Source organism: Gouania willdenowi, chromosome 9 (genome assembly GCF_900634775.1).
Source record: "Gouania willdenowi chromosome 9, fGouWil2.1, whole genome shotgun sequence".
NCBI lineage: Eukaryota > Metazoa > Chordata > Actinopteri > Blenniiformes > Gobiesocidae > Gouania > Gouania willdenowi.
In genome coordinates, this window is record NC_041052.1 from 30,279,679 (window position 1) to 30,566,050 (window position 286,372).

At 41.7% G+C, this 286,372-nt stretch overlaps 17 protein-coding genes across 28 annotated transcripts in view; 9 read left to right on the top strand and 8 right to left on the bottom strand.

Moving 5' to 3' along the window:
• ciz1b (cdkn1a interacting zinc finger protein 1b) overlaps positions 1-2,175 on the bottom strand; it is an 11,186-nt gene extending 9,011 nt beyond the window's left edge. Inside the window, exons 1-2 of one of the 2 annotated variants that reach the window (XM_028458590.1) lie at positions 2,080-2,175; positions 99-128 (exon numbers count right to left, since the gene is read on the bottom strand). In XM_028458590.1, coding sequence (XP_028314391.1) covers positions 99-128; positions 2,080-2,081 — 32 coding nt within the window. In that variant the 5' untranslated portion in view covers positions 2,082-2,175. Of the gene's footprint in view, positions 1-82; positions 129-2,079 lie in introns of both variants that reach the window. The other variant, XM_028458591.1, reaches the window with a different exon arrangement.
• Positions 2,176-10,702: 8,527 nt separating this feature from the next.
• LOC114470342 (kazal-type serine protease inhibitor domain-containing protein 1-like) lies at positions 10,703-13,551 on the bottom strand. The gene is made up of 4 exons (XM_028458500.1): positions 13,010-13,551; positions 11,770-11,930; positions 11,550-11,694; positions 10,703-11,347 (listed from the first exon to the last, which is right to left on the bottom strand). Exons 1-4 carry the CDS (start codon positions 13,485-13,487, stop codon positions 11,259-11,261), a joined length of 873 nt encoding a protein of 290 aa, XP_028314301.1. The 5' UTR covers positions 13,488-13,551; the 3' UTR covers positions 10,703-11,258.
• A 7,106-nt stretch (positions 13,552-20,657) lies between these two features.
• Positions 20,658-24,243, top strand: dok2 (docking protein 2). 2 transcript variants are annotated; one of them, XM_028458498.1, is made up of 8 exons: positions 20,658-20,906; positions 21,190-21,306; positions 21,374-21,541; positions 21,766-21,871; positions 22,734-22,903; positions 23,074-23,313; positions 23,414-23,491; positions 23,560-24,243. In XM_028458498.1, exons 1-8 carry the CDS (start codon positions 20,847-20,849, stop codon positions 24,199-24,201), a joined length of 1,581 nt encoding a protein of 526 aa, XP_028314299.1. In that variant the 5' UTR covers positions 20,658-20,846; the 3' UTR covers positions 24,202-24,243. The 2 variants fall into 2 exon arrangements, with proteins under 2 accessions (XP_028314299.1, XP_028314300.1); XM_028458499.1 differs by lacking the exons at positions 20,658-20,906; positions 21,190-21,306 and having other exon boundaries at positions 21,463-21,603.
• Positions 24,244-41,906: 17,663 nt separating this feature from the next.
• Positions 41,907-95,529, top strand: grin1b (glutamate receptor, ionotropic, N-methyl D-aspartate 1b). 3 transcript variants are annotated; one of them, XM_028456589.1, is made up of 22 exons: positions 41,907-42,465; positions 44,595-44,851; positions 45,566-45,700; positions 46,047-46,223; positions 57,697-57,759; positions 58,327-58,424; positions 60,302-60,423; positions 62,934-63,108; positions 63,181-63,331; positions 65,647-65,733; positions 72,087-72,222; positions 72,344-72,471; positions 76,133-76,297; positions 77,290-77,408; positions 80,155-80,267; positions 80,352-80,500; positions 80,832-80,989; positions 81,070-81,231; positions 81,544-81,653; positions 81,748-81,893; positions 83,502-83,600; positions 93,178-95,529. In XM_028456589.1, coding segments are annotated over exons 1-22 (2,817 nt in total). In that variant the 5' UTR covers positions 41,907-42,464; the 3' UTR covers positions 93,244-95,529. The 3 variants fall into 3 exon arrangements, with proteins under 3 accessions (XP_028312390.1, XP_028312388.1, XP_028312389.1); XM_028456587.1 differs by lacking the exon at positions 83,502-83,600; XM_028456588.1 differs by lacking the exons at positions 57,697-57,759; positions 83,502-83,600.
• A 249-nt stretch (positions 95,530-95,778) lies between these two features.
• On the bottom strand, positions 95,779-101,881 carry LOC114469268 (bile salt-activated lipase-like). Its single transcript, XM_028456590.1, has 12 exons — positions 101,712-101,881; positions 99,739-99,886; positions 99,549-99,668; positions 99,196-99,393; positions 98,992-99,122; positions 98,753-98,860; positions 98,199-98,322; positions 97,949-98,132; positions 97,534-97,737; positions 97,110-97,307; positions 96,896-97,003; positions 95,779-95,977 (listed from the first exon to the last, which is right to left on the bottom strand). The coding sequence occupies exons 1-12, from the start codon at positions 101,760-101,762 to the stop codon at positions 95,893-95,895; spliced, it is 1,659 nt and encodes a 552-aa protein (XP_028312391.1). The 5' UTR covers positions 101,763-101,881; the 3' UTR covers positions 95,779-95,892.
• Positions 101,882-111,143: 9,262 nt separating this feature from the next.
• tsc1a (TSC complex subunit 1a) lies at positions 111,144-125,224 on the top strand. 3 transcript variants are annotated; one of them, XM_028456444.1, is made up of 22 exons: positions 111,144-111,251; positions 112,873-112,982; positions 113,073-113,176; positions 113,246-113,398; positions 113,468-113,612; positions 114,330-114,484; positions 114,560-114,633; positions 114,721-114,881; positions 114,959-114,999; positions 115,077-115,188; positions 115,255-115,289; positions 115,357-115,453; positions 115,891-116,123; positions 116,192-116,313; positions 117,671-117,741; positions 118,268-118,437; positions 118,517-118,699; positions 118,767-118,877; positions 118,992-119,114; positions 119,186-119,373; positions 123,867-124,004; positions 124,241-125,224. In XM_028456444.1, exons 2-22 carry the CDS (start codon positions 112,874-112,876, stop codon positions 124,608-124,610), a joined length of 2,895 nt encoding a protein of 964 aa, XP_028312245.1. In that variant the 5' UTR covers positions 111,144-111,251; position 112,873; the 3' UTR covers positions 124,611-125,224. The 3 variants fall into 3 exon arrangements, with proteins under 3 accessions (XP_028312245.1, XP_028312246.1, XP_028312247.1); XM_028456445.1 differs by having other exon boundaries at positions 117,671-117,714; XM_028456446.1 differs by having other exon boundaries at positions 115,927-116,123.
• A 1,077-nt stretch (positions 125,225-126,301) lies between these two features.
• Positions 126,302-136,782, top strand: ak8 (adenylate kinase 8). The gene is made up of 15 exons (XM_028456448.1): positions 126,302-126,702; positions 126,789-126,880; positions 126,975-127,059; positions 127,308-127,357; positions 127,433-127,510; positions 128,989-129,054; positions 129,229-129,310; positions 132,091-132,162; positions 132,831-133,031; positions 135,634-135,756; positions 135,875-135,964; positions 136,032-136,173; positions 136,238-136,318; positions 136,408-136,537; positions 136,615-136,782. Exons 2-15 carry the CDS (start codon positions 126,797-126,799, stop codon positions 136,702-136,704), a joined length of 1,374 nt encoding a protein of 457 aa, XP_028312249.1. The 5' UTR covers positions 126,302-126,702; positions 126,789-126,796; the 3' UTR covers positions 136,705-136,782.
• Positions 136,783-145,906: 9,124 nt separating this feature from the next.
• Positions 145,907-160,959, top strand: ddx31 (DEAD (Asp-Glu-Ala-Asp) box polypeptide 31). Its single transcript, XM_028456447.1, has 21 exons — positions 145,907-146,170; positions 148,414-148,528; positions 148,598-148,690; positions 148,764-148,885; positions 149,808-149,883; positions 149,974-150,017; positions 150,083-150,153; positions 150,494-150,603; positions 150,675-150,716; positions 152,693-152,757; positions 152,825-152,944; positions 153,025-153,131; positions 153,216-153,418; positions 156,859-156,984; positions 157,062-157,121; positions 157,194-157,244; positions 157,326-157,465; positions 157,545-157,629; positions 157,702-157,813; positions 157,889-158,093; positions 160,583-160,959. The coding sequence occupies exons 2-21, from the start codon at positions 148,418-148,420 to the stop codon at positions 160,728-160,730; spliced, it is 2,091 nt and encodes a 696-aa protein (XP_028312248.1). The 5' UTR covers positions 145,907-146,170; positions 148,414-148,417; the 3' UTR covers positions 160,731-160,959.
• Positions 160,960-168,883: 7,924 nt separating this feature from the next.
• cfap77 (cilia and flagella associated protein 77) lies at positions 168,884-174,233 on the bottom strand. Of its 2 annotated transcripts, XM_028458074.1 has the most exons (8): positions 174,130-174,221; positions 172,350-172,395; positions 171,694-171,757; positions 171,497-171,593; positions 171,132-171,384; positions 170,280-170,376; positions 170,089-170,193; positions 168,884-169,070 (listed from the first exon to the last, which is right to left on the bottom strand). In XM_028458074.1, the coding sequence occupies exons 3-8, from the start codon at positions 171,754-171,756 to the stop codon at positions 168,906-168,908; spliced, it is 780 nt and encodes a 259-aa protein (XP_028313875.1). In that variant the 5' UTR covers position 171,757; positions 172,350-172,395; positions 174,130-174,221; the 3' UTR covers positions 168,884-168,905. The 2 variants fall into 2 exon arrangements, with proteins under 2 accessions (XP_028313875.1, XP_028313874.1); XM_028458073.1 differs by lacking the exon at positions 172,350-172,395 and having other exon boundaries at positions 174,130-174,233.
• A 5,611-nt stretch (positions 174,234-179,844) lies between these two features.
• qsox2 (quiescin Q6 sulfhydryl oxidase 2) lies at positions 179,845-186,414 on the top strand. 3 transcript variants are annotated; one of them, XM_028458612.1, is made up of 11 exons: positions 179,845-180,182; positions 182,727-182,855; positions 182,958-183,092; positions 183,169-183,274; positions 183,365-183,455; positions 183,623-183,768; positions 183,964-184,104; positions 184,733-184,862; positions 184,929-185,045; positions 185,142-185,481; positions 185,562-186,414. In XM_028458612.1, exons 1-11 carry the CDS (start codon positions 179,948-179,950, stop codon positions 185,954-185,956), a joined length of 1,965 nt encoding a protein of 654 aa, XP_028314413.1. In that variant the 5' UTR covers positions 179,845-179,947; the 3' UTR covers positions 185,957-186,414. The 3 variants fall into 3 exon arrangements, with proteins under 3 accessions (XP_028314413.1, XP_028314412.1, XP_028314414.1); XM_028458611.1 differs by having other exon boundaries at positions 179,846-180,182; positions 184,929-185,051; XM_028458613.1 differs by having other exon boundaries at positions 179,848-180,182; positions 182,727-182,827; positions 183,044-183,092; positions 184,929-185,051.
• A 3,186-nt stretch (positions 186,415-189,600) lies between these two features.
• LOC114469770 (nucleus accumbens-associated protein 2-like) lies at positions 189,601-203,714 on the top strand. The gene is made up of 8 exons (XM_028457572.1): positions 189,601-189,771; positions 190,526-191,044; positions 194,575-194,693; positions 194,904-195,136; positions 195,251-195,427; positions 202,545-202,650; positions 202,862-202,959; positions 203,049-203,714. Exons 2-8 carry the CDS (start codon positions 190,613-190,615, stop codon positions 203,432-203,434), a joined length of 1,551 nt encoding a protein of 516 aa, XP_028313373.1. The 5' UTR covers positions 189,601-189,771; positions 190,526-190,612; the 3' UTR covers positions 203,435-203,714.
• Positions 203,715-205,949: 2,235 nt separating this feature from the next.
• Positions 205,950-239,432, top strand: LOC114469300 (bromodomain-containing protein 3-like). The gene is made up of 12 exons (XM_028456665.1): positions 205,950-206,078; positions 213,316-213,564; positions 217,280-217,391; positions 217,479-217,616; positions 218,024-218,168; positions 218,235-218,404; positions 218,617-219,009; positions 219,108-219,236; positions 222,203-222,409; positions 230,370-230,602; positions 236,288-236,586; positions 237,315-239,432. The coding sequence occupies exons 2-12, from the start codon at positions 213,479-213,481 to the stop codon at positions 237,431-237,433; spliced, it is 2,031 nt and encodes a 676-aa protein (XP_028312466.1). The 5' UTR covers positions 205,950-206,078; positions 213,316-213,478; the 3' UTR covers positions 237,434-239,432.
• A 1,270-nt stretch (positions 239,433-240,702) lies between these two features.
• brd3os (BRD3 opposite strand) lies at positions 240,703-242,488 on the bottom strand. 2 transcript variants are annotated; one of them, XM_028456667.1, is made up of 2 exons: positions 242,253-242,488; positions 240,703-241,148 (listed from the first exon to the last, which is right to left on the bottom strand). In XM_028456667.1, exon 2 carries the CDS (start codon positions 241,129-241,131, stop codon positions 240,880-240,882), a length of 252 nt encoding a protein of 83 aa, XP_028312468.1. In that variant the 5' UTR covers positions 241,132-241,148; positions 242,253-242,488; the 3' UTR covers positions 240,703-240,879. The 2 variants fall into 2 exon arrangements, with proteins under 2 accessions (XP_028312468.1, XP_028312470.1); XM_028456669.1 differs by lacking the exon at positions 242,253-242,488 and adding an exon at positions 242,096-242,195.
• A 484-nt stretch (positions 242,489-242,972) lies between these two features.
• Positions 242,973-246,412, bottom strand: sdhaf1 (succinate dehydrogenase complex assembly factor 1). The gene is made up of 2 exons (XM_028456666.1): positions 246,223-246,412; positions 242,973-243,337 (listed from the first exon to the last, which is right to left on the bottom strand). The coding sequence occupies exon 2, from the start codon at positions 243,282-243,284 to the stop codon at positions 243,027-243,029; it is 258 nt and encodes an 85-aa protein (XP_028312467.1). The 5' UTR covers positions 243,285-243,337; positions 246,223-246,412; the 3' UTR covers positions 242,973-243,026.
• A 531-nt stretch (positions 246,413-246,943) lies between these two features.
• Positions 246,944-256,338, top strand: nudt18 (nudix (nucleoside diphosphate linked moiety X)-type motif 18). 2 transcript variants are annotated; one of them, XM_028458564.1, is made up of 7 exons: positions 246,944-247,028; positions 248,549-248,704; positions 254,482-254,592; positions 254,669-254,771; positions 255,204-255,327; positions 255,405-255,529; positions 255,651-256,338. In XM_028458564.1, exons 2-7 carry the CDS (start codon positions 248,549-248,551, stop codon positions 256,031-256,033), a joined length of 1,002 nt encoding a protein of 333 aa, XP_028314365.1. In that variant the 5' UTR covers positions 246,944-247,028; the 3' UTR covers positions 256,034-256,338. The 2 variants fall into 2 exon arrangements, with proteins under 2 accessions (XP_028314365.1, XP_028314366.1); XM_028458565.1 differs by lacking the exon at positions 254,482-254,592.
• A 537-nt stretch (positions 256,339-256,875) lies between these two features.
• Positions 256,876-262,489, bottom strand: LOC114470384 (protein FAM240B). The gene is made up of 3 exons (XM_028458566.1): positions 262,381-262,489; positions 261,297-261,418; positions 256,876-256,992 (listed from the first exon to the last, which is right to left on the bottom strand). Exons 2-3 carry the CDS (start codon positions 261,416-261,418, stop codon positions 256,902-256,904), a joined length of 213 nt encoding a protein of 70 aa, XP_028314367.1. The 5' UTR covers positions 262,381-262,489; the 3' UTR covers positions 256,876-256,901.
• Positions 262,490-279,855: 17,366 nt separating this feature from the next.
• On the bottom strand, positions 279,856-284,523 carry LOC114470229 (uncharacterized). Its single transcript, XM_028458289.1, has 2 exons — positions 282,958-284,523; positions 279,856-280,931 (listed from the first exon to the last, which is right to left on the bottom strand). Exons 1-2 carry the CDS (start codon positions 284,503-284,505, stop codon positions 280,347-280,349), a joined length of 2,133 nt encoding a protein of 710 aa, XP_028314090.1. The 5' UTR covers positions 284,506-284,523; the 3' UTR covers positions 279,856-280,346.
• Between the last annotated feature and the right edge of the window lie 1,849 nt (positions 284,524-286,372).

The window sequence follows — 286,372 nt, forward strand, 5'->3', positions numbered from 1 at the left end:
AAGACGGTGCAGACTGAGAAGCTTTTAATTTGAAATGCTATCAGCAGAAATAGGTAACAAATGATAGTTTTAATTTTCTTACTAAAGTCAGTCCTCACCTGTTGGTCCTCAGCTGCTGTCGAACCATCCTGTACACACAAACATTTAAAAATAAAAGTGTTTAGCTCTACAGAAACCTGGAGCTGTAACCATGGATACCGACCAGTTGCTTTTGTCAAACGTTAGAGGTGGAAACACATTTATCTGAATGTTATTTGGTCAGTGGGTATATTTACAGACTTTTGGGGTCTCATTTATAAAAGTGTGCCTAAAGCACACTTCAGCTGGCGTACGCTAAAAACCAGGAAGTGCGTACAAATCTTTTTTTTACGATTTATAAACGAGGGCGCACGTACGTCCCACGCCTGTTTCCGTTTATGAATCACAATGAACTCGAAGGTTGGCGCAAGTGAAGAAACATCTTACTCCACCCATATGGTGCCCATAAAACGCCCTCAATGAATATTCACTAATAGGAATTCCACGGTGGACCGAAACAAATTTCACTCAATGTGAGGTGGAGGTATCAATTGTTGAGGTGGACACAAGCAGGAGAGCGTAATTTGGTGACACAGTGAATATTACGAATGATAGAAAGGCAGATCGCGTTGCCTCATCAGACTGTGACAGGTGAAAAATAAACAATCAACATAAAAGCAGAGCAGAAAATATTGATCACTCTCCATAGGAAGAACGTTCAACAGGTGGAGGAAACGGGCGGAACTCAGCCTCACAAAAAGCTGAAGGGGGATCCCCTCTGTGTACCGGAGTTGGGGAACACACAGATGCACTATACATGCGCCAAAATTATTATTATTATTTTTTTTTTCTCTTGTCTGCACATGCTGTCAAAGGTCAACATGTTTGCATGCATGTTTTGTCACCAGCCCTCCCTAAGGAAGGGTAAGAAATCTTTTATTAGAGGGAGGATATAAAAAGGGAGAGCAGTGGAGGGGGAGGGGGAGGGAAAAGGGAGCAGGGAGGAGAGACTCAAGGTAGGAAATATAAAGGGTGCCAAAATTAATTAAACTCCGCAGCAGCTCGATCGTTTTCCTCACTCCTCTTTACGCATTGTGAGGGCGTTGCTTTTTATAACAGCTAGTTGCAGCCAATTGATTTTCAGTTTTGCGCAATGATCATGTGATTTTGATTATTAATATAATTATTAATATAAAACTGTATTTGAAGGCGCGCGCACGTCACTCACTCTCTGCGGGCGTCAGTATAATTTTTTTCCTCCTCCGTTTTTGCAAATGCATCCTTCAAATATTGTGTTGTGAAATGTTCAATGTGTTCGATTATTTCACACAATTTCTATTAATTTCACAGAGCTGTCTTTAATTTCATCTTTCTCCTGTTGATATCAGAGTTTCCCGTTTCACCTCGGCAGGTTTTTTTAATAAATCGCAAAGTTTGCTTATATGTGACGTACGCTTTCATTTTTTACGTACGCAGAGCTTATAAATGAGGCCCCTGAGCTCAACAATCAGGAGGTAGAGCGTGTGTGCTTAGTTTCATCTGTAAAATCTTTAAAATCATACTGCTATTACCGCTGTGATATATCTACTGTTGACTCGTTAAGAGCCATAAAAATATAATATATAAATACATAATAATAGGAGCATCTTGTAATGGTGCTTTCCTTCATTTGAACCATTAACATACCGATGACTGTAAACTGATGAGTAGCGCTTAATAAATGTTTCATAAAGGTTTAGCTCATTAAAAAACAATGAGGACAAACACTTGATTCAGTGCGATGGCTCGTGTGGAGAAAAGGGAAGGATAAAGCGTGCTGTTTCCCAAAGCGTTTAAAGCTGGTCACCAGTTAACCCGATCACCAGGTGAACCATTACCGCACTGTCGCTCTGCTAGCAGCTGCTGATTCTGTTGACCAAACTAAAGCCGTTTCCTATAAAACTCCAGTTTGGTTCTCCTTTCGGTGGCTTTGTGACTTTCGGACCTCATCAAACAACAACACCAGACTTCAGCTCAAAGAAAAAGAGTTATAAACGTGTGTGTGGTTCACTTTTTACTCACATTACCGAGCAGTAGAAGCTAATGCTAGCTGCAGGGATTCGTCAAGCTGCTCTGACGCCCCCTGTTGGCCTGGAGACAAAAACTAAGAAGAAAGCAAAACAACACACAAACTAATTAAAATATAAACCCACAAAGAGGCAAAAGAGAACCAAGCACACAGATAATAAATGTTTGAATAAATTAGTGAGTGTCAGCTTTAAGGTTTATGATGTCAAAGGGTTTGGGACACAGACGGTCTGTGATTCAGAGGTTAACCAGTCAGTAAGAGTGTCTGTGTAAGAGTGTGCCTGATAGGCAGAGCTTAGGCCAATGGTTCCCAAACTTTTTGTACCCAAGCCACACCTATTGTGCAAAATAGCCTTTATAACACGTGTTATCACTCAAATCATGTACAATATCTGTAAATGTGCATAATTATTTGGTAGTGGCTATCCGTACAGTTGCCATATCAATATATCAGCATTCTATGCAGTACCCCTATTTGGCCAGTTTAGGTGACGTGATAGGTCAGTCATTGGTCAGTTTAGGTTGCGTGACTAATGCTGCGTTAAACATCAAATGCGTCTTCTGCGGCACCGGACATGAAATATGCCGCACGAAACGTACAGCAGGGTCTGCAGAATCAAGAAATGTCCCCATTCGCTTCATACTCACTTTTGAAGCAAAGCCCCGCCCACCAGCGACACATCCAACTCTCACTGCTTGCTGAAGTGAGGAGCTGCGCTCTTTTTTCTCCTCTCATAAACATAAACCACCAGTGAAAAAAGCCGGTGTGATTAGCAGCTAATGCTATCCTAGCCTAGTGCCGACTTTCAAAGATAAGAACTACAGACAGAACTTTTACCTGCTGCTACCACCTCCTCGCTGATTCTCCTCCATGCCAAATCCTTCCTAGTGTGGTCCCGGTTATAAAGGTCTTCTCATACAGCTTCAGGTGGTCACACACAGCTTCTACTCCATGATTGAATGGGTGAACAGACCGGTGTCCCTGTTGACGACCTGACGTCATCGTCAACAAAGACTCTGATTGGCTTTCGTCATGCGAAACGGTTGCAGGAGACTCTTGCGAATGTGCATATATGCATAAAATCGGGAGCGCGCTCGCAGGGCTAACGCATTTGACGTGTGGATCAGACCGCAACGCCGCACTAGAAAGATTTAGCATCTGGGACGCATCTATCCATTGACTTTGTCTGGACGTATGAACATTTCGTGACGCATTCGGTGTGAACGCAGCATAAGACTAAACCTTACCGTAAACCTACCCTAACCCTAAAATTTGTTGCGATATTGGGTTATAACCTAACCCTAACCCTAAACCTAACCCTAAACCTAATCTTAACCCTAATCCTAAAGCGCTACATACGTGTACTTCGGTAACCGTACCAATAGCACCGGGGTACGGGGTACGTCAACTGTACAAATAGACACTTTCTAATTTATTTTCTAATGCCAAATACTATGTGACAAAGACAACTATATTACTCATTAAATATTTATAAACAAAATAATTCCCCAAAAAATTTAGGTATAGAGTTTTCCTCTATGAAATGAGTGCATACAAAGTAGTATAAAATCTGGTTTTTTTTTTTTCAAATTTCCATTTATTTTTTCCCAAATTCCGTGTTTTCCGCATACATTTTTTAAAATGTAGTTGTTTTTTTTAAAAAATATTACTTCATTTTAAAAAAAATAAAATATTAGTTCTATTTCATTCTTCCTGACCACCAGAGGCAGTGCATAATTATGGATTATATATCCTCCGTGTATGCATGAGTTGAGTGTGTATACATACAAAGTCACGTGTGACCCAGGATAACCCCTCCTCTACTATAAAGGACCGGTGTCATCCTGTCATCATTCCTTTTTTATCTTCTTGCAACGTAAGTTTGGTTACAGGTTTAGAGATTATGTTATCTTTGTTCACGCAATACTTCCAGTAGCCTATGACACACCACGTTTTGGGTCTCGTAACCGTAGTTGAAGCTGCGTGCCAAGTCAACGTCTTCCAGAGGCTGCGGCTGGTTGTCAATTAAGATAGTGATCAAGAATGTATATCGTATAGCGTATATCTATTGCTTCCATCTCGGGTTGGCTGCCTAAAGCAAAGGTTTGCCTCGGGATGAGAAACAATAATGCACAAAGTGGTCTTTGAACGGTAATATGAATGTAGTGTGTGAGTGAGTGTCGGTGGTGGTCGGAGGGGCCGATGGCGCACTATGGCAGCCTCGCTTCCGTCAGTCTGCCCCAGGGCAGCTGTGGCTACAATAGTAGTTTACCACCACTAAGTGTGGAGTGAAAGAATAATGCCTTAATTCTGTAAAACGACTTTGAGTGTCTATGATAAAGCGCTATATAAAACTGATGCATTATTATTATTATTATTATTATTATTATAATATAAACACAATTAAGTGATATACTGCAGCGCGGAGTGACCGTGCTCCCGTAGCGGTTTGTTTTTTCTAAGGTTGGGTTTTATATTAGTGGTACAGGGTTTTTTGGCTCCTGGCCCGTTTCTTTTTTTTTCTGTTACTTATATGGAGTGAACTCGCTCCCGTTTAAGTAAGAATAATTGATCGCATAGCCTTAAACGGCAGCGGTGAAAGTGTGAACCTGCTCCGAACCCGTTCAGTGCATTTGTTTGGTGCTGCGTGAGTCGTATTACAGCCTGCCTTTAAAAAAGAAAAATAGGCATATTATATTTACCTTTGTTGAGTTAATTTTATTGGTGGGTAAATATTCCACAAGCAGCAGGAGTTTTTTTATTTGTTGTTTTTTTCTCCTGGCATTTAAGTTGGTACTGTTCATTGGTGACAAAACAAATATGTACTGCTTGTTTTAAAGCATACAAGGTTATTGTTTAAATCTGGGGTGTAGATACGTCTCTATTAAAATTTTCTTGGTTGCAGGAGGGTCTTCCACAGAGCTGGAGCGTTTTTTGCTTCATCAGCGATTAGTTGAATATTGTCAATGGGTGTGTCCTCACCCAACTTACATGCCAGTCTGTAGGGGCAAAAAAAAAATGCTTGCAGTACTTGCATGGCCCCAATGTCAATAGACTCTATTGACAAAATATTAATTTTCTATTGAATAGAGGATGGTCACACTGAATGCCTCTTGTGCCTTGGGGTGGAGCACCTAAGAGTGGGCTTAACGAACATTCAGTGCAAGAACTACAGCTACATGCCTGCAGCCTTGAAAATTGCCAGGCTGGCATAATTGGAGGGTCATAGTGATACCCTGCCTCTGTCATGCATCGCCAAGACCCGGGCAAAACAGTGTCTGCTGAAGTGATGGGCGCCCCAGAGTAGAAGAGGCGCAGAAGGGTGGATAATTTGGCCGTCTGAGTTTTCTCAGATTAAACAGCTGCTGCTCAATATTCAGCCCTAAGAGGAGTGTGTTAAATTCAACGTTTGTCCCATATTCAATTCTCTTCACTCTGTAGGGGGCACTAACGCGCCACTGAACGTTTTTCCACATTGAGCTGGATTAGGGCCGGGAGTTTAACAACAAATTACATTTGACGCAAATCGGAGTTTGTATGTGCAAATGGGAGCATTTGCCCAAAATATTATATTTTGTCATTTTTGACCAAAATTCACACCTCCATCTTGCAAACACCGTAAAAGTGATCAAAAATCCATGGATAACTTTTGATGTCCCACTTCTCTAGATGAACCCCGTCAGTGAAACGCCCTGGGAGAAATGCGTTAAAATACAATGTGAGCAAAAAGGGCAATTTTGCAGTTTTCAATTTTCAATTCAAGATTCTGGAATTCCTGTGGTTTTTTTTTTTTTTTTTTGCTTTTCTTGTCATGGTCTACTTCTGTGTCAATTTTCATGATTCTACGATGATTTTTTCTTTTGACAATTCCTATCTCGTAATGCATTTTTGGCATACTTGGGGGCACTGGTGCATAAAATTTTTGCCATTTTTAAAATTGGATAGAAATTAGAGCGCAAATGAATTTTGTTTGTTTCATAATGGTTCAGTGGGTGAAAAGTAGGTGAATTGGTTCCGACACCGGAAAAGAAAGAAAGAAAGAAAGAAAGAAAGTGGTGGTGGTCAGAGGGGCCGTAGGCGCGAAATGGCAGGCACGCCTCTGTCAGTCTGCCCTAGGGCAGCTGTGGCTACATTGTAGCTTACCACCACCGGTATGACTGTGTGAGTGACTGGTGTGAATGAATAATGGTGTCTGTAACACGCTTTGAGTCTCCTCGAAGAAAACGCTATATAAATCCAAGCCATTATAATTAATATTATTATTATCTGAAGGGACAGAGCCACTTTTAAGGGAATATGACAACTGATGTCGAAACCTTTTTAAATTCTAGAGCAGCTTTCACTAGATTACAGTATGCAAATAGGTGGAAACTGTTCACACAGTGGTGAAGTCAACAGGGGGAGGCACCAGAGCAGTGCTCAGTGCCAATTATACTGCAATTCCTGCAAGCGTTACATGATCAAAACCGCTCGGCCTCAACCCTGAAAATCTATGTGGCAGCCATTTTGGCCCATAGGACAAAGACGGGGAATCAAACTATTGGGTTAATGACGTTGGTTACTCGCTTACCAAGCTTTCAATTTGGTTCCGGGTCTCGAACCAGTGTTAATTTGAAATTTAGAATTCTACAAGTTAATAGTCTTGTGCTCACTTTACGTACTCTAACATGTTTGTTATCTTTAATCCAAACTTTAAATTATAAATCTAATCCAATTCAGTCATTCAACCAGAGCAGAAAAAAAAGGCTTCTACTTACCTTATTGCTTGAGCTCAGATCTGGTCAGGTTGGATGGTATCAGTTGGCCACGTATAACACCATAATCAGTGTAATGTTGCCTCTTCAATGCATCCGGACATTTCCCTTATATGTGGCTCCGGTCCGGTCCCAAAGGTTTATACAGCCGACCAGAGCTGAAATTCCGCCCGGTTCTTTAAAGCTAGAGGAGGACTTACACTTATAATAAGACTGAAATCAAGAAATAGAGTTGACACTATTTATAACAAACAAGTTTTACAAGTGAGTATGACACTATACAGCGCTGGCTCAATTGTGTTCCATTACAGTGAGTTCTAGAAGCCAAAAGAGAGCGCACTCCTGACTTTCCCTGGCTTTTGTCTTTTTTGCGCCCTCCTTGTTCAATGGGCCCCCCTCCCATTGACCTAACCTGTGTCAGTGGCCAAAGTGATATGCAGCGGTGTGAGACGCAGTGTTTCAAAACCATAGGCAATGCTAAGTGTAAGCATGTTTGTGAATTGAAAGCGGTGACGGTGCGTATTACTGGAGCTGAGGACAGAATCAGTGCTAACCAGGACAACATTACATCTCTGCTAATCCAGAACGCAACCATGAAGACTGTTATTGAGGAGTTGGTAAACAAGATGGACGACGTGGAAAGCCGCAGTCGCCGCTCAAACCTCCGTCTTGTAGGTCTTCCGGAAGGGAATGAATTGTGCACTTTTCTTTTTCTTTTTTCTTTTGTTATTGCAATAAAATAAATTGATTTATTTTATTGCTTAATTGTGACCATCACCAGCCTGCCCTAAGGAAGGGCAAGAAATCTTTTATTAGAGGGAGGATATAAAAAGGGAGAGCAGTGTTACACCTAAGTGGAGAGGGAGGGGGAGGGGAAAGGTAGCAGGGAGGAGAGACTCAAGGTAGGAAATAGAAAGGGTGGGGAGAATAGATTGTTTTACAGTGAGGGTGAGATGTGAAGTTGTAGAATATATTGTGCTTATTATGTTATGTAATCAAGCCAGTATAGTGACAGGTGTGAAGCATAGCTATAATGGTAGTGGCTGTGAACAGGGGGAATGAGTGAGTGGTAGTACCTAAAGCAGGTATTTGGGATTAACGTGTCTAAAGCTAAGCCCAGTATGAGTTTTATCCCACATCCCAAGGCGTGCCAGTGCATCGTATACCAGTATATGTGCAAAAAACCGCTACCGCAAACCCAGGAACTGTCCCGGGCCAGCAGAAAGAGTGGGAACAGGGAGCCCCAGGCCACCCCCCACGGCCGAGCAACCCCCCAGATGCCCCCAAGATCCCAGGCTGAGAGGCATCCACCGCCCCCCACACACACATCAAATGAAGCCCCAAGCAGCCGAGCACCCAGCGCATCCCGCCACCGACCCCGAATTTGGTTTGATTTTGGTTATATTGTACTTTGTTATTTCTATATTGTTTATTGTTTTGTGTAAGTGTGCTGTGTGGCCATTTTATGGTTCCCCTTTTTCCTGTGGACAGGTGCTGTGGACTCCGGTTGGCGACCCAATCCCTGGTGGTGGTGTTATCACATTTCAGTTTGTGTGTGTGCAGTGTCACGGATGATTACCTCCTCCCTCCTTGGTTTCAGGGCAACGAGGTAACCCAGCACTCTCCATTCCCCTCTTTTGGCCTTGTCTTATATTAGGTATAGATAGCAGGTGAGCTGCTTTTGACACTCATTGTAATAAAGATTATTTGTACTTCTGAACACTGTCTCTGGCCCCATGGTTAATTTTGAACTTGTGTAGCCTTTAGACTACATGTTACAACTGGCGATAACTTCCTGGAGTGAAATTACCCAGGTGGCGTTGTTCAGCAACCAATTGTATTATTTTATTATCCACATCTCGCCACACAAGGATAACAAATTAATGTCATTTCAGGAGCTTAAAACAAATTACAACATTCCTAAAAAGCATTTTTTCAAATATCTTCAACTCAGGAGTTTTATAATGTCTAAGCAAAATAATAGCCTAGAGCATCCATGTTTAACTACCTCAGCGAATATTGTTTTAAATAAATTTCAGTCCAAAGGACAGGTGTCTTTATTGTATAACCTGTTCGTAAACAAGTGCAAAGAATCCTCAGAAAATATTTTACGGGCATGGAGAAGTGATTTACAAACCAATTTACAAGCCATTTAGGCTTACCAGACAGTACATCACTCCAGCCAAGCTGCATCTCTTTTACACGAGTGTCTCTGACACATGCACTACATGTGGTGTCCACAAGGGGTCTCAGTTTCATTGTATGTGGTAGTGTCCATTGGTTAAATGCTACTGGAAAAAGGTGTTGGATATGTGCAGTAAAATTATTAGTAAAAAAGTGCCTCTTAACCCTAAACTGTCCATTCTTAATGTATCCTGAAAATTTCTTACTCTACACTAAATGTCAAGTATTTACTTAATGTATGTTTCCTGGAGGCAAAACGATGCATCGGTCACTCATAGAAGGAACGACAATCTGTGGTGTCTCTCAGTGGCTTAAAGGAACGACTCTCTTTCTGGTTATTTCTCACAAAACAAACTTGACATTTTGGAGGATCTGGACAATTTTCTAGAACTTCCTGGAGAGTAATGATGTAGAAAATGAGGTTTGGACTGATGAACAGATTTGATTGTTAGTAGGGATGCTGCTGTTACTGTTATTTATTCATTTATTTTTTTCTTTCTGTGTGTTTTGTATTGCTGTGCATTGTTTTTGCTTTTCTATAAAAGATAATAAACAGATGTTTAAAAAAAATTTAAAAAAAAGCAAGTCCAAAGTGATTCCAAGAAAACACAGCAGTGGTCAGAGGAGAACATTGTTTCCTGGTACTGTGGGTGTCTGAGGAGACTCAGGGAAAAGTGGATGGACTGATCCCCCTGGTCCAAGCAGAACTTCAGCCATGGAGGAGCTCATCCTGTAGAACTGTTACTAATCCTGCTAAGTTTTATTTCACCCTGTTATAAGCCTACTACCAATATTCGTTTGCTACAATTTTCCCTCATCCATATTATGAACGTTACATCCAACGTGGTGCAGGTTATCCAGTTAGCCGCTGGTTAGCTAGGAAAACCATAACAATGCTTTATTATTCTTGAAAGCAGCAGCAATATTTAATTGACCTGTATTCAGAACTTCCCTTGTTGTTACACAATGGCCATCAGTGACGTGCAGCCAGGGTAGGCAAGGTAGTCAGTGCCTATAAAGGGTGAATTGATATTTTGATTATTTGTTTTAATTATAATATAATTTAACTATGAATTCTAAATCAAAATGTTAAATCTAAATGTTGAATTATAAATCTAAATGTTAAATCTAAATGTTAAATCTAAGTCTAAATGTTAACCCTAAATCTGAATGTCATATATTAAATCTAAATGTTAAATCTAAATGTTAAGTATCAAATTCAAATCTACATTTTAAATATTAATTCTAAATCTAATTGTTAACTCTGAATCTAAATTTTAAATCTAAATAATAAATATTAAATGTAAAATTTACATTTAAATAAAAATGTTAAATTATATCTTGAATGGTAATGTAAATCTAAATCTTAAAAGTTAAATTTAAACACGGGTGAACCTAAATATCTAGCTAATATGCAAATTCACGGGAGGTACCAAAAAAAAAGATCTTTGACACGACGGACAGACAAACATATGGACAGACACGGTACTTCCAGTGAATTTGCATATTAGCTAAATATTTAGCTTCAGCCGTGACATTTAGGTTTAACATTGATATTTAATATTGCCATTATAGTATTACGAGAGAAGTAAATATCACAAATTTCACAAATATTGCTGTAAATCTGGCCAAAAGTTATGAAAAAAATCTAATTAATTTTTTAATTGTGGGTTGTTGCTAAATGTTACGAAAAGTTGTTTATTTTAGCATGTGCAACTTTACAATCGGTGCCCAGTACATTTAAACCAAGTTAATACTAAATGGATAAACATAAACAAACTATGAATAATTCAGTTTTCTGTTTTGAGAGACTCTAAAATCTTTGACTGTAAAATGTGTGTACAGTCAGCAGTTAAAATTAGATTCACATTAAAATCTTTAAAAAGCTGTGAAAATTCATCCACAAGTTGTCCTTGTTTGCCTGCAGGGAAGTGTTTTGCAGAACTTCTTCTCTGGAATGATGGTGGCGAGGGGGCGGAGTCAGGAGGTGCAGAGGTTGTTAGTTCTCACTGGGAGCTGTGTGCTCGTTGTTGTTTTTCACACACTTGATGTTTCTAACAGAAGCTGCATCAGGACTTGATCACTTCCCCACATGTTGACCTCAGAGTGTTTACATTCTAACGCACATTTAACCCCTCGCTGACTGACGGAATCCAAGTCTGTTGCCCGTTTCCATGGTTACGGCTGTGAACACAGACACAGGCCAAGGAGGGAGATGGGATGTCACGGACATGTCAGTAAACGTCTGTGTGTGTGTCGTAGTCTGTGCCATCAATCAGCTCCTGCATCTCAGAAACACTGGACATAGAGGACGATGAGTCCTCTGACAGAGAGACAGACAGAGAGAGAGACGGACGGACGGACGAATTTATGAATGGACGGACAGATAGACAGATGGACGGACAGACAGACAGACGGACGGACAAATGATAAACAAATAGACAGACAGACAGACACACAGGTCAGTCTGTGATGTTTGTGTATGACTTTTTCTTATATTTCAGTGTCTGTAGTTGTGTCTGTACCTCCCATCACTGCCAATACAGCCGAGGCAGAGGCCACGCCCAGTTCGTTCTTAGCAATGCAATAATAGGTTCCTGAGTCCTCTGGCTCCGCCCCCTCAATCTGCAGCCAACTGGAGAGCTCGAATTTCAGAGGACCGCCCCTAGACTAAGGGACAGACACAGGAAGTGACAGACGGACAGACAGTTGGACTGTGTTTGAAGGACAGAGAGATGGACAGACCTGGACAGAGATGTGAGGGTCGTCTCCTGGGAGGACCACATCCTGTCCCTCCTTCTTCCACTGAATCACAGCCATGGGAAACGCAAAGACCTCACAGAGGAACACCACACTGCTGTCCCTGCTGTGAAGAGCACTGAAAGGGGGACGCTTAAAGAGTGGGACTGACAGAGAGACAGAAAGACAGAACTTTACTGACATCACCACACAGAACAATGATGGATTCACCAGGCCTGTGGTGTGTGTCTGTTTTTGTGTAGATTCTTTACTCCTGCAGGTCGTTAGAAAACAGACCGTGAGCTGAAGGAATGTTTCAGACATCTGGAAGCTTTGTCTGTGTGTATCTCTCTCTCTCTCTCTCTCCGTGTGTGTGTGTGTGTGTGTGTGTGTGTGTGTGTGTGTGTGTGTGTGTGCGTGTGTGTTAAATCCACCATCTGACTTTAGTTTCTGCTGCTTGTTGTTCAAACATGGAACAATGAAAGTTTTCAGAGTATTTCTTGGTGATCATTTCCTCATCATTTAGTCAAACACCAGTCACAATCACACACTTTCACCTTCAGATGGAAATGGACCTCTGTTGTTGGTAGAGAGTATCTCATTGTCTACTGAGCAAACATGGAGAAGAACAAAACTAATGACAAGCAAATCAGCGCGAGATCCTTAATTATGTCAAAAGGTGAAGGAAATGAGTGGAAGAAACCGGAGTTACATGTTAATGTGATGGACAGTTCCAGAGCAGAGTGTATAACACACGCACACACACACACACACACACACACACACACACACACACACACACACACACACACCACTCTGGTATCTGACTACAGCATTTTACCCAGAATGCTATGAAAAAACAACTACAGAGCATAATGATGATAACACACATTTTAAAGAATCACATTTTGTAAATGAGTTGAATGAAACAGTATTTAGAGCCTCCTGAATTGATTTATTACTATAGTTTTTATGATTTACAGTCATCTCCGGCCTGGTGTGGGACCAAGACTCACCGTTGTATTTTCAGTTCATGTTCTAATCAAGATAATTTCCATCTTCATTATTATGATTATCATTTTTAAGTAAGAATAAACATTATAAAGCCCCATCTTTGTAATGCTTTGGTTTGTTATTGTACTCTCTCTCTCCCTCTCAACCCCCTGTAGTGCCATCGCGTACCCCCATCTGTGTGTTATTAAGTTACATTATGTATTGTTGTGTAATATTGTGTTTTGTTGTGTACCGGTGGAGCACGGGCCGCTCCGGGTCCCGGTCAGTCCGTGGGTGGAGGAGGCGGCTTCCATCAGCTGACAGCGGTTGGTGTAGGTGGTTCCGTCGCTGCCACACACCGGCTCCTGGTCCTCACACACGCACACATCCTCTTCATCATCTTCATCCTCCCAGCCTGCTCTGCCTCCCGGGTCCGCCTGGCACCGCAGTCCGCTACCGCACAGTCCGTGCAACCCGCCCCGGTGTTCCGGGTCACAGCTCTGACCCTCCCGGTTGCCGCACTCCTCACAGCAGCCGCACCGGTCCAGGACCAGCCCCGCTCGACAACCCCGGGTTGGCGGACACAGGTCCGGGTCGCACGGTCCGCAGGACTGGTTCCAACCCGGTCCGGGTCCGTGGTCCGAGTACAGCGAGTCGAAGGCAGCGGGAAAAGACAAACACACGTCCAGGTTCACAGAGAGTCCCAGTAAGACCAGGACCAGAGCCAGCATCCTGAACCAGTGAGAGTCCGACTGAGAGCAGGAGCTCGGAAGAGCAGCAGGAGGAGAAGAAGGACTACTGAGAGGCCCCCAGACCACACACACACACACACACACACACACACACACACACACACACACACACACACACACACACACACAGAGAGAGAGACCATAGAACATTTCCCTGTCAGCCAGTTGGTTCCTGGTTCTAGGACTCCTCACTCAAACAACTTCCTCACTGAAGCTCATGTTAATAAAACAAAGAACTACCTGAGCCATTGGAGAAAATCGACCCAAACCCTGATCAAACTGGAGGTCTACCTGACCCTGAACATCAACTACACGGTGGCAGAACACCTGAACACTGTGACCAACCCACAGCTCAGGAAGACCATGACCCGGTACAAACTCAGAGAGCAGAGAACAGCCTGGTCATAGACACAGACCTGTCTGTAGACCCACTGACCCGGGACCTGGTTGAAACCGAGCTGCACAGTTCAAACCAAGAATCAGAATGAGTAAGAAAGGAGATGAAGGGACTTTGGCCGTGCCGTGGTTGTTGGTTCCAGACGGATTGGTTTGAGTATTTCACAAAATAATAATGTACTGGGATTTTCACCCACATCTCTAGAGTTTACAGAGAAAAGTATCCAGTGAGTGTCAGGTGTTTGGATGAAGAAAGATGCCTTGTTGAGGTGAGGTTGGAGATGATGGAAAGGCAACAGTAACTTAATAATTCAGAATAACATCTGTGAGCCACAGTAATGGAAGCCTTGAGTGTTCACTCCTGTCAGCAGACAACAGGAAGCTGAGGCTGCAAAGGCTCACCTGAACTGGACAATAGAAGTAAGGCTGCAGCAAACAATTATTTTAATCGATTATTCTGGAAATTACTCAAGTAATTGGATACATTTTTTTTTTTTTTTAAATTTCATTAAATTACTTTAACTTAATTTAGTAGTAATACAAAAAATAGAAGTCAGTTAAATGAGCAACCAATTCAATTCCTCGATAAGCATTTTTATTGACCGACTTAACATAACTGCACTGGTAGCTGCTTCTTTAAAGAAAAAAAAAAGAGTGCATTTGGATTGGATTGAAAGTGGCGATCATCTCCTGGAATCCTCCACCATGGACAGTGGGCACATGTTTGTGACAATCATGTTCAGAATGCTGTCTGTGAACTCATCAGCTTGCACAGTTGAACACGATGGAGCCCTCTGTATGAAGCTGTCCAAAGTACCACTCTGTGATTTACTGGGAAAAAGAAGAAGAAGTAGAGTATAGTTATATGTTATTAATTCATTGATTACTAGGCCTAAAGTAATGGATTATATATATAATATGGTGTGATCTACAACTGATGACCCTACTCTCTGCAATACATTTAAAATGAATGAACCCAATATATTGTTGTTAATATAATTTACCTAAACAAATAAATAACAGACAATGACCAGCTCTGACAACTGTGAGTGGTGTGTGTGTGTGTGTGTGCGTGTGCGCGTGCGTGTGTGTGTGTGTGTGGCACAATCATAATAATAACGTGAATGAAGCATTTTAGTAATTGAATTACTCTATTAACTAGAGATGAGAATAGAAGACTGGAAAAACATTTCCTGGTGTGAGAAGTACAAATAAAAAAAAACACAAATACAAAAGCTATAAAGCAAACAAAAGCATCACTTCAATGGATGTTGAAATACTTCAAAAATTAGCTACAGTATTATGGTTAGCTATTATGGTTAGCTGTGTTCTGACTGACTATTATCTCCATGCACACAACTCGACAAAAAGTTCCCTAAAGTTAGTAAAACATTGTTTTATATGTTTTAAAACTTCAGCTAAAAGCTTAATTTGGGTCTCACCTTGTGATATAATATTAACTGGTTTAGTATAATCTTATATTTAGCTTTTAGAATCCCTTGATTATTATATTATGTGAACTGAACTTAGTGTGGTGTTGTGGCGTTTGCATTTGTATTTTTTTGTTTGCCTTTGTGTTTTTGTATTTGCGTCTTACACCTGCTAGCCACCGTAGATAAGTCTCTACATTCAGATGTTAAAGTTAGAATGTGGTGTAAACCAGTGACGTGCTGTGACCACTAGGGCTGGGTAGGCACGTTGCAAATCGAGACCACCAATGACAATTTCATGTTTCTGCTGGCAAGTGTTAATTCAATTCAAATCAACTTTATTTGTATAAAGCAATTTACAACAAAGTCATCTCAATGCCCTTATCAAAATATAAAATTCATAAGATCCACATGAACAAGCATTTAGCCATCTAACAAAATCAATATTGTAAAACACCATTAAAGAAACATAAACAATTATTTAATATAGCCTCCATACTCTCCCAACAAGATATATCTCATGACACGGCAGCACATCCGTTGTTTGTGTTGGAAACACAGAAACACGAAGAAAATCACAACAACAACAACTCAGGACAGCCTCAGTGAGGAGCATCCACAAAGCCAATCCTTTCCTTTTGTATCATTCACTGTGAAAAGTATGAAACATTTTCTGACCTTACCTTTGCTGAAGGTCTGGTAGCTCAGGTGTTGGTCTCCCATTTTTTAAAAGCTGTCGTTTTTCCTCAAAAAAAAGTTTATCTATCTTCTCTACCGCTGTCATCATGACTGTAGTGTTATCCCGCCTACTCGCTACAGCAGCAGCCACGCTGGATCAATTCACTAATGCACTGTGAATTTATGTATAGCATTTAGCATAGCACTGTTCCGTACAAAGGTAGCTCTCTATGCTGCCTTTGGACGTAAATGGTTCTCATCTTAGGGACTGACTGCGCATGCACAAACACATAAAAACACGAAATGAGAAGCGAGGCAGAGCAGCAACGTGCCTTTGAGGGGGGGGTGGCCTCCTGGACGGCAGCTGTTCCAGGAAATAGTGCTGTTTAGTAATTTGGGCTATGAAACACACAAAATGCAGACACTTTCAAACTTATAGGTACTGTAGGCTTTTGGAAATGGAAAAATAAATAATTTATAATTATTTTATAATTAAAATAAATAATCAAAATGTCAATTCACCCTTGGGTAGGCACTGCCTACCCTGACGACACATCACTGGTGTAAACAAGTAAAGCTTGAATCAATCTAATCAGTGGTTCAGGCTGAAGGTGGTGTATTGCTGGAATAAGGGTTGTGTAAAGGTGGTGTAAGGGATGTGTAAATGTGTATTGGATCTTTTCTTTAGTACCAGTTATTTAAACGCTGCAATCTACATGAAGATTGATGCTGACCATGTAGATCTCTATATAACCACACTGTAACCATCCTCTGATTTCTTATTCCAGCAAGATCATGCACCATGTCACAAAGCTCATTTCATAATTCGTGTCCCCTTTGTTCTTTGGTTATTCCGTTTTAAAACCAAATCAAAGTAACAAATACACAGTGTGGTTATTTTGTTTTACTGATTTAAAACCAAAACAGAAATACAGAAAAACCAAAAACCAGATAAGCAGTGTTTTTCTGTTGTTTTTTTTTTGTTTTAACTTGTTCTGTTTCTGTGATATTTGGATATTTATGGGGAAATAAGAGCAAGAACTGAAGTCCTCTGCACCTCCCTCCCCATGACTGGGTCTCCTCACACTATAGGACTGTTAAGGATTTCTTTGAGCAGTTTTCTGGTCCTGTTCCTGTTTTCATTCAGTCTGTGGATGTTTTAGCTCATAAAAAGCTGCTCATGCTTGTGTTTTGTTTCATGGTGTTACGGTCCAAACAGTATCCAAATAAACTGGTGACTGACTATCGACTGTGAGGCTGGTGTGAGGAGCTTTTTTTTGAAGGCAATAAAATGTTTATTTTGCACGTTGTAAATACCACTAACAGCAGCCGTCAACACACACAGAAATTGATCACAAGAAACAGGGAGCACCAGTAGATTCACTACACCACCTCTGGTTCCACAAATCATGTGCATTGATAACGTTTCAATTAACCAGTAATGTGACTAATGCGTTGCTTCATTTTATGTCCAGACCGGGAGCAAAAGTCCACTCAGTCACCAGTTTATCTGGATACTATTTGGACCCTAACACTGTTCTGTAAAATTGGCAGATATTCACAAATTCAGACTTCCAGCATCAATAACTCTTTAATGAAATATCATCGACACACAAATCTGCTATCGGTGTGAGGGGAACAACATGCTACAAAATAATTTTTGTTTTTTCTATTTTTTAATTTGGTTTTGAAATGAAATAACCAAAGAATGAAGGGTTCATGGATTTTGCATCTTGAACTGGTTTCTAGAAAATGACTGTAGTCCATCATAATCAAGTAGATCATCTTCGGGATGTGCTGGAAGTTCACATCATAGAAGTACAGCCACTGTGTGATGTTTTCATGTCAATCTGTGAGAAATGCTTACAACACATTGGTGAACGTCTGAAGGCTAAATTAGGTCAAACCTTTTACTAACAAGGTAGAGTACTTGAACTTGTACTTGAAACAATGCAATCTATCTATCTATCTATCTATCTATCTATCTATCTATCTATCTATCTATCGATAAAAGCAAGGAATGTCTGTGTGCGTGCATATGTGTGTGTTTGTGGAGCGAATATCTCCCCGGTGCGGTATCTGATCGACCTGAAACTTTGTCAATGGCTTCAAAATACCCTGAGTGTGTGCATCCGTTATTTTGGAGTAATTTAGACAGAGCTGAGAGGGAGTGGGAGTGGGCTCTCCAGTGATTGGATAACAACATTGGAACATAAAGATGACATCACTACTGTAGAGGTAGGACTGATAACATCATCGCTGGAGAGGTAGGACCAATGCTCTAATGTTCTAATATACCAATGTTCCAAAATGGGTGGGGTGTGGGGGTGGGCTCTCCAGTGATTGGCTCTGGTTGCATTGTTTTAGAACTCCAGGGATTGGCTCCGGCCCGCATTGTTTTAGAACACTGATGATGTCATCAACACTAGGGTTGGGCATTGTTTGGTTTTTACCGATTCTGGTTCCGATTCTGATTCCGAATCTGATTTCCAATGTTGATTCCTGTTCTAAACGATTCTCGATTCTGATTCTTTCAGTTGTGCAGGTCAACACGTCACAGATTTCATAAGATAATTTTTTAGTTTGAAAAAGCCTTCACACAGGTTATTTTTATTAATTCACTTAGTTGATAGAGTTTAATTTGGTTGCTGTAATGTACCTAGGATATTCAATTAACAAAGGTTTCCAACTGTAACTGTAAAAGTGAAACTTTCTGAAATAAAACTACAAACAAGTTGTCAGCAGTGTAAAAAACATAGATCTACAGGTAGATGTGAAACTAAATAAAACAAACAAACCCTGGAACAGTCATGTAACAAATTAATCAATAGTTCTTGTTGAGAATTATTATTATTCTTCTGGATACAGTAGAAACAGAAACTATAAAAAATAATTATATTGTGAACCTGTTTATATTGTGGGGAACATATTATATACATAAATGTAATTGGAGTCTAAAGCCACAAAAAAAACACCACTTTAAAAAGAAAATAGACTAATATAAGACCTCTTTACAGTTATTTGACTCATTCTATGCTCGTGCAACTCTGCGGCGATGACGCGCTGGTGACGACATAATCCAAGATGGCGGCGGCCCGGACTACAGCCGACACTATGTAATAAAGCCTTAAAAGACATGGATATAATGAAAAGAGTGGATGGACAGATGCATAAACATGCAGACTTTCACACGGACAGACACGGACTTATTAAACACACACGGACTTATTAAACACACACGGACCTCAGTAAACACGGTAAACGGAACAGGCTTCACCGCTCGGCTGGCACTAAGACCCAGAAGCAGAGTAAGTGCGTCCCCTATCCAGCCTTCACAGGCTGTAAAATCATCAGTTTATCATTTTACCAGTTGTTAGAGCTACTGTCTTTACCAGGGAGATAATATTTATAACTGGTGATTGTTTTCTGGAGTTTTACTGGGATTTTTACCGGTGATTAGTTCATATCTCCTTTGCGCTCCGCGGTCCAAACTGACACCGAAGCCACACACGTATGAGTGTGTCACACACGTCACTCAGTCACATTAAGGAAGGTTGTGGTCATTATATAGGGTGGATTAAATAATGAATAAAGGATTGTTTTATCCCGTTCTTCTCCTTGTTATTATCACATTATAAAAAAGTTTAAAAATAGCAGGAATTAGTGCTGGTCTCGAACGGTCTTGACGGAAAATCCCGAGTCCGGGCAGCCCGAGTCCGAGACAAGACCGAGTCAAAATGCTTCAGAGTCCGAGACAAGACCAAGACCTTTAAAATTTGGTCTCGAGACCAAGACCGGTCTTGACCACCACAACACTACCTCTTTGTACATCCAACCTTCAAACACATACTCATTTGGTCATAATTGACAACTCTACTTAAGGTCCCTATGAATACATACCTCCGACGGGCACTGTTCTAGTCTATCTATAAAGCAAGGAATCTCTGTCTTTGAGTGTGTGTCTGTGTCTGTCTCAAATATCTCTGTGGTTCAGGGATAGACAGAGCTGAGACTTTCAAGGTTCAAGGGTGTGCAACGTCGAAATTGTTTGGACGCCCCAACCCCACGCCCCACCCCTTAAGTTGACGGACTCAGTGATGATGTCATCATTCCTACAACAGTGATGATGTTATCAGTCCTACCTCCACTGTGATTTGATTGGGTGTGTCTTAACTACTCTAGAAGCTAAAACCATAATCAGATTTACTGACACTTTCTTGTCTTTCTGATTCTGTGTAAACTGTTCTGTGTCGTGCTGGCTTTGGAGGTGTCAACATGTTTGTCATGCCAATACATCTTTTTTTAAATGAATTGAAATTGAATTGAGAAAGACACAAATCAGATACGGACACAAACACTGTGAGTCACAAATACAGAAATACAACAAAAACACACAAAATGGCAAAAAAAACAAGATGACACAAAAAAAAGCATGAAAAGGACACATAAAGACAGAAATAAAAAAACAACCAAAAACAACACAAAAACATCATTGCAATAACCCAAAGGAAAAAATAAAAAATAAAATAAAAAATTCAAAGCGTCTACTCCATCTCCTGAAGGGATGACATCAACACGAGAATATAAGACGGTTGCTGCACAAAGCGATCCAGAGTGTCCAGCAGAGGGCGCATGGTGTGAGGAGGACGAGGAGGCAGTGGGGGACGGGCAAACTCTGCAAGAAAGCAGAAGGTGACGCTCAGTGTGACGGTTTGTTCCACTTCCTCTTGAAGCCGAGGCAGGAAACAGTGCAGACGGCAAGCAGCAGAGGGAGGAGGACGGGACGAACCCAGAAGGAGCTCGCAGGACGCTCCTCAAATGCTGAGGAGAGGACATGGACGAGGACATCAGCAAACAGGGGGCGCTGTTCCTCCAGCAGGGGAGATTTGGAAAGGTACAGCTAATGTTAATGCTAACAGATTTTTTACTTTTAAACTAATGCTCACAACTATTCCATTAATACTTGCTTAAATGCGGCTAATCCCAAAAGTTCCAATGCTAAACACAACACTGTTATTGCAGGAAGTTGATTGAATAAACAAAATAACAGTAGCAATGTGAATGTTAGCTAAAGCTCTTGCATCTTTACCTTGAGTAGAGAAATGCTAATGCTGAAGCTCTTGCCACTTTACCATGCGTAGTACAATGCGAATGCTAACATCTCGTCTTTGCTGCAGAAGTGGAAGCGTGTGTGGGTCGTCCTCTACAGGGACAGCTCCAGCTCCGTCTCACGGCTCGAGTTCTTTGAGTGCAAAGACGATAGGATGCCACGCAAACTGCAGGAACACAAAAAGGTACCACAACTGACACACAACTGACGCATAACAGAAATGGTGAATATCTGTCTCTGTACATCTGTAGGTGGTGCGTCTGTCCGACTGCATCCGCGTGTCTGAGGTGGAGCTGGACGGATGTCCCAGGAACACGTTTCCTTTCCTGCTGGAAACTACAGACAAGATCTTTGTGTTTGCTACAGACAGACAGCAGCTGGAGGACTGGACCCAGCGTCTGTGTGAGATTGCCTTCCCAGTACGTCCACCACCACTGACACAACTGACATGACTGTCAGGAACCAGCAGGACCCACAGACTGTACGCTCACCACTCCTAAAGACAGCTGACATCCCCCACTTATACTACATACACTTCTGACTAAAACTACTGACTAACAAAAACAGACAGTCATCAGATGACTGAGGCGGAATCAGTTTTTTTTTCTTTTCCGAAAGACACTTAAACACTGTCTGTCTGTAGGTCAGTGGGACAGACCTCGGAGGAAAGAGAGGAAGTGTTCAGAGAGGACGGAGAGAAGAAGAGGAAGGGATGGAAGACAATACACTGTACGGCGGCCGAGATACAGGTACATCTCTATGTCTGTCTGTAGGTACATCTGTAGGTCTGTCTGTAGGTCTGTTTCTGTCCGTCTTCTGAAGGTTTAACGGTTTGCTGTGTCTGCAAACTTCACTTCCTCTTTATGGTTGCAGCTTTTTCCACTGAGGCTAAACACACACACACACACACTCACTCACACAAAACACACACGCGCACGCACACACACACGCTCACACAAAACACACACACTCAAAACACACACACACTCACTCACTCACACAAAATGCATAGACACTCACACACACACTCACACCCACTAAACACACACACACACTCACACAAAACACACACACACACACACACACAGATGTGCACACATACAAAAACACATGCATTCAAAAACGTGTGCACAAAAACACACACTGTGCTTTTTATCTGTACTATTCAGACTTCCTGATTGTCAACACAAAAGGCTGCAGTGATGACACAACACTGTCTGTATGTCTGTTGATTAGCAGCAGCATTACTGCTGTTTCAGTGAAAATATTGTGTCTGTAAGCATGGGACAAAACTAACAATAGTCTGAATACAGACACAGACAGACAGACAGATGGAAACACCCATTTAGGGAGAACCTGTAAATTAAGCCTGCAGAGCTGCTGTAGAAGAGAACATGTGTGTGACCAGCAGAGGGCGCCCTCAGATTAAACTGTAACAGTCACAGGTCTTAAGAAGTGGGGCTACCAGGTGAGTTCAAGCCTCCTTTAGTGTTGACGACCATGCAGACATGGTGGAGAAGAAGAAAAAAGAGCAAATGCTTTATTCCACAAATGAACATAGACAGCATTAAAAACAGCCTCATTTGAATGTAATGTGTGCGTGTCTGTCAGTGTGTGACTTCAAGGTATGTGTGCGGAGGACCGAGGCCTCTGATCGCTGCAGGCTGAGAGGAGACATCGTGCTGAGGGCGGGACCACACGCTCTGCTTCTATTGGACAGAACCGGAGACGTACAGTTCAGTTGGCCATACAGATACCTGAGACGCTTTGGGAGGGACAAGGTCACAGACACACACACACACACACACACACACACACACACACACACACACTTCAAAATAAGAATAAGACAAACTCCATTTATAGATTCAAATGCATTTCAAAATAAGAGTATAAAGCTGTTTTGAGGCTGATCGAGATTTTCAGAATAAGAGCATCTCTGCCTCCTTAGACTAGTTTCTCCTTTGAGGCGGGGCGACGCTGCGACTCTGGTGAGGGAAGCTTTGAGTTCGACACCCGTCAGGGAAACCTTCTGTTCCAGGCAATAGAAGGTGCCATCAACCTGCAGAGAACCTGCAACCACCACCTGGACCCTCCCCACAGCACAGGCCTGCCTCCACCACCACCTCCACCAAACACAGCTTTGCAGAGAGCGACACCGTACAGCACGCTAACCCCACCCAGCGCGCAGGTCAGCCTCAAAATCACTACGTTACTGCGTCCTGTTCTGCGTCCTGTCTGCTTCCTGTCTGCTTTCTGTCTGCCTCCTTCACTCACTCTCCTGTCAGTAGGCGACTGACGGTGTTTACAGTTTGGTGACAAACAGTCGAGAAAGCGCCACACCTTCACAGCAGCAGCGTCCCCCACTGGTAAGAAACGCTCTTTACACACATGGCTACCTGTACATACATAAAGGGAGCGTGGCTTGTGTTCTCAGGCCTGTTTGGAGTGTCCCGTGGAGCGCGTGCTGACGGCGGTGAAGAGTCTGACTCTGGAAGACGACGGCGGTTTTCCCTTTTCTCGTAAAAACACGGTGAAGATAAACACTGACTCTGAAGCTGGCTCCGCCCCCGAAGTCCAGCCATACTCTCAGATCAGCGTTGGCGCTCCACCAGCCCCTCCCACCATCAAAGACCCCGATTACTCGCTGCCCTTCGACAGCCTCAGCTCCTCCTTAAATCATCGGCTCGGCGCCGACCCGCTCTACGACAGCATTGACGAAATGAAGATCAGAAATGTGTTCCCTGTGGAGACATACTACACGGGGGATCACATCTACGACGAGCCCGAAGGCTGCGCCACCACAAGAAGGCCCACCTTAACCGCATCGCTGTACGATGACCCTGAGGAGGTACGAGGGGATGCCTGGAGAGTTATGGGCAGCACCATAGACCCCAAAGGTCATGAGTATCCGTACGACCCACGGATTGACGACTACGCCGTTCCCAAGCGACCACGAAAGGCAGCTCTTTCAACACAAAACACCAATGAGGAAGAGGAGGGGGAGAAGCTAGAGGTAGAGCTGAAGGAGGAGCTTCAGGATTCACCGTATAAAAACATAAAGATTCGACTGACATAAGGAACAGATCAACATTAAAGTTCTTGATCTTTTTAAAACACCTTCAACGTGTCCATGATTCTTTACGTCACATGACCTCTGATCTCACTGCTGCTGTTGTCGATTCAGCCAATCAGAGCTCAGAAGTGTAATGCTTGTAGTAATCTGAGTATTAGGCTGTGTCAACGATCTACCATAAGTATGATTAGAATGATGGGTGTTTTAACTGAAGTATACTTCCAAGTTTCTCAAGATGCATCTGGAATCTACAAGGACAAAACCTGAAGCACACTGAGGCTAAATATCTCCAGTGATTCTCAACAACATTTGAAAGTTATGAAATAATTTTAAGTGAGAAAATGACCAAGTAGAATACCTTCCATTGTGCTACTGACAAAACTTCCTGTTATCTCAAAACAAGAGTCCTATTTAAAATAGAGTTAAAAAAAATGAATAGAATGAGATGTTTATATTTTGAAAAGGGGATGTTTGACTTTTAGCTTGTAGCCAGTCCCAGGGCCATTTAAAGGTTTGGGGCGGAGGAAAGGATGGCAGCCAAAGAAGGCGTTGAGTCATGATACTGTTCGCTGCATCTCTGTACAGTTCAGTCTGTTGTCAGATGACCTGAAATTACCTTGCATAGTTCTGATTCAGAAACAAAGTTTCCAGGTGGTAGTGGTTAAGGGAAGAAGAGGAAGGGGACGGAGCATCATTCAACACAAACATCAGCCTTGAATGGCAGGCTGTCTGGGGGAGCCAAATGAAGAAAACTATTTGTTTTTGCCCAGGCTAAGCACAATTTCTGCACAATATAAGCACAATATATCCGATATTTTGGCCCTTAGCTTCCAAGCTGAGCTGTCAACTTCTCCAAGTTAGATTGCATATCACGTAGACGTTCAAAAGTAGCATCCTGCTTACTTTTGAGTTTGTATATCGCAGTATATCTGAGTGTTGAGAGCCCTGCACAATCCCTCAGTAATGACAGGCAGCCTCCCCAAAACAGATGCCAACGTTATCCAAACAGTGACAGTTACAATGTCTCCTGCAGTGGAAAAGACTTTCCTGGTTAAATAAAGGTTTGAAAAAAAAAAAAACAAAAAAAACATATGGATGCATTTTGAATTAATCAGAGAATCGTGCTACGTAATATCGCGATAAATCGCCGAATCAATTTTTTTCAACACGCCTAATAGACAGACACATGATCCTCCACTCATCCCCTTATTCTTTTTATGACATATTTATAACTGTAATTGTTATTGAATAAAATGTTACTGTTTTAATTGTAATTGAGTTTAGGTAATTGACTAGGTAATTGTAATTGGCAAGGGAATTCTATAAAATTAATTACAGAAAAATAACACAAAAAGAAATAGCACAGTTAATTGCTTTTGGTTTTTTCACACTCCAAACAGCGTGGAACCTTTCTCATTGCACCAGTTCTCATTATGATGAACAGACTACAACACAAGAAAGTTAGTTAAAAAAATACAGTATATATACATTTTGAAATATAATAATCGTAATTGAACATGGATAAGTTAAGAAGTAATGTGCACACGTACAAATTGTCCCCATATAGTATACATCTGGGTATTTCTAACCTAATCAATCTTTTCATACTATCTAATATGAACATACTACAGACTCATTTAGGGCTCTATTACGCACAGTGGGTGGAGCAGCCCTGAAATGTGGGTGTTCCCATTCAAATCTGGTTTTACGCACATTCTCCGGTGTACGTAAGTCCTTTTCCTCTTACGTGCTTCTAACCCTGGAACAAGTGCAGCGCCCCTATAAGGTGAAACATTATATTGCACTAGAAATATGGACAGTTACATTTGAAGCCACACGGACTTGTGCGTGCTGTTGCTGCGCGATCAATTAAAACTCTGACAGACGCGGACTTCTGTCCATGTTGGCCACAGTGATTCAACAATTTTCATACTATGTCCAATGTAAAGTCACAGTTTGATCCACTACAGAGTGAAACAAGCTGTCATATGCTGATGAGGATGGAACACAAACTCACAGATATTTTAATGAGGCTCAGCGCAGGTCGCTTTAAACAATTTATATTTAAAACTGCGTATTATGGAATAGTTCTGATTCACTGCGAACATCCCTCTGTATTAAAGCAGGGCGCTCTGCGGTTGCGTTATTTCCTCATATCTCCAGCGCATCTAACTCGATCACGCTTTACAGTGATGATGATGATGATGATGATGATGATGATGATGATGATGATGATGATGATGATGATGATGATCAAGGAGAGAAAGATTAACTGTGACTCGGACAGAATGCGGCCAATCCTCAGTCACGCTGCAATAATCTGATCAATGATCTGATCAAATCAACCTGCTACATTGTTTATCAATGAAGGCGTTTCAAACTAAAAGTGAACTTTGTCATTTTCACTTATTTTTAGACATCCCCAAAAAACTGACATCACCGCCTCCTTTCCTTCAGCCCACCTTCATTCACACATACGCGCTTTTTGGCTGCTTACGCGCGGTGGGCGTGTCAGCAACCTGGACTGGAGAATACGCGTAGGAGAGAAGCGCGTAACTGCAGGCAAGCAAAAAAGCGCTTAAGTACAGATGGGAGAAAAGACCCCTGAAAGTATTTAGTGTGAACGTAATGAGAAGTGAGCCACAGTTTTAGTCCACGGACTGAGATTTTTGGAGGCTTTTTAATATCACAAATGTCCAGAGGCTCCAAAGACATTTTTTTTTCTAGAAAGAGTTTTTGATAATGTTTATTAAAGTTTGGTACAAATACAGAGTAGCCAGAATTAGTGCACAAAGTGATGTGTGCCACCTCAGATATTTTTATACTGCATTTTATTTGAACTAGATTTACATTTGAGAAATTTTAATTCCAGTATACAGTTATTCAAAAAACAAATCCCCCCCCCCCTTTTATACCAATTACTAGACATTGCAGGTGACCCCAATTTATTTCCAGGTGATCCCACATGGGGTCCCGACCCCAAGGTTGAAAAATACTGTAATATGAGTGGTACGTTAGAAGTTAGAATGACATTTACAGCACGGCCACAGGCTAACATTTACAGAGTTTATTGACAGTCTGACACAGACAGAAAGATGAAGGTGTTACAGGGACCATCATCATCATCAGTCCTCTGAATAGTAGTGAAACCCTTCATTGTGTGAGTGTTTGAAATGATTTATGTCCTCACAGCATCAGCAACACACACACACACACACACACACACACACACACACACACACACACACACAACCCCTCCAGCAGTACTCGACGGGCTAAAGGGACGTCCCGGCATGCATCTGTGTGTGTGTGTGTGTGTGTGTGTGTGTGTGTGTGTGTGTGTGTGTGTGTGAGAGAGAGAGAGAGAGCGCGCTCAGTGGCCTGGAAACTGAGTGAAACCTTCTCATGATCATGAACACGCCTGTTTGAATAAAACACGAATAAAACACGTCGCTCATCCGTGTCCCACTTCAGCTCAGATAAGAAACACCAGCCAAAGTTTCCAACCACTGAGGGAGGAGAGAGACGGTCATGTGACACCACTGAAGTCAATACATAGAAAAAAACACTTTTCTTTGGAAACTATAGAAAACGAACGCAAAGATTCCCAGAGGAGGCAAAACATCTACTCATTTCCTTCTCCCTTCCGTGAAACATGTTTTTTTGGAATATGAAACGGTGGGTTCACACATCTATTCTGTATACGTCTCTAACAGAGCACAGGAACACATCTATTCTTTATACGTCTGTAATAGAAGACAAGAACACATCTGTTCTGTATACATCTGTGACAGAGCACAGGAACACATGTATTTTGTATACGCCTGTGACAGAGGAACGGAACACATTTATTCTGTATATGTCTTTAACAGAGGACAGGAACACATCTAATCTGTATACGTCCGTGACGGAGGACAGGAACACATCAATTCTGTATGCATCTGTGACAGAAGACAGGAACACATCTAATCTGTATACGTCTCATCAATCCGACGCATGCTTTAGGGTCGGCTCGGCCAGGAGTGGGGGCAGGGCTGTCAATATTAACCAGAAAAAGTATATTCATTATCATTTTTAACGACTATGATGGCCCATTGACTGATTCTCTTGAAGGACATGGGCTAATCCAATGAAAGCTCCCAGCCCTACTTTCCCCACCCCTCCCGTTAGCCAGCCTGACTCCAGAGTCCGGAGGCAGAAAAGTGCATCAAAATGGAGAAATCACAAAAGTGTAAAGGTGGTGCAGAAAAACTCAGAGAAAATGTGTGAAAACTCACAGATATGTTTGCCATTGCCTCCACAAGTTCAACTGCAGCAGAGTGTATGAGGCCGTTGTTGTAACAAAACTATTTGTGTGTGCGTAATTCAAATTCAAATTCAAAATCAAAACAGCTTTATTGGCATGAGAAAACAGGATTGCATTGCCAAAGCAAAACAATTTGTGCAAAACAATAAGATTAAAATGAAATAATAAAATAGGCTTTCACTATATATATTTAGAACACAATTTACAATTAAGTTATAAAAGGGGAGGTTATGTACAGAATTTTACATATATTAATATACATACACCTATGCATCCAGTTAAAGCACACACACACACATATATATATATACAATACATGTACACAAACACCTAAATATGTATATATTCATGCATGTATGAATATATACATAAATGTAAATGTAATACAATCCTTGTATCTGTACCTCAATCTGTGTGTGTGTTTCAATCCGTGTGTGAGAAATTAGGGTTTGTAATTGAAGTTGTCTGTGTGTAATCCAATCTGTCTGTCTGTATTGCGTGTGTCATCAAACCGGGACACTGTCCCTGTGCACAGGATTTTTGGAACACATTTGGCGAATGCGATCTATACATTCTAAACTTGTAACTCATGCAATATCGCTAGAAACCAGCAGTTTTGGCTGGTACCAAGTGACAGACCCTCCAATCGGAGGACAACTTCATAAGTGTGGTGTTTAAACCAGAAAGGGCGTTCATCTTAAAAGAAACATTAGAATGCCTATACAAGTATAGAGTGCTGTGTTATCTGTTCCACCTGTAGGGGCATTAAAGAGCTGCATTGGGAGTTGTGCAGCGATTCATTCTGATTAAAAAGGAGACAGAATCATCTCTCCACCACGTTTCTCAGAATCAGAATCAGAATCAGAATCAGCTTTATTGACCAGGTACAGTTTAGAACAATACGAGGAATTTGACTTGGTAGTTGCAGTGAAAGAAGACACATCAACACACCGGAGCAGCCTTTTGCGGCGCCCACATATTTAGGTGAAAAAGGGATCAACAACAGGAGGAGAGGAGGGGTGAGGGGAAAAAAACTGCCAGTTTGAAACTGATTTCCCTAAACAGAGAAAGCAGTGTGAAACCAGGAAAAAAAACCGCCTCTGCAAACATAAATGTAAGCATGACACAGTCAAACAACTCGAGACAAGGCATGTGGGAAGGGTTGGGTGGTAGGTTGGCTGGGGGAGGGAGTCAGGTGGGAAGAACAGCAGGATTCCAGCTGTTTGGGGACATGGGCGTGCTGCCAATGGGCGCTGCAACCACGCCTCCATGCAGCTGCGGATGGGAGGTGGGGAAAGATGGCCAACGAGGCATTTGAAGTTGAAGACCTGTAGCTGCGTTACTGACAACCAGATGACGTGTGGAAAAGTTCAGCATCAACAGTTCCAGGTGGGAATGTAGGGAAGGAGCGGGGGAAGGGAGTCTGGGTAAGAGCCGCCGTCTGCAGAAACTTCCTGGTGATAAGAGATGAGACAACCTTGGCTTTAGCCTTGGCTGGCTGGGGAGCCGAAAGGGAGATAAGCAATGTGATTTGATACAGGCTATGTTAATTTCCAATAGCCTTCTGTCCTGGGTCTCTCTGCTGTAATCCAATGAATGGCCTAGTTTCCACTTCCAAGCCGGGTCTCCAACTTCTCCCAGTTGTTATCCATAACGCGTAGACGATCCAAAAGCAGCTCTTGCTTGCTTTTGATATCTATCAACACATGAGTCTGAGTGTTCAGAGCCCTGCTACATCCTTCAGAAATCACTGGCAGCTTTTCCAAAACAGTCGCCAGCGTAGTACGGACTTTTCAATAGATGAGGAAGCCACCAGCTCCGATCAGCAGCATGCCTACTATCATTATTCCAATCATGTAGATGTCCTCCACATCTTCCACGGAAAGGATGGACAGACACACAACTCGCCACTTGTTCCAAGGGTTGAGGGTGTATCCAGCCGCAAACGTCCCGCTTGGACATGCGGGTTCACCACCCCCGGTTCTTTTCGTCGAAAAAATCTGATCGATAGCACTGAGAGACCAACTAATTAATTCCATTATTCCGGTTTTGGATGAGTTACAGAGAGAGGCTCTTGTTAGGCTCACAAGACCAGACAAAGCAGCAGCTGGGAGAGAGATAAGAAGGAAGGGAGGGAGAAACAGAGAGTGCGACTGTCCTCGTTGAGAGAAGCAAGAAGTCGTCTTTCACCTAAGAGGTATTGCATCCCCACAATTCTGTGAGACACAACAGACTTTTGGCGATGAGGATGGGATTTATCTTTAACAGATGAAAAGAGTTTTATATTGGAAGTAAAACTCCTTCGAGACGGGAGAAAGCACGTTGGTTATGGCAGCGGCATTCGGGAAAAGTGAGGATTTTCACTTCGATGAAAATGAAGAAGGATTTGAAGCCTATTTAGATTAGGTTGGAGCAGTTCTTCGTTGCAAATGGGCTGGTGTTTGGTGAGGAAAAGGTAAAGGCAGTATTCCTGACAATTGTGGGCAGAAGGAACCACAATCTGCTTATGGACTTGTGTGCGCCATTTAAGCCGTCAGAGTTAATTGATCTGTTGCGTGCACATTTTGTGCCGAAGACAAACTTCATTGCAGAAAGATACAAGTTTAACTGCAGGAACCAGGGAGAAGGCGAGTCTATAAGTGCGTACATGGCTAGTTTAAGGAAGCTGGCATCCACATGCGAATTTGGGGCTTTTTTAAACGATGCTCTCAGAGATAGATTTGTATGTGGGGTTAAAAGTGCAGAACTGTGTGACCGCATGTTGAATGCCGCCCACACAAAAGATGGTAGCAGTGTATGATATGGGACTGGCACACGAAGTGAATAAACACAATGCACAACAGTTGGCACAGAAGTCGTTCAGGACTAACGTCATTACTAAGGCAGCCACGCCAAAGAAGGACGCAGGCAGGAAACCTTGTTATCGATGTGCTAAAAAAGGGCACAGACCAGATGAATGTCGTTTTAAAGATGCAGAATGCCACGCCTGTAAGAAAAGAGGGCACATTGCCAAGGCCTGCCGTTCCCGACCTGAAGGAAGAAAAGATGGACAGACGAAATGAACCACGCACCTGGACGCTTCAGCTCAAGGGAGTGACCGTGATCGGAGTAAAGTACTTGCAACGCCGGTGGAGGAGCACAGCTCTAATGAGGATCCGCAGAAGGAGGTGGACTCACCACCTACAGAGCCTGCAACTCGGGCCATGCAGCCAAAACCACAGAACGCAGGGACAGCAAAGACTCACTCAACAGGTAATATCAGAGATGTTGAACTGTTTTCATTAGAGACTACAGGTGAGGACTCCTGTTCTGAGAGTGATGTACAGATTGAAAAACCTTACTATGTATATGTGAGGGTCAACGAGAAATGACTAAAAATGGAAGTAGACACAGGAGTTGCTGTGTCTGTAATCTCTGAAAAACTGTACAAACGTAAGTTTAAGAAGCTAAAATGAATGCCTACAAACTGTGTGGAAAACCTACAGCAAGCATTCACTTCGACTGAGAGGAAGCGTTTCGGTAAATGTAAAGTGCAATGGAATCAGTCGAACACAATGTGATAGTGGTGGAAGGAGATGGTCCAGCATTACTGGGGAGAGACTGGATCAGGAGGCTGAAACTGGATTGGGCATCTGTAAACAGAGTACAACCAGAGAGTTTGGAGGAGTTAACTGAGAGCAGTGGCGGCTGCTGGTCTTTCATGCATGGGAAGCTCATTTTCTGCCTACTTCAGAAAATGTATCTGTTTATTTAAATGTGAATTCTAGTAGAATTCACATTTTGTTGTCAACAACTATTTGTAGATTATCACACACGCACGCGCGCGCACACGCACGCGTGTAGCTGCTGCGCGCTGGAGTGTGTGTTTGGTCAAAAGTCTCACAACACAAGCAGTAACAGTCTCCACAAACATCAAAAACAGACACTAGGTTTGTCAGAAGTTAATTCGCTATGAGAGGATCAGCAAAGTCTCCGTGTCAACACAGAGCAACGGACTGAAATATTTGAAAAACCCGCCTATGTGCTTACAACGTCATACTCTCTGATTGGCTCATTTCGCTGTCAATCAAAATTGAATTAGCCTGAGACAGATCATCCAATCATCATCCATTATTCCAGCGTCCGGAACAGACAGATCCAGCCCACTGCTCCATAGACCTCCTGTGAAGCCCGGCGTCCGATGGGCGGGACTAAGTGCGTCATAACCGAGCATTTATCCAATGAGCGTCTAGTTTGACTGCAGTGGATCAACCCCTAAATCGTCTCCCATTGAAGTCAATTGAAGCTGAACTTCACCACTGTTTATTAACACTGTGACGCTGCGGTAATGAATGAAGAACGTCACGCTGTCACTGTCAGTTTCCTGTTATAAGAAGCTGATTCTGAACTAAACATACATGTGTTCTGTCATATATTTAGTCAATGAAATGTACACACAACACTACATATTTGACCACTGATTTTAGGGGAAGCTGAGGTTCCCTTGTAGTCTTAAAGCATCCGCCACTGACTGAGAGATACCCAGGTGTGTTTCAGCCAACCCTCGGAATGGTGACAGGTTTCAAAGCAAAGCTCCATGTTGTATCAGGGGCCATTCCTAAGTTTTGCAAACCTCGCTCAGTGCCTTATGCACTTCGGGAGGCCGTAGAAGCTCAGCTAAACAAAATGGAAGCTGAGGGAGTAATTACACCTTTAACTATAATGAATGGGCTGCACCTACTGTAAACATTCCAAAGTTAGATGACACGGTGAGGATCTGTGGGGACTATAAAGTATCCATTAACCCATGGCACGAGGTAGATCAGTATCCCATTCCAAAACCACAGGATCTGTTCACAAAACTAGCAGAAGGTGTGGAATTCACTAAACTTGATCTCTCACAAGCATATCAACAAGTGGAGTTAAAGGAGAGCGCTAAACAGTACTTGACCATAAATACACACAAGGGACTGTACAAAGTAAACAGGCTTCCTTACGGTGTAGCAAGTGCACCTGCAATATTTCAAAAGCTTGTGGACCAAGTCCTTCAGGGCCTCAATGGTGTTATTTGCTACTTAGATGACATTTTAATCACGGGGCTAGCTACAGAAAAACACATCTTGAAGAAGTGTTAAAAAGACTTAACAACTACAACCTTCGGGTTAACAAAGAAAAGTGTGATTTATTTCAGCACAGTGTGTCTTATTTGGGACATGTCATTGATGCAGAGAAAATACACCCCATGCAAGCTAAATGTGAGGCTATTGCTGAAGCAGCCGTTCCTACTAATACCACTCAACTGAAGTCTTTCTTATCTCTGTTGAGTTACCACGGGAAGTTCATTCCTAATCTCTCAACCCTGGTGGCTCTTATGACAGGGTTATTGCCGAAAGATGTTAAGTGGGAGTGGTCAGAGACACGCCAGAAAGCTTTTGAGGATGCTAAGAAGCAACTACTTTCTAACAAAGTTATTGTACATTACAACCCAGACCTACCGCTCATACTAGTTTGCTATGCTTTACCAGTGGGGGTAGGTGCTGTTATATTACACAAAATGCCTGACGGTAATGAGAAACCTATAGCCTTTGCTTCTAGAATGCTGACTAAAGCAGAAAATAACTATTCTCAGATAGAAAAAGAAGTATTAGGTTTGGTTTTTGGAGTAATGAAGATTCATGAGCATTTGTTTAGTCGTAAGTTTACTTTGATAACAGACCACAAACCGTTACTGAAAATTTTAGGTCCAAAAACGGGCGTACCACCCTTCGCTGCTGCGAGGATGCAAAGATGGTCTCTGATTTTAGCAGCCTATACCTATGAAATCCAGTACAAGCCAACAGAGCAGCACGGGAATGCTGATGCATTATCGAGACTCCCTGTGCCCAATGACAGTTTTCCAAAACCAAATCCAATGTTCAGGGTGTCTTATTTAGATAGTCTGCCTATTACCGCAAAACATATAGCACAGGAAACACAGACAGATCCAGTGCTGGCAAAAGTAAAACAGTATGTTTTATCAGGGTGGCCAAAACATGCTCCAGATGAGGCGCTACAACCATATGTGAAAAGGAAGTTTGACCTCACATTAGAAGATGACTGTGTTCTCTGGGGTTCCAGGGTGGTCGTTCCGGACACACTACGAGGCAGGTTATTGTCAGACTTACATGACAGCCATTGGGGTATGGTAAAAATGAAGTCTTTTTTCAGAAGTTTGTGTTGGTGGCCAACACTTGATGAGGACATTGAAGGTGAGGTGAATTTATGTGAGATCTGTAAACAGCAACGTAGCATGCCTGCTACAACACCTGTACATACATGGAAATGGGCTACAGGTCCATGGGAGAGAATACACCTGGATTTTGCAGAAGTGAAAAAGGAAATGTTTTTAGTTGTTATGGATGCATATGCTCGCTGGCCTGAGACAGTACACATGCAGACTACCACAGCTAACAAAACTACTGAGGTTTTGAGAAACCTTTTTGCCTCCTATGGGTTACCAAAACAGGTTGTAACGGATAATGGTCCGCAGTTTACTTCAGGCGAATTTGAATCATTTCTTGAGCTAAATGCAGTCAAACACATTAAAGCTCCAGCTTATCACCCCGCCTCAAATGGTTTAGCAGAACGCCTGGTCCAAAACTGTGCTTGTAAAAAAACAACAGGGGAGGGGATAAGTGGCTGGATGGTGTGATAACAGATGTTGTGGGTCCTGTTACTTATTTAGTAAATGTACAAGATGCATTTGTGAAAAGACATGTGAATCAAATGCTGGATCCAAAGAGAAAGGACATTACTGCTGAACAGACTGTCACAAACACTGACGGGAGCTGGGAAACATCTCCAGATGATGATACTGAGGAAACTGACATTGTTTCTGTTGTCCGTGAAAAAACACTTGAGAATGCTCAGAGCTTTGAAGAACCTGACAGAGCTCTGGAAGATACTGCCAGCACACCACGTTTTGAACGCCCAAAGCGAAATGTGCGTCCTCCTCAACGTTTGGATTTATAAGGGATTCACTGAAAGAAAGGATGGACTGGGTTCTGGGATAATGTCCATACCGACCGTATTTACATACAGTTGATAAGTTGATACTTTTCGTGTATCTGTGTTTACAAGTTTTGTGAGTGATTTGGTCTGGAATTTAATTGTTTTTTTTTTGTTTGAAAGACATGTTCATTTTAGAATAAAAAAAAAAAAAAACATAGAAAGAAAGGAAGATTTTATCTGCAGGGGAGGAGCTGTGGTCTTTAAACCAGAATGGGTGTTAATCTTAAAAGAAACATAATAGAGTGCTGTGTTATCTGTACCGCCTGTAGGGGCAATAAATGTGTGTGCGTTGTCTGATTAAAAAGGAGACAGAATCATCTCTCCACCACGTTTCTCTTTGTCATCTTTCACCTAAGAGGTATTGCATCCCTACAATTCTGTGTGACACAACAATAAGACACTTTATGTAAATATTATAACTTTAACTTATAAGTCATATACATTATTTGTCTATGTTTTATAACTTATTAATAAGACACACGTTCATAAGACACTTTGTTTGCCTACCAAACCACCTCCCAAAACGCAGAAAAAGAGGTCGAGAAAACTACCCGCAAAAAAATCAGAAGAAGAGGAACGGGGAATTGGACACTCGGTGCATGTGTCACACAGGGGTGTGAGGTTTTGTGTGAGTTTCCAAATTCTTCACCAGCATGTAAATCATCCACTGACACAAAAAAGAATCACGTCCAGATATCCTGCATACCATTCATTCAAGCCAAGATAAAATGTTTTAAAAGAGTTTCACAGCAAATACAATTTAAAAGATAATTTGGTCCATCCAAACCCGCATATATTCCCTTTCTTCTTGGTTAAAGTATGTCTGAGTTCACCATCCACAACATTTATTTTTCAATTTCCCATAGCCTACAGTACCTATAAGTTTGAAAGTGTCAGCATTTTGTGCTTTTCATAGCCCAAATAGCTAAACATCGCTATTTCCTAACCGCTGTAAGGCAGGAGGAGGCCACACCCCTTCTCAAAAGCACGTTGCTGCTCTGCCTCTGTTCCCATAGCGTGTTTTTATGTGTTTGTGCAGTCAGTTCCCCAAGATGACAACCATTTATGTTCAAAGGCAGCTCTCTATGCTGAGACCAACACCTGAGCTACCAGACCTTCAGCAAAGGTAAGGTCAGAAAATGTTTCATATTTTCCACAGTGAATGGTACAAAAGGAAGGATTGACTTTGTGGATGAGCCTCACTGAGGCTGTTCCGAGTTGTTGTTGTTGTCATTTTCTCCATGTTTCAGTGTTTCCAACACAAACAACGGATGCGCTGCCGTGTCATAAGATATATCTTGTTGGGAGAGTATGGAGGCTATATTAAATAATTGTTTATGTTTCTTTAATGGTGTTTTACAACGTTGATTTTGTTAGATGGCTAAATGCTTGTTCATGTGGATCTTGTTGGGTTCTTTCTTTATTATGAATTTTATATTTTGATCAGCGCATTGAGATTACTTTGTTCTAAATTGCACTATATAAATAAAGTTGAATTGAATTAACACTTGCTAGCAGAAACATATGAAATTTGTCATTGGTGTTGACATTGGTGGTCTCAATTTGGAACGCCCGGCCTACCCTACCCTAGTGCTCACGGCACGTCACTGCTCACACCTGTCCTTAATCAGCCGTTCATTAGTCCCCGTAGCACAGTAGAGTCTGTCAATCAGCTGGTTATAGAATTCACTCCCAGATAGCAATCTTAATGCGACAATTAATAAACAAATACACCCAGACATGAACACATCACATCAAAGTCATATACAAATTAACATACTGGGTTTCCATACCATTGACAGTCAGATATTTCCATATTTGACACATGCACTGCTTTATTTGAGATTTATAAAGCTAGTTGACGACAGTATCAGATTCACTTGATAAATCATTGCCTCGGCTCCTTGCGACAGTGAGACGGAACCAAAGAATACATACGACACCAACCGTGAAGCATTTGTTCTTTGGTTATTTTGTTTTAAAACCAAATTAAAGTAACAAATAAGCAGTGTTCCTCAAATATCTCTGCGGAGCAGGATCCAACTGACCTGAGAGTTTCAACATGGCTGCTGCTTGGTTCAACGATGTGCAACGTCAGATTTATTTGGACTGCAATGATACCGTGTGCATCTAAACTGACTGTTGTGGATCTGAGGAGATCCGGATCAGCAAGGACAACAAACTGGATTTGGAATAGATGGGGTTCAACTCCCTACAGTGTCTTTGCTAAAAGCCAATATATATGAAAACACAATAGGTATCACCTACACTATTCACAACAAACCAAAATGTCCCTAATATCCCACCTTTAAACACAACGTCATTTGGCCATCCATGAAAAAGCTACTTAACCTCCCACTTTTCTATAGCTAGACATACTTCCCACGGGCACTACACTAGTATTTTAAATTATTCTTTTCAGTTTTTATCCAGGCTCAATGACACATGCATACAGATAGACAGACTGGATTACGTGCAGACAACTTTGTTTACGAATCCTAATTTTACACACACGGATCAAGGTACAGACACAAATTGTATTACGCACACACACAAATGGTTTTGTTACAGTAATGGCCACATATAAGTGCAGCTTGGATGGAAAAGGAGGGAAGATTAGCTTCTAAGGTGGACTCGGAGGAGAAAGATGAAAGCAAGAAACTTTTTGAGGAGGAGGTCAGAATAGCAACTGTTAGCACGGTAAGTTAGCCAAAATGTCAATTCAATTCATAGACATTCCAGAGCTTAATTTGGCAGGCACTTTGGCAGTTTCTAGCGACATAATGATGGCCGCTGAGTCTGGTCGTTACACAGTTTTGGTTTTACTTGATCTGACAGCTGCCTTTGACACTGTAGATCACAGTATACTGGTCAATCGATTCAAATCTGAGATGGGGTTTTCTGGTGCTGTTCTGCAGTGGTTTACCTCTTATATAAATGGAAGAACTTTTAATGTTGCTATTAACGATGTTATGTCTAATATGTCCAACCTGTCATGTGGAGTAGCCCAGGGCTCTGTTCTGGGGCCTGTTTTGTTTTTATTGTATCTGATGCCTCTTGGTTAATCTGTGGTTTTAAAATTATGTCTTGTCATTTTTATGCTGACGATTTCCAGTTGTACTGCTCCTTTAATGACTCAGAGTTTCACTTTTTATCTGAGTTCTTAGACTGTATATCCTGTATCAAAAACTGGTTGTCATCAAATTATCTCCAGATAAATTCAAACAAAACAGAAACTCTGATCATTGCTCCTGATAAAACGATCCCTCTGATTAAAAACTCTCTTGGTGATCTGGGCTCATCTGTTAAAACCAGCCTCAGAAACCTTGGGGTCGTTTTTGATCAGTCCATGTCTTTGGAGGGACATTGTCATCAACTGACCAAAAGCCTGAGAAATATCTCTAAAGTGAGGCGTCTGTTATCAAAATCAGATCTGGAACTGGTCATACACGCATTTATATCATCACGCATTGACTATTGTAATTCTGTTTTTACTTGTTTTAATAACTGGACCCTAAACCGACTCCAGATCTTACAAAATGCTGCTGCCAGACTTTTAACTGCTACTCCTAGAAAATCCCACATCACCCCCATTCTTGCTACTCTGCACTGACTTCCAGTTAAGTTTCGCATAGAATACAAAATCTTAGTTCTTACGTTCCGAGCATTACATGGTCAGGCCCCTCAATATATCACGGACTTGTTGTGCCCCCTACACTTCAGGGCAAAGCCTTCGGTCTTCAGGTCAGGGTCTCCTAAAGACCCCAAAAACTAAATTTAAAACCCGAGGAGACCTGGCATTCCAGGCTGTAGCCCTCAGACTCTGGAATAACCTGGACAGTCTCTCTGGTACCTTAACTGTGTGAACACTTAAAAAAAAACTGTTGAAGACTTTGCTTTTCAGAAAAGCTTTTAGTTAACTGGATTTTAATTTTTTATTATCCATTTATGATGCTGCTCTTATGATGTGTATGCGCTCATGTTTTATTATTCTATTATGATGTTGCGCTTTATAAATAAATTACTTACTTACTTATTTGATTAATTCCAGCACCTCATTAAAAGAAAAAAAAAAATTCCAACTCGTTTTCTGCTTTTAGGTGTTTCGTTAAATTTTGAAGTATTATATTTGGACAGCTCTGTCTTTTTTTGTTGAAATAACTGGGAATTTTATTGTAAACACAAAATTGAATGTAGACAGCGCGAATGAGGAAGAAAGAGGAAAGTCAATCCATGCTCCCAAGCTACTTCTAAAGGGTGATTTTGCACAAAAATAGCTTCTCTGTCAGCTCTGAAGACGGTAGAAAAAGGCAAAAAAAAAAAGGCCGTTGGATTTAAAGAGCTTTTTAAACCCAATAAGTGAAGCTAAGCTTGTGTTAAAGAAGTCCAAGCTTATTTCTGTGGAACTCGCGGAGCAGCAGCAGTTAGCTTAGCTGGTGGCGTCGTCAGGATTGGTACGCACAGATCCACACACACACAAACACACACATACAGTACACACAAGGTATTTATGTCAAATCAATATATGAGCTATACGAAAACTCAGAGTACAGAATGGCAACATGAGATATATGTATACTTTTGTAAAAGGAATATTACTAATGTATTGAAATAATTTGAATTATTGCATGTTAAGTTTGAACAAGTAATAATTCATAATATTGTATTATATTAGTAATATTTTATAAATGTGACATTTATTTGCAATAAAAAATACATTCAGGGCTCCTGTGTGTCCATGCGTGTGTGTGAGAGTTTTGATGATAATAATTTAAAACAGAAAACATAAAGAGTAAGAAAAAAAATAGGAAACAGTTTGAATTACAGTTATACAATTGCATTAATATTAAAGATTATTAGACACATCAAATTTGGTGAGCTCTCCCAAGATAAACGTCTTTAAAGTAGTGAAAGAGCATATGACATGTTTAAAGACCGTGTATAGCAAATTCTGACATTTTCTTCTAAACACATTAAATAGGTCATAAATATATTCCTTAAAACATGTACAAAGCCATTCAACCATTTATAATTTAAATGTGGGGCTAGGCGTCACAAACTGTTTAAAATTTCTGTGTTCAGCATTTAATGAGCGGGTCAGAAATCATAGCCACATAACGTAACGGAGCTATCATTAGCATAAATCCGACCCTGCTGCTGAAGCGCACCAAATTTCTGCAGCCTCCAGAGGGCGCAATTCAGCCCCAAGCTGAAAACAAACCACATATTCAGACTCCAGGGAATAAAACACAGCACTTTTTTTGCACCTCAATTTAGTTTTTTGCCTCTAGGGGGGCACAGTTCTGACTCTACCTGCATCGGAAGAATGCACATATTCGGACGTTTCAGCTGACAACCTTCTCTGGCACGAGCCGATCCATTTTTTGATTTTCCACAAGTTTTCGGGTTTTTCACACTGCTCTCCCCCAGAGACACAGTTCACGGAAGCAGCGCCCTTCTGGTCAATGACACATGTTTCTGTGGTGTGACAAACTCATAACACACATTTATTTCTGCTTTACACAGACTTTAACTGGTTGATCTCTTCCATGTAGGCTCCAACACCTTATTTACTTTTGAAACAATGTGCAGATATATGTTCCTGTATGTCGCATGCTTTCACATATCGTATGGTGGTGGGTCACTATGACCAAAAAATGCCAGGAGCCATTTTTTGGTCCCAGTCCAGCCCTGGTCTACGCTCACACTGGAAGAAACTATAGAGTTCAGTTCATGCGGTTAACCACGGTTAGTGAGCAGTTAGTAGTGATGGGAGCTCGGCACTGATGATGACGTCTTGTTGCTTAATTATGAGCCTTAGCTAATGAGGAGGGAAGATGCTTGTTTCTATGGCAACCACATGAAAGAATGTGGGGCTGCATCCCTGCTGCCACGGCGACCGCCAACATCAGCTCAACCCAAACACTTTATTACTGTGTTTACCTTCACATGAAGGGTGTGTCTCGCTCTCTCTCTCTTCCTCTGTGTGTGTGTGTGTGCGTGTGCGTGTGTGTGTGTGTGTGTGTGTGTGTGTGTGTGTGTGTGTGTGTGTGTGTGTGTGTGTGTGTGTGTGTGTGTGTGTGTTCAGTTTGGATTCATAATGTGGAAAATAACACGTTTATTAGTTTACATAGTTGTACACAGGAATACAACTCAACTTAATGTCTGTAAACTTGTACACTGTTACATTATGAACACACACACACACACTCACACACACACACACTGATAGATGGATGTGGATGGATGATGTATGAATAAAAAAGATTTACTGAAAGTAAATAAATGACGTCATGATTATATGAATAAATGAATGAGCGCGTGAACCAATTTTCTCACTCGACGCTCGTTTCCGCGCTGCCATCATAACAAGAGCGCGCCTCGATTTCCGGGAACGCGCTTCTCACATCCAAGGACAGAGCGGCGGCGCGCCTGAGCATCAGGTCACCTGCTGATCCGCGCGAATCCCGAGCAGAAACCGAACCAGAACCGGAACAGAACTGAACTAAACAGAGTCGAACCAAACCGAGTGGAGCCGAGCGGAGTGGAGCGGATCCGGTAACCGGGACCGGGTCCCCACAGCGCACAGAGGGTGAATCAACAGGACACAGTCTCCATCACCCGCTGACCGAACCGGCTTGGACCTCCGGTACGCTCCGCTTTAAGGGCGAACAGAACCCGCACATGCACCGAACTGCGTGTGATACCAGAGATCAGAGAGAAACACCGAGCACAGCGTCAGACCAGAACCTCAGCACGATTCGACCCGCGTCTCCACGGCTCTGGACCAGCACCGAGAGATCAACAGGAGCCGCTGTTACGGAATCCGACCGGGACTAGAACCGAGACCAGGACCCAAGAACAAGGACCGGGCGGGACCAGGGGCGATAGCTTGGATCGGAACCAGCGGTCAGACAGATCACAATAGAACAGTGAGTGTTAGAACCAAAACACGAGCCCAGACATGCACGCGCGTTTATCATCAGCATGTTTAATGCCTTTTGGCACGCGCGCGTGTGTGTGTGTGTGTGTGTGTGTGTGTGTGTGTGTGTGTGTGTGTGTGTGTGTGCGTGTGTGTGTGTGTGTGTGTGTGTGTAAATCGCATTAATACAGGACAACACGCACACACACACACACACACACACACACACACACACACAGGCTTGTAACTGGTTTCATGCCTGGTATAATCCCATTGTTTACACAGTCCTTTAATGCTATACTTTTAAACTGGTTTGAAGTGTTTATTTGGTTTCACACTGATACCAAAGTGGGAGGATGACATTTGTTCATGGCACACCATGTTTTACTGGTTTCTCACTGGTTTACTGGTGTTTCACTGGATTCTGAGTTGGTTTACAGACCTGAGTAATACTCACCATACTCAGTGGTTTATGGTTTCATACTGGGTTTTTTTTAAACTGGTTTAGTTGTAAGAGTTTTTCTAATTGTAATAATGTTTTTATACTGGTTTGAGTTTCTAGTTTTTTGTTCAGGGGAAGGTTTTTAGTTTAATGGGACGCTTTTAGTTCAGTGGAATGTTTTTAGTTCAGAGAAATGTTTTTAGTCCAGGGGAACGTTTTTAGTTCAATTTAATGTTTTTAGTTCAATGGAATGTTTTTAGTTGAGGGAAAGGTTTTTAGTTCAATGGAACATTTTTAGTTCAATGAAACGTTTTTAGTTTTGGCGAAGGTTTTTAGTTCAGGGAAAGGTTTTTAGTTCAATGGAACATTTTTAGTTCAATGAAACGTTTTTAGTTTTGGCGAAGGTTTTTAGTTCAGGGAAACGTTTTTAGTTTAGGGGAACGTTTTTAGTTCAATGGAACATTTTTAGTTCCGGGGAAGGTTTTTAGTTCAATGGAAGTTTTTTAGTTCAGGGGAACGTTTTGAGTTTAGGGGTAAGTTTTTTGTAGTTCAATGGAACATTTTTAGTTCAGAGGAACGTTTTTAGTTCCGAAGAGTGTGTTTTAGTTCCGAAGAGCGTTTTTAGTTCAATGGAACGTTTTTAGTTCAGGGGAACGTTTTTAGTTCAGAGGAACGTTTTTAGTTCAGGGGAATGTCTGTAGTTTGGTGGAATGTTTTTAGTTCAAGGGAAAGTTTTTTGTTGTTCAATGGAATGTTTTCAGTTCAGGGGAAGGTTTTTAGTTCAGGGGAACGATTGTAGTTCAATGGAACATTTTAATTAAGGGGAACTATTGTAGCTCAGGGGAAGGTTTTTAGTTTCGGGGAACTTTTTCATCATTCAGTGGAACATTTTTAGTTCAGGAGAAGGTTTTTTGTAGTTCAGTGAAAGTTTTTTGTAGTTCAGTGGAATGTGTTTTGTTCAGGGGAAGGTTTTAGTTCAATGGAATGTTTTTAGTTCAGTGGAATGTTTTTAGTTCAGGGTAACGTTTTTAGCCCAGGGGAACGTTTTTAGTTCAGGAGAAGGTTTTTATTTCAATGGAACATTTTTAGTTCAGGCGATGGTTTTTAGTCCAGGGGAAGGTTTTTAGTTCAATGGAACGTTTTTAGTTCAGGGGAAGGTTTTTAGTTCAATGGAACGTTTTTATTTCAGAGGAAGGTTTTTAGTTCAAAGGAAACATTTTTATTTCAATGAAACGTTTTTAGTTCAATAGAAGGTTTTAAGTTTAGGGAAACGATTTTAGTTCAATGGAAAGTTTTCATTTCAGGTGAAGATTTTTAGTTCAATGGAACGTTTTTAGTTAAATGGAATGTTTTTAGTTCAATGGAACTTTTTCAGTTCAGGGGAAGGTTTTTAGTTCAATGGAATGTTTATAGTCCAGGGGAATGTTTTTATTCCAGAGCAATGCTTTTAGTTCAGCGGAACGCTTTTAGTTCAGGGGAAGGTTTTAGTTCAGTGGAATATTTCTAGTTCAGCGGGACATTTTTAGTTCAGTGGAACGTTTTCAATTCAGGGGAACGTTTTGAGTTCAGGGTAAAGTTGCTACGGTGGAAAGCCAGTGAAATTTTGTGCTCCTAGAGCAGAGTGTAGATTTTGATTTCTCTGTATGTAGGTGAGGTCACATGACAAGTTTCTGACTTGCTGATTGGCCCCTTCTTAGTGACGCTGAGCGGCGTGCTGCTCCTGGCAGTGCTGGTCGGTTGCTCGGTGGCGCTGAGTGGCTGCGAGCCACGGCTAGTGAACGTGGGCGCCGTGCTGAGCCAGAAACGCTTCGAGCAAGTGTTCAAGGAGGCGGTGCTTCAGGCCAACGCGCTCTACGGGAAGGACAAGTTCAGGATGAACGCCATCTCCGTCACACACAGAGCCAATGCTATCCAGATGGCCCTGTCCGTCTGTGAGGACCTCATCTCCAACCAGGTGAGTCACATGACACCTGACAATGTTCTTTCACAATAAGAGTCTCAAAAGGATGTATAGTTTCTGAGGGTTAGTGTGAAAAACTTGGATCTATTCTTCTTCCTCTAACATCCTGCTAATGCTTTCAGAGTAGAGAGAAAATAAAAGTATTTACACACACACACACACAAGCATTTATTTATTTTAAAATGATTAACCCTTCTAGTTCTGATCACATGGTTCGTCAGGAAACAGCTGCGTTAGAGGTTTCTTCCATATTTGTAGTCCTGTCCATCAGAGGTAATGCTTTTAGTCATCTCACTAAAGTTTGTTTCCGTTATTTGTATTGTTTCGTGCATCAGGGTTTTCTCATGTTTATTCTTGTTTCAGTTATTATCGCATTAACTCTGTAAAGTAGATGTTGCATTAGTTAAGGGCTGTTCTTCTCTGCTCTGGAAACACAGAGAGAAAGGAGGCCAACATGGCTGTGAACACAGAGAGACATCAGATTAACTGTGCAGCGCTCTGATGTAATCCTCCTGACATCACAGAGGACAGAGCTGCGGATTGGGGGGGGGGGTCAACACTAGAGGATAAAGGAATCGACAATAAATTATGCTTCATCTGTGATTTAGAAAACAGTGTGAGTCAGAGTCAATCTTTGAGTCAGTGAGTGAGCACAGACTCAATGACTCAGTCAAAGACCCTGAACTTCTTCTTCTGTTCTTCCTGCAGGTTTACGCCATCCTGGTCAGCCACCCTCCTCAGTCCAATGATCACCTGACTCCCACTCCCGTTTCCTACACCGCCGGCTTTTACAGAATCCCTGTGGTCGGACTCACCACACGCATGTCCATCTACTCTGACAAAGTAGGCTTATTGACATTCACTGACAGACACTGACAATTGACAATGACACGCTATGCTGTCCTGTGGTTTTTAAAAACCACTGAATCACAGCTCAACGCTCAAACATCCCACACACTCCAAATGCCTCACGGTGCCTTCAGGCTCCATTAGAGCAGCTCTTAGATTATTCACTCTGTGTTTTATTGATGACAAGAATATCCAGCTGTTTCCTGCACTCCTGATCTAACCCACTGCCAACATCTCCTGACATGAACTATTCACACACACACGCGTGCGCACACACACACAAACACACACACGCTGCTGCTTTGTGTGTGTGTGTCAGCAGTCCGTCCTCTGTCCTCAGAGCATCCACCTGTCCTTCCTGAGGACCGTCCCTCCGTACTCTCACCAGGCTCAGGTTTGGTTCGACCTGATGCGAGAGTTCAGGTGGAACCACATCATTCTCATCATCAGCGACGACCACGAGGGGCGAGCGGCACAGAAACGACTGGAAACGCTGCTGGAGGAGAGAGAGACGAAGGTACACACACACACACGTACGCATGCACGCACACACCCACACACTGGGCAGCTGTTAACATGAAAAAGCAATATGACAAACAAACAAATAAACGCTTCCTGTGGCTCTGACCTTTGACCTGCGGCTGCCTCCCAGTGGACTGACGTGTTGATGCTGATCCACTGGGAATGTGAGGATCATCTCCTCAGGGCGTGCACAGACCTTCATGCTGTAAAAGAAGCGGAGCTTGATTTGCTCCCATCACTCCCAGTCCAACTGGACTTTAACTTCCTCACCCTTTACTTGTTGTTTGGTACGGGTTAGGTAGTTTATTCTTGCTGACTGTGCCTCTGTGAGCCTTTGAAACCATTTGTTCCTTCAATAATTCAAAGATGAACAAACCTGAGAACATCTCTTCTTTTGGAAAGTTTAACATCAACAACCCCTGATGGTTAAATTCAGGCTCAACTCTTGTTCTCCATCTTTATCTCATTCCTTCTCTTCTGTGTGTCTCCTGTTCGTCCTGTCACACACACACGCACACACACACACACACACACACACACACGGAGGATGGTTTCTTCTGATGTTGGATGAACTTGAGAAGTTTGTGTTTGAATTTGAACCTTCATGAATTTTAGAGGAGAGCCTTTTTAAAAGTGGAGCTTCATGAATATTCAGCACTGAGCTCTGCTTGATGTGATTCATCATGTAATAATCATCATAAATGCCTTCACAATAAAAGAGAAACAAAAAAACAAAGCTGCATGAGAGCCTGGATGGATGGATGGTGGATGGATGATGGACAGAGATGGCAAAAGTACCCAGATTCCTTACTTGAGTAGAAGTAAAATACCTATGTAAAAAAAACAACTTGAGTAAAAGTAAAAAGTACTGATCCAAATATCTACTCATGTAAAAGTAAAAAGTACAGGCTCTGAAATGAACTCAAAAGTAGTTTTAAAAGTAAAAAGTATTTCTGTTGCACGAGTCACTGGCTGCAAAGCTATTAAACACAGGATCATTTATATGGAATCTGCTTTAGCAATAATGTTTGAACAAATACTACATGTCTAGTATCCTAATGTACTTCACTATATAGTTCTTTAGGCATTTGTATTGTGCACTTGAGGTTAACACATCACACTTCTAAACATTGAGTGCACCCCTGGCTATGACATAAGGCTCTTATTTCATAACAAGGGGTGCACACAACAGTTTTGATCTGGTTCTCAAGGAACACCAGAGGTTGTTTCTTGGTGGCACTAATTTTTTTAATGTCTGAGTCATGGGTCAGATATTTTTTCTGATAAAATAAGATTCATTGCAAAATTGGCAGTTAAATAAAACCTACAGATAACAGCTGACTTCATAAAATGAAAAAGAAAAAAACCCACAACTTTCACTATGACATTACTGCTGTTAACAGTACTGGTTACCTTTTTTTTGATCATTTTAACAGTAGCAGCACCTACCTAAAATCATTCCTGCTGACAATGTTTGTACCCCTGAGAACAAGAACATGAATATCAATGATGTCTGCACTGTAAAATGTTAGGTACTCAAAGGAGCACTAACACACTTCGATGTGGTGCTCATTTTAATATTTTTAATTTTAAAAATTTTCCTTGTATGTTTGTGTAAGCCCTCCCCCTCCCTTTACTTTCAGCTTCTGTCTGATCCTGGCTGAGTGAGCCGCTGGGTCAAAACAGTTGACGTGCAAAAATAAAAAAAATAGGCTTATAGGCTATATATAAAGTGACAAGCCTTTTTGGGAAATGTAAGTAGTAGAAAATGCTGAAATTGTAATGGAGTAAAAGCAAAAATTTGACAGAGAAATGAATACTTCTAAATGTACCAAGTACCTGAAAAATCTACTGAAGTAAGTAACAAAGTATTTGTACTTTGTTACTTGCCATCTCTGATGATGGATGGACGGATGAATAATGGATGAATGGGATGATGGATGGATGGACAGATAGATGGATGGAGGGATGAATCATGGATGAATGGATGGATGGAAGGATGATGGACGGATGGATGGAAGAACAAATATGTCAGGGATGCAAACAGAGGACTCAGGTGCGGAGCTTACAGTTATTGTTTATTGTCCAGGACCGTACAAAACGCTAGGGTCTTCATACTCCACACAGGAGGGAGGATGGATGGATGGATGATGAAAGGACAAAGGGATGGATGGATGATGGATGGATAGAGGGATAATGGATGGATGACTGATGGATGATGGATTGAGTAAATTGACATTTCTGTCTCTCTGACCAACTGTTTACAGACTAATTGTGTGTAAATGTGAAACCTTCATGTGAGGCTATATTCACTTCACCTTTATTTATATTGTGCTAATTACAACAATAGTCATCTTGTAGCACTTATCAAAATATTAATTTCTGAAGTAAAAACCAACAAATCCACATGAACATGCATCAGCTACAGCAGGGAGAACCAACTCCCTTTTAACAGGAAGAAATCTCTGTTAGAACCAGGCTTAAAGGTGGAGAACATCTGCTTCCCCTGGTTGGGGTTAGTGGACAGAAAGAGGAGAACAGAACATGATAGAGAGACTAGTTGAGCTGTGAACAACAGATCAGAAACTGCCAGCTTCAGCTTCAAGACACCTGAAACAAAAAAAGAGAGAGAAGGGCGAGGAGAAGGCACAGACTGCAGAAAAACATGATACAGTATTAGCAGGTCTGCCTGCATGTCTATGGGGTGGATATCAGTGTAAATGTTGTGTAAGCAGTGTAGTGGGTATGTTACAGGCATTATAAGGTCATGACTGTTTCTGTGTGGACAGCACCCATAGAGGACCTTGTGTAGATGGTGGTACTGGATTGTGTTTGAATGTAATTGTTGGTGTTCTACTATATCGTTTGAGTATTTAGTTTCTATTTTAGGTTTAGGGCTTTGTTCCTAGGGGTTAGGTTAACGCTATTGTACACTTTTGTGAATAAGTAGGTTTTGAGTTTAGCCTTAAAGATGGAGAGAGTAGCAGCCTCCCGTACTAAGACTGGGAGCTGGTTCCAAAGGCGAGGAGCCTGGTAGCGGAACGCTGTGCCTCCTGTTCTACTTCTAGACATATTTGGATCTTCCAGTAGACCAGCAAACTGAAAGCAAAGTGTTCTGCCTAGGCGATAGGGCACTAACAGGTATTTACGATCTGCAGGAGCCTATTCATCTAGAGCTTTGTGTATTAACAGGAGAATTTTAAATCATTCATTTTTCAGCATCACTCTGGGCCAAGATATTCCTGGTTTTAGAGATATATTGTTTTTGACCAAATAAAATGACTTTGGTTTTATCCTGGTTAAGGAGAAAGTTACAGCTCATCCAGTATGTGATGTATTTAAGACAAGCCTGGAGTTTTCATAACTAATGAGTTTCATTTGATTTCATTGACAAATAAAGCCTTGTGTCATCTGCATAGCAATGTAAATGTATATTATGTTCTCTGATAATAGTAATAATGATAATAATAACATTACCAATATTGTCATTTTCAGTTCATGAAGTGATATCCGTCTTCTCCCTCGATTTTCTACGATCACAGAAAATCGGAGTTCCTTGTAAAGACTTAATGTTGGATTTACGGGAGCCAATGAGGTCAGCTGATGCTGCTGTAAGAGCCCCATCATTGGGTCATAGCGTAAAAGTACAATCAACTCTGTGCTGGGGCCTGAAAAGGAGACTGTGATACAGCGTTCTCCACATTCTAAAAGGGCTTCATGTCCCGTTTATCTCTAAATCATGAAAAGTGTGTGTGCTCATTTGAGTGGTCCGTTGTGTAAGCTCTTTTTAACTTTTTAACACACTTGGACACACTTTGTGTAAAGTCACTCACATGTCATCTACCCAAACATTCTGTTTCTATTGGCCTCACATTTGACCTCTACATAAATAATCACGTGTGTGTGTGTGTGTGTGTGTGTGTGTGTGTGTGTGTGTGTGTGTGTGTGTGTGTGTGTGTGTGTGTGTGTGTGTGTGTGTGCTGACTCACTGTCACACGTCACCCTTGCTTGTGTATATTTAGACTTTACAAAGTCTCTCTGATCGTATTTTTAGAGCAGAACAAAAAAGGTGTTTGTGTGAAGAACTACAGCGTCTTCTTCACACACACACACACACACACACACACACACACACACACACACACACACACACACACACACACACACACTGGTTTGTAACTGGTTTCATGCCTGGTATAATCCCATTGTTTACACAATGCTATTCTTTTAAACTGGTTTGAAGTGTCTGGTTTCACACTGATACCAAAGTGGGAGGATGATATTTGTTCATGGCACACCATGTTTTACTGGTTTTACCATAAACCACCATACTCAGTGAGTATGGTGGTTTATGGTTTCAGACTGGTTTGGCAAAAAATTGTTCTTTTTTCCTAATTGCAATAATGTTTTCATACTAGTTTGAGTTTCTCTGTTTTAAACTTTGAAGTCAGCACATGATCACCCCTCATAGCACTGGTTGGAGTCACTGGTGTCAAACCAGTAGAAACAACATTTTCAGTTCAGAGGAACGTTTTCAGTTCAGGGGAACGTTTTTAGTTCAGTGGAACGTTTTCAGTTCAGGGGAAAGTTTTTTGTAGTTCAATGGAACGTTTTTAGTGTAGGGAAACATTTTTTGTTCAGGGGAACGTATAGCTCAGGGGAACGTTTTTAGGTATGGGGAACTTTTTTTTTAGTTCAATGAAACGTTTTTAGTTCAGGAGAAGTTTTTTTGTACTTAGTGGAACGTTTTTTGTAGTTCAGTGGAACATTTTTAGTTCAGGAGAACGTTTTTTTGTACTTAGTGGAACGTTTTTTGTAGTTCAGTGGAACGTTTTTAGTTCAGGAGAACGTTTTTTGTAAGTAATAAGATAAGAAGAGCTTTGTGTGCATGGAAATAAAGGCAACCAGGACACGCAAAATCACGTCACCAATGACGTAATTTCAACATGGCGGCACACAGGGTAAAGTAGTCCCAGTTTTAAAAGTTAATACAATTCATATGGTGCAAGACAATGCTATTTGTTAGGCGTAGATCTTCTAATAAGGACATTTCAAAGGTTTTTGGCCATATTTGTAAAAACAGTGGAGGATCCCTTTAAAAGAGATGTGAAACAAGCGAATTTGTAACTAAAACATTGTAACACAGTGATAACTGTGGGAAAATAGTACCATATAAACAAAAACAAATGGCAAAAAAATCCATGTGTTATTGCAGTTTAGGACAAGATGAAATCACTTTTTCTGTCTCTGTCACTCCTATGTGATACAAGATATTATATTGAAGGTTTATGTGGAGAAAAACAGGAACAAGAGCGTCTGGAAATTAATGGATGGTTAAATTACTCAAATTGTAGCAATACGGTACTGGCCCACTCATGTAGTTTTTAGGGAGGTAAATACATTTCTGCCACTGTTAATGCATCAAGTGACCCCCCTTTTTTTATATAAAGAACCCTAAAGTTTTTTTAAGCTGAGAACAAAAAAATGGAAATCTTTTTACTGTTTAGCACAGTAAAAAAACACGCACTTTCCTTTTACTTGAGGCAGTGTGCTGGATCAAAAAGGTCCAAAATTGCTATGAAGAAACTTTTTACTGTTCACAGAAATAACTCAGCTCAAGGTGTTGAGTGAGTATTTAATTTTCATATTTGACTTGTGAGTTTATAATTCATTGGCCATGCAATATACAGAGAGACTGTAAACATAATCATAAAGAAATGTGTGTGTTTTATAGCCCAAAGTCCCAAAGCTGCAATCTTAAAGAGTGTTATTACAGTATGTATTGCTGTAAAAAAAACAAAAAACAAAGGACTGTCCCATTTCTATTTCTAGTGCTTCAAGCCCTCACAGCCTCAGTGAAGTCAATGAGGGTTCAAGGCAGTGAGTGTGTGAGTGTGGACATTGGGATTGGGTCTCTGTCTGTCCAATAGACTGTTCACACTGTTAATGATTGTTTCCTGTTTGTCCTCCTACCCAGAATGAACTGCGGGATCGTAGCATGATTAGCTCACACGTGTTGAGTCAGGTTTAGTCTGTTCACTCCAGATCAAAGCAGCGACCAGTCTCAGGATGTACCCTTGCCTGTTTATTGTAGGAAGGGGGCGGGACTAACATGAGCTGAGAACTAGGAAGTCACAGTTGTGAGGTTTTAGCTGAACTCAGAAAGTCATGCACCTCAATTGTATGATCAACCCACAGATGAAGCTTGGTTAGTTAGTGTGGTTGTTAGTTAGTGTGGTCATTTATTGTGGTCATTTTGTGTGGTTGTTCGTTTGCGTGGTCATTTATTGTTGTTATTTTGTGTGGTTGGTTAGTGTGGTTGGTTAGTGTGGTCATTTAGTGTGGTTATTTTGTGTAGTTGATTAGTGTGATTAGTTAGAGTGGTTGGTTAGTGTGGTTAGTTAGTATGGTTGGTTAGTATGGTCATTTAGTGTGGCTGGTTAGAGTGGTAGTAGACTGTAGTTGGTAAGTGTGGTTAGTTAGTGTGTTTTGTTAATGTGGTTTATTTGTGTGGTTGGTTAGTTAATGTGGTTGGTTAGTTGGTGTGGTTGGTTAGTCGTGTGGTTGGCTAGTCAGTGTGGTTGGTTAGTCAGTGTGGTTGGTTAGTCGGTGTGGTTGGTTAGTCGGGTGGTAGGTTAGTCAGTGTGGTTGGTTTGTTGGTGTGGTTGGCAAGTCGTGTGGTTGGTTTGTCAGTGTTCTTGGTTGGTCGTGTAGTTGGTTACTTGGTGTGGTTGGTTACTTATGTGGTTGGTTAGGTGGTGTGGTTGGTTAGTCATATGTTTAGTTAGTCATGTGGTTAGTTAGTCGTGTTGATGGTTTGTCAGTGTGGTTAGATAGTTAGTGTGGTTGGTTAGTCGTGCCGTTGGTTAGTCAGTGTGGTTGGTAAGTCATGTCGTGGATTTGTCATTGTGGTTGGTTAGTTGGTGTGGTTGGTTACTTGATGTGGTTGGTTACTCCAGTGTGGTTGGTTTGTTGGTGTGGTTGGTTAGTTTGTGTTGTTGATTAGTCAGAGTGCTTGTTTAGTCTTGTGGTTGGTTACTTGGTGTTTTTGGTTAGTCAGTGTAGTTGGTTAGTTGTGTGGTTGGTTTGTCGTATGGTTGATTAGTCGTGTGTCAATGGTTTGTCAGTGTGGTTGCTTAGTTGGTGTGGTTGATTTGTCAGTGTCATTGGTTAGTTGGCATGGTTGGTTAGTTGGTGTGGTTGATTAGTCGTGTCATTGGTTAGTCAATATGGTTTGTTTGTAAGAGGCCTTGGTTGGTCGTGTGGTTGGTTACTTGGTGTTGTTGGTTCCTTGGTGTGGTTGGGTAATCAGTGCGGTTGGTTAATTAGTGTCCTTGGTCAGTCTTGTTGTTCTTTGTCGGTGTGGTTGGTTAATCAGTGTTCTTAGTTGGTTACCTAGTGTGGTTGGTTAGTTGGTGTGGTTGGTTAGTTGTGTTGTTGGTTTGTTGGTGTGGTTGGTTCTATTTCATACCATTTCATGAGATGTCTCATTATGGGATGTGACCTCTGTCTACATTCCTCATTTTACTATGCCAATCCTGATTGGCCGGTGAAGCGCGACAGCCTTTCACATAAAAGGAGGACATGGACAGGTGTGCACCATTCAAAAACCTCTTCTCCTCTCAGTTATCTTGCGTGTTAGTTCTGACCAGTTTAACTGTCCGCAGATGGGATTTTCTTTCTTTCCAGTCAATGGACGCTGGCAGGACTACCGCCTGTTTAAGACCACACCAGGTCAAGAAGGTAGGTATAACAGCTCTTACCTTAGTCTGCTCGGTGAGTGTTGTCCTTCACTGCCGCAAGCCACGTGAAGCCTCCGAGCCTCAGCTTCGGCTGACTGCACCTTCCAATGCTTTCGCACACGTTGGTCTCCAGTGGCCTCTCACTCCACTGACAGCCCCACTGCTCGCTCTGTGCTTGCTCACGGACCTCAGCACACCAAGCTGTTATCTCTGACCACAGCCCTCTACGCCTTCGGGCTCCTGCGCACTCCGGTTTCCCTCCTGGGCCCTCACTGCATTGTGCAGCCCGGCTCCAGCTCCATACCGCGGTATCCGAGATTCCAAACTCCAGCAACCCAGCTGCCGTTCAAAACACAACACTGTCCCTGATGTCTTGGATGTTCTGGCTCCCATTAGCCCGCATCCTCGCTAGAACCAGTGCTAGCCACGACGTGGTAGCGCAAGCTAATCTAACTGTTCTTCTTGCCTGCGTCAAGTGGTAATGGAGGCCGAGACTCCTCTTACAGAGGGGACAGGATGCACTGTGGCTTGTCTATGTGGCGAGAGAATCTCCAACAAAGACGGGCACAAAGTCTGCTCGAGCTGCCTGGGTGTCGAACATGTCCGAAAGGCGGTCAAATTCCCAGGCTCTTGTCGGCATTGTGCGGTGTTCAACACCCAGTGCCTCCACAGGAGACTGGCACATCTTTTGGGCAGGCCCAAGCAGGGCTGCCGTGGTGCACCGGGCAAAGGTGACTCCTGTGGACGCTGCTGCTGCTCAGGGCTCCAACTGGGGCTCTTAGCTGAACCTGGTGGTTATCTCTCCACTAGACAAGAATGTCCTCATAAGAGACTGTGGAGAGTTTGAGGAAGACTCCGCCAACCCACTCCTCTCGGGTGTGGATATTGAGGACAAGCGCTTCCTCACCCCGGCTCGGTACGGACTGTTGGCCACCTTTGCTAGGAGGAGGGTTCCACGCCCGTCTCCCATCCTCCCAGCCTGGACATGGTGGTTGTTTGCAAATGTGCTGCTTAAGGCTAAACGATTAACCTTAATCACATCAATGTTAAGGTTTTCACTTCTGCGATAACGTAACCTCAGATGCTGGAGGTTTTTTTCTTCCGTCTCCATCATTTGAGTGATACAGTATATATGTTCACCAATCACAATTGCCGAGAACCGCCTTCCTGGGCTGCTGACCATTCAGAGATGGATACAGGACACAAGCTTGTATGCACTGCAACGAGTCTAACCTGACAAAAAATGCAAATCATTCCTGACTCCTAAATCAGAGCAGACCAGTGCACGCTTAACTTTAACGTGTGTGTGTGAAGCTCCGTCCATTTGTTATGTAGCGCTGCTGCGCTCCGTGAGAACAGCAGCATCTTTAATAAGTTTTACCTTTTTACTTTTATCTTTTATTTTTCTTTTCGAAGATAAAAAATAAAAAATAAGAATATATAACAATATCAAGCATATATACAGTGCTGAAGGTAATATTCACTTCATGGAGGTGGTGATGGGGGTGGGGGGTGGTGGTGGAGGGGGGTTTATGGGTGGCTGGGGCTGTGTTCTTGTGGATGGTGGCAGAGGGAAATAAGCTGTTTTTGTTTCTGGAGGTTCTAGTCCTGATGGACCAAAACCTCCTTCCAGAGAGGAGAGATTGAACCAGTTTTTGTCCGGGGTGGGAAGGGTTGCCCACAATCTTTCCTGCACGCTTCCTGGAGGCATACAGGTCCTGGACGGAGATCAGATAGCAGATGGTGATGTAGGAGCAGAGGATAGACTGGATGATGGAGCTGTAGACATTCACCATCATCTTTGTTGGAAGACTGAACTTCTTCAGCTGCCCCAGGAAGTACATTCTCTGCTGAGCTTTTTTGATGAGGTCCTGGGTGATTATGGTCCCCAGGAAGCAGAAGGACTCCACAGAGCTCACTGTAGAGTCTTCCATGGCAAGGGGGGCTGGATTCTTCCTGAAGTCTGCTATCATCTCCACTGTCTTTAAAGCATTCAAATCCAGGTTGTTCTGGCTGCACCAGGACACAAGCCGGTTTGTCTCCCACCTGTAGGCGGACTCGTTGGGTGATGAGAGATTAATTCTGAGGCCCAAACCTGCCTTTGTGTTCAAGGTGGTGGGCTCATGTTCTCCCATTGACCTGCTTGCATTTTCTGCCTCACAGAGTTAGCAGCTCCCTCATTTGTTGTGCCCTGTTTCGCACTTATATGGACGTAACAAGGTGCCTTGGGAGGAACGATCAGCTGTTTGTCTCCTGGGCCAATCCCCGTAAGGGGATGCCTGTCACAAAGCAATGCCTGTCACAGTGGGTGGTGGAGGCTATTGCTTTGGCTTACTCGAGTCAGGGTCTGCAGCCGCCTATGGGTCTGCGTGCACACTTGACTCGGGGTCTTGCCACATCCTGGGCTTTGTTCAGGGGAGTGTCTGTTCAGGACATCTATGCAGACGTTTGTCTGCTTTTACATGCTGGATGTATCTGCCCCGTGTGTGGCACAAGTGGTTTTATTGTCCTTATATAATCAGACTTCTGCCCTGAAGGCTGGTGCCACTCGATAAACATGTCTACACTACAGGAGTTTCCATATCCAATAGTGAGACATCTCATAAAATATTTAGAAATAGAACTTTAGGTTACTCTTGTAACCCCGGTTCTATGAGTAATATGAGTGAGATGTTTCACTAGACCGCCCTTCTTTCTCGAAGAAGGAGAAGAGGTTTGCTTATTTTAATGGCGGGCACCTGTCCATGTCCTAATTTTATAGGAGGTGGGAGAGTCTCCCAGCGGACTGTCGTGCTTCACCTGCCAATCAGGATTGGCATAGTGAAATAAAGTGCTTCTGAGGAATGTAGACAGAGGTCGCATCCCGTAGTGAGACATCTCACTCATATTGCTCATAGATCCGGGGTTATGAGAGTAACCTAAAGTTAGTCAGTGTGGTTGGTTTGTTGGTGTGGTTGGTTACTTGGTGTTTTTGATTAGTCAGTGTGGTTGGTCAGTCGTGTGGTTGGTCAGTTGTGTTGTTGGTTTGTCAGTGTGGTTGGTTAGTTGGTGTTGTTGGTTAGTTGTGTCCTTGGTTTGTCAGTGTGGTTGGTTACTTGGTGTGGTTGGTTACTTGGTGTCTTTGGTTACTTGGTGTTGTTGGTTAGTCAGTGTGGGTGGTTAGTCGTGTCATTGGTTTGTCAGTGTGGTTGGTTTATCAGTGTCCTTGGTTGGTCGTGTGGTTGTTTACTTGGTGTTGTAGTTGGTTACTTGGTGTTGTTGGTTACTTTGGTGTGGTTGGTTAGTCAGTGTGGTTGGTTTGTTAGTGTTCTTGGTCAGTCTTGACATTTGTTAGTCGGTGTGGCTGGTTCGTCAGTGTTCTTGGTTGGTTAGTTGGTGTGGTTGGTTAGTTGTGTTGTTGGTTAGTTGGTGTGGTTGGTTAGTCGTTTGGTTTGTTTGTCAGTGTGGTTGGTTAGTCGGTGTGGTTGGTTTTTCAATGTTCTTGGTTGGTTAGTTGGTTAGTCAGTGTGGTTGGTTAGTTGTGTGGTTCGTTAGTCAGTGTTCTTGCTTGGTCGTGTGATTGGTTAGTCGTGTCGTTGTTTGGCAGTTGTTTGGTTGGTATGTTAAATCAGTTGCTTTATTTTGTTTATTTGTTTGTTTGTCTGATGTTTTGCGTTCTCTGTGTTTCTGCCTGTCTAAACTCTTTTTCTGTGTCTGCATTATTCTCTCTGTGCACGTAACCATCAGAATAAAAACAGGAACTATGAAAACCTCGACCAACAGAACTTTGACTTCCGGAGATCACCGAAGGTAGAAACTTTGCATGGTGATGATGATAATGATGCACGCCGCCCAACCAATCTCTGAGCCCGGTAGTAGCCCGACACCGGTTAGCCCCGCCCGCCCAGAACCAGCAGCAGAGTTAGCCTGTTATCCTGGTTCTTCTTCACATCCTTTACGTTCTTTTGATTGCCATGATGGTTCCACTGGAGGGTTGCATGTTGCCGGGCTGAAGCTCGGCTCCGTCTGCAGGTCTCAGAGGAACACCGACACCTTCGCAGCATCAAACCTTTTCTTTATCCCACCCCCAACCCACCTCCTCGCACCCAATCGCCCCTTCTTTTGATTTGCGGATGCATCAGCGCTCTCTAAATGCACGTCCCTGATTGGTTGATTGCATGAGCCACGTCCAATTTTAGCCCCTCCTTCTTTTGTGGTCCAGCAGTTTCTGCAGATGTCCAACGCTGCCGTCAGCCTGGGTGTGTGGGTGGGGATGTGGGGGGTGGAGCCTGTCGGTGCTAATGCTGCCTGTCCTGCCATGTGTGCTGTTGTGTTTGGTTGTGTCCTGTGTTTGCGCTCCGTCCTGGACTCCTCCAGGCTGAGAAGGTCCTGCTGTTCAGCCCCGACACAAACCTGACAGCTCTGCTGCTGGAGGCTAAAGACCTGGAGGCTCGCGTCATCATCCTGTCCGCCAGGTCAGTCCATACACACAGATGAACACATGAGAAGGTGAATAGTGAAGCATCAGGTAACACAATAACCTGTGGGTCAGTCATTCATCCCCACCTTTACTCCTGTTTTACAATCCTGATGTTGAGTAGTGACTAGTTAGCAGCAGCCATGGTTATGGTCAATTATATTTGTAATTGAGAATTAATTACAATTTTGAATGTATTAAATTTTTTATTTACTAAAACTTTGAATTATAATATAATTGTAATTGAGTTCAGATAAATGGCTTTGTAATTGTAATTGTAATGGAAATTCAATAAAAACTGTCAATTACAAGTTAATTAATCGTAAACCTTGGTAACCATTTTACAGTTCTATGGCATACACATATGTAGTTAATTGTCAATAATAATAAAAAAATTCCACTAAATGTCAGTTCTTATGAGTATCATTTCACCATTTAACTCATTGACTGCCAAAGACGTCTAAAGACGTTTTTTTTGGTTTAGTAACGTTGACTGCCAAAGACGTCTATAGACGTTAATTGTGTTTTGTGGCTGGGGTTGCTAGGAGACAGTGTGACAAAGCTCTCCTGTGAATATCTAACTTGTATTATGATGTAGTGACCAACTGGTGCCATGTAGGTGGCAGCAGCACACCTTTGGATGAGAGATCACCTATGTTGGGCAGAGCTCAGTGGGAGAGGAAAGGAGTTTGCAAGACAGAAAATGGCACTACGGGAGTTGATGCTGAAGCTCCCACCAGCTCACAGCAGTGCTCACTTGACCAGAGCATGTGTGGAACTAAGTGGACTATTGAGAGTGTCATGATGGTGAGAGAAAACAATCAAAAAATGGGGCAAGTGGTGACACTCGGCATGTCCGGGAAGAGGAGAAAGTTGCGTGTGTGGGAACTAACAGGGGGAGAGACTTGGAGGACGGCCAAAATACAGTAAGAAAACCCTTCAATTCTGACCTAGATTGCAAAATCATCAAAAGCCCGGTCTCAGTGTTGTTTTTGTAGTTTTATGGAAGGAAACCAATGTTGAGGTGTCCCTATAGCAAAAAAAAATTGCTTCAAAGTCACTAAAGTTTTTTCAGAAAAAGACGTTTTTCTCAGCTTTTTGTCACAAAATGGCGATTTGTGTGAAACTTGCCTCTATTCAACTGCTGATTACAGAAGAACGAGCTAGAAACAAAGTATTTTTTTCTGATAAAACTAGAGAGCCTAGTCTTTCAGAATCTGGTTTCAGATTTCAGAATGTCATAGTACAAAATATTCCATGGGTCTTAAAATATCAGTGAAAATCATCTAAAACGCCTGGCAATATGAGGTTTGCTGGTCTGAAAAGGGCTGGCAGTGAATGAGTTAAAAAAAAGGGGTATACTGACACCCACACCAAAAATATTAATATCAATATTTTCATTGATAAGGAACCTAACAACGTAACCAAGAGATGAAAAACAAATTGAATGATAAGATAATGGTTTTTACTGTATTTTACAGCTGATTTAAGACATGGGTCAAACTGACCTGTTATCATGAGAGATGCTAACAGAAAGCTAACTCAAGAGGAAGGCTATGTTTTATGAGGTTATTTATTTTTAGCTCGATAATTGTGATTAATTGAATTTGAACTTTAGTAATTGAGAACGTAATTGTAATTGGCTATCAGGGGAAAAATAATAGCTGTAATTTTAATTGTAATTGGAAAAATTGCTGGTCAATGTTATCATAATTGGGTTGTAATTGAACATGGATAATGGAAGACGGAATTGTAATTGAAAAATGTAATCAACCCCAACGCTGGCAGCAGCTGACAGAGTAACAGTGTGTGTGTGCGCGCGTGTGTGTGTGTGTGTGTGTGTGCGTGTGTGTGTGTGTGTGTGTGTGTGTACAGTGAGGATGAAGCTGCTGCGGTCTACAAAGCAGCGCGACAGCTGAACATGACGGGCTCTGGTTACGTGTGGCTGGTTGGAGAGAGAGAGATGACAGGAAAAGCTCTCAACGAAGCTCCTGACGGTACATCCTCCTCTTCTTCCTTCTCCTCTTCTTCCTTCTCTTCCTTTCTGTCTCCATCACACCATCAGGACTCCAAACATCCAGCTGCACGTCTAACCATCACCTCCTAAAAGATCGAACACAGGTTGATCCTGGTGTGAAATTACAGAAAATGGGACATTTCGTTTCACTCCTGTTGAAATGAAATAGATAAGTTAGGTTAAAATAAGACAAGTTCAGATGAGTTCAGTTTGGTTAAGTATAAGATAAGTTACCATCATGCTTTCTTTTCTCACGTTGGGTGGATTGTGTGAGAAATAAGACGAGAAAGCAGAGAGACAGGATGCTGCTGGGTGTTTGGACAAGTGGAGGTGGATTCCTGCTTCTGCTGAGCTTCTTTCTGTATCTGACGCTGGTTGAAGGTTTAAACACTCACCAGGTGTTTAAAGGTTCCAAACCTGATCCTGATTGTAGCTTTAACCTGTCTAATATTTCTCTGTCCTTCATCTCCTCTAGTTGTGTCTCTGCCCGTCGCCCATTTACACCACACATCACAGTATTTGTGTGTGGGGTGGGGTGGGGTGGGGTGGGGGGCTGTGTGTGTGTTGGGGTGGGGGGTACCTGTCTGGGAAGGCGGGGTTACCGTCACGTATGTCCAAACATAACCAGGGTAAGACGCCGTCACTGCTCTTTGCTGCCTGCTTGATGCTTTGCCTTCCTATAATTGGTTTGAAGAAGCCCACTGAAACATGAAGCCTGGGGGGCGGGTCCTATGGTATCAGCTGATTACTCAGTGAGCCCGAAGTCTGGTCCGATGACCTAATATAATAGCCCTGCCCCTTTACACTTTGACCCTGCTCAGCCAGCCCCGCTTAGTCCTAAACTAACCAAACATATGGGAGTGGTCTGTGGTGAAGGAATATGAAACCACCGCTGCACAGACTTAAACAGCTGCATGTTGATGAGCCTCTGTGGAGGAACAGATATAGTCTTTATATGTCTGTGATGACAAAGGAGAGGAACAGACTGTCAGTAACTACTGACTCTGGTGGTTGTGCTAGAAGGTAATTAGATGGTTGCTTGTTGATCGTCAGCTTCTTGAGCAGAGCTGCACTTAATTATTAAAACCAACGTGCACCAGCTCAAGTATTCACACACTGAAACTATGCAGTGAAAGGTGAGGGAAATGGGTGAAAGAAACCAAAGTATAATTTAATTATAATTTCAGATATTTGTACATTAAATCCTCAGTGGTTTTATTAGAAAGCTTTGTGGTTTGAGGCTTCAAAGAACACACGTTCATAAATGCCACGATATCCACATCACACAAACATGAGCATTAGAAGACTTCCTGTTTGCAAGGCTTCATTGGCTGCTGAGTAATCGTAAACGTCCTCTGGGCTTCCAGTTTTACATCCTCAATAACATCTCTGTGCTTCTGCGCTCTGGTCGGCCCCCTAATGGCCGAGGATCGTCAGAAGTGCTTAAGTCGGACGTGCCTCAGCTGCTAGTCTCTGTGATGTCACAGGTTTCTGTTCAGGGACACTGTGGTTTAGAACCTGTGGGTTCATCAGCAGTTCATCACCATCAAACAGGGTGCCAAGTGTAATACCAGCAGGAGCTGTTTGCTGCTCGTGTGCGCCCTCTAGATGCTGAAACGTCACTGAACAGAAAGCTGTGGACAATCCTGAGTGTTGGTGCTGCTTTTCTTTAGCAGGCGCTCGACACGTTACGAGGAAAGCCTTTCTGCATCTTCTGCTTTGGCTAATGTGCCAAAAGCTTTTCTAATGCAGAGAAATTATAACAAGTTACTGTAAAGTCCAGGATTTCATTCAAAGCTAGCAGATTCTTCTTTACACTGGTTAGCTTTGTTTAGCTTTGTTAGCATTAGCCTTGGTTTGCTTTGTTTAGCTCTGTCAGCATGAGCCTTGGTTGGTTTGATTAACTTTGTTAGCATTAGCCTTACTTGGCTTTTTTTTTTTTTTTAGCTTTTTCAGCTTTAGCCTTGGTTAACTTTGATTAGCTTTGTTAGGGGTAGCCTCAGTTAGCTTTTTTTTTTTATCTTTGACAGTGTCAGCCTTTAGTTAGTAATTATTTTTTTTTTGGCTTTGGCGGTGTTAGCCTTGTCTTTTTTTTTTAGCTTGGTCAGCTTTAGCCTTTAGCTTTGATTAGCCTTTCTAGCATTAGCCGTTAGCAAAAGCTGCTGATGCTTCTCGTAATGGCGTATCAACGCTCTGCTGAAGTAAAACATCAAACATTAGGAAACAGCTGAGACCGTCTGACTCCCAGCATGCAACTGGTGTGTGTGCTTGTGTGTGTATGTGAGTGTGTGTGAAGTACCTTTAATTAAAATAGTTCAATTAACTTGTAAGAGTAAATTAACAAGACAACCAGGACAGAGCAAGACCTAGTTAACTGTGTGTGTGTGTGTGTGTGTGTGTGTGTGTGTGTGTGTGTGTGTGTGTGTGTGTGTGTGTGTGTGTGTGTGTGTGTGTGCGTGCGTGCGTGCGTGCGTGCGTGTGTGTTTGTAGGCCTGCTGGGCCTGCAGCTGATTAATGGTAAGAATGAGTCGGCGCACATAGCGGATGCTGTGTCGGTGGTGGCTCAGTCTCTGCAGGAGCTCTTTGAGAAGGAGAACATCACGGAGCCTCCGCGTGGCTGCGTGGGAAACACCAACATCTGGAGGACCGGTCCGCTCTTCAAACGGTCAGTACCATTGTTGGCCGGGCTGGGGGTGTGATCAAAGCCATGACAGCTGCTCTCTGATTGGCTCTTCAGGGTGCTGATGTCTTCAAAGTACCCTGAAGGTCTGACAGGTCGGATTGAGTTCAACGATGACGGCGATCGTCGGTTTGCTACGTACAGCATCCTGAACTACCAGCAGAAACCAGGACGCCTCGTCCCAGTCGGAGTCTTCAACGGATCCCAGGTAGTCACATGACCACAGTGGCTTCCGTCTTTGTAGTCCTGTGTGCATCTTTATTTATGACTCATTAAATATAAGCCAAAGTCATTCACACACCTGGAGTCTATGTGAACTGAAGACACAAATATTTACAAAGCTCAGATATGTGTTCAGAGATGGAGAACATGAAGCTGAGCTGAAGCCTGTAACTACGGTGGCTGGGAAGTGTCAGGTGAATGTATTTACAGAAACTAACACAAATGCAAAAAGGTCACAACACGAACGCAAAATGGCCACAACGGAAGTGTTTCCGACAGACCAGTATTATGATATGATAGCCTAAATAATATATAAGAGTATCCTTATCAAATTTCACTTACTTTCATACGTGTTCTTCTCTGTCCTGGCGGGTTAAAAACATCCGCCACAAACGTGTCCGTCTGTAATACCGGTCCGTCGGAAACACTTCCGTTGCGGAAACCCGGTGGCTGTGAAGTGTCAGGTGAATGCATTTAAAGAAATGAACACATAAGCAAAAAGGTCACAACACAAATGCAAAATGGTGCTATCACAGCCTGTGCATGCAGTACAGGGCAGAATTTACTCTGTCTCCAGTAGCCAATGGTTCCGGGTATCAGTATCTTCCCTTTTTGTACAAGTAGTAAAAAACACAATCAGCTTAAGTTTAATTAAATAATAATGACAGCACCTGCTGGGTAAAAAGTGCAAGAAATAAATAAACTGAAAATGTCTGTGACTAAAACATCCACCCTTCTCGCAGTTGTGGTATCCGACAGAGTAATTCCCTTAATGTAAGATATTACCTGTTGTTTCACATTGTTGTCTGTTACCACCTCATTGACAGCAGCAATTATGCATTCTTTTACTGTTTTCACATCGGTAAATGACTGTTTCTTTTTTGTGAGTATCCATGCTACTTAAAGACGCTATGGTTGCCTTCTGCTGCAGCGTGCAAGTGCGGGAGAGGATTGCCAAGCTTCGTTAGTAGTTTAAAGCAAGTGTTTTCAATTGTATCTGCCAAGCATCTGAACTCGGTGGATAGTCGTTGTCACAGTTGGCGTGGGTCGTCTTGAAGTGCCGTCGGACATTGTCGCTTTTCCTTTGAATGCGCCATGCCTTCTGTTTATCTGAAGTGCCTTTCCATAATACGTAACAGACTCTTCTCATAATTTGCACTGTAAGCAGCAGTACCGGAAAACATCACAAAGTGCCCCAAACTGTCAGAGTACCATGAAGTGTCACAAAGCCGCATGTGTACAGTTTATAGCGGGCATTAAACAATTTATTCATTAACTATGGATAGATGGGCTACGGGCCGGTTGAGTTTGAGGAGTGGGCCGGTTGAATAATACTGGTATGCGCTTTTGCGAATAAGTAGGTTTTGCCTTTAGCCTTAAAGGTAGAGAGAGTAGCAGCCTGGGAGCTGTACGCTCTGCCTTCTTTTCTACTTCTTCACCCGTTTGGAACTTTCAGTCGACCAGCAAACTGAGAGCGGAGTGTTCTGCCCGGATGATAGGGCACTAACAGGTCTCGAAGATATTCAAGAGGTTGATCATTTAGACCTTTGTATACTAACAAGAGGATTTTGAATTATATTCTAGCTTTTACAGGAAGCCAATGAAGGGAAGCCTATACTGGATAAATATGCTCTCTCCTGCTTGTACCTATTAGTACTCTCGCTGCAGCATTCTAAATTAACTGGAGACTTTTTAGTGAGTTTCTGGGACATCCTGACAGTAAAGAGTTTCAGCTTATAGGACTTGTTGTCAATATCCCTAGTAATCAGCGCTTCCTAGATTTGAGTGGGAAGAGGGGAGTAGGGGAAGAAGGTGGTCGGTGAGGTGGCGCTTCCATGTTATTTATTGACGCTGATTCAAGTCTCACTCTAGTGAGTATTTTGATTTCTTGTACACCTGTCTTAAACATAAGGGATACTGGAGCTTGGATGGTGTGGTAGGACGGCTCGTAGCAGGCGCAGAAAATTTCCCATATTTTGAAATCCAAAACTTGGTAGGTATGCATATGTAGGACATGTAGCACACATAGCATGCATGGCATATGTTGTATGAATACAGAAAGCAGCCCCAGTATCCATTCTAAACCCGGCCACAGACAGAACACCAAAACAACACGTACACCACACTGTGTGTGTGTGTGTCAGTATCAGGTCAGTGCAGCGCCCGCAGTGGTCAGCGGCTGTCTTTAAAAAGATGTTGTCTCTTTAAATATGAACCTACAGATGCATTATTAATGCGGTCATTTAGTCAGTGTGTGTGAGTGTGCTTGTGTGACTCTGTATGGGTATGTGTGTGTTGCAGGTGGTGATGAACCCTCAGAGGAAGATCATCTGGCCTGGAGGAGAGACGGAGAAACCAGTGGGATACCAGATGTCAACCAAGCTGAAGGTGAGAGTCTGTCACTGCAGTGTGCACGTGTGTGTGTGACAGACACATGTCCTTATGTTAGGTTCTCTCAGACCTCCCACTGTTCTGTTTGTCTTTATTTCACAGTCATTTAGGGCCTGTACTACAAAGCTAGATAAGTGTAGCCTGGATTTATCTCCGTTAGCGGGCTTCACCTATCCAAACATTCTCCGTCAGAGAGTTCTTTTACTACAAAGTGAGTGATATTATTTGCGCACTCAAAAGCACATGCATACATGCATTTTGAAATACAGCTTCTCACACACTGTTGCATGTCACATGAGTCACTGATACATGATAGAGAGAGGATTCCACCATCAAAGCGGGACTATGAAGGAAAAGTCTGAAGCATCCCGGAGGTCAAGGTCTTTGTGAGTTCCGGAATTCATCGCAAAAGAAAGCAATTGAGCCAGCGCTGATTAGTCTCGTACTCACTTGTAAAACGTTTTTAATAAATAGCGTCAACCTTATTCATTGGCTTCAGTTTTAAGTGTAAATCATCCTCTATCATTAAAGAACTGGGTGGGATTTCAGCTCCGGTCAGCTGTGTAGACCTTTGGAGCATGATAGCAACTTTCAAAGTTAAGCGTTAGCGTCAGACTAATCAATTCAATTCAATTTTATTTATATAACGCAAAATACAACAGTCATCTCAAAGCGCTGAACAAAATATAAAGTCCATAGTAAGAAAGAAGGAACCGAACAAGATCCACATGAACAAGCATTTAGCGACAGTGAGAAGAAAAGACTCTCTCTTTTTTATAGGAAGAAATCTCCAGCGGAACCAGGTTCAGAAGTGGCTGCCATTTGCTTTGACTGGTTGGGGTTAGTGAACTGAAGGGCAAACAGAATAGGATAGAAGGATAGACCATCCAAGTGTCCCAGACTAGTTGAACGTGAGCAATCGATCAGGAACCGCCAGCTCCAGCATCAAGAGAGCGGAGGGCACAGACTTCAGGGAAAACATGATACATTATGATGCACTCGTTCCTCGTAGTTAGATTAATATTAAACGTCTTGCGGCATCCTCCATGCTCTGAAATTCTACCACTACAGATGAGGTTTCGTCTTGTACTGGTCACATGTAATGATATATGGGGTGGATATTATTGTAAATGGTGTGAAGCAGGGTGAGCAGTATGATGGCTTATGCAACAAGGGACAGAAGTGGGGCGTTGTCTACAACCCAGCACATCTGTGTCTGATTGGACATCATCCCATTGCAACCCAATAGAGCTATGTGTAGATGGTGGATCGTGTTTGAATATAATGTTGGGGTTTTACTATATAATCTTAATTCTTAGTTCCTATTTTTAGGTTTAGGTTTTTTTTCTAGTGGTTAAGTTAAAGCTATTATACGGTATACGCTTTTGCGAATAAGTAGGTTTTGAGTTTAGCCTTAAAAATGGAGAGAACAGCGGCCTCCCGTACTATGACTGGGAGCTGGTTCCAAAGGTGAGGAGCTCAGTAGGTGAAAGCTCTTCCTCCTGTTCTAGACATTTTAGGAACTTCCAGGAGACCAGCAGACTGAGAGCGGAGCGATCTGCCCGGACGCTAGGGCACTGACAGGTCTTTAAGATATACAGGAGCTTGATCATGTAGAGCTTTGTATGCTAACAAGAGGATTTTAAACTTTATCCTAGATTTTACAGGAAGCCACTGAAGGGAAGCCAACACTGCAGAAATATGCTCTCTCCTGTTAGTACCTGTTAGTATTTTAGCTGCAGCATTCTGAATTAACTGAAGACTTTTTAGTGAGTTAGTAGAACTCAAAGTAGGGAGTTACAATAATCTAATCTGGATGTAACAAATGCATGGATTAGTTTTTCAGCATCACTCTGGGCCAAGATATTCCTGATTTTAGAGATATTACGGAGGTGGAAGAAGGCTGTCCTTGTGATTTGTTTAATATGAGAGTTAAAAGATAAGTCAGTATCAAAGATAACGCCTAAGTTTTTTTTACTGTGGTTCTGGGTGACAGAGTAATACTATCCAGAGACACTATTTGCTCTGATAGTTTATCTCTAAGGTGTTTTAGACCAAATAAGATAACTTCGGTTTTATCCTTGTTAAGGAGCCTGGAGTTTTAATAACTGATGAATTTCATCTGATTTCGCTTAGAGATAAAGCTGTGTATCATCTGTATATCAATGGAAAAATTATATTATGTTCTCTGATAATGTTACCTAGTGGAAGCATATATAATATAAAGAGTATTGGTCCCAAAACTGAACCTTGTGGAACTCCATGATTAACTCTGGCGTGCGCTAAGGAGAGATTATTAACATGCACAAAGTGGGTTCTGTCTGATAAATAGGATTTAAACCAACCCAGTGCTGTTTCTTTCATCCCAAAAACACTTTCCAGTCTCTGCAGTCATAAATGATGATCCACTGTATCGAAGGCTGCACTGAGATCTAAGAGCACCAGAATGGAGACCAACCCTCTGTCTGAGGCAAAGAAGAAATCATTAGTTACTTTTACTAAGACAGTCTCTGTGCTGTGATGGGCTTTAAAGCCAGACTGAAAGCTCTTGTAGACATTGTTCCTATGTAGGTGATCACATAGTTGACCTGCAATGATTTTTTCAAGAATTTTGGAAACAAAAGGGAGATTGGCTGTTGGCCTATAATTGGACAAGTCACTTGGATCGATGGCAGGTTTTGTAAGGAGAGGTTTGATTACAGCGGTTTTAAAGGCCTGTGGCACATAACAGACAGCGCTTTGATTCGTTAAAACAGCACAGACGTGTTTCAGACGTAGTCCTCCTCAATTTATTACACACACACTGGGATGAGAGCGCATTGTTTCCGAGTGTGTTACTGCTGATGCTGTCAGCGTCACTATAGTAGTATAGAGTATGTGTGTATGAATGAAAGAATTAGTGATCAGGATGCCTCATTCCTGGGTAGACTACTGGCTTGTGGGACCTGGAAGTCTTTGGTCAGTCTGGGTCATTCATTAATCTGCAGCTGACTGTAGACCATTCCATCAGATGTAAATCTATACCTTTCCTAAAATATGTCATCGGTAACTGAAAGGATTGCATTTATTCATTAATAAATTTTCATCTAAACACAACTGTCAGATCTGCACCAACCAGGATCTTCTCACAAGAGAACTGATTGGTTAGGAGGAGTTGTACTCGCTCAGTTATTATCCGCTTCATAACCTGGTCCCGACCAGGTTTGGAGTAGCCTGTAGCCAGCAGCTATATTTGAGTCAATTCTGTGTGAAATGGCTGCACGTTTCAGCGATCGTAATGGGAAATACATGTTAGCTTTGAGCGCTAAATTAATTTCCTGGAGGCCAACAAAGTGAAACCACTACAGGATTTAACAAACACAGAAATAGTTGAGGGACAGTTCACAGTTCCATGGGAGTTTCTGAAAAACAGGTGCACAGGCCAGGACGAGGAGAAAGTGACTATGAGTCAACTTGTTGCAAAGGAATACATGGTATTCAGTGCCATGCCAGTGGTAATGACAATGTTCAAACACGCACTAACATTCAGGACATTAATTGCTATGTGAGACTGCAACTCTACTGAAGATAAGGTTATTTTATCATCTGTATTGTTGATGATGCTACTGTTTGTGTTTGTTACCAATGTGGTTTTTGATCATACGCTGTTGGACATCACATGTCAGATTAGCGCCGTCTGATCTGTGGAGTCTGTTTTTATGTTGCTCTGGGTTACCTGGCTTGTTTCTTGCTTCCGATTGGCTAGTGCGGTTAATCAAGTTTTCATGTTTTTTAATGGTCGGGTTAGAATGAACGTTGTGTTAGTAAAGCAGTTATATTTACTTGTGGCAGTGTGTTATTGTAACTTGTTATCACATTTCTATGTGGCTGCATAAGTTTTCTCATACTATGCATACACGTCATCGCCCCCCCTCGGTTTTCAGCTGCCCCCCCCTTCTGTACTGAGCTGGGGCATTAATTCGCTGTTAAAGAGCCACGCACCCACACACACTCTCTGACAACAAATGTTCTGTTCTTGCATGGAAATTTGTCAACTCTTCCACTGCCTGACAGTCACAAGGCATTTAGGTCCCATAATATGGTTTGATTTTCCCTGAATCTGTATCAGGTAGTACCGAAGGAATTTGGTCGGTACCTAAAAAACAACCTGAATTCATATGATCGGATCGGTGATTGTTTTTTTTTAAACTTACTGATCGGTGATTGTCCCATAAATCGTGTAAAGATAAGGTGTGTGCTGGGTCCGGACTGCAATAGCTCTATTTTTAGGAACAACCAGAAAATTCAGGGCCTTATGGAGTTAATGCAGCTTCTTTAATTCCTGTGGTGACAGGTAACACAGGTGAAATTGTGAAATTAAAGAAAAGCAAAAAGCTTTATAGAGATAAAAATTTGACTCCTATAACATGTCATTCAAAAAGTCCACCAGTGTCTCCAGTAAAGTCTTTAAAATGAGCTCTTCTTAATGTTAGATCTCTTGTTAACAAGTCACTACTAATTAATGATATTATTTTGACACATCACTTGGATTTTTTATTTCTTAATGAAACGTGGTTGAATGATGTTATCAGTAATACTATTCTCAATGAAAGTGCACCACAAGACTTTATTTGTTTCAATAAGTGTCATACTTGCAGGAACGGTGGTGGAGTTTCTGCCATTTTTAAATCAATATTTCACTGCAAAGAAATAACATTTTATCTCCTTTGAACATATGTCATTCTTACTGAAGGGTGATTCAAGAGTTCTGTTTTTAGTCATTTATAGACCCCCAAAATATTCTGGAGAATTCATGGATGAGGTTGCTGAACTGCTGTCAGTTGTATGCACTGAATGCAACTTTTTAATAATAACAGGTGACTTAAATATTAATGTAGACAATAACATGGACAATACTGCCAAAGAACTGTATGCTTTAATGGACACTTTTGGTCTTATACAACATGTGACTGGTCCGACACACACTCAAGGTCACACTTTGGATCTGATTATCTCTAAAGGTGTTGATATCTCTGCTGTTGATGTAAGAGACTTAGCTCTATCTGATCATTTCTGTGTCTTTTTTGACCTAGCGACTGTAACATCTGTTCCTCCTACTTCTGTGTGTTTAAAGAAAAGGTACATAAATGACAACACAAGTGCACAGTTTATGGAAGCCATAGCAATGACACCAACATTGAGTGGTGAGACAGTTGATGATCTTTTGGATGAGTTTAATACAAAAGTTTGTATTGTCATAGATGTGGTGGCTCCAATCAAAACTAAGAGAAAACCAAACACAGAAAACAGCTTGGAGGAGGACTGAGATACAGCAGAATTTGAAATCTGACTGTAGAAGAGCTGAGCGTAAATGGAGATCAACAAAACTCCAAATTCATCTAGAACTATACAAAATAAGTCTGTGAAAATTCAATGATGGCTTGTTCAAAGCAAGACAGCAATACTGTTCTGAAATTAGTGCCAAAAATGTCAACAACTCTCTCACGTTGTTGTCTGTAATTGAAAAGCTCACAACACCCCCAGATCAGATAGCCCCTGAATTACTGTCAGCTGGAAAATGCAATGAATTTGCTGTATATTTCAATGAAAAAATACAATCGATAAGGTCAAACATCAGCACAAACCAGCAAAATAACAAAAAGCTTGAACAGCTTCAACCACTGAGGGATGAGTCAACTACAATGTTAGAGTTTATTACAGTGAACCCAAAAACAATAGAGGAAACTGTTCAGCAGCTGAATCCATCAACGTGTTGCCTTGACACAATACCCTCAAACTTGTTTAAAACTGTTGTAAAGTCAATTGTCACTGATTTGTGTCAGATAATTACCTGCTCATTCCAATCAGGCACCGTACCAAAATCCCTGAAAGTAGCTGCTGTGAAACCTCTTAAAAAAGAGAACACTGGATGCCTCTATACTGGCTAAATATAGGCCAATCAGCAACCTTCCATTCATGGCTAAGATCATTGAGAAGGTGGTCCTCAACCAACTGAGTCAATTCTTAACATTCAACAAAATATTTGATACATTTCAGTCAGGTTTTCGTTCTCATCACAGCACAGAAACTGCTCTTATCAAAATGATCAATGACATAAGGTTGAACACTGATTCCGGAAAAGTATTTGTTCTCATTCTATTGGATCTAAGTGCTGCATTTGACACTGTAGATCATACAATTTTGTTGCACAGATTGCAAACATGGGTTGGACTAAATGGAAAAGCAATGCAATGGTTTAAGTCATACTTGGAGGAGCAAAGTTATAGGAACTCAGATGATGTTCTAGACCATGGTTTTCAGGCTGCGATGGTTTGCATGTTCTCACGTCGTGGTGCGGTCTCGTTGTTCAGATTGTGACCATCCATCAGGAGCCTTTTGTTTACGTCAAACCAACTAAAACCGACGGGACGTGTAAGGAGGAGTACACGGTCAATGGAGTCCTGATCAAGAAGGTGATCTGTACGGGACCCAACGGGACCACCCCAGGTACACACACACACACACACACACACACACACACACACACACACACACACACACACACACACACACACACACACACACGCACACACACACACACACACACAGACTCTGTGCGTGTGTACAGGTCAACCCATCGTCCCTCAGTGTTGTTATGGATTCTGCATCGACCTGCTTATCAAACTGGCCATGACCATGAACTTCACCTACGAGGTCCACCTGGTGGCTGATGGAAAATTTGGAACGCAGGAGCGGGTGAGTGTGTGTGTGTGTTTATTGGTTCGGTTCATGTACTCGGGGGGGTTGTTGCCATGACGACAGTGTGTCCTAGGCAGGCTTGGGGTGTAATGGATTAGAAGTAATGGTGTTACAAAATCTGGATACAAAAAACATGAAACTATCATTTGTTACATTATATTAAAAACATGTCATCAGATTACAGTAGGGATGTAACGATTCACTCAACTCCCGATACAATTCGATTCACGATACTGGGTTCACGATACGATTCTCTCACGATTTATTTTACAAAATGGGACTGAGGACAAATGATGACTGAAAAATATTTCTTTATTTTTTTGGGAAAAAAAATAGAAAATACAGTTCTATTATCTTTTTATTTTTTATTGTCAAAAGAATCCCTTGATAAACTATTAAAAACAATGCAATTTAACTAAAAATAAATCTTGAATGAAATAAATAAAGGAATAATACAAATGAAGAAGAAGCCTGTTAATTTAAATGTTGGTTCTATAATGAACAATGCAAAACTGTATAATAGTTTTTTTTTTATTAAAAGTGCAACTGAAAATGTATTTTGTGCCTTAACAATTGGACTTTAAAAAAAACGGTCATTGCACAGATATTTGTTTGGACCAGCAGAGGGCGCTGGTAACCCAGTTGTCAGTTGGCATGCAGATATCCTTGCAGTGAAGAAGAGATGCTATGCTAGCAGACAGAGCTAATAGAAAAACGTGACTTTTACAGATATTCACGTAATATTACAGATATTATTTCAGTGCTAAAGGGGTAAGGAATCATTTATGAACATGTTTAAGAGTAAAAGGCGGCCAGAAAGAAAGTAGTAGCAGATTACGCCCGCTGCCAACACTTCTGGACAAGGATAAATATAAAAAGTACTGCGATTCAATTTTCAGATAATTGATGTGAACCGTGATACCTATGAATCGATTTTTAACTGCCTTACGATTAATCGTTACATCCCTAGATTACAGGTATTTTTTTTATAAAAACGGGGATTACTTAGGGGGATTACCTTTTAAAAGCAAGCGGAATATACATCAGTGCATCAGACACACAGTGCACGCGTACATATTGCGACACTTCATGGCAGTTCACCACAACAAATTAACACATGAAACAAGTTGTAACAATGTTGTGATGACACGAGCAAACAGCGCGGTCAGCATGCGCACTTGTTAGGTAACGGGCCAACTTGTCCGTGGACTCACTGAGTGGCTGTATTTCAATACACCTGAGCAGCTAACCGCGTTATAAAGATCATTGGATGCTACTAAAATTAAACCAGCACACAAGAAATGTTTTACACTGCCCATTACACAAAGAACACAGAGTGTGTATGCGTCTCCAAGAACATTCTTAGATAATAAATAGAGCCAAGCTGCTGATTTTCATCAAGAACTTCAATGCACTTTGTGGTAAATGACTTGATTTATATAGTGCTTTATCCCCACACTGAAGTAGTCTCAAAACATTCAACCATTTACACTCCAATGGGACTGAGCTGCCATGCAAGGTCCTGGTCAACCACTGGAAGCAAATTAGGGTTCAGTGTCTTTCCCAAGGACACTTCGACACATAAACCGGTATAGACTGAGATTGAACCCCCAGCCTCTTGATTAGAGGATGACCCCCTCTACCACCTGAGCCATGTTATAGTTATGCCATATGTAGAATTATTGTGAATTTTAAACTTTTAAATATGTCTGAAATACCTAAAATCATTCTTTGCTTATACTCTGCACTGTGCTGTAAAATAGCGGATCAGAAAATTGATGGATGGATGGTTGTGTTACGGAGGTTTAAAGACAATAACAAACCATGATTTGGGAAATAGAAATATTTCAACCAGAAGGCTGCGGGATGCAAGCTAACTGCATTTGTTAATCAAGAAAATCATTTTAGTAAATAGTATTTGGCACACAGTGAATTAAAGTCAGCACCTGTACAATACATGACACATGAAAAACTTGCTGACACCAGTGTAGACAAATAGATTTATAGTAAACTTTGGAGCATCTTAATACCTAAAACATCTGCTGACAATTGTTACTATGTTGTGTATGTAACCTTTGTAACTATAACTATAGAAGTAGTTCAAACCTGACATACCACTTTCAGCTGAACTGAGTTCATAATTGAATTACTTGATAATAAAAGTAACTCAATACCAAGGAAAGTAACTATTTGCGTTACTGTTAAAAAAAAATTGCTATATGTCAAAGAATTCAGATTTTTTAGATGCGTGTGTTGTTGTGAGGTGCTTCATTAAATTTGAGTTGCTTACAACGGATGTGGACAAAGTCTTCACTCCTAGATATAATGTACACTTCACATGCACGTTCTTGCCTTTGACCACAATTAATTTAAAGTAGAGTTTGTATCGCCACCTTAAAATGCCAACTTTTCATTGGACTGCTCCACACTTCATCATATCTGTAGTGGTCGTGCGTGTGGCGCGTGTGCTGACACGTGTAAAAACACTGGCTCTGATTGGCTACCATGAAACATGACGCCACCTTAGCCAATCATAATCGCTCACCTTGTTTTTAACCCACCTCCTCACTACAGCTGCGTATGAAGCCAGTGGTGTTTTCGGATAACAGTTTATTCAATCAATGCATGTAACGCATCGCATTTAACGTTCAGTAACATTAATGGTGTTGTAACGGCGTAAAAATTAATTAGTTAGATTACCCCGTTATTGAAAAAGAAACGCTGTTACCTCACGCCGTTATTTTAAGCGCCGTTATTCCAAAAACTCTTTACATATAATACAAAACTGTAACAATAACAATTATTATATACCATACAATAAGGGCGCACGGTGGCTTAGTGGTTAGCATGTCTGCCTCACAGCAAGAAGGTCCTGGGTTCAAGTCCTGGGGTGGACTTGGGTCCTTTCTGTGTGGAGTTTGCATGTTCTCCCCGTGCTGCGTGGGTTTCCTCCGGGTACTCCGGCTTCCTCCCACAATCCAAAAACATGATTGTGAGGTTGGTTGGAGTCTCTAAATGGCCCATAGGAGTGAATGAGAGAGTGAATGGTTGTCTGTGTCTGTGTTGCCCTGTGATGGACTGGCGCCCTGTCCAGGGTGTACCCCCGCCAAGCGCCCTATGAGAGCCGGAGATTGGCACCGGCAGACGCATGGGCATATCATTATAGTATGATCTGTGGTTCATAATTAATGCATAAATTGATTGATATCCTTCCAAAACCTTTTTTTTGTTTTAACTACTGTGTTATCTCAGTCTGTGTTAAACTAAACGTTTCCTTTAATACAGTGTGACTGTAAAAGGTCAATTTATGTTTGTCCAAAAACAATTCAGTGAGCAGGTTGCTCACTGAACTTTTGGTTGTGAATTTCTCTTGGAGATGAATAAAGTATTTATCTATCTATCTATCTATCTCTATTCTATCCTTTTGTGTCTTTATTTGCATGTTTGGTATTGAAGTAATCCAAAAGTAATCAGTTGCATTACTTAATATAGTGATACTTAGAATAAGTTGCTGATTCCATTTTTTAACAGGTAACTTGTAATTGTACCGGATTCCTTTTTTTAAAGTAACCCTCCCAACTCTGGTCCGAGGTGATGCATCAGTGTGTATATTGTTATAGAGTGAGATGTGTTAAGTTGAGTCTGCTGCCCCCTGCAGGTGAACAACAGTAATAAGAAGGAGTGGAATGGCATGATGGGAGAACTGCTGAGTGGGTTGGCTGACATGATCGTGGCTCCGCTCACCATCAACAACGAGCGCGCTCAGTACATCGAGTTCTCCAAACCCTTCAAGTACCAGGGACTCACCATTCTCGTCAAGAAGGTCAGCAGGACCCCACGTTAGGACACACAGGGACATGGTTCATGAATTTTGGCGACTGTGGTCACTGAATTAATTTTGTGTGAAAGTAATGAAAGGTGATTCAGTCGACATGGACTTGAGTTTTGAACATGTGAATTCAGTTTTGACCAATGCTTGTTAGCAATCGAAAAAAAACTATTAACAAAGTTTCTAATGAATTATTTACTTTTTTAAAATCGAGTCCCACCACTAGTAAAAACACATCACCAGGTATATTGACGACCAGTTAGAGCAGGAGTCTGTAACCTGCAGCTCTGGAGCCTCATCCGGCTCTTTGACTCTTTTGCAATGGCTCCTTATAGCTTTAAAGAAAACATTGAAAAAAAAAAAAGTTGTTTTCTTACAGAGGGTATTAATGATTAATGACAATGACACTAAATAAAATTGAGATATCACATTGTGCAATGACTCTACCACCTTCCTATTCAGCTCCTACAGCTACTCTAGACCATCAACTTTCCTCTGTGGTTAAGTTTTAAATCCCTGGTAAGATATCTAAATCAACTAAAACACTATTCTGAAAGAAAATAAAGATTTTAATTGTGTGGGGGACAAATTAATTTAACTGCCAACATGCCAGCTAAATATGCATGCTTTATATCTGGCAAGGAATTAGCAATTAGCATGTGTTGACAGGCATGATCATGTGTTATCACAATTTCAGTTTTTTTTGTAGCCCTTCAAATACATTAACTAAAATATTCTTTACATAACATTATTTGGTATAATTTTAACTGTATAGTATTTTATACACTGTATTGTCTTCATTGAGAAGGTAATTTTTTTGGCTCCGGAAGGATTTAGAGTAAGACTCCAACAGGTACAATTGCTAGTGAGTGCTTTACCCTGACGTGTGTGTGTGTGTGTGTGTGTGTGTGTGTGTGTGTGTGTGTGTGTGTGTGTGTGTGTGTGTGTGCGTGTGTGTGTGTGTGTGTGTGTGTGTGTGTGTGTAGGAAATCCCGCGCAGCACTCTGGACTCGTTCATGCAGCCGTTCCAGAGCACGCTGTGGTTGTTAGTCGGTCTGTCGGTCCATGTGGTGGCAGTGATGCTTTACCTACTAGACCGGTTCAGGTAAATACAAAAACTCTCACCCATCCCGGGGGTATTTCAGAGAGCGGGTTATATGTATGTTCTGGCTCAAATAAGGGAAACTCTGAGTTTTTGGTTTTAGAAAGCAAGGTAAGTTAGCTGAGTTTGTCACCATGGTAACATTCTCTGTGAACAGAACCTGCTCGCTGGCAGGTTTTATATAAGAAACCCTGGGTTTCTACCTGGTTCCCCCTACCTGAACACCAGTCAGTCATGGATTGTGCGTTCATTCCAAAGTTAATCGATGTTGACGCTCAAATAATTAGCGATGCTCTACACCGCAAGTTGTGTTTTCGTCCAAGACTGGATACTCTTTCTTTTCTTAAGGAATATCCAATTCTCAAGGAACACTTTAATTTACCATGACACTCTTCTTGGACCATACATTTGTAACATCACAAAAAGCCGTCATTTGTAAAGTTCCTTTGATACAATATGTCATTTTAAAGGAATATACATTTATACCCTTCAATATAATACACCAATTTAAAAAACATATCAATCTAAATGTGGCGAGATGATGACCTAAATATGCATTACCGTTCTGAATGATGTCTCTATATTTCATTTTTAGCTGCTGCCAAGTGCGCTTTCCTCCTGTTGGATTGACCCGAAATGAACATAACATTTTCAAGCAATTACTCATGCATGTTTAATAGGATCTTGTGGTGGGTGGTTAGCATGGTAGGGAAAGGCTCTGTGGGATGTGATTCAGGGGTGCGACTGTTACTGATTAATCACAGGTGTAGCGCATTGTGATTAATCACACCTGCTATATATCTTGCAGGGGAGCTGTGGGAAGAGAGGTCTGACAGCCTGCAGAAGCAGGCGACACACAGAACACACCGTCAGTGTGTGATCAGAGAAAATAAATCCTATTAAACGCACCTTCTTTGTGCCCTGGGGCCTTATTTATAAACGCTGTGTATGTAAAAAAGAAAGCGTACGCCACAAATAAGCAAAGTTTGGGATTTATTTAAAAAAAAACCCGAGGAGAGAATGTGTGCACCTCCACGGCAGCTCTGACCCTGCCGTACACACAAAATCACGAGAAACGGGAAACTCAAACACCAACAGGAGAAGGATGAAAATAATGACAGCTCTGTGAAATTAATAGAATTTGTGTGAAATAATTGAACACATTAAACATTTCACAACACATTATTTGAAAGATGCAAAAACGGAAGAGGAAACTGACACCTGCAGGGAGTGGGTGACGTGCGCGCGCCTACAAATACAGTTTTATAATAATAATAATAATTGTAATCAAAACACAATCATTGCGCAAAAATGCTCATCAATTGGCTGCAACACGTGTAGCTGTTATAAAAAGGATCACGCTCTAATGCGTAAAGATGCACAATGGCTTATTTGGCACTGCTGGAAGACGAGGTGCACGGGATACACTGGAGGGAGAGGATCTTCAATCTGTAGGCAGGACCCCAATCTCCACTGATCCTCCAGCTTTTTGTGAGGCTGAGCTCCACCCCTCTCCTCCACCTGTTGAACAGACATTCTTCCTATGGGGAGTGATCCACATTTTCTCCTCCGCTTTTATGTGTGATTGTTTACTTTTCACCTGTCACAGTCTGATGAGGCAACGCAACGCGATCTGCCTTTCTATCATTCGTAATACGCACTGTCACCAAGTTACGCTCTCCTGCGTGTGTTCACCTCAACAATTAATAACTCCACCTCACATTGAGTGAAATTTGTTTTATTTGCTGATTTTCCCCCTCGTTCCACCGTGAAATTTATATTAGTGAATTTTTCATTAAGGGCATTCACCGGACCTTTTATGGGCACCATATGGGTAGAGTAAGGCATTTCCTCAAGTGTGATAACTTTCGAGTTGATTTTTATTTATAAACGGAAAAAGGCGTGGGACGTACGTGCGCTCTTGTTTTTAAATCGTAAAAAAAAAATTGCACACATTTCCTGGTTTTTAACGTACACCAGCTGAAGTGCGCTTACCTCGGCACACTTTTATAAATGAGGCCCCTGGTATCTCTAAGGAACCCTTTCCAGACAACAAGCTTGTCATATATCTTAAGTATGGTTAACTGTTGAGTGTTTGAGTTACTGCATTCTAACTTACGCATTCACTCGAGCAGCAATCTCCTCCCAAGCCCGTATTCTCTCCTTGGCAGCTGCTACGGTGTCACCTTTTCTTGTTAGAACAAGCCCATATTCCCCAAATACTTGCAGGAGAACTTATGGCTCCATCGGGGTGAAATAAGGTCGCTCTCTTCCGACTTGTTGCCATGGTAGCTCATGGTATCTTTGCTTTGTTGATAATGGCTTCATCTCGCTTGTGCACGTGAATAACTCAAGGTTTACATACTCAGAGTTGATTGACCCACTTCATACCAGCTGTAATGGAACTGGATACTCAGTTTCCCATCACAGGGTATGTTCACTCAGAGTTTATGGAGGGAAGCTGACAGTAGGCAATGTCCCCCTCTAGTGGAGAGGGTGAGGATGGCACTAAAGCTGTTATAACATTTGCCTCTACATTTCAACGAGAATCAAATCACGAAAAACTAACAAAAATAAACAGATTTCCTGTTGACTGTTAAACAGCGTTCCTACATGATCACCATGGCAACCAGTGACTTTGAACAATGTTGGCTTTAATAGAAGTTTCTGTCTCACTCTGTCCCTCTCTGTCTGTTTGACCCTCGGTCTGTCCCTCTCTCTCTCTGTCTGTCTGTTCCTCTGTCTGTAGCCCATTTGGAAGGTTCAAAGTGAACAGTGAAGAGGAAGAAGAAGACGCCCTGACTTTGTCATCGGCGATGTGGTTTTCATGGGGCGTCTTATTGAACTCTGGGATCGGAGAAGGTTTGTGTGTCTTTCAGTCTTTCTGCCTGTCCTCTGACGAGTGATTTTATTATGTGGCTGTTGTTGTTGTGGCGGTGTGTTCAGGAGCACCCCGGAGTTTCTCTGCTAGGATCCTTGGGATGGTTTGGGCAGGATTTGCTATGATCATCGTGGCATCGTACACCGCCAACCTGGCAGCCTTCCTAGTGCTGGACCGGCCTGAGGAGCGCATCACTGGCATCAATGACCCCAGGGTGGGACGCAAAACACACTCACACAACGCACACACACAACACCCTATTGTTAGACACACAATAACAAACTACAAGACTGAGGACACTCCAGTCCTCAAAAGAGAAAAACAGAAAACAGTGTCTGGTACATTAGCCACGCCCCTTTCATTGCATAATAATCAAGCCATGTAGTTTAACTATACAACAGGCCACGCCCCTACAGTTACTAAACCTACAGACCATGCCCCTTCACTTACAAAATCAGGCCACTCCCCCTCCCAGAGTAAGTCCAGTTTTTAGTGTGGTCCTATTAGCTTTCCATCCTCTGATGACACGTGTCCTCTGCTCCCAGCTGAGGAACCCTTCAGATAAGTTCATCTACGCCACAGTGAAGCAGAGCTCAGTGGACATCTACTTCAGACGGCAGGTGGAGCTCAGCACCATGTACAGACACATGGAGAAGCACAACTACGAGAGCGCCGCTGAGGCCATCCAGGCTGTCCGAGACAAGTAGGATCAGTGTCCTTACCGGTCTGTAGTTGTCTATTAGTGTCTGTCTATAACTGTCTAAAACCCAGTCTGTCCCACAGTAAGCTGCACGCCTTCATCTGGGACAGCGCCGTGCTGGAGTTTGAAGCGTCTCAGAAGTGTGACCTGGTGACGACCGGGGAGCTGTTCTTCAGGTCAGGCTTTGGAATCGGGATGAGGAAGGATAGTCCCTGGAAGCAGAACGTCTCCCTGGCCATCCTCAGGTACTGCACTGACCCCACCAACCAAGTGAGCATTGACCCCACAAACTAAGAACCTGCAACAAAAGACCCTAACCGATGACACCGAACAAATGACCCCAACTAAAGAACTTGCAATAAAAGACCTCTATCCATTGACCCCCAACCAAAGATCCCAACCAATGACCCCAATCAAAGAACCCAATGACCACTGGTAACCAAAGAGCCACAACCAAAGAAACTGCAACCAATGATCCCAATCAAAGACCCCAGACAAAAGATCTCCACTCCTGATGACCTTTGCTGACCCCTAACAAGCCTGTTGTTTTTCCACAGTTCTCATGAGAACGGCTTCATGGAGGATTTGGACAAGACATGGGTTCGATACCAGGAGTGTGACTCCAGGAGCAACGCTCCGGCTACGCTAACCTTCGAGAACATGGCAGGTCTGTTCCACTGCCCCTCTGTAAGGGGGCGTGGCACGATTGTATTGGCATACACTCACTCTTTGTGTTGCTTAACTACGTCCCCTCCCATCAGGCGTCTTCATGCTTGTGGCCGGAGGAATCGTTGCTGGGATCTTCTTGATTTTCATTGAGATCGCCTACAAGCGGCACAAAGATGCGCGGAGGAAACAGATGCAGCTCGCCTTTGCCGCCGTCAACGTGTGGAGGAAGAACTTGCAGGTACCTGCTCTGCCGAAGCTCCGCTTCCTCTCTGTTTAATATAATCTTTTCTTGTTCCTGCTCATCTCTAGTCCGGCAGCATTTCTTTCTTTTTAATCTTTTTGCAGGACCGAATGCTCACCAAACGCCACAATTTAACCCATCTGACATCTTTAGTTTGTTTTTCAGGAGGATGTTTGCTGTTCGTGACTCACGTTTGACGCTCAGGGGCAGAGACGTGGGTGTGTCTTTGGATATGTGCACAGGCTGACTGGGTTTAGGGTCGATCAACGGGAAACAGGTGGAAAAAAGGGGAGGGGCTTCTCTGAAGATATAAACACTGCCCTGTTCCGTCAATTGTAATTTAGTGTCATACAGTATATAATGTAAATTAGAGTCATGTAATGTAAGTTATAATGTTAGTCATGTTGTATTATATTATGTAATTTACTGTATTGTGTAATTTAGTATCATATATAATGTATTTAATTTAATGTAATATTTTGTAGTTTCGAGTATGCAGGTTAAAGATGGGGCTGTTATTGTGAAAAGTTCAAAGGTCAACCTGAGTCCTGTTCCATGAAGGTGGATTTCCTCTTTTCTGGTTTAACCTCAGGATTAACCCTGTATGTGCTGTACTACCGCGCTGATTAACTTATTAAATGTGGTAAATCACTATGGTAGCTGACGCTGAACAGCTAAGCTGGTCTGGAGCAGGTTCAGTTCTGGATGAGAGATCAGATAGTATAAAAGCCCCGCTTCCTGACCAATCACTTCTCTTGGAAAATGCCCCGCCCTTTCTTAGCAGATAGCTGGTTGAGATGATGTCAGGAGAGGAAGACTATGTTTGCATACAGGTAGATCCAATATTTCCATCCTAAAGAAACGTGGATGTTTATGTGATCATGTGACGTAAAACAGATGATATGAGATTAAAAATGTTTGGTTAAATCAAGCTAACAGAGAGTTATCAGGATAAGTTAATCCAGCTTCATGGAACAGGCCTCAGGTGATGGCAGACACATGTGACCATAAGTCCCGCCCACATAGGACATTATAACAGCTCAGTGTTGGTATAATGATCACAGTCACTGTCATTCATCCTGTGTTTGTTTGTTTATTTGTGTGTGTTTTCCTGTGTGTCTTTGTTTACTTTTTTGTTGGTTTGTTTACCAGTGTGTCTCTGTTTACTTGTGTTTGTTTGTTTACCTGTATGTGGTTGCTTGTGTCACCAGGCATGAAAACCAATAGCAGACTGCTTTACTGGAACACACACACAGACCCACACACAGATAAAAAATAACAAGCATGTGCGTGTGATTGTTTAACCTGCTGTGTGTGTGCAGATGGTACACGCTGTGTGTGTGTGTGTGTGTGTGGTGTGTGTGTGTGTGTGTGTGTGTGTGTGTGTGTGTGTGTGTGTGTGTGTGTGTGTGTGTGTGTGTGTGTGTGTGTGTGTGTGTGCGTGCGTGCGTGCGTGCGTGCGTGCGTGCGTGCGTGTGTGTGCCCAGAGGGCTGCAGGGGGAGCAGAAAAGTGCTGAGTGGACGCGAGTCTTGTGTGTGTGCATTGTATTGTGTGTGTGTTAACGTGTGTTAATGTGTGTGTGCGTATCGTATCATTTATTGTAGGATAGGAAAACTAGAGCAGAGCCCGAGCTGAAAAGCTCTTTTAGGTGCATCACCGCGACCTCCGACCTCAAATGCCGTAAGGCCTCCGAGGACGCCACGGTAAGGAGATGAAGACCACGCCCCTTCCTGTTTACATCCTGTGCATCGTTTACCTTCCTGTATGAACGTCCAGCCATCTGTCCTCGTCCTCTTCGACTCATTGTTTGTCTGTGACTTTCTTCCTCGTCTTCATCAGCTGTCCTCTGAAGTCAGACAGAGGTTTCTCTGCAGTTGTTGGTCGTCCCTTGAACTGATAAATGTCCTCTTGCAAAGGAGAAATTAAGAGTGTCAGACTGTGTGGTTTATTCTCTCCTGTGTATCTGTCCTTGTTCTTATCCTTGTGCCTGTCTGTACATCTGTCTGTTCTCTCCTGTGTCCATCTGTCTATCTTGCCTTTCTTATGTTGGTCTTTTCATCCCATTTGTCCTTCTTTGTCCTACTATTTGTCCTTGTGTGCATGTCATGTGTCCTTTTGTCTGTCTGCCTTCTCCTTTGTCTCCTATCGTTTCTGATATGTGTTTGTGTCTCCTGTGTCCTTTGTCAGTCAGTTCTCTCAGGCCTGTCCTCTGAAGCTGGATCAGTATATCCTGATTATGAATGGGAATCGAAAACCGTTTTTTTTCTGAGAACCGGTTCCCAGTAATCTCAATTCCTAGGAATCGTTTGTTTGCTTGCCCGTCCATTCCGCTTATCGGTTCTTACGTTGCAAATACGTAACAATAAACTCCTCCAGGTCCTGTATATTGTGTTTATGCTCGCACCAAGTGAAGGTCCTTCCACCATATAGTTGTTTGCTGTCCTCCGCGGAGAATCCACCTCCTCCACCCTCCGTGGTGTGTTTGTAGCGTCACTGTTGCTACACTAGTCACTTCCGTGTTCTGTACACTCGCGCAAAAGTTGCTTCTTGTACGGTCTTTTCTTCCAAAAACAACAACCTTCAGCAAGAACACACACCTCGTCGCCAGTTTATGTCCTCATTACAAGTAGTCAGACACGGGAGACGGACTGGTACTGATCATTGTCTTTAGTTTGATCTTTCACACGTTCACACACAGACTTTTTTTTTTCGTTCACACACACGGCTGATGACACATAGAACAATCATTTATAGAAATGTAAACAAAGGCTAAACTAAAGCTTTACCATTTAAATACTGTATATAACAAGTGCAGCTGTACTTTTGGTTAATATGTTCTTTTTTACAGAATAATTATTTTATGTCTGAATTAGTTTTGGATCAAGTTGTTCAAGTTCAAAAGGAGCACTGTAAATATTCTCAAATGTTTGTAGCCAAAATGTGTTGTATTTTATAATAATAATAAATAATAATTTTTTTTATATATTATTATCCAGTAAAAACAATCTATACCTGGTGGATTAAAAGAGAGCTGATATCTCTGCAGGAAAATAAAGAGACATAGATAATATAATAAAGAGTTAAAGCAAACAAATTAATTTGTATTATTTAATTCCCTCACCCAATGAGAATCGGTAAGGAATCAAATTGATAAGCAGTATTGATAATAGAATCGGAATTGCTAAATTCTTATCAATTCCCATCCCTAATCCTGATATCTCTCCGTTAGCTTTACCTAACCAAACACTGTCTGTCAGAGAGCAGCTGTCCTACAAAGCAGGATATAAACATGTTCACTAACCCAGGCTCCAGTGACAGAGGTGGACATTGCAGCGTCAGACCAATCACAATCACGGAGGAACTGTAGAGCAATTTATGTGTGAATGAAGGCGGGCTGAAGGAAAGGAGGCGGTGATGTCATTTTTTTTTAGGTTGTCTAGAACAGTGTTTTTCAACCACTGTGCCGCGGCACACTAGTGTGCCGCGAGAGATCGTCAGGTGTGCCGTGGGAAATTATCCAATTTCACCTAATTGGTCTAAAAAAAAATTTTGAAAACATATTAATTATTATCTGCAAATAATATACCATTGTCGAGTGTCCGTGCTGCAGTAGTGACTAAAGGTGCGTGCACACCGAACGCGACGGAAGCGATGCCTTTGCCTTAAATCGTCCCTGATCGGTAGTTTGCACATAGTGGTGCTTTTTTGTCAGTCCATCATTTCATCGCTCCAGCGACGCGATCACTAGGGAGCTGTGTGTGTGTGTGTGTGTGTGTGTGCGTGTGTGTGTGTGTGTGTGTGTGTGGCCCCGGTAACAGGGTAGAGACAGAGAGAGAGAGAGAGTGTTGATGACGTCTTTTTTTTTTTCCTTCTTGCTCCGCTTCTACGGTTAAATGATCAACTTAACGGAGATATTAAAGGATGACTTCACTCAGAATGTGTTTGATCAGTAGTTACTGTGGTTTTAAAGAAATTTACCGCTTTAATTTTGAACCTGATACTTTGAGGAAGTAGAACAGCCTCCGCTGCAGCCGTCAGCACTGAAGCGGGAGCGGGAGGGAGGGAGGGAGGGGCTGCTGCCTCCGCTCTACAGACAGTGGAGGACGGGAGATATCGCTTCACGTCGCTTAAAAAGTTAACATTTTTCAACTTTGATCATGCAAGTCGCGTCGCTGAAGGGGGGATAAATTGACGTTGCGTCATTTACATTGATTTTTAATGTAATCGCATCGCTTCAGTCACTTCAGTCGCGTTCGGTGTGAACCCACCTTGAGAGCGTAATCATGTAAAACTCTTCCATAACACTAGATGGCAGCAGGTCGGGCACGATATTTCTGTATTCCTGGTAATTAATAATTTTGGACAGAATTAGAGTTTGCAAAACACTTTGACGTTTTCTACTACCTTTAAGACCACATTGTTGTTTCATTTGTTATGTTCAAGCTGTATTTTTGAAGTGGACATGTTAAGTGCACTTTTTATTTGAAAGAAGAAATACAAATGATGATAAAGTCCTTTATTCTTTGTGTTTATTTGATTCCTATTCAAGACACTTTGATGAGAATGGCTATATTGTTAATATAGGCTACACAGTATCATTTTTTTAACATGTTTGGCTGGTGGTGTGCCTCGTGATTTTTTCAATGAAAAAAATGTGCCTTGGCTCAAAAAAGGTTGAAAAACACTGGTCTAGAAATCACAGAACCAGGAGTTTTCCCAACACTTGTAAATGTCATTGAAATCCATGAAAATGATAAAGCTCACTTTTAATTTGAAAAACCTTCATTGATAAACAATATAACAGGTTGATTTAATCAGATTATTGCAGCGTGACTAAGTCACAGTGCAAATCTCTTTCCTTGATTGTCATCATCATCATCATTATCGCTGTAAAGTGGGACAGAGTTAGATGCTGGAGATATGAGGAAATAACCTGGCCGCAGAGCTTCCTGCTTTAATACAGAGAGATGTTTGCAGTGAAACAGAACTATTGGCTTCCATAATACGCAGTTTTAAATATAAATAGTTTAAAGCGACCTGAGCTGAGCCTCATTAAAATATGTGTGGGAACAGTTTCTGGTCCATCCTCATCAGCATATGACAGCTTGTTTCACTCTGTAGTGGATCAAACTGCGACTTTTCATTGGACATAGTATGAAAATAGTTGAATCACTGTGACCAACGTGGACAGAAGTCTGCATCTGTCAGAGTTTTAATTAATCGCACAGCAGCAGCTGAGTGATCACAGCTGCTGCTGCGTGACGCACGCGTCCGTGTGGCTTCAAATGTAACTTAGTTCATATTTCTAGTGCAATATAATGTTTCACATTATTGAGGCGCTGCAATTATTCCAGGGTTAGAAGCGCGTAAGAGGAAAAGGACTTATGCACACAGGAGAATGCGCGTAAAGAAAGATTTGAATGGGAACACCCACATTTCAGGGCTGCTCCACCTACAGTGCGTAACTGGGATGGAGGCGCGTAGTGACTGACAAGTATAGGGGGAGAATAGCACACAGCCAAAAACAGTACCGCTGCACGTCTTTTTGGACTTACACACATGGGAGAATAGAGCCCCTAATGTGTAAAAGCGTGAGATTATCCAATATTGATCCATGGGATAATAAACGGACAGCACTCTGATCAGTTTAACTATTACTTCACAGACGTGTTTCTGTTCAAGTAGTCTTCCTCAGTTCATCACACATACTCTGGGATGACATCACATTGTTTCATTGTAGTTTGTTCTTGCTGATGCTGTCAGCGTCACTATAGCGTGTGAATGAATGAGTTGATCTGTTTGTACATACGGAGAGTGTTCCACAAAGGCTTCATCAGCTTACCGTAGATCACTCCATCACCATAGCTGTCAAATTTTTTATTTGAAAATAAGGGTAATTTTCTGGCGCCCAATACCAGCCGTCCCACCTCCCCAACCAAGCTCCAGTATCCCTTATATTTTAAGATAGGTGTACAAGAAATCTAAAATACCACTTACTTAATACAATTATGTGATTAGAATCTGGTAGGTCGACCTTTAAATGCTGTGAACATTCCTACATAGACCAAAACTCATCTGTCAATATATTTTCTCAAAATGGTGATATATGATATAAATCTTGATAATTTTATCAAATAAAGTCTGACCAGAAAGACAATTCTGGGTTAAATTTGCTGATGCAAAATGCCACACAGGAACATTTATTAACAAACAGCTGCACAATATGTGCACTCATTAATCATCTAACTGAGCTTTACATGTTGTTCTGAGAAGTAAAAGCAGCGACTCCTAAAACTAGTATTTTGTTTCATATGATATATGAAATATTATAGTTTTCTATATCGCCAAAATTGAAAACTCAATACATTTTGAATATCAATAAATCGCCCAGCCCTAATTCCTAAATTATAAAACAGCCTAAATAAAAACATAAATGTGTATATGAAGCACATGTGTTTATTTAATATACTTAGTTTACATGAGTCAACACGTTGCATATTTACTGTTATTTTAACATTGCTTGTCTTTAAGTTGTACATTAACATTTTAGTTTCATTATATATTTTCTTATAATTTATCATGCTCACTCATGTGGTTCTCTGATATTCACTAATGACTTATTAAACACATTTATTACAGACTTTACATCATTTAACACTTTTTTAAAGCAGTGTAAATTTGTGGCGCTTGTGATTGGCTGATTTTTCATGGTGTTGTATTTGTTCTTTCCGCTGTGGTAGACGTTAAAATCTCAGTTATTAATCTTACAGAACGTGTAACTGTGTCCCATCCTGCTACTCTTTATGAAGATAAACTCTCTGTCACATTTTACAACGTATTTACACCAGTTCTTTGTTTTTTTCACCAGGTCTTCATTCATCATCTCTTTTCTGAGTTGTTTCCTGGTTTGTTGCTGCTGTCAGCACTAATCTTGCGAGAACTGCCACTAAGGCCATTTCAGGTGGCAGTTCTCGCGAGGCTAGTGACGCCGTTTAGTTTAGTAAGGCATCTTTTACTTTTTATTACATTAGAATATGGGATATTTACGTGAAAATACTAATACGGGAAGATGGCGGGAAATAGGGGTAAAATACGGGAGTTTCCCAGCCAAAGCGGGATACTTGACAGATATGGTCTATCAGATATAAATCTATACCTTAAACCTGCTCCCAACCAGGTTTAAGCAGCAGGCTTGGCTTAAGCTGCAGATGTACTCTCATGAAACCACATCATCATTATTAAGTAAGTCATTTCGTGATGCTTTAAAACACTCAATAAAGATCTACAAAAGGAAAAAGGAGTCAAAAATACTTCTGTGATACTTTTGTTTTAAATACTGCTTTAATACGGTATTTTAAAAGGAAATTAAACAAAATATCATGGTAAATGTTTAATTATGATTTTAAATCAAAATGACGATAGAATCATTGTTACGTGTTTAATGTGTACCATATGTTTAATTACATGATCACAGTCTCCATGTGTTTAAACCATCAGTAATAAGGATACGTGCGTATCCATCGCCTCTGTTTACTGCACAGTACATAGGTCAATTTATTGATCAGAGATTAATCATGAGAAAGCTTTGAATACAGAGAGAGAGGCTGTACAGGGACAGTCCCAGGGCAGACTGAAGGCTCCCCAATGTCAAAAATACACTATCGCTTTTTGGGATGTGCACGCTGCTCAGTGCTCACCTGCACCTGAAGCGTCTGAAGTGTTGGACGTGACATCCAGCGGCGCTCACAGCACCGCTGAGCTGCTCCCTCTGTTCATTTGAATTTAATGTTTAGTGCTGAGTTCAGCAAACTATTCATCAAACACTCACAAGTCTCATAAATTACATAATATTAAATTGTGTTACATCATCTCTTTTATTAAACGCTAATAGGTGTTAAAAATGTATCAAACTCACATGATCAGTGTGTGATCACATGCTTCAGTTGTTTTCTGTGATACAAAACTTTTTTTTACGTGTCCATCCTTTTACTGCTCAATAACAGATGATGTCACATCCTTTTGGTCTCAACATTGGTTTCTATTGGCTGCTTATTCATCGTAAAAGCTGCAGCACATGGGCTCTCACTCTCTAATCATTAAATCTGTGATTGTTTTCATGGGTCTTATGAAGACGAGCACTTAAACTAAACACTGTCAGCTGGCTTGGCTCAGCTGGAGAGCTCCAAGATGAGAAGAGTTTGATGGAATTGGAAAAGCCAGCATAGTCACTCCACTGGTCCTGACCAGGTAAGGTGTTCACCCTTTGTTACCAAGGTGATTTAGCTCAGAAAGAAATTAGCTAGCATCATAGTAAACAACACACCAAATAAATCCAGGATGTTAGAACGATAAGAGGAAATCCAGCTTCAGAGGACAGGACCCTCCTGTCTACCTTTTTTTTGTCTTTCCACCCTCTTGTTTATCTGTCTGTCCTCTCAGCAGTTCCTCTGACCGCCGCCTCTCGTCCTCACAGGTGGACTCGGTTCGTCCTCTCTGATGGTCTTCGTCCTGCAGGAAACTCTGTTCTCACCTTCATCTGTTTCTGTCTGCTCTTCCCTCTCAGACGCCAGTGGAGGAGGTTGCCAGTTCTCCTCCCGTCCTGTGATTGTTGTTGTGTTTTCCTCCTCAGTTCGGAGCGCAGCGGGGACTCCAACCTTTCTCTCTCTCTTTGTGCTTCTGTCAGTGTCCAAACAACAGCTACACACACTCTGCCTCTGTCCTCCTCTGCAAGCACGACCGCACGCCAGGCCCTGGGACACACACACGTACACGCTGTGATAAACACACACAGGGTTGTCCACATCTTGCTGTAGTGAGGGTGGTCAGGGTTGGGATGTCACATAAGGGTGTAGATGTTCCCATTGATGTCATCACAGTAACTTGTAGCGCAGGTTAGCTAACTGATCATTAGCATGTGTGTCAGCGCCCTGAACTTTAACTTTTGTTAAGGTGTTGATAAAGTTATTGAGATGCTGCACAGAGGGACACACACACACACACAGGCCTGATATTTTGTGACTTATGTGTGTGTGTGTGCATGCATGTGTCAGAAGAGGCACATATCATTATGGCATGTACATAAAATACTAACAATTGTAAGATAAAGTTAACGTGCTCTATGCCAGCAGAAGAATGCCTGTCCATCTGTCTCCACCTCCGGTTAGTGTTTTTTTTCCCTCATTATTCTGAATACGTCACAGTTGGTGAAAGCTCCTGATTGGTTGACGTGCCGCGATATGCCCCAAAACTTCAACAAACCCAACTCCAGCGTAGGGCACGTTGGAGGCGCCGGAGGCACGTCAAAAGCTTGAAATATCCGCAGCGTGTAAAGCCTGGTTTAAGGTTCAGTGTCAGGACCTATGCCGGGGGCGGAGATTGGCCCTTGGCACTTCTGGATGGAGGGAACGCCTTTCTATGCAATTGGCCACCCTGCAGCTAGGGGGTTGTTAATGAAACACAAACACAGACTGTAGGTACAGAGACGAGGCAGAGTAGTGATAACAGAACACACCTTTTGTCTGTGATTGACTCCGTTTGGCGGTGTTTCACGTGCTGCAGCCATGAAAAGAAATAGTAAAACTCAGGCACTTATAGTCCATCTCGGTTCTCTCTGTAACTCAATCCACTGTAGAAACAACTCTCGTATCGCTACGCTAAAAGGTGAAACATGGTGGTGTGACTAGAAAAGGCAGTGACTGGGGCTGAGATTTGTAACTGACTAATCACAGCCCAAGCTGACTACGCGTCAAGGCATCAACTTGACAGGTAGTCAGAATTTTTGGGAGGCGCACGTTAGTTTACAGGGGAGGGGGTCTGCATCTACGGCGGGGGATTTTGCGCAGAACCTTAAATTAGGCTTAAAGCTTCAAAACAGGAGGCGCGGGACATGCAGGACCTCTGACGGACCTTTGACGCTCCTTAGAAGTGCATCCACCATGTATTGTTTATGTAAACTTTTTGCTGTTGACGCTTTGGACACATTTGGTGTGAACGTGTCATAAGGAGACAGTGAGCAGGCATGGCCTTCCTCATTACCGAACCCTATATATGATACTCAACCCCCAAACTTCAAGATATGGTCATTCATGATTTTCTTTTATTTATTAAAACAGAGACCAGCAACGGTGGCCACAATTGGCCACAGTTACATCATGTTTTTGAATTCGGAAATAATTATTCCAAATTAAAGTATTCTGCTTTGTGTTTACATGGAAAGTCCGAATTGAGGTTTACATGGAAAACAGTTTTATTTGACTTTATTTAATTCCGCTTTAGCTCTGGTTTGTTGGGAAGGGCTCTGATTGGACAGGGGGTGAACGTGACGTATTCATGTCTATTGGGAAAAACGCAACAAACCTTTTATTTTCAGCTACAACATAAAAGACCACAAAATAAGAACTGTTTTGACTTTTATTTTGATTGTAGTTTTGAAGCAGCACCTCGACAATAACATACTGTTTCGCTTTTGCCCACGGAGCTGGAGAAGGAGATAGAGTAGTGGAGAAAGAAAGAAGACAGTATTTTGGCCAATCAAATCCAGCAGTTAGTGCAACAGCTGCTCTACCTCCACTATACAGGACGTAGAGTGAAAAATCAACTTTTTAATGATCCACGCGTCATTAGTGAAGCTCTATGGGTCTGTTGCTTCATGCCCTGATGAAGCCTGTTCCATTTGCCGATGACCATGTTTGTAATAAGTCTGTGTGAAAATTAAGTGTTTACAAGAGCGAGGAATTATCAAAATCGGAAAAGACCAACCACATAATTCAGATTGAAGAATCATTCGGAACCACATTTGCATTCGGTTAGTTTAAAGATTTATTAACCTTTATTCTGAATTAAAGGGAAAATAAAGCTTCCATGTAAATGTGGCCAATGAAATAAGTGCTCCCTATTTACAAATATAAAATTATATATATACGTATATTTTTTATTTTTTTTTTGTTGAAAGAAATCCATTTAAGTTTCTATTTGGTTCATAAATGTGTGCATCAGTCATCAACCTCACAACACGTAGCTGTGCATGCTGTGTGTGTGTGTGTGTGTGTGTGTGTGTGTGTGTGTGTGTGTGTGTGTGTGTGTGTGTGTGTGTCCTGTGCACTGCGTCCCATGATCAGGCTGTTTGCAGCTGAGGTAGTGATTAAACTTAGATGTTTCCTGCAGAGTCTGAGCTTAGATTAGTCCTGACTAATTAATCCTACACAGGAAACGTGTGTTAACGTCTGTTTATCTGCTCTCTCTCTCTCTCTATGTGTGTGTGTGTGTGTGTCACTGTTGTAGCCGTACCCGACTGACATCACCGGACAGCTCAACCTATCAGATCCCTCCGTCAGCACCGTGGTCTGAGAGAGAGAGAGAGAGCTGCACTGCTGCTGCTGAGCCACACACACACACACACACACACACACACACAAACCTCTAGTGTAAAGCTGTTGGCCTCCGACCAGTGTGTCTCTTAATTTGAAAGGACTGCTTTTATTTTGATTGGTGTAAAGTAGTGAGGTTTCTCAGGAGAACCTGGGAACCAACACGTCTGTTAACGTTTTACTTCTTCAAGTCTTCTTCAAAATACATTTTAACAACAATTACTGGATCCCTTAATTGGATTTTACCAAACAAAATATGAAAGATTCCTTAGATGGACAGATGTGAGATGATGGATGGATGATAATGATAATCATCACCTTCTAACCCAGGCTGATAGATGGTTGGATGGATGATGGATAGTTGGATGGATGAATGGAATGAATGATGGATGGATGGATGGATGATGGGTAAATAGATGGATGGATGATGGGTACATTGTTGGATGAATGATGGTTGAAGCCAAATCCTGTCAATGTTGTGTAGTTTACAGGTTCTCCTGATGATCAGAAACCTCTGTTGGAGGTGGGCGGAGCCTCTGGGAGATGTACATATTTATTTGTTTGTTTGTTATGTTATTTAAGCTCCTAACTGTAAACAAAGCTCTCTCCCAATTGGTCTTCTGAGCTCAGAGACTCTGCCCACCTCCTCCAATACTCCCAGTGTGTTCTGGGAAATGTATTCACTGCCCTAAAACTGTGTTAATAAATGATGTCATTTATCTTGGTACACGTGCGTGAGTGAGTGCGTGCACGGCTATCCAGCGTCACCATGGAAACGAGGGCACAGGTCAGCAGTTTGAGATCAAATAAAACTAACCTGACCAGATTTAGAAAGTTGTCATCAGACACACAGTGCCACACCCACTTTCCTTCTTATTAGTGGAGTTTCTCCATCCAAACGAGCAGCCACATGTTTTGTTAGCTTAGCACGTAGCAACCAGTCCTACATGCTTGGTTTGCTTAACACGTAGCCACCAGTCCCAGATATTTTTTCAGCTTAGCATGTAGTGACCAGTATTGCTAGCTTAGCACGTAGTCACCAGTCCTACATGCTTAGTTAGCTTAGCATGGCAAGACCAGTCCCACATGTTTATTAGCTTAGCACTTAACCACGAGTCCCACGTTTGATTAGTGTAACATGTAGGGGTTAGGGGGATTAGGTTATCAGGTCCATTGATTGGTTCAATCTGTTTTATCGTACTAATTGAAAACATGTATGTTTGCAGTTATCTGCTGTTAAAGGATCTCTTTGTGTAGTTTGTAATGTGACATAATCAGTTATGGTTTATTTGTTCTACAGAGATTACACAACAGATCCTAAAACATGACGTTTTAAACATGGCAAAATGTAGGTTGTATTTAAGGGGCGGGGTCAAGGACAGGAGGGAGTGCTGATTGGGCCATATCAGAGGCGATTATTTTCACTCTGTGTTTGTGGTTGAACGTGTTTCTTGGTGATGCTTGTCTTTATACGTGCACACTCTCACTCCAATGTGATGTCAGGGGAGCTGCACCAATCAGGAGTCACTTCACCTTGAAGCTGTGGTAGAGCTTTGTCGTGATTGGCCTAAAACTGAGGAATTGCCTCTTTGAACTAACCAATGTGGAAAAGCCACAGCTGATATCACTGTTTGTACTTCCTGTTCCTAAGGAGGTCGTGATCATTTTACTGCAGGAGTAACTTCAATAGTGCAGCTTCACCTCTGATGTCATAGTGACAGTAAACTGTGATGATGTCGTACTCTTTAATTTAAAGGTAAAAAAAACAATGATTATGATGATGATGACATTGTTATGACAACAGTTATAATGATGATTATGGATTTCATGACAACAAAGTTAATAATGATGTTGTCATGGCAACCATGATGATGAAGATAAATATGTGATGATAGTTGTCACGGGAGCAATGAAAAAAGGCCATGATTTTGATGATGTATGCAGATTTTTTTTTTACACCTGATTTTGTCTCATGATCACTGAAACTGTAGAAGAAAAACAAGCCCCTCCCCCTTTTTTAGTGGGGATAGACGACCTTTGACCTCTGACCTGTCGGGTGTTACATGTAGCTTGTTGGGTTCCTTTTCTTACTATGGACTTTATATTTTGTTAAGCGCACTGAGATGACTTTGTTGTAATTTGCGCTATATAAATAACATTGAGTTGAGTTGAGCTAACCATGGGTCACCCACAGTGACATCACATCCTGCTTGTGTAACAGAGCTTAGCTGTGAGTGCCGTCTGTAATAAAGTTGTATTTATGGAACGCAGCATCTCCTCACTCGTGGACATCAGCGTTTTGCTGTGGAATGTCACGTGTCTTCTCCCTCTGCTACCCTGACTCTGAGGGACCTTTCCCACTCTGTGATACAAATGATTTTATAACCAACTACATGATAGAATGAGTCATTAGATAGTCATGGAGCACTATTTCCTATTAAACTATAACAACTTTGTTTCCAAGTATTCAAATGAAAAAAGGAATGTGTTGTGAACGAGCAAAGAGCAGATCCCCTTCAACATAAACATTTTATGACAATGTACAGACTTTACCAAGGTTAGGCAGCCTATACTTTTCTCAGCATCTAACATACACAATGCCACAGTACAGAGAATAAACTTTGTGTGTTCACTGATGGTCGTCCCTCCTCATGTCCGGCAGGTGGCTGTAGGTGTCAGTCCAGTACCTGACGTGGGACGACCTCAGATTGTATCTGAGAGAAAACAAAGTCAGTGTCAGTGAGAGGAGGGAGTTAGAGCAGTGGTTCTCAACCTTTTCAGGTCAGCTACCAGGGACCCCCTATACCTGGAGGTGGTTGAACACAGACATGAACATTGAAGAACAGTCATGTGGAGACAGGGTCATCTATAAGGGGGAATAAAGGGGAGAGCTTTTTGAGGCCCAACCATAAAGTCAGAAAAATGATGGTCTATTGTTCTATGAATCTGTGATAACCACATTTATTTATTGATCTGAATAATATCCACTGTTATCCAGGAAGCTTAGTATTATTTCGGCCATAGTATATAGTCATCTTAAAGACGTAAATCCTTGTTTTAATAAAATGGGTTTAAAGTGACCAAAAATGGTGGAAAAAGTGGTGAAATAGGATTTTAAAAAAGCTGTAAAAAGTGTTGAAAGTGTCAATATTGGAACAATTAGTTGAAATTGGCAAATAATGGGCATGACAAATAGTAAATGTGGTTAAATTGGCAAAAACTAAGCATGAAATACGTTGAAAAGAGGTTAAAATGACAATAACGGGTCAACATATGGGAAAGGTGGTGGAAAGGGTTTATAAGTGAAAAAATATCTTGAAAGTGGAAAAAAATGGTGGAAAAGCATTTAAATTTGATGACAAAGTGGCAGAAATTTGAATAATGTAGCTAGAATACATTAAATAATAATACATTAAAAATATGGCAAGAAAAAGTGATGAAAATAGGTTAAAATATGGAAAGTTTGGCGTAGTTACAGAAAAGGATAAAAATAAGCGACAATGGGCTCAAATTATTGAGAAAATATTTTTAGTTTCTTGAAGGCATCTGGCAACCCCTCCCAGTGTCTCGCCACCCCAAATGGGATCCTGACCCCAAGGTTGAGAACCCCTAAGTTAGAGAGTGGGCGGTACCTGACGGAGGACTTGCTCATCTTGTGGTTGATGGTGAGGTAAGGTTGGTGGTTTTTAGTGAACTGAGGCCAAAGAACAGGAACTTTACTCTCTCCTTTGTTTGGGTCACTGGAACCAATGAGAACCACTATAAGAACCAGTTAACACAGAACACTGAGAGACGTGTGAACCCAGTAGAGATGCTGAGGACCAGGACGGCCTATTGGGACGTTACCCGGTGTGGGCGAAGTTGGTCCAGTAGGCGATGAGGTACTGGGACAGGTCTCTGTGTCGGGGGAAGTAGACGAGCGGAGTGGAGAAGGGCTTCCCGAACAGGTACTGCAGGTCCTCGGCGTGCTCCGCTTCCACCCAGCTCGGGAACCCCGGGATACGAGTCTCCATGTTGAACAGGTAGGAGAAAGTATGGGCTCCACTGAGGGATACAGAGCAAGGCCGTCATTTTTACTCCTCCAAACTTGTTTCCATGACAACGTAGAGAACCCGAGCCAGGGGTGTTTTTGTTGTTGCTGTGTGTATTTTATTTCGAGTTTTGTGTCTCATTTCGTGTTGCCGATTTTGTTTTGTGATTTTTAGTGGTTTGGTCATTGTGTTGTGTGTTTTTGTGTAGTCCTGCTCTGAGTTGTGTATTTTTTGCTGACCTGGAGTGGTTTGCGTGCAGCTGCAGAGCGATCTGCGTGGGGACCAGAAACAGGAAGTCCGTCTCGATGTCGGCCACGGTTTTCTTCACCACTTCCTGCGCCGGTGCCGATCCCCAGTGGCTGCTGTAAACAGCATAGGCCGATGACACGGCGGCTGAGCCTTTGTCCTTAGTCAGACCTGCCAGGAGACCACGAACCTGCTCCCTGAGGGACAGACGCACACATCAGGTTTCATGTGTTTTTCACTCATACCCTTGACATTGTGTGATTCTAATATCGTGACATGTGTACATTTGTATCTATCAATTGATTTATTATAATTCTTTGTATTTATTTGTTCATATTTAGGAATCTACATAAACTTTGAAGCACAATGGTTAAGCAGTTTTTCAGAATAAAAGCGTGCCGCGCTCACATGGAGGTGGCATTCCTGGTGTTAATGGAGGGAACGTCAACTCCAGCAAAGAAGTGTCCGTCCATGCTGTTGACCCCGGCAAGGTAATCAAACTGAGCCGCGTTGGCAAACAAACGACTCGGATCATCAGGAATGAAGTCCCCGTCGACTACGGGAGCCAGCTCCAGAAGGTCCATGACCACGCCTGCACAGACTCAACCAATCACTGACTGGAGCAACCAGTGGTTACCTCAGGGAGGGGTGCTCTGACCTTTCCCCAGAAGAAGCAGCACGTCAATTTTTCCTGCCATGGTCAGACCAATGGGGTCGCTCATCTTCAGACATGTGATCATGTCGTCCTCGTTGGCCCTCCAGCAGCCGACTTTACGAGCGATCTGATACGATCACAGAGAAACGATCAGAGAGAGACAATCACATAGAGACAATCACAGAGACGTTCACAGAGAAAAGATCATAGAGAAAAGATCATAGAGAGACGATCATAGAGGGATGATCACAGAGAGACGATCAAATACAAACGATAACAGAGAGAAGATCACAGAGAGACGATCAAATACAAACGATCACAGAAAGAAGATCACAAAGACACAATCACAGAGAGATGATCAGAGAGAGACAATCAATCACAGAGAGATGATCACAGTGAGACAATCACAGAGAGACGATCACAGAGAGACAATCACAGAGAGACAATCAAATACAAACGATCACAGAGAGAAGATCACAGAGACACAATCACAGAGAGACGATCACAGAGAGACGATCACAGAGACGATTGTTGTTGTGTTGTTGTCACTAACTGACCTTCTTGGTGAGACCCATGGGATTCTTCTGCAGAGCCCACGGACTGAGAGCGACCCCACACTGAGAGATCGCTCTACGGAACAGACCTTTACTGTAGGGAGACAACATCTGAGAGAGACAGACACACAAAGGGACACACACACAGAGGGACACACAGGCAGGTGCTGTTTTTTACTGATGCTCAAACCGGTTGAAATGATTGCCGTCCCCCCAGTCGGAGGCGCTCGGTGACCTCTGACCTGGTAGCTGACGCTGGCGGCTCCGGCTGATTGGCCGAAGACAGTGATGTTGTCTGGGTTTCCCCCAAAGGCCTGGATGTTCCTGCGGACCCAGGAGATGGCGGCGTGTTGATCCCACAAGCCGTAGTTACCTGTGACAGAGACACACACACACTGACCACACTGACATCATGTAACACAAATGTTTATGTGGTGGTCGTTTACCTGGCAGGCGGGAGTCCCCCGTGCTAAGGAAGCCCATGGTACCCACTCTGTAGTTGACGGTGACCACGATGACGTTCCCCCTGTCGGCCATTTGCTTCCCATCGTACAGCGAGTCTCCGAGGATTGCCAAGTCATTGGACGCTCCGAGCAGGAAGGCTCCTCCAAACAGATACACCATGACAGGGAGGCCAGAGGACACTGCACGCACGTACACACACACACACACCATCATTGGAGGCTCAGCATCAACCACAACACAATCACAACTGGACAACAAACGTAGACAAAATCCATACAAAACGAGAACAGGAAACACAACATGACACAGAAAATGTATAAAGTGTGTGCGTTACGTTTGAGTCCCTGAGGTACGAAGATGTTCAGGTACAGACAGTCCTCGCTGCCCCGGGTTTCTGTCTGCAGCAGCGTCACCTGCAGGCAGCGCTCCCGGGCCTTGGTGGCCTTTAGCACACCTGAGAGCACAGAAAAACCATCATCATCATCAGTGAGCACACACCCCCCTGTGATGTCACGTGACCTCACCATCCCAGCCGGGGTGAGGTTTGGGTTTCTCCCACTTCCCGGGGACGTCGGCGAATGGGATGCCTTTGAAGACGTCCACAGAACTGAACAGACCCATCTTGTGGCTCCGCCCCTGCACCTGTCCACCCTCCGTCTTCACCACGCCCAGCTGCACAATCAGAGCAGAGCATGTCATTGAGTACTGACTAGTTAGCAGCAGATGACAAATGAATACTGCTGATAAAACACTACAAACCAGAATCAGAGTTGAACCTCCAGGTATAGTCAGTTATGTGATCAATGATCGTGATCATGACACCATGTGTTAAGGTTTCATTTATTCAGATAACTTTTTTCAGGAAATTTACTTTGATCTCCTGACAACAGGTAGTCTTCTTCAGAGGTTTCTGCTGATCACTTTGATGTGTCCTTATGAGTTCTTTCTGGGCATGGCCAACCTGAGAGAACTCCCAGGTTGAACTCTCAGCCCCTCTCTGGAGAAGACAGTCCCAGTTGTGGGAGAGTAAAAATGTTCCCTCATCCCTGTTGATGTTGAAGCTACGCCTCTTGATCTTGATGGGTTTTTTGATTCAATGTTTGTGTTTCTTTTTTTCTTCTGTCCCAGTTATTCCTGCACCATTCCAGTCAATGATGTTATTTTCTGTTTTGCAGTGTTCTGATATTACAGACTTGAGATTTTCCTGTTGTGCCTTTTCTTTCCCCATCCTTGTAAGTCGTCCCGCTGTCTCCTTTTGTCTCAAATGTGTGGTATTGTTATCATGCCTTTGTAGGTGTTTTCTGCTTTGTGAGTGTATTTTGCTTTTCTTTCTTAATTTGTTGTTTTTTTGAATGACCTTTTTTTTTTTTTTTTATTGATGGCCCATTTCAGGTACTGACAGTGATCAAGTGCTTGTTTGATTTGTTTTTATTCCTCCTGTCTGGGATGATGCTTTTTTGGACATGGAAATTCACCACAAAGACGACGGCCGAATCAAAATAACAGTTTCCAGGAAACCTACATACACTGACAATACTTACCTTAGACATCCTAACATCCCACTGCACACAAACTGTCAGTAGTTAGGACCTTTTATTATTGGGCCAGCATGTCAAAACATGTGAGGAGATCAAAGTAAATTTCCTGAAAAAAGTTTAAAGCGTTATTTCAAAAAAGAAGACAAAAATAACTTTCTGGGACTGATCATGGTGCCATCATCATTCACAATTTATAAGCGCAATCCTGATCTGATCCTGATGAAACTCTGTGGGATAATAAAGGAAGCAACAGGACATAACTGAGTCAAATTTTATAATAAAAAACAACTATCAATTATTAACGACGATATAAGTGTATTGATCCGGTTCGTCTCCAAAACGCAATAGTATCTTCCATGGCTGAAGGTCTACGTTTGGTTAGAATTTGGTGAAAATTTGTTTACAAACAAATAGATGAAGACTGGTGAAAGCATGAGCTCCTTGGTGGAAGTAGTTACAAGTAACAGCATACAGTAAAAAAACGACAACTGGAAAAAAAAAATATGGAGAATTATGAGAAATTAACACAGAAAGCAACAGAGACACAAAAAAAACATGAAAACAAAACAACAGTAGAAAGATGCAAAGTGACACAAAAATATACAACAACAAAGATACACAAAACCAAAAACCAACACAGAACTCAAAACAAGATAATAAGTCCATTCAGTTTAGTTCGTTATATTAATAATGAAAGTTTTCTAAGATACAGTTTTGGTTTGATTGAACTTAAATGAACTACAAAATACATTAAAGGGTTAAATTTAATTCTATTCACATATTTATATAGCATCAACACTAAAAACTTTGGTCAGAGCAGGTTTTAATTCAGATATTATAATAAAATAAAATAAAGATTCCTTTTTATTGAGGACAAACTTTAAAACTAACAAACATCACAGGCATACATTACAACAGTGTGTTTTATGGTATCTGATGTGCTTTAAAGTCCCACTGACCTTTGCAGCCGAGGCGACGCTCAGCACGAGCACAAACACGAACCTCTCCATGGTTTGTGTTTGTGTGGCAGAGCCCAGGTTTATTTAAGACGCTCCTTATCGGCCCCGGCCAGCTGCTGCACACGCTCACAATCCCACTCTGAGAGAAACCATCCTGCTGCTGCTCTCCATCACTTCACAAACACACACACAAACCAAGCTTCACTTTTTTATACATTACAACTCTGAACTTTCAAGCTCCACCTACACCCATTACTCTCCAAATAATCCTGACCAATAAAACATTTTTAAAACTATTGAACTAACAAGCAGAACATGTAAAGACATGTTTCATTATGAAAATTAAAAATAAAAACTAAATTAAACAAATCACCGACATGAAAAACAAATTTAAAAATAAAGTTATCAAAAATACAGGAAATAACAAAACATTGTTTGCAATCTATGCCAAAAAAGCTTAAAAGAGCATAGTGCAGGATCAAGAAAAAAACTCCATAGTGCAGGGGTCTGCAACCTTTACTCTCAAAGGAGCCATTTTACCTAATCTCACCTGGATTAAAGTCCTTCCAGAGCCAAAAAAAAAAAAAACTTCTCAATGAAGACAATACAGTGTATAAAATTCTATACAGTTAAAATAATGTTGAATAATTTGATGAGTTCATGGATTTGAAAGGCTACAAAAAATAACTTGAATTTGATAACACGTGATAATGTCGGTCAACATATGCTAATTTCTAATTTCTTGAAACATCTCAAGCATGCATATTAAGACGGCATGTTGGCAGTTAAATAAATGTGTCCCCACACAATTGAAATCGCCATTTTCTTCCAGAATAATCTTTTTGTTAGTTCAGTTATCTTACCAGGGATTTAAAAGTTAAGGTTAACCACACGTGCAGAAAAAGTTGATGGTCTGTAAAGGTTGCAGGAGGTGAAGTAGGAAGGTGGAGTTATTGCACAATGTGATTTTTTTTTACTCATTAATCATCAATACCCTCTGTAAGAGTTGACAATTCATTATTTTAATGTTTTTTTAAAGCTTTAGGGAGCCATTGCAAAAGACCCAAAGAGCCACATGAGGCTCCAGAGCTGCGGGTTGCAGACCCCTGCCATAGTGACACAATGACCACTTAAGTAACTGCAGTCATCAGCCAAGCCCGCGGGAGCATTAACTCTTATTACCGCAGCTGATAATGTGACTATCGAATGGATGCCGGACCAAAGCCCAACAGGACCCGGCAGGTCGGGTTTGGACAGATATTTAGAACTGGTCCGGTTTGGTAACAGTGTCCTTTGTGCGTAGCATTCTTCCAAGAAAGAAGCTGAAGTGAGTGCAGTAGCAGTGAGAGCGGGATCAGCACTGCAGGCAGCAGCATGGAGCAGAGGAGGACAACTATGAAGCATCTACTGTTGAAACATTCCATTTTCTACACAAGAACATGGCTTATCCTTATCTTTGCTATGTGGATTATGTACTGTAATTAGATTTTCTGGGTCTCTTGCGCGCACTGCACCCCTGTTTGTGTTTAACGTTCGCCTGTTACCACGTGCATTGATCTGATGTTGACATTAACAGTAGTCTGTTAATAAAAACGGTTCACCGTACTTGTTTTCTTTCACTTGTCTTGTTTTTCCAAGCCGTCTTCTTCTTTATTTGGCAGAGCCGTCGAGAGCGCATGAGCGTCACTTGACATCACGTGTCAGGATATGCACAGACAAGGTAGGTCCCAGGTTAAATGTAGGTTGAGCTGAGTAGATTATCCAGGGTGCAGCGGTGTAGAAAATCCACAGGAGGCTGAAAGCAGAGGTGCAGTGGCTGGGCAGAGAGGCGCAAGAGTTAGTTGAGGAGAGCATTGGAAGGGAAGAAAGAATCGGGTGAGATTGAGGCAAAGTCTAGCACAGATAATTAAACTCATGAGCTTGAGGGAAAGATGGCCGAAGTACCACTCGGGAAGGTGAACAAACTGGCGCTGATGCCGAGCCCCAGCAGGGCTTACATTCTGCTGCTGGTCATACGTGCTAATCAGAGGCAAGTGCGTAGCTATTCTTAAGGGTGTACTCACACTGGCAACCAGGGCCGTTCCTAACTAGCTCTGTGCATGTGTGAAATCATAGGGGGCCATTGTCTGGCCTGCGTAGGTGTGAACTGCACCGCGGGGGGGGTTACGGCCCCACCGTGCCAGACTGGCACGCGACACTTTACTGCGCATAAACATCCGCATTCCGTAATGATAGCGGTGTCAAAAGTGCTCGTTGGCCGATGAAGAGGTCAGAGTTGGCGTTACCTGATATATGAACGGCATCTCAGAGAACTCATGGAGGCGGAGGACAACGTGACCGTCAGGACTTCTCTTTGCTCAGCCGACAGTGGGACAGTAACGGAGCTAACAGCATTATTGTACTCAGGTGTGTGTGGCGGCTTGGAAGGCGTGGCCTAACAATCAAACTCACCTGAGGACTGACCCTCTGCCTAGGTAAGCAAACTTCAGCTGGTGTTTGATAAAAACCAGACGATTCATAAACGAGGGCGCACGTACGTCCCACGTCTTTTTCCATTTTTAAAAACGGAAAAAATGTGGATCACTCTCCATAGGAAGAGCGTCTGTTCAACAGGTGGAGGAAAGAGCACTGTAGCTCAGCCTCAAAAAAAGCTGGAGGATCAGTGGAGATTGGGGATACCCTCTGTGGAGGACACACACAGATGCACTATATATGCGCCAAAAACTCTGCAACAGCTCGTCTTCCTCCCACTGCAGCCTCGTCCTCTCTCCCGCTGCACCCTTTCCTCACGGAGGGGTCCTGCCTATACGTCTCGCTGGTCTCTGTAGATCCTCTCCCTCCGGTGTATCCCGTGCACCTCGTCTTCCAGCAGTGCCAAATAAGCCATCGCGCTTCTTTACGCATTAGAGTGTGTTCCTTTTTATAACACAGAGAATTCACAGAGTTGTCTTTAATTTCATCTTTCTCCTGTTGGGGGGCGGAGTTTGTCATGATTTTCTGCGTGCAGCAGGGTCAGAGCTGCCGCGGAGGTGCGCACATTTTCTCGCCAGGCGTTAATAAATGAGGCCTCAGGTCCTGGTTCTGACTGATTGTGGTTGCTCTTGTGGCAGGATTGTTGTTTGTTGCCTCAGTGTGTTGGGGAATAAACTCAAGTACAGACATTTATATAACTCTTGTTTTTTTATTCTTGTCATGGCCCTAAGCCAATCTGTGACAATTGGGGGCTTGTCTCGGTTTTTCATGTTCTCCTGATACAGTTGGATGTCGTGTAGTGGGGCACATTTTTTCCAGAGGTTCCCTTGAGGCTGTAGGGAACTTTTTACTTTGGGAATGTGCCGGTTTGTTATTTTTGTAGTGTTGTGGGAAAGTGGCTAGAGTTGGTTGCGCAAGCAAGCATCTCAGGTGCACGCAGAGGATTACTGGGGTGCAATCCTACTGGAGTTTATGCTTAATATTCCCACTGCTGAACCACATGAAGTCTAGGGTTGAGATTAGTTAGCTTCTGGGTTTCATAGTTAGGGGAATTCTCTGGGAATTTTTTGTACATCCAGCCTTATATTACCCCACTGTAGGTGAATTGGATAGTTTGTCAGGATTTTATGAGGCACCTTGAGCTGTCTTTTTGGATACCTGTCGCAAGATTGAGTTAGTTGAAATTGCTGACTATTATGGTATTATTTTGGAGGGATTGCTTAAAGCTGAGCTGAGGAGATTTGTTTATTTGTCTTTAATTGAAAAAGGCGTGTTACAGAAAAAGCCAGTGGCTACAGCTTCTGTTTGTGTGGGGCAGGCTGAAGTGCTCGCATGTGAGCAACAGAACGAGCCGCTCCAGCTCCATTTGGAGCTGGAAAGAACCAAACTCAGGGTTATGGATCGCAGAGTGTCTGCCGGTAGGTTTATTGAGTCTGGCTTTGCAGCTGCGGGCGTTAACAGTGATCTGACAGCGAGTTTGTGTCTTGTTCCCAAATTTAATGAACGCAATCCTGACATATTTTTAAGTTTGTTTGAGCGTGTTTAGGAGGCAGGCAGTGGTCTGACGCCGATAAGGTGGTGTGAGTCTCACACCTGGGGAGGGGCACGCGGAACCAGAGCCACTTCTCCCCCACTGGCAGATGTGTTGTGTCCACTAGGGCCGGATCTACACTGCAGAAGAGCGGGAGGAGCGAAAGGAGGAAACAGCGGAGCCAGGACTGGAAACTTGGAACACGAAGCAGCGGTTGAGCGGCAACGTCTCCCTGGCTGCTAGGTGGACAGTACAGTGCCTCTTCCTCCCTCCTGCCCAGGCTCAGTTCTCATCCTCCTTTTATCCTTCGCCCTTTAGACTCTTTTCCTTAGAGTTAGATTTATTTTCAGACAACCATATGTTGTATTTTAATAATTTTGTGATAATAAATCCATCAAACTATTAATCTTGGTTTCACTGCGAACTCCCTTGGTATCAAACCTGTGTTTTGTATAACCGTGTCCTAGTCCCTCCACTAGGTGGCGTTGTCGGCATTCAACAGTTACAATTCAAAATCAACAAACTTTTTTTTTTGTTTTTTTACTTGTCTGCACATGCTGTCAAAGGTCAACACTACAAGAAGTGCAATCGTTTTTTAGACAGCAATGCATTTTATTTTTTTTTTTTTTGTTATTGTAATTAAATAAATTGAATTATTTTATTGCATAATTGTGACCATCACCAGCCCTCCCTAAGGAAGGGTAAGAAACACTTTATTAACGGGAGAATATAAAAAGAGAGGGCAGTGTTACACCTAGGTGAGGGGGTGGGGGGGTGGGGGGAGGGGGAAGAGAGTAGGGAGGAGCGATTCAAGGCAGAGAAATGGAAGGGTGGGGAAGAGTTGATTACTGTAAAGTGAGATGTGAAGTTGTAGGCGTGAGGCTTAACTATAATGGTGGTGGCTGTGGGCAGAGGGAAGGAGTGAGTGGTAATACCTGAAACAGGTAAAATGTGTCTAAAGTTAAGCCCACTACAAGTTTTATCCCACAGTCCAAGGCATGCTTGTGCATCGTAGACCGATGTATGTGCAAGAAACTGCCACTGTAAACCCAAGCGCTGTCCCGGACTCGAGGACGCAGCCAGAATAGCAGAAAGAGCAGGGGCCAGCGAGCCCAGGCAACACCCCCTGGCCGAGCAGCCCCCCAAACGCCCTCAAGACACCAAGCCAAGAGGCAGCCACCGCCCCCCACATACACACCCAAGAAAGCACCGAGAAGCTCAGGAGCCAGCGCACTCCGCCACCGCCCCCAACCCCCAACCCCAAGGCCCCCCACAGACACCCACCCACCGATTCGCAGATAGCAGGACAGACCTACCAGGCAGCAGACGGCAATCGCAACCACTGGAACAGCTAGCGCCGCCCCCCAGCAAACAGCATCATCTCGAAGCACCAAGCAACCCTGCCCCAACCCCGATACAGACGCCAGCACCCCCCAACGCGGCCACCCCCCACACCGGCGAGACAGGCCGCCCCGGGCCCGCACACACCGAGGACAGCCTCCAAGGCGACCAGGAGACGAGACATGGACCAAGCCACACCCATAGGGAAGAGGCAAGAGGCACCCCCCCCCCCACGCCCTCCGAGACCCACCGCTCCACTATGCCCGACCGCACCATCCTGATGTATTTGCATTCTACACGGTCGCCCAGCCATCAACACAGGGACCAGGCCCCCACCCGACAGGCCCAAATATATGGTCCTACCCACCTTCCTGTTATGGTATCCCCTGTGTGAATGTGTGTGTTTAGTGAATGTGTGAGGTGCAACCTTTGTGTATATAAGTGTATGTGGTGCAAATAGACCCGGAGGGTGGAAGTGATAGTCGCACCCTCCGGAGGGTGGTGTGTTGAGGTGCGATTAAAATTGGAGGGATTGGTAGGGCAATTTGAGGTGGGAATGCCGCCCCCGCGCCATTACTCGGTAGCACAGGCGGCGGCACCCTCCACCCTCAGCCCCACCATCCAGCCCCCCAAGGGTTGGGTATGGGTGTGTGGTGCACCAAAGGAGTGAGCCAGACCAGTTGGGAGTGAAGTGAGGTGTTCATTTTAGGAGGCCTGTCTGGTGCGAGCCCGGCCCGTCCACATGGCGGGCCACCGGAGAGGGTAGATGGCACAGACGGGCACGCGGCACAGCGGACCCCAGGGACGCGCCGAGCAGCATGGCCGGAGATCCACCCCGCGGCACCCCTGGGGCATGGCGGCACCCCCACCCCCCAGACGCGTCCAGGCACCAGCCACACCCCTCAGCAGTCCAGGGGGCGTCCCCCGCCGCACGCCAGCCCGAAGCGGCCTCAACGCCACAACAGGGAGCGGCCGGGCAGGAGAGAAGCCCGCGCCCGCACCAGGGACAGCACAGGCCCGCAGGGCACCACGATACAATGCCCTCTACAGGGAGGCGGCCCCGGCCCCCCGACAAGAGAGAACGCCATCAGCCGCTCAAGCAGGCCATCCCGCCACCCACCAACTGACAAGCGGGCGAACCTAAGCGTCCCCAGCCAGGTCCCGCCAACCCACACCAAGTGCCACCAGCAGAGCCCCCCCTCCCCACAGAGGCCACCCCCGGCCACACACGCGCCGACACAAGACATCCCCCCCAACGCCAGCACAGCCAAGAGGACGGCGGGCCCCAGGCCACCAGCCCCACCCCGCCAAAGGCAGCGCAGCGCCCCACCGAACGGCAGGAGAACGCGCCCCAAGACGCCCCAACCAAAGACCCATCCCCGGGGAACCCCCGCCCCGGTACAGCACCTACGGGGCTCGGCACACCCAACCAGCAGACCAACCACCCACGACGCGGATCCGCCAGGGCAAGAACCACAGGCCGCGCCCCCACACACCCACCCAGCACAACTCCAGGGGAGGCCACCGCACAAGCAAGGCCCCACCCCACCTCCGTCACACGCCGCACACCGGCCCACGCAGTCCCCCAAGTGAGCCAAAGGGGGAAGGGGGGGCGGGGGAGGGCACCGCGCTAGCGACATCCATGGAGACTGTGCGCTCAAGGGAACAAAGCCGAAGCGCCCAGACAGGCAGGCGGAGTGACCCACAGCCACACCCCACCACCCAGCGACCCAGGATGTAGGCGCCGTCCCCGAGCAGTAGCCACCCCCAGAGTCACCCCCACCCCAGACCCCCCCCCCTGGCCAGGAGCCACAAACCCCACTACCCCAGCTAACCCACCCAACGCGGCCCCGCCCGCCCCCCACGCGAAAGCCACAGCCCCCCACCAGTTCCCCGGGCCGACAGGAGCCCCCCAACGCCCAACCCAACAGGAGAGCAGGCGCCAGAGCCTTTTATAAAGGTGTTCACACAGAACGCGACTTCAGCGACTATCGTCGCTTAAATCGTTGGTGATAAGTCACACTTTTTGTTCGCTTCATCACTTCATCCCTTATCAAGGGATGGGAATTGAAAGGAATTTAGAGATTCCGATTCCATTATCAATATTGCTTATTGATTTGATTCCTTACCGATTCTCTTATTGATTCTCATTGGGTGAGGGAATTAAATAATACAAATTGATTTGTTTGCTTTAACTCTTTATTATCTTATTTTTGTCTCTTTCATTTCCTGCAGGAATATCAGCTCTCTTTTAATCCACCAGGTATTGTTTTTACTGGATAATGATATATACAAAAGTGCTTTATAAAATTGATGAATTATTATTATTATTATTATTAGTACAACATATGACACATTTTGGCTACAAACATTTGAGAATATTTACAGTGCTCTTTTTGAACTTGAACAACTTCATCCAAAAGTAATTCAGACATAAAACAAATAATTATTCTTTAAAAAAGAACATATTAACCAAAAGTACAGCTGCACTTATTGTTGTATTGTATTTCTATAAATTCTCAGCGGTGGACAGCAAACAACTATATAGTGGAAGGAGCTTCACTTGGTGCTAGCATAAACACAATATACAGGACCTGTAGGAGTTTATCGTTACGTATTTGCGATGTAAGAGGAACCGATAAGTGGAATTGAAATACAAGCAAACAAATGATTCTTAGGTATTGGATTACTGGGAGCCGGTTCTCAGAAAGAACCGGTTTTCAATTCCCATCCCTAATACAGAGCCTTTCCCTAAATGCTCTGCATTCACAATGTTATAAAGAAAACTACCATTTGCAAAAAACATAAAGCAACACATAACATTTGTAACAATGTGAGCCATGCCTGCAGTGTGTGATGTTACTAATGTCAGAAAACAGTATCAAGGTACATTAAAGTATTCCTTGAAAAGCGGTGTTCAGGTGGGTGGAGCCAGGTAGAAACCCAGGATTTCTTAGACAAAACCTGCCAATGAGCAAGTTCAGTTCACAGAGAATGTAACCATGGTGACATATTCAGAGAAGAACATACCTCGCCTTCAGGAATGGGATCCTCAGAGTTTCCCTCATTTGAGCTCGAACATACTCAGAGTTTGAACATAACCCACTTTCTGGAATACCCCTCAGATCCACACGGTGACATGCTCACACAATGATTTTCCTTTGATTAACAGAACGTTTTCTAAGAGAACTGATAGGTCAGGAGGCAGGACTTTAGTACTCACTCATATCCTAGCCAGAACAAAACCTGGTCCCGACCAGGTTAGTCCTTCAGCCTAAGTTACCATGGTGATTTAAGACGTAAGCCAAATTCACACACTGTCTAAATCCCGGAAGTTAGCTCAATAATAGGAAATCCAGCATTGTAGTATAGGCCCTAAAAGACTTGAATGTTTATTTTTTGCAACTCCCTGCCTACCCAATCCTAGTGCTCACGACACGTCACTGTGTCGACCACCCTCAGCGAAGCAGTGTGTAGCACTTTGCTCCCTCAAAAAGTGATCCTTTAACTACTGTGCATTTACAGATAAGCTAACATTCTAACAATACTTAGCCATAGCTCACAAAATAAAACAGGAAATCATTTTTTTAAGTCAATTTAAATTCTTAGTTTTGCACTTTAGTTCCATGTTACATTTTTCCCCCAGTCCAAATCTAGTGCAGTCTTACCATTTAATGCTCATAGAATTCCTGCTTCATTTTTAGGTTGTCATTTTTACTTTCTTTGTGTGTAGGTGTTTTGTTTAGTGCTCTTGATCTCTGAAAAGGATTTGGCATGAAATTGAAAAGTGTTTCACGCCCCACTTGTCATACCTGTATTCCCCACCGAGGGGCGCGCCACACACTTTGAGAAGCACTGATTGTAAAGAGACAATAGTTCACCTCAGCGTGGGCAACATTAGGCTTCATATATATCCTGTGACTGAATGTCCTATTTCTCAGTCAGTTAGCATTTAGAGAGTGTGTTCGTGTGTGTGTGTTCAACGTTCATAGCTGAAGAATTCCAGATCAAATCTTCAAAAAGTCCAATGATAATCAGTGAGAAAACACAGCTGACACACACAGTGTATTTGTTTTCCCACATTCTGAGTTGCCCCGAAACGTCCCCTGACATTGATTGACAGCTGCAGGTGTCGGTGGGCGGGTCTTGCGCGGAGGCAAAATGGCGGCGCCCTGAACGGATCAACAGGTTAAAAGGTAACCAAGTGTCCAACAGCTGCCGCTGTGGGTTGTTTACGACAGTCGTTGTTGGTGTTTGTTGACGTAAATAATCGCCGCTAGCTCGCTCCTTTGTCTGTTTGTGTTTGGTTGGACTGCTGCGGCCCTACGAGCACAGCTGTTAGCCTGTTAGCTTATTAGCTTAGCTTGACAGTTAGCGGACTAAACTTTGAGTGACGTCATAGCGGCTTACGCAAGAGTAGTGACATCAGCGCGTTTTGTGAAAACAAAAAAGTTAGATATTTATTTATATATATTTATTGTAACTTTGATACTCTGCAATCGATTTAATGGTCATAATGAGGGGAATATTGTTCTGTGTTTTTGTTGCGTTTGAAATTCAGTCACTTCTTCGTTTTCTTGGTTTTGATTGAATTTGATGAGCTCTATCGTTTGTATTGGTAAAATGATCTGCACATGCATTTTTAGATTTTATTTAAAAGTCCAAAAATTACCAGTTACTCCTTTGGAAAGTGTCCAGCAGGTTGTTTTTTGTTGTCGTTGTTTTTTTACACAAATAAAAATAAATACAAATGGTTCGTTTGTGTATTGCATTTAAATATAAAATTATATCTGCATAAACAGATTTTTGTTTTTATATCAAACACAGAAAAGAGAAGTTTAGTAATAGATGAAGCTTTTGTTTGAGCCTTCACACGGTTTTTAACAAGATATAGTCATAATGACCCAAGGTTGCTCTGATCTTCTCTGCCTGTACTCTGAAGCTGGATAAGTATTTTCTGATATATCTCTGTCTGTTCGCTACACCTAACCAAACATAGAGAGCCCCTGTCTGACGAAGCAGGATATAAACCCGCTCACTAACCCTGGTGATTTCAGCCTGGCTGCGTGTGCGCTCCTGTGACAGAGGTGGAGATAGCAGTGAGACTGAAAAACTGTGCAGAGCAACTTGTGTCACAATTGAGGAATCATTCTTTAAAAATATAAAGATTTAAATTCCACAATTCAGAACAAAAACAACACTGTTGCTGCAGAAAAAGCAGGAATGAAAGAACACAGGCCGGAAGCTGCTGACACTGTCAATGTGTAAAAGCATGAGATTATCCAATATTAATCCATGGGATGATAAACGGACAGCACTCTGATCAGTTTCACTTTATTACATCACAGACGTGTTTCTATTCAGGTAGTCCTCCTCAATTTATCACACATACCCTTGGATGAGAGAGCATTGTTTCACTGTAGTATGTTCCTGCTGACGCTGTTATCGTCACTATACATATATATATATATATATGTATATGTATGAAAAAATGAATGAGTTGATCGGAGAGTGTCCAACACAGGCTTCATCAGCTGACTGTAGATCATTCCATCAGATGTAAATCTATACCTTTCCTGAAGGATGTCATCAGTAAATGAAAGGATTGTTTTTACTATGAATAATCTTTATTTACTAATCAGGTTAGGTGTTCATCCTAAGTTACCATGGTGATTTTGCCCGGTAACAAGTTTTCCAGTGTCGTAATACAGCACACACCGGATAAATCCAGGATGTTAGAGAGAGAAGAGGAAATCCAGCTTATACGGTTTGATGAGTTCTGTTTGTGTGTCGCTGAACGTGATGATGTCATCACAGGATGTCCAAAGAGCAGCTCAGTATCTCCGAGCTCCTGCTCTCATTGGACAGCTCGGAGCTGCAGGAGGCAGAGCATGTGAGAGCAGCTGTCAATCAACAACTGAGCTCAGGTGAGATACCTGTATCACACACACACACACACACACACACACACACACACTGATATAATCACAATCAGGATGGTGCCTTTCTCCTCCCAGACAGAGGAGGCGCTGTGCTCTCCGCTCTGGTGGATTTCTACCTAGAGTCCTGGTCCAATCAGGCAGCTCTGCTCCTGTCCTCCATCAGAGAGTCCAATCACAAGGTGAGTCAGTTACTTGTTGGCCCTTAAGCTGTTAGCTCCATCCCTTACCTGTTGGCTCCGCCCCCTCAGGTCCTGCTAGAGAAGCTGACAGAAGCGGTGAACAGACCTGCTCAGCGATTGGCTGCCGTGTCTCTGCTGGGTGAACTGGTCCGAAAACAACCACCATGGATTCACCTGCTGAGCCGCTCGCCGCTGCTGCCGGCGCTGCTGCGCTGCCTCAAGGTAGGATTAGTCAAGCCAGACTTTTATGTGTCAGGATTAGAGTTTGAGTTCTCATGTATCTGTTGTCAGACGGACACTGACGTGGTGGTCCTGATCACTGGGGTCCTGGTCCTGGTCACTCTGCTGCCGATGATCCCTCAGACGGGGAAACAACACCTCTATGACTTCTTTGACGTGTTCGGACGACTCGCGTCCTGGAGCTACAAAAACCCTGGTACCCTCACCATGAGCTGACATGAAGCAGACTCACTCTGTGTGATGTTACAATAAGACAGCAGGTGTTTTAAACCAGTGTTTCTCAAATGCGGGTATGCGTACCCCTAGGGTCTTTAGTAATTTGGGCTATGAAACTGACACTTTCAAACTTATAGGTACTGTAGGCTATTGGAATTGGAAAAATAAATAATTTATAATTATATTATAAATAAAACAAATAGTCAAAATATCAGTTCACCCTTGGGTAGGCACTGCCTACCCTGACGGCACATCACCGGTCTGTACCATTCTACATGCCATTGTCCTCTGCCGGCTCCGTTTAGGTTCATTAAAATGTGTTATCACTCATTCATTCCGTCATTATGCTTTATATTTGTTTTTTCACCAAATTCTGAGCAAAATGTTGTAGTCAGATAAAGGGAGTACTTGGATTCAGAAATAAGAGAAAGGGGGAACTTGAGGCAAAAAAAGTTTGAGAACCACTGTTATAAACCAACTGGTGATTGTTTTAAAGCGGCAATGTGTAGAATTGTGAGAAACAACCACTTACAGCTTAGCGACTTTTTCCTCAATAGAGACTAGTGACAAATGTAGGGATGTGGATGACTGAGTGTTAGCTGGTTGAGTTTATGAGTCAGTTAACCAGTTAACACGATCACCAGTGAGGCTCCTTTCTTTGACACAATGCAGACTAACAAGGTGATGTTCCTCACAGGGAATGTTCCTGAGGTCCACCTGCTGCACCTCCACGCCAGCGTTTATTCATTGTTCCACCGCCTGTACGGGATGTTCCCAGTCAACTTCATCTCCTACCTCAGGCTGCACTACAGCATGAAGGAGAACCTGGATACCTTCCAGGAGGTGGTCAAGGTCAGTGCAGACCAGTTTAGACCTTCACAGACCAGTTAGCAGTAGAACCTATTCTAATGACTCTCTGTGTTCCAGCCCATGTTAGAACATGTTCGGGTTCATCCGGAGCTGGTCACAGGGACTCAGGACTACGAGCTGGACCCATCCAGGTAAGGAAAGGCCTCACGGTGCCTTCACTGACCGTAGGAAACCGCTTCCTGTTCCTCTCTCACTGTGATTGGCTCGTTCCGTGTCAGGTGGAAACGTTATGAGGTTCATGACATCCTGATCGAGTGTTCTCGTCTGTGTTTGGACGTCCTGGAGTCGTCCTGTGAGGACGACGTCTGCTCTCCACCGGCCTCACCTCACCTCAACCTCACCTGCTCACCTGCTCTCACACACACTGCAAGCAGCTCAGGTACACACACACACACACACACACACACACAAACACTCACATGGTAACATACACGTTTGTGTGTTTCTTTACTACAGTGTCTGCACAGCAGCTGACTCTTCGCCCCGCCCATATCCAGGTAGCCTCACCTGTGGACTGTGGAGAGGATTTGACTGAATGGTTTTTAATGTGTGTGCGCCGTGTGTGTTTACACAGGCTGATGATGTCACATGGAGCCCATCAATGCATTGTGGTCTAGCCACGCCCCCTCCTGAGTCTGTTGCTCTAGGCTCCGTCCACTCACTGACCAGAACCACTTCCATCTCAGGTGTGTTTGTGTTATACTTTGTGGGTATGTGTGTGTAATAATATGTATTATTTTGTGTGTGTGCAGGTGTGAGACCTCCCACAGAGGATGGCAGCACTCAGGTGAGTTTACCCCTTTGGGTTAAGGCTTTTATCGTGAAAGGGTATAACGTCCTGTATATCCCAGCAGCAGCCAATCAGAGCAGAGCAAGAACAACTTTCATCCTTTCAGCCAATCCCGAAGCAGGAGACTAGAGCCCTGAGTGATATCAGCAGCAGCAGTGCAGGTGAGCCAATGAGCTGTGATGTCACTTTCATTGTTTAAACCTTTAGCTTAATTGGATCCACATTTTAGCTTTGAGTTCAGCATTCATTTAGTAATACAGTTTAATCTTTAGGAGCTTGTATCGCCTTCATCACATCATCTGATGTTTATGACTCAATGCAACACTGTGGCTCAGAGGGCAGGGCTTGATGGACACTCCTGCTCACTTAGATCTTTGGCATGGTGTGAAGATGTCTCCTCTGTTGTAAAACATGCAACATCTATGCTAAATGACAACCAATGTACCGTTGATGGTCAGGGGACACACTGATTGGTCACTGAGCCATGGGGGAGGGGCAAAAAAAACGAACTTACAAAACGATAAAACAAATGAAAATAAATCAGAAAAAAATAACCCCATAAATGAATATTGTTTAACTTCTTTACTGTAATCTGCAGGTGCAATAAATGAGGCTCCGCCCCCTCTTCTCTCAGAGCCCCACCCCCTCACCTCCACCCCAGGCCATGACAGACAGCTCTCAGGTCCCGTCCCCTTTTTCACATCTCCTCAACATATTAGGTGGGGAACAGGCTCTGCCCCTTCAGGCTGTAGCCCCGCCTCTCCCTATGACCTGCTGTTGGAGCTTGCTCTGCCACACGCCACCCCACTCTTCCTCAGGAGGAAGACTAAGGTATCAGCCCACGCCATGTTACACTAGCAATGTGTTCATTGGTCTGATGACTGGCTCTGCCCCTACAGGAGCGATCAGAGGCAGAGCAAGAGGAGGCGTGGCTGAGGGAAGACGCCACTGTCTCTCCTTTGAAGGTTCTAGATCAGCTGATCATCCATGGAGACCACGCCCACCAACACTTCAGCAGAAGGTAGACACGACTCGGTTCTTCTTTTTTTTTTTTTATCCATCTTGTAGAGAAGGTGTGCACACTACGTCGATCGCAATCTACCGGTCGATCGCGGAGGCATTTTGTGTCAATCGCGACGTGGCCGCAAGACCTCATGAATGAATGAAACCTAACAATTCAGCTTTTGACCTCAGTGTGAGGGGGCGCTAGTGCACTCATTTGTTCATTTCCAACTTCTAATAAGTAGTAGAAGAACCTCCTCCAGCCCTAAAGCCGCTCACACCGACCCGACCAGGTACATTTATCAGCAGTATCTTCAGAAAGTTCTTCTAAAGAACAAAATGAGCTACAAATACTGAAAGCACCGCTATATGTGGTTTTTATTCTGGGTCTTTGATTAAGTGAGCAGCTGTGTTTGGTGCTTTGCATTTAAAAAATATTTTTCTTCATTATATTAAAAAAAAATGTTTTAATCAAACCCAGTTTTGAAGTGTTACTGTTTTAATATTATTTTTGTATTTTAAGTGGAAGAGGAACAAATTACAGCAGAGCTGAAGTCAGCATCACATGTAAACGTTTTTAAATCCAAGTTAAAGACACACTTTTTCTCTACTGCGTGTGACTGAGAGGAAGACTTTCAATGTTTTTCCGGCTTATTTTAAACATTTTTAATGCTGATTTAAAGTTCTTATTGATTTTCAAACTGTTAAATGTTTTCTGTTGTACTTTTAATCATGTAAAGCACATTGAATTGCCTTGTGTATGAAGTGCGCTATACAGATACATTTGCCCTGCCTGCCTTGCCTTAATATTATACAAATATTAAATAATTATTGAATAATTGTAATAGTAATTATACAATAATAATAATTAGGGATGTTCCAATCAGGTTTTTTTGCACCTCTGTTGTAGAGCCTTGCCTGCCGTCTTTGAAGTCCTGTGTGCCATATTTGTAGTCCTAGGTACATTATTTTTTGTCTTTTATGTTTATAGTCCTTTGTCTGCTGTCTTTGTAGTTCCGCATCCGTCATGTTTGTAGTCCTTTGTCCACTATCTTTGTGGTCCTATGTCTGCCATGTTTGTAGTCATGTGTCTTACCATGTTTGTACTCCTTTGACAATTAACTTTGTAGTCCTTTGTTTATCTCTGTAGTCCCTTGTCCACCATATTTGTAGTCCTGTTATTTTTGTAGTCCATCGTCCGCCATGGTTTTAGCCCTGTGTCTGCCATATCTGTTTAATTCAAACCTTGGTTTAGATCAACTCACAGTTTTAACACACATTAGGAACGTAAAATAACATCTCATCTTCAAATGTATATATTTTTGGAGCAGTGCCTTTTGTTGTAAGTCTGTGTGTGTGTGTGTGTGTGCTCTCAGGTTGTCAGCTGGTTTAAAGTCTGTGGAGCGAAGTCCTGCTGGAGGTAAACCACAGAGCATGAAAAGCAAAGGTACCTAAGCTAACACGCACGCCACCATCGCTAACGCTGAGCTTCTTTCACAACCTTCATCAATCATTTACTTACATGACTTATGAGGACCATGGTGTAACACGCTGATGTTTGAGGATCATGGTGAAATGTGAGACAGAACTTCTATAACATTTGAGCAGCTGTAGTGACCTCACTGTAAGTGTGTTAGTGTGTGAGGAATGATGGCAATAAAGGCAGCACGACTGTGTTTACACTCAGGAAACACTAGATGGCAGCACACTGTTTTTGTGACCCAGCCAGAGTTGGTGTTTGATATGTGAGACTATCTAACCTATCTAACCAGCCTAACTAAGGCACTAAAACTAACACAAAGTATAAAGAAACATCCGTTTGTGACACACTGTGTGTGTGTGTGTGTGTGTGTGTGTGTGTGTGTGTGTGTGTGTGTGTGTGTGTGTGTGTGTGTGTGTGTGTGTGTGTGTGTGTGTGTGTGTGTGTGTGTGTGTGTGTGTGTGTGTGTGTTCGTGCGCGCATGTGCTGTCAGGCCCCGCCCACCAGGAGAGCGAGTTTCAGTGTCTAAGGAGTCAACTGATGATGGTTCACGCTCAGCTGCAGTACGAGCGCTTCAAGAGGCAGCAGCATGCCGTCAGGAACCGCCGTTTGCTGCGGAGGGTCATCAACGCCGCCGCGCTGGAAGAGCACAGCGCCGCCATGGTAACACCTTTGCATCCCTCAACATGTGCAGTTAGTTTACATTTCAGGACTGTGTGTGTGTGTGTGTGTGTGTCTGCAGAAGGCCCAGCTGCTTGCTCAGGATGAGGAGATCCGTTGTCTGAACCTCAGTCTGCAGCATGAAAACACACGATACGTCAACATGCAGCATGACAACAACACACAGAGGGACACACTACAGACACACAACCGACAGCTGCTACAGCAGCACCAAGAGGCACAGACGCACAACCAGAAGCTGCAGGTACACAAACACTGTCACACGCTGACACAAAAACGTCACTATACTGCACTCTGATTGGCTGTTTCAGAGCGAGCTGCAGGAGTGTCGGAGCCAGCTGAAGGATCAGGAGGCGGAGCTTCAGAGAGCCAATAAAAAGGCGTACAACAGTGAGCACCAGCTGAGCCAGCTGTCAATGAAAGTGAGTAGGCACAGGATTGGTTACAAGATATGGTCATGGTCAGTGTATACCTGTGTGTGTGTGTGTGCATACCTGTGTTTACATCTGTGTGTGTACCTGCGTGTGTGTGTGTAGCTGAGCAGCACGCAGCAGCTGCAGCAGCAGATGTTCCTGATGAATCAGCAGCTCATCCTCCTCAGAGAAACCAACCGAGCTCTGAGTGAGCAGCTGGATGGGGGAAGGGCGCTCCGCTGCACTGTAAGTCCCACCCCCTCAGAGCACACCTGACGGTGACCCCTGACCCCTGTGGTGTGTGTGTGTGTGTATAGGAGGCGTCCATGCTGCAGTGCAGCGTGGATGTTGAGTACCAGCAACTGAAGGAGAGCGACATGCAGCTGAGGCAGAAGCTGGAAGCAGCCAATCACAGGATAGCAGAGCTGGAGGATCAGCTGATCACAAAGGATCAGCTGATCCAAGACCAGAAGAAGCTGCTGGAGGAAACCAAGAACCAGAGCAGGTCAGAGGACTAACTAACCAACCATCAAGAGGATTAACTCACAAACTAATTAATTCAGGTGTGTGTGTGCGTGCGTGTGTATGGGGGGTGGATCCATTCTAAATTCATGCACACCAGTCCAACAAACTCGTCAACGAACGCGTACCCTGCGCCTGCACGTCTGTACATATGATCAACATTTTCCATAGACTTAGAATGGGTACACGAGCACAATGCACAAGTCACTTTCGCATGTGTACTTGCAGACGTGTTAACACGTTTGCAGACGCTTTATGGCGTATGTACAATAAAGCGTATAGTATACACACCTACACAACACCTGGATGTGCATTTAACAAACAAATATATCAGTCACACGTAGACGCAGGTGTGGCTTGAGTGAAGCTATAGCGATCAGGTGACCTTCACTATCGTTCAAAGTCTACGTGACATGTAAACACTTAGAAAAAAATATTAGACGTGTGCAGGTATGTAAGTGTGTGTGTGAGTGTATAATGGACCACCATTTAGTCCAGTTATAGTCTGTGTTACACCCGTCCATAGGGTGGTAGTGACTAGTGTTGTGCTCTGAGTCAGATCGTTGCTGTGATTGGACAGGATACAACACTCAACACTCACACACTTACTGACTTGCACGTGTGTACACGCCTGCACACCTGGACGCCTAACAATTTTTCCTAAGTGTTTACATGTCACGCAGACGGTGCTACATAGTGAAGGTAACCTGATCGCTATAGCTTCACTCACGCCACACCTGCCACTACACCTAACTACGTAAATTAGGTAAGTTTAGTGAAAGTTAGACAGGCAGGTACACGTGCGATGGGCTGGTGTGCATGAATTTAGAAGCAATTCATCCCCCATATGGGGGATGAATTGCTTCTAAATTGCTTCTAAATTCATCCCCCATATGGGGGATGAATTGCTTCTAAATTGCTTCTAAATTCATGCACACCAGCCCATCGCACGTGTACCTGCCTGTCTAACTTTCACTAAACTTACCTAATTTACGTAGTTAGGTGTAGTGGCAGGTGTGGCGTGACTGAAGCTACAGTGATCAGACATATGGCGAGTAGATGGTGCCACTGCTAACCTACCGCAGGAGACTGTCGTGTGAAATCAACGTCTGAACTGACTGACTTCACTCCGTCGTTGCCTGTGCGCCACACCTACACCGCCATGTTGTGGACTTTCCTATGCCGTCGCCAGCTTGTGAAACCTCAATATATTAAAAAAAAAAAAAAACTCAATATATTTAATTATATTTCACGTGTTCACAGACAAAGCTGGTTCCATTAGACAGTAATTTAACTATTGTGATTATTATACCTAAATATCCTGAATGATTAAATCATCAGCTTGATCTGGTTTAATTATAGTAATCAGAGAGATATTTATCAACCATAACTTTATGTAATTCATTAGATATAAACTAAATTAGATTCAGCAGCAATGGTTTAAATTAAACAGTAAAAACACTAATGTAGTTATTTTTATTTTCTCTTACAAAATAATTTCATTTTAAATGACATAAATAGATTATATACAATAACACTAATGGAACGACCCATCGGCACAAACTTTTTAATGTGTAAATACTATTACTGAAGCAGATTCTAGTGTTGATGTATTCAATTTCTTTTGTGTTTGTAAGGAACCTAAGTTGGGAATTGTTTTATTTATTTATAAGATTGCAGCAACATAGAGCAAATAAATATACGATTTGTCATCCGATTAGTCGATTAATCATTTCAATAATCAATGACTAGTCGACTATTAAAATAGTCGTTAGTTGCAGCCCTAATTTAGGCATATGATTATGAGTTATTTGAGTGTAATTCTTCTTTAATGATTTAGCTTTTAGTGCATTCCAGTCATACTGACTTTTTTGTGTTAATCTTTACTGTCCTAGTTATTTAAATCTGTTTGGTGTCTTTACTTGTGTATATGGTTGTGTCACTGTTATTGTTTAGATTGTAATAAGATGCTTCTGAAACTGATTTGGCTAATCCTTGACATCAAGTGTTGTTAGATTAAGATTAAGTTGAAATCAGATGTTCCTTCTCCTGAAAATGGCAGCTTGACCTGGATATATTTTATGATGGTTAAATAAGAGCTATTGAGTTTAAAGATAAAATATAGTATCACACACAAAAAGAAACCATGAATGTAATCAATTCTAACAGTCACCCTAAGTTAAAACTGGATTTAAAATTATACCTGTGTTATTAATGGTATAATGAAAATAAATTATTAGGTGAGTATCAGGGGTTATTCAACAATTGTCCTCCATTTCCCATTCACATCCCCTCGTCGGTCAGGCTACATGTATTTGATAATAGAGAATGTAAACGCCTCCAGGATGACTTCTCTCTCCACATCATTAAGCTCAGAATTTGTAGCGTCCACCAGCTACTGAGTACTCCATGACTGGACTGATCAGTAGAAACACTAAATCATTATTGCATCTTGATTTACTGTAGACACAAATAACCTGAGCATAAACTGCTAACCGAGTTAGCGTAACTAATTTAAAGAAAAGAATGCAAAAGTTCACCTGCATATAAGCTCGGTAATATAAACAATCATAAAATGAATACATTTATCCTATTGATAAAGGCGACTGCTAAAAAGGTAACGTAATCCCTGCATTCATTACTGTTGTCATTGTTGTAATTATATATATGTATGTATATATATGTTTGCATTGTGATATTAAGACTTTTGATCTAAGAAGCCTACTTCTTCCAACACTCAACACTGTAACAACAACAAGCATTAAACAATGAAACTATCTTGTGGATAAGATCCTTAATACGTAACTATTGTTAAACTTGGACATGGACTTTTAAATATTGTAATTTTGAAAGCAGGACATGGTTTAGACACTGTTGAAGACTGACCGTCTAAACTGGTTTGTGTGAGTAGCCTGTGCCAGTGAGGCATTTTTGATATCAGGAGTGTTGCTGGCTTATTATTGTTTTTACACAGCGTAATTCCAGTGTTTTTCAATCTTTTTAGCCAAGGTACAGCTTTTTATTGAAAAAAAAGTCCTAAGGCTCGTCTCTAATTAGAAATGTAAATAAAAAATTAACAACAAAGTCATGTTAGTGCTCTTAACAAAATATAGTAAGTATAGTAAGTTCATAGTAAGAAAAAAAGAACCCCACAAGAAGAAACTTTGAAGCCTATATTTACAATATACAGTCATTTTTAGCAAAGCGTCTTGAATAGGATTCAAATAACAAATACTTTATGATCTTTAATATTTCATCTTTCAAATAAAGTGTCTGCAGTCATTCTTATAAATGTTTTAAATAGAAATCAAATCAACAATAACAACAAAATCTATTGTGATTTTTCACATGTATTCAAATAAAAAGTGTAATGAACAATATGCAGTAATTATTATCAAAGCGTCTTGAATACAATTCAAACATTTTTTTTCATCTTTATTTTTTGCATTCTTGATAGACGTCATGGGAGGGATAAAAGCAAGTTTGTAGTTCTAATCATATTTCATATTTTTCGATTAAACTTGATTCTGTTAAATATTTTTTTGTTTTATATAATGTATTTTTTTAATATTATGTTTACATTACATAACATTTATATAATGACATAAGCACCACCACTGTAAATCTGTCTCAACATTTGGAAAAGTGTTTTGCTGTTTGTATTTATTTATTTTAGATAATTATGTTATATTATATTTGTTTTCAAAATTGTAAATTTGTTGTGGCATTGCATTGTACTCTGTAGTTCCCAATATACACGAAAATAAAGACATGTTGACATATAAAACATGTAAGCAATTGAAAGACTTGAATTCACTCAAAAACCACATTGACGACGGCGTACAAGAGGACGGGCCTTTGGTGGTCAAAAATCCACACGTCAGCCAGGTGATGTTGCTCCTCCTTCGGTTGGTTAGGGTTATCAGTGCACTATCCACTCGCCATACAGGCGCGCTTCACTATGTAGCACCATATGCGTGACATTGTTTGGCGCTTACACGTGGAGACGTGTACACTCGTGCCCGTCAGTAAGTGTGTGTGAGTGTTGTATTCTCTGCAATCACAGCAACGATCTGACTCAGAGCGTAACACTACAGTCACTACCACTCTATGGACGTGTTAACATGTCAATTAGACGGTGATCGATAGTGAAGGTCACCTGAGCACTATAGCTTCACTCACGCCACACCTGCTACTACATCTAACTTAGTTAATACAAGCACAAGTTAACGCTTTGACATGTCTGCAAGAACAGATGTGGACGTGACTTGTGCATTGTGCCCGTGTACCCATTCTAAGTCAATGGAAAATGTAGATCAGACATACAGACGTGCAGGCACAGGGTACGCGTTGGTTGGACTGGTGTGCATGAATTTAGAACGGATTCACCCCCATAGAGTACATGCGTGTGTGCAATGACTGTGTGCATGCGTAATCACTGTGTGCGTGCGTAATCAGTGTGTGTGTGTGTTTCAGGTGTGAGCTGAAAGCCTCTGACAGTCGTTGTTCTTCCCTGAGGAAGGTTTGTCAGGCTCTGCAGACGGAGATGCTTCAGCTTTACTCTGAGATACAGCAGTTCACACACACACGCAGCCAGCCACAGGACGTGAACAGGTACACACACAGCCATCCACAGGACGTCAACACGTACATACACATACGTGCGCATACACACACACAGCCATCCACAGGACGTAAACACGTGTACACACACACACACAAATATACGCGCACAGCCAGCCACAGGATGTGAACAGGTACACACACGCAGCCAGCCACAGGGTACACATACACGCACAGTGATTACACGCACAGACACTCGGCTGTTATCGTGTGACTTTATTTTTCAGGCCCAATGGCGGCGGTGGCGTCCCACAGAGGCTCCGCCCCTCTTCCTCTGCTCTGGGGGTTATAAACGGCGGCGCTGAGGAACCGAACGCCTCCCCTCCCATTGAGTCTCCATTGGCTGTCGGATCCTTCCTTGAGCAGCACGCACGCCAGCTGTTTGGACCGACCAATCAGAGCCCGGTGGAGACCGAGAAGCAGGAAGAGGAGGAGGAGGAGGACGACCCCCCTGACAGCCCCCCTCTGGGCCAGGAGGTCGAGGAGAACATGCTTCTCATTGGAAGCCCCCAGGCCGATCCTCCTCTCAGCAACCAATCACAGGCCGGCACCGCTCGACAGCGGCAAAATGAGCTGAGCATCATGGACTACGACTGAGGGGCGGAGTTTAGACTGTGACATCACACTAAACCAACAGAAAAGTGGTGAAACACCAAGATCAGAGTGCTATCTCTTTCACCAAGTGGACAGCTTACAACTACTAACTACCCACCTGTCTGACTAACTCACTTACTACTATTTACCCACCTGTGTCTAACTCACTACTAACTACCCACCTATTTATCTAACTCACCACTTTCTACCCACCTGTCTATCTAACTCACTCACTACTGTTTACCCACCTGTATATCTAACTCACTACTAACTATTCACCTGACTAACTCACTAACTAGTAACTACCCACCTGCCTATCTGACTAACTCACTAACTAGTAACTACCCACCTGTTTATCTGACTAACTAGTAACTACTCACCTCACTACTGCTAACTACCCACCTGTCTATCTGACTCACTCGCTAACGAGCACAGCAGCAGCTCACTGTGATGTTATTGATGAATGGATGAATGTTTTCAGTCACTGATGGAGGACACACTAGTAATGTTGTGAGTGTGTGAACTTTGTGCGTCAGTGATGGACGTGTGTGCTGCTCCAAATGAAGCACGCTCACCTGCAAGGACAAACTGAGGGAAATAAAGGATGCTAAACATCACGCGGTGTCCTCATGTTTACAGGAAGTACATCCTCAGCTTTCACAGTAAGAGCAGTGTACTGAAACCCGGGTGTTCTGCTCAAATTGATTGCCATGTTAATTAGTGACTGACTTATGAATGCAGCGAGTCAACGCTTGTTCACCAGGTAACATGATCACCAGTTAACATAGAGCATCAGTGTGTCTGAGAACGAGCCCAGGGTTCAGTCAGTTTTTCGTGTCCAAATGCAGGGATACCACATAGATGTTCTGGTGGGAGAAAGAGAAGCCCAAAGAGAACATGCACACTCCATACAGAAATGGCCGTCGATCCCCAAAATAAAGGTTCCAGAGACCGGCCACTCTCACTGTAGCTGAAGGTGGTTGAACACAGACATGTACATAGAAGAACAGTCATGTAGAGACAGGGCCATCCATAAGGGGGAATAAAGGGGAGAGCTATTTGGGGCCCATCCATGCTCTATGAATCTGATAACCACATTTATCTTTTGATCTAAACATCATCCACGGTTCGCCAAGAAGTTGTATTATTTGGGCCACAGTATATAGCCATCTTAAAGATATAAATCCTTGTTTTATTCGGAAATAAAATGGATTAAAAGTGACCAAAGTAGTGGTGAAATGGGATTATAAAAACGACAAAAGTTGGAGGAATGTAGCAAAAATGCAATAAAAGGAGCAAAAATATGGCAAGAAAAATAGGTTAAAATATGGGGAGTTTGGTGTAGTTGCAGAAGAAGGGTCAAAATAAGCAAAGATGTGCTCAATTAGTTAAAAAAAACATTCTTGGTTTCTTCTGGCGACCCCAAATGGCCCCAAGGTTATGAGGCCTTACTCTAACGTGAAACCATAAAAGAACAGTAACTTACAGCCCTTCAGACAACTTATTATCTTTGAAGGAGGTCAGAGTTTCACAAAGGTACGGACAGCTTTTTTTAAAAACACACTAATGAAGCAGCTGGCGTGTTTTAATTTGTTTTGAAGAGTTTAATGTTTTAAACCGCACTATTTCACTGAATTATCTTCTGATCTGTGTGATTTGGAGCACCTTTAGTCCTGAGTATCGATATAAGGCTCAGTCGATGCTGGGAGACGATTTGAGCCCGCCTCCCCCTCATGACGTGTCCTTAGCAACACGTCCTTAGTAACGAGTCAGAGCGGGTGGAGATGTTTCAGCATTATAAATGTCTTTATTCTAATAAATAATGAGTTATACTTCAGCGTCGCCATGAAAAAATAGTCCCTACGCACAGCGCGTGTTCTGGGTGTGGGGAGGGCCGCCATTGTCTTTATGTAGTCATTGAATGCATCTTTGTAGAACCGCTCTTTGTTGACAGATAGTCATGGTAACGCAGACTAGGTTCAAAGTTGGGCAGAATCGAGTGACTGCACGAAGACTCCAGTAGGTCTAAAATCCTTAAAACAACCCGTAAACATTGACCAACAGAAGTCCTCAGTGAACTACGTTTGAGACCAAAGTGAGTTTCTTTTAATATTGTAAACTTTAAAGACTTTTCCAACCGTGTGTGTTGAGTTTGACAATGGTGCGTTCACTGGCCCTCAGACGCTTCTATGGATGAGACGGTGAAACCTCTGAGGATTCCTCCTCAGGTGTCATTATACAACGACACACATCACGTGATTGACCTGGTACAGGTAAAGCGAGCGCGCACACACAATGTAAAAACTGTTGCACATCTGATGACAGCTGTGGCTCAGTGTGTGTGTGTGTGTGTGTGTGTGTGTTCAGAGTCTGTTGTGTAGTCTTGTGTTGGAGCAGCCTGATGATCCAATATCCTTCCTGATGAAAGTGTTAAAGAAAAGCTCAGAGAACAGTAAGACCGTGCGCGTGCGCACACACACACACACACCGATTGTTCCAAATGTGTAGTCTTCTCACACAATTGTCTGTTTACTTGTCCTCCACATTTACCCTCAGAGTCACTATAACCCTCATAATTACTTTGAGTCTCAGCATACACTCATGCTTTGTCTCTGTAGATGTAGTATTTGTCGTCTCCAGTAGACAACAGAACAGTTTTACTGTCAAATCTAAACATATTGTGTGTCTTTGTTGTGTCAGCGCCCTCTGTGATAATCCTCGGTCCTCCGTCTGTTGGTAAACACACTGTGGTGAGTTTCACACAAAGATGGCTTCTTTCGTGCTCTTCCTCCATTCACAGTTTTTCTTCTTCTGTGGTGTCTCAGGCTAAGCGGCTGAGCTCTGAGCTGAAGGCCGTCCATGTGACCACGGACAGCCTGCTCGACCAATTGGATGGTGATCAGGTACGATAATGTCAGAAGCTGATCCCAGATCAGAGGGGTATTCCAGAAAGTGGGTTATGTTCAAGCTCTGAGTATGTTCGGGCTCTAATGAGGGAAACTCTGAGTATCCCATGAGGTATGTTCTTCTCTGCGTATGTCACCATGGTAACATTGTCCATGAAGTGAACCTTCTCGCTGGCAGGTTTTATCTAAGAAACCCTGGGTTTCTACCTGGCTCCGCCTACCTGAGCACAGCTTCTCAAGGAACACTTTAATTTACCTTAACACCCTTCTCTGACACACTTTAGTCACATCACACACCACAGATGTGCACTCATCGTTACTAATGTTGTGCTGCTTTATGTTTTTTTTGCAAATGGTAATTTTCTTTATAACATTGTGTATGCAAAGTCATTAGGAAAGACACTGAGAGGTTGATCTGCATTAAAACGCCTACTGACGTCTTTTGTAAAGTTCCCGGGATACAAACCTGTGGCAAAAGCAAAGGGAAAAATGTCAATTTAAATGAATACACATTTTAGGCCCGACATTGACTTTACATTGTTTAGTATTGTGATACAGATTGATGTATAGTCTCCACATATTGAAAGGTACGGTGGCGCAGAGGGTAAGGAGGTGCGTTTGAGAGCATAGGATCGGGGGTTGGAATCCAAGCTCAGACAACTCTGGCGACTACATTACATTAAAAATCAATGTAAATAACGCAACGTCAAGCGGCTGTCGCTGTCTTTATAGCCACTGTAGCAGGAAGGCTGTACACTTCTCCAGCTTATTGGGGCCAAATGAAAGTGGAACACTCCTTGAATACACCTTTTAAATTATAATAACATTTTGATTGAACTCATCGTTTAGAAACTTTGTAAGTTGAGCATTTAAACCATAAGTACAGGTGGAGCTGTCTATGATAAGTGCTGTAAACGTACAGCTGTAGAAGAAGCGATCAGCCCTCTCAGTGCAGCAGCCCTCCTAGCGATGCTGCCGCGTCTCCACAGACACATTTCATTCACACTATTTCCCGGTCGTCACGTCACTGACGCGATGAAGTGACCAAAAAGCGTGACTAATCACAGTCAATTTACGCGACTATAGTTGCTGAAGTGGCGCTTTGTGTGTGAACGCACCTTTAGAAAATCATGCTCATATTCCACAAACGCCGGCTTATTCCACCCATCAGGATGAAATAAATATTCTCTTCCGGGTGGTTGCCATGGTAGTTCGTGTTATCTTTGCTCAATTGATGATGGCTTTTTATCACGCTCGTGCATGTATGTAACCCAAGGTTTACATACTCAGGGTTGATTGACCCACTTCATACCAGCTGTAATGGAATCAGATACCCAGAGTTATCAATCGTGGGTTATGTTGATCCAGAGTTTATGGATAGACTCAGCGTTTGTTGAACCTCCTTTCTGGAATACACCTCAGGATCAGGATCAGTATCAGGATCTGCTGTGATCATGTTCTCACTCTGTTGTCAGGGCGACAATGATTTCCTGCTTCAGCTGCTCCAAAAAAGGCTGAAGGAGCCCGACTGCTTCAACACGGTCAGTTACACACACACACTCACACCCACACACACAGAGGGTTTTTGTTTTTAAGCATCATATCTGTGTGTGTGTGTGTGTGTGTGTGTGTGCGTGTGTGTGTGTGTGTGTGTGTGTGTGTGTGTGTGTGTGTGTGTGTGCGTGTGCGTGTGCGTGTGCGTGTGTGTGTTTCAGGGATGGGTACTGGAAGGTTTCCCTCAAACTCGTCTGCAGGCATTGACTCTGCAGCAGGCAGGAGTGATTCCTGCACACGTAGGTGAGCATGGGAACCACTCAGCTGTGTGTGTGTGTGCATGTGTGTGTGCGTGCATGTGTGCTTTTTGCGATAACTTCTATAATTGACCTTTCGCAAAACCCTGCCCACAAACAGTCATTGTCCAATCATACGTCCGAGCAACCGTTGTAAACAAGGTCCGACATGCTCAGAGCAGGCACAGTGGAGAAGTGGCGTGCTCATGGTTTGTACAAGTCGGATATAAGGCACCCCAAGAGTTTGGCTGGGGGCGACGACGACGACAGTAACGACTGGGGTATACAGTTATTAGCAACTATCATATTACCATATTACTATCAATATTTCAGTCGACATCCTCCTGAAGCATATAAGTCTCCCAATCTATATTAACAACAGGGGTGTAAGTTTGAGTAACTTTTTCAACTTTGTTTTGGTGGCCATGTTCTAAATCTCGTGCCTGCACTTACTCGCTTCTATCCTATGCGTATTATCTGGAGCCAAAAAGCGCGTATGTGTGAATGAAGGCGGGCTGAAGGAAAGGAGGCGGTGATGTAATTTTTTTGGGTTGTCTAGAAATAACGGAAACGGGAGTTTTCCCAACGCTTGTAAATGTCATTGAAATCCATGAAAATTATAAAGTTCACTTTTAATTTGAAACGCCTTCATTGATAAACAATATAACAGGTTGATTTAATAAGATAATTGCAGTGTGACTGAGGATCAGCCACATTCTGTCTGAGTCACAGTTAAAATCTCTCTCCTTGATCATCATCATTATCGCTGCAAAGCGTGACCGAGTTGGATGAGCTGGAGATATGAGGCAATAACGCAGCCACAGAGCTTCCTGCTTTAATACAGAGGGATGTTTTCAGTGAAACAGAACTATTGGCTTCCATAATACACAGTTTTAAATATGAATAGTTTAAAGCGACTTGAGCTGAGCCTCATTACACTATTTGTGGGAACAGTTTGTGGTCCATCCTCATCAGCATATGACAGCTTGTTTCACTCTGTAGTGGATCAAACTGTGACTTTACGTTGGACATAGTATGAAAATAGTTGAATCACTGTGACCAACGTGGACACAAGTCTGCGTCTGTCAGTTTTAATTAATCGAGTCTGGGTGGCTTCAAATGTAACTAAGTCCATATTTCTAGTGCAATATAATGTTTCACCTTATCAGGGCGCTGCACTTATTCCAGGGTTAGAAGCGCGTAAGAGGAAAAGGACAGATTTGTATGGGAACACCCACATTTCAGGGCTGCTCCACCCACAGTGCGTAACTGGGATGAAGACGAGCAGCAACTGACTTAAGTATAGGGGCAGAATAGCACACAGCCAAAAATAGGCCAGAACCAAACACTGAAGAGCTTGAGTAGCTGCGTGTCAACCAAGCAGACACAAACCACTGATATACTGTAGATGCTCCCATTACATTGTTTATCGTCTCATTTACACCGGAGTTGTTTTGCTCTGCGTGACACAGCTTTATTTCACTCGCTTATGTGCACAAACGTGAAAACCTATGTACTAACGGCAACAATAGGAGCGAAGCGGCTTGCGCTGACTTCTTTCCGAGTCTACCGAATCAGACAACATCTGCTGTTAGTGTCTGTGTGTGTGTTTGTATGTGTGGGCATGCATGTTTTGTTTATTCAGCCCGAGCATGTTAAAAGACAGAGTCCTACAGTGGAGCGTTGCGCTCCTGTTTACTTTCACACAAAAACAGCTTCATGGAAGTGACAATTTACTGTTCTACAATTTCATAAGTGCTATCACCGATTTGGGGGGAAAAACACAGAAAATGATGCCTTAGGAGTAGAATGCCGAGGCATGATCTGAGGCCGACATCGGTGATACGTATGCGTGCTATCTGGGACACACACTCAGAAGATAATCACTCCTGCACTAATAAATGTTAAATGCTAAATAAATAGTTTTATTTGTACGAATTTATGTTTTTTTATCAGATTCTACCTAAAATTGGCCGCATTGGTACAAACTATTTATCAATTCATCATGCACATGTCCCATAGAATAAACCAGGGAAATCGCACACGCTATTTTACTTTCATCCGCGAATATACTACTTTATAACACTACAGAGTACAGAGTATGTACACCTCTTTGTATATCCAACGCTCTAACACGTACTCATTTGGCCACAATTGACAACTCTACTTAAGCTCCTCATGAATACACACTTCCGATGGGCTCTGTACTAGTCTTACCAAAACCAACTACAAGCAAACCACACAAAAATTATGTTAATCATGCAAATATGTTACAGTGCCAGACAGCATTCTACAGAGGACTACTAAGAGACCAATGCTCAATACTTTATCATCATTATCATGGATACCAGATTTCAGCATATTGTGTGCCCCTGTTGCCTGGATCTGGAGGATATTGTGCAGGTATATTCCAAAAAGAGTCACAGTGAGACTTCGCCAGCCATTATAGACGAGACCAATTTAGGAAAATGACGGACATCCCTAAAAGTATACAAGAAGGGTGGGGCTTTTGCGAAAGGTCAATAAACCCTGTGTGCTCCTTCCTGCAGTGTTACTTTAGGCCTGGGTCAGAATTTTCCTGATAGCTCAACCAGCTTCTTAGAACAGATAATCTGAGAATGTTTGGTTAAGTAAAGCTAACAGTTATCAGGATAAGTTAATACGACTTCATGGAACAGGCCTGAAGTAACTGTGTGTGTGTGTGTGTGTGTGTGTGTGTGTGTGTGTGTGTGTGTGTGTGTGTGTGTGTGGTGTGTGGTGTGTGGTGTGTGGTGTGTGTGTGTGTAGTTTTCCTACAGGCTCCTGAAGACGTGCTCTTCCAAAGAGGGCATGGCCGGCTTGTGGACCCTGTAACTGGTGGTGAGTAAGGAACTGCAATTTAATAACTCTGAAAACACACAAAATGACTGAAATCTGTCTGACGACTGTGATCATATCATTAAAAAGTACATTATTAAACATGTAATAAGAAGATGATTCTATCGTCATTTGTATGAATATGAAAGCATTTTTAAACTTTTGCCTTCATATTCTGTTTAATTTTCTTTATTAAATCCCACATTAAAACTGTAGATCGAGAGAAAAGCTTGAACAGTCTGTTCCCATTGGTCCATCTTTGTATTATTTTAAATGATGAGTGTGTCTGCAGCCTGCAGCAGGTAAACCAAGCCTGCTTTTCCATGGCAACAAACCTGTTTCCTCTGTGATGAAACAAACAGTCTAGTTAGATCCTGGATTAACTGAGCCGGACTCTCAGGTTAAACCTGGAGATAAACCCTGAGCTGAGTTTGATGAAATCCCCCCCAGGAAACACAAAAACACAGAAGTTAACAAAACGTAAACTAGAAACTAAATACGACACAAATAAAGCAGCTCTGAAAACACACAGTCTCTTAATGCTCTGATTGGTCGTAATTTTAAACATGAATGTTGATCATGTGATGCTCAGATCAGATACAATCACAGGCCTGTGGCCCCGCCCTCTGCTCCAAACAATAAACGGTTGTGTTTTCACTTCCTGTCTGCAGATATTTACCATCAGACCTTCATCCAGCCAGCCAATGATGTCATCGCCGGGCGCTTGCAGGAGGGGCGGAGCCTGTCTGAGGAGGAACACCAATTGGCACTGCAGAGGTACCACACAGAGGTCACAGGTCTGATGTCAGCCTATCAGCACAGCCTGAAGGTCATCAACGCCGACCAACCACAGGAGGACGTTTACCAACAAGGTTAGAAAACAATAACACACATCAGGGAGGTATTTCAGAAAGGAGGTTCAACAAACTCTGAGACTATCCATAAACTCTGAGTTAACACTACCCCGCGATGGAAAAACCCAGGCTTTCTTACAAAAAACTACCAGCAAGCAAGTTCAGTTCACAGAGAATGTTACCGTGGTAACATACTCAGGGGCGGATTCACGAAGATCTGAAATAAAGGGTGGTAAACCAGTTGCGCCCCTAAATCTTTTGGTGACACAGTTTCCTCACCTGCTGTGAGAAATTTACTAAGATTGCAGCAATCTTTAGCGTGCGTGCAGAAGTGGTGCAGACCGCCCTATTTTAATGAGCATTTTGCTCCTTTAAGGTGGAGACGTCAGTGCGCATAAGCACACATTCAGATTTGAGAAAATGAAATTGGAGGCAGATGGACTTCTCTGTCTGCTGCACAAACATTTATTAATGTAGAAAACTAAATAAACAAAGAAAAATGGTTTTGTTTTGTTCTTTTAAACAACTTCAAAACCTAATGATATTTTCCCACTAATTTAATGTGGGTGCTCTGTCAGGTCCTGTAACTTTGCTTTGATCAGTCCATGAAAAATAGGCAGATTTAGACAGAAACCGTCTTATTCAGGGCCATTTTTAGCTTTGGTGGGGCCCTATGCAAGATGCTGTTCCGGGACCCCTATTTTGCCAAACTGCAATTGAACGATAGCTTTGATGATCTATAAACACGCCACAAATTATCACAAATCACAGGCAAAACAGGGTACAATCATGATAATCTCTCACATTAAAATGAAACATCTCAAGGTGAGTCACAAAAGCAAGAAAACTAATAAAAACGAGAAAGCAGTCGGAGAGTGCAGACCTCCACCTTGCGAGGAGTGTTCACATCACTGTAATAAAGGGGCTAAGTGCATGCAGACAACTATGACAGCGATTAAAAGATTCCTGTATCAAGACAGTGGTCCAGTTCACCTCAAAATTTTAATCACCCGTTCCTTTATCAAATTCAGCAAAGCCTGTCTTTTTGAGTTATATTGTTGCTATGACAAAACGGAAGGACTAACGGACAAACCCTTGACAGAGGTAATGATAATACTGTACAAAGGAAACAACCCTCTGTATGTCTATAAATAAAACAGATACAGAGATGTTTTATTATCATTTGCATTATTTAATTTGGATTATTAAAGCAAGAACTACATTTTTCTAGCAACACAAATTCTTAACACTCAAAACAATAAGGTAAAAACATAAATAAAAATAATGTAAAAAAGCCCTACATCAACAGAAAATAAATCAGGCTGTTGATATATTAACAATATACATTTATATATATATATATATATATATATATATATAAAACACTTCAACCCCCTCATGACCATTTTGGAATAGAAACTGAAGAAACAAAAATTGCTTTTAAAGGTACCATGTATTACGTGGAACAGACAAAAGACATTTAAATACATCAAACATTATTTTGAGTGGCATATGTACAGTGTCAAGTATGATAACTATAAAGAATATAAAGTTCCTGAGAACCCTGTTCTAAATCAAAAATATAGAACACTTAGAAAACAAATTATTCAAGGTTACAATACTAATAAAGAAAAGTCAAATAATAATTCCTTGGATCCATGGATTCTAATGTTTAATTATCCGTTTCATTCACACACAAAATAACAGTTCATTGACCCAGGCAGGGATTTAGAGTCCAGAGGTAGGTCGTGTGCGTGTGTGTGGGAGCAAAAGTTCATGTGCTATAAGAGCCTCCTACCACCCGGATTAAGCAGGATGTAGGGTTCGATGCTGGAAGACTGAGTTACAGGTTCTCCTGGATACAGTGGGCTTAATGTCTTTCAATAACCTACCATCAATTAATCAAAGTTAACCTACCTGTAGCAACAATATCCAAAAATTAAAAATGATTCTCTGATGACGCTGTAGCCTACAGCAGCTTTGGGGGACCCCAGTGGCTTTGTGGGGCCTTACGCATTTGCGTAGTCCGGAAATGGCAAGAATCGGCCCTGGTCCTGTTTGATCTGTTGATGCCATTGATCTGAGTTAATACAGCAACACAGTCTGTCAATCAATCAGCACCATTTGAAGATGATATACTGACCATCATCCAGCAGGTTTGACCTCCTGAATGTGTCACCACACTCTCATGTATACATTGTGTCATCACTGCATAAATTATGCATCTGATCAGCTGACAGTTCTAGATTTGATGAATTGGATTGCGCCCACTGGATTAATTTATTTACAAGTCCTCCTCCCATTTTTCTGCACCCCTTACAAGATCCGCCTACTTTGCATATTCATCAGAGGAAAACGCACTAAATGGAATGAGGGCTAATTCTGACGTGCTGAAGACACGCAGTCCTGATTCCCTGGAGTTTGTACTCCTTATTAGCGCGTGGAGTGACGTTTGCACACATTTTAATACCCCTAAATCTTTAGTGAATCCGCCCCTCAGAGTACAAGTTACCTCGCTTACTAGAAATGGAAACTTAAGAGTTTCCCTTATTTGAGCCCAAATAAACTCAGAGTTTGAACATAACCCATTTTGTGTTTTTTTCCTCTGTGTGTGTTCCAGTGTTGTCCTTCGTTCAGACTCGTCAGAGCTCCAGAATTCCCAGAATACTCTTGTTGGGTCCTCCAGGATCAGGAAAAAGTCTCCAGGCCCGACTGCTGTCAGAGAAATACAGGCTGGTGGATGGTACGTGTACACACACGCACGCACGCACACACACACACACACACACACACACACACACACACACACACACACACACACACACACACACACACTCACTCAGTTCTGGTTCTTTTCTCAGTGGGTTGTTCTGAGCTTCTCAGAGCTTCAGCGGCTGATGGTTCCAGTTTGGGTCAGAAGATTATTCCGTACCTGGACGAGGGTCGGGGAGGTGAGCAGCAGTGACCTGTGACCTCTGACCTCTGTTTGTGAGATTGTGTTGACACTTTGTGATTTAGTTTCAGACTCCCTGGTCTTGCAGACCCTGGAGGAGCGTCTGAGCCGGTTAGACTGCAGCTCCAGAGGATGGATCCTTCATGGGTTCCCCGAAAACCTGCAGCAGGCCCGCAGTCTGCAGGATGGCCTCTACCGACCCAACAGGTACCACAGCACCTGGTCCTGGTCCAGGTTTTGATTCTGATCCTGGTTCTGGTTCTGTGTGCAGAGTGTTCCTCCTGGAGCTGACAGATGAGGTGTGTTTGGAGAGACTCACCCTGAGAGCTGTAGATCCTGTTAGTGGACAGAGGTCAGTGATTACACCACAGCAGAACCAGTATAGCCTTTGGAACCTGATGGACAAACGTGTGCGTGTGCGCGTGTGTGTGTGTGTTGCAGCTTCCACGCTGTAACCCAACCCCCACCCACCTTTGAGGTCCAGAACAGACTGAGAACCAGAACCCAGGACAGTAGAGAGTGTGTGAGCGAGAGAGTGAGAGAGTTCCGGCTTTGCATGGACGAACTGCAGGTGCAGGCACACACACACATACACAAAACACACACTTGTCTGTCTCTGAGGGTTTATTTGTGTCTGTGTGTGTTCAGTGTGTGTTTCCAGATGTGGTTCATGTGGACGCTGATCAGGATCCTCACGCTGTGTTCGAGGCTCTGGAGAGCAGACTGACTGAGGCCTGAACACACACACACAATCACCTGATCGTTCCTCATCAGACGTGGATTGTCCTTTCAAAATAAAAGCTTTCCCACCATTTGGATGGTTGTGATGTTTTTGTGATGACAGCCTTTTCCTGTGCAGGTGCAGGTACTGCAATGCTGGCTAATGTCTTTGCGGGCTAAATCATCATGGTAACTGATCACAGCGCTGTCCGTTTATCATCCCATAGATTAATATTGGATAATGTCACGTTTTTACGAATTACATTGTTATTCGTTTGCTGACAAGCATTGGATCGGAACTGAAGCAAACAAGCAAAACCTGCACGTGCACAAACACTCACCGATGTCAACTTTAAATCTGAGCTTTAAAATGCCCTAAACTGTGAACATGACTCTTGACTCTGACCTTTCATCTTCATCTTCCTCTTCCTCCTTTCTGGTGCTGGATGCTTTAATCCAGGAGAGCTGCTCCCTGTGCTGCCTGTTGTAGCTCCCTTTCTTTTTCCTTTCTTATCCTCTCCTTTCTAGGCATTATACTGCAATTGATAAACTGGTCAATAAAAAAAAACCAACAATATAAATAAGACTGTTTGGTTATATTTCAACAAGGCACAGGGTTACTTTTTCTGCAGGCAATAGGGAATTGCCTGTTTGTCATGTATCAAATAAATTACTGGAAGTGTTAATTATGTAGCCTAATGTAAACCTACACAATAGCCTACTAAATATTCATCTTAAGTAAGTATACTGATAGATTCACATGCTGTAGGATACCAATGACAAACTTTACCGTTGGTCATCATCATGTCATATCAATTATTGGTTTTGGGTAGCGTCTAGTGGGAATGTGTGATATTCTATCGTTTATGATTCATTGTCAAAAAACATTCTCACCGGTTAGACTATACTGAATGCTTAAATCATCAAGCTTGATCTGGTTTAATTATAGAAAATCAGAAAGATATATTTATCAACCATAACTTTATGTAACTTATTGTCAAATATGAAATAAACCAGATTCATCAGCAGTAGAAACACTATTTAAGTTATTCGTGCTTTTCATGTGCTTTTTTGTTTTTTTTAGAAAATAATTTCATTTCAAGTTAGGAAAGAAATAAATTGCATACAATAACACTAATAGAGTGATCCACATGCACAAATAAAATCCATAAAATATCAGCTCATGAACTCTTTCAGTCAGCAGATATTGTAGCCTTTTTTAATGTGTCTAGTGTTGATGTATTCAGATTTATTTGTGCTTGTAAGGAACCTGTTTACACTAAGTTGTAAATTTCTTATTTTTTATAGCTTTTATTTATCGTGATTTTTATCATTACTGTAATAATACCAGAAATTATCGGGACATTTGTTTTAGTCAATATCGCCCACCCCTAGCGTCTAGCTTGTTAAGCAGGTGGCTAATTTATGCCCAGCTGTGTGGCGTTGAGACAAGCTTCTTCACAACAGAGACAAATAAATGCATTTATGTATGTGTTACCAGGTTGGTGGGCAGGGGAGGAGGTGTGTTTCAGGCTGCGGCTGTGGACTGTCTGCTGCTAGTTTGTGTTCGCTCTGGGCGTTCACGTTGACAGTGTGTTTGGGGGTGGGGTGGGGGTGTATTACTTGGGATATTATGGGAATATTAATTGGGACATTAGTATCACATGCTTTTAATCAACGAGCTCTAACAAATGATCATGTAAGCAAGTGCCACAAAAAAACAAAAAAAACGAACTTTCTAACTCCATTCTAACTGCTGCTGAACTGAACCTACAAACAACAAGAAAGCATGCATTAGCCGGACCAGGAACACACTATCCAGGCCTCTCACAAGCCAAAACCAGTGGAACCTTGCTGATTCTGAACAGTGAAACCAGCTCCAAAACTAGTGAAACACGCTAAAATCCCACCGAAATTCTGACTATGCCCAGAACCAGGTCTAGAAACAAGCTTTTCGGACACACTCTAAGCCAGAACCAGGTTATATCTGTTGCTGCTGAGCCGAGCTGTGAATTCAGCTTTGAAACCAGTGAAACCTGCTGAAAACCCAGCTAAAGGCTGACCAAGCCAGAACCACGCTTTGCTGCTACAGACTCTGTTCACCGGCCCACTCCACCACAGAGACGGACCACGGACTACGAACTCATCAGAACCCAAGGTACTCTGGATATCAAACTTTAATTGGATCTATAAGTAGTTACATTCACATAGTTCCATCGCCATACTGATCTTAGCGCACACACACACTGAAATCATACTCTTTTATTTCTTTCTTTCTTCCTTTCTTTACTAAGATTTTTACCTTTAAATTGTATATAAATGTATCCTTCGCTTAGTGAGCGTGGCACTCTTTTAGTCTTACTGTGTAAGTAGGTCTAACTCGTTTGATCAATAAATAATTATACTTTCAGAATTTGTCTGTGATTCATTTTCCAAAATAATATAGTTTGTGTTTGGAAAGTAGATATTCTTGACAAGAATTCACAGCCCTGGATGACAAGGTATTGATAACTAATTAAGTAACTTAAGACACTTTAAACTCTATCTTAAGTGGCACTCCAATGGCAAATTATGTAATATTAATAATAATTAATATTATAATTCTTATCACTCCTTGTCAAAACCTCCTTCACACCGAATAAATCCTGGAAGTTAGCGCGATAAGAGGAAATCCAGATTCGCAGTACAGGCCCTGTGTGTTCATTGGCTTCACATATACATCTAAACCTGAAGTATCACTGGCCACGTTTACATGGGAACTTTAATTCCTCTTTAAAGCACAATAAAAGTTCATTCCTCTTTAACCTGACCTTGTAAACACGTAATTCCTAATGCTAGTTTAATTACGAATTAAACCTAATTCTGAATTAGGTGGCTGCTTTATTCAGTTTTTAATTCAGAATGAAATAATTCCTCTTTCTTGTAAACAGTTAACAGCACTTAATTCCACTTTAAGTTAATTCCAGTCGTTTTGCACATGTGCGACTTGCGGTGATGACGTGCTGGGTGACGACATAATCCAACAAGTCGGCCCGAAATAGAGCTGACACTATTTAATAAGAGCCTGAAAAGACATGGATATAATGAAAAAAGGGGATGGACGGAGGCATAAGCATGTGCACATTAACACGGACAAATGGACTTATCAGAACTGGCTTCATCGGACGGGTGAAGCTTGTTCACCCACAGACTGAGTAAATGCCTCCCCATACTGCTGCATAGGCTGTAATATCACCAAGTTTATCTTTGTACCTGTTGTTAAAGCTACTATCTTTACCAGGGAGCTAATATTTATAACTGGTTATTGTTTTCCGGAGCTTTACTGGGCTTTATTTACCGGTGATTATTTTGTATCTTTCTTCCACTCCGTGGCCCAATGTGTGCTATTGTCGAGCTGCTGATTCAAAACTACAATCAAAATAAAGGTGAAAACAGTCCTCAAGTGTGGTCTTCTGTGTTACAGCCGACAATAAAAGGTTTGTTGTGTGTTTTTCCCGATAAATGTGATACGTCATGTTTGCCCCCTGTCCAATCAGAGCCTTCCCAACCCCCAGACCTAAAGCGGAATTAACTAAAGCCAAAAAAAAGACGGTTTTCCATGTAAACCTCAATTCACGATTACTATTTCCATGTAAACACGAGGCAGAACACTTTCATTCCGAATGATTTAATTAGAAACAACTAATTCCGAATTAAAAAAAACATCATGTAACCGTGGCCACTGTTACGCCCTGGTCCTCATAAGTCACACAAACCCAAGAATATCCTCTGAAATCTATGGAAGCCCGTTTCTATGGAAGCCCGTTTCCGCCACTAAAAAAAAAAAAAAATCACCAAGGAAAGTCATAATTATGAGATAGAAAGTCATAATTATGAGTTAAAAAAGTCATAATTATGAGATAGAAAGTCATAATTATGAGTTAATAAACTCATAATTATGAGAAAGAAAGTCATAATTATGAGATACAAACTGCGCATTTGCAGCAGTCTACCGATGTACGGCTTTTTAGGCACAACACTGGCCTGGGCACATGGACTACTACAAAGGAAGTAGGATCTTTCTTTTATCTTATACTGGATTTTTCAGTGGTACTGGAAATTATAGATCCTTGACTTTACTCTTCCTTGTATCTTGACGATGTGATTAATGTTCAGAGAATCGTTAAACTGTACAAAGTGGATGCAGGCCTAAAAAAACCAGGCACCAGCGTATGTCGTGTCACTAACAAAGTGCACTAAAGTTATTTATAATATTGATGATATGGATGCTAAAGTGACAGTGATTCTCTCTCCAGCGTTTGCGTTTATAGCTTATCCTCACTAGTTTAGGTGGCGTGAATACGGGTCATTTTAGTGTGGTGGGATGCAGATCTAAATAAATGTGTTTAAAGTAAACAGTCGCTCCTTTCCTTTGTGGGGAGCTGCTGCTGACTGTGCCTCAACGGGTGTTTTGCCGAAATTGGTGACCCCGTCAGATTGTGTGTCCGCAGCGTGCAGCACTTCACAACAAAAACGTGTGCGTAATTGTCAACAGCAGAGAAGTTATGTTAACAAAGGTGCCATTGGCACACTCACCGTAGGATAAAACAGTGTTGCAGTACGAGAGAGAGAGAGAGAATTATGGTCTATAATATTTATTTGTAGATTTAAAAAAATATAATCATAATATTGATCTTGATTAGAGCAATAACTGAAAATACAAAGGTCAGTCTCGGTCCCACATTAGGTGAGAGATGACTGGAAGTTATGACAACTATATAATTAGTTCTTTGCAGGAGGCACTAAATACTGTTTCATTAAACTTAATTTACAAAATAAGATTCTTTAGAATGTGTATTATCACTCGTTCATTCCATTCATTAATGTGCATTTAAGGATAAATTTGAATAATAATAAAAAAAAATGTTTTAAAATCACTGATATTTATATTTACAAAAAAGAAAGAAACAAAACTTGAAGAAAAATAAAATGTTTTATGCTTTCTCACAATCAGACAGGATGGATGAGCTCAGTGTCTATCTAAGGTCACGGCGTGTGTCTGAAGAATCCATTGAGCGAATGGAAAAGGACAAGGTCATTTTTATTCATCAATCTAATCAGAGGTAATTATAATAATGATGTAATAAGCTGTTATTTAACATGTTGTTAATGTTGAACAATTTTAATGTATTTCTTTGAGTAAATTAGAATAACTTATTCATAATTATGTTTTTTTGTGCATTGTTTGATCTTAAAATCTTAGCAGGTATTAAAACCAAGTCCAATGATGATTATACAATGATGGAATATTTTGTCATTTTAGATTGATGCCAAAGTCATACTTTACATAACGGATGAACAACTGAAAATATTTACCATCCTATGGTGACCGTGTAGCAGTTTTTGGATTCTGCCGACGGAAAGAACCACAGCAAAGCAGCCGCCGGTCAAAGATTTTTGAAAGGCTTAAGGGAAAGCTCACAAAAAACCAAATGGATAATGGGCCTGAGAAAAGCCATCAAGCTCCTGTGAACTTAAAGAATGCTCAGAAGAATGAAAGAAAAATTGAGTTGGGATGGATGCATTTCCGAGAAGGTACTGGTACATTTGTCCAGATGTGCACTAAAAGAGGCGGTGGAACACGAAAGGAAAGTGTCTCAAAGGACTGTAACAAAAAGGACCTGATGGAAAAAGCGGTTTTATTGTTTTTTCCAGGAGGTAAAAATGCAGAGGGGAGCCTCTCTGATTTTGACATTGATGTAACTGACTTTCAGCAGCATCCTCTCGATGACAATATCTCAGTTGGGGAATTATACGAAAAGGTTAAGTTACCTTTGTTACGTTTCTACTTAACCACCAAGAAGAGAGAGGCAGTTGTAAACATAATTCTAAATGAGACAAGTGAGGCAACTGTGGAAGAGCAAGAAAAGTCACACGATGAACCTGATGTCCATCACCATTCTCCAGACGCATTGGACGTTGTGTTTGTTAAAAGCAGCACATTTTTGGGAGATACATATGAGAGAAATCCCCATATAAGAGAACCTAAAGAAACTGCATTTCTCTGTTGCACACATTGACTAATATGTGATTCAAAGATGCTAGATTACTTTTATAGTTTGAATTACTTTAGAAAACAATTATTACTGGTTGCAGTATTTTTATTTTTTTATTGTGCTACCTCAAAGGGTTTTGTTGGGCCCAAAATTAAAATATACATACCGGTACTTTTTTTTCCAGCCCATCAACCAAACTCATTGAAAAGTTTTTGGTTTTGCTGATTCTGATTTCTAAGCTACCTGCTGTTTCTCTTATTGGTCATTAAAAAAAATACTTTAGAGTGTTTGAGTCCTGTGGTGTGAAACAAGGTGTCTGTATTTTTGGGGGCAACGTATTTAATTTAGTAATTTTCTTTTGCACTTTATACAATAGCTTTGTTTCAAATATGGATCGCTTTAAAGGAATTTTTCTTATGTTTTCCTGAGAAAATTTATTAATGTTTAACCTTGATCTACATCTGAATATTCAAAGCCTCACAAGTAGTAAAAACAGACACTGATGTGTAACTTGGAATCATTGGTTCACCAGTTATACATACATTTTTACCATTCAGTTGTAGATAATACAATGCAAAGCATCTTATTTTGAATGGATTATTGTGTTTTCTTTTTGAATTATGTTTTTCTCTTTGTTGTTACAAGTTATTTTAGTTAAACTGGGGTTAAAATAAAAATGTGAAGTTATATATTACCATTCTTAATTAAACATTGAACCATAACTCAAAATAAATATTTTGGCAGTTTATTCAGTACTTACATAATGTTGAAAATAGTGGAAGTACATAAAAAACTCTTCATTGCAAAATGTTTGTATGTTTCTTTGAAAATGTACAATAAAGATGTTCTCTTTCTAATCCCATGGATTTGTTTTTTTATTATAGCACTTATCTTGGCACATGGCATCATGACATGGTACACAGGTCATATACACTATTCATCCAACTCTATTTGATTGTTTATCAAATCTCTGAGTTTAATGTAGAGATTAATTGATTCATACACATCGTTTGACATATTCAGAATATGCTCGGACATCAGGTCCACACAGATATTGAACACATCACTGTCACATGGAAAATCTTTGAATGTACACTCATCAAGGCAAAGTTGCACTTTCTCCAGGTCTATGTGATGCAAAAAGTCTCTGCCTCCATAGAGGTGAGGAACTGCATGCAAAATAGAGGGACGTCCATGGGGTGATCTGGAGTTATGGACTTGACGAACTCTGTGGTTGTTCCAAGTCATTACAACCTCATTTATTTCATCCTGAAATAAACAGTAGTGGTATTAGTGTACACAAATAGTTAGGATAATGTGTGTTTTCATCATCACATTAACAAATGTAATAGTGCACCTAAGCTAGGTAGATGTAATGTATGTTATTCTTACCTGTATTTTTTGAAGATAACAAAACTGGATCAAAGATTTGTCCAAAAATGTGTCTGAGCAGTAGCCATCTTCTCTCAGTTTGTCAAACAGGTCCATCCAAAACTAGGCACACTCACTTCGCATGATCAGCCACCATCTTTCAATCCGCTGGTTTCCAGTGCTTGGACCAAAGGTTACTGATTCATTCTCATCTTGATTCTCAGAAAAATGCAAAAAGCGCTGCATTTGTGCCATGTGTCCATTTTCTGTTCCTAAGTCAAGCCTCAGACGGGCAGGGCACCCTCCAGCAGTTATCACGGTATCTATGAAGTAGCCAGCAATGACCTTTGGATCATTGTTTGTCTTGTAAGCTTAAAGCCATAGCACTTTTCTGGAAAATCCATCAATGCATCCACTGATTGCGATTCCAAATGGCTTAAGTTTGTCATAGCCATCAATATGCCAGACATAGTTTGGACCACGGCTGTGGTATACACGCCTTCGCAGCCTGTTCCTTGAACGCAGATCTACACCTTCACTGTCCAATAATTGTAGCAATATTCGAACAGTTTCTCTGTCAGTCACAATTCCGTTAAGCCAACATTTTTGATACATCCATCTGTACCCATGGCACTGACCAGAAGTCTCCATTTGATCTTCAATAAACTGAGCTACTTCAGCCACATCAGTTTTATTCTTTCGACGCCAGAGCCTCTTTTTGCTTTGTATCCTTTCAACAATTCCATGTGAATTTGCAAGCAAACAAAGTATTTCATCATTTGAAAATCCGCGTCTAAAGTAGTCTTCGATAGTCTTATCAGCCATCTCTCAGTGTCAGCAACTCACCACATGAACAAGCTGCTGTAAATGTGTTAAAGTATCTCATAATTATGACTTTACTAACTCATAATTATGACTTTCTATCTCATAATTATGACTTTCTTTCTCGTAATTATGACTTTCTATCTCATAATTATGACTTTCTATCTCATAATTATGACTTTACTAACTCATAATTATGACTTTCTATCTCATAATTATGACTTTCTTTCTCATAATTATGACTTTCTATCTCATAATTATGACTTTCTTTCTCGTAATTATGACTTTCTATCTCATAATTATGATTTTCTATCTCATAATTATGACTTTCTTTCTCATAATTATGACTTTCTATCTCATAATTATGACTTTCTTTCTCGTAATTATGACTTTCTATCTCATAATTATGATTTTCTATCTCATAATTATGACTTTCTTTCTCATAATTATGACTTTCTTTCTCATAATTATGACTTTTTTTTTTTAGTGGTGGAAACGGGCTTCCATAGGAAATCTGATCAAATAAAACACAAAAAAACACAAAGGCACAACAAAATCGACTAATTCTGACACGCAAAACAACAACAGAACAACCAACGACTGTTGATGAAAATATGAGCTCATTGGTGGCGGTAAAGTTTTGGTTTTCATGACCTTTAAGTGTGTGTGTGTGTGTGTGTGTGTGTGTGTGTGTGTGTGTGTGTGTGTGTGTGTGTGTGTGTGTGTGTGTGTGTGTGTGTGCGTGTGGGTGTGCGTGTGTGTGCGTGTGCGTGTGTGTCAAATGCAGCAATTTACTCAAGAAATGACAGAAAAAATACACTAAAGGACAACTAAAATACAACTAAACTAAAATACAAGAAAATAAACACACAACAAGCGCGCCTTTGTTATTTTCTATTAAAGCTCATATTGGTCTTTATTTAATGCTGACATGAACGTTCGTAATGTGGCCCATGTTCTTTTAAGAGGCGGAGCTTAATGTGTGACGTACGAGGAAAAGCTTTCCGTTTGCCGTGGTGTTCACGTGCTCTATGTTTTATTTATTTACCACGTGCTTTACTCTTATTTTCTCAGATCATCTTTTATTTTGAAAGGTGTTTACAGGTTGCGGGCTCCGTCAGGCTCGCGCTGTGTGCTCACGCGGCGTCTCGAGCACCAAACTCCGTTCACAAAGCGAGTATTTTAACTTTACCTTCCGCGTGACGTCACATCACCGGAGAGGTGAGGACCGACCGGAGATTTGGACACGTGACCAGGTGAGTTACCGTTCGGTGCTGATCACGTGAGTCTGACTACCGAGAGTGAAGCACATGAACTTTATAAAAAGTGAAAGGTCAGGGGTCATCAGGAGGCAGGATTTGTTGGTGTAACATTAAAACTGGTGATGAGTTAATGTCGTCACTGTGTTTACATTAATCTGAAACCAATCACAGGATAACATAATGACCAGTCCGACTCTAACAGCAGCTGCTCTGAGTGCTTGGTGTGTCTTCTTCTTCTTCTTCCTATATCATCAGATGGTCAACTCAGTGTCATGCCCTCATCTCTGGTCCTAAATAATAAAAGTCCAGTTTCTGAGGGTGGGCTGTATAGTAGGGGTGGGAACCTCTGCGTACCTCACGATACAATACAATACGCGATACAAAGCTCACGATATGACGATACTGCGATTATCAATATATTGATAATGCACCTCAGGGGACCCCTCTGTGAAACTCCTGAAGTTTGCAGACGACACCACCATCATCGGTCTCATCAGGGATGGGGACGAGTCTGCCTTCAGATGGGAGGTGGAACAGCTGGCTCTCTGGTGCAGTCAGAACCACCTGGAACTGAACCCACTCAAGACTGTGGAGATGACAGTGGACTTCAGGAGAAATCCCCCCCCACTCACCCCCCTTACCATTCTGAATAGCAAAGTGGCTACCGTGGACTCCTTCAGGTTCCTGGGATCCACAATCTCACAGGACCTGAAGTGGACCTCCCACATAGACACAACCAGGAAAAAGGCACAGCAGAGGATGTACTTCCTGCGTCAGCTGAGGAAGTTCAACCTGCCCCAGGAGCTGCTGATAATGTTCTACACCTCCATCATTCAGTCTGTTCTGTGCACCTCCATCACTGTCTGGTTTGGATCTACAACCAAACTAGACAGACACAGACTACAAAGGATAGTCAGCACTGCAGAAAAGATCATTGGTGTTGATCTGCCCTCCATCCAAGACTTATACCTGTCCAGGGTCAGGAAACGGGCAGGTAGCATCACTGCAGACCCCTCACACCCTGCACACAATCTGTTTAAACTCCTCCCCTCAGGCAGACGCTACAGATCACTGTACGCCAAAACTTCCTGCCATAAAAACAGTTTCTTCCCTCAGGCTGTCACTCTGATCAACACTAAACAGTCAAAGAGTGTCGGTCTCTGTTTCTGTTACTGTGATATAACCTGGAACTAAACATATCAACCCTGGAACAACCTGTCACTGTGAATGTTCATGGACATAATATTTTCATTTAAATGTTCACCTATTTGCACTACTCATCAATGCACTACTGCACTATTATCTCATTATTATTATTACTGTATTCTTATTTTATTCATTATTATTATTATTATTACTATTATTATTATCTTGTTATTTTTATTTAGTTTGCACATATTAGTCTAACTACTCTTATATTTATGTTTATACTTCTTTTTTCTTTTTCTTTTTCTTTATTTTATTTATTTTTCTTTATTCTAGTTGATTGTTATTATTTAATGTTATACTACCTGAGAGAGCACAGGTCACCAAAAGAAATTCCTCGTGTGTATTCATTCACCCCTGGCCAATAAAGTTGATTCTGATTCTGATTCTGATTCTGATATTGGTCAGACATCATCTACGATAATTTATGACATAACAAGCAGAAGAAAAAAGTAAGTGAAAAAATACAATTTTTATATTATATCTCTGAAAGACAATAAATTGAAAAATTGTCCTATGAACAGTGACACTATATAGTGCAACATTTCTGTAAATAAGTGTCAACATACCAATGTAAACAAACAAGTATCTCTAATAGTGCTTTCTGTATACGAAAAATAGGGTCTTTCTTACCAGTGACACTAGTATAGAGCAATATTCCAGTAAACAAAATATTGGTTCCTTCAACAAACAATGATGAAATTTCTCACTAAAAAAATTTTTCAATAAAAAAAAGCAGAACAGGCTTGGAAAAAACGAATACAAAAAATCGATACTTAGCACAAGCATATCGATAATTGATCATGCGAAAAACGATGGCGATATATCGCCGTATAGAGATATCATCACACTCCTACTGTATTGGGGGTAGCCGGTGATTATGTGCTGGCCGTCTCCTCAGGCTTGCTACACTCGCATGCCCCACTTCTTTAAAGATGGCTTGAAGCGTCTGCACCAGTGCGCTTGGTGTGTCACAGGATAACACGATAACCAGTCTGACTCTTAACAGCATGTCTTTATTCCTCACACAGTGTGATGATGTCATCATCAGTGGACGAGCAGTTGTTTGTAAACATCTGCAGTGACGACATTACATCACTGACCTCAAAGAGGAAACGTCCGTCATCTCAGCAACGATGGAACGAGGTGAGCCTTCCTCGTTGTCTCCATCATCATCATCATCATACATCACCATCATCATTTGATTGGTTGCAGAAGAAGAAGAGGAGGAGCTTCAGCTCAGATGAGCAAGGGAAATGCTCCAATCAGAGAGAGAGCCTGGAACAGACTCCTCCCCCTGACATCCTGGTAGGTCCCGCCTCGCACTCACAGACACACACAGAAAGACCATCACAGAGAAAGTGTGTAATTCTGTTATTAGGCTGATCAAACTCCACCACAGACGAAGAAGAAGAAGAAGGAGGAGAAGAAGGAGCCAAAACACTGCGCGGTGAAGACGTCCTCTCTGTTCAAGAACAACCCTGAGATCCCCGACATCAGCAGGTACACACTAGGGGTGGGAACCTCTGGCTACCTCACGATACGCGGTACAAAGCTCACAATAACCATTATCTCACGATATGACGATACTGCGATTATCAATATATTGGTCAGAAATCAATCTACAATAATCTGACATAAGAAAAAAAAGATTAAGTGAAAAAAACAAGTTTTATTCTATATCTCTGAAAGGCAATAAATTGAAAAAGTGTCCTATGAACAGTGACACTATTTTAGTGCAACATTTCTGTAAATAAGTGTCAACATACCAATGTAAATGAATAAGTATCTCCAATAGTTCTTTCTGTAAACAAAAAATTGGGTTTTTCTTACCAGTGACACCAGTATAGTGTAATATTCCAGTAAACAATATATTGGTTCCTTCAACAAACAGTGATAAAATCTCTGTGAAGACGTACCTGCACATTTAGGTGAATAAGCAGAAAAGGTTTTTTTAAAAAAAAAAAATTAAAAAAAATTGGTTGTCACACTCCTAGTACTCACACACACCATCACTGCTCCATAGAACACACCATAATGCTCTATTTACCAGGAAAGACCAGTATAAAAACCAGTAAGAACCAAAGCGGTGACATCATCAAACTCCACAGTATGACAGCCTGGGTGCTGGGGGGGCAGTCATATGTTAGCAGGTGAACAGGAGGGGGCTCAGCTCACAGCCCTGAGGATGATGGGGGGGAGGAGCTAGTTACAGAGGGAAGAGCTAAATCTGAGTCTGGAGAGTCTGTGGGATTAAACTAGTAATAACCAGTATAGAAAGCTTCACTGCTGTTCTGCTCAAACTAGTGTCCATGTTAACTGATGATTGACTCCTGAGCGCAGACGCTTATACTCAGACTCAGTCACCAGTTAACATGATCACCAGCTGGTATCAAACACCCCTGATGATGTCACAACGTTTCAGGCCAGTCGTCTCTCAGCTGAAGGAGAAGATCTTTACGTCGGATTCCTTCTCAGAGCTCGACTTGCATCCTCACCTGGTAACACATGTTCACTCACCTGATAACTCACTCATCCACTCACCTGGTAACAGCTACTAAACACTTTGTGCTGTTATTTCTTTCCAATAGGTGGCAACTCTGAACAAAGTCCTGAATATTTCCACACTGACCAGGTGACACACACACACAAACACACACACACACAACACTTGTAATAATGAAATCTGATGTGTGTTAGTGTTCAGAAGCAGACTGTTCCTGCTCTGCTCTCAGGAAAAGACGCCATGGTTCGATCTCAGACTGGATCAGGTAACACACACACACTCATTCTCAGACTCGGTAACATACTCAGAGTATAACTTACCTCACTTTCTAGAATCAGAAACTCAGAGTTTCCCTTATTTGAGCCCGTACATACTCAGAGTTTGTATATAACTCGCTTTCTGATGGGATGGGTGGGAGTTGTTGTGTTTACCTGAATCGGTCTAGTAGGTAAAGCATCACTGCCACCACATGGACCGACAGACCCACTAACAACCACAGTGTGCTCTGGAACAGCTGCATGAACGAGTCCAGAGTGCGCAGGCACACACACACACAAACACACACACATAGTGACACTTCAGTGATGTCATCTGTCTTCCTGCAGGTAAGACGCTGTGCTACGCTCTTCCCGTGGTGCAGAATTTGCAGGGGCTCCAGCCGAAGGTGAGCAGGGGTGACGGTCCGTTGGCGCTCGTCATCGTCCCCACTAGAGAGGTGCGTTTGTTTTCCTCCTCAGCAGCCTGTGCGTGAGGGTGCATTTGGTCTGACACATTTCTGTTCTCTAGCTCGCCCTGCAGACCTTCAACACCTTCCAGAAGCTCCTCAAGGTAACTCACCAGGGGGGTGACCATGCTGGCTTTTTTCATACATTGGTGTGAAATATTTAAACATTGCACATTTCTCAATCTCAATACATAGCATATATGAAGGATGTATTTGAAAAAAACGGAGGAAAAAATTATACTGATGCCCCAGGGAGTGAGTGACGTGCATGCACCTACAAATACAGTTTTATAATATTAATAATGATTATAATTAAAATCACATGATCATTGCGCACAACTGATGATCAATTGGCTGCAACACCTGTAGCTGTTATAAAAAGGAATGCACTTGGGTCTCTATTCCCCCTTGTGCGCAAGTCCAAAAATCAGCGCAGCGGCACTGTTTTTGGCTGTGTGCTATTCTCCCCCTGTACTTAAGTCAGTCACTATGGCCTTCATCCGTTACGCACTGTGGGTGGAGCAGCCCTGAAATGTGGGTGTTCCCATTCAAATCTGGTTTTACGAGCATTCTCCGGTGTACGTAAGTCTTTTTTCTCTTATGCGCTTTTAACCCTGGAATAAGTGCAGCGCCCCGATAAGGTGAAACATTATATTGCACTACAAATGTGGACTTACTTGCATTTAAAGCCACACGGACTCATGCGGCAGCAGCTGTGATCACTCAGGTGCTGCTGCGCGATTAATTAAAACTTTGACAGACGCAGACTTCTGTCCATGTTGGTCACAGTATGAAAATAGTTGAATCTCTATGTCCAACGTAAAGTCACAGTTTAATCCACTACAGAGTGAAACAAGCTGTCATATGCAGATGAGGAAGGACCACAAACTGTTCCCACACATATTTTAATGAGGCTCAACTCAAGTCGCTGTAAACTATTTATATTTAAAACTGCGTATTATGGAAGCCAATAGTTGTGTTTCACTGCAAACATCTCTCTGTATTAAAGCAGGACACTCTGAGCGTGTCAGCTGCCTGGACCGGAGAATACGTATAGGAGAGAAGTGCGTAACTATAGGCGTGCAAAAAAGTTCTTAAGTCCAGACGGGAGAACAACCCCTTAATGCGTAAAGACACACAGTGGCTTATCTGACACTGCTGGAGGACATGGCACATGGGAGACTCTGGCAGGAGATGATTTTTAGAGACCAGCGAGACATATTGGCAGGACCTCCTGTGAGGATGAGGTGCTACGGGAAGGCGGCCCCTGGCCTCATTTACTTCAGCACCACCAACCAGTAAACTCTCTGGGACTGATGGTTTTAGTTGAAATTAAATATTGTGAATTACGTATAGTTTCAAAGTTGTTTTACTACCTGTTCATTTGTATTATTTCAAACAAGGAAATACAATTTAATCTGATGCTTCTGGCGCATATAGTCCATCTGTGTCCCCTCCACCTCCGTTTCAACACTGAGGGGTTCCCCAATTATTCTCCAGCTTTTTGTCTGTCAGGCTCAGCACCGGTGCGCCATTTTGAACATGCGCTTTTCCTATGGAGAGTGATACATATTTTCTTCTCTGCTTCTATGTCTGACCATTTCTTTTTCACCTCAGTCACAGTCTGACGCTCTGAGGCAACGTGATCTGCCTTTCTGGCATTCGTAATGCGCACTATCACCAAATTATGCTCTCTTGCGTGTGTCCACCTCAACAATTAATACCTCCACTTCGCTTTGAGTTATATTTGTTTTATTCGCTGGTTTTCCCCCTCGGTCCACTGTGAAATTTGTATTAGTGAATATTCATTAAGGGCGTTCACTTGACCTTTTACAGACACCTCGTGGGCGGGGTAAGGTGTTTCCTCACATGCGACAACTTTCGAGTTTGGGATTTAAGAATGGAAACAGGCGTGGGACAAACATTCGCCCTTGTTTATAAGTCGTAAAAAAATATTGCGTGTGCACTTTCTGGTTTTTAGTGTACGCCAGCTAAAGTGATTTTTCCTAGGCACACTTTTATAAATGAGGCCTCTTACTTGTGTGTGTGTGTGTGTGTGTGTGTGTGTGTGTGTGTGTAGCCCTTCACGTGGATTGTTCCAGGTGTGCTGATGGGAGGAGAGAAGAGGAAGTCAGAGAAAGCTCGGTGAGCCCTGATCACTCACTGATCAATGATGGTGATCAATCAATAACTGATTAGCTTTTGTTTTCAGGCTCCGTAAAGGAATCAACATCCTGGTTTCGACGCCAGGACGTCTGGTGGATCATATCAAACACACCCTGAGCATCGCATTCAGCGCAGTGCGTTGGTTAGTGCTCGACGAGGCTGACAGGTGAGTGTGTGTGTGTTCACTGTGTTTGTGTATACTGTATATTTACTGTGTGTGTGTTCACTGTGTTTGTGTGTGTGTAGGATCTTGGACCTTGGCTTTGAGAAGGACTTGACGCTCATTTTAAACAGTTTGAACTCGACCGGACCAACGCGACAGAACGTTTTATTGTCAGCTACACTCACACACGGTACACACACACACACACACTCACACTCATATGCACACAGAGCAGTAACCTGGCGGGTCATGTGACTCCACCGCTATGTTTCAGGTGTGACCCGATTGGCAGATGTTTGTTTGAATGACCCAATCAGCATTCACGTATCTGGCCTCGCCCCCTCCTCCCATAGCTCCGACCCCTCCAGCCAATCAGAGAGCTTTGCAGTGCCAGTGTCTCTTCAACAGTTTGTGGTTGTGGTTCCCAGTAAAGTCCGACTGGTTTGTCTGGCTGCCTTTATACTGGACAAGTGTAAGGTGAGGACCTCAGAGGTGGATGACCTCAAGGGACCGAGTCAGAAGATATTAGGCAACTGTTTCTTCTGTTCTTGAACTTTGATTGAAATTATGTATTTCTTTAAATAGGGATGTCCTGATCAGGTTTTTTGCCCCCGAGTTCTTTGATTTTGAGAATTGGCCAATACCGAGTCCCGATCCGATACTTCTATGATACATTAAAAAAATAAAGAAGAGTAAAAGAAAAAAAGTTCCAGGATGACCCTTATTTATTTTATTCACCTTATTTTAACATTCAGCCATAAACTGAGCACTTCTGTGATGTAGCTTGATCAATCAAGCAATAAATTAAAAGAAAATCCACTTTAGACTTTAGTACAAGATTAAATAATATTAAATAAAAATGTCTAATATAAAAATGAATTGTGCCTTATCTTAAAATACCCAACAGGCATGTTAACAAATAAGAAAATACCCACAATGCTGTAAAGTAAAGCCAGTAATGTGCTTTTAGGAACTGCACTCTTAATGCTTACTCTCCTCATTTAGTTTCACACATTGAAATGTATGTTTTTCTTGATGAAAAGTATGACAACTTAATTTTGGCGGCATTGCAGGTGCAGAGCATGTGAAGTATTAGCTGCCTAATAAATAAAGTGTGTGAGATCTGCAGCTAGAGGTTGATTTAGAACAGGGGTTCTCATCTGGTTTCACCCTGGGACCCACATTTTTCCACAGTCATTAAATCACGACCCATTTTTCTTTTTTTCTCTTTTTAGAATTCAACCAATTAAATTTTGTTTTTCAAAAATAGCTGTTGAAAACACACATATTTGTATAATATTTTTTAAAACATAAATCTATATATTTTTACTTGCAACATGCATTCTACAAGGTTATTTTATAATAAAAGACAAGTCCAACATGAGAGACTTAAGCATTTGTTAATTTTTGACCAGCTGTCCACGATCCACCCAGTACAGGTCTGCGACTCACTTTTGGGTCCCGACCCACCAGTTGAGAATCACTGCTTTAGAACACACCTGCCGATCATGTGATCGGATTGGGACATCCTTATCTTTAAACTTCCTTTAGATGTAGTTGATGATGATGTTGTTTATGTTGAAATTGCTGGCGACTAAACTGGCACACCCACTGGCCCTTTTTGGGAGCAGGAGGGTGGATAAGACACCCTGACAGGATAAACACAACTCCTGTCTCCAAGGGCACATGCACCATGGGTCTTGTGTCCATCTACCAACCTGCTGCCTTGTGGGATGGATCAGAAAACATAACTACAGGTGGGTAGACATCCCAAAGGCAGATGAACTTAGCATAGTCAACGGCCAGCTACCAAAATGGAGCAACTGTGATAGACTTTACTATTGCTTTTGGCAGTCCCTGCACCTCTTTGTATCTGCAGACTTACTGGCTGTGCCTCTCCTCTGACTACAGTTGCCTCCAGGCAAGCGAAGCCCTTGATAAGTAAAAGGACCACCCAAGGAAGCTTTTACTAGTCTTGGCGGCATTTTCACTGAATATCTGTCTGCCATCACACTGACCCCACAGAGGAAAGCTGTGGCTGTGTGTCATGGGGATGTGTTTTTCAACCCTTTGGTAGCTACTGCCTGCTTAAGCCAGACAGCCCCTGGCCAATGAGGTGCTCCAGTTCACCAACAGTCCCTCAGAGTGGGTGCTCTGATGGAAATGCCGAAATATCACCTCAGAAAACAAAGATGAACCTCTCAACCTGGAATGTAAAAACGATGATGACTGGAATGAACATGACACACGATCTTGATCCTAGCAACACTGATCTCAGGAAAACTGCTATCGTAGATACAAAGCTCTCACGCTGAGGGATTGACAATGCACACAGCCTTGTTGTCTCATCCATGAGATTACAGCAACGCCCTTACCACGGTCAATTAAGAAACGGGAATGCTGACCCTCCAGACTCTGCAGACATCATCAATATCATCAACAGCTTGCACCCAGGGAAAGTGGCTAGAAGTGATGAGATTCTTGCAGAACTACTAAAAGCTGGAATAGAACCTCTAGTTGATCACCTCCATTGTCTCATAAGTACTCGCTGGTTTTCAAATATGGTGCCTCAAGATTTCAAAGATGCTGAAATTGCTACACTATTGAAGAATAAAGTTGAACGTGGGGACTGCAACAACGACCGTGACATATTGTTACTCAGTGTAATAGGTAAAGTTCATGCAAGAATCCTTCTCCAGAATGCCTCCAATAACTAGCAAAGAATGGCTGTCCACCAACTCTGCTTACACTGATTCAATCATTCCATGATAGCATGAAAGCGAGAGTACTTTTTGATGGCAAACTATCTGATAATTTTCCTAAACACAGAGATGCCAAATAAGTTTGTGTGCTTGCACCAACTTTGTTCGGCCTATATTTCTCATATGTTTTCAAGACAATTTACTGTAACCTCGACACACATACAGGGCCGTCCCTATGATTACGGGATGATTGTAACTTCAACCTTACACACTTCAAAGCTCGGACTCACACTCAAAAGATCATAGTTACAAAACTCCTATACGCAGATGATGCTGCCCTGGGTGCATCATCTCCTGAACAGCTTCAAGATCTGTTGAACTGCTTTGCTGACTCCTGTGATAAGTTTGGACTGACTAAGTCTGAAGAAAACAGTGACTAAGCCACAGTCTAATGATATCCATCATTTCACTATAAAAGACACTGAGCTCGGGGATGTTGACAAGTTTACATATCTTGGCTCCGCTCTTGTGAAGAACATCACCATTGATAAAGAAATAAGACTATGTAAAGCCTCCACCACGTTTAACCGCCTGACCAAACGTGTCTGGAAAAACAGACATCTCAGTATTGGTACAAAGGTAAGGGTGTCCTCAGCATCCTCCTGTATTGTCACATATCAATCCCAGGAGTCCAGGTGCTTTCCACACCAGCAATCTACAATTGTTACTTTGCAAAATCTGGGAGGACGAAATGAGCAATGAAGATTTTCCTGCTGCGCTGGGTCGGCCATGTCAATCAAACACCATATCACGTCATTTTTATTAAAAGAAGTATTACAAGAAGGAACCCATCATACTGGTAGAAGAAGACTAAGGTTTAAGATGTTCTAAGATCCAAAGTTCGCGGAGAGCAAAACTCCATGCTGGTCGACACAATGATATCAACAGAAACCTCATAAAACTCAGAGAAAGGCCTTAAACACCACAGGTGAATGTGAAGAAGCCACGCATGGCAACACAAGTTGATGATGATGTTTTTTTTTTTTTCTTGGCTAATGGTGTGTTGCAACCAACTTGAATGGGTGCATACCTACTGTACTGGTGTGTGTAAATCTTGGTGCCATCTACTTCAGGTTACTGAAAAAAAAGTATCAATAGTGTTGATGATGATGTGGTTTAGTAAAAACTTGTTTCTAATGATTTGTAACCTTTCAGTTTTCTAAGGATCACAAATTGATGGTGTTCATCTCAAGCTGTGAGGCCGTGGAGTTTCTTCACTCTCTGCTCTCCTCGGTGCTTTCCATTGACCTCCTGCGTCTCCATGGAAACATGAAGCAGGAGGTGACTTTACCCACTGCCCATTTGCTCCTCCTCCTTTGAGGGTTGGTTTTTGACGGCTGTGTTTTTTTGTCCATCAGGAGCGCTCCGAGGTCTTTCAGCAGTTTTCGGCGTCTCCGTGTGGCGTTCTTCTGTGTACGGTCAGTGTGCATTATGAACACGTGTGCGCGCACACAGTCTGTGTATCTGATCAGTGTGTGGTTGTGTTTCAGGACGTAGCCGCCCGAGGGTTGGACCTTCCTCAGGTCACCTGGAGCATTCAGGTGAGATCTAACACTGTCTAATATTCAGCCAATCAAATTGCAGTATTTAGACATCAGCTGACAGAGTGGGCGTGTCCACAGTACACTCCTCCAACCACGGCGGCCGAGTACGTTCACCGTGTTGGACGTACCGCTCGCATCGGAGAGCAAGGAAGCAGCCTCCTCTTCCTCACTCCTGCTGAGACTGCCTTCATCACGGAGCTGGCCAATCACAACATTAGGTGTGCTGACTGACAGCCGTCTCAGCCAATCAGCATTCACTCAATCTTCATAGTCCACATGTGTTTGTGTGTGTTTCAGCCTATCAGAGATGAAGCTTCAGGACGTTTTGGCCTGTTTGATGTTAGACAACACCTACAAGGGGCGGGGCAAGTACCACAGCACCGTGAGTCTCACACACATGCGCGCGTATATATCTGAGGATGATAAAGAAGGATGATGAAGGACTCTCTCTCAGACCTCCTCTAAAGCTCTGCAGCAGGAGGTTCGTGAGCGAGCGACGGTTCTTCAGACCGAGTTCGAAAACTTTGTTCACTCAGACGCTCGCTCACTTCAGGCCGCCAAGAAAGGTACGGACACTTCCCGTGTCTCTGTGAGAGTTGCATATTCATTGGCTGACCTGTGATGTCACTCTGATGTCTTAGCGCTGCAATCCTTCCTGCGTTCGTACACAACTTACCCCGCCCACCTCAAACACGCCTTCCACATCCGCTCGCTGCATCTCGGACACACTGCGAAGAGCTTTGGCCTCCGGGACGCTCCCTCCGGCCTGACTGGGAATCAGACAAGGAACCAGATTGGGAACCAAAACAGGAAGCAAACCAGGAAACATAAAGCTGGCGATCAAAGGTGAGTGCTTTGTGTGTGTGTGTGTGTGTGTGTTCGTGCGTCTTGTCAGGCTTGTCCAGACTCGTTCTCTCCCACACCGACACACACTTGCGGTCAGCTGAGACATCATTACAGGTGTGTGTCCCTCTTCAGTTTCCCACAATCCTTTGGGTGCAGGCCAGGTGTGTAATGGTGCGTTCAGGGGCCACGCTGTGACAGGGAGTGTTAAAACAAACAAACACAAGCGCACACACGTCTTTCATTCACAGGTTGTTTACATGTTTACTGCTATTTATGATCACCTTCTACAACTGAATGTCTCACCTGTGTGCGATCTGACAATATTAGATCGTGAAAGATTAAAACATGACGACGATCTGCCAAATCAGAGATCATAGAACTGTCTGTAGTGCACATTTCATCCCGCGCGGTGCCTTGTCTGTGCCTTTAGTCTTGTGTGCCCAGACACAGCACATCCAAAGTTTTTTTTTTATATCTGCCAAATCACACTATTTGCTTGTCAGGATTATATTAGCACGAGACACACCAAATAATTAATCGGCGCTCAATCAGTACAGAAGTACGCTCCGCTAACACTCTTTCCCCCACCCTCCCAGTGCACCGACACACAGAGTGTGAGAAATTGTTCTACTTCCTCTGTGTTAGCGGCTGCCTCTCAGAGGCTTGGTGCTGATGTCTGTAAAAACACCATCAGGTCTGAGTGTTGGAAGCACTGAGAGACGTTCGAGGAAACGGTGCGTGTAATTCTTTTCTGTAACTAACTCGCTGTGAGTTGCTGCGCAGCAGATCACAGTTCTCTGTTTACACAGCTCTACGGGACCCCTCCAGGCTGATTTTCTTAAAGGGACCATGTTCTTAATGTGATTTACTGAAAAAATACTTTCAGCAACTCAGAGCTGCCCTGAAAGAAGCAACACTACATAACTTAATAACACATTTCAGCCTTATTGAAGGTAAAGGTCAAAAGTGGCACAAAATGTTGATATTGTGCTACTAGTGATTAATGAAAGGGTCTTTGTGGCTTTTTTCATGACCCATTGTTTTTCTTGTAAAACTATATTGAACATAATAAATCAAGTTTATGTTGTTTATTGCCATTTTGAGGTAAAATATTGAGATATGAATATTGGTTTATATCACTGAAGCCAAATGTAATCAAAGCAGTAATGTTTTATCTTGTAAAGGATATGATTGTCCAAACTGTGGGAAATGAGGGGTTCAAAACACTGCCTAAAGTAGGATTTTATTAACATGATTGTGTTACCTCAAAAACAAATCAAAATCACAAGACTGATTTGCTGCCTTGTTATGTATCAAGTGTTGCTAATGCTAATGCTACACTACTTTTGTTAGACAAAGTAAAAAGACTGTGACTAAAATAATTTGTCAGCCTTTTCGTTTGATGTTAATTGTGCTTGGAACCAGTTTGATAATTTGCTTACAGAAAATGTTGGAAAAGTACCCTGACTTACTGTAAATTATCTTTTTATTCCTTTTTTCCGTTTAGGGTGATAATTTTAAGTGGGTGAATTGGTTTGTTTTACTGGTAAATAACTTAAAAATAGTCTAAATTATCTCAATGAAAAAATTATGATAAAATCGTGATTTTTACAAAGAAAAAAATGTTTATGAATTTTTTTCCCATATAGCCCACCCCTAATCTCAACTCTCACACAGCATGTTTATCTAAACACTTGTTCTCAGTTTGATCAATTTGAACCGTTATTATTTTGTTTGTCACCGGGTGAGGATCATAAATATTCCTGTTCTTTGTCACAGACATATGCAGATTAGGTCTGTTCCTAAGTGTACAAATATGTAGGCACATCAACATGCAGCTGAATCTTTATGTTTCACATGTTACACTTGGCAATTGTTCTTCTTCCTCTGAAGGAACTCCATACAGACACCAGTCCACAAGAAAAAAGGAAACGCCAACGCAAGACGATATATACAAAAATGGATCAAAACACAATACACAACATTGACAATCAAAAAACAAACAGAAAATAAAATAAAAACCAAAATACATTGTAATTCACTCAAAACATACATTTCTAATTATTTTTAAATAGCATGGTTTCAACCTTTTAAATAGTACACAAACTGCTGTAAAATAGACCGACTGGATGGAGACCTGTTTCACGCATGAGTTGAAAAGATCAGGCCCATGAAAAGATTGGGCACTGACAGTTTGGTTAGCTTAGCATGTAGCCACCAGTCCACATGTTTGGTGAGCTTAGCACGTAGCCACCAGTCCATATGTTCGGTTAGCTTAGCACGTAGCCACCAGTCCACGTGTTTGGTTAGCTTAGTATGTAGCCACCAGTCCACATGTTTGTTTAGCTTAGCTTGTAGCCACTTGTCCACATGTTTGATTAGCTTAGCACGTAGCGGCGCTGGCTGAGCAGGGTCAGAGATTGACGGGGCGGGGCTACGATCAAAGTGTCAAAGAGAACAATAATTTGGGTGCTTTCTTCGCTCCTCAGGATTGGTCCGGGTCAGAGGGTGGCGGGTCTTCTGCGGTTGGAAGTGTCCAATGGGCTGCAGGGAGGAGACCAAACCAGGAAGAGGAGGAAGAAAAAGCAGAAGGGGAGGAGTGAAGATGATGATGGTCAGCAGAGTGTGTCAATGTAAAAAGCATCTCTGTGTGGCTGTGATGCATTGTGGCGTTTGTGGTACGTCTGAACTTTAATCAAACGTGTTAAAACCACAGCTTTAAACCTTTATTGTGAAAGAATATGTTGTTCTTTTATGAATGAATTCTGTCCAACTGTCCCTGAACATCTCTTTTTATAAACCGTGAGTACGTGTGCACGTGTAAATGTAATTAATCCCATCTTGTAACGGACACACTGAAGTTGTTGCACAGAAATGGTTTATTGTGAAATAATTACATTTATTAAAGTGAAATGTGTAAAAATTGCATTTGTTTTCACAAAGAAAGTACAACACGAGTACCGGGCGGGACATACGCACAATGCACTTCCCTACCACTACTACATTACCCATAAGCCACCGCACTTAAAAGAGCACAGCTTCTATTTTCCTATTTTTTGGTATTTTCTCATTTTTGGTAATCTAGAACATCACCAAAATGTAATCACCTGTTTCTTGTGCCATTACATTTCCTGAAAATGTCATTCAAATCAGTTCATAACCATTAAAGTTATCTTGCTAACAGACAGACAGACGAAAGCAGGGTAAAACATAACTTTCCGCTCTGCGCTTGGCGGAGGTAAAAAATTACATTTTGAATGTAAATCATGCAGACTTTAATTGTGTGGGCTCATGTTAAAGGTCATTCTGTTATTACCTAAAATGTTACTTATTTCAAAGATAACCATGATAGTCCATTAAAAAAATGCACAAAGAATGGAGTTTATAGTGTTAGAAAAGTGCAGAAGTAAATGTTCAGACATAAACTGTTGCTCTATGACATTCAGACTGCACATTACAGCTCTCCGTTTATAAACAATTAGTATTATTATTAGGGCCCTAGCAACCCTATTGTAACGCACCTCGTTTTCATTATTATTATTATTATTATTATTACAAAAAAGTGATTGTATTTTTGAGGGCCTAAACACGTTCAAAAACTCATGAAAATTTGAACGCATATTAGGACTCGTGAAAAATTTGATATTTTGGTGGATTTGCACATGTGAATGGCAAAATGATTCAATGGGGGGTAATACAACTCTGCAGTTGTTCTTGGAGAACTGCCGCAGCTGACCCAGACGGCTGGTCTCGTTGGGGTCTCGCGTGCTTACCGTGCCCCACGTGCCCATGGCATCAGAGCAAGGCGGACAGAAAGCTCTCCAGTGATTAGCTCTAGCGCGCACATGGCTATGGAGTGCAGTGGTTAGCCACCTATTGGTAAAAAGAAATCATTACCATTATATTTGCACAGAACATTGCAGGGAAGTTTGTGTTATAGTCCTTGAAAATGGTCAGCTACGTCTCAAGACTTTAAAATTTCTGCCACACCTCGACATGCACCACTACCCGTCATGTATGTGGTTGCGAGGGCCCGTTCATCACTGTTTGCAGCTTTAATTATTATTAGAGTCCGAAGGCCATACTGGCCGTAGGAGCCTGTTGTTCTTGCTTTTCTTGGGTATTTTCGGTTTTGCCCCTTAGAATGTCCAAAGTCCCACCAAAATTTCCACGCAACTCAGGCCTGCTGAACAATTAGATATTTTGGAAAAAAATGCACGCACGACGCGATGGAACCACACAACAGGCAGGTTTGCCCGATTCATACAAAATTCGCCACATGTATTCTTGACCCCAAGATGAACAAAAAGTTACCAATGACCCATGCCCAAAACCAAACAGGAAGTCAGCCATCTTGAGTCAAATGTCAAAGGTGGCAAAACGCATATGCGTGAACCAGTCTGAGGGGCTTCATCTGATTCGCTTCAAACTCGGCCAGAACGCTTGGGATCCACTGAAGATTAAAAGTCATCGAAAGAATTTGCGTATCTCTAACGGTTTGGTCGTGGCGCCGTCGCAAAGTTGCAATGCTAATTTCTGATGCACGCCACAATTTCAAAATCCCCATAACTCTGACAAACAAAGTTCAATCAGCCTCAAATTTCACACAAATGACATTTGCCCAAGCCTATTCATGACTGCCTTGAAACATTTCCCATCATGCCTTTCGTTTTTGACTGGCGCCATTTATGGTCATGTTTGCTGTTAGCAACTATGACACGCCATAATAAAAAAATCCATATAACTCCAAGATACAAAGTTCAATCTGCCTCATATTTAATAAACATGATGGTTGTCCAGCCCTAAACAAGAATCAATGTTAAAATTACCCATCATGCCTTGCGTACTCAGAGGGCGCCTCTTTTAGTAGCATCCAACGCTTTTAGTGCTAGCGGAAAGATAGGAGAGCTGCATCTCCATGTTGTGTTGACTTCCAAATAGTGTTGGATGAATCTTATAAGATGGGAGCAGGTCGCTGATGGAGACAAACAGGCTGTGATCAGTGGGAGGGGCCTATAATGTCACTGGAAAATCCTTCGCCATCACATTCTAGATGCTGCATCTTGGCTATTTTTCAATGCATTCGCATCAAATTCACTGAGAGTGATTCTTAACTGGTTTTCCCTTTCATACTGGGTTTTTTCGACTGGTGCCATTTTGCACACCATAATACAAAAACTGCTATAACTCTCATATACAACGTTCAAACAGTCTCATATTTGATACACATGGGTACCGACCCTGGCCACTCCTTCGGACTCTGCTTGCGACTTTAATTTTTATTATTATTATTATTATTATTATTATTAATAATAATTGTAATGACGGTATACTGTACCAGTGTTGCTCACAGGCTTCTGGAGTTTAACTCTGCAGCCATTTGCTTTGACTGGGAGTGGAAGTGACAGCTGTCAGTGCTCACAGAGCTGCAGTGGTCACATGTTAGCACCAAAGACGGTCAGTGATAAGCTCTGCCCACTTCTGTCTCTGATCATCCTCCACTTTAATAGGAAACAGTTTAGAGCTCCCAGTTAGTGTTAGCTTCTGTAACTGCTGTTATTTTGTCTGGACTTCTCACTTCATGGAAATGCTAATTGTTACTAAGTTTTCCTGTTTTATTCAACATTTTTCAATAAGATAGATAATATTTTAAGGACTTAATGTGGAAAATGTATACAAAAAGTTGCAGTGATAATATTCACAGGCCTAATGAAAGCATTGTGAAACTGTTCAATGAGGAAAAAGTGTTCCAGGACTGATTAATGACTCAACTTTGATCCTTCATGTAGAACCTTCCCACTTCGGTTTCCAGTCCTCCTCCTCCAAGTCTGTCACTCGTACTGGGACGATGGTATCAGTGTAGTAGTTCCTCCCTGTGGAGGACTGGGTTATAATGGTTGTGGGCGTGGCCTGTGTACAGGTAGAGGTTCACAGTGGGTGGGGCTTGATGGAAGAAGAATGTCTCCACAGCTACTGCCGCCGCCTGACGCTTCCACTTGGTCCTGATGGAGACACAGCCAGGGAGCGCCAGTGAGCTCAAACAGCAGTAACACACACACACACACACATAGCTAATGTCATCATCCCTGTCACCACTAGAGGGAGACACACTGAACAACAGATCACCATCAGACATGCTCATGGATTACATCGAAGAATCAAAGACTTCAGGAGAGATGATGCAAAAGTTTATTTATTGATTAGTTCTATAAAACAGTTCAATAGTTGATAGCTTGTCATGATTAAATAGCCCCGCCTTTTTACCCTCTGAGCCTGTTCAGCCAGTGCTGCTACATGCTAAGCTAACCAGAACCATGTGTTATGGGCTGGTATGGAGTTCTGCACACAGATGAAGTGAGACGTACCTGCGGTTCTGGTACCAGGTCTTGACCTGCGTGTCGTTGAGTTTCAGGCCCTCAGCGAGTCGCTGCCTCTCCTGGACGCTCACATACTTCTGCTTCTGGAAGCTCTGCTCCAACACTGAGCGCTGGCGCTCGCTGAACGCTGTCCGAGCTTTACGGGCCTTGCTCTGACCCGCTGCACCAAACGGAACATTAAAGGTCCAGTATTATGTTATTTTTCACACATCTCCATTTGTTTTAAGAACCCCAACAACTTAGTATTTGAGGTTTAATTTCCCAAACTCACCTGTTTTCTGGTGTTATAGTCCCCTGAAAAGTCAATTTCATGATGCTTCTAAAAACAGGCTTGTGTAATGGAGATAAAACACAATGTACTAGTTTTCCATGTTTTTATTTATGGGAATTTTATTGTTTATATTATTTTGAAAAAGCGCACCGCTCCCGCGCATATTATTTGCAGCAGCTTCACTTGCTCCCTCACTGTGCGATGGTAGACTGATGAGGGTAAATATGGTTCTGCGTAGATGTAGACCCCCTCCCGGGTGTCATAATCTGAGTTCACATTGTACTGAGATTGTATATGCTGAGATCAAAATGCTGGCCTACTCGTTGTTCCATTTGTCTCTAAAAGTAGTATAGAAGGAAGAGCTTTCAGTTATCAGGCCCCACTTCTCTGGAACCATCTACCAACCACAGTTCGGGGGGCAGACACCCTCTCTACCTTTAAGGTTAGGCTCAAAACATTCCTCTTTGGTAAAGCTTTTAGTTAGGAACCAGCTCATAGCTCATAGTTAAGATGCAATAGGCATAGACTGCCGGGGGGTCTGGCATGCTCGGTTGGAGAGAGGTTGGAGAGGGCGTTAAGAGAGAGGTCATTTAGGTTAGAGAGGGACCGGAGAGGGTCCCATTCCTCTCTCTAACACTCCCTCTATGTCTGCTTCTTCCCTTGTGTGTTTGCTCCTGTACTCCTTCTGGCTTTTGTCTTGCAGGTCCGTGGGATCCTTAGTGTGGAGTTACAGAGTACTGTAAAATGTCTTGAGATACCATTGGTTATGATTTGGCGCTATACAAATAAAAGATTGATTGATATGCGCATGCGCGCACATGCGCACTGACGAAAAATGAATTTTCGCTAAAAAACATTTTTATTAATTTTGGTTCGTTTTTGTTTTCAAAGTGAATGGACATGTTTTATTTGTTTATTGGATTATGTTAGGGTTAGGGTTATAATCTCAGTACGGAGGTAATCTCAGACTGTGACACCGGTGAGTGGGCATCGTACTGAGATTGTTAATACGCATATGCGTACTACCGGAAAATGAATTTTTGCTAAAAAAAAATAATTCATTTTTGTTTTTTTTGTTTTCAAAGTGAACGGACGTGTTTTATTTGTTTATTGGATTATGTTAGGGTTATAATCTCAGTAAGGAGGTAAACTCAGTACATGACACCGTAACCTGACATGCTCCTCTCAAAAATCCTGACTAGTCGTTGAGGCGACGCAGAACGTAAGCGCTGTGATTGGTCCACTTCAAACCTCAGCCCCGGTCACTGCCTCTTCTAGGTAACACTGCCATGTTTCAACTTTTTGCGGAGCGATACGAGAGTTGTTTCCACAGTGGATTGAGTCACAGAGAGAACCGAGACGGACTAAAAGTGCCAGAGTTTTAATATTTTCTTTCATGGCTGCAGCACACGGGAAGCACTGCCAAACGCAGTCAATCGCAGACGAAAGGTGTGTATTTACTGTTATTATCGCTACTCTGCTTTGTCTTTGTACCTACAGTGTGTGTGTGATTCGTTTACGGTAAACAATGACTAACATGCTGTGGAGGCTGCCAGAGGAACAGACATGACATCATGTTTAAAGCGAGTTTTACACCGCTGGCTCCCAACTTGCTGCTTCCCGGGGCCGTGGACCAGGTTACCTCGCTTACGGATGGGAATCGAAAACCGGTTCTTTCATAGAACCGGTTCCCAGTAATCCAATTCCTAGGAATTGTTTGTTTGCTTGTCTGTCAATTCTGCTTGTCGGTTCCTCTTACGTTGCAAATACGTAACAATAAACTCCTACAGGTCCTGTATATTGTGGTTATGCTCGCACCAAGTGAAGCTCCTTCCTCCATATAGTTGTTTACTGTCCACCGCGGAGAATCTACCTCCTCCACCCGCAGCCGCGCTGTCCTCCGTGCTGTTCGTAGCATCTCTGTTGCTACGCTAGTCACTTACGGGTTCTGTACACTCGCGCAACAGTTTCTTCTTGCACGGACTTTTCTTCTGAAAACAACAAACAAATTCATTTGTATTATTTAATTCCCTCACCCAATGAGAATCGATAAGCAGCATCGATAGTGGAATCAGAATCGCTAAATTCTTATCAATTCCATCCATAGCCTCGCCCCACTCTCTCCGCCCTACAGCGGGGATGTGCCCCCTCGCCCCCGGTGTCACTGTTGGCCAGAGCAGTCAACAGTGCGCTCAATACACTTTTATACTTAACGTTGCATATGTTTTTATTGAAAAATAAAGTGCACGTTTTTAAACCGTTGTTTTAATTTTTGTGTCGAACAAAACACACATGGGTAGGTACAGTAATAAATTACATTTTAAAATGCTTCAAAAACATAAAACATTGTTTTCTGTAATTGCAAGATAAACAAGGGCTTTTTAATGCTCATTTGTAACACACAGACACAACCCCCTCACGGCACGGTGGCCAATCGCATAGCGATGCATTCCCGTGTCGCAGAACATGTTGACGGCGTAGGTCCTGACGTAGAACCATTTACTGTTGTGCCTCCGTGAAAAGGAATTTTTTTTAATTTTTGCTGACTGTTTGTCAGAACATTAACATGAAAACACAACCATTAGCACAGTCGGAACCATTAGAACCATCTAAATCAGGGGTGTCCAAAGTTTTTGCAAAGAGGGCCAGATGTGACGAGATGAAAATGTGTGGGGGCCAACCATTCACCCTGAAATTATTTGAACCATTAACATCAAATGCAAATAATCTATTTTATGATTATTTTTTTAACGCAAATGGCAAAATGGCTTTTTTTTTTTTACTTTTTTACTGTGGTTTACTGTGGGCGCATATTACTGATTTCATGACAGAGGCTGCAGGCCAACCATTAGAATTATCAGCACCACCAGAACCATTTCATTAGAATCATGAAAACCAACGGAACCATCAAACTTGGTCACAGACAGGCAAACGTTTCTTTGATGATCCGGAAAGAAAATAAAGAATAATTTAGTATGTTAATATTAATGTATTATTTGAGATGTTTGTTTCTGCTGTTGTTGAACATAAAATTATACATAGAAGAAGTTTTAAAGTTTTATTTTACCTCCGCTGGAAGTAGCTCCGGGACTACGCTCCTTAAAGTCCTGCACGGGATGGCCGGGGTCAGATCTGAGCTGTCCCGGGTCAGAGCGCACTTGTGCCCCTAGAATGTCACTGATCAGGAAGGAGCGGGGAAGCGGAGTGCAGAACTGCCGGGGAACGAGCTCCAGCCCGGGGTGAGAGGGCGGCGGAGGCCCGCTGCTCCCCGGGCGGAGCTCCGGGAGGTGAGTCCGACACAGGGGCGAGCCCGGCGGGCTGAGAGAGAGCATTGAGTCGATGAGGAACCCGGAGGAGGAGGAAGGGGAGGAGAGCTGCATCTCCATTAGCAGCCAGGGTTTGAATAGAGGATGAAGAGGAGGAGTCATTTTGTCTTCAATCAAAGAGGAAGAAACGCTCCAATCTTCGTTTAGCAGACAAATTAAGGCAGAGTTTATCAACTTTGGGGTTGAGACCCCATGTGGGGTCGCCTGGATTTTAAATGTGGTCGCCTGAAATGTCCAGTAATAGATACATTTTTTTTTTTTTTTTAGTACTGATTAAAAATACATTGTACATTTTTATTATGATTTTTCTCATTAAAACAACACAATCTTAAACAACACTTTCATTTTGTAAAATAGGAATTTAGTTATTAATAATAACATTAATAATAAAATGCAGCTAAAATAACTTTACTCTGTTTTGTCATACGGTATAACAAACGTGATCAAAAAGTGATTCTAGAAAAAAATGTCTTTAGGGCCGCTAGAAATACATTACATATATTATCATTATATATAACATGCAACAGATCATTTCTGATTCATTTTATGAGCCATTAAAAATAAATGAATATGAAACTGAATAAAAGAAATAAAATATATGATGCAAATACCAGGAAAATTTAAGTAAAGGTGTGTGTGTGTGTGTGTGTGTGTGTGTGTGTGTGTGTGTGTGTGTGTGTGTGTGTGTGTGTGTGTGTGTGTGTGTGTGTGTGTGTGTGTGTGTGTGTGTGTGTGTGTGTGTGTGTGTGTGTGTGTGTGTGTGTGTGTGTGTGTTCCTTTGACTTTGGAGAAGAAACTTTTTTTCTAGACTTTTATTGTGAAATCAAGATGTGTTATTTCAAAGCACGCTAACATGGAGGTCAGAGGTGAAGGTGACGCTGTCCTGAGGGAAGGCCTGGATGTCTCCGTCCCTGCCGTGACGCTCCTTGCTGGACAGCTGCTGGGTGCTGAGTCTTCGGGGGCGATCCTCTGGATTCCTGAAGGTGTCCAGCGCTGCTGGGACCTGCACATGCCATAGGTTTAAGGACACAACATCTGGAACAGTTTTCATCACATTTCACCTGTTCATTCAAAGTGTAATTCCACCTTGAAACCACTTTGTTCTGCTGAAACCATATATGATCAGGTTTATTGATCCTAGTCGTACTCTTCACATTTTAGTTTACATTTAAATGTAGTGTTTTTAGTTGTAAAATGTCAGAGTGACTGCCCTATGGATTGAACGCTGCTGGGAGGAGGAGGAGGAGGAGGATTGGTTTCCACCTGTCACAGTGAGCATTGATTGACAGCTCCATGTGGAACTGTGCAGCGCTGTAACCTTGTTACAATGTTAATTCCTTATCAAAAACACAAAGTATTATTGGGCTTCCTTCCTGCATCTCTGAGCAATCCTCTCTAATTCTGTTCTCTGAGCTGCTGCTCTGCCCTCTTCTGAAAAACCATAGATTTATATATAAACACTAGATGACGCGAGCGGGTTACGCCAGCGTAGCTCAACGGCGGCCATCTTTCCTCAGACAACTGACGTTCTGATGTGTTCTACAGTAGCTGTTGGAAAGTGAGTGTTCAGCTTAAACAAAAATACTTCTATCAATAAAATATTGACGGATTTACAAATAATTTGGCTTATTACAAACCTTATTATATGTAGGTATAACATAGGATGCTTGTACATGTTGAAATTACTGCTTTTGCTTTTGAAAAACAACTTGTCTAACAGCGCGGGAAAGTAGTGTTTATATATATATATCTATGTGAAAAACGAGCGGTGCATCCGATTCAGCCTTTAGTGATGTCACTAAAGTATGAACTGTCCCCTCCACAGTGACCATACACATATTTCTTAATAAATTAGTATTTTATTTTGCCAAATGTTAAAAATTAACCATATGTGGCTGTAGTTGACTTTGGAAGGTTTAAAATAGCATGATATACAATAAGTCCTTTAAGACCATTTATAGTGTGTGTGTGTGTGTGTGTGTGTGTGTGTGTGTGTGTGTGTGTGTGTGTGTGTGCTTTACCTGTTTGAATTGGGACAGAGTGAACCGTTTCTGTTCAACTGGCAGAGATGGGCTCCTCCTCCTCAGCAGGCTGGTCCTGGTTTCTGCTGCACGACCTGTTCTCCCCTACACACACACACACACACACACACACACACACACATTAGCTTGGTGAATTGTCCCCACAGTGATGATGACACCCTGGCACTGACCTTGTCTGTCTGGGGGCTGAAGTTCCTGCTCAGCTGCTCCTCCTTCCAGCGGTGAGAGTACTCATAGGAGAGGAGGTCCCACAGAGGAATCGACTCACTGACACACACGCAGACACACACACACACACACACGTCAACACTGTGTGTACCTGTATGTGTGTGTGTTTGTGTGTTTTATTTCTTCTTTGTGTGGTTTATTGGCGGGTGGCACTCAAATGAAAGGTGCATTTTCCACCACCTACTGTATCGGACTGTACCCAAAACTAAGAGGACCCATCTAACTTGAAATTAAAATACATTTTTCACTCCTCTAATCTCCCTTTCCAGCTTCTCCAAACTCTCTTCAAATCCAATCCCAGAAATGACTCCTCGTGTGACTCTGTTCTCTCCAATCACAAACCTATCCAACACCTTCTACCTACACACACTCTCCATTTTCAATGCTTTATCTTTGTTCTTTCGTTGTACAAATAATCAGCAAACTCCCAAACCTCGCCATCTCAGTCTCTCCCACTTTTACACTTCACCTCTCTAGTCAACCTAAAAAGATTACTACTCAACCTCTCCCCGTCTTTTGATTCTAATTTCAATATGACCTTACATCGAGTTTCTTTCTTCTTTCTCCTGACTACCCTCTCTCTCTCCTCACCAATGCTTTCCTCTAACTCCCATTTATTCTTAAACCCCGCTGTGCCCTAATTTCTTCCTCAGTTTTTATTTCCTCATTTCCCTACTAGAAACCATTCTGAGTAAGCCCTTCTTTCCTCGTCCTCTGTGTCTGAATCAGGGTCCGACATGGACCCTACACGCGCCGCCATGTTTGTTTTCTGCCCTTCCGTGTGTGTGTTTTACCTGTTCTTACTGCTTTTAACCCCGTAGGTGATGTCAGGCAGTGGTGATCTTGAAGCTTCTCTCCTCTTTGGTCTGCCAGCAGACCAATGAGGAGCACCGTGCTCATTGACCTTCTGAGCGCGGTGCTGACTCAGCTCTTTGGACGTCGTCAAACCGGACCGCACCGCGTTTCGGTTCAGAGCCACAAAGTCCAAAGGCTGCACCTTTTTTGTTCGATGTTGTCGACCTTCTGAAACCTTCCAGCTGGTCAGAACTAACACACAGACACACAGTTAGTGAAGACCAGGAACAAAGAGTCTAGTACCTGGAACATAGACTCTGTGTTTGTCTGTCTGTTGTCTGTATGTAGCCTGTCTGTAGCTTACCTTCAGCCACCCCTCCATCTCTGCACTTAGAGGTGATTCCATATGTGAAGTCTGGACCTGGAAGACCAGGAACCATCCTGGACCGACCAGGAGGAGGCTGTAACACATCATCATCATCATCATCATCATCATTATCTCATCATCATCATCATCATTATCATTGTGTGTGTGTGTGTGTGTGTGTGTGCGTGTGTTACAATCATGATCCTCGGATTACTCAGCATCGACTTTCTGACCACTCCGATCCTTGGTGACGACATTCTAGAGATGAAAGGAGAACGTTTCTGTTAGTCTTACTTTTAAAAATCTTTGTTGTGAAAACATGAACAAAACAAAGTGTTGTTAGTAAATGTGCTGAAATCAGCGCACAAAGAACACAGGCCTTCAGTAACAAGCAGCAGAAGAAGAAAGTTACTGAGTCCATCAAAGGACTGGCAGCTGTAGACAACCTTTGACATCATCAACCAATCAGGTACCAGCATTTTTTTAAATCAAAATTAAAACCACGTAAATAATGAAGAAAAAAGATCTAAACTAAAGTGTGATAAGACTGTACCGAAATCTCACTATTAAGACAAAACCTGTTCAGATATTCCTGTAGTTTTTTTTTTTTTTTTTTCATATGAAATGATCTGTTTAAGCTCCTTTGATCAACATTAAATTACTAAATGTCTTCATATTCTTGGCCTACATGATTTATGCAGAACTGTTGGTTGTTGTTTTTAATATTCTATATATTTCAGATATTTATAGTAAATAATGGACTAAATACACAATAGTTCATGTATAAGTGAGTTTTCATAGACATAAACTCATCTCACTGTTAGATTTAAGATATTTAGGGAAGGTTTACCTCAAATGTTGAGTCTCAGCACGTCCGACACTACTGCTGGCCGTCGCTATGGAAACGGGATACATCTAACGTCACAAATGAACGTAAACTCAACCTATTTTTTGTACTTTATTTTTGCAGTATTGTATGCCTCCGGTTATATTTACGGCAATAAAGTCTGTTTAATTCAGTTTCCGCTTGTTTTTTTTGTTTTTTTAAATATCTTAGCAACTTGTATCTTGACTTTTTTGTCTCGACACTAAATGTTTAGATTGTTCCTGAATGCAGCACAGCTTGCTTTACACTACACGTCATCGCTAGACAAAGATCGTCTAGTTTCAAACCGACGTCTCACTGTGGAGTTGAACTATGTAGCCTTGATATGAAGACGTCAGAAAAAGTCCGAAAGGCTACCAGTTAGAAAATAACTTTTTAAATACTACATTTTCACGGTTTCACTTTTATTAGAGGGTTAGATAATGAGGAAGGCTAGCAGTAACTTAAAAGGGTAGGAAATGTTTAGGTTTCAATATGAAACACTTTATTTCTCCTAATTCATGCAGTTTCTATTTTCATTAAATTTTCTGGAAAATCCACTTTGCGTTTTTAAAAATATTTCTATACCACTGACCATACACCACATCTGCAACACTTAAAAACATTTGTCACAATGTTTCAGCAAAAATGAACATTTAAAGATGAATTTAGCACTAAAACTTTCTCAGCAGTATTTAACTTTACTAAGTACAAACTACATCTCTAATACATATGTATCTTTGTAAGTTTGAATCCTGGAAAGTAAATCAGATGTTAGATGGAGCTCATTGGTGACTAGAGCTCCTGAGGGCACCTACATGATTTATGAGGGCTACCTGGGGCCCGTGGGCACCAGGTTTGTGACCCTTGCTCTAAACCAGCATGCGCACAAAACTGTAGCAAAATCAGTCAATTCTGATTAAATGTTAAATGTTCAAATGAAACAGATTTAAATAAAGCTTCTATTTACAATATTAGTTCATTCACACAGGATTATCACTGAATATGTAAATACATTTACCACAGAATAGGATTAAGGCTCATTTTGAGGAAGAAAATAATGTTGGGCAAATCAAGATTAAAAGATGAAATTTAGAAAATAAACTCAAAATACAATATGGTGATAAAAGTGGAGGGTTTGCTAATAAAGTCAAATCTATGGAAGCTGACTATGGCCAATTCACCACATGGCAACAGTCTCCATCCAAACTGGCCCCTATCATTATTAATATTGCTTCTGGCTTATTTTTTATTTATTTTTTTTTGGTCTTTGCACCAACTGCTAATTTAAATTCCTTGTGCTGTTTTAACCCTACTTGGCGAGTTAAAAACCTTTCTGATTCTGATTCTGATTCTGATCTGTTTCCGTACAGCGTCTCAATAGCCACAGACGGACTGAATGCAGCCACTTCTTCCAAACTTCACTGGTTTTTCCTTCCAAACAGATTGAGTAATTGCCAATATCTCTTCAAAGTCCTTAAAGAAATTACAACGTTTTATTTATGAAGCAAACCTTTGACTTTTATCACCTTATCACCAATATATTGTATTTTGAGTATATTTTAGAAATTTCAACTTTCATTTAATTTTTCGACTTTAATCTCCACATTATATTCCTACTTTTTTCCACAAAAATTGTACTTTATTCGAGAAATTTCAACTTTATTCTTGATTTGCCCAAAATTATTTTCTCCATCAAAATTGGCCCTAATCAACTTAGTATTTTACAATTTACAACATTATACAACATGCAGTATTTACTCACTTGATTCAGGAATATTGCTGAATTAGTCACTGAAGTTTACAATATTCTCAAACGTAGCTCAATAAAGATACGTGCTGGTCAGTCTTTACAGGCTTCTTTAAAGGATACACTGTAATAATAGACCATCAAAACATTAGAACATATGGATGACATCATCACTATGGTGGTAGAACTGATGACATCATCACTGTAGAGCTAGGACTGATGACTAGGTTTGGGCATCGTTTGGGATTTTAACGATTCTGATGCCGATTTCAATTCTCAATTTTGATTCCTGTTTTAAATGATTCTCGATTCCGATTCTTTGAGTTGTGCTAGTCAACAGGTCACAGATTTCACAAGAGAATTTTTTCATTCATCAAAAGCCTTTACACAGGCCATTTTTATTAGTTCACTTAGTTGATACAGTTTAATTTGGTTGCTGTACTGAAACTAGGGTATTCAATTACAAAGGTCCCCAACTGTAACTGTAAAACTGAAACTTGCTGAAATAACACTACACACAAGTTGGCAGCAGTCTAAAAAACAAAGAGCTACAGCCCAGATAGATGTGAAACAAAATGAAACAAACTTCAACCCTGGAGCAAACAAACTAGTGCGGGCATTTAGGAACCAAAAATAATAATTAAAATTCAGAATAGGAAGTGGTTTTCGGTGCCCAACCCTACTGATGACATCATCAAGCTGGTGAAATCATCACTGAGTCCGTTGACTCAGGAGGTGAGGCGTGGGGGTGGTGCGTCCAAACAAATTCGACATTGCAAGTGAAGTAAGTAAGTATGCTTTATTTATAGAGTGTTTTTCACAGGTGAAAACTATGCAGCAGCCATGTTGAAACTCTCAGGTCAGTCTGATTCTGATCCGCAGAGATATTTGAGGAACACACACAGACAAACAGAGATTCCTTGCTTTTATAGAGAGATTAAGACATTGGTGTTTCTGACACTCCTTTGTGACATCACTCCTGTAGATTTTGTGCAGCTTCGATTTACCTGTCAACAAAGAACTGTTCTGCAAAGCTGCATTCAAAGACTACGGGTGTATCATAAATTACATTTAAGCACGTTATTAGTATTAGACAATAATAGACAAAGAAGTGTAAAATCTTTGATCCGGGGAATTTGTTTTAAAATAACAAATTATGTATTACAATAAGGACAACAATATCCCTCTTAAGGCGTAGGGTAGTGTTTGATACATTTATAACTTACGGAAAAACATGTTTTGCATTTACACACTGCTTTAAGTTCATTAAAGATAATAACAAAGGACAAACTAACATCATCTACTGCACAAAACAAGACAAACACACTTTTAAATGATGCTACACAATCGTAACAGTAAAAACTCACACTGTGACATAACACTTAGTGTTTAGCGCATATGTCTCAAAGCAAGAAGGGGTGGACACTTTCTGTGTGGAGTTTGCAAGTTCTCTATGGGATGAAATTAGGGTCATAAAGATTTTGCGTGCACAAAAAAAATCTGTGTGCGTAAAATAGTTCTCCCCTTTGCTTGCGTGGGCTTCCTCCGGGTACTCCGACTTCAATTAATTAGCCTACTGGCATTTTCAGTGGGAAACAATCTCTTTTATTTTTGAAAAAGAAATCTACCAAACATTAGTGGATTGAACAGCAGTAACACAACATAATTATCACCCTGAAACTTTGAAATACAACTCACTACAACTTTAAGGAGAAGGCTGAGGTTGAGAGGATGAACAGAACTCTGTATTTTTTGGATGAATTTGAGAGAGTCTGAGTCCTTAATTGTTCTTCATGCAAAGTCTTGTTCTGTATTTTGTTTTCATGTTTGTCAAAGCTAAAAATCCACTTTCTCACAAGTACGTGGTAGCAGTCGCAGAGCACATCAAGCATGTTTGATTAGCGCAAAGCAATGTAGACCATTGTGTAATTTGCAACTATATCCAACTGCAGCAGTGGGTACAGTACAAGTAATCTGCTCACTTCCTCAATCCAGAGTAGATCAAGTCAATAAGAGCTGAACAGGAAAAAACATCATATCTCCTGCGCCAAGCAGTAGCAAAACAAACAATGGTGGCCAACAAGGAGAAGATGTTCGAAACTGCGCTCTGCCCTGTTTTAAAAGACCTGGATATATTGTTGAAACCACAACAAGAAGAGGCTTTAAAACCATAAGTCTGTACCGTACTACACACTGTTTTTGTCTGCTGGCTCCGTTTAGGGAAAAAGAACTACGCTTGTCGCGCTATTGTTGTCATCATTTGGTTACTCTGCACCTTTGTCCTGCTCCACTCAGCCACCAGAACTCAAACTCCTGGTGAGCACTTCCATTCTATTCCATTCTGTTGTGGCGGTTTTGAATGGAATGAGACGGAGTAAAATGGTTTGGTTTACAGGTCAGATGCGGACACAGGGTTTATTTGGTCAAAGGGTTTTTGGAGCAGGCTGGTCTAAGATTCAGAGGTTTCCATGTGTGTGTGTCCCTGTGAATCTGTAGTTGTTCTGTGCTCTCAGGGTTTGAATGCTGCTGATAGCGCTAAGCATAACAATGACAGAGTCTCTGAGAATAGACCTTGGCAAATTTTATTAGTGTACAATGGTATCTGGCCTGCTTAAAGCAGTGTGACCAGGACCAGGAGAGATTATGTGATCACATACCAGCCTGAATGAATAATACGAGGAGATTAGGATGAATTCCAGGTTACAGTACAAGCATGCCCCCAACAAACCATGCAAGCAATTTTTCAATGTAACCTCAAAATGAAGGCGGGAGAGGTTAGGGTTAGTAAAAAAGAAAGATAAGTATTGCAAAGTTTCAAATTTGTCAGAACAGTGGAGGCGGAAGCAGAAAGGTCACATGTCCAGGTATTGGCTCAGGGGGATCGATAGGGTGTATTTTATAGGGGAGGATGGTTAGTATGAATCATGGTTTGTATCGGCTGTGGCTGCAGCTAAAACTTTCTCATAATTTAAGGCAATGCCATAAGCCTTTTCACACTCTGGAACTGCGCATGTGCGACCTGGGGGGTCATAGGTCGAGAAGGAAGAAAACGTAAACAAGCTTGGTCGGTCTGTTGATATTTCCAATCTAACAGCATTTGTAATTTTATTTTATTGTAAAACATAAAACAATATCCACAAAACGATACAAACGTGTTGTTTTAACTGTACATGAGGTAACTATCTCAAATATAAATTAAAAGTTTAGAACATTTCTGGCCAAAATACTAAATTATATCACTTTTTTTTAGCCTTTCATTTTTTCCATTTTAAAAAAAACTAAACTTGTCCATCAGGTTACACTGCAGACCTATTTTCAGCTCTTTGTCAAACATAAAGTGCACAGCAGTGTTTTGGTTTAACAAATAAAGAAAATCACAGTGTTTTAGGTAGATGATAAAATAATAATCTACAGGACAAACTCAAAAAAACATCTTAAAAGGCTAATAAAGGCAAAAAAAATTAAAAATTCCAAATGCAGCAGCTTTGTGAATATTTAAATGTAAAAATATCAATCTAAAAATAATCTGCAACAGTTTACAAGATAAAAGTTCCTAAAAATCAAAGATAATAAAGTGCATCACGTGTAACATATTTACAAGTCAACGGGTAATGACAAAACGAACATGGCACAGGTTAGTTGTTCTCACACTTATTTTAGTCACTTGTTCATTAGTGGAAGCTTCTTATTCATGTCCAAAGCCATGAACTTCATAATTTTCTTCTTAGTCGCTTTGCTCTTTTTTACTACTCATAAGCTCTAACAGCAGACTATTGGCTGTTTGCTATGTTAGCTTTAGCATTAGCTGATTTCTAGCTTCAAACGCTGCATACCCAGTGGTGTGGTGGTTTCTTAAAGGATGAATCAGGTAACGTTTTGTTTGCAGCTCCACCAGGACTTATTTGCGAGTTACAAGAATTACAAATTGCGATCCTTTGCTCTCTTTCTCTGTGTACTAATGCCAAACTGCTGACATGCTAAGCTAACTGTGCCTCTGTGACTGTTGTTGTTATTTTGTGTAGCAGAGGTACGCGCAGCACGCACATGCACACATGACCTGGTAGACGGGTCTGTCAGTCATCTCACAGCAGAAGAGTGGAGTGGCTGACTTTATGACGGACTTTAAGACGTTTGCGGCGGTAGAAGAAATCAGCGGAAAGATCGGTTTCATATGCAAAGATCAGCCTATTCTTAATCCACAAGTCAGTTTAAATGCGCACAGAATTTGTAAAGCATTTATTAAATAACTTATTAACGGTATCATTGCAATCCAAACAAATCCAACGTTGCACACACACCTTTGAACCAAGCAGCGGACATGTTGAAACTCTCAGGTCAGTCTGATATTTTCTTTTCTTGAATGCAAAAGAAAAAAAAAACTACAGGATTCAGTTTAATATTGGCAAATTAAAATTATGTTTTGTTGAGAGTTGATAAATTTGTCTGCTGTCATTGATCACTAACTTCACCACTATTATCATCAGTATTCATCAGTGCTATTTGTACGTTTACTACACGTATGTAGCGTCTTGGGGTTAGGTTATAACCAGTGACGTGCCGTCAGGGTAGGCAAGGTAGGCAGTGCCTACCCAAACGTGAATTGATATTTTGTTTTAATTATAAATGATTTATTTTTCAATTTCCAATAGCCTACAGTACCTATAAGTTTGAAAGTGTCAGCATTTTGTGCATTTCATAGCCCAACATACTAAACAGCGCTATTTCCTGGAACAGCTGCACAGTCTCACTCCGCTGTAAGGCAGAGGGAGGCCACGCCGCCTCCCCTGCTCTGCCTCTGTTCCCATTGCGTGGTTTTACGTGTTTGCACATACGCTGCATTTGGACGGAACCGCTCTATGCTAAATGCTATATATAATTTCACAGTACATCAGTGAATTGATTCCATGTGACCGCTGCTGCTACATTCTCTAGCTAGTGGGCGGGATAACACTACAGGCAGGATGACAGCGCTAGAGACGATAGACATTTTTTTTGAGGAAAAACGATAGCATTTAAAAGATGGGAGACAACACCAGACCTTCAGCAAAGGTAAGGTGAGAAAATGTTTCATACTTTTCACAGTGAATGGCACAAAAGGAAGGATTTACTTTGTGGATGCTCCTCACTGAGACCGTTCCGAGTTGTTGTTGACATTTTCTCCGAGTTTCCAACACAAACAATGGATGCGCTGCCGTTTCATGAGATATATCTTGTTGGGAGAGTATGGAGGCTATATTAAATAACTGTTTATGTTTTTTTAATGTTGATTTTGTTAGATGGCTAAATGCTTTTTCATGTGGATCTTGTTGGGTTTTTTCTTTCTTATGAATTTTACATTTTGATAAGCGCATTTAGATGACTTTGTTGGAAATTGCTTTATAGATATAACGTTGATTTTAATTGAATTAACATTTGCCAGCAGAAACATAAGAAATTGTCATTGGCGTCTCGATTACCTACCCAACCCTAGTGGTCACGGCACGTCACTGGTTGTAACCAGTTGAGTTTTTCAGTAAGAGTCAGTCTTAGTCACGTGACCTAAACTGGCCAATGAGTCAGTACAGATAGAATGTCGGTATATTGATACAGCAACCGTAAGGATAGAAAGAAAAAAGAGAAAAAAAAAAAAAAAAAGGAAAACCCTAGGGTGTAGGTGAATTATATGTAAGGTGTCTCAGGGCCCCATAAAGTCTTTTCGGACCCTATGCCTGCCTGTAATGAACCTGTGGAACTCCGCTCAGAGTGACACCTCCTCCCGCCACTCGGAGCATCCTGCACCCGACCCGCTGTTCTCTGGCTCTTCGGCCGCTGTGCTTGGTGTGTGTGCGCGGGGATGTTCCGGCTGTGGTTGGTGGCCGTGGCGGTGTTGTGGGCGGCCTGTGGCTGTGCGGGCCGCTCTGCCCGGCTCTACACGGAGGAAGACCCGCTGGAACTCCTGAGCAGCGGCAGCCTGAAGCCCGCCGTTATCAACTCCTCCTCGGCCTGGATCGTCCAGTTCTTCTCCTCCTGGTGCGGACACTGCATCCAGTACTCTGACACCTGGAAGCTGCTGGCCCAGGATGTGAAAGGTACCGAACCACTGCCGGAACCCGGTTCGCCTGCTTCTCCCGTCATTAATACACGTTCCAGAGTCCTTTCAGATTACCGACACTGACAGACCGACCAGCTCTCAGTGTCCCCGGAACTCGGATAACAGCGTGAGCTCAATGTTTACCCACGGTCGAGTGTGTGTTAGTTCGTTCGGCTTTGGAATTTTTTTAAAACAATGAGTTTGTTTCTAAGTAAAGTCCAAGAAAAAACGTCCGAGTGCTCCGCTGCACCGCGCCGAGAAGAAGCCTACAAGTAGCTGCTTTTTAAAAGAGCTTCTGAAAACTGGAGGGACCCTGAACGCACCACGGTCCATGGGCACAACAAAATGTTAACCCGGTGTCATGTACTGAGTTTACCTCCGTACTGAGATTATAACCCTAACATAATCCAATAAAACAACCAAAACACGTGTCCGTTCAAATTGAAAACAAAAATAAATAAAAAATTTTTAGCAAAAATTAATTATTGCGGTAGTGCGCATGTGCACACATGCGTTTATAACATCTCAGTACGTGACACCGGTGTCACGTACTGAGTTTACCTTCGTACTGAGATAATAACCCTAACTCTAACCTTAACAAAATCCAATAAACAAATAAAACACGTATCCGTTCACTTTGAAAAGAAAAATAAATAAAAATGAATTGTTTCTTTAGTGTGCATATATGCGCATATATAATCTCGGTACAATGCACACTCAGTAAATGACACCGGTGTCGTTACATGGTCGGTGTTTCAAGAGGGAAGCCCCGCATGGAGCTGTATATTGGCCTGAAGAATCATTTAAAATAACTCACATGGGTCAACTCTTTCGGTCAAAAAGTCCACGGTGTGCCTTTCACCAGTGATTGTTTTCAACATGTAGATTGTTTTAACAGCTGCGGTTGGACTAGTTAGTGAATACTAGGACTAGTTAACTCACGTCACAAACAACTGTACTTTAGGACTAGTTAACAGCTCTTGTACTAATTGGTTCTAGTAGTGAGATGTAGTGGTATGTATGAGCACCATTCTTTCACCAGCTACCTGAGAATACGACTGTTAGCTGTTGTTAGTTACCTTTTATTAAATGTTAACTAACTATTGGATCATTTGTGGTCATTATGGTTAAAGTTTTTGAATGTTAACTTGACACTGGTTATTTAATAGTTGCTTGACTGATAGGAAAAGGCCTAAAGGTGTTTTAAACTAGTTAACATTCACTAGAACTAGTTATTTGACTAGTTATTGGCATTTTAACTATTTATCATGAATTAGACCTCATTAGTTAGTTCAGGGGTTCTGAACCTTTTCAGCCTGTGACCCTCAAAACAAAGGTTCCAGAGACTGGGGACCCCCACTGTACCTGAAGGTGGTTGAACACAGACATGAACATTGAAGAACAGTCATTACGAAGACAGGGCAGAGCTTTATGGGGCCCATCCATAAAGTCAGAAAAATGATGGTCCATTGTTCTATGAGTCTGTGATAAACACATTTATTTAATGATCTGAACGATATCCACTGTTATTCAGCAAGTTTAGTATTATTTGTGCCATATTTTATAGTCATCTGAAAGATGTAAATCCTTGTTTTATTCAGAAACAAAATGGGTTAAAACTGACCACAAATGGTGGAAAAGGTGGTGAAATGGAATTTTAAAAGCCACAGAAATTGGTTAAATGTTGCAAATGAGTGGCCAAAAACAGACAGAAAAAGTGATAAGAGGGGTTTAAAGTGTAAATATTGGCTTAAAAGGGGCAGAAATGGGAGGAGGGGGGTTGGGGTAATGTAATTTAAATTTCTAATTACATTAGGAAGGAAAAGTGGTGGAAATGGTTTATAAGTGGTGAAAATGTCTTGAAATTGGAAAAAAAAAAATACAGAAAAAACATTGAAATTTGATAAGTGTCAGAAATGAGAGTAATGTAGCAGAAATGCATTAAAAAGAGCAAAATATGGGAAGAAAAAGTGATGAAAATAGGTGTAGTTGCAGAAAAAAGGTAAAAATAGGCAAAAACAAACAATCAGGGCATTAATACAGGAAACAATAAAGATTACTGTGTGTTTTTGTGTTTGTTTTGGTTTCTTTATATGTATATTGTGTTTCTGTTGTCATTGCTTTGTATTTTGGAGTAATTTTTGTTCTTTGTTTGCCTCTTTTCTGTTATTTTTGTGTGTATTTCTAGTCGTCTTCTGTGTTTTTGGAGTCATTTTCTGTTTTATTGTTGTCCTTTTGTGCAATTTTTTATTAATTTTGTGTATGTAATAATCAACTGTGTGCGTACTTTTACTGTTTTTTGTGATTACGATGTAGTTTTGTGTATTCGCTTTGGGGGCTGTGCAAAATTTAACTAAGGGGCAGCATGAGACCCCCCATCTGCCACACACACAGTTCTTTGAAATGTGTGTTTTTTGTAGATTCTGCTTACCTTCAGTGTATTTACCTGTTTTACTCAGGTGTGTTTTTTCTCACGTGTGTGTGTGTGTGTGTGTGTGTGCGTGTGCGTGTGCGTGTGCGTGTGCGTGTGTGTGTGTGTCAGACTGGCAGGATGCCATCAGGGTGGGAGTGTTGGATTGTGCCCAGGAGGAAAACTTTGATGTATGTAAAGAGTTTGGGATCAAGTTCTACCCAACGTTTAAGGTGCGTTACATTCACTGCTACTACACACTGTGTGTGTGTGTGTGTGTGTGTGTGTGTGTGTGTGTGTGTGTGTGTGTGTGTGTGTGTGTGTGTGTGTGTGTGTGTGTGTGTGTGTGTGTGTGTGTGTGTGTGTGTGTGTGTGTGTGTGTGTGTGTGTGTGTGTGTGTGTGTCGCCCCCCACTGGAGCTCCTGCTAACTCCATGTCTGTGTTGTCAGTATTTTAAGGCTCACAGTGCATCGACAGACAGAGGAGTCACATACAGAGGTCAGTGTGTACACTGCAGGATGTACGAACATCACAACACACACACACACACCTGTCTGTCTATGTGTGTGTATAGGTGCAGACAGAGAGATCCAGGCTGTTCGTCAGCTGATGGTGAGCATCCTACAGAATCACACTGAGCTGGAGCGACCTCAGCACTGCCCTGCCTTAGAACCATACAGGTAACAGGACCAGGATCAGGAACAGCACCAGGACATGGTCTGACGCGTGTGTGCGTGTGTGCGTGTGTGTGTGTGTGTGTGTGTGTGTAGGTCTGCAGAGCTGCTTCCTCTCATAGGTCAGAGGTCTGATCATTACACAGCGATCCTTGTAGAGGGGCCGGACTCGTTCATGGGTCGAGAGGTGAGACAGAACCAACAGGTCGTCATGGAAACGGGGTTAACCGTTAGCACGTTGAAAACAGTTACTCACTTCTGAAACGATAGATAGTTAAAGATTCAAGTTAATTAGTTAAACCCTGTGTGCCAGAGCTGTGGGTGTTTTTTAATGTATGTGTATGTGTGTGTAAGGTGATCCTGGACTTGCTGCAGTTCTCGGGTGTGCAGGTGAAACGTGCTCTGAGCTCTGAGCTCCCCCTGCTGGACACTCTGAAGATTACAACCTTTCCATCAGTTTACCTGCTGCAGCCCAACGGCTCACACACACACCTTCACAGGTGAGACACACACACACACCTGCACAGGTGAGACACACACACACACGCCTGCACAGGTGAGACACACACACACACACCTGCACAGGTGAGACAAATGCACACACACACACTTATATACAGACATAGACACACACACCTACACAGGTGACACACACAGATGTTATCCAGAGAGGTAATAAACTCCTCCCCCTGCAGTCCGAAGCCGCTACGTTTCTTCTTCTCCTCATTGCTGCGGTCATTGCCTGGCGTCAAACGCAGCTCCCGATTGGACAGGCCTAGTTACACTGCGGTGGGGCTTGGTGACAAGAGGGCGGAGCCAATGAGAGAATTTAACAGGTGAGTGTGTACCATGTGACCTAACTAGAGGTCGACCGATATATCAAGCCGATATATGGAGTTTTTTCTTTTTTTCTTTCTTTTATTTATCACTTTAGAGTAGTCATTAAAGGAAAAAACACAAACAGAAAACATGAAAAATATCCATTGGGATGTATGAATATACAACAAAAAAAAGTAATAATAATAATAGCATGTGCATGGGAGAGGTAGAAGCCAATAGGCTTATAAATAAAAAGCTGATATAATAGGATATGGATATATTTTTAATAGTGCCTGATCAAATATCCTTATCCTATTATATCCTTAATAGAATAAAGATTTTTGTTTTACTTGGTTGTGTACAGGTATATTTAAAGTTCAATAAATGTTATGAGTTCTATTGGTGTATTTAATTTAATTTCTAATATATACATCTATATCATGTGAGTGTTTCAAATATCGGCTTTAGATATAGGCCATCGGCTGAAATTAAAAAAATAAAATTGGTATCTGCATCGGCCTTTGAAAATTCCATATCGGTCGACCTCTAGACCTAACCAGCCAGTCAGTTAGTGTATCAGCTGACATAGGCGTGCGTGTTTCTGTGTGTGTGTGTGTGTGTGTGTGTGTGTGTGTGTTTGTGCAGCTCTCAAGTGTACATCGCTGACCTGGAGGCAGCCCTTCATTACCTGCTCAGGGTGGAGCTGGCCACACACAGCACTCTGGAGGGGGAGGAGCTAAAGGTCTTTAAGGACTTCATTACTTTGGTTTCCAAGGTAACGCCACATCTTTGGTCGATAAGCCCCGCCCTCTGCCGTCCTCACCTGTGTGCACTTGTGCAGCTGTATCCAGGTGGAGGGTCTGTGGGGAGGCTGATGGAGACGCTCTCTGATTGGCTGATCCGTCTGCCGCTGCACACAATACCTTACAAAGCTGTGCTGGACCTGCTGGAGAACCGGGTGGGGGTGAGACGCGTGCACACACACACACATACACAGACACACACACACACACACACACACACACACACACACTTAGCTGTGTCTCCTCTGCAGATTCCAGGTGTGTTTCTGGGGGCGGAGCTTCGTTGGATTGGCTGTCAGGGCAGCATGGCGGGCCTCAGAGGTTACCCGTGCTCTCTGTGGACACTGTTCCACGTGCTGACAGTGCAGTACGACTCTGACCAATCGGCTCTGCGAAACACCGGCCTTGAGGGCGAAGCGGCGCCGGTGCTGCAGGTGATGCGGCGTTACGTGCGAACGTTCTTTGGTTGCGAGGAGTGCGGCCGACACTTTGAGCGGGCGGCAAAGGACAGCGTAGATCAGGTGGAGAACGCAGAGCAGCAGGTGCTGTGGCTGTGGGAGCAACACAACCGTGTCAACAACAGGCTGGCAGGTACACACACACACACATACATACTCAGCGGTCTGAGCGGCTACTCTGTGAACGGCTGACGTTGGCCCCTCTCTCCTCAGGCTCTCTAAGCGACGACCCGCTCTTTCCTAAGGCGCCGTGGCCAAGCCCATCACTCTGTGCTTCCTGTCATGAGGAGAAGAACGGCGTCCATGTGTGGAACCGCAACAACGTGCTGCACTTCCTGCGTCGGCACTACGGCGCCGCCAACCTGTCGCAGAGGTACTCGGTGAGCGGCCCGGCCGACATTGCTCCTCGCCACACCAGTTCACCTGAGCGAGAGGCCGAGGGCAGGGCCGGTGGCGGCTGGGTGGCGGCGCTGGGCTTCACCGGCGTGGACATGAGCCTCTGCCTCCTGCTCTACATCTGCTCCGGACTCTTCCTCATGCTGCTTTTCTTCTTCTTCAAAGTTCGGTCGCGGCGCTGGAAGCTGCGATACTCCCGCCTCCCGCTCTGATTGGCCGATCCGGGTCAGACGCGTGTGTTTTTATTGGTGCTGCTCAGAGAAAGACTTCAGTCTCCTGATCCTGGACTGTTCAGGTCCTGGTCTCTGTGGTTCAGGTCTGGATTTGTTAATCCTGAATCGAGTTAACCTTTGTGCCAAAATAAAGCCCTGCCCTTTACCTGTATGTCAGGTGGGAGAGGGCGCCTCCGGCTGGTCCCACACATACACACACTCTAATTAAGGCTGTGGTCTACGTTCTAGCGCTCCATGTGTTCCTTAATGAAGGTGTTTCAAAGTCTTTGAATCAAACTACTGAATGTTTTCATCTTTGTTTATCTTTGAATATTTAAATTTTCCTTCCATTCTTTAAAATGTGAAAATTTGGAGCGCACAAACATGCGTGATTGTGCATGTAGATCTGTGATTTCCATGTTTGAATAAACAGAGCTGCTGCTGCACAGACTCATGATGATCTGCTCTAAGAACCGAATCACTGACTCAGTGAATCATTGGATCACCAGAGTCTGACACACACAGATTTCCTCTTATTGCTCTAACTTCCAGGGTTTAATCAATGTGTGCTGGACTACAAAGCTCGCTAACATCTTATGGAGCTAAATCACCATGGTAACTTAGGCTGAACGACGAGCCTGGTCGGGAGCAAGTTTTTCTCTGGCTAGGATCTGAGCGAGTGCTAAAGTCCCGCCTCCTGACCAATCAGTTCTCTTAGAAAACGAGCTGTCCAATCAAAGGTGATGTGTGAACACGTCACTGTGTGGATTTTGACATTGATGCAATCCTTTAATTTACCGATGACATTCTTTAGGAAAGATATATTTAAATCTGATAGACTGATCTATTGTCAGCTGATGAAGCCTGTGTCTTTGTATGCGCAGATGGGTGAAGTCATTAATTAATTCATACGCTATAGTGAGCAGGAACATACTACAGACTGCAACAATGTGCTCTCATCCCAGTGTGTGTGATAAATAGGTCTACTTGAATAGAAAAAAGTGTGTGCTGTAATAAAGGGAAACTGAGCGCTGTTCTTTTATCATCCAATGGATTAATATAATAAATAATCTCATGCTTTTACGCATTAACAGTGTCAGCAGCTTCCTGCCTGGGTTGTTTCATTCCTGCCTTTTCTGTAACAACAGTGTTGTTTTTGGTCTGAATTATGGATTTTGATTATTCATAATTTAAACTTAAGCAACACCTAACCTGGTTGGGACCAAGTTATAAAGTGGATCAGATCTGAGCGAGTATAAAAGCTCTGCCTCCTGGTGCGCTGCACTAACACTTGCTCTTTGCTGTCATCATGGTTTTAAATTCATTATATTTGTTTAAAATCATAAGCTGTTCCTCCCTTGCACAGACGTTGTTCTGCCAGGTTCTCCTTTGATTGGTCAGACGCTGTAATCTCCATGCGCACGTACCGAGAGAAACACTTGGCTTAAATTAGTGTGTTGTGATCGACCGTCATAGAACAGCTTCTCTCTGACAGGAAATGTTTGGTGCGTTGAAGCCCGCTAACAGATGAATCCAGAATATAATCTAGATTTGTAGTATAGGCCTTATGAGTTATTTTGTAGCCTCATCACTTCACTGACTGTAACCGTCTGTAGTTATCTGTCTTTTCTTCACAGTGCATACGGAAAGTATTCACAGCGCTTCGCTTTTCCCACATTTCATCATGTTACAGCCTTATTCCAAAAGTGATTCAATTCATTTTTTCCTCAAAATTCTACACACAATACCCCATAATGACAACACGAAAAACATTTTAAAATGTTTGCAAATTTATTAGAAATAAAGAATGAAAATATAACATGTACATAAGTATTCACAGCCTTTGCTCAGTACTTTGTTGTGGCACCTTTGGCAGCAATTACGGCCTCAAGACTTTTGGAATATGTAGCCACAAGCTTGTCACATCTATCTGTGGCCACTTTGGCCCATTCCTCTCTACATAACCTCTCGAGTGTTGGATGGGGAGCGTCGGTGCACAGCCATTTTCAGATCCCTCCAGAGATGTTCAATGGGATTCAAGTCTGGGCTCTGGCTGGGCCACTCCAGGACATTCACAGAGTTGTCCTGAAGCCACTCCTTCGATATCTTGGCTGTGTGCTTAGGGTCGTTGTCCTGTTGAAAGATAAACCGTCGCCCCAGTCTGAGGTCAAGAGCGCTCTGGACGAGGTTTTCTTCCAGGATGTTTCTATACATTACTGCATTCATTTTTCCCTCAATCTTGACTAGTCTACCAGTTCCTGCTGCTGAAAAACATCCCCACAGTATGATGCTGCCACCACCATGCTTCACTGTAGGAATGGTATTGGCCAGGTGATGAGCAGTGCCTGGTGTCCTCCAAACATAACGCTTGGCATTCACGCCAAAGAGTTCAATCTTTGTCTCATCAGACCAGAGAATGTTGTTTCTCATGGTCTGAGAGTCTTTCAGGTGCCTTTTGGCAAACTCCAGGCAGGCTGCCATGTGTTTTTTACTAAAGAGTGGCTTCCGTCTGGCCACTCTACCATACAGGCTTGATTGGTGGAGTGCTGCAGCGATGGTCGTCCTGTTTGAAGGTTCTCGTCTCTCCACAGAGGAACCCTGGAGCTCTGTCAGAGTGACCATCGCGTTGTTAGTCACCTCCCTCACTAAAGCCCTTCTTCCCCAATCACTCAGTTTAGAGGGACGGCCAGCTCTAGGAAGAGTCCTGGTGTTTTCAAACTTCTTCCATTTACGGATGATGGAGGCCACTGTGCTCATTGGGACCTTTAAAGCAGCAGAAAATGTTCTATACCCTTCCCCAGACCTGTGCCTTGAGACAATCCTGTCTGGGAGGTCTACAAACAATTCCTTCGACTTCATGCTTGTTTTGTGGTCCGACATACACTGTTAACTGTGGGACCTTATATAGACTGGTGTGTGCCTTTCCAAATCATGTCCAATCAACTGAATTTACCACAGGTGGACTCTAATTAGGCTGTAGAAACATCTCAAAGATGATCAGTGGAAACAAAATGCACCTCAGCTCAGTTTTCAGCTTGATCTTAAAGGCTGTGAATACTTATGTACAAGTGATTTCTTAATTTTTTATTTTTAATAAATTTGCCAAAAATCTCAAACAAACGTTTTTAAGTTGTCATTATGGGGTATTATGTGAAGAATTTTGAGGATAAAAGTGAATTTAATCCCTTTTGGAATAAGGCTGTAACATGATGAAATGTAGTTAAAGAGAAGCGCTGTGAATACTATGAACTGTATGTCTAACTCACTGCTGCTCTGATACACAAACGTCTGTCTGGTCTGTAGCGGTAAATGTCTGTATGTTTTGTATGTCTTTTTCTGATTCTTTCTTGTTAACTGGCGTGTTGCAACAAACTTTAATATCGCTGTGTTTTATTACTTCCTCATCTCCATATGTTATCGCTGTCTGTAGCTGTGTGTTTTGTCTGTAGCTGTCTGTAGTTGTCCGTCCTCTACAGTGAGCTGTCCTGATTGGCTGAGGCTGCAGATTACACGCTGCTACTGTATGAGCGCGTGCGACGCGAGTGCGCGTGTGTCGGTGCACGTTATGTTCTCAGCATGCCAAGTCAGCCTCAGCACTGCAATGCAGCGGCGCTGTGCGTTTATGGTTTAGCCAGTCATGGCGCGCGCGCACGCACGCACGAGCGGGCAGGCGGGCGTGCGCGCGCGCGCACACACACACACACACACACACACACACACACACACGCTGTCCTCAGGTGACTCCAACCAGCAGACGATGCACTGACTGAGCAGAGAAGAAGCTGCTGCTGCTGCATGGAAGAGAAGAGGAGCAGGTGACGAGCTGTCTGTACATGTCTGTACATGTCTGCCTGTCTGTATATGTTTGTTTTTGTCTGTAAATGTTAGTGAGTCTGTCTGCACATCTCAGTCTGTACCTGTCTGTTTCTGTAGAAGTCTGTCTGCATATGTCTGGATGTCTGTCTGTACATTCCTATGTCTGTCCGTTGGTGTGTTTCTACATATGTCTGTGTCTGTAGGTTTGGAGTATGATCTATGATGCGACGGTCTTTGATCCACTGCCATTGTTTGTTGTTTTTGTTATGTTTGATTATTTTGTGTTTGTTTGTTTGTTTATATATTTCTTTGTGTCTGTAATATGTTTATTTGTTTGTTTATGTGTTAATGTGTTTGTTTATATGTTTACATATTTTATGTGTTGATACCACTGTCAGACTCCCATTTCTTTGCTGATCCAACAGCGCTGCATTATTTCCCAGGCTCTAACAGCTGCTGTCACCACTTTCATCACTACACCTGTGGCTGTGTGTCTGAGCAGCAGCAGGTTGTGAGCGTGTCGGTCACCTGCTGCTCTCGGTGCTCTTATCTTTGACTCGTCACATGACCAAGCCCTGCTGCCTTGTTATTATAAATTTTCAAATCCATGTACGAATTGATTTGTGATGTCACAGCCAATGATGTCATATCACATGATGACATCATAGCTGACCTTGTCTGATCTCATGGTGTCTGATTGGATGTTATGTCAGCTGATGTCTGGTATTTCTCTTTGATGAACCTGTTTTCCAGCTAACTGACCTACCTCTGACCCCTTACCTCTGACCTGGGTATGGCTCCTCAGCCTGTGGCGCTGTTACCCATTTCCCGTGCTGTGTGATGATGTGTGAGGGCCTGGTTCAGATGGAGGTGTTGGACTTTGGCAGCAGCGTGCTGAGCAGCCTGAACCAGCAGAGGCTGAAGGGTCAGTACTGTGACGTGTCAGTGCTGGTCCAGGGGCAGCTCTTTAAGGCTCACCGCGCCGTCCTCGCCGCTTCCTCACTCTACTTCAGAGACCTGTTTAGCTCCGACTCGTCCTCATCCTCCTCGGCCCAGCCCGTGTTGGAGCTGCCGTCCTCGGTGACGCCCGCCTGCTTCCAGCAGATCCTCTCCTTCTGCTACACGGGCCGCCTCAGCATGGCCGCCAGTGAGCAGCTGGTGCTCATGTACACGGCCGGGTACCTGCAGATCCAAAACATTGTGGAGAGGGGTATGGAGCTGATGATGATGAAGGCCTCCTCCTCCTCCTCACCGCTGTGCTGCGACTCACAGGTCAGTCTGAGCCGCAGGTCAAAGGTCAAACACAGCTCATTGATCTGAAATTCATGTTGGTTTCTCTCGCCGTGTGAGAACTGATCTGTGATTGGTCAGAATTCTGATGTGCTTTCCCTGCAGGTTATATGTATGTGTGTTGTAAATGTCCCACTAACGCACTATATGGACTACAAACTTAATGAGTATATACTGTCTACTATCTACTTTAAGTATAGGATGATGAGCGTTCCCACTGAAGTATACTTACAAGTTTCCCAAGATGCATTTGCAACCTACAAGGACAAAAATCTGAAGCACACTGAGGCTTAAAGTCCATGTAAAGCAGAAATAAATTTGTGTTATGAGTTTGTCACACTACAGAAACGTGTCATTGACCACTGAGCCAAATATGAAAGATGAAAAAAATTACTTAGTACATAAAATGAGGTCTCAAAATCATGAAAAAATGAGCACTTCTCTCTGCTGTGAAACGCTGGGGGCGTGTCATTTAGAGGCGCTGGAACTGTGGACTGTGTTTATGGGAGAGAGCAATGTGAAAGCAGCTCCAGCGTCGATTGTACTTCTCCCATTGGTTTTCCAAAAGTGCTCGGATCGGGCCAAACGAGGCCCAGTGCAAAGGTCTGCTCCGCCGGAGTCCGAATATGTGCATCTCACAATATGTGGTTTGTTTTTGGCTAGGGGCCGAATTGTGCCCGCTGGAGGCCGCAGAATTTAGTTTTTCCTTAGCAGCAGGGTCGGGTTTATGCTAATGATGGCTCCGTTACATAACGCGGCTAGTGATCGACTGAATCATCGGCCGGCCGATTTAATCAGCCAATTTTAGCTGGTTTCACGTGTGCTGCTGTGTTCGCCGATTCGCTTTATATACAGAGCGACGGCCACAGGCTGATCCGTGTTGCTGGAGACAGACTGCAGAGTGCAGATTGCAGAGCCCCTCCTCCCACTAGCAGAGCGTGAAGGAAGCTTTTAACCTCAATGGCAAGTTTTAAACTTTCAAAGCATCTTTTAACTGTTGAACTTAGCTGTTGTTCCATGGTTCCCTGTTGTTGTCGCTAGGGATGTAACGATTCACTCAACTCCCGATACGATTCGATTCACGATACTGGGTTCACGATACGATTCTCTCACGATTTATTTTACAAAATGAGACTGTAGACAAATGATGATTGAAAAATATTCCTTTATTTTTTTGGGGGGGAAAAAACTAGAAAATACTGTACTATTTTATTTTTATTTTTAATTGTCAAAAGAATCCCTTGATAAACTATTCAGAACAATGCAATTTAACTACAAATAAATCTTGAATTAAATAAATAAAGGAATAATACAAATGAAGAAGCTTATTATTTTAAATTCTGGTTCTATAATAAACAATGCAAAACTGCATAATAGTTATTTTTCTTTTTAAAAGTGCAACTGAAAATGTATTTTGTGCCTTTACAATTGGACTTTAAAAAAAAAAAAACGTCATTGCCCTGTATTTACGTCAGATATTTGTTTGGACCAGCAGAGGGCGCTGGTAACCCAGTGGTCGGTTGGCATGCAGCTAATCTAGCAGTGAAGAAGAGATGCTATGCTAGCAGACAGAACTAATAGAATAACGTGACTTTTACAGATATTCATGTAATATTACAGATATTCTTTCGGTGCTAAAGGGGTAATGAATCATTAAATTATTAACATATTTAAGAGTAGAAGGCAGCCAGAAAGAAAGTATTAGCAGACTCCGCCCGCCGCCTACACTTCTGGATAGCGCCCTCTGCTGGTTAAAAAAAAGTACTGCGATACCTATGAATCGATTTTTAACTGCCTTATGATTAATCGTTACATCCCTAGTTGTCGCAGTTGTATTTAACGAGCAGCTGGCTGGAGGTTTGGCGGGGGTTTTTTTGTGTTTATTACTCTAACTATAAATCTTTATACTCAATAATCCTGTTAATAAAATATATCTTCAATCAGACCAACTTTTATCAAACCTATTTTCAGGACAAATACGAACAGTTCTCTTTCATAATATTTCATGAGATCTCCCTATTTTTTACTTGTTCTTTTTCTACATCCTCTGTTTTTATTATTTGTTAAATATGTTTTACTTGGTGTCGTGCTACCTCACCTTTCGGCATCGGCCCTAAAAAATCCATATCGGTCGATCCCTAAACGCGGCTAGGATTTCTGACCCGTCCGTTAAATCTTGAACACAGAAATTAGTGAGTTTGTTAATCCTAGCTTCACAATTAATTTATAAATGGTTGAATCGCTTTCTACTTGTTTTAAGTAATACATTTATGGCCTATTTAATGTGTTTAGAAGAAAATGGCTGAATTTGCTTTACACAGATTATTAATATTATTATATCCATTGATTCTCCACCTTTGAAAGTTCTGAATGCATTTTAAGTGAGAAAGTGACCAAGTAGAATATCAGTTTGTGCTCATTTGATCCATAACACTCATGTATGCACATTTCATTCACACAATTTCAGAGACCCTCCATTGTGCTACTGACAAAACTTCCTTTTAACTTCAAAACAAGAGCTCTATTTACAAAACAGTTTAAAAAAAACTAATGAAAAACAAGAAAAGATGCTTTTATTTTGAACAGGGGATGTTTTCCTTATAGGTTGAAGCCGCAATGACTAGTGTTGTAAATGTCATCCTAACCACTCATACTAAGTGTGACGTCTATATAAGTATGTTGTGCGTTCACATTAGGTTGTATAAAAATATTGAGTAGGTGAGAAATACCTGGATGTATACTATATGGGGACATTTTTTAAGTGTGCATGGTGAGCACACTAGTCATACGCAACCACCCCATGATGCATTGCAAGCAAAATGTAAAATGGTCCTGAGACCAGCTTCAAGCTCAAAATCAAACATCCTCTTTTCAAAATAATGGCATCTTTTGCCTTTCATTATTTTTTAAACTCTTGAGCCCCATTTAATCTTGTAAATAGGACTTTTGTTTTGAAGTTAACAAGTTGAAGTTTAGTCAGTAGCACAATGGAGGGTCTCTGAAAATGTGTGAAATGTGTATATGTGAGTTTTATGGATAAAATGAGCACATGTTGATATTGTACTTGGCCACTTTCTCACTTAAAATTCTTTCAGAACTTTCAAAGGTGGAGAATCACTGGAGATATTTAGCCTCAGTGTGCTTCAGGTTTTTGTCCTTGTAGGTTCCAAATGCATCTTGGGAAACTTGTAAGTATACTTCATACTTTACCTAATCATACTTATGGTAGATAGTAGACAATATATACTCATTGAGTGTGCAGTGTATAATACGTTAGTATGTGACTATGACTAGTGTGCCCACCGTGCATGTCCCCATATAGTACACATCCAGGTATTTCTCACCTCACCTACTCAATCTTTTCATACTATCTAATGTGAACGTGCTACATACTCATGTAGAGTCACAGTTAGTATGAGTAGTATGTTAGGATGATATTTACAACATGGCCAATGTGTGTTGTAGTGATGTCATTCTTCTTCTGGGGTTTATTCGATGATATCCTTACACAGACCACCTCAACAGATGAGCTTGGGGGCTTCGACGCCCAAACGGCTCCTCAGCAGGACGACGATCAGCTGCTAGTTGGACGAATCAAACAGGAGCGAGCGGACACGCCCCCAGAGGAGAGGTGAGGTCACAGGTTAATGGTCAGATCCTGATGAACTTCACTTTCTCACTTTCATGTGCTTTCTCACTTACACACACACACACACACACACACACACACACACACACACACACACACACACACACACACACACAGAGGGGTCATTGACACAACAGATACAGCTGTGATAGAGAACAGGGAGTTGACCTCTGACACCGTGTGTCCCCTCAGAGCCGACCTGCCACCTCGCAGCAGTGCTCTGTGTTACCTGAGCACTGGCGGGGGGCTGCAAACCTTCCTGCTGACAGGCGGGGGGCGCTCTACCAGTCCGGCAGGCTCCAGTCCTCCCACTGAGTCCCCCACCTCCCTCCCCCACACAGAGGAGGAGCTGGAGGAGGAGTACTACAGTGCTGTCCCTCCCGCACTCTACCAACACCTCTATGGACCCACAGGGACCCACTATAGTGAGTAGAACTATTTTAGCCCCGCCCATCATACGTCAGCAGACTGAGAGCCATTAATAAATCACTATTAATCCATTGATCATATTAATAATAAAATGTTTCTGATTGGTTCAGTCCCAGAAAAGATGGAGATGGTCCCGCTGCCATTGGCTAATGAGCGCCGACCCTGCGTGCTGGTTGGTCGGGACAACATGGCGCTGCCCGCCAGTCTAATCAGTCAGATTGGTTACCGCTGCCACCCGTCGCTGTACGCCGAGGGTGACCCGGGAGAGAAGGTGGAGCTGGTGGCAGGTGGGTGTTGTCTGTTTTCATGGAGATGGATGCAGACTCACCTGAGTGTAACATTATCATCGGACAGAGTATGACGTATGTGACATCAAACACTGTGTGATGTCGTCAGTTCATGGCGTCACCATTCATTTAGTAAAGGAAACATATGACCTCGGGATATCCTTGATAGGAGATCCACCAAATCCTTTGTATATGATAGAAGCTGAGGTGAGACCAGAGTGAGTAGTTATTTGCTCAGATTTGGCAGCAGCTGTTATAAGTCTGAACTCAAAAGTAATGAATAGAGAGGATCTAAAGAGTGAGATACTAATGACACTGATGAGGATATAGGGAGTGGGAGTTGATGTACAATTTTGTTGGGTACCAGGCCATGCAGTAAAAAGCGGACGCAACCGCCAAAAGAGCACTGAAACTATGAAACAGCAATGTTTTACAAGTCACATTTGGGAAAGGTGAAGCTAAGTCAATGATAAGAGAAACAGGAAGAAGTTAATGGTGGAAGAAGTGGGAGACCCTAACAGTACCTACAGTACCATAACATGCAGAAGTCTGTTAATATGAAAGTCTACAAAGGAACATGCAGAAGAGATGAGGTAATTATTTCAAGATTGAACTCAACCCTCAACTTTTGGGTAAAAGTCAGACAGATTTATGTGATGTATGCAAGGTCAGTGAAAATGCTGAGCATGCTATCATGAATTGCAGTAAGTATGAAAGGGAAATAAAGGCATTAAAAAACAGAACATATAAACTACAGCCACCATGGAGCCCAGAAGGGATTCTTGGTAGAGGGGAGGAAATGAGAGAATGCCTCAAGGCTCTGTTGCACTTCTTGAAGTTAACAGTGTCTTTTTTAAATATTGAGGTTTTGCAATAACGATGGACTGTCCCAAGATTTTAGCATACTAGTGGTGGTACTTAGCGTACCACCACTAATACTAGGGATGTCCCGATTCAGCTTTTTCGCTTCTGATGCGATACCAATATTGCAGCCTCGGTTATTGGTCGAATCGATATCGATCCGATAAAATATCAGCACAAATCATACATACATTTATTACTTATTTTGTAGTGTGGAATGTTAGAAAAGTGATGTTACTCAAACAGAGAACAATAGTCAGCAACAGTAGGTAATTAAGTATGACAAAAACTGACCCATTACTTTTAACCAATTGGTTACATACAATTTAACCTTTAAAATAATATCTACAGTATTCTACAATTGAATAAATATAATATATATCGGAGATTTTAAATGCAGTCCGATAAAATTCGATATTCTTTTTCTGGCTGATATCGGACCGATATCAATATCAGATCGGGACATCCTACGTAGCTTTTTTTTTTTTTTTTTTTTTTTTACCTGAGGTAGAGGGAACAATCCAGTACAGTAGGTGGTGATCTGCACCTATTCAGGTTGGTTGCAACATGCCATTAACCAAGAACAACAACAACGTATGACATCATCAATAATTGACCATTGTCCTCACTGTGGCCCTCATTTATCAGTCGTTCATACGTTCAGATCTGAGCATATGACGTGTGTTCGACCCAATTCTCGCTGGCTTCGGTATTTATTAATTGTGACGTGAGCGTACGCTTCGATTAGATCTCACGTCAGATTAGATCTCACCTTGTGTACACAAACCTGAGTATGTGGATTTGTGCTGCAGCACAGCAAAATCTGACTGAGTCTAAAAATAAAGTATTAAACAAGCTTCAGCTGTCAATCAAGCATAAGCAGACACATTCAGAACAGATAAAAACAGATTATTAAAACAAAATAAAATACATTTTAAAATGTCCACGTTATTACTGGTACCCGCACTTTCTGGTTTTCCTTCAATAAACGCACTGACAAACTCTGCTACCGGACAGGAGCTCATAGGTTCAGCCAGCAGTGTGCAACACACAGCGGGATAACAAGAGCGCTGCGTCTCCTCTGTGTTGGACCAGCGTGGGAATGCTGTTGTATACAGGTACATCTAAAAAAATTAGAATATCATGAAAATGTTCAATATTTTTTCATGACACATGACACATAGAGTGAAATATTCTAAGCCTTTATTTCTTGAAATTTTGATGATTATGAGATAATGAAAATTCAAAATTCAGTGTCTCAGAAAATTTGAATATTACATAAGGTCAATAAAAAAGAATATTTCAAAGAAAAATGTAAGGCTTCTGAAAGATATGTTAATTTTTATGCACTCAATACTTGGTTGGGCCTCCTTTTGCATGAATTACTGCATCAATGCAGCGTGGCATGGAGGCGATCAACCTGTGGCACTGCTCAGGCCTAATGGAAGCCCTGGTTGCTTTTATTGCAGCCTTCAGGTCATCTGCATTGTTGGCGACCCAGGATGTAGGCGGCGCCTACATCCTGGGTCGCTGGGTGGTGGGGTGCTGCTGTGGGTCACTCCGCCTGCCTGTCTGGGCGCTTCGGCTTTGTTCCCTTGAGCGCACCGTTGCCATGGATGTCGCTAGCGCGGTGCCCTTGGTCTATTTGCACCACATACACTTATATACACAAAGGTTGCACCTCATACATTCACTAAACACACACATTCACGCAGGGGATAGGGAAGTGCCTCTCCATTGAGGAATGGAGAGGCACCATAACAGAAAGGTGGGTAGGACCACGTATTTGGGCCTGTCAGGTGGGGGCCTGGTCCCTCTGTTGATGGCTGGGCCACCGTGTAGAATGCAAATACATCAGGATGATGCGATCGGGCATGGTGGAGCGGTGGGTCTCGGGGGACGTGGGGGGTGCGGCCGGGGGCTCTCTTCGCGGGGTCTCTCCGGGCAGTGTCGGCCCGGCGGGGAGTGGGGTGCCTCTTCCATATGGGTGTGGCTTGGTCCATGTCTCGTCTCCTGGTCGCCTTGGTGGCTGTCCTCGGTGTGTGCGGGCCCGGGGCGGCCGTCTCGCCGGTGTGGGGGGTGGGCGCACTGGGGGTGCTGGCGTCTGTATCGGGGTTGGGGCGGGGTTGCTTGGCACTTCGAGATGATGCTGTTTGCTGGGGGGCAGCGCTAGCTGTTCGGTGGTTGAGGTTGCCGTCGGCTGCCTGGTAGGTCTGTCCTGCTATCTGTGGATCGGTGGGTGGGTCCTGGGCGCCCTTAGGGTGGGTGCCGTTGGGGTGTCTCCTTCCTGCGGTGGTGGCCGCCGGTCGCTCGCGTGCCGGTGGGTGGCATTGCCTTGTGGCTTGCGCTGTCCGGTGGGCGGCGGGGCCTGGGCTGCTGTCCTTGCGTCGTCTGGGGCTGTGCCGGTTCATGGGCTGGGTTGGGGGGGGTGCTCCCCGGGGGGCTTCGCCCGGGGTCTCACCCTTGGGGGTTCCCGGTCCCGGAGGGGTGCTCTTGGGGGCCGGCGGGCTTGGCCGGCTGGCTTGGCTGGTACTGGCAGGGGTCTTCCGGGGTGGGTGGTGCAGGCCGCGCTCTTGCATACCAGTGGGTGCGGCGTGGGGTGGCCCCTGCTTGGGCGGTCCCCAAAGTACCGCCTCTGGTTTGCTCATGCCGCATGCCGGTGTGGCAGTCTTGCTGGGCCCCTGGGGGTGGGTGGGGCGGCGGGCGAACTTTAGCAATAACTGAGGCGCATCGCGCTGGTGGTGTCAAAAAATGGATGTCAGTGGGGGCCTTGGGGTTGGGGGTTTGGGGCGGTGGCGGAGTGCGCTGGCTCCTTGGCTTCTAGGTGCTTTTTTGGGTGTGTATGTGGGGGCGGTGGCTGCCTCTCGGCTTGGTGTCTTAGGGGTGTCTCGGGGGCTGCTCGGCCGGGGGGGTTGCCTGGGCTCGCTGGCCCCCGCTCTTTCTGATATTCTGGCTTCGTCCTAGAGTCCGGGGCAGCACTTGGGTTTACAGTGGCAGTTTCTTGCACATACATCGGGCTATGATGCACAAGCATGCCTTGGACTGTGGGATAAAACTTATAGTGGGCTTAACTTTAGACACGTTGATCCCAAATACCTGTTTTAGGTATTACCACTCACTCCTTCCCTCTGCCCACAGCCACCACCATTATAGTTAAGCCTCACGCCTACAACTTCACATCTCACTTTACAGTAATAAACTCTTCCCCACCCTTCCATTTCTCTTCCTTGAATCGCTCCACCCTGCTCTCTCCCCCCTCCACCTTCCCCCCACCCACTCAACTAGGTGTAACACTGCCCTCTCTTTTTATATTCTCCCTTTAATAAAGTGTTTCTTACCCTTCCTTAGGGAGGGCTGGTGTTGGTCACAATTATGCAATAAAATAATGCAATTTATTTAATTGCATTAACAAAAAAATAAAAAATAAAATGCATTGTTGTCTAAAAAAGATTACACTTCTTGTAGTGTTGACCTTTGACAGCATGTGCAGACAAGTAAAAAAAAAAAAAAAAAAAAAAGGTAATCTGCATTGTTGGGTCTGGTGTCTCTCACCTTCCTCTTGACAATACTCCATAGAATCTCTATGGGGTTCAGGTCAGGCCAGTTTACTGGCCAATCAAGCACAGTAACACCATAGTGATTAAACCAGCTTTTGGTACCTTTGGCAGTGTGGGCAGGTGCCAAACCCTGCTGGAAAATTAAATCAGCATCAACCAGGGCTTCCATCAGGCCTGAGCAGTGCCACAGTTTGATCGCCTCCATGCCACGCTGCATTGATGCAGTAATTCATGCAAAAGGAGGCCCAACCAAGTATTGAGTGCATAGAAATGAGCATACTTTTTAGAAGCCTTACATTTTTGAATAAAATGTTTGTTTTTTTATTGACCTTATGTAATATTCTAATTTTCTGAAAAACTTAATTTTGGATTTTCATTGTCTCTATGCCATAATCATCAAAATTTCAAGAAATAAAGGCTTGAAATTTTTCACAAGTGTCATTAGCCTATATCATATGGGCTTGATTTTCTGAAGAGTGACAAAAAATATTGAACTTTTTCATAATATTCAAATGTTTTTAGATGTACCTGTATATACAGAGAAAGTGTGTGTCATTTTTTTTAAACTGTTTTGCACAACATTGCATTGGTGAATGGAGCAATGTCTGGCGTATCAGCGCAACGTGAGGAGCCAAAGCGGAACCAGTGTCAGCTCAGCCTCTCCTGAGGCTCTTTAAAGGATTTGTTCATTTCTTTTCATTTGTTATTTATTGCTTCCAGCATGCGGACAACTGAGGCCTATAAACAACATATTTCTGTGAGTCTCTCCAGGATCTCAACCCATATGAGGTTTGGTCGCTACACAGCGCGTATGGGGGAGGGGGAGACACAGGATGCACAGGCCTGCGCTCGCCAGCCGAACTCCTCCACTTTTTTTGCCCAAATGTAAAGAATTGTTTTGATCAAATAGCAGGAATTTACACTTTTAGGCTGTGGATGAGTACATTTTTATTTAAACCATCATTAGGCATTTGTTAAATTTGTTTTTGAGAATTTTATTCAAACCTGAGCCCGAGTCCGTTCCAATACGGAAACGCTGTTCGCCGCCCCCATTATTCTCTTCCACACAGCGTTTGAAATAAGCTTAAATTCCAGTTTTCACACTACCGAAAAGCACATCCTTGTTTTTCTTCACCTCAGCTTTGAAGACGCTGATTTTCATCTCGGAAATGTTTATTTCTTTGCCAATGTTTGTTTGACCTGGGCCTCCGAACCAGGAATATTTAAGGGCATAACATGTTATTAACGATCAAATTCAGCCACTGCATTTATCAACACCCGATCATTTGCAGCTGGGATTGGTCAGATACGAATGTTTCATAAGTCCCACTTTGGTCCTGTCACACAACACAATGTTCACTCAGATTTGCACTCGTTTTCACGCAAGATTGATAAATGAGGGCCTGTGTGTGACATCATCAGACAATGGAAGCTTTGGGCGAGTACATGTACAGTAGTTTGCAGTGTCAAAACTAAAACCTTTTTGTCATAGTTTTTGTCGACTACATTTTTGTAAGAGACAATAAATAGACAATGACTAATTTTAAAACACATGTAAACAAAAACTTTATTTAAAATGTATTGACATTTTGATCGACTTATAAAAACAAGATTGTAATTTCATCACGTGACATGAAATCCATTCAGAACTTAATCGATCGATCACATCAATTCTTTCTGTATGCGTTTACAAACATTAACAACATCCAATATCAGGTTATCCAATACTGATTGAATCTTTGAAAAATGCATAAACTAATCTCCTGTATATTTCAGTCGACAATATCTCTAACAAATTTTGTCGACTAAAATCTTGTCATTTAGTTCAGGGTTCTCAACCTTTTCAGGCCGCGACCCCCAAAATAAAAGTTCCAGAAATCTGATTTTAAAAACCATAGAAATTGGTTAAAGGTTGCAAATTAGAGTGGCCAAAAACTGACAGAAAAAGGGTTCAAAATGTCAATATTAGCTTCAAAATGTAGGAGCAATTAGTTTAAACCGGAAAATAATGGGCATGACAAATTGTGAATGTGGTTAAATATGCAAAAATAAGCATGAAATATGGTTAAAATAAGTTAAAGGTGACAATAATGGGTTCAACATACAGTATGTGACATTGGGTGGGAACAGTGGTGGAAAGGAATATAAGTGCTGAAAAATTCTTGAAAGTGGAAGAAATGTGCATAAAAGTTGCAGATTTGTGAGTAATGTAGCAAAATTGCATTAAAAGGAGCAAAAATATGGCAAGAAAAAGTGATTAAAATAGGATAAGATGTGGCAAGTTTGATGTAGTAGCAGAAAAGGGGTCAAAAGGGCAAAGATGGCCTCAAATTCTTCAGAAAATCGTTTTTTCTTGAAGGCATCTGGCGACCCCCTCCCAGTGTCTTGCCACTCCAAATGGGTCCTGACCCCAAGGTTGAGAACCCCTGATTTAGTTGACTGAAACTAGACTACCTTTGAAATAGTCCTTGTGACTATACTTTGACTAAAACTAAAATGTAATTTAGTCTAAAGACTACAACTAAAACAAAATCAAAATTTGGTGCCAAAATTAACACTGGTTTGTTGCTGACAGGATGAGAGGCCAGCGCTGACTTGTGTGTGTGTGTGTGTGTGTGTGTGTGTGTGTGTGTGTGTGTGTGTGTGTGTGTGTGTGTGTGTGTGTGTGTGTGTGTGTGTGTGTGTGTGTGCGTGTGTAGGTTCAGGTGTGCTGATGACTCGAGGGCAGCTCATGAACTGTCACCTCTGTGCTGGAGTGAAACATAAGGTGTTGCTCAGGCGGCTACTGGCCACGTTCTTCGACAGGTGGGAGCAGTCTCAGTCAGCTGATCATGACATCATCAATTGTTTTTTGTAGGCTTTGTGACATCATAAGATAATAGTTATTCTGTCACTTCTGATACGTTATCTAATTAAACACTACTAGTCAGTTTGTGATCATCATCAAGCCACTCACAAAAGAAGGCGGGGCTTAGTGCTGGTGTTGGAGCTGATTGGGTTGTTGTGGTTTCCATAGAAACACACTGGCCAATAGCTGTGGGACGGGGATCCGCTCCTCAACCAATGATCCGAGCCGAAAGCCGCTGGACAACCGAGTGTTGAACACCGTAAAATGTAAGACGCGCACGCACGCACACACACACACACACACACACACACACACACACACACACACACTCTCTAACATCTCTCTTTCTCTACAGTGTACTGTCAGAACTTTGCTCCGAGCTTTAAGGAAAGCGAGATGAACGTCATTGCAGCCGACATGTGCACCAATGCACGCAGAGTGCGGAAACGTTGGCTCCCAAAGATCCAATCGCTGCTCCCCGACAGCCTCCCAGGCTCCGCCCCCCACCCTCGCAAGGCCAAGAGAGTTGGATCCGAGACCACAGCGCCCCCTGTCGGCGTGGAATTGGACCTGCGGCAGCTCGGCTCCTCCTACTTCGGGCTGGAGGCGGGTCTTCTGCAGACCGACTCTAACCTCTCTTCCTCTAACTCCTCCCCCCAGCCTGCAGAGCCCGCCCCTCCTCACGCACGACTGGCTGACTCAAGCGAGAGAGGGGCGGAGGCTCCAGAAGACAGCCAATAAGTTTTGCACCAACACAGCAACACCACCAGTGGTGATGTTTATTCATGTTGACACCAACGAAGAGCCACATTACGTTAATAAAGTGGTAATTATTCAACAACTCTACTCAGACGTTAAACTGACCACGAGCGCTCATTATGGTCACAGAGCTGCGGCGGTGTTGCTGTGTATCGACATGTAAATACGACACAAGCTACCTTCCTCACCTGTGCGTCTACCTCTCACCTGTCCATCTGTCTGCATGATGACAGCTGCCTGCTCACAGGAACCACCATTATACTCCCACTGATAACAGAAATAAAGGTTCTTACCAAGCACCACTCTGACTGCTCACTGATCACACTGGATAGACTGGGATTAACAGGGACCACTCTCTGTGAATCAACTAGCACAACTCAGGGAGGGAAGGCAAGGAAAGAGGAAGAAGAAATTAAGATGAGAAAGGAAGCTCAAAAAGGGAAATGTAAAGAAAAATGAAAATTGGAAAGGAAGAAAGAGAAAGAAAGGGGAGGAAACACAATTAAACAAAATATAGGACAAGAATGAAGTTGAAAGTAAAGGAGAGGAAATTAATATAAGGAAGAAAATATTTAAGGTGAAGAGTGAACAAGGGAATAGAATAAAGCAAGGAAAACCAAAAAGGAAGAATAAATAAGGAAGAAAAAAGGATTGAAGGGAAAACAGAGGATATTTTGGTTTTTTTCTTATTTCATTTACTCTTTAGTTCTTTTATTCTTATTTTTCCTTTTGCCTTTTTTTTAAAAATGCATTTTATTTGGCTTCTGTTTTCTATGGAAGCCTATTGCCGCCAGTAAAAAAAATAAACTAGGAAAAGCTAAATAATAATAAACATCCAAGTCATATTTATGACTTAGCATCTCATAATTATGACTTAAGATTTTATTATTATTTTACTGTCAGGAATGGGCTCTCATAGGTTTTCCTATATTTTTCTGCTGTTAAAACTCGTCCCCATAGACATAATATACGTAGACGATGCATCGACTGGAGGGACGCGTCTACAGCGCCGCCACCTTGGAACGGTGCTGGTGGAGGCAGCGGTGCATGGACATGCAATGGATGATATATTGTTGAAAGTGTCTATTTGTACGGTTGCCGTACGGACAACTCTCGGTGCTATTGGTACGGTTACCGAAGTACAAGTACGTAGCATCTTAGGGTTAGAGTTAGGTTTAGGGTTAGGTTATAACCCAATATCGCAACATTTTTTAGGGTTAGGGTTTGGTTTAGTCTTAGTCACACACCCTAAACTGACCAATGACTGACTTATCACGTGACCTAAACTGACCAATGGCTGACATATCACGTGACCTAAACTGGTCAAATAGGGGATCAATATATTGATACGGCAACCGTACGGATAGCCACCGCCAATATTGTTGGCAGGTTGTTATAGCTATCGTGATATAAACACCGACAGGACGGACAGAACCATCAATGTTACACAGAAAAAAACAGACCTTCTGCAGTAATTGATGGGTTAGAATACAGCATCTATTAGAGCTAATAATAGGCCTAATTAATGATTAATTCTTTAGCTCTGGCTACATTGCTCACATGTTTAAGGTTTGTTTAAGGTTTCCCAAAAACAGTAGTTTAACTGTAGTGAAACTGTAAGGTTTTGTAGCAACTGAGAGGTTCGTGCTCTGCAGTGATGAATTTAACAGGACAGGACAAATTGTCCTGCTGTGACAGGGAGTCACACAATAAATACTGCTGGAGATCGTTTTCTGTGAGGATTGTTTATGTTCTTGTTCCTTCAATATTTCAGTTATTTGGCTACAATAATGATAAAGATGATGATGTTAGGGATATATTATTAATAGTGACAGTAATAATAGTAATAGTTATAATCATAATAATAAAATAATATAATAAAAATCCAGTAACTATAATACAATAATGAAAACAATAATATTAATAATAAACGAGATTAAATAACAAGGTAATAGAAGAATATATTATAATAATAATATAGCAATAAGAATCACAATCAGAAAGGTTTTAATGGCCAAGTACAGTTTTTAGGACAGTACAAGGAATTTGACTTGGTAGTCGGTGCGCGAAACAAAGAAAATAATAATAATAATACAGTAGTAGTACAATTATACAATAATAATAATTGTCTAATTCAATGTATAGCCAATGTCAATAAAAACCTGAGCACATCTGAATGTTTTCTGGGTTCCTTTAGTTCTATTTATGCGTATCTATCTATATATCTATCTATCATGTCTGACATTTATTACAAACAAATCCCGTGAAAATTGCTTGAGAATTGAGCGATTTTTGACAACTTTAATTGTGTACCACCTCATTCCTCTATAGATGTAATGCACTTTAGGAGCGATTGCCACCGGTCCAAGATGGCCGCCCTGTAGACGCACCGCTCGAGTGAGACGCGGCAGTCGATGCGTCGTCTACGTACATATAATGTTTATGCTCGTCCCCTTCCGCTGCGTTGTGTATGCTGGGAAAAGTAGTTTTTTCCTACGGCGCCTCTAAACCTGTCAGTGCGCCTGCGCAGAGGCGGACAGCTGATAACTAATCTATTATGAACTAAATCAAAGATCCTGAAGAACCGTCCGGAGCCGTCGAGGGACGCACCGAGCACCGAGCCACAGTAAGCGCGCTGCACGGGGCGGGATGTGGTCTGAGTGGTCGGACGCACCGTGGCCTGGCCACTGGTAAAGGCGGTGTTTCGGAGCCTTTGGCCGCTCGGCGCCTTCAGACAAAGCTCAGCTAACAGGCTAATGGCTTGTTGGCTGCAAACACGGAACGCAAACAGCTGCTTGGATCGGATTCAAAGCTGCCTTCGGGTGTTCACGGGTCGGTAAGCGCCAAGCAGGCGATCCGATGTCTCTCCCGGTACGGTTCACGTCCATCTCCACGGCGCTGTGACTGACTTTCTCCGATCTCCGAGCTGCTGTAGCCGCCTAGCTCTCCTCGACTGTGGCTTGCCCGCCATCTTTTACAGCGAGTTTAACGATGGTAGCTCGGCAGGAGCGGAGGCGCTGGGCCCGGTTCAGCCGAACCACTGTCCACAAACCGAGCCCACCGACTCAGCTGAACGTTACGCCCGGGATAGAATCCTCTCATTGCGCGTTTACGAACCGTGGTGACAGCGGCTGCTGTTAGCCATTAGCTCGGTCGTTAGCCGCTGGTTGGCAGCATCGTGCTGCTCCGAACCGGAGGGTCGGACGGTGAGAGGCCGGTGAACCGTTTGGTTTTATGAGCGCGGAGGAGACTCTTCATGTCAGTCTGTGTGTTATCAACCTCCAGCATTAGTAAACCACGTAAACATTGCAATTTAAAGCAATGATTCCCAACCTGGGCTACGTGGAAACATTTTAACCCAATCCTGATTAATCAAACAACTTTCCTTGTCTTTGTATAATCTAGTTGGCAAATAAATTCATGTGGACAGAATAATTTTTCCACTCAGCAAAGATTAGATATTGGTCTGTCTCGATGAAGACTCATTTAAGGCTGAATCAATAAATGACCTCAGTTTGTATGTATTTTGCTCTGGACCAGTATTTCTAATAGCAAAAAAAGTTTATAAAATAATTTTCTTGTTAACTGTAGAGACTCTCCTTACAGACAACATTAATACAATCACACTAAATAATCAGAAAAACATGAAAAAAGTAAAAATCGGCATACAATTTTAGTTTATAGCCCTATCATCAATTAATATTTAATTAATAAGCTATTTGTGACAGGAGAGCAAACAATATTTATTATGTATATCATATCATGATGTGTGTTATCAACCTCAATCATTAGAAAACAACGTACACATTAAAATCTAGCAATGATTCCAAACCAGGGCTACGTGGAAACCTTTTTCTTTTTGTTTTTAGCCTATTTTTAATGAAACAGCTTTCCTTGTCATTTTATAATCTCGTTATCAAATAAGTTTGTGTGGACAGTATTATTTTTTCACCCAGCAACAATTAGATATCTGCCTGTCTCTCTGAGGACTCATAAGGCTAAAAATGCCAAGAAAACGACACTAAATGGCTTCAATTTGTATTTATTTTACTTTGTTCTATTATTTCTGATTACAAAATAATGTGTTGTAATATCCTTTTCATGGTAATTGTATAGTTTCTCTAGAAACACAACGATAAACTTTATTTACAATAATGCAATTGTACTAAATCATCACAAAAAAAAACCCATGTAGTAAAAAAACAGTAACAATCTAGTTTATAGCTCTGTTATCAATTTAGTTTTAATGAATGAGATATTTGTGACAGGAGGGCTGAAATTATAGAATATATATCCAGATGTGTTAACAACGTAACATTGGTATAAAGCATCCACTGCCAGGTTTATGTAGAAACTTTGACTTTTAGATAAATAAAACCCTTTCCTACTCATTTTATAATTGATTTAAATTAAGAACAACTTACTTTTTCCACCATATCAACAATAAATTGTGCTACAATTATAGCCAAATGATGTTAAAATGTCTTAAACACAAATAAACAGCTTGCTAAGGTTGCTCTAGTCTGGGATTTCCAGCCTATTGATTTCTAAATAATAAAATAACTTTAAAAAAAAAAAAAAAAAAAAAAAGCTAAAATGTCCCTTCAACATGAATAAATGGCTTAAATTAAATGAGTAGTTTCTATAGCTCTGTCATTAATAATTTTTAATTAATGGGATATCTGTGATCACATTGGAGACACGTTTATATCTGTGTTATAAAGGCCTAATCATTAATGATTTATAACCAGAGCTTTGTGGAAACTTTTATGAATCAATTTTTAATCTATAAAACTACTGGTGTAAAGTTAACTCGGCCAATATTTTTTCCCATTTGCATTCAAAGTAAAATGAGGTCAAAATGTCATGAAAACATAAATGAATGGCCTAAATTCACAGTTAGTGTTGCTTTAAATAATGTCTAAGCTTATAAACAAAGCTGTGATGCAGAATAAGAAACATTTAATAGATAAACACATTTACTCACTGCATCCATTAGTCAACAACAATGACTTATTGAAAAAACTCTGGACAGAGATTTATCTAATACCTGGACTATCATGTTTCCATATGGTATAGATAGATGTATATATGTATAGTTGAAACAGATGTGTGAATCACCCCATGTTATGTAATGACAAATGTTTTAGTGTATTTATCGATACAAAAAAATGTCATGGGTTTGCACTTTCATTTTAAAGCGGTGTGAACACAAATATTTCCTTTATTTTAGATGTTTCGCTTTAGCAAACATTGGCGCTTTTATTCCATTGAGCTCACCTGTACATACAGTGCTGTTTATCTGTAAAACTGTTGAGTACACCCCTGCAGTGTATGCTTTATAAAATTACAGAAAACTAAGACAAAAAAGTGGAAATGCAGATTTAGAAAAAAACCACTATTATTTAAATCTTATATTATTTATTTACTATTTATAGTCTGATTGCAGGTCAGAAAAGATTAAAATTGATGATTGCAACAACTTAAATTAAGTTACATTTGTAAATGCTAAAGTGCAACATCAGTGTACTGGAAATGAATAATACTTGTAAGTACCTTCAAAAATGATCAAATAATACCGCAGGAAAGCATTAGCATTGTTAGTGCAGAAGCACAATAAAGAAACACTCAAATCTACAAAGAAACAAATAAAATCACAATTTTTTTAAGGGAGCTTGAGGGAAATACTTAAAGGTTTCAAATAATATTCTGGGATCGTATCACACATTTCTATGGGAGTTTTCCTATTAAACAGGTGGCTAAGGGATAGCGGTGTGGCTAATGTCGCTCTAGTGAATTAATCTTGCGCGATTTTTGTGTTGTCAGGGCGCTACACTAACTTTTCCAGTGGTGGCACTGTACAGAATTTGAAATAACAGGTCATTTATTTTATATAATTTTAAAAGAAGACGTAGCTAATTTTTTTAAATAACAGCATAGCAAAACAGGTTACAGTATTGTTTTGTTTTTTTGCAGGAATGCTGTATTTGAATTAAGTTAACAGTAGCATAACCAACTTAGCATCTGCATTGCTTCACCCCATGGAATTAAATTCAGTGGGTTCAGCTCTTATAGTGGGGTCTCCTAACCCTCTTCCCTGGTCATGGGTCTGAAACCTTTACTCTACAAGGAACCATTTAGCTTCATCTCACCTGGATTAAAGTCCTCCTAGAGCCAAAAAATACCTTCTCAATGAAGACAATACAGTGTATTAAATTCTATACAGTTAAAATGATATAGAATAATGTTTGATTTAATTTGATTTATATTGATCATGTAAATGACAACTTAAACAGTTTAAAATAAAATAAATTGACATCAATAAATAAAACAGTATCTTGCATCTTCAAATTCTTACATATCTCATTTTGCTTGAACTCAATGTTATATAAAAATATATATTTTCTTAGTAAATGTATTTGAAAGGCTACAAATAGTAACTTGAACTTGATAACACATAATCACGTGGTCAACACATGCTAATTGCTCATTTCTTGCCACACATAAAGCATGTATATTTAACCGGCCCATTGGTGATTAAATGAAATTGTTCCCACACAATTAAAATCTCTTTTTTCTTCCAGAATAGTGTTTTTGTTGGTTTAGTTATTTTACCAGGGATTTAAAACTTAAGGTTAGCCACAGGTGCAGTTAATTTGATGGTCTGTAGATGTTGCAGGAGGTGAAGTAGGAAGGTGCTGAGTCATTGCACAATGTAATTTATTTTAAGTTAACAAATTGTTATATTTTGACTTTATTTGTCATTAATCATTAATAGCCTCTGTAAAAAAAAAAAAAAAAATTTCATTTCAATAGTTTTTTAAAAGTTATAGGGAGCCATTGCAAAAGAGTCAAAGGGCCACATTAGGCCCCAGAACCACAGGTGGCAGACCCCTGCTCTGAGAGAACCACAGCTGAACATCTGTCCTGGCATCATATTCCATCAGGTCTGGTCCCTCCATGCTGATTCTGATGAGCGTGTACGCTCTATCGCTGAGCTCAGCACGTTTTTCCTTTTTACTGCTGCTCTCAATGTGAGCGCGCACTCAGTGAAGGACTCGTTATGCCTGGCTCCATTCACGGACCGCGCGCACTCTAAGGAGCACATTGGTGTTTATACTTTGTGCATTCACCGTTATATTACTCGCAGCCACGTTGCGTGACCGCGTACCGTCTGCTCTCAGCTCACGCGGAGCGAGAGAGAAGTGCACTCTGTGGGACGTGGCGAAGCGCTCAGCAGCTCCATCCAAAATAAGGTCACCCATATGTACTCGCATAGATGCGACTTGATAAAATGTTCACTCGCATACATTGAAAATATACTCGCATATGCGAGTAAATTTTCATAGTCTCGAGCCCTGGATGTAATATGTTTCCTGTTTGAATGCACACAGGGTCCCCGATTTCCCATGATTGAAGAAACTCTCAGAATTAACTTCCTTAACAACAAATAGCATAGAAACGATTTATGATTTTTAACTTAATTATTCCCTACTACATATCTTTGGGAGGATTTTGTTAAAAAATAAAGATGTATAAGGTTGAATTTTCCCCTCGAAAGTTGCTTTTGATCTCCAGTGTAAACACTCTTGATGATGTTAGAAAAGTTTCATGCATTGCATTGTGGGATGTGAAGTCCTGTGGACAGATGCGTAGTAGTGTTTTTACTTCATTCTTACTGTGATTTCTGGTGTTTTTTCTCCACACGAGGAGGGCGGTGATTAGTTTGACTTCATCTTTATTCTAGTTTGTTCCCAGTATTCCCAGTGATATCTCCTCAATACACTGCACATTTAGGGCCTGTACTACAAAGCTAGATTTCCTCTTATCACGCTAACTTCTGGGATTTAATCAGTGTGTGCTGTCCTACTAAACTGGCTAACTTCTTATGTGGCTAAATCACCATGGTAACTTAGGCTGAACGACTAACTTGGTCTGTACCAGGTTTTGTTCTGGCTAGCATATTAGTGAGTATTAAAGTCGCGCCTCCTGACCAGTCAGTTCAATTAGAAAATGGCCTGTCCAATAAATGGAGGATCATTGTGTGAACACGTCGCTGTGTGGATCTGATGTGACGGTGACAGGAGAGAGAATATTTAAACATCGATGCAATTTTTTCATTTACCGATGACATCTTAATGGAAATATATAGATTTATATCTGATGGACTGATAAGTTAAATAAGTCAGCTGATAAAGCCTGCGTGTATTGGGTGTCTTTAGATCGATAAATTATTTAATCAATGAATTAATTCATGTATTCTGGGGTAATGCAGAGAGGCTTAGTCCTGTAAGATAAAATATAAATATATTCCACCTCATGGTGCAAGCTGATCAGTATGAATGCAGCATTAGAGCCACAGACAAGGGAATAGTGAAAGTGAAACAGATCAGTGTCTGTTTATTCTTCATTTATAATCTCACTAATTTAAGCATTAAAGCTTTTACAGAATTGTTTTCAATTTATTTTCCAATGGAAAACATTTTCAAAGTGCAGGCAATAGTAAGTAAGGTTTTTCTATATAAAAACCAAATACTGTACAGTCCTGTTAGAAAATAAAGGCATTTTTGCAAAGTGCAAACAGAAACAACGTAGACATTCTACACAGATGCTGCAGCAACGGTAGATACGGTGAAAGAGGACCTGGGTGTTAAGCTGCCCTGGCAAAATACAATAAGAACACATAGGATTGAGTCGCGGTGAGTCCACTTTGCACCAAAAAGTCCAGTGTTATGAATGTGATGCGTACGCACACATGGAGCTGCAAACACAATCACATATTAACACTTTAAACCAGGGATGTAACGATTCACTCAACTCCCGATACGATTCGATTCAATCAACTCCCGATATGATTCGATTCACGATACTGGGTTCACGATACAATTCTCTCACGATTTATTTTACAAAATGGGACTGTAGTCAAGTAATGATTGAAAAATATTCCCTTTTTTGGGGGGAAAAACTGTACTATTTTCCTTTTATTTTTCATTGTCAAAAAAAATCCCTTGATAAACTATTCAATAATACAAATGAAGAAGCATATTAATTTAAATTCTGGTTCTATAGTAAACAATGCAAAACTGCATGATAGTTATTTTTCTTTTTAAAAGTGCAACTGAAAATGTATTTTGTGCCTTAACAACAAAAATTATATTGTATTTGCCAGATATTTGTTTGGACCAGCAGAGGGCGCTGGTATCCCAGTGGTGGGTTGGGATGCAGCTATTTTGTGCAGTGAAGAAGAGATGCTATGCTAGCAGACAGAGCTAATAGAAAGACGTGACTTTTATAGATATTGACGTAGTATTACAGATGTTCTTTTGGTGCTATAAGGGTAAGGAATCATTTATGAACATGTTTAAGAGTAGAAGGCGGCCAGAAAGAGAGTAGTAGGAGATTCCGCCCGCCACCTAGGATTCTGGACAAGAGAATAGATAGCACCCTCTGCTGTTTCAAGAAAGTACTGCGATTCAATTTTCAGAAAATCGATATGAATCGTGATACCTATAAATCAATTTTTAACTGCCTTCCGATTAATCGTTACATCCCTACTTTAAACAACATACAATAAAAGTAGGTCACTTTGTCAGTTTATTTGGTGCAATCACAATAAATCACAGTAAGAATGAAGTAAAAACACTTACCAATGTATGATCTGTCTACAGGTCTCCACATCCCACAATACAATGCACCAAACTTTGCCAACAATGTCAATAAGGGGGTGTTTACAATGTAGTTCAAAACAAACTTTGGAGCAGCAGTTTTCACTGTTTTCATCTTTTTTCCCCGAGCAAATGGTCGGTTATTTATTGATTGGCGTTTGTCGTGCCTGTCCTGAGTTGTGTGTCTGTGTGTTTCAGGTTGTGCGATGGGAGTTTGTCTTCATGAGGAAGCTTTGGCAGCAGCAGCTGAGCTGAACACACACTGAGACACACACACACACACACAAAGGGAGCTGTTTTTCTCACCTTCACGGCGGACGCTGCCTTCCCAGGGTGCATTGCGTCTTCACCGCCGTCCACCATGTCGGACGAGGCTGCGCCCCCCAGCCCCCCCCAACTCAGCAACCCGGCCCCACCCGAGGTCACCAACCCCACCAAACCGGGCAGGTAGGAAACACACACACACATGTACGTGACACAATCATTATTGTTTTCCTTCGGTCTTTTTTTTTTTTTTTTTTTTCATGTTTAACCACACAATTTCAGACAAAAACTAAAACAAAAAATCTAACTACTGCACACCAGATTTGTTTTAAATTCTTTATTTTCCTATTGAGTTATAGGTCATATCCAAAGTAAGTATGTCTAGAATTAAAGTCAACTGACATTTCTTTGTCCTTTTTTTTCCTCTAAAATTTCGTAATGTTAGTGAGCCCATTATTGTTTGTTGTATGGCATCGTAAACTGGGGCTGTTTTCACTCTGGTTTAGTCGTGGACTTGGTCTGAATGGGCCCAGGACAGATTATATTTTGATCACCTTGGTTTTTGCTCGGTTTGCGTTTAGAGAACAACTTCTGATTCGCTCCAAACAGCCTCTGGTGCAGTTACATGAGCTAATCACGTTACTGGAGTAGAAACTTCTCTCGGTAGAGAAACAGAAACCTGAAGAAGAGGATCTCCTCTATGGGTCAAAGCGAGCGCTTAAAGCTGGGACACTCGATTTATTTTATTTAATTAGAAAAAAATGTTATTAGCATTATATAGTATATCGTAAAAGTAATAATTTCTGAAAAAAATTGTACGTCTGCGTTTTGTCTGTGCCTCATAATCATTTTAGTTAATAAAACCCCGGAAGACACAGTCTGAGCGGTTACCCCCTCCATGTCCAATCACAGGATTTAGAGAAAAGAGGGGGGAGCAGAGCCCACGAAGGAGCCTCCTCATTGGCTGCCACGATATATAGTGAAGCGTGTGCACGGTGCAAAGTTGTTTTCAGCAAAGTGTGGCTGCCAAACACCCACCAGGAAAGATTGCTATACCTGCACTTGCTGTTACTGCATATACTGCTAAAAAACCCAAAAGGGGAAAATCAGAGGAAGAAAAAAAAGACATGCTTAGATGCAACTTCAGACAATCAACCTATGCGTGTGCACGTTCAAACGCTCATGCGCGACTTCGTGCACTTCCAGAGGAGGGGACTGGGAGGGATTATCAGAGTGGGTGGGATTTACGGTTCAAATTCAGCCATGACCCTCTGTCATGGTTTTAAAAAAAAAAGTGCTCAGACACTTTTTCCTTCTCCATTTGTTGTTTCACAACATTCAACAATGGAGCATCAACAAGTTGTCATAGTGGCTTTAAAGCCGTGGTTTGAGCTGTTGCCGGTAGGGTTAAGCTCCAAGAACCGGTTCCAAATATGAAAGTGTAGTACAGCCCTCCACTGCAGCCGTCTCATGTAGTGGGAGGGAGGAGCTGCTACCTCGGCTCTACAGACAATGGCGGGAGTTGTTGTGTGGAGTCGCTTTAAAAAGTTCAAATTTTTCAACTTTGAGTTATTAGGTCGCGCAGGACCTAGTTGCCAGAATAATAATTTTCCTCAACAAGAACTGTTGATTGATTTTGTCACATGACTGCTCCAGGGTTTAAGTTTGTTTCATTTTGTTTTACATCTACCTGAGCTGCAGCTCTTTTTTTTTTTTTAGACTGCTGCCAACTTGTTTGTAGAGTTATTTCAGCAAGTTTCAGTTTTACAGTTACAGTTGGGGACCTTTGTAATTGAATACCCAAGTTACAGTACAGCAACGAAATTAAACTAAGTGATCGGGTTAGTCGCACCCTTTTTTTAATATGGGGGGGGTACAGCATAGCCATGCATGCTGATGAATAGTTGACTTAACTGGCGTACCGTAGTTTTGTATGAAGTAAATATTGACAATGACTTGAGATATTTGTAAAATGTTTTCAGATTTTAGTGATATTAAGTTTTTCTGCAACAAGCAGTGGCTGAAATAACAGGTCATTTCTTTTATATAATTTTAACAAATTTAACAAAAAACATTAAATAACAGCAAAGCATAACAACAGGTTACATGTATTCTGTTTTTTTTATTTTGCAGAATGGCTATACTTGAATTACCTTAACATAACTTAGCATCTGCATTGCTTCACCCCATGGAATTAAATTCAGAGGGTCCAGTTTTTATAGTGGGGTCTCCTAACCCTCTTCCCTGGTCAGGGGTCTGCAACCTTTACTCTACAAGGAACCATTTAACCTCGTCTCACCTGGATTAAAGTCCTCCTGGAGCCAAAAAATTACCTTATCAATGAAGACAATACAGTGAATTAAATTCTGTAGAGTTAATGTTATATAGAATAATGTTTGATTTAATTTTATTTGATTTTTATTGATCATGTAAATGGAAACTTAAAAACAGATCAAATAAAATAAATTGACATCAAGAAATAAAACAGTATCTTGCATCTTCAAATTGTTACACATCTCAGTTTCACAATGTTATATATATATATATATATATATATATAAGATTTTTGTAATTAATGTATTTGAAAGGCTACAAAAAGTAACTTGAATTTGAATCACATGGTCAACAAATGCTAATTGCTCATTTCTTGCCACACATAAAACATGCATATTTAACCGACACATTGGTGGTTAAATTAATCTGTTCCCACACAATTAAAATCTCTATTTTCTTCCAGAATAGTGTTTATGTTGGTTTAGTTATCTTACCAGGGATTTAAAACTTATGGTTAGTCACAGGAAAGTTGATGGTTTGTAGATGTTGCAGGAGGTGAAGTCGGAAGGTGCTGAGTCATTGCACAATGTGATTTATTTTTAGGTTAACAAATTGTTATATCTTGATTTTATTTGCCATTAATCATTAATAGCCTCTGTAAAAAACAAAACAAAAAAAACCCCACTTTATTTCAATAGTTTTTTTTTTTTTTTAAAGCTATAGGGAGCCATTGCAAAAGAGTCAAAGGCCACATTAGGCCCCAGAACCGCAGGCTGAGAGAACCACAGCTGAACATCTGTCCTGGCATCATAGTCCATCAGTTCTGGTCCCTCCATGCTGATTCTGATGAGCGTGTACGTTCTATCACATGGTTTTCCTTTTCACTGTTGCCCTCAATGTGAGCGTGCTCTCACTGAAGGCCTCGTTATGCCTGGCTCCGTTTGCAGACTGCGCGCACTCAAAAGGAGCACATTGGTGTTTATACTCAGTTGCATTACCCGCAGCAAAGTTGCATGAGTGCACTGTCTCCTCACCCACAGTGCGGCGTGAGAGAAAGAGAAGTGCACTCTGTGGGACGTGACGGAGCTCTCAGCCGCTCTGTCCAAAATAATGTCACCCATACGCACTCGCACAGATGCGACCACATAAAATTTTCAGCTCGCACACACTGAAAATATACTTGCATATGAAACAGTTGGAACTTGGAAGTCTCTTAAACTGAACGTGCACAGACAGTCTGTCGTCTCCGCGTTGTCTCTGCTTTTACTTGCAGCGTGTCTGTGATGCATTCAATGTCCACTCTGATTTTCCATACATTGCCATTGCAGCTCACGGTTAACCTTCAAAACCTCATAAAATTCAGGTGTATGAATCTGTGGAGCCACACTCCTTTCCTTTGAACATCTGAATCATCGTGGATGTTAGCGCACATCTGTCCGTGGCACGCCTCCGTTTAAATATGTAAATCATATTAAAATGAGAGCGTGATCAGAAAGTAATACAGGAAAGAAGAAATGTTGACATTTTCAGAGCGACAGCCACGTGTATGACGGTGATGATTGAACAATACAGACACACAGTTGGCCTAATAGTTGACTATATTTAGTGTATGTGTGTTCCACAGGAAGACCAATCAGCTGCAGTACATGCAGAACGTAGTGGTGAAGACTCTGTGGAAGCATCAGTTTGCCTGGCCGTTCTACCAGCCTGTGGACGCCATCAAACTCTGCCTGGCTGTGAGTCTGTGCTCCTGACCTCGCCCACTACCAGCCCAGCTGTGCCACGCTCACTGTGTGTGTGTGTGTTTGTGTGTTTATGTGTAGGACTACCACAAGGTGATAAAGAACCCAATGGACATGGGAACCATCAAAAAGCGCTTGGAGAACAATTATTATTGGAGCGCCAGTGAAGCCATGCAGGACTTCAACACCATGTTTACCAACTGCTACATCTACAACAAGGTACACACAGCACACATACACACTAGGGCTGGGAAATATATCCTGATTCAAGATATATCAAGTTTTGTATTTTGGCGATATAGAAAATGACAATATCGCCTGTATCGAGATATATCTATCTTTTTTAACTTGTTTTTATTTATTGTATCACACATTACAAATCACATCCTACAAGTATTTGGAGTACAGTCAAACAGTGTCTTTTTAAAATGTTTCCATATTTCTGAGAGAGATATTTATAGTTTATTTTGTATTAAACATCTCTTTTAGGAGTCGCTGCTTTCACTACTTCTCAGAACATGAAAAACACAGTTAGATGATCGCTGAGGGCGCCCTAACCCAGACCTTCTTTGTTGTGGTTTTGTGTGTATTTTCTTGTGGTTTTGTAACTTTGTTTATGTGTGCAGCCCACAGATGACATAGTCCTGATGGCTCAGGCCCTAGAGAAGATCTTTCTGCAGAAAGTGGCTCAGATGCCTCAGGAGGAAGTGGCTCTGCTGCCTCCAGCGCCCAAAGGAAAGAACAAGAGCAAACTGCCAGCAGCCACTACAGGTGAGAGTGCCGCCACCAAATGAAGAGGAGGAGGATGATGATGATGATGGTCTGTTTTCTCCTCAGTGAGTCAGCAGGCAGAATCGTCGGCCTCTCCTCCCGCTTCCTACCCCTCCCCCTCTCCCTCTCAGACGCCTGTCATCTCCGCCACACCCACTCCTGTCCCATCCACACCCCCTGTCGCCACTCCTCAGCCGCCGGCAGCCATGATGCCGTCTGTGCACCCTGTCGTCAAGGTAACAGCTTTGTTTTTTGATGCAACACGACAACAGATCATTTGTTACCAATAAGAGAGCCGGGTACAATCCTGCAGTACCTTCTCTGTCCAAAGAGGGCGTTGTTCCCCAGCAGAGGGTTACTGAGATGTATCACCTGATGTTTTTCACAAGAGGTTTAAAAAGTTACTTTGATATAAAACACTTACAGTCTGTGTCTGTGTCTGAAACAGAAGAAAGGTGTGAAGAGGAAAGCTGATACGACCACTCCGACCACATCAGCCATCTCCGCAGGTCGAGCCGACTCCCCGTCTGCTCAGGACACTAAACCGCCAAAACTGGCCTCGTCTCGGCGCGAGGCGTCCGCCCGCCCTGCCAAGACCCGACGAGAGACGGTCGAAGAGGCGGCGGTGGGCGAAGCGGGGGCGGGCGGCCCGGCAGGCGGCCGGAAGAGTGGGAAGTTGGGCGAGCAGCTGAAGCACTGCGACGCCATCCTGAAAGAAATGCTGTCCAAGAAGCATGCGGCGTATGCCTGGCCCTTCTACAAACCCGTGGACGCTGAAGCCCTGGAGCTGCACGACTACCACGACATCATCAAACACCCCATGGACCTGAGCACCGCCAGGGTAACATCTGATGATTCATGGTGCAATACCACGAATCAGTGAGTCCGGACGCTGTGATGTCACGGCCCTGACGTGTGTGTGTTTGTGTGTCCTAACAGAAAAAGATGGATAAGGGCGAGTACAATGACCCTCAGAGCTTTGCCACTGATGTCAGGTTAATGTTCTCCAACTGCTACAAATACAACCCCCCGGACCACGAGGTGGTGGCCATGGCCCGCAAACTGCAGGTACAGCACACCCCCAGGGCCCTTACCTGGGACTGAAAACATTCCTCAATTAAACCCAATGAACCCGTTCTGTAAACCAGTCCACGCATCATTTAACTAGCGTCAGCGGAGCCACCGAGTCTGAATTTCACCCTCCGTTGCGCCGTGTTCTGCCAGACTAATTTTGATGAAGCGCCACTGCCCTTACCTCTGGCATTGAACTGTTGCCATAATTACCAGGTTTACTAAGGGAAGTCAAACGTGTGGTTGCCACACACTGTATTCATTAGCATGCAGCTTTAGCAGCACCTCAACAGGAAGCATTAATTACAAGCAGCAGCACACACATACTCTGAATCAAGGCAGAGATTAATTCATTAATCAATCTAATTAATTAATCTTTTTAATTGCATCTAAAACCAAAGCGACAGCGAGTGTTTCAGAGAGGAGTGACACCTGTATCTGAGGCTTTCAAAACAATGTTTTATATGGAAAAACAATAAAACATTTACAGAAAAACAGAAACTTCATTGCGTAATTGTATTGGCAATTGAAAATTGGGTCACTGTAGTGTCAAAAACCAAGTGGAGTATTTTATTTATTTAGACCGAAGCTGTACGACCTACCAGTAAAAAGATTGGTAGGGGTTAAAGTTCTTGACATAAAAAAAAAAGGTTTTTTCCGTATAACTTGGCCACATATTGAGAGACAGTGCTCGGACTGGTACCATTGAACAACATTTCCTTTCAATGTGTGACCTTGCCCTTTGCTCAAGGTCATATTTAAGGTCAAGGTCAGTATTCTGTAGGGATGTAACGATTAATCGTAAGGCAGTTAAAAATCGATTCATAGATATCACGGTTCATATTGATACTGTGAAGATTGAATCGCAGTACATTTTTTAAACAGCAGAGGGTGCTATCTATTCTCTTGTCCAGAATCCTAGGTGGCGGGCGGAATCTCCTACTACTCTCTTTCTGGCTGCCTTCTACTCTTAAACATGTTCATAAATGATTCCTTACCCTTTTAGCACCAAAAGAATATCTGTAATATAACGTGAATATCTGTAAAAGTCACGTTTTTCTATTCGCTCTGTTTGCTAGTGTGTAGCATCTCTTCTTCACTGCATGAATATCTGCATGCCAACTGACCACTGGGTTACCAGCACCCTCTGCTGGTCTAAACAAATATCTGATGTAAATACAGTGCAATTACTGGTTTTTTTAAAGTCCAATTGTTAAGGCACAAATACATTTTCAGTTGCACTTTTAAAAAGAAAAGGAACTATTATGTAGTTTTGCATTGTTTACTATAGAACCAGAATTTAAATTAATAGGCTTCTTCTTCATTTGTATTATTCCTTTATTTATTTCATTCAAGATTTATTTTTAGTTAAATTGCATTGTTTTGAATAGTTTATCAAGGGATTATTTTGACAATGAAAAATAAAACAGTACAGTATTTTCTAGTTTTTTCCCGAAAAAATTAAAGGAATATTTTTCAGTCATTATTTGTCTACAGTCCCATTTTGTAAAATACATTGTGAGAGAATCGTAACGTGAACCCAGTATCATGAATCGAATTGTATCGGGAGTTGAGTGAATCGTTACATCCCTAGTTTTCTGTTTTTTTCTGCATTGTATAACTTCTCAACAAATGCAGATACAGGTTGTCATTTTTGCCAATTTTCAATTGCCAAATACATATTCTCCTTGCGAATACAGGTCTTGCCTAATTATAGTTGTTTTGCTTCATGCTTAAAGGAAGCTGATTGAGGTTGGACACGCCCCCCCCCCCCCCCCCCCCCAGCAGATGCTGATGTTAAAACACAACTACAACTGTTTTTACCGCCAAAGAAATTAACATTTAAGTTGATCGATTACTGAAAGAATGTTTAACTGTAGCCCCACCATTACCCAATCACACACCACATTAATGGTAGAGGACAGTTAGAGTTCAGCTGAATCTAGAATCCGTTTGCTCTGATATTCCTCCCAGTTTGGTCGGCGTTGACACACAGTCTAGAATGGATCAAACGAAATAATTCTAGAGCAATTTTTTTCTGTGGGTTTCAGAGCGTTTCCAATTCAAGTCGAGCGATTAGGAGAGCTGTGAACATAACTGCTCTCAGAGCGGATCAAACACAGGAAGTATCGGAGATTACGTTGAATGAGGGTGATCAGGAGAACCGGCGACGGCCCAAACCAGGGCTTTAAAACCATCAAAAGCACAAGAACTTGTTGGCCCTCTATTGTTGAATGTTGTGAAAGAACAAACAAAGAAGGGTGAAGTGTCTGAGCACTAATTTGTGCTCGCTTTGACCCATAGATTAAATAATCTTCTTCAGGATTCTGTTTCTCTGCCTAGAGAAGTTTCTACTCCAGTAACGTGGTTAGCTCATGTAACTGCACCAGAGGCTGTTTGGAGCAGATCAAAAGTTGTTCTCTGAATGCAAACCGAGCCAAACCAAGGTGATCAAATTATCATCTGTCCTCTGCCCATTCAGACCACGACTAAACCGGTGTAAAAGCAGCTCTGATCCCAAATATCAGTCCTAAGCGTAAGGACTTTCTCTCTGTTTACGGGTACCATCGTTATACTTAAGCTGGTTGTTTGTCACCATACTGGTTCATTAGATTACACAACACAACTTGCACAATATTATCATCACATTATACTTTCAGTACAACCAAATTAGCTTACGGTAAACTACTCTTTCCATTATCTCACCGTAACTCCCTTTCCCTTGTTCCGGTCCCCCTCAACAAGGTGTGTCTCTTTTTTAATAGGGATGGCTGCTGTTGGTCAAAATTATTCAATAACATTTTCATTGAAATTATAAAACATGCATAGCTGGAGATAATGTATCAGAATTCAGCTGCTCTCCATAGGATAATAATAATGGAGTTAGAACCTCTACTGTTGTAACAATGGTTTTTCCCACACTCTCCTTTCTTCTCATTCCTCGCTGACGTTTCTGCTCTCAGGACGTGTTCGAGATGCGCTTCGCTAAGATCCCCGACGAAGGCCTAGAGTCGGTTGTGCCGTCTACGACTCCTGTGGTCAGTAAAAGTACCGCCTCCTCCGACAGCAGCAACAACTCCTCCTCTGACGAATCGTCTGACTCCGAGGAGGAGCGAGCCACGCGGCTGGCTGAGCTTCAGGAGCAGGTTGGTGCTGCCGACCAATCACAGGTCAAGAACTTCTTGATTTCTTCTTTTTTCAACATTTTTTGGCAGATTTGATGTTTGCATTGTCCTGATGTCAGAGCTGATTGAACCCTTTAGGCACCAGAGGGGCGGGGCTTAATGAACCATGGCTGCTTCAGCTCACTCTGCTCGTATTTACATTTTTAAAATTTGTTTAAAAGCTTTAAAAAGTCCTGGGGTCAACATGTTTTTATGAACAAAATGTGTGGTTTAAGTGGCCAATACTAATAGTAATACTTTTATATAATGTCACTTCCCCCAAAGTCTGGTGCCTGTCCCAGGGCTCTACACTAGTGTTTTTCAGCTGAGGGTACCCTAGGGGTACGTGATGGCATGATGGGGTTGGGAAATTTTAATATGAAAGCATAAAAAATATGGGGTTTTGTAATGGTAATTACTTAGTTAAAAATGATAATCATAACGATGATGGAAGTGATCTTGATTAGGAAACAGGAAAATACAAGGAGTGGGATATGACTAGAAATTATCAAAAAACTGTAGGAAAAATTCTATTTGAGGCACAAAATAGTGTTTCATTCCACTTATTTTCAAAACGAGATTCTTCAAAATGTGTGTTATTATTCATTCTATCATTATGCTCTATAGTTGTTTTTTCATAGTATAATGAGCAAAATGTTAAGCCAAAGGGGTACTTGGATTCAGAAAAAGTTTAAGACACAGCTCTACACTGTCTTTTCCACTTCCTCAGTTGGTCGCACCTTTTTTCTGTTGTCCCTGTTAAGCTGAGAGCTTTTAGAGTGATACTATTGATGAGAAAAACTAAATACAAAGACCAAAAATAGGCAGAAATATTTGATGAAAAGTCAACTTATTATTTAGAAAAAGTTACTTGGCCACTGTTTTGCATAATCTTTGCACCAGGGCACTACAATTCAATTATTCACCGATTATTTGGATTTTTCATGCTTTTTTCCCCCTCTTTTTATGGCTACTTCATACTTTAATTAATGGATACTGACACATATACCTTCTTTTAAAGTAACCAAACAAATGTATCTCCATTATCTTTTATTTATGTCAAATAACCAAATCCAAAAGTAATCATATTACAAAAGAAATAAGTAATATAACAATGTAAAAATAACTAAAATATTAGCTTATTCTGCTAATTCAATCTGATCTAATACAAAAGCTATCTTAATACAAACCAAATCCTCAATGAGCAGTAGGGAAGCAACAATACAGTCAGCCGACGATTCAATACGTACCTCCCTCAGATCCCTCTCTCCCCCTCCCTCCCCACTGCTCTCTTGCCCTGCCTCCAAACTTTCCAAAGTCCTTCCCTCAGAGGAGCTAACAAGCTAACGTTAGTCCGACAGCAACATCACAGTAATATAACATGCTCTGTTAAAAGCATATTACTGCAGCGCTACTCTCTTTATGTGCACACACCAGATTCTAGCAGCAGCAACAACACAGTGTCACTTACAGCACCCAAACGGGGGCTGCTGCATGCACACACAAACAACACATGCACCACAGAGTTCTAGTGTAACAATTACAAATCAAACATAATGTAAATCAAGCAGCAGTAATTATCGTTCAAGCAGAAAAGTCACCAATTCAGTCTTCTACTCCACCACACCCTACATGTAGACGGCGCTACAGCCGGGGGCAGGGCCTCTGAGCAACAGCTGTCAGACAGTCCATCAAACACAATCCTGGCTCTGACTGGTTGTTTTTGCTCGGTCGTGGCGCATTCTGGCAATCTGCCAAAGGCAGCAGGGGTGACTCAATGAGCCTGTTTTATTCACACAAACTACTAGTTTGATATAAAGCTGTCCTTACATAGTGACAGCTTTAGCAAATATGACAAAAATTCACTTTTATAAGAGTTGCAGACTGTACATTTAAGTTTTTTAAGTACATTTTAAAGCAAGGGATTAAAGGCTCAAACGTACTCTGGCGTACACCCGGAAAGCGGAGTCCACGGCGCCAATTAAATGCAAAGCTCAGATTTTACGTCCCCGTGGACTTCTCCGCGTAGTTGGTGTCACACAAAACACTGCTTGGCATTGTATCCACCCACATTAAATGTAACACCAACCTGTATTTCACTGCCTGGTGATGATGAACACAAGCTTAGAGGAGAGACTGGCAGACGAGCCACGACAGTAGCGACACCTTTAAAACACGTCCCAGAACACAAGGACTATAGAGAAGCGCTAAGAATTATGGGACATGTAGGATTGTAATGGAATCTACTACTTGGCGGTGTTCCCAAGTATGTGAGCTCTGAGGACAGCAGACAGTCCGTGCTCGGTCCGCCCGAGTATGTTTGGGCCTATAGACAGAGAGCAACTTTTTTCATTTTAAACTGTTTTTTTTTTTTTTTTTACAGCAAAACAAAATTCATACACATTCCTCTGCATGGTGTGCTTCATGATATAAGTTATATGAATTTATAAAATAACACTTTCAAAGGACAAGTGAAATGTTCCCTCACTGCTGATTTTAAAGACTGCACTCAAGCCATAGCCGCTCCTCACTGCTAACCATGCTAACTAAGCAATATCACACGAGAGGGAGTGCTGTTGTGATCAAATATCAGCACTGGTGTGATTCAGTCGTAGGCAGAGCCACCGATTTATGTTTTTGCTGGTGGGTGCCCACTAGACGCGTTTGGCTTGATAAAAAAAAATAGCAATAGTATCGATACCAACTTTGGGATTAGTATTGAATGATACCGGTTTAAAAGGATCTTTGAGCCTTTCGATTAGTTTTCTCTCCTGTGCGCACTGACTGCTGTGGTTTCACCATAGAGCGACCTGTCTCCGTCTGTCAGTGCTGCTGCTGCTCAAATAGAAGTTGTGTAAAAGTCTGTAAGATAACAGTGGCAACACTGCAAATTAGGGGTGGGCGATATGGAAAAAAAAAATCATATCATGATTTTTTCTATGTGAAATTACAATCTTGATTTTTATCGGGATTTTTTTTTCTTCATTCAGATCATTTAGACTATTTTCAAGTTATTTACCAGCAAAACAAACCAATTCACCTACTTAAAATAATCGCCCTAAATAGAAAAAAGAGATAAAAGATAATTTAAGTCAGGGTACTTTTAAAATAAATGTTTAGATTTATATAAGCAATTTATCAAACTGGTTTCAAGTACAATTAACATCAAACAAAAAGGCTGACATGCAAAACTTGAAGTTCTTCTAGTCACACAGTTCTTTTACTTTGTTCAACTAAAGTGGTGTAGCATTAGCATTAGCAACACTTGCTACATAACAAGGCAGCATATCAGTCTAGTAATTTCCATTTGTTTTTGAGGTAACACTTGTTGATGAAATCCTACTTTAAGCAGTGTTATGAACCCCTCATTTCGCACAGTTTGGACAATCATATCCTTTACAAGATAAAACATTACTGCTTTTGTTACATTAGGCCTCGGTGAGATGGACCAATATTCATATCTCAATGTTGTTCCTTTTAATTTTTCCAATATAGTTTTACAAGAAAAACAATAATGGGTCAAAACCAGTGGAACCACAAAGACCCTTTTATGAATCACTAGCAGCATAATATCAACATTTTGTGGCAGTTTTGGCTTTTTCCTTCATTAAGGCTGAACTGTGTGATTAAATTATGTAGTTTTTTAAGGCTGCTCTGAGTTGCTGAAAGTAGTTTTTAAACTACTGGTTTTTAAACAACATTCAGGACGTGGTCCCTTTAAGAAAATCAGCTTGGTTCACGTAAAAGCTGTGTAAATAGCTCCGTGAGTGCAGCACAGCGACTGAGTTAGTTAGAGAAGAGAAATACATGCAATGTTTCCTCAAATGTCTCAGTGCTTCCAACACTCAGTAATGGAGTTATACAGCGGACAGTCTGGACATCTGCACTGAGCCTCCGACAGGCAGCCACTAGAACAGAGAAAGCAACACAGCAACGTGTTCATGCACTGGGGGGAGGGAGAACGGAGCGTACTTCTGCACTTTGAGTGCTTAATAATAATAATAATAATAATATTGTATGTACTGCTAATATGAGCCTGACTTAGCAAATTGATTGATATGGCAAGTAAAAAAAAAAAAACTTTGGATGTGCTGTGTGTGGGCACACGTGCACTACAGACGGTTCTACAATCTCCGTGATTTGGCTGGTTGTCGTCATGTTTTAACCCTTCACGATATAATATAGTCAGATCTCACACCCTTACTGCAAATGTATACAAGCATATAAAAAATCATGTGTAACAAAGCCCTGAGCTACAGAAACGGAGAGGGGGGGAGATGTGTCGCCCATTTCCTGTCCCGAAAGACCCAGAATATACTAATATATTAGTTTATAAGAGTGGTCATCTTCACCATCAGTTAATAAAACCTTTAAATGTGCAACTGGTCATATGTTTTTTAGATGATTTTTGAGAAGACCTAAACCCTTTTTATCAAATTTTATTTAAAATAAGATGATCCTTTATTCATCCCTTGACGTGGACATTTACAGTTAGGCCTACAGTAGCAAACAAGCCAGTGTTAACCTTTCCTGTCCTGTCTTCAGCAAACACAGGGGAGACTAAACTTGGCTCCAGGCCCGATGCTGTCCTCTGCTGTGAAGTCAGAGAGTTAACCCCAAAGCTGTCATTGAGTAGCACACGGGACTCCGGTTTAGGTCAACACCTGCAATGTTTATTTTGCCAATTACTCAAACTGCTACAGCTTCTTTAATCGATCTGCTCTGGTCACACGCTCCCTCACTCCGCAACTAGTAGAGCTACCAGAGCATTCATCAGTAGTTAAAGGGCCATGCACACACACACACACTGACAACACAAGTTGATGAGATATCAGCAAGATTCATACATACTTTTATTGCTTATTTTTTAGTGTGAAATGTTATGGTGCGTTCTCACCAAACGCGTCAAAAGCGGCAGGTGTACATTCAGAATATATGGCGGACGCGCTTCGAGGGAGCATCTGAGGTCCCGCTGTGCGTCCCGCGCCTCCTGTGCAGCTTTTCGCGAGGCGGACGCTTTTTCAAAAGCGTCCTGCACCTCCAACGCGGCTGAAGCTGGAGTTGGGATTGTTGAAGTTTTGGGGCATATTGGGGCGGGTTGACCAATCAGGAGAGTTCCCCAACTGTGACGTATTCAGAATAATGAGAAGGGAAAAAAAAAACACTAAGCGGATACAGATGGACAGGTGCTCTTCTGCTGGCAAAGAGCGCCTTTAGTTGGTGTCGTGGTGGGAGATGCGAGCACCAATGCGGGTCAGCAGGTTGTCAAACTGGGCACGGGAGAGACTGAAGTGGCGCTGAAAGCTACTCTCTTCCGAGTGCAGCTCTGGTGAATCCAGAAACGGTGCCGAGGCACAAATAACGCCAAGCCACTCTCTCAATGTAGAGCCAATGAACGGGAGTAGGAGGCGGCGTGTTCAGCAAGGAACTCCAAACTTTATTCTCCATTCACCCATACTTCTCTACACTGAGTCACACCATAATACATCCAACCGGAAACACAGCCTTCTCAACACAATAATGTTCCCCACCACTTCACAGTCACTGGGTGAAATATGAACGTAACTGATTGCCACAGTATCATCCATTGTATGAACACCACCGGCAATAGAGAAGCCCCTCCCCTCGACGCGCGTCTAGGACGCTGGTGACAAGCGTCTGTATTCAATGAGCACAAGAGTGCAATTTCGCGCGTGAGGCACGATTTTGAAGCTCAAAACGCGTTTGATGTGAACGTATCATTAGAAAAGGCTTGATCAAGTGATGTTACTGTCAATATACGGTGGGAACAACTGAAATTCAAATTCATGAAAAGATGGAACCCTGTCATTACCATATTGCATGCACATGCAAATCCCCTCCCTGATTCTTGTCTATTCTTATTTATCTAGACTTTTATATATATTTTTTTCTTTCCCTATGAGAGTAAAGTTATACCTACCTTGTGTTTATTTATCTATTTTATTTCTATTTTATTTTATTATTATACCTATCCTTGTACACACAGATACAGCTGTAAACAAAAAAGGAAAATTGAAGTGTGAATGTTATTGTTTAAATTGTTGAATTTGAAATAAAAACTAAGTTTAAAAAAAAAAAAACATAAAACATCAGCAAATAAAAGGTTTTTAAATCAATCTAGGGAATGTAAGTGCAGAGGCCAATGTGCAGCAATTATTATTGTCTTCAGTCTCAGAATTTTAAACTTTCAAGTTCTTATGTAAGAAAAGGAGCTGGTCAACATGCTCTGTGCACCTCTTGGTGAACTTTGAAAGAATCAAGTTTGTATCCTACGATTTCAAACGCTAGCTTTTAATCTGGATGAGTGAATCTCATGCTCAGTAAAAGCAGCCTAAGAGTCTTTTTATGTCATTACAATAAAATAGTTATTTTCCCCCTGAAAGCAAATTACAATTACACTCTCACAATTACTGAGCCTGAAATAAATACAAGTTAACCTTCCTCTTGTGTTAGCTTTCTGTTAGCATCTCTATTGATAACAGGTCAGTTTTGACCCACGTCCTAAATCAGCTGTAAAATACACTAAAAGAAATATCTATCATCTAATTTCTTTCTTATTTATTGGTTACCTTGTTAGGCTTCCTAACCAGTGAAAATATAGGTTTTATTATTTTTGGTGTGGGCATCTGAGCCTTTTTTTTTTTTTTTTTTTTTTTCAGTATAGCCCTAGAAAAAATAAAATGAATGGTAAAATATGGGTAAGCTTGCTATAAAACATATTTTAATAATTAACTACATGTGTAGAACTGTACATGATAGAACTGTAACACGGTTTCCCATTTTTGTGTAAAATTATAATTGTAATTGCCATGAAAATTCTATATGAAATGTCAGAGTATTTATCTAAACAACAAACAATTACAATTGAAATACAATTACAACAGTAACAGATTTTTTAAATTATAGTTATGCCATAATTGTAATTAATTATCAATTACAGGATTACAATTATAATTGACCTTAACCCTGGCTGCAGCCATCGCCTCCTTCACCTGTTCTGTTCCTCCAGGTGTCCGGACGGCATGCGCAACTTGAACTTTCGTTCAGCAGCTGCCATGTTTCTGTCATTTAGTTATTATGGAAAACAATCAGATTATGAACATTTATGAATCATTATTGAATCAGCGAATCAAGATTAATCTAATAATCGATGTATTGGAAAACTTCTAGGCCGTAAGGCAAGGTCTGTGTGCACGTGACGATGCATACTTTTCAGAACCGCAGAGTGCTTGGTGTGATTGAAGTGTAACATAGTTACATAATTAGTTTTATAAATGTTGATATTGTTCTTTATACCTCTAGTAATAAAGGTCCCTGTGTGACATTTAGCATGTGGCGTTAACTGACTTACCTTATTTTAAGGGTTTTCCTCTGAAAAAAGAAACTAACAGGTACGTTATAATAGTTAAAGGAAACGCCAATTACATCAGAGAAAACATCAATATATATTGAGTATTGCCATTCTGGTTTGATTATATGCATCAAATTATCATCTCAAGGTTAGGGCAAAATATCGAGAAATATATCTTACATCGTAATATATCTTGAAAATATCGAGATATTTAAAAAAAATTAAAAAAAGAGGCCATATCGCCCAGCTCTACCGTGGTATCGAAAATTATATCGAGTAACAAGTTTTTCCCCTGAGTGTTATCGAGTTTGAAATCCTAGTATCGTGACAACCCTAGTACAGTACTGTACAGTCTGCGGGAGTGATGCACGTGGTCGCTGCTTCCTTCACAGCGCACTCACACAGCAGGGTGGCGTGCGTCTCCCTCGCAGATATCCTCACACGTGCTGAACGGCGTCATTAAACCCCGCCCCCTGCGCCGACACAGTGGCTCCGGTGCTCAAAGGGTTAATCTCCCCTGACTTCAGCTGTGATGTTGAATGCTGAGCGCGTGTTCCAGAGGCGTCGGTGTTGATAATCAGTGTCTCCCACCAGCTGAAGGCGGTGCACGAGCAGCTGGCTGTCCTCTCCCAAGCTCCCGTCAGCAAGCCCAAGAAGAAGAAAGAGAAGAAGGACAAGGAGAAGAAGAAGGACAAGGACAAAGACAAAGGGAACAAGGCCAAGACGGAGGATGACAAGAAGCCCAAGGCCGCCGCCACGCAGCCCAAACCGGCCAATCAGAAGAAAGCCCCAGCCAGGAAAGCCAACAGCACGGTGACGGCCACCAGGTAATTTATCAGCTTTATTCTTCTCACACACAGTTTTAAAACCACAGTGATACAACACACACAGGAAACACGACACCTGGGGGGTATTGCACAAAAGTTGGATAAATACATCCAGGATAAAGTCTGGTCAACACAATTTTGGATAGTTGGTTGCACGTTTGCCAAGGCAGAATAAAGAGATGAGGCTTGGTGAAGCCGGCTGTGGATGTTTGAGATAAGTGGTCGTTCACTGCTTTCTTAAGAAGACCATGAATTCGATCACAGAATCACCGATGAAAGTATGGATCAGGGACGCGCAGCTTCGTTTACACCTGCCAAACAACATATGAAAGACATGATATGGAAAAATGGAATGGCAGCGCTGCTAAAAGGGAGAAAGAGAAAGGCTGGAAGACAATAGCAGACCGCCTTAATGCGTAAATATCCCAAATATGTAGAATAAATAAAGTGAACTGCTATAGTTACAGTAAGAGGAGGTGGAGCTGATCACTTCTATAAATCACTGATTATTAGATGTATACTTTCTTTTTAAGTTTGTCATAGAATAGAATAAACCTTTATTGATCTCCCAGAGGGGAAATTCACAAAAAAAAGGTGAAGTGTATAAGCTGGGATTCGGACTCGGGTAAGAAATCTACCACTGATCCAGCATTGCAACAAACCACTGTAATAAAAATAATAGTTCCAATAATCCATTTAAATCAAACCTCTGACAACAATTCCACAAGCAATATTTATTAGTATTACAACATAGCCGTAGGCCTGATGGAAAAATAAATTAACTCATTCAGTGCAATGGTTTTCTTACTGTATTTTGGCCGTCCTCCAAGTTTCTCCCCCGTCAGTCTCCACACACGCAACTTCCTCATCCCGGACATGCAGAGTCTCACTGCTTGCCCCGTTTTTTTATCGTTTTCTCTCACCATTGCCACACTCTCAATAGTCCACTTAGTTCCACACATGCTCTGTGCGCTACAGCTTAGATATTGATGAGGGACCTCTGCCAGGGTGTCTTTTAGTAATCTCCGTAAAAATACGTAATATTATGTTAATGGCACTGAGCGTATGGATTTGAAATGACGTAATATTGCATCAATGGCACTGAACAAGTTAAATTAATAGTTATAGTGAAGTTAAAAATTGAAGTCAAAATAAAGTAGAACCCTTTAGAAAAAATATCTTCTATCAGTTACATTGCAGTCATAATGAGTAAAAGTCAGATTATTCTGTATCTTTTAGAACTTTTCAGTGTTGGTGTTTTATTAATAAGGAAAATATTCCTAATAAACCGTCTGCCTTCTCACTTTCATTGCTCAAATCTTGTCCTTTTTATGTTCTTTTCATCTTTATATATAAACTATTAGGGATGTAACGATTAATCGTAAGGCAGTTAAAAATCGATTCATAGGTATCACGATTGACATCGATACTTTGAAAATTGAGTCGCAGTACTTTTTTTAAACAGCAGAGGGCGCTCTATATTTATCCCTTCTCTTGTCCAGCAGTGTACCGGCAGGCGGAATCTGCTACTATTTTCTTTTTGGCTGCCTTCTACTCTTACATGTTAATAAATTATTCCTTGCCCCTTTAGCACCGAAAGAATATCTGTAATATTACGTGAATATCTGTAAAAGTCAAGTTTTTCTATTAGCTCTGTCTGCTAACATAGCATCTCTTCTTCACTGCTGCATTAGCTGCATGCCAACCCACCACTGGGTTACCAGCGCCCTCTGCTGGTCCAAACAAATATCTGACGTAAATCAGTGCAATGATGGGTTTTTTTTTCTTTAAAAGTCCAATTGTTAAGGCATAAAATACATTTTCAGTTGCACTTAAAAAAAAAAAAGAACTATTATGCAGTCTTGTATTGTTTACTATAGAACCAGAATTGAAATTAATAAGCTTCTTCTTCATTTGTATTATTCCTTTATTTGTTTTATTCAAGATTTATTTTGAGTTAAATTGCATTGTTTTGAATAGTTTATCAAGGGATTCTTTTACAATTAAAAATAAAAGGAAAATAATACAGTATTTTCTAGTTTTTTCCCCCAAAAAAAGAAAGGAATATTTTTCAGTCATCATTTGTCTACAGTCCCATTTTGTAAAATAAATCGTGAGAGAATCGTATCGTGAACCCAGTATCGTGAATCGAATCATATCGGGAGTTGAGTGAATCGTTACATTCCTATAAACTATGATAATTAAAAATATTAAAACCAAAAGTCAACGAACAAATTAAATGACTATAATAATTGTGTGAAGAAAATAATGGACATTCTGTAAAACACTCATTTGTCACAACACTGACAGCAGAACCACAACAGGGATAACTTTATCCTGGTTGTTTATCTGCGCTGCAGCAGGTTTGTTGTAGAGACTAAATCACCATGGTTACTTGTCCTGGATAAACTTGGCAGGCTTTTTGTTCAACCGACTTAGGGATAAGTTTATCCAGGATAGCCAATTTTTCCAGGCTTTATCACCTATCCTGGTTTTGTGCAATACCCCACCCCCCCAGAGTCATGTTGATGCTGAATGTAAGAACACGTCCTAGGAGATCAGCGTGCACGGGTAGCGTGTGAGCTGTGCACATGCTTTACTCTGTCTGAATATGCAACGGGCATCTGTCATCACTTACTGTGTAAACTCTAAAGCCTTCACGTTTTCCAGCAGCAGCTGTGCAGTTTGTGTGTTGCCATGTTGGAAGGATTGAAGCAGCCGTAGAGCGCTCTGCATTAACACTGAGTGCTCTAGATCCGTGGTTCCCAAAGTGGGGTATGGGTTCCCCCGGGGTACGTGAATAGGAATTAAACAGTGTGACAACATTGGAAACTACACTGAACAAAAATGTAAATGCAACACTTTTGTGTTGCATTTACATTTACGAGTTCAGCCCATTTTTCATGAGCTGAACTCTAAAGATCTAAAACATTTTCTACATACATAAAAAGACCTATTTCTCTGAAATATTGTTCACAAATCTGTGTAAATCTGTATTAGTGGGCACTTCTCTTCTGCGAGAAAATCCATCTCACCTCACAGGTGTGGCATGTCAAGATGCTATTTAGACAGCATAATTATTGCACTGAATTTCCACTGGATACGTCTCCACCACGCCAGCGGTTTCACTTTAGTCTATGTGGTAATTTCCACCGGGTCCGGTGCGCTGCATATCTGCTCCGTCCCAGCTCCGACAGTCCGGAGCCCTCTGGCAGAGATATGCACGACTTCTATTTCTGGCGGATGCCGGAGCGCAACGCAGCAACTCAGCACAGAGCAAATATAGCGAAACAGGAAGTTAAGCACATACTCAACATTAAATGGAGTCCAGTTGTGTTTAATTAAACTGATTGGACTTGATTAGGAAAGGCAAACACCTGTCTATATAAGACCTTACAGCTCACAGTGCATGTCAGAGCAAATGAGAATCATGAGGTTGAAGGAACTGCCCAAGGAGCTCAGAGACAGAATTGTGGCAAGGCTCAGATCTGGTTACAAAAGAATTTTGCAGCACTCAAGGTTCCTAAGAGCACAGTGGGCTCCATAATCCTTAAATGGAAGAAGTTTGGGACGACCAGAACTCTTCCTAGACCTGGCAAACTGAGCAATCGTGGGAGAAGAGCCTTGGTGAGAGAGGTAAAGAAGAACCAAAGATCGCTGTGGCTGAGCTCCAGAGATGCAGTAGGGAGAAAGTTCCACAAAGTCAACTATGACTGCAGCCCTCCACCAGTCGGCAGAATGACAGTACTAGTACTGTGATATTTCAGTTTTTCTTTTTTAATAAATTTGCAAAAATTTCTACATTAATGTTTTTTTCTGTCAAAATGGGGCGCTGTGTACATTAGTGAGAAATAAAATGAACTTTTTTGATTTTAGCAAATGCTGCAATGAAACAAAGAGTGAAAAACTGTGGTCTGAATACTTTCCGTACCCACTGTATATACACATATTTTGCAGGTATTTTGGATGATAATATAAAGTTCCATGATGTGTAATTTAAACACATATTTATGATGTTACTTGACATTAGTTAGTGAATAAAGTTACAGAAATTCAACTGCTTTGCTAAGTTTTAAGTTTCTGTAGAGTGGTTTCTGTGGGGGGATGCCTTGCACTTTGCCTTTGTCTCGACCTCTTTTCACAGGAGGCGTTACTTCACGCGTTTATCTGTTTGCTGTTGCGTACACATACCTTAACTGCGTTCTTGCGCTATATGTAAAAATCGCAAGAACTCCTCAGTCTTGTGACGTCATTCGTCCGACCGCATTGCGCCATGGTGCCCTCAAAACACAACCGGGGGAATGGCCGGATGGTGGACAACGGAATTGAAGCCATAATGCAGTGGAGACGTATCCAGTGGAAATTCAGGGTTAGGCTGGCCACAATAAAAGTCCACTCTAATGTTCAGCTCATGAAAAATGGGAGCATAAACAAGTGTTGCATTTATATTTGTGTTCAGTGTAGAATATAAATAAAGCAGCAGTCAGGGGCCTCCATGCATTACCACAAATGACACATTAGCCCTCTAGTGGTGAGTATATTTGACATGGCTCGTCATCCTGCTCTCACAGACTTATGTGAATCTCATTGATTTCCACCTGTGACTGACTGTCGCTCATTCTATCGTGTGCAGTTAACCGATGAAAATAAAATAGATAATTGTCCTTCTACATGGACTGATACCACTAGTCAGTTGAAGTGTCACCTGCAGCGACAGCAACACACAATATTCAAGGTGTACGGTCGCCTAAGATGCTAGCAGCCTCACACTTGTTGATAGCCGAGCACAAATATGAAATTAAGATTGTCAGGAGGAGGAGTTTCCGCTTGGTGACGTCAGGTAGCGAGAAAAATCCAACTCGCCCGTTTGGAGCTGACTTTTTAATGTGGAATAATAAGGGGGGGAGGAAACCAAACTTTTTCAACTTTGGCCCACTGAATGAGGCTAAAGGAATGTATATCACTATAGCAAAACTATTAAAGTACATTTTCATAATACTACCCCTTTAAATGTGCAGGAGTAGGAGCTACATGGCTTCAGGTTAAATGTCTGAAGGGGTGCCGCTGGTCTAGTTCGTATGGATCAGGCTGAATGAATGTTTATAATTCATTCTTAGATTTATGTGAACATAAAGGAGAAACATTTTCAAAGTCAAACATTGGCATTCTGACGTGTCGCTGTGAGCACATTACATTAAAGATTAGAGACACACTTAGATTATTACTGGATATCAGCAGGAGTTATTTATGGAGTAAGGTGGAGTTAAAAACGGAAGATAAAACTGGTGTTCTTTAATCTCTGAAATTCAGATCCGATCTCACCAACATCTGTGGCACACCGGAGGCGACCGTGGCTCAGGTGGTAGTGGGTCGTCTTCTGATCAAGAGGTTGGGGGTTCGATCCCAGTACCTGACTGGGTCGAAGTGTCCTTGGGCAAGACACTGAACCCTAAGTTGCTCCCAGTGGTCGACTAGCGCCTTGCATGGCAGTCCTGTCCCACTGGTGTGTGAATGTGAGAGTGATTGGGTGAATGAGCTGATATGTAAAGCGCTTTGAGACTGCTTCAGTGTGGTGATAAGGCGCTATATAAAATCAAGTCCATTTACCACTCTGTATATGATTTAATATACTGTAAGATATTAAGTAACAGTCCGTTTGGTTACAACGCTTTGTTTCTGTTGCAGGCAACCCAAGAAAGGCAGTAAGACGTCGGTGGGCGGCTCGGCCAATGGCGACGATGGCGAGGAGTCTTCTCTGCCCATGTCGTACGACGAGAAACGGCAGCTGAGCCTGGACATCAACCGCCTGCCCGGAGAGAAGCTGGGCCGCGTGGTCCACATCATCCAATCCAGAGAACCATCGCTACGGGACTCCAATCCCGACGAGATCGAGATCGACTTTGAGACGCTTAAACCTTCCACGCTGAGAGAGCTGGAGCGCTATGTCAAGTCCTGTCTGCAGAAGAAGCAGAGGAAGCTCCTGCGTACGTAACTAGTCCTGGTTAACTAACCACTAGTCCTGGTTAACTCACCACTACTTGACTAGTCCAGGTTAACTAACCACTAAACTAGTCCTGGTTAACTAACCACTAAACTAGTCCAGGTTGACTAGCCACTGCTTAACTAGTCCAGGTTAACTAACCAGTAGTCCAGGTTAACTAACCAGTAGTCCAGGTTAACTAACCACTGCTTAACTAGTCCAGGTTAACTAACCAGTAGTCCAGGTTAACTAACCACTGCTTAACTAGTCCAGGTTAACTAACCAGTAGTCCAGGTTAACTAACCACTGCTTAACTAGTCCAGGTTAACTAACCAGTAGTCCAGGTTAACTAACCACTGCTGACCTGTGTCACTGGTAACGATTAATAACCATGAGCTTTCCCACTGATTATTATTTAATTTAACACATTTTATTTGGTTTCTTTATCTTTTTTTTGTCACTTTTGTGATTTTTCTTCTATTTTTCATTATCTTAATTCTGCTTCTTTTTTTCTTATCTTCTTTATTGTGTGTCAGATTTTTTTTCTTTAATTTTTTCTTATCTGTTTCTTCTGACTTTCTTGTCTTATTGTTGTGATTGCTCTTCTTTGCTTCTTTTTTCTTTCATTCTTTTAATTCTGCTGTTTTTCGTTATCTTTTTATTGTTCCACTTTTCTTTGATTATGTTTTTCTCTTTTAAAAAAATAGTATTTTCTTTCTTTTCTCCTCTCAGAAAAGGCAGCGGGGGGCGGAGCCTCCGGGGGTGGTGCCAGTCGTTTGAGTGGCAGTTCTTCGTCTTCTTCTGACGACAGCTCGTCCACGGGAACGTCCTCCTCCTCCGACACAGACTGAACACACACACACACACACACACACACACACACACACAGAGGTCTATCTACAACACACACACGCTCATTTAACCCTGACACACACACACATACTCTGAGACTGTTGTAAATAGGCTGGCCTTTTTTTTTTAGCTCCTAGTGTTTTTGTTTTATGATTTCTGGACAAATGTGGAGAGATGTGATGAAGAGGCAGAGGAGGAAGGCCTGTAATGCTCAGTGAGGGAGTGAACCGGTGGGGGTGTGTGTGTGTGCGCGCGTCCGTCCCACACAGACACACGCCTGCAGCTGAGGACACAGTGCGATGACGTTACGTTGGACTCTACACGCCTTTCTTCTTCTGTTCCTTTGCGCTTCTCCTCTTCATCGCAGACGGCTGGTGGCAAACTCTGACCTTTGACCCCTTTCAACACATTCCACCAGCATCTACAGATCATCATGGGACAAACCTTTTCCATCCTAAAATAAAAGCAGCAGGAGGACAAACTCTCAGCGTAGCGTGTCTGCGTCGTTTAGGGGGTGTAGCTAGAGAGTGACCTTCGTCCAACCACAGCGTCGCACAGCGTGAGGGGAGAGGGATGCCACAGCGCTCGGAATCTGCTGCATTGCCTCCTAAACACATACACGGTGAGGAGACGTGAGAGCAGAGGCTTAAAGACCAAAGAAACGAAGAGAAGACACAAACTTCCAAACTGCAAATGATTGGCTCCTTCTCCATTGTCTGTGGGACTCTGCCGTTCACTCGCCGTCAGGAGGCGATTGCAGCATATTCAGCGTTTCAAGAAGAACTTCAAACGAACACACAGATGTGTTGAAAGTGAAATAAAAGAATAACTACATACAGGCTCCTCCCCCTCCATTCCTCCCAACCTCGCATGAGGTCAGCGCCCACCCGCCGTCAGCAGAGGAGCTTTCTCACGCTAACACTACGTTTCTCTGCTGTGCAAACGTGTCTTTTTAAGGCGATGGAAGTGTCTTTGTATCTGTTGGATAAGCCCCGCCCACCGCCGGTTTAATCAAACTTCAGACGTCTTTTATATTTATTCACTTCGGCTCCGACGTCAGGAGCAGATCTTTAAGTTTCATCCCCAACATGTCCCCGAATGCAAACGCGCACCTCCATCTTTGTAGTTCTTCCTCCAAATAAAAACACAGGTCTTTGAAGGTCGTACGAAACACTGTATGAACAGAAACTGATTGATTTCTCGCCACGAGAAGTCTATATGAAATAAAGCAGTTTCATATTTGTCACAAAAATTTACCAAACATCAACGGTTGAGCTCAAAAGTGTCGATTAACTGTTTGGACACTTTAAATAGTGACTTTAAGATTCTTAAAGATCAGAATAACTTTCAGTTTTTAAAAGTCAGTGTGCAAACAGTCCTGTTTCCTCCATCTTTGTAGTCTTTCACGCTGATCTCCACTTTCACTGACTGTAGGGAAGAGGTTTCATCTCCTTTATTTCCAATTTTGAAAGAAATCAAGTCAAAGTAGACGATCAAACAGTTAAAAGTAGTGTTTGATCCTGAAAATGTTGAGAAACTGAAACCAAGCCTTAATTTTTTATACTGGTCAGTGTTTGCAGCCGCTAATGCAGGAGTTAAATGACTCTCACTATGTAGTCTGCATTCCTCCATTTTCCTGCTGATAGAAACAGTGTCACTGGTTAAACTGGGACGATATCCATGGTTTGTGCGGGACATGTTGGGGACATTTGAAAGCTAACCTCTGTTTATTTGTTTGTTTAGTTGGTGGAGCTTGGATAGTCAGATTTTGTATTTTAATAAGAAAAAGGAAAAAAGTGATTTTATGTACTTGCATGCACTCCGGCCGTACCTTCTTCCTTGCGTATGTTTGAGCACTGTATAGTAGCTGTCCCAGGTTAGTGCGCGTAGACACACCCACACGCAGACCACCAACAGAGTGGATTATTGATGTAATTACTGATACGGGATCCTTATTTTCTCAGTTCCTTTGTTTTCATAAATAAACTCATAAACAGACGCACGGCTCGACTCTTCTTCTTTGGTGACCGTTGCCTCTCAGTGGTGCTCAGCAGCAGGAGGGACTAGCCTTCACTGTCACCACCATCAGCACGTTTACCAAGAAATACCAGAACCAGTACAACCTCGTGTACAGACTGGGAGAGATGGAAGATCCTTCACTGATGTTCTGCTCACACTGTTGTTCATGTTATTTGATGACCAGCTGACACTGTTACCAGTTTACCCCATCACCAGCTAGTTTAGAACACACTGGAGGGGGCGGGGCTTTGTTCTCTCAGTGCATGTGTGAAAATGTGTTTATTTCCAGATAAACCAGAATAATCAACCTTTCAAATAAAAAAAGGATAAAATGCAGTAAAGTTAGAACATGATGGGGCCCTGATTTATTAATGTGTCAGTGAAATGAGCAGGAATCACTTCCTCTGTGGGACGGACTTTGAACTGGTTTTAGTCCTTGTCCTGTCCAGTCTTTGTACTGTTTTTGTGGCCTTATCTCGTTCCTTGTTGGTCCTCCTCTTGTTCTCTATGGCAGGGGTTTTCATCTCAACCTTGGGGTCGCCAGATATCTCAGGAAACAAAAAATATTTTCTGAACAATTTGAGCCCATTTTTGCCTATTTTTACACTTTCTGTAACTAAACCAAACTTGCCATATTTTAACCTTTTTTCATCACTTTTTCTTGCCATATCTTTGCTCTTTTTAATGTATTTTTGCTACATTACTTCCATTTCTGCTACTTACCAAATTCCAATGCCTTTTTTGCACATCGTTTCCACTTTCAAGACATTTTCAACACTTTTAAAACCTTTCCTCCACTTTTCCCATCTCGTGTACATATGTTGACCCATTGTCACTTTTAACCTCTTTTCACAATATTTCTTACATATTTTTGCCAATTTAACCCCATTCATGATTTGCCATGCCCATTATTTGCCAGTTTCAACTAATTGTTCCGTTATTAACACTTCAAAACCTTTTTTACCACTTTTTCTCCCAGTTTTTTCCACCTTAGTTTGCAACTTTTAAGCTACTTCTGTTCTTTAAATCCCATTTCACCACCATTACCACATTTTTTTAGTCACTTTTAACCCATTTTATTTCTGATTAAAACAATGATTTACATCTTTCAGATGACTATATACAATGGCCAAAATAATACTGAACTTCCTGGATAACAGTGGATATTAGATAAATAAATACATGTGGTTATTACAAATGGAACAATAGACCATCATTTTTGCTGACTTTATGGATGGACCCCAAAAATCTCTCCCCTTTTTTCCCCCTTATAGATGGCCCTGTGTCCACATGACTGTTCTTCAATGTTCATGTCTGTGTTCATCCACCTTCAGGTACAGTGGGGGTCTCTGGAACCTTTATTTCGGGAATTGTGAGCTGAAATAGTTAAGAACCACTGGTCTTTGGTATGTTCTTGGTTCCTGGTTTACATGACGCTGCAGATCTTGGATCCCCCCTGGTGCTCGTGCAGGGCCGTCCTGTCTCGGACCAACACGGCCTGGTTCCCGTAGCTGCTGTACCAGGCGGACTGGCTACGGCTCAGGTAGGAGGATGGCGCTGCCGCCTGCGTCTGCTGCTGCTGCCAAACCAGTAGAGACGTGTCTGCATACCGCAGCCGAGCAAAGGCCTCGGACAGGGCCTTCTGAGCTAGGGGGGGCCGAGAGGGACTCGAACACATACTCAGCAGCAGGACATCTGGAAACAAACACATTTTGATACTTTCTCAATTATGTATTATTTCTCTTTTCTGATTTGGTTTTGGTCCTGTTTCCATCATGTCTTAACCTGTTCTTACCTAAATTTCTCTGTTTTAATCCTGGTCTTTCATATACAATCTATAATTAAATTCTATATTTATATATACATAGACTTCTGCCATGACAGAACATATAGAATTTTTTTTTATTATACAGTAGATGTCAAACTTCTTTAATGTTTGTTTCTTATAAACATTAAAGAATCATTGATCTATAATGTAGAACAGAATACAAACTATTTCATACTCCACATCCGTCCAATGAAATGTCACCACTGACTTTGACCCATCAGTGGATGATACACTTTGTGCTTAATGTCACTCTTTAATGAATGTAAATTTTCAGAATGAGGATCATAAATAAAGTTTGTTTCTTAGTTCAAGGGCCAAATACAGACCAGTTTGATCACAAGTGGGTCGCAGGTTTTGGCAGAAAAATGAACTATTTCAACGTCCCCACGTTTGCACTTCCAGTTATTAATCAAAGAATGGAAGGCATACTTTGACTAATTTTCAATTAATTTGGAGAATCATTTCAGAAAAAATTGCAGAATTTTGGAAAAATTTAGTTTTAACAATTTACAACTGAATTATTTGGTCATTTACGCAATGATTGTTTTCTCTGTCATTTCTACTTTCTCCAGCAGACCAAATGGGGTGCTCTGAAGGGCCAAAATCAGTTTATTTTTTATTAAGTTATTAGACATCTCAGGGGACCCAATTTGAATTCCAGGTGACCCCACAACCCCAAGGTTGAAAAACACTACATTACATTATGTTTTTTAAGTGTGCAGCAGTATGGGGGACCATGGCTACAGGTTAAATGTCTGAAAGGGTTAGGGACTGGGAAAAGTTTGGGAAACACTGGACTAGAGGTCATACTAACTTCGCTCTTTGGTCCATGCCGCCTACCGTACTCTCAGGCCCTGACGAGCTAAGACTGCTAACGGCTAACAGCTGCTGTTAAACTACAGTCTGAGGTTAACTTGACACTAGCTCAGTTATTTTCTGTCTTATTATGTCACAGTAAGAGGCAAACATACCTGTGACATCATTAGTTGGACTCAGTTAACGTCATTTTGCGCGGAGTAAAATCAATCTGTTACCAATAGCAACAACGCGTCCACAGCCCGGTCCGGGTAGGAACGAAGAGAGGGAACGAAAGTTCATGGAAGGAGGCGGAGCTTCTGTTGTTAGTTTGTATTTTTATTTACAAATTATAGAAAATTCGAACAAAACAAAATATATAGATAACTTCTATGGAAGCCCATTTCTGCCAGTAAAAATAAATAAATAGGAAAAATAAAATAATACTGTGATAATCATGATAGCAAGTCATAACTACCAGATACGATCTAATTGACTTCATTTTTGTGTTATATTTAAGGGGCGCCCGTGGCTCAGGTGGTAGACCATTTACATTTAACTATTCCTACTTTTTTTTTTTAGGGTTTTTTACTGGCATAAATGGGTTTCCATAGAAGTTATAACAGCAACAAACACATGAGAATGTAAGTAAAAACAGACACTAAACGTCCTCAGGGAAAGTACTTCCTCAATATGTTTGTTTTTATGTGAAGCCTCAGGTCATCAGGACAGTTTAGCGTGTGTTCAAATATCTTTAGTGAGTTTATGGTTTTATTTTGTTTGAGGCTTCATTCTTTACTCAGCTGTTTGTGTTTGTGTGTCACGGCTACACATGTCCTCAGTGTGTGTGTGTGAGAGTGTGTGAGTGAGTGAAAAAGTGCAGAGAACACACAAAGTAAGACGAGTCCTCCAGCTTTAATCACAGCCTGATGCCACTGGTTTCCCTGGTGTCACTGGTTTCCTGTCTCTTTTGTGTGTCTGGAGAAGGATCCGAGCTGCTTGGTGTTGGCGTCCCGTAGCTGCTCCAGCTGTCTCACTCCACGTCTGTAAAGGTACTCGATGTGCATCACGTCTGAGCGCTTCAGTGCCGCGTTTTCCCTGAACTCGTCACGGATTCTGGGGACGAAGCCTGGTTTGTCGCGCGCCGCTCGCAGGAAGTGACGGTAAAGAGCGAGGACTTGCTTCTGCAGCTTACTGTGCCGGGACATGTCAGAGGTCAGAGGTCATCACTTCTCCTGATGGACAAGGTAGAGCTGCTGAGCTGAAAACAGGCAGAGGAGAGGATTACTGAGTCTAAGGGGACCCTAAATGCACCACAGAGCTCCGCCTCCTCTTCAGCTGGAAAGAAAAGGCACAAAAACAAACAAGACTCACAAACACTTGGGGCCTGTACTATGAAGCTAGATTTCCTCTTATCGCGTTAACTTCCAGGATTGAATTGGTGTGTGCTGTACTACAAAGCTGGCTAACTTCTTATGGGGCTAAATCACCATGGTAACTTAGGCTGAACAACTAACCTGGTCGGGACCAGGCTTTGTTCTGGCTAGCATATGAGTGAGTATTAAAGTCCCGCCTCCTGACCAATCAGTTCTCTTCAAAAACGACCTGCCCAATAAAAGGAGTATCATTGCGTGAACATGTCTCTGTGTGGATCTGATGTGACACTGACAGGAGAGAGAATATTTAGACATCAATGCAATCCTTTCATTTACCGATGACATCCAATAGGAAACAAATAGATTTATACTGTGTCTGATGGACTGACTTACATTAGTCAGTTTATAAAACCTGCGTGCGTCGGACACTATGAGACCGACAAATTAATTATTTCATGTATTATGTGGTGAGGCCTCAATAATATAAAATACAAATATTGTCCACATGTGTTTTATCATTTGTGTGTGTCTATTTATCATGTGTAAATCTTCAATTGTGCTTGTAGATTGAGCAAAGTGCGTTTGTGGATCGGCCCACGTGTGAATTTATTTTTGAGACAAACGTAACGCCGCTTTGCTCAGATCCACACACACACACACACACACACACACACACACACACACACACACACACACAGCGCTGCCGACCCACGTGTGGAAAGCACCAACATCCACTAGGGGGCAGTATTGAAGTCTCTGGTGATAATTCCATTTACGATACAAGCAACAAGAATATCTAATAAAGTCACTGGTATTCACTATTGTCTGCTGTTGATCAAACTACTTGGTTTGACAAAACACTTGGTTTGACAAAAAAGATTTTTTTTTTTATTCATGTGTATAGATGTTTATTAGTAATAAAATTTCACTCTAATGCATTGTAGACTAATGAAACTATATCCAAACATCAAAATGGTTTTGTTAATCACACTCCAACACTTGGTTAGTCAAAAAATACTTTTTTCCATCATTTGAATGGGTTTTTATTAAAAAATGAAAAAATTGTAAACATCTATTGCGTCAATTTAAATATTCTGGTTTCAATAACAAATTAATGAAACAGTTTAATAAGGTGTCCTATTCTTATTTCCTCCCATTTGTCCGTACTCGCTTGGTGCAGTCTGAATAGTTTGTTGATGTCTGATTCTCTGTGTGGTGAGGATTCTAAGTTTAATTACTATACACACTATCATTTATTTGACCAAACTGGTCAAATAAATGTGCATGCCTCTGCTACAGGAGAACAACAATCACGGAACGGACACGTTGGCATGGTTAGCTTAGCATGTCGACAGTTTGGCAGTGATACACAAAAAAAGAGCAAAGGATCGCAATTTGTAATTCCTATAATGCAGAAATAAGTCCTGATGGAGCTGCAAACAAAACGCTACCTTGTTCACCATAAGAAACCACCACACCACTGAGTATGCAGCATTTAAAGCTAGAAATCAAGCTAAAGCTAAGCTAGCGCTGCAAAGAGCCATTGGGCTGCTGTTGTAAATTTGTATTACTACTAGTGTGGAATTATTCTACAATATTCACTAGCGATGTAACGATTCACTCAACTCCCGATACGATTCGATTCACGATACTGGGTTCACGATACGATTTTCTCACGATTTATTTTACAAAATTGGACTGTTGACAAATGACTGAAAAATATTTCTTTATTTTTTTGGGGAAAATACTATACTATTTTCCTTTTATTTTTCATTGTCAAAAGAATCCCTTGATAAACTATTCAAAATGATGCAATTTAACTAAAAATAAATCTTGAATGAAATAAATAAAGGAATAATACAAATGAAGAAGAAGCCTATTAATTTAAATTCTGGTTCTATAATAAACAATACAAAACTGCGTAATAGTTCTTTTTTTTTAAAAAAAAAAAAGTGCAACTGAAAATGTATTTTGTGCCTTAACAATTGGACTTTAAAAAAAAAAAAAAAAAAAAAAAAAACTCATTTTACTGTATTTACGTCAGATATTTGTTTAGACCAGCAGAGGGCGCTGGTAACCCAGTGGTCGGTTGGCATGCAGTTATTCTACCAGTGAAGAAGAGAAGCTATGCTAGCAGACAGAGCTAATAGAAAAACGTGACTTTCACAGATATTCACGTAATATTACAGCTATTCTTTCGGTGCTAAAGAAGTAAAGAATCATTTATGAGCATGTTTAACAGTAAATGGCGGCCAGAAAGAAAATAGTATCAGATTCTGCCCTTCACGTCCGCTTTTGGAAGGATTAATATATATGAATCGATTTTTAACTGCCTTACGATTAATCGTTACATCCCTAATATTCACTCATCATGACAGTAAAATAGACCATCCTTAGTCAATCTACTGCAGTAATTCCTCTCTGCACCTGTAGAAAATGAAAAAAAAAACCCATCATATACCGTGAAAGCGTTGGAATTTTGAAAAATACCGTGATATACATTTTTGGTCATATCGCCCAGCTCTAACTTCATTAGACATTCTTGTAGCATGATCTGATTTAACTGTAAAACTTCACCAGAGACTTCAATACTGCCCCCTAGTGGATGGTTGTATCTCATTCATCACAAACACACAAAGACTCACAAACACACAAAGACTCACAAACACACAAAGACTCACAAACACACAAAGACAGCAGAGACAGGATGAACACTTAGAGGAGCTGATAACATGAAACAGAACATGAGGTTGTGAGCAGGTGAACCTACCTGTTTAACCTGTTTAACCGGTGCCAACCTGGTCAAAGCTCTCACCACAGTCTGTTTACGGTTAGTTGTCGTTTCTAAAGCGAATAATCGTTCAAACTCCTGCCGATAAACCGACCTTTGTTGACCGAAGCCTCACAGTGACCTACAGTCCGTTACAACACACCGAAAGAACTACAAAACAAAAGGACTACAATTCACATGACCAGCATGGGCTGGTTTCACAATAAGACATTAATATTTTCACATCGTGTTGCCTGGAGTGATTCTATTCTAACAGATATATATTCTGTGTGGTGTTTATAGTGATGACGGTAAAGAGATTTTTTAATCCCTGAAAAGTTAGTTTTCATCAGAGGCTGAAATCGGATCAAAGAATAAAAGTTTTATCATCTTCTTTGTAAAATGTTTCCTTTCTTCTTATTCAAAGTTTCACTCCAAGAAACTGACACGGAGATAATTTTTTTCAACCCTTTCAGGATGATTTTGTCTATGGGGGATAATGGATCAAATGATCAATCATAAATCAAACGTATTTTGTAACTCACGCATCAATAATGAAATGAGATTTTATAATTTATTCCATATTTTCTGTTTTCAACAACTGTAAGGTTTTTCTTTACATTTATTGAAAACAGAAAATATGGTTTTATTTATTGTTTTAAGAACGTTAGACCTTGATCAAGCTTGGCCTTTTATTGTGACAGGGCGCGGTTTAATACCGGAAAAGGGAACGGCATCATTCTTGGCATACGTCAGACGTGTGAACGGAGCATGCGCTGTAAGGTTGAAGTGCAGAGAAGGTCCCGGTAAGTGTTTGTTTATAATCTTTTTAGTTCGTTACGTTTTTTCTCAAATACCGAACTTAATTTCAATTAATAGTTTATTACGCTGCGTGACGTCACCGTGTTTCTGATGATGTCATTAAATGGAGAGGACGTAATTAAACACTTACGTACAGACAGCTGTGAGTAATGTGAGCCACTCTGACAGACAGAGGGACAGATAGACTGTGTTATAACAACTCTGTATACACACTGAACACACACTGTATACATAAAACACACTCTGAATAAGGCTTTTCACACTCTGGAAGTGCGCATGCGCGACCCAGCGGGGGTCATAGGTCAGGAGGGATAGAAATGTCAACACGACGCTGTTTGTGCTATGTGCTGAGATTTCTATCTGACCTTTACTATATCACAAGTACAACACTCAGACTGCAGTCACTCACTTAAACCGTCTTTCAACGAACAACTTTCAATGAGTATTTGCGCCTTTATTTGTAATGGACGAAGAGTCGCAAAAAAAAAGAAAACGTGCTTGGCATAATCTACAGTTAGCTGAATGTGTTAATAAAATTGAAAAATATAAATTATATCTAATATTTTTTATAACTAAACATATTAATGGTAGTGGTACTGTGAGATGGTGATAATACACAGAGAAGAACAGAATATATTGTATTGCCTATTTCTTGACTTGGTCAAATCTTGATGTGTTCATGACTAACAATTGATCCATATCACAGACATGTACTGTACATGTATATAAACTAGCCATTATATGACACCAGGGATGTGGACCAGGCAGGTATTACAGTATGAGTTCTCAATTTGAAAAGGTACATTTATGAGGTATACCATTCATTAACCAGGTCCATGATTATTTTTTATTAAGCTATTATATTATTTAAATTTACAAATTTGAAGGAAGTGCACAAGATGGACAGGTCATTTTATTTGCACGATTTGTGTATAATTATCATAGTGTTGTTTTTTTAATATACTGCTTTTTGCCGTTCATACTATACTTATGATATTTTATTAAACCCCTCAGTGTTTAATAAAGTATTTTCTGATTCTGATTAAGTGAAACAGCACTGATCAGCCGATTCATGTTTACAACATGTGACTATAACCTGGGTCACTGTTTAAACGTCAGGCAAAACCCGATTTTTCAGCTCGTGTGCAACATTAGCTAGACCAGCATTAGCTTTAGCAGCATTAGCTTTAGCAGCTAACTCGGCCTTTCTGCTTCAGAGACTGATGCCACGTTTGTGCAAAATATTTTTTAAGAGATCATCGCTCCAAAAATAATCAAAATCTCTGTCAGACTCGCTTCCTACACCGTCAGCCATGGCGAGTTTATACCTCTTGACCTTTGACCTAATGAGGAAGAACTGAACCAGAGCGAGAGTGTGAAAAGGCTTATACACACTGAATACACACTAAACACACTCTGAATACACACTGAAAGACTCACGATACACTCATATTGTATTGTATTGTATTGTATTGTATTGTGATGAAAGTGTTTTGTGGGTCAGATGGAGGAGCAGCAGGTGGAGGAGCAGCTGGAGCAGCTGCTGACTGGTCAGGGGTCAGAGGTCAGCAGCTACGACATTGGTCAGGAGCAGAGCAAGCCGGCCATGCTGAAGAAGAACGTCACCTACATCGTCTGTGCCGTCATCTTCAACGACAAGGTCTTACAGAGTCTTTAAGATTTAAACCAACTCTTTGTCTCTAACTTAATCTAATGAGTGTCTGTATGTGAATGGATCTAATGAGTCTTTTTCTCTAACTTAATCTAATGAGTGTCTGTGTGTGAATGGATCTAATGAGTCTTTTTCTCTAACTTAATCTAATGAGTGTCTGTATGTGAATAGATCTAATGAGTCTTTTTCTCTAACTTAATCTAATGAGTGTCTGTATGTGAATGGATCTAATGAGTCTTTTTCTCTAACTTAATCTAATGAGTCTCTATCTACAAATGATCGAGTCTTCCTCTCTAATTGAATCTAACAATTCTCTGTAAATGATCTAATGAGTCTTTCTTTCTTTTTGTTTTTCTTTTATCATGAACGGATGACAACAAGGGAGATTGTGGGATAAGGGGATAGGTGGGTTATGGACCGCCGCATCTGCCGGTGTTGAGTGGAAGTTTGGATGATTTGTTCCAGTTGATAATCTGAAATTCCAGAAAGTGAATCTATAAGTGTAATTGTTTCTTTTAGTGATGAGGCGGGGTTTTGTAGGAATAAAATGATTTAACTGGCCATTTATTTTGAAGCCCACATCTTCAACCACCAAAACAGCTGCAGATCACCTACTGCCTTAGTTATTTTTTATATTTCTCTGAACAAGTGGAGTACGTCTGAATGAAGGCACTGGGAGCAACTGTTGCTTTTTAGATGATGGTGTTACCTGTTGATCACCCTGCTTCAGACAATGATATCACTGGGTGATGCGCCGCAGATATAAAGTCATGTTGGAAATGTTTCCATTTAAATAGGCGATACGAGTAAAACAATGTTTACAATTTTTTGTTCACTGTTTTCTCTTCCTTGTCATTAAACTGGACAATAACAGTGAAATGTTCCCTCACAGCTGACTTTAAAGACTGCGCTTCTTCCTCAAGCGTAGCTGCACCTCACTGCTAACCATGCTAAAAGCTAATAACATTGTTGTCATCATCACCAAACTTTATCATGTTTGTGATCGGCTCATAGGGTTGGGTATCGGTTGGGTTTCATCCGATACTAGTGCCTACTCTGTATTTTTTTAAACGGTTCCGGTGCTTAAACGGTGCTTACACCGGTACTTAAAAAAAAAAAATGAAACTTCATACACTTTTTTCAGGGCCAAATTGAACACAATAATTCCTTCAATAATATATACGTATACAAGAAACGTGGAAATAATATAAACAAACACATTTAAATAATATCAAATAAAACAATATTATATTAAACTATAGAATACTGGAGATTAATTTTGTTATCATGATTTTATTTGTCAATAATCATTAATAGCCTTTGTAAATAAAAAAATAACAATTTCAATATATGTTTTTAAGCTATAAGGAGCCGAAATAAGGCACTGAAATGTTAACTCTTATTTGGTCTAGTTACTACCGTTTACGTCGGAACCGGTGCCTTATTGGTTCCACGTTTCGGTACCCAACCCTACTCATTAACTCAATTGGTGGGGTTTCTTCATCCCTGCATGCTGACTCACAGGCACACTCAGCACACAGGCAAAAGAGAGACACGCAATGCGTAGAACCTACTGTAGAAATACCTTACTTACTATTGTCTTTGCACTTTATAAAAGGTTTTGCCACTTGATCTCGTGAGATTAAACTCAACAAGATTTCTCGTCACGTTAAAAATCTGTCTCGCAAGATATATATATATATATATATATATATATATATTTTTTTTTTTTGTGAGCTGTCCAAACTTCTATTTGTGACCTGTGGGGACAGTATTGTGCCTTTGCTACGTCTAGCCTGCCAGAACTTAAAGCAGGAGAAGGAAAAGAAGAAGAGGAGGAAATTTTAGTTCCAGTTTCAATTTGTGGAAGAAGTTAATTAACAGTTAAAAGAACATGGCTGTGTAGTCGCTGCATGTTGTTAATGACATACTTGGTCAGGCTCTGTTTGCACTATTTGCACTCTGTATTGAGTATCACGTCTATCGGGAAAAAAAACACAACAAACCTTTTATTGTTAGCTGTAACACAGAACACCACACATGAGAACTGTTTTCACTTTTATTTTGATTGTAGTTTTGAAGCAGCAGCTCAACAATAGCACACATTGGTTCATGGATCGGAAATGAGGTAGGACTTAATCACCAGTAAATAAAGCCCAGTAAAACTCCGGAAAACAATAACCAGGAATAAATATTAGTTCCCTGGTAAAGATGGTAGCTCTAACAACCGTTACAATGATAAACTTGGTGATATTCCATCCTGTGCAGCAGTATAGGGACGCATTTACAAATTAAAATTAAAATTTACTCCTCCTCCGGGTTAATGTCCGCATGTTTATGCCTTTGTCCATCCCCTTTATTCATTATATCCATGTCTTTTAAGGCTTGTTGGATTATGTCATCACCCAGCGCGCCATCGCCGCAAGTTGCACATGCGCAGAATGACTGGAATTAACTTAAAGCGGATTTAAGTGTTGTTAATTGTTTACAAGAAAAATTAATTATTTAATTCGGAATTAAAAACGGAATAAATCAGCCACCTAATTCAGAATTAAGTTTAATTCAGAATTAAATTACCATTAGGAATTACGTGTTTACAAGGTCAGGTTAAAGAGGAATTCACTTTTATTCCGCTTTAAAGAGGAATTAAAGTTCCCATGTAAACGTGGCCACCGTAGTTTTCTTAAAATCTCGTCTCGTTCTTGTGAGCTAAGTGTATCGTCACACCCCTATTCAATATATTATTGAGAATTGTTGCATGCCTACTCGTCTGCATATAAACTTGTGTTCTGATTGTTTTTCCTGTTATGTTGGAGTTCTGGCAGATGACAGCAGCTAATGCTTCAATGAATATAGAAAATAGAGATGGAGAGAGTGGCCATCCCTGCCCTGTCCCCCTGTGCAGTGTGAAACTTTGTGAGACGTGTCCATTAGTGAGAACATTGGCTGTAGGTGAAGTGTAGGATTTTAACCCAGTTGATAAATTATTTCCCAAATCCAAATCTATAGTGTTTTGAATAAAAATGACCAGGTATCTCCGTCGAAGGCTTTCTCTGCATACTAGTTGACTATGACAGTTTGATCTGGATGGGGTTACTTTTTCTAATCTAAGTGCCTTTGTGATGATTTTGATATCTGCATTTTGGTGTGAAGTACATTGGTAACTTAATGGAAGTGTTGGGTCTTCCTTTGGTTTGATAAAAGTTTGATGGTTCCTGTATTCATTGTTGCTGGAAGCTTGGATTTGTATTTTATTTCGGTCATCATTTTGTCAAAGAAAAGTGATCGAATTGACTAAAAAATTGTTTGTAGAACACAGTAGGGAAGCCATCTGGACCAGGGGCTTTGTTCAGGCAGAAGGTTAAGGGCAGATATGAGTTAATTTAAAGTTAGTGGAGATCCAAGGGGATCTATTTGTTCCGAGATTAATGTTATTTAGAAAGGTGGTGATATGTTTTTGTGGGTTGATGTCTGATGAACTCAATTTAGAATAAAAAGTTCTGTAAATGTTATTTATGTCTTCAGGAGAGTGTGTGGTGTGGGTTTCCCTGCTGAGTCCAGAATGGTGGAGATTGTGATTTTTCTCTGTTATGTTCTATTTGATTGGCCAGATATTTTCCTGATTTATTGTTATGATGTAAGTTTTGTTGTCTAAGTCTTTGTATTATGAATTAAGTTTTCTTATTTATAATTGATTTTCTCTAGGACTCTCTTCTAGTGACACTGTCAAAGTCTGGGTCTTGATGCAGCGATGTATTAAAGTGCCATCTGGTGGAGTGTCTTTGGGGTTTGTTTTTGAACCAATAAAGTGGTTGTTGGAGCATGGTCACCAATGAGAATGGGATGTATTTTGTGTCGGTGATATTGGGAGTAATGGATATGGGTGTCCTGATCCGATATTGGATATTGGTCCGATATCAGCCTGAAAACGAATATCGGATTTAAATTTCTGATTATTCATTTATTTTATTTTTTTCGCAATTCATTTTTTATTTATTTTGTTCAATTGTAGAATACTGTAGATATTATGCTGAAGGTTAAAATGTATGTAACCAATTGGTTAATAATAAATGGGTCAGTTTTTCTCATACCTACTGTTGCTGACTATTGTTCTCATCACTTGATCAAGCCTTTTCTAACATTCCACACTACAAAATAAGTAACTCTCATTCATGCTTTTATCACATCTTGCCTTGACTACTGCAATAGCATCCTCTTTGGTACAACCTCCACATTCTTAAATAAACTGCAATACATCCAAAATGCAGCTGCCCACCTGCTCACACACACCCACTCCCATGACCACATCACCCCTGTCCTCCAAAACCTCCACTGGCTCCCCGTTCCTCAGGGCATCAAATTGAAACTCCTCCTCCTCACTCATAAAGCCCTTCATAATCAGGCCCCCTCCTACCTCACAGCCCTGCCCCACCCCTACACTCTCTCCTGCAGCCTCCGTTCATCAGATGAAAACCTCCTCACTGTCCCCAGGGCCAAGCACTCCCTCCCAAGTCGCAACGGCAACGACCTTCCATCTTTCAAATCACTTCTCAAAACTCACCTGTTTCACTCAGCTTTTAACGCCACTCACTCACTCATGTCATTTTAGATTTTTTCTGATTCATATTTTCTTTAATCACTGTACTCTTGAGTGTCTTAAAAGCACTTTTAAATAAAATGTATTATTATTATTATAATGAGTGCTTGGTCACAGTGTGGTGGCTGGTTCGTTCTGTCACGGTTAGTTGTGGGTGTGGACCCAAATGCAATGAGAGATGGAGGCAGGATGCAAGAGTAGCGTTCTTGGAACCAATCCATGTTTTTAATTCAAAAATCCCATATCAAAACTAAAATCCAAAACAGGCAGCATGAAGGAATCAGGGAACAAGACTAGAGACGAGGAAGGCGACAACAAACCTGACATCACACACAACGAACCAGCAACCACACTGTGACCAAGCACTCATTAAATAGTGGAGGAGGCCTGATTAGGAATGGGCCACACCTGGGTGCAAACATGAGGGAGCTACTCAATCACCAAGCACTCACACAGACATCACTGGGGGGTGGAGCCACAAGCAGGAATCCCTGAAACACAGACAAGAGTTAACACACAAGACAAGACTCAAAATAAACAAAGACACAGAATAACTAAACTTAACCAACAGAACATGACAGATATTGCTGAAAAAAATATGGAAAAAGGATTGATCATCTGTGTTGGGCTCATATATGTTAGCTATAGTGATGGGGATATTTTTGATTGGTATATAGATAATAATGAAATGTGAGTTTTTCTCTCTAATTGAATGGAATGAGTGTCTGTAATTGAATCTAAAAAGTCTGTAAATGATCTAATGAGTCTCTCTCCCTCGTCCCTAATTTAATCTAATGAGTCTCTGTAAATGTTCTAATGAGTCTTTCTCTCTAATTGAATCTATTGAGTCTCTGTAAATGATCTAATGAGTCTTTCTCTCTAATTGAATCTATTGAGTCTCTGTAAATGATCTAATGAGTCTTTCTCTCTAATTGAATCTATTGAGTCTCTGTAAATGATCTAATGAGTCTTTTGCTCTAATTGAATCTAATGATTCTCTGTAAATGATCTAATGAGTCTTTCTCTCTAATTGAATCTATTGAGTCTCTGTAAATGATCTAATGAGTCTTTCTCTCTAATTGAATCTATTGAGTCTCTGTAAATGATCTAATGAGTCTTTCGCTCTAATTGAATCTAATGATTCTCTGTAAATGATCTAATGAATCAGGAGGAGGTGCTGATGGTTCAGGAGGCCAAAGCCGAATGTTACAGGCAGTGGTATCTTCCTGCTGGGAGGGTGGAGGTGGGAGAGAGTCTGGAGGAGGCGCTGAGGAGGGAGGTGAGACTGATGAGGTCACCTGTTTAAGTTGACATGCCTCTTTTAGCCCCGCCCTCACCTGTCATTGTGTCTGCAGGTGAAGGAGGAGGCGGGTTTTACATGTGAGCCAATCACGCTGTTGCTGATCCAGGAACAAGGACCTCAGTGGATACGCTTGATCTTCTTAGCTCAGATCACAGGTTAGTAAATAAACAAACACGGTCACAGCTCAACAAGTAAACAACAACAATCAACACAAAATCAAAGGAAGGCAAACAAACTAAAACCATGAAAAACAAAATCACAGTAAGATAAACAAACAATCCCAAATAAATTAAAACAAGATGGGCGGAGCCTGTGTGTGATTAGATTAAACAACCAGAAATCCACTTTTTCAATTAAAAGTGAAACTGAATGAAAATCTAAATGAGAAATAAAGCTCCGAAAAAACTAATACCTAAACAATAAATCCAGTCTGTGTGAAACTAAAGTCAAATAAAGGAAACAAGTGAATGATTCCAATCAGAATAATAATAATTATTATATTAATAATTATAAAATAATAATAACAATAATAATAATGTTAATAAATAATGTAGAAATAAAATGTGTGTGTGTGTGTTGCGTTTCAGGAGGGAATCTGAAGAGTCCGTCTGAAGCCGATCATGATTCTCTGCAGGCCGCGTGGTGGGACAGAAGCTCCGCCCTCACACTGAGAGGGCGGGACATATTGCGGCTAATTGAATGTGGACTCAAGTATGACATCACACTGCTGAGCTGCTTTCATTGGTTCAATATGATATCATCTAACCAGGCATTTGTGCCTCCTTCAGGTACCGACAGGATCCGTGGTATCCCTCCACGCTGCCGCTCAACATCAGCTGCCGTCACGTGGTGCAGAGACTCGTCCTCGTTTTTATTGGCCCCGAAGAGCGGCTCTGGGTCCTGCTTGTCCGAGGTAACCAGGTTAATGAGTAATCAGGGTTAATGAGTAATTAGGTAAACCAGTAACAAGGTTAACCAGTAGCCAGGTTAACAAGTTGTTAGCCCCGCCCCCTGACGGCCTCTCTCTGCTGCAGCTCCGAGGCTCCACCTTCCCACTGCGGCGGCCCTGAAGACCCACGCTGTGACGTGGGCGGCTAACCTGGTGGTCCAGGATGCGCTGCCGTCGTCGTATTATGACCACGACGTAAACACGCAGGGCGTGCTCAGCCTGCAGCACGACGGGCGGCTTCATGGACGCACCGACGGCCTGTGCTTCAACACACTGGTGTCGCTCGTCCCCGACCACGTGCGGCACGACGAGGACGGTCAGAGGGCGGAGCCTCAGTCCTCTGGGCACCCACCGCCCGTGGAGAACCAACGCTACATTTGGTACGAAGTGTGCAACGGCGCGCTGAAGGAGAAGCTGCTGCAGAAAAGTAAGAACACGTCACTGCTGCCGCTCCACAGTCTGTACTGACCACATGGCACACAACGAGGTGACATCATCCTCAGCACGCTACACCACACTTGGATCTGCTCCCTCCCAGCAACCTCCAGTCCAATCAGAAGGAGAGGAGCAGCTTGTGGAAAACTTACAATGAACGTCTGCTGCCCCCTGTGGACCGAAGTAGGAATACCTACATCATAACTCTTCAAAATAAATGTACAGGAAGCCCATGACCATGAAAACACATTATTAATATTTATTTATTGTATTTATCAAACTTTATTTTTTATTTTATTTTGATGATTGTCAATGTTTGAATAAACCATACAAACTGGCATCCTCCAATCAGTTTGATCCTTCTCAGGGGTGCGGGGTCTGCTGGTGTCTATCTCCAGCTCTCATTGGCCGTTAGGCGGGGCTATACCCTGGACAGGGTGCCAGTCCATCACAGAGCAGCACACACATACACACACTCGTTCAAACCTACAGACAATCTACAGACACTAACCATTGTGTGTTTTGTTGGTGGGAGGAAGCTGGGGAGAACATGCAAACTCCACACAGAAAGGTCCCAAGTGGACCGTCTCACAGTGAGGTAGACCTGCCTCCCTGATCTGCAGTGTGTTGGTCATGTGACTCAGGGTGCATCATTGGCCAGGGCTCAGTTACGTGTCTGAAAAAGGGGTGGAGTCTATTAGCTGCATTCAGACAATACTACGACTTCAGCCAATCACAATCCTTTGATTAAGCATTATTACCAAAACAACACCGACTTATCCTGTGAAGATGCAGAGTGTGTAGCAGTGTGACCTGTGCTGTGATAAATCAGACACAAACGTTAAAGATTCCTTTTATTTTGAAGGACTTGTGTCTCTGTTTCTCTTCTTCGGTGGTAATCTCATGACTCAGACTTCCTGTAGAAAGTCTCGTTGAAGTTCTTCATATGACTATTACGGTTCTCCAAACGCACGAGCCACTCGCTCCTCAGCCTGAGGACACGCACACAAACACACAATTTAATACACACGCAACAAACACAAACATACAGATGCACAACTTAACACACACAGACACAACTTAACACACACAAGACACACAACTTAACACATAGACACAACTTAACGCACACGCGCAACTTAACACAGACACACCGCACAAAGATACACAGCTTAACACACAAACAAACACACAACTTAAAGGTCCCATGTCATGATATTTTTCACCCATCTCTATTTGTTCTATGAACCCTAAAAACATAGTATTTGAGGTTTATTTTCCCAAAGTTGCCTGTTTTCCAGAGTTTCAGCCTCTGAAAAGTCACTTTCTGAACAACTCTACACAAACGGGCTGATTTGCCTCCTTCTTATGCATATTCATGAGTGGGCGTGTCTTTTGACAGACACTGATTTCCTCTTCCTCTGGCCCTACGGTGACGTAGGGCCAGAGGATGGCCCACCCTCCTCCCACCCATTCTGTAGCCGAGCTCATGCTGCTTTATAAACACAAGACAGAGCGTGGGGGCGGGGCGTTCACCGGTACATACATAGACTGTAGAAAATACATACATAGCGCTGCGCGAAGGACGCTGAAATGCTCACCTTCGTGGGTGTGTCTGTTTACATGTCAATCACGGCAGAGAGCTTCCTGGAGGTGCGGCTTCTCCAGCTCAGTGCCGCGTTAAATTTGTCATCAAAGTGAGAACACGTCATTAAATTGGAACGAGGTGTTTGGGCTCGCCCGTACTAAGAAAGGAGCAAATCACCCTCTGATTAATGATAGAGGGAATCAATGAAAAAAACACTTTGGGCATGTGTATGAAGCACATATAACACTTTAATGATGTTTAAAGTACAGAAAACTCCATTTAGCGTAACATGGGCCCTTTAAGACACACATAACTCAACACTTAGACACAACTTAAAACACACAGACACACAACTTAACACATGAACACAACACACAAAGACACGCAGCTTAGCACACACAGATGCACAACTTTGCACACAAACACACAGACTTACATTACACACACAGACACAACTTAACACACATGCACAACTTTGCACACAAACACACAACTTAACACACACACAGACAAACAAACAATTTCACTCACACACACTGACATAGGACTTATCACACATACACACACAAAACTTAACACACACACTGACACGCCACGTGTTTTGCAGCATCTAAAAGAATAAATGGAATAATCCGGAAAACATGACAGGAAGGTGACGGAAAGACACACGGACAGCTGAGAGAGGCTTTAGTTACACACACACACACACACACACACACACACACACACACACACACACACACACTGTATGTTCTCAGTAGTTTTTCATCATTCATCTTATTATAGTTTATGTATGTATGGCTTTTTTTCAAATTATATTAATAACGAGAAAAGCACTTGGATAGCGCAGACCTCCACCAAGCTCACGCTCCGTTCATGGTAACATGGTAAACTCAGGAATACCATGTCTACCTGTCAACATTGAGCTGTGTTACCATGACTACCTGTCGACATTGAGTTGTTGACTCCGAGAGAACTTATGACATCTTCACAAGTTCCACAGTGTGGATGGGAAAATGAATGGGATTTATATATTTATTTTGGTGACCAGAACATCACCAAAATGTAATCACCTGCTCCTTGTCTATTTATCAATTTTTCTGCAAATTTCATCCAAATCCGTTCATACCTTTTTAAGTTATTTTGCTAACTGACAGATAAACGGAGAGTAAAACATAAGCACAGAGCAGTAAGGAGGAAGAAATGGCGAGTGATGCAGGTGCTGGCTTGCGTTACTCTGCATTAGCTTAGCATTAACATAGCATAAAATTCTGACACTGCTGATGACATCATCAGTTAGAATATTCTAATGGAGTGACACTGATGACATCACTGTTGATGACATCAGTGTTCTAAAACAGTGGTTCTCAACTGGTCTCACCTTGGGACCCACATTTTACCACGGCCATTAAATCGTGACCCAGTTTTTTTTTAGAATTCAACCAACCAAATGAATTCTTTCTAAAATAGCTGTTGAAAACACATGTATATAATCTTTTTTAAAACATAAATCTATATATTTTCCTGTGTAACATACATTTCACAGCATGCCTGTCAAAAGAAAAGTTTATTTCAAAATAAAAGACAAGTCCAACATGAGAGATATTAAGTATTTATTTATTTTTGACCAGCTGTCCGCGACCCACCCAGTACAAGACCGCGACTAGGGATGTAACGATTAATCGTAAGGCAGTTAAAAATCGATTCATAGGTATCTCGGTTGATATCGATTTTCTGAAAATTGAATCGCAGTACTTTTTTAACCATCAGAGGGCGCTATCCACAAGTGTAGGCGGCGGGCGGAGTCTGCTAATACTTTCTTTCTGGCTGCCTTCTACTCTTAAATATGTTAAGAAATGATTCATTACCCCTTTAGCACCGACAGAATATCTGTAATATTACTTGAATATCTGTAAAAGTCACGTTTTTCTATTAGCTCTGTCTGCTAGCATAGCATCTCTTCTTCACTGCAAGATATCTGCATGCCAACCAACCACTGTGTTACCAGCGCCCTCTGCTGGTCCAAACAAATATGACGTAAATCAGTGCAATCGGTTTTTGTTTTTTTTTTAAGGTCCAATTGTTAAGGCACAAAATACATTTTCAGTTGCACTTTTAAAAGAAAAAGAACTATTATGCAGTTTTGCATTGTTTATTATAGAACCAGAATTTAAATTAATAGGCTTCATTTTCATTTGTATTATTCCTTTATTTATTTCATTCAAGATTTATTTTTAGTTAAATTGCATTGTTTTGAATAGTTTATCAAGGAATTATTTTGACAATGAAAAATAAAAGGAAAATAGTACAGCATTTTCTAGTTTTTTTTCCCAAAAAAAAAATTTGTCTACAGTCCCATTTTGTAAAATAAATCGTGAGAGAATCGCATCGTGAACCCAGTATGGTGAATCGAATCGTATCGGGAGTTGCGTGAATCGTTACATCCCTAGTCCCGACCCACCAGTTGAGAATAACTGTTCTAAAACTGTTAACAGCAGTTCCACAGTGTGGATGGGAAGATGATGGGATATATATGTGGTTGCCAGAACATCACCAAAGTTGTATCACCTGTCCCTTGTCCCATTTACCAATTTTCGTGAAAATTTCACCCAAATCCATTCATAACGTTTCAAGTTATCTCACTAACTGACAGATAAACGGAGGGTAAAACATAATCTTATTGCTTGGCCTGCGTCGCACTGCATTAGCTTAGCATTAGCATAGCATTGAATTCTGACATCATCACATCGCTCTTGGCGGTGGTAATAATTTATGTTGTGTCTGTTACATGTTGACGTTGTTACCACTGACCAATCACAGGCTGTCTGACTGTCACATGATGTCAGTCAATGTGACCGAGTAGCTGGGTAGGTAATGTAGTGATAAATTAATAAATAAGAAAGGTTAGCAATTTAATAATTAACTTAAATAATTACTTAGTAAATGAGTAAATAAGTAACTAGATCAGTGAGCAAATAAGTAACTGGTAAAGTATGACGGGTCACATGTTGTCGTCATCTTTGGAACGTTTGCGAACATCATCATTACTATCTATAGTTCAATGAGAAATCCTGCTCCAGGACTAATTAGTGACTGATATGACTTCCTCCTGTGGGCAGTGAGCAGCTGTTAGCTGTGATGCTAGCTGCTAGCAGGGTGCAAAGCTGCTGTCGGCCATCACTCATCACCGTGAGCCCAGCATGTTTCCACATTTAGCAGCGGTGCTAACGCATAGCGAGGGATTAGAGGCTACATGCGGGGACTGCAGGAGGATTAGGGGTGCAGATAATGGAGAGCAGGGTATTAAAAGTTCTCCGAGGTCGCAGTCAGGACGGATCAGAGTTATCTCCGGCGCGAAGGCAGCAGAGAAGCTTTAATTAGAGGTCGGAGCACAGCTACAGATACACATTTATCCTCGACATTATCACAGACGCTCTCACATATTAAACATGTGTCATCACTGAACTAAGCTCTGTAGGTTTTAATAAAGTACGTCCTCAGCTCCTGGTGACCCTCCCTCGCTGTTTAAAGGCGTGTTTGGACACAGATGTGCATCACTAAAGCAGATGTTGTCACTGTTATCATCACTGACGTGAGAAGCTGCAATCGTCCCTGTGAGCTGCTCTGTTTTTAGACGTGTTAATGTGCACGACCACAGAGTGAAGCATCAGCATCTCAGACATTAGCCCCGCCCACACACACACACACCTGCTCAGAGCGCTCCTGCTCCTCCTCTGATCTTCATTCACTTTCTGCTCACTCTGAGACTCAATCCTTTTCTCCCAAAACGTCTTGATGTACAGACGGTCGTGAATCTTGGCCACGTTCATCTGAATCCACCAACAAAATAAAAGAACATTAAAAACACAAAGAACAACCAGGGTTGCGGTTGAATTATAATTGTAGTTGATAATTAATTATAAATAAGGCATAATTATAATTGTAATTGTACTTTTAAAAATCTGTTACTGTCGTAATTGTAATTGAATTTTAATCGAGTTTAGATAATTGACTTTGTAATTACATATACATTCTATATAAATTGTGAAATACAAGTTAACACAAAAATGGGGAACCATGTCACAGTTCTATGTACAGCTCTACACATATATAGTTAACATTTATTAAAATATGTTTCATATCAAGCTTTCCCATATTTAACCATTTAAAAAATAAATGCATCTAGGGTTTTACTGACAGAAAAGAAGCTCAGACGCCCACAGCAAAAATATTAAAACCTATTTTCATTGATTAGGAAGCCTAACGATGTAACCAATAGATAAGAAAGAAATGAAATGTTAGATATTTGTTTTTAGTGTATTTTACAGCTGACCTGTTATCACTAGAGATGCTAACACAAGAGGAAGGTTAACTTTTACTAGGTTATTTATTTCAGGCTCAGTAATTGCAATTAATTTCAATTGAGAATGTAATTGTAATTGATTTTCAGGGGGAAAATAATAACTGTAATTCAATTGTAAATAGAAAAAAAGCTGGTCACTGTAATCGTAATTGAATTGTATTTGAACATGGGTAATTGAAAACTTAATTGTAAATGATAAATGCAATTGACCCCAACCCTGAGAACAACCATTAAAACCTTTAAGAACAAACATTAAAAACAATTTAGAACAATTATTTAAACTCATAATAAACTCATTCAAACTAGAAAATCCATCAAAAAACAAAACAAAACCACTCAATGAAAAAATATAAAAATCATCAAACCAATTTAAAAACAACACAAAATAAAGACACAAAACAAATAAACAATGAAAATCAGAAGACAAACCTTTGGAGCCGAGAGTCCGACAACAAGCACCAACACTGTGTGTGTGTGTGTGTGTGTGTGTGTGTAAAACACTAGTCTGATATTTCAAACGACTCCCAGAATGTGCAATGATACACACACACACACACACACACACACACACACACACACACACACACAGTCTTTGTGGAACAGCTCAGATTTTGTTAGTTTGACGCACACGTTTTTAATTATCGTCCGGTTTTCAAGTGATTGATTCCCTAACTGCACTCAGGACCTCTCCTGTGGAGTTTGCATGTTCTCCTGGTGCTCTATCTTCCTCCCACAGACATAAAAAACATAATTATTTACATCTTAAGTAAAGTTTGAATTCTGTAAAAATGAATCTGATCTGAAAATGAACTTATTGAAAATGTTAAAAGTGATTTAAAAAAAAAAATCAAAACAATCCCATTATTACATCATTTTTTTTACATTCATATCATCAAATAAGTTTATTAATTTGTCAGTTTCTACATTCACTATGAAGTAATAAATAATCCAGTATTAAGCAAAAAATATGTATGTTAATGTAGTTTTCTCATCGTGTTATAAAAACTCCCCAAATGTTGGTTGGTACTACATCTGTTTTTAATGAAAATATGAAGATAGAGATTAATAATGCGATACCAAAAAACTTTGATGGTTGTTTTTTTGTATTAAATCCACATGAAACAATGAAGAAAAACAAAAAAAATTCATTTATTTATTATTTGTTTATTTGACAGGGACAAATCACATTGCACCATCGGACGTACAGTTTAGTAGTAACTTAAATTTCTTAATAATGAAACAGTGGTGCCATGTTTCATTATTTATCACAGTTAGTTTGTTTGTTGTTTGTTTGACCTCAGACTGTTCTACTGTAGGACACGTAGGTAAATACCATGAGCTGCTGCCTTCTCACATATAAATCACTGTATCATCTGCAGTTAACATGATTGCAGCTCAATAACGTAGAAGGTAAATAGTAAAGGCTAGACATTGTGGTATATTTTTCTTGTGATCATTGATTCTGACAAACAAAGCAAATTGTCTCAGCTGAAATGTTACATTTAAAAGCATCTCATGGTTCACGGTATCAAAGGCTTTTACATTTATTTTGAAAGTAAGCATTTATTCTGCTGTCAGACAGTTTCTAACCACTCAAGATGTGGGGAGGCACAATTTCTCCATTTTTTTTTTCTTTTTAAAAAAAAATGTATTGAACAATTAGTCAGAACAATCAGTAGAACAGAAAATTACACAGTGGAATATCATGAATGACACATTGAAATAAATTAGGATTGTATGGTGTCAGTTGATCAAATAACAGGAAATAACTTTTTGTAAAATGATACATTTTTTGCTCGTCATATGCTATTGATTGAGTTCTATAATGAACACTTGTACTTTGAAACTTAGCTTAGTGTAAGACTTGTTCTTAGTTTCCACCTTAGTAATAATGTTTAGTCCTGTTACAGTACGGTTCTTGGTTCTATTGCATACAAAGTTCTCCTCAGTGTCACAAGATTTTTTTCTTTATTGAACTTTTTTAACAGTAAACAGACATAGAGAATGCAAGAAGTCAGGTATCACAAAGGAGACAGTTTTACAAGGGGCACATCTGAATGCAAACAAGCCCACACCCCACCCATCCCGTCCCACCCAGCTAGGCCAAGGAAAAGAGAAAACAAAATAAAATGAACAAAAAGAAGAAAAAACAATAATAATAATAATAATAAATAAAATTTGATTTAAAAAAATGTGTTATTATTATTTTTTAATATCTACCTATGTTAACTCATGTCTAATCATCCTCCAATCGAGGAGGAAGATTCAAAAAAATCACATCCTTAAGAAATAAAGTCACTACGAAAGGGAAAAGCAAAATTCTTCATGAATATCACTGATGCCAAGGGAAATGGCAAAAGGATCTGGCAAAATCTAAACAACTTACTTGGTAGACAGAAAAGGAATCATTTGAAGACTTTGAACTCAAAATTAACAGCACTGTAGTAAAAAACCCAAATTCTCTATCAAATGAATTAACTGATACTTTTGTAATTCTGTTAGGGAGATAACTGGTGTTTGTATAATGACTAGACTCATTAATCCTTCCCATCCTTTGCTCAAATTGCGTAAAATAACAGCGCTGGAGATAGACAACATCTTTGGATCACTTAAGAATTCAAAAGCAAAGGATTCTTATGTGCTAGATACACATTATCTGAAATTATGTAAAGACTCCTTAATTACTCTAATAACATATTGTATATGATCAATTTATCATTCAAGCAGAGAATTGTTCCATCCTCCTGGAAAATGGCCTTAGTCACCCCAATCTTTAAATGTAGCCAACTACTGACCAATCAGTTTCCTTCCTGTGGTCTCTAAGGTTGCTGAGAGGTGGGTTGCTAAGATTATAAATTAACATCTAAATATAAGCCACTCCCCCTTGCATCCTATGCAATTTGGGTTCCGCACCAATAAATCCTGCCTGCTACTCAATGCAAAAAAACAGTTTGTATGATGTTCACTAAACAGTCTCATGACATAAAACAATCTGGTGTATTTTTAAGAGGAGAAGAATTAGAAATTGTCTTGGAATTTCAGTACCTTGGTGTGACCCTTGACTCCACATTAAGTTTTAAAAAACATGTAAAAAGAATATCGAATACAGTCAAATTGAATGTACAAAATTCTAAACAAATTTGTCAATTCATACCATTTGGGGCTGCTAAAGTGTTTTTACATTCTATGGTTTTATCACATATTGAATATTGTTTTACAAGTTGGTCCTGAACTGTGAACACACTCATATCAATAGAATCACTCTATAAAAATGCCTTAAAAGTCTTTGAAAAGCGAATGTCCCTCCATATTTTCAATATTTTACAAAAAAACAATCTTTTGAGCCTAGAGAATTTAAAACATTTTAAATATCTTTACAAGGTGTTAAATGGATTAGCCCCACCTCCCCTGTCGGACTTCTTTAAACCAAAGACTTACAGTGTTGCTAGGACACGAGGGTCCAGAGGTGACTGAGGTGCTTTTCTGAAGAACTGCCTTTGGACAAAATGCTCTGTCAATGAATGCCTGTACGTTATGGAACAGTCTCCCCCTCACTGTTAGGGACTGTCCCACATTTGCTATATTTAAAACCAAACTCAAAGTGTGGCTTAAAGCAAACCAGAATTGTGAGCATTAAGTGACTCTTCTTGTAATTATTCATTTCTGTTACATTGTTTGTTGTATTTTCTGTATTTCTGTCTTCTGCCTAGGGACTAGGTGTAAATTTGCCCTGTGGCTATAATCAGGCATGTTTACATCTGTTTTGTTGTTTCAGTGCAGATCTTCATTCATGTGCATTGTCCCTATCAAATAAATAAATAAATAAATAAAATAAATAAATAAATAAATAAATAAATAAATAAATAAATAAATAAATAAATAAAATAAAATAAATAAAATAAGATAAATAAATAATTAAAATAAGATAAATAAATAAATAAATAAATAAATAAATAAATAAATCTCAAAAAGGAATCTAAGGTGGAATAAAATGATTTGACTGAGCCTTTGAGTGAAAACTTCATTTTCTCAAGAATCAGATTCTAGAGGGCAAGGACTTCACAAACCCAGCAGACATGTGACTAGTGATGCTTTGGGGTACGAGCTCCCACGGAAATGGCTGAGCACTAGTGATGCACCAAAATTCCGTCCACTGAAAATGGCCCTAAATCTAAATGTTACATTTAAATCTAAATCTACAATTTAAGTATTAAAAGTTTAGATTTAACATTTGGATTTAACATTGACATGTTTTTACAAGAAAAGCAAATATCACAAATTTCACAAATATCGCTGTAAATCTGGTCAAAAGTAACATAAAAAATTCACATACGTATTTTTAAACGTGGTTTGCTGCTAAATGTTGCAAAAAGTATTTGTTTATTTTAGCATGCACAACTTTACAATCGGTGCTCCATAACATACAAAGGTTTTTATTTGTCACTGGTTTTAAAGCTGCTTACAGAGGAATAAATAAGCAGTGCTCCAAAAGACAACATTATTTTTTACATATTATTATTACAATATTATTACATATTATTTACATACTGTGTATATAAATTAGAGCGTTTAAATTTTTTTTTTCTTCTTTTCTTGATTTGAGTCACGTCTCACTCTTAAGAGGTGATGGTGGCTCCTGAAGTGACCAGTATTACACTATTACACTACAGTGTAATACCATTTCTGACCACTGGAGGGAGGCGCAGTTTATTTATTATTTAACTTAATAATATCAGAAATATAAACTTACAACAAACTGTGAAAACACAACAAACCACATACAACCATGATCATAACAATTAACTTTTTATTCTGAAAATCAATATTTAATATAATTGGATATAAAATTTTGGGATTACTTAAAAGTCATCCAACGTCAAACAGCCTTCATTATTCTTTCTAATTTCACTTTCAACTAATCCTCAATTAACTTTCCAAAAATGTTTTTGATGTTGTGAAACTTTCTCCAAACAGTATACATTATTTTAAAACAATTAACATAATAAGGAGTTAAGACCTAAATATTTATCAGAGAAGGAGTTCTCAACCTTGGGGTCAGGACCCCTATTTTTATCACTCCCATTTCTGCCACTTCTCCATCACATTTCAAGGCCTTTTCTGTACATTTTTCCCCATTCATGACATTTTCAGCACTAAAACTATTTCCACCACTTTTCCCATCACAGATATTGACCCATTATTGTCACTTTTTTAAACCTCTTTTCACCATATTTTATGCTTATATTTGCCAATTTAACCACACAATACTGTTATATGATAATATAGTATTAATGTTATTGTTGAGTTAATCTTATTGGTGGGTAAATATTCCACAAGCAGCTGGAGTTTTGTTGTTTGTTTGTTTAGTTTTTTCTCCTGGCATTTAAGTTGGTATTGTTTATTGGTGACAAAACAAATATGTGCTGCTTGTTTTAAAGGATACAATGTTATTGTTTAAATCTGGGGGGCCTTTGAGTGGAGGAGCGGGGGTGTTTTCCCCCATAGCTCCAGATACTAGTCTTCCACAGAGCTGAAGTTTTTTCGCTCTTTGCCTTAATCAGAGATTGGTTGAATATTGTCAGTGGGTGTGTCCTTGCCCCACTTACATGCCAGTATGTCAAAGCAAGAGTAATAAATAAATAAATAATAAAATGAATATTAAGAAGAGAAAAAAAGGAAGAAAAAAAAGGAGGAACTGACAGAAAATGCTTGAGTTCCATGCTTGCGGTACTTGCATGGCCCCAATGTCAACACTGAATGCCCCTCGTGCCTTGGGGTGGAGTATCTGAGGGCGGGCTTAAAGGACACTACTGCAGCTACATGCCTGCAGCCTTGAAAACTGCCAGGCTGGCAGAATTGGAGGGTCGTGGTGATGCACTGCCTCTGTCAGGCATCACCAAGACCCCGGCAAAATGGTGTCCTGCTGAAGCAACAAGCGCCCCAGCATGGAAAGGTGGCCAATTTGAAGGTTGAAGGCTGGATTAGACATGTCGATGGGCTTGGTTCCTTCCCGTCGTGAGGCGGTTACTACAGATGCCTCACTCCTGGGGTGGGGAGCTGTGTGGCAATATTGGGCAATAAGAGGGGCCTGGAGCCTTCAGGAGAGGAGGGAGCACATAAATGTCCTAGAGCTACAGGCAATACTTCTGTCCTTGACACACTTTCTGCCCTTCCTGAAACACAGGCATATACCGGTGCCCTCAAACAACACTTTAGTAGTTTACCACATAAAACACAAGGGGGGCACGAGATCCAGTAAGGCGCTGTGCGTTGCTCAGCTGCTCCTTCAATGGGCATTCACTAATTTTGCAAGCCTTAGGGCGGTGCAGCTTTCAGGTATCCAGAACGAAGTGTCAGACTTCTTGTCCCGCCAAAAACCACCGCCAGGGGAGTGGAGACTCAACCCAGAGGTGGCGATGATTTGGAGGAGTTATGGCAGTACCCAGGCGGATCTGTTTACCTCACAAGCATCAACACATTGTCCTCTGTGGTTCTCCTGGCAGGAGACAATGAGCCCACTTGGTCAAGATATGTAGCCCATCCTTGGTCAAAGGGTCTACTCGATGCCTTTTCACTGATGCCGATGTTATTTGCAGTGCTACAGAGAGTACAACAAGGCAATCATAGTCTCCTATTGGTGGCCCCAAACTGGCCAGGGAAGCCATGGTTTCCAGTCCTACACAGGCTCCTAGACGGGGACCCATGGAGACTCCCAAGGAGGCGAGACCTCCTTTCCCAACTTGTCGGCCGCATTTGGCATCCGAATCCGGACCGCCTGCAATTATGAGTTTGGTCTTTGAAGTGCCAGAGCCACTTCTAGGGGAATGTGACGACTTTGTCGTTGAAACCATTTTAAATTCTAGAGCAGCTTTCACTAGATTACAGTATGCATATCGGTAGAAACTGTTCATACAGTGGTGTAATCAACAGGGGGAGGCACCAGAACAGTGCTCAGTGCCAATTATACTGCGATTCCTGCAAGTGTTACTTGACCAAAACTGCTCGGACTCAACCCTGAAAGTCTATGTGGCAGCCATCTCGGCCCACAGGGCAAAGATGGGGAATCAGACTATTGGGTTAATGATGTTGGTTACTCGCTTCCTGAAGGGGGCACAGCAAAAAAAAAAACATTCACACAGTAGGGCACCCTCCTGGGATCTGCTGATTGTATTACAGGTACTCTGCAGTCCTCCGTTTGAGCCCCTTGAACAGCCCGAACTGATACCTGTCAAGTATCCCGTTTTAACCGGGAAACTCCCGTATTTTACCCCTCTTTCCCACCATCTTCTTGTATTAGTATTTTCCAGTAAAGATCCCGTATTTTAATGCAATAATAATAAAAAGATGCCTTACTAAACTGAACGCCATCATTAGCCTCACAAGAACTACCACCTGAAATGGCCTGAGTGGCAGTTCTCGCGAGATTAGTGCTGACAGCGGCAACAAACCTGGAAACAACTCAGAAAACAGATGATGAATGAAGACAAAGAAAAATGAAAAAAACAAAGAACTCATGTAAATACGTTGTAAAATGTGACAGAGAGTTTATCTTCCTAAAGAGCAGCAGGATGTGCCACAGTTACACGTTCTGTAAGATTAATAACTGAGATTTTAACGTCTCCCACAGCGGAAGGAACGACGTAAAACACCATGAAAAATCAGCCAATCACAAGTGCCACAAATATGCACTGCTTTCAACAAGTGTAAAGAATGTAAAGTCTGCAACAAATGTGTCTAATAATAAGTCATTAGTGAATACCAGAGAACCACATGAGTGAGCATGAGAAATTAAAAGAAAATATATAATGAAAATAAAATGTTAATGTATAACTTAAAGACAAGCAATGTTAAATTAACAGTAAATGTGCAACGTGTTGACTTCTATATGAACTGTAAGTATATTAAATAAACACGTGCTTCTATACCCATTTATGTTTTTATTTAGGCTGTTTTATAATTTAGGAATTAGGGCTGGGCCTAAAATCGAGATTCAAGATGTATCAATTTTTCTATTTTAGCAATAAAGAAAACTATATCTATATACATATATATATATACTTTATCATTCTGCTCTGAGGTTCATCACAAACTGTAGAGCCAAGACACATCACTGTGAGCTGTACTCTCGGGTGGGATGGCCATCCCTGTACACTAGGAGGCAGTGTCATTGGTTTACTTTTATTTATAAGGCTCTCCTTGGATTACTGCCCTCTTACATCTGTACATTACTTACTAAGAGAAGCACGAACACTTATGCACTGAGATCCAATGATCAGCTGTTGCTCACAGTTCCTTTTGCCCGCACAGAGCTGGGGAAAAAAGCCTTTGCACATGCAGCTCCTTGTGCTTGGAACACACTGCAAAGAGACTGGAAGTTGACTGAATTTTTATCCTTGAATGCTTTTAAAATGAAACTGAGAGAATTTGAGACTGCCTCAGTTGTCTGTAATTGTTTTATTTGATTCTTATGTTATCCTGTATTTTTAATGTAATGTAAATGTATTTCTGTTCAGTGTTGTAACTTTGCTGCCTCTTGGCCAGGACTCCCTTGAAAAAGAGGTTTTTAATCTCAATGGGATTTTTTTCCTGGTTAAATAAAGGTTAAATAAAAAAAAAAATAATAATATTTCATATTGTCATGGCAAATTTGCGGTTGACCTCATTTGGTGACATGAATTATGCTCTGTGTTGAATGATGGAGTCCAGTCAGAGCTTGAAAGAGTACAAAAAAGGAGAGTGTCCCATCTTGTGTATTGGAAAGGCTAAAATGAAAAAGAGTACAGGATGGTCCAGAAAGGTTCTTCCTTCGGCCAGAATATACAGGACTGCCTAAAAATTCAGCTGTTCAAAAGTGCAAAGAGTAACGCAGTCATTATGTATTAAAACATCACAAATTGTACACATGAACACACATTTGATGATATGAAAATGAATATAATAATTGCCATAACATTCCCCACTTTTGGTTGCCATCAACGACCAAATGGACTAAATGGACTTGATTTTATATAGCGCTTTATCACCACACTGAAGCAGTCTCAAAGCGCTTTACATATCAGCTCATTCACCCAATCACTCACACATTCACACACCAGTGGGACAGGACTGCCATGTAAGGCGCTAGTCGACCACTGGGAGCAACTTAGCGTTCAGTGTCTTGCCCAAGGACACTTCGACACATAGTCAGGTACTGGGATCGAACCCCCAACCTCTCGATCAGAAGACAACCCACTACCACCTGAGCCACGGTTGACCAAATCAAGAAACGAAATTATTATTAATGGCATGAATCATCAAAAAATAACTTTTACTACCATCTAGATCACCAAAAATCACCATTTACATCAAGGACATCACTCATGTTCATTGACTGAGTTCAGTGGCCAAGTTGGTAACTGGGGTCACAAATAGCCAGAGGAATTGTGGAACCATGGTTAGAATCACCCCACTTGATTGGCGGCATCATGAATGAAGAACCTTGAGTGTTTTCCGCAATCACAGCAGAAGGACTTGTGACTGTATCATCTTGCAGCCAGGTGTGAGGTTGTCCACCCTCCACCTAGCTAAAAGCCTTTGGTGTGGATTATAAACAAAGCAAAGGAAGAACAAAAATCCCACGCCGGCGCGGTCCTCAGGGCTTGGTCTAGGCTCTTGTTCTAGAGCTTTTTTTTTCAACAGAGTGTGTGTCTCGTGAAAAAGAAAGTCAGCTCCTGTGATCCCACAAGGCAAGGGAACGCTTCTTTGTGCACCGCACCTGAGAAGTCAGCTTAGACGGTGTAGTTGTTATTACGCCGCCTCACTCAGTGGCCTTGTCGGATCCCCCTTCGTTGTTCAGTCAGCCTCCGTCTCAGCATCAGCTGGTGTCGGCAATCAGCTGCTTGGATCCATGTCGCCCGCTCCGCGACCTTCACTGCTGTGTGGGTCGTCAGCTGAACGCAGAAAGGGTCGGTCCACCTCCGGTTGATCCACCTTTGGTCAGTCCACCTCCGGTCGGCGTCGTAGATGATCACGAAGTCATTAGGCCGAATATCATGTAGATGATCGGTTGTTGTCAGAGGAAGGGTAGTCTCCACACACCTGGCAGCCTCTCTTGGGATGGGTTGGTACCTGAACAGAAGAAAAGAGGGGAAACAAAACTAAATGAAAGAGTACAAAAAAAGGAGAGTGTCCCATCTTGTATATTGGAAATGCTAAAATGAAAAAGAGTACAGGATGGTCCAGAAAGGTTCTTCCTTTGGCCAGAATATACAGGACTGCCTAAAAATTCCTCACACACACATTTCTACCCCAGCGTTCCACCCCCCCAGACAGATAAGAAGAAAGGAAGAAGGAGGAGGTCAAGTCGGAGGATGGCGCCACCCAGTATCTGTCCTTGATAGTGTGTGCTGGCACTGTCTGTACTTGTTAATCTAACATGACTCAGCTGTTCAAAAGTGCAAAGAGTAACGCAGTCGTTATGTATTAAAACATCACAAATTGTACACTTGAACACACATTTGATGATATGATGATGAATATAATAATTGCCATAACATTCCCCACTTTTGCAGTTGGATTGGAAGTCTCTGTAGTCTCTGGAATATATATTATGTTAGAACATCTACAATATGTCATATTGTCACGTGTCTATTTCAATCTATTTCCCCTTTGCTTCCCAGTTATAGTTATGGACAATACTTCCCTTTAATTCTCATCCTTCATCATAAGAAGCAGTGACCAGGCATGACGGTTGTAGGAGGCAGGATCGGAGTTGAAAAGACAGTGGCATTTTCTGTTCGGAAACACTCAGAAACAGAAAAAGAGGAAAACATTAAGACTTAGATGAATCATTTAAAATATCCCTCTTCTTTTGTTGGACTTGATTCGTCTCCTTTGAATATGCAGCCAGCGACCTGTATATTGGAAAAAATACACAATAACAACAACTAAGACAAAGACATCGTACACAACAACGAGTATACACATACAACAAAAACATGGACACTGAACATGAACAGTAAGGTCAGTCAAGGTCAAAGCAAGTCATTCCACTGAAAGTGGTATTATATTAAAAATAACCTTTAAAACCTGGTAAACCATTTAGAAGGCCCAAGGCCAAAAATCATAATTCCATTAACAAGCAGCAGTGAAATCTGAACACCCCACTACATAATTGGCAAAAACAGGGAGAAGATCTAGTGCATCAAAACCCAGGAGGAAAGGAAGATGAAACAGAGGAGCATGTGTCGTCAAAACAGCCATTCATCGGTCAATCACTCAATGACACGTCCACGTCGCACTCACAACGCGGTTCTCTCAGGTATACGTAACATGTCATCATTCAGTCATTCATGCACCACACATGTTCATGCCTCAATTTTCACATCCATGCATTCACAAGGTTTCGCTGCATAGTGTCTAAGTAGAATACAGGCCTCATCTAACCCACCAGCGGCGATAGCCAGTCCACCTCGTCTCTCGGGGTCAATGAGCTCCCTTTCCCCTCCCCATGCTTGGCAACCTTTTAGCGTTAATCAATTGCTTTTCACTGGCATTCAACCCAAATAGGTAACTTTTCACAACGTTCATCATCATATTTTTTCTTCATCTGATTATTAAGAGGTGCGCTCCAATCCACTTCTCCCTGTTTAGGAGATTATCGCTCATAATTTCCCGACGGTTCGCTCCATGCTGATCAAACACGACGACACTGGCCAGTGCTTCGGAACCTCGTCCGTAATAACACACAAAGATGGCTCAACTGAAGTTGCGTTAACAACCCCAGGAACCCCGCTCAGTACTCTTTCCAGACCTATATAAAGTCCAAACCGACTGGATCTCAGTTCCCCCAGCTATTTAAAACAACAGCCTGGGAACATCCGGTATTGTCCGGACATCAGATTACCCCCTTGGAGTCTTATAGCGGACCGTCAGAACCTGTAGGCACTGTTTTACTAACAGGAGTGGAGCGCCAACCTCTAATCATATATCACCGCAGAGCAAAAACAAGACAGATAGGTGTTCAGAAGACAAAAAGAAAATCATCTTATTACCTTAATATTGTGGTCAACCGTGGTCCGTGTTCCCGTACCGGTCCACGCAAAGCTCCGATGCGGGATCTTCACCGGGGTTTACCCTGCTCATTAAATTCTGCAGCGTGGCACGCAAAACCCAGAGCAGGATCCAAGTTCAATTTAATACGTTGACAAGAGCAGCCTCGAACAACCCCCACTCTAAGGGAACGTACAATATTAATATCGTAGACTGAAAATTTGTTCAGAAAGATATTCGGTTACCAAGCATGTATCAAATCAGGTGGACCGCTATCCCCTTGCAAGACAGTATGAAGCATGTTCAGCGAGTCATGGATGGTGTCCGGGAGAGAGAGGCGTTCCCCAGGAATTGTCCCGCATGTCAGAAAAGAAAGACCCCCAAAGAGCGGTTCCCCTCTCAAAGTTCATCCTTTTTCTGCACATTAAAACCAGGACTTCTAGTTAAAAAGTAATTGCCTATGTACTCATAGCAACTAATAGGACAGTTTTCTCAGGAAAAATTTGGTCCCCCTGCTGTCTAGTGGCTTTGGGCCGGCAAGACTGTCCGACGCGGAGGAGGAGGCGCGCAGAATGAAAACAATAAATGTTGAACTCGGCTGCCTGTCGCAAGCAGCTTCAAAAGGGTAAGGATACAGATTGTTTACGAGGGTATCGGTCAAAAAAAATGTCAAAACGTAAAATTGGTTGAGGCTGCAGTCCTCAATCTCTGTCTCAATTTTCCTGAAATTGAGTAAAAACAAAAAGGGTAAAAGAAGAATCTTTCGGAAATAACAAAGAAGAAAAACGTGTGAGCTCAAAAAAAATCATGGCCAAATAAATAAAAAACCATAACTTCAGCTCCAAAAGCTGAGGCAGTACAACAGAGGGCTCTTTCTTCAACGGATGTAACCATATCTTGCATTGTGGAGTTCCTCCCCTCAACAAGAAAATAAAAGGAAAGAAAAGCAAACAAAAACAAACCCACTAGTAACACTATTTTCCTCCCTTTTGTTTGTTTTTTCCTCATAAAGGCAAAAGCAGTGTAAATAAATGAGCAACATAATGAATAAAAGCAAAGATAAATGATGGGCACACATGGTCTCATGTGGCAAACAGAAGGGTTCTGTGTGAAGTTACGGTGGTCCTGTGTTTCAGCTCATAGTTATGAACGTGAGCGTGTGACTGTATGTCTGGTCTGTCTGCTTAGAGCACACCTTCTTTTAAGTGTTTCTCGAAGCGTGTCAGAGAATGAATGAAAACAAAATAATCTAGCGTACAGTCAGAAAATAGAGAGGTTAGTATTGTCCAATCAAAGGAGAAGCTTGTTGGCTATTTGCTAGTTGTCCCCCCCATGCCAAAGTTCAAGGCTAAAGTGATATAGCACTACCACCAAAGACTGTGGTGGACTTCTTATGGCTTGGTATCCTCGTGGCTTTTGAAACAGTCTTTTTGTGGTGAAGGTGTTCCAGCAGACGTGTGACCAGTCTGCAGTTGCTGCCCATCGTTCAGGCAGTAATCGTGGCGTCCAACCCGCAACTCATTGGTGGGGGAGTGTCCAACCAACTCCGACGCCCACAGGTTCTCAGTCTTTGATGATGGGGCAGGATGTGTTAATCCCAGCATTTCCCCATCCCATAGACGATGAAGAGTTGACTTGTGACTGAGCGAGTTATTTTGTTACAGCATTGCTTTGCTGAATGGGAGAGTCGAGTCCTTTGATAGTCGATTTCCTTCTGAAGCTTGGTCCTTTGAATGATGTTGACAGTTCATTAGCATAGGGGTTGAAGGTGATTTCATTCATTGAGGGCTTTCATTGAAGATGCTGTATCTTTTATTTATTTATTTATTTATTTATTCAGTTTATTTCCGACATGGTTGCATTCACAGAAGTTTTGTTCTCTTTTTTTGTTTTGTACATGTCGAAAAAGGAGACGAGAGAAGCAGTTTGCTTATCTAGGTCCCGTCCCCTGTTTAAAACACAGAACATTTACATCAAAGCTTGTCTCTCTGGTCAAACAGTCTTTGGTTCTTCTGAGCACAATTACAGTTTTTTTTTTTTTTTTCTGTCCTTTTTATGTAGGATTCATTCTCATCTGTTGTCAGTGTTGTCTTTTTTTATTCCTCCTCCTCTCCATCGTTGTTCGTGTCATCCTTCTTCCCTGCAGATTTCAGCACCAGTTGATAAGTTCCATCTCGTCGATGTGTTGATCACGTATTCTTGTAAGAATGTGTTCGAGTTTTTTCTTTATATCTAGTCAAGTTTGCAGCTTGTTTTGTCTCTGCATCAAGGCTATTCCAGCTGGAGATAGCTCTATTGACAGTGCTGTATTTTCCAATGTTAGATTTAACCCTTTCTTGTATAAATACATTACTGTCTTAGTTCATAAGAAGTTTGTTTGTATATGAAACGTTTTTGTATTTGATATCTAAGTGTTTTAAGAGATGCCCTAAATGCTAGAATTTGTGTGTTGTAGTGTATTATTTCTTGCAGTTTTAGGTATTTGGCCTTTTCAAATAGTTCATTTGTGTGTGCGTTGTGTGGTGCTTTATACAGAATTCTAATTGCTTTTTTTTTAAGTTTAAATAAAGGTTCAAGATACGTTTTGTAGGTGTTTCCCCAGATTTCTGAGCAGTAATTTAAATGTGACCCAACAAGGGAAGAATAGATTGTCTTCAGTGATTTGGTATGTAGTATTTGTTGTAATTTCCATAGGATGTAGCTGCTTTTGGCAACTTTGTTTTTAACTACTTGTATGTGTTATTTCCAGGTCAGTTTCTCATCTATCCACACTCCTAGTGCTCTATATTATTTTACTTGTTCAATTATGTCCGTGTCTAGTTTCAGTCTAATGTTTTCTTTAATTTTTTTATTTCCAAAACTGATGAATTTTGTTTTGCTGACGTTTAGGGCTAGTTTATTTACATTGAGCCATGTTTGGATTTTTGATAGTTCCTCATTCGTCGTTTCTATTAGAGTTTTAATGTCTTTACCTGAGCATAGAATGGTTGTGTCGTCTGCAAACAGCATTAGTTTGAGGCAATTTGAGACTTTGAAAATGTCATTTATATATAGAATGAACAGTTTTGGCCCTAAAATCGAACCCTGTGGCACACCACATTGTATGGTTTGGCATATTGATATGTTTTGTTCAAAGTCAACATATTGTCTCCTATTTCTCATATAACTTTTAATCCAGTTCAGGGCATTGTGTCAAATGCCGTAGTTTTGAAGTTTTTCTTCCAGAATGCCATGGTTTATTGTGTCAAATGCTTTTTCAAGGTCCAAAAAAATGCCGAATACATATAAATTATTTTCTAGTGCATCTCTTATATTTTCCGTGATGTCAGTTATAGCCATTGCTGTTGAACGTCCTTTTCTGAACCCATATTTACGGTGGCTGGGAAATGTCAGGTGAATGCATTTACAGAAATGAACACAAATGCAAAACAGGTGACAACACGAATGAAAACCGGCCACAACAAAAGTGTTTCCGCAACGGAAGTGTTTTCGACGGACGGTATTATGATATGATAGCCTGCTATGACAAATATAAGAGTATCCTGATCAATTTTCACTTACTTTCATACGCGTTTCGATGTCTTCTTCTTGTTCTTCTCTGTTCTGGTTAAAAACATCCGCCAGAAACGTGTTAGTCTGTAATACCGGTCCGTCGGAAACACTTCCGTTGTGGCCATTTTGCATTCGTGTTGTGACCTTTTTGCTTTTGTGTTCATTTCTTTAAATGCATTCACCTGACACTTCCCGGCCATCGGGTTTCCGCAAGGGAAGGAGATGATAATTTAAATAAATCAACTTTTAAGCTCGATTGTTGTTTTATATTGTTATACAGTTAAGTCTGTAGATTATACACCCTTGACGGTATGATGGCGCAGTGAAGTGTGACACTGCTCTAGAAAACGTTGGGTCGTGGGTTCGCGTCCCACTTCAGTGTTTTTTTTATGACATTTTCTAGGATGTTGAGATGACTCTGGCGACAATATTACATTAAAAATCAATATAATTGATCAATATCAAGCAGCAGTCACTGTCTTTATGTCCAGTGTAACAGGAGGGCTCTCTATGCAGCCATCCTATGCTGCTGACGCGTCTCCTCAAACACATTTTATTCATATTATTCACCACTCGTCACGTCACTGAAGCAATAAAGTGATGAAGCGACCAAAAAGTGTGACTAATTATGGGTGATGTAAGCCACTATAGTCACTGAAGACTGAACGCACCTTTAGAACAGGCTCATATTCATCAAACACCACCTTATTTCACCCATTACGGTGAATAAATCACTATTTTCCGTTTGGTTGTCATGGCAGTTTGAGTATTCTTTGATCCATTGATGATGGCTTTTTATCGCGTGCGTGCACGTAAGTAACCCAAGGTTTACATACTCAGGGTTGATTAACCTACTTCATACCAGCTTTAATGGAATCCGATACCCAGAGTTTCCCATCGCTGGGTATGTTGACCCAGAGTTTATGGATAGACTCAGAGTTTGTTAACCCGCATTTATGGAAAACCCCTCTGGGAGGCAGAGGATATCGAAACAAACAAAAACCAAAACCAAGAACCAAGGAGCGAGAGGAAAGAAGAACAATGTCCAGCAGCCAAAAACACTTGTCGATCCAGGAGTTACTGGCAAGAAAACCAAGTCCAGTTCACGAGTGGTATCATAGAAGAACGAAATGAAAGTAAATTTCCCAGCACTAACCTGAAGCAAAGCCTCCCATTTATACCTAGCAGTTAATCAGCTGCAGCTGGAGACCAATCAGCAGGAGCAGGCTGCTGGGAGGGACGCCAAGATTTCCTGCCTGCCCTCCAAAATAAAACCCTATCCTGACAGATGGATTTCTGAGTGCACATATTGATCAGCTGTTTGTTAATAAATGTCCCTGTGTAGCATTTTGCATCAGCAAATTTAACCCAGAATTGTCTTTCTGGTCAGACTTTATTTGATAAAACTATCTCGATTTGTATTGTATATCACCATTTAGAGAAAATATATTGAGATTTGAGTTTTGGTTCATATTGCCCTAGTAGGAATGTTCACAGCATTTCAATGTTAATAAATGTTGACCTACCAGATTCTAATCACATAAATGTATTTAGTAAGTGGTTGACAAGTGGGTATTTTAGATTTCTTGTACACTTGTCTTAAAATATAAGGTATAAAGGCGCTTGGTTGGGCAGGTGGGATGGCTGGTAGTGGGTGCCAGAAAATTTCCCTTATTTTCAAATCCAAAACTTGACAGGATTGGTTTTAAAGCATCACTAAATGACTTCTTTAAAAATGATGACGTGGTTTCATGAGAGTGCGTCTGGGGTTTAAGCCAAGCCTGCTGCTTGAACCTGTTAGGGAGCAGGTTTGACCGACGGACTGTGTTAGGTCCAAATACGTTAAGACCGTTGCTAAAATGTGAATGTTGGGTCTAAATACGTTAAGACCGTTGCTCAATCACATCTCAGGGAGAAAAACACTATCTGACTTAAAAGGCGACCAGAGGCAGAGAGGTGCGAGCTGCAGCTCGGAGAAAAACCCAACAAAAAGAGACACAAAAGTCCGATATAAGTTGGATTGCTCTGATGGTGATGCCTCAGAACCAGGTATTTATTATAGAAAACATAGACCACACCCAGAGGGCTGTGCAACAGCGCTCTGGGTGCAGGATTAATACCATATATGGTAACACAAAAACTTTGGGGGAGAAAAAGGCTCATATGTCCATGCAGTGGGTCACATACCCCCACACTGGCCCAAACTAGTTTAAACCAGCTATGGTGGACAATGGATATGTTTTGCAAACACACACACACACACACACACACACACACACACACACACACACACACACCACACACACACACACACACACACACACACACACACACACACACAGTTAATCATGGATAATTTCATATTCTAACTATCGTTTAATCATTTAACTATAACTAATAAAGTAATAAAAACCACACAGACTATAACATATCTTACATATCCGCCCTGTTGTGGGTTTGGAAAACATCAAGCAGACGGGCGTCTTCACAGGTTTACCCGGTGCCATCATAGGACCAAAACAACAGGGATGACCACCGTGAGGTGGGGCGAAAACCCGACAGCTAGTACGGGAAAAATTCCCCACCGTCCCCCCCTGCTGGGGCGAACATCGATTCTGATCCACGGTGATCTGGAGACAGTTCAGGGTGTATGTACAACTGATGACCCAAAACCATGGTGTTGAAGATAGGGCTTTAGGTCTCAGTGTGTGTTTGGAGTTGGTAAGGGAGGGTCAGAGGTTACCAGCACATAACCCTCCAGTAGCAGTGAACCTTTACCGCTCACTGTGATGATGGGAAGGTGTGGCAGGGTCTTAGTCCATCAATGGGGCAGATGGGGAGAGACCCATAACATGGAGTTGGTACTCTGGGGAAGCCTGGACCTGCATAGCACCGATGATCATGTTGTCTATGCCTTTCTTCACACAGGGGACGATGCAACAGCAGGCAAGACCAACGACCAGCAGCACAGCCAGAAGAGGGAGACCCAGACGTAGCAGGAATTGGAACCAGGAGCCTTGGAACAGCCAGTCCCACCCGGATGAATGGACATTGGACTCGTCAGCTGACATGGCACCTTCCAGGTTGCGGAGTGTTTGCAGGGCGTCTTCGATGGACTCCGAGGAGTTATTAGGTATGTATGTACAGCAGGTAGCACCCACCATAGCACACACACCACCTGTGGAAGCTAAAATCGTATCTAAAGCCATACGGTTCTGAATAGCCATTTGCGCGGTGGCCGCTGTTCTAGCATTCATTTTGTTATTAACAGCTAAAGATGCATTAAGAAGCATGTGAAAGCGGTATTGAAGGGTCTCTACCATAAGGGAATTCTTACCCACGCCTATATTAGGGAAAAGAGCATGAACGACTTTTTGACTAGTTGACCAATATCTATGTTCGGGAGGGACATCTGAGCCCCATATTGCATCATGAGGTGTGAAGGTTATAATCTCACGACGAGAACGACTAGGCATTGTCATATGAACTATGAAAGACCCATCTGTGACTGCTACTGGTACACAAACGGCTGACATATTAATTGGAGGGGAAGGATAAACTTTATCACCGCACTTCAACCAAACACCGTCTCTAGCAAACATTGGGACAACCGTACTGACGTTCCGAACGGTAGCACAATGGTTTATGTCTACCGATGGTAGACCTTTGGTGTTAGTTGGTGGACCATTAAATCGTACGCATAAAGGATAGCAGTGAGTATAATTACCACAGGGGACAGCATTCGTGTTTAGGTGTTTAGCAGCCTGACCTAAGGGCTCGAGGGTTTTTAGCACTGGTAGAACAGGAGGGCACGGGGTCGCGGACTTATTTTGTAAACATTCTAGTACTTTCTTTGAGTCAGGGGCTGGCAGGGATGCGGACAACAGAGTCGGGGATGTTACAGCGTGCGGCAGATGTGAGCAAACATAGCAACTATCATTAGTTACTGTTCGTGCAGATAGTTCTACCATACGGTACCAAGAATTAGCGCGCAGACGATGATGGACGTGATTATTTTGTTCAGACAGTAATGCGAGTAACGAGTCAGGTTCTTCTGTTGGCATAGGTTTTGCATTTATAACTCGTATATTCTGTCTAACCTCAGGTGATAACACTATGTCCATGCGTGGTTTAACTACAATGGGAGTGGCCGGAGGTGTAATACAAATATCTACCCAAAAGATGGGATCTGTCCCTTGTACGTCAGGGCCGAATCCCATAAGCAAACAAGAAGGAGGTACCGCGGTGGTGTTAACGGTTAGGAGTAGGATTTTTTGTTTCTGAACAATTGTTTTTCGCAATGACAGATATGCCGCTGTAACGGTACGTGTAGATGGTGTGAGGGGCCAGGTAATAGGGGTGTAGCTTGTATGGAGGAGTACCTCAGACCAACCATGAGTAGACCATGATTGGTCTGCTCCCCGGACTTGCATGTACCATTCATAATTTACATAGTCCTTACCATGTTTCCATGGTGTGTAGCCTTTATTAGCCAGAGCCTCTAGTGGAATTGTAACGTCACTTAAAATGTCCGGTATTTGTGGTATGCACATAACGAGGTTAAAGCCCCCGGGGCATCTACCTATGTAATCATACCAAGGTGAGCTTAGAGCCCCTGCTAGCACTTCCTGGGATCCCACGAGGAGGAGGAGGAACAACAGATCCATCTCTGTGTTACTAGGGTGTATCACCTGCTGTGGTGGGTTTCTGTACCTTTTTCCCGTGTGATTGGTGTATCCACGTCTGTCTTTCAGCTATCTTAAATGCAGTTGGTGTGGTTAGCAGAACTGTGTAAGGGCCGTCCCACCGTGGAGTACACCAGTGTTTTCTCTTAATCACCTTGATGAGGACCCAATCACCAGGACGAAGGGGATCTGAAACAGGTAAAGAGAGACTAGGCAGTGTATTAGCTTCAACAATTTCAGCATCTGTGAATAATTTAACCATCCATTTTGTTATTGGATCCAACTCTCCCTCCTGATCCTGCACCCACTTAGAACTGGTGAGGGGTAGGTGAAACGGTCGTCCTGTGACAACCTCAAAGGGGGTCAAACCCTGTGTGTTTGGTGTTATGCGCATGTACATTTCTACCAGGTTAACACACTCTGGCCAGGGCCTGTTTGTTTGTTCTACAGCTTTTTTTAATCTGTTTTTAATGGTACCATTGTTGCGTTCTACCAATCCAGCACTAGCCGGGTGGTAGGAGCAGTGATGTTTTAATTCAATGCCCATGGCCTCTGTCAGCAGGAGTATTACTCTGTTAACAAAATGGGGTCCATTGTCGCTCCAAATCTGTCGTGGGATGCCATGTTGAGGTATTATTCGTGTCAAAAGGGCCTTTGCCACTGTCATTGCATCATTTGTTTTAGCGGGCACTATGGTGACCCATTTTGAGAATGAGTCCACCAGAACCAAACAATACGTATACCTCTGAATAGTGTGCAGTGTTATGAAATCCATCATAATGACCTCAAAAGGATATGTACCAGCTGGCGTTTTACCCCGAGGGGGCCTAACATTACCCTGAGGATTATGACGACAACAGATGATACACTGACGACAAAAGTTTTTAAAATGGGTTTGGAGTCCTAGTGGTATATGAAATGACTGTTTGACTATGTCTACCATCCCTCCTGTTGAGACATGGGCCAACCCATGGCTCATTCTAGCAACGACGTCAAACAAACATCTAGGCAAACATGGCTTGTCATTTAACATAAATACTCCAGAGTCCTTTTTAACAGCACCTTCAGTCACCCATTTCGTTTTCTCACTTTCAGGAGCATTAACATGCATATCAATCAGGACTTCATCCGGCAAGCAAAGTGGTACAACATCAACAGGCAACAACTGGACAGTAAGTGCTTCAGTAAAAGCAGCTTTTTTAGCTTCAACATCAGCTTTTGCATTGCCCAGAGAGACAGCATCAGTGGCGCCAGTATGTGCTTTGCATTTACATATCGCCAATGATGTAGGTAAGAGGACTGAAGCAAGAAGGTCTTTTAACAGGGAGGCATGTTGCACAGGCTTTCCACTAGATGTCTTCATACCTCTCCTAGCCCACTGAGCAGCAAACACATGAACTGTGGAAAAAGCATACTGGCTATCAGTGTAAATTGTGACTTTCTTGCCTTTGAAAAGTCTACAGGCTTCTGTCAAGGCCACGATTTCAGCTGCCTGTGCAGACTGATTTCCAGCCAATTTGCCTGATTTCAACACAGTGTCGCATGTAACTACTGCATAACCAGTATGATTTGTTCCATCAGGTGCTTTGGAGGAGGAGCCATCTACAAACACTACATCTCCGTCTTTCAATGGAATGTCTGTCAAATCTGGACGTGGCTTGCATGTCACCGACACTAACTGTCCACAGTCATGCGGTGTCCCATCGTCAGCTGTTGGTATCAATGTAGCTGGGTTAAAAGCAGCACAGCGCTTTAGAATGAGGTTGGCTGGGGTCAACAAGGTGTTAGTAAGGTGTAAAAACCTGGCAGGAGATAAGAACGACATTTTTGTTTGTGTTAACAGGATGTCAACTGCATGGCTGACTAACAGTGTCAAAGGATGGAACAACACTACTTCAGCAGACGCGTGCACAGCCATGGCTGCGGCGCAAATCGCCTGAACGCAATGGGGAAGTGCCCTAGCCACATCATCTAATCGTTTAGAGTAATAGGCTATTGGTCGTTGCTTCTCACCGTATTGCTGTAGTAGTACTGATGTCATGTAACCGTTCTTACAGTCAACAGACTGTGTAAATGGCTTGTTGTAATCTGGCAGCGCCATCACCCCTGTTCCTGTTATGATTTTTTTCACTTTTGTAAATGCTTCTTCCGCGTCAGGTGTCCACTGCAAAGGTGCGCTTAAAGTTTGATGTGTATCTAACATTAGGTTCTGTAATGGGGCAGTTATGATAGCATAATCAACGATCCACGACCTGCAATAATTCGCTAGGCCTAAAAAGGCCATCATTTGTCTGACGGTAAGCGGTTTTGGTTGCCATTTGTACTGCTTCCTTACGTGAAGTAGTAAGTTCTTTCCCTTCAGCTGAAATGTTATGACCAAGGAATGTTACTTTTTCCTGTGTAAATTGTAGTTTTTCCAATGAGGCCTTATTTCCTGTTTTTGCCAAATGTGTGAACAGCCTGATTGCCTCTGTTTCATTTTCCTCTTTGGTGGGGCTGGCCAATAAAATGTCATCAACATAAACAATTATCTGTGTGGTCTCTGGCCATGTGTGGTGGCTGATGCACCTGTTTATCTCCGCTGAAAAGATAGTAGGGCTATCACAGAACCCTTGTGGAAGGCGAGTGTAAGAGTATTTTTTGTTCTCAAATGTGAATCCAAACCATCCCTGAGCTGTACTATGAAGAGGAATGGAGAAAAATGCATTACTTAAATCAATTACAGTGAACCATTTTTGATGAGGTTGTAATTCATTTAACAATGTGTGTGGGTCTGGTACATTTGGAGCTCGTGATTTAACAGCCTGATTTACTGCTCTTAAATCATGCACCATTCTCCAGCCCCCCTGTGGCTTTTTCACAGGGAAGATGGGGGTGTTGCATTGAGCTGAGTCATGTTCCTGTAACACGCCTGCAGTCAGTAAATCATTAATAACAGGCTTTATTCCTTCTTTTGCATCTGATTTGAGTGGATACTGTCTAATTCGAGGCCTGTGAGATGTGGCTGGATCTATGGTTACAAATGTTGCGGTTGTCATAAGTCCAACATCTGTCTTTGATGTAGCCCACAGACATGATGGCACTGTAGGGAAATCATTTGAAGTCAGGGTGAACACAGAAAGTCATGCATCCAAATGCACAGCAGGGGGCGCCAAAGTACACCAGTTCAGCACTTGTCTTTTCACAAAGCCACAAAAGGAGCCTCTGTATGTGAATACATTGTGTCTCTCCTTCCTCCAAAGGTCACTCTTGACAGGAAGTGCAGCCAACAGATCATTTGCATCTCTCCACTGTTTGTGTGCCGGTTTTTGTAAACAAATATGTGGAAACCGTGGGGGGTTTATTGGTGTCAGCTCTGGAGGCAACGTCACTCTGATTATAATCCATCCATCTGGAGACCAACAAACGTCTGTCAATGTTATTTTCTGTGGTGACAATCGCAGAAACTTTTCCTCCCAGGCTTTAGCAACTGCTCTGCCCTCAGGAGACAGGTCTGGTCTCCTTAGCCAGTCTGGTTGACCTGGCAGGGGTCCTTCAGGTCTGACATACATCATTGTAACATGTAGTGGCCACTGTGTCTGTGTTTCTGTAGGAACGACAAATGTTTTAGCTATTTTAGCCCGCAGTTCCTCCATAGATCCAACCACTGACCGAGGGCCTGTTGACACTGGATCCAATGTATAGAATTTATTAGGAATGACTGGGCTTTGCAACACCATAAGTGATTCTTTAGTTTCTGATAAAAATTTCTTTGGCACTATTCCATTAGCCGTTGGCACTAAACTGATCTGTAACTTACTGAGAAGATCCCTTCCCATTAGATTGAAGGGACAGTCAGTTGTCAAAATAAATGGGTGTGTATAATATGAACCATCTTCATCTTGCACAATGACCTCCTTAGACCAACAGGCATATTGAGGCTTTCCACCCACTCCCACTATGCCAATAACCTTTTTGGAAGTGACTACGCCTTCCACCTGATCACGGAGGACAGAAACATCAGCTCCAGTATCACACAGAAAGTGACTGGTGTTTGTTTTGGTCCCCACCAACAATGTACGTTTTGGGTATTTTCATGTGTTAATGTTACAGCTGCATAAATGGAGAAATCAACAAAATGATTTGGATTTTAAAGGTGGGGGATGTTCATATTC

Excerpts from the sequence above, each read along its gene's own strand:
- qsox2 (XM_028458611.1), top strand. The coding sequence starts at position 179,948 with ATGTTCCGGCTGTGGTTGGTGGCCGTGGCGGTGTTGTGGGCGGCCTGT. Across the intron at positions 182,856-182,957 it reads CATTCACTGCTACTACACAC|TGTGTGTGTGTGTGTGTGTG; the intron begins TGTGTGTGTGTG and ends TGTGTGTGTGTG. Across the intron at positions 183,456-183,622 it reads ACTCGTTCATGGGTCGAGAG|GTGATCCTGGACTTGCTGCA; the intron begins GTGAGACAGAAC and ends TGTGTGTGTAAG.
- dok2 (XM_028458498.1), top strand. The coding sequence starts at position 20,847 with ATGGACGAGGACATCAGCAAACAGGGGGCGCTGTTCCTCCAGCAGGGG. Across the intron at positions 20,907-21,189 it reads AGCAGGGGAGATTTGGAAAG|AAGTGGAAGCGTGTGTGGGT; the intron begins GTACAGCTAATG and ends TCTTTGCTGCAG. Across the intron at positions 23,492-23,559 it reads AGCAGCAGCGTCCCCCACTG|GCCTGTTTGGAGTGTCCCGT; the intron begins GTAAGAAACGCT and ends TTGTGTTCTCAG.
- sdhaf1 (XM_028456666.1), bottom strand. The coding sequence starts at position 243,284 with ATGTCCCGGCACAGTAAGCTGCAGAAGCAAGTCCTCGCTCTTTACCGT.
- cfap77 (XM_028458073.1), bottom strand. The coding sequence starts at position 171,756 with ATGTCGTCACCAAGGATCGGAGTGGTCAGAAAGTCGATGCTGAGTAAT. Across the intron at positions 170,377-171,131 it reads GTTAAAAGCAGTAAGAACAG|TGAGTCGATTCCTCTGTGGG; the intron begins GTAAAACACACA and ends CGTGTGTGTCAG. Across the intron at positions 170,194-170,279 it reads TCAGCCCCCAGACAGACAAG|GGGAGAACAGGTCGTGCAGC; the intron begins GTCAGTGCCAGG and ends GTGTGTGTGTAG.
- LOC114470342 (XM_028458500.1), bottom strand. The coding sequence starts at position 13,487 with ATGCTGGCTCTGGTCCTGGTCTTACTGGGACTCTCTGTGAACCTGGAC. Across the intron at positions 11,695-11,769 it reads ACCCTCACATCTCTGTCCAG|TCTAGGGGCGGTCCTCTGAA; the intron begins GTCTGTCCATCT and ends TCTGTCCCTTAG. Across the intron at positions 11,348-11,549 it reads TGTATTGGCAGTGATGGGAG|AGGACTCATCGTCCTCTATG; the intron begins GTACAGACACAA and ends TCTCTCTGTCAG.
- ddx31 (XM_028456447.1), top strand. The coding sequence starts at position 148,418 with ATGATGTCATCATCAGTGGACGAGCAGTTGTTTGTAAACATCTGCAGT. Across the intron at positions 148,691-148,763 it reads CTCCTCCCCCTGACATCCTG|GCTGATCAAACTCCACCACA; the intron begins GTAGGTCCCGCC and ends TTCTGTTATTAG. Across the intron at positions 156,985-157,061 it reads ATGGAAACATGAAGCAGGAG|GAGCGCTCCGAGGTCTTTCA; the intron begins GTGACTTTACCC and ends TTTGTCCATCAG.
- tsc1a (XM_028456444.1), top strand. The coding sequence starts at position 112,874 with ATGTCCAAAGAGCAGCTCAGTATCTCCGAGCTCCTGCTCTCATTGGAC. Across the intron at positions 113,613-114,329 it reads CTGGAGCTACAAAAACCCTG|GGAATGTTCCTGAGGTCCAC; the intron begins GTACCCTCACCA and ends TGTTCCTCACAG. Across the intron at positions 115,189-115,254 it reads CAGAACCACTTCCATCTCAG|GTGTGAGACCTCCCACAGAG; the intron begins GTGTGTTTGTGT and ends GTGTGTGTGCAG.
- nudt18 (XM_028458564.1), top strand. The coding sequence starts at position 248,549 with ATGGAGGAGCAGCAGGTGGAGGAGCAGCTGGAGCAGCTGCTGACTGGT. Across the intron at positions 248,705-254,481 it reads CCGTCATCTTCAACGACAAG|GAGGAGGTGCTGATGGTTCA; the intron begins GTCTTACAGAGT and ends CTAATGAATCAG. Across the intron at positions 255,328-255,404 it reads CTAATTGAATGTGGACTCAA|GTACCGACAGGATCCGTGGT; the intron begins GTATGACATCAC and ends TGCCTCCTTCAG.
- LOC114470384 (XM_028458566.1), bottom strand. The coding sequence starts at position 261,418 with ATGAACGTGGCCAAGATTCACGACCGTCTGTACATCAAGACGTTTTGG. Across the intron at positions 256,993-261,296 it reads AGCAGGAGCGCTCTGAGCAG|GCTGAGGAGCGAGTGGCTCG; the intron begins GTGTGTGTGTGT and ends GCGTGTCCTCAG.
- LOC114470229 (XM_028458289.1), bottom strand. The coding sequence starts at position 284,505 with ATGATGGCCTTTTTAGGCCTAGCGAATTATTGCAGGTCGTGGATCGTT. Across the intron at positions 280,932-282,957 it reads TGCACACTATTCAGAGGTAT|CATAGATATTGGTCAACTAG; the intron begins ACGTATTGTTTG and ends GTCCCTCCCGAA.
- brd3os (XM_028456667.1), bottom strand. The coding sequence starts at position 241,131 with ATGTGTTCGAGTCCCTCTCGGCCCCCCCTAGCTCAGAAGGCCCTGTCC.
- LOC114469770 (XM_028457572.1), top strand. The coding sequence starts at position 190,613 with ATGATGTGTGAGGGCCTGGTTCAGATGGAGGTGTTGGACTTTGGCAGC. Across the intron at positions 194,694-194,903 it reads GACACGCCCCCAGAGGAGAG|AGCCGACCTGCCACCTCGCA; the intron begins GTGAGGTCACAG and ends GTGTCCCCTCAG. Across the intron at positions 202,651-202,861 it reads CTGGCCACGTTCTTCGACAG|AAACACACTGGCCAATAGCT; the intron begins GTGGGAGCAGTC and ends TGGTTTCCATAG.
- LOC114469268 (XM_028456590.1), bottom strand. The coding sequence starts at position 101,762 with ATGGAGAGGTTCGTGTTTGTGCTCGTGCTGAGCGTCGCCTCGGCTGCA. Across the intron at positions 99,123-99,195 it reads GGGGGACTCCCGCCTGCCAG|GTAACTACGGCTTGTGGGAT; the intron begins GTAAACGACCAC and ends TCTCTGTCACAG. Across the intron at positions 97,004-97,109 it reads ACCAACTTCGCCCACACCGG|TGACCCAAACAAAGGAGAGA; the intron begins GTAACGTCCCAA and ends CATTGGTTCCAG.
- LOC114469300 (XM_028456665.1), top strand. The coding sequence starts at position 213,479 with ATGTCGGACGAGGCTGCGCCCCCCAGCCCCCCCCAACTCAGCAACCCG. Across the intron at positions 218,169-218,234 it reads ACTGCCAGCAGCCACTACAG|TGAGTCAGCAGGCAGAATCG; the intron begins GTGAGAGTGCCG and ends TTTTCTCCTCAG. Across the intron at positions 230,603-236,287 it reads AGCACGGTGACGGCCACCAG|GCAACCCAAGAAAGGCAGTA; the intron begins GTAATTTATCAG and ends TTTCTGTTGCAG.
- grin1b (XM_028456589.1), top strand. Across the intron at positions 46,224-57,696 it reads TGGAGGAGAGAGAGACGAAG|AATAAAAACAGGAACTATGA; the intron begins GTACACACACAC and ends CGTAACCATCAG. Across the intron at positions 76,298-77,289 it reads TCACCATTCTCGTCAAGAAG|GAAATCCCGCGCAGCACTCT; the intron begins GTCAGCAGGACC and ends GTGTGTGTGTAG.
- ak8 (XM_028456448.1), top strand. The coding sequence starts at position 126,797 with ATGGATGAGACGGTGAAACCTCTGAGGATTCCTCCTCAGGTGTCATTA. Across the intron at positions 127,511-128,988 it reads ACCAATTGGATGGTGATCAG|GGCGACAATGATTTCCTGCT; the intron begins GTACGATAATGT and ends CTCTGTTGTCAG. Across the intron at positions 136,538-136,614 it reads TTTGCATGGACGAACTGCAG|TGTGTGTTTCCAGATGTGGT; the intron begins GTGCAGGCACAC and ends GTGTGTGTTCAG.